This window comes from Lissotriton vulgaris, chromosome 3_1 (assembly GCF_964263255.1).
Source record: "Lissotriton vulgaris chromosome 3_1, aLisVul1.2, whole genome shotgun sequence".
Taxonomy (NCBI): Eukaryota; Metazoa; Chordata; class Amphibia; order Caudata; family Salamandridae; genus Lissotriton; species Lissotriton vulgaris.
Genome location: NC_141689.1, coordinates 400900750 through 401189107, shown reverse-complemented (window position 1 = coordinate 401189107; position 288358 = coordinate 400900750). Strand labels below are relative to the sequence as shown.

General features: G+C 44.2%; 1 pseudogene; it reads right to left on the bottom strand.

Annotated features, from left to right (window-relative positions):
• Nucleotides 1-149877: 149877 nt before the first annotated feature.
• Nucleotides 149878-151074, bottom strand: LOC147726505 (uncharacterized; annotated as a pseudogene).
• Between the last annotated feature and the right edge of the window lie 137284 nt (nt 151075-288358).

The following is a 288358-nucleotide window of genomic DNA, read 5'->3' as shown; positions in this document are numbered from 1 at the left end:
CTGACCCCAGAGTACTGGGCTCACAGTTCGATTGAGGGTGGCAGCTCAGCTCAGCACCATGTGACTCTGGGCAATAGCTCACTTAAATTCCCTGACAGCCCCAAGCACCTTGAAACATTAAGGGGTGACATGTTCCTGCTCTACAAATATGGATTATTAAACTATCTACGGCTGAGTGTCGAAGTATCCAAGCCTCGGTCTTAATTTACTCGCTGCAAATTTCAATTGACCAACACTAAAGATTTTAGTGAATGAAACTTTAATTGCCCTCCCATTTATTTTTTTCTTCCCCAAATATCTGTTATAAATAGACCTTGGTGAAATTTTTACTATGCTATCATAATTGGCATCATTTTGGAAATGTTGTGCAAATTGTGCAAAATGTATGCAAAATTGCAAAACGTACGACACTATGCCACATAACATATTTCGAGGAGAAATGTTAAAGTGAGCTGTAGCTTTTGGGTGTAATTTTGTAATGGAAGAAGCATTTCAGGTTGATTTTTTAACTTTCGGGTACTTTTTGTGAAACCACAAATCTGAATGGGAGCTGCAGTTTTTTTAATGTGAGCAGCAGGTTCTTTTTACATGCAAGGGTGGTTAACCAATATTTTAGGTAGGCTTTTTTACCTGAGCGCACTCTTGGGTAATATTTAGTGCAAAACTACAAGTCCGAATGCAAGCAGCAGCGTTTTATACATGAGCAACTAGAAATCAACTTGATATTACATTTTAGAGCTGGATTTTTACCCAAACAGGTAATGTTTGAGTGCATGATGCATTTTGCATAATTTATCTTATTTTTGCAGTGTTTTAACACAGCCTCTACTCAAAACTTTATATATCCAACAGTAAGTGAAACCCAATAACTGCTTGGGGAATTTTGTGTGGATTCTTCAAACTGCTTAATGTATTAACAAATTAGCACTTTCAATGCAAAACAAGTCAGAAAGACAGGGTTGGAAGTGGACCCTGGTGGTAGGTGAGATGGTTGAAAAGCAGAGGAAAGCAATAGAAAGGAAAGATCCTTCTTTGGAAGGAGAGGAGTGTAGACAGGCACTAGAGTCAGATAATGAGGGAGCAGAGCAGAAATATGGTGATAGGAAAACATGAATAAGATCAAGAAAAGATGATGTGTCTGTAGCTAGGAGCAGCGATACGGATCAGTTCCTGGTGTACAAAGGGGACTTTTGTTGTCAACATACCCCTTTCAAGCCATTAATGCTGCTGGAAATATTGGGAGGATTCATAAAGGTTTTTTGCATATTATTATGCCCCATTGTCTTGTCTTAAAGGTGATGGATTTATGCTGAGCTGCCATTGGTTTCTTCAGCCTCTTCTTAATTATGCTTTGCTTCAACGTCTTCAGGAGAGGATGTAGGATAAAATCTGGAGCTGTCGACCACCAGGCTTGGGAACTGGGTTCAAGTTTTGGCAGCTGACGCTCAACCTCTTGTGATTATGGACAAATCACTTAATCTCCCCATGCCTAGCAAAATTAATGTGTTTGTCTGTAACACAACTGGTGCGCATCTAAAGAGCTCTGATACCTCCGTTTCAAGTTTGCGCTATTAAAACAAAATATGGGGTAGATCTACAAGGAAGTGCTGCAGCGTGGCACAGCAAGCCCTTTGACTGCACCACGCTGCAGCACTTCCGAAGCACAGGGATGCAACATATTTACAAGAATATGTTGCATCTCTGTGCATCCCCCTGCGCTGGTGCACAAACTGCAGCCATGCACTGGTGCAGGCACCCTTGCACCATGCGGATGCCTGCATCGTGGAGTGATTGTTTTTGTGCAGGAAGGGGCATTTCCTATTTTAAAGCGTGATGTAGAATGTAGAACGCATTGAAAGAGAAAAAATTAGGAGAAATGAAAACATTCCTCCTCGTTGCGCCTCGCTAAGCCACCTCTAGGATGGTGTATCAATCAGACGCATCTCCAGATTTACAACTTCTTGTAAACCTGGAAATGTGTCTTGTTCCATGGGTGTTGCGTGAGAACACCCACAGCAACACCCATGGAACGCCCCTTCAATGCAAAGTGCTGTGTGTGAAGAGGCCATATTTACAAGGAGAGAAAAAGTCACGCAGGGTGACTTTTCCTGTCCTTGTAAATATGGAAGAGCCCCCTGTGCCACCAGTACGTCATGAAAAGTGACATACTGGTGGCGCTGGGGGCTGGTAAATCTGCCCCTTTATGTTTGAGAAACAATCCCTGAGCCAAATGATATATTGCTAAGTTAGGTGAGAACTGAGACCTTGGTGGACGTTCGTTGCCTTATTAAGGTTGAGAATACACCTTTAGTAGTGGCATGCTCTGAAAATTTTGAGTAACTGAATGGTTTTCATTATTAATAAAATATTACGTTCTGCAAAAAATGTATGAATACAGAACTGAGGTGACAGTAGAGATTTTTGCTGATAAAAGTATGAGGTGTGGCGTCAAGATGGCGGTCGCACTTTAGAAGTGCTCCGGACCACTCCGTCATCCGCTCTTGAATTCATTGCCATCGAGGAGTACCTACCTCTATGCAGCTTGCTTGTCTGTCCTGAGCCCTGTGCCTCCTTTAATCAGCTTCAATTGTAGGTCCTTAAAGAAGCATAGGAACAATATCTTTGACCTTATCACTTCCACTCAACCAGCTGCTATGTTTCTCACGGAGACTTGGCTGAACGACAGCTCTGGCCCCGACATAGCTTCTGCCCTTCCTGATGACTACACTTATGTAGGTAAAAACAGAGTGGGAAAAGAGGGAGACGGTATAGCAATCATTTTTAAAAGAACTTACTCTTGTAAATGGGAAGACCTAGCTATTCCTAACTGTGAAGCAGGCCTGTTTAAACTTCTGCTCTCCCCCTATTATACTCTTTCAGGCATCCTTGTCTACCGTTCACCTGGCACGGCCAGTACTTGGGCCTCTTCATTTCCTGACCATATTGCTCCATTACTCTTGCACTCAACCAATTTTCTGGTCTTTGGAGACCTTAACCTACATCTTAGCGATGCATCCTGTTCCACCAGTACTCACTTTATACATGATTTAGCAGCTCTGAACATCTCTCTGCATAACTTTGGCCCCACTCATAAGGCAGGAAATTTGTTAGATCCCATTTTTTCCAATTTAGACACAATAACTTGTAAACCCCCCAGGCCCATTGCCTGGTCAGATCATTACATAATTAGTTTTTCCATAAAAATTGACTGTATGCTGAATTCTTCAGATAACTCCACGCTTCCTAGAGCTGGCAGAAACTGGAAGAATCTAGATTTTAAAAAACTGAATGCCTGTCTTAAGGATACCTTAAGACAGACCTTAAGGAGACCTTCTATTAACATGGCAACCATTGAGGAGGAGACTGTTTTACAAAATTGTCTCACCTCCGCGGTCAATGCTTGTGTCCCCTTACGCAAATATAAACACAACCTGCGTCATTCCCCCGCCCCATGGTTCACTGAGCATTTAAAAAAGGAGAAATCTATATGTAAAAAGTTGGAACGGAAATGGCGCGTGGATTACGACCCGGGGGCAAAACGTGCGTACAAAGATGCTCTTACTAAATACCATTCTTTTTGCAATACGGCCAGGGCGGAACATGTAAACCAAACCATTCTTAATGCTCAAAAACGGCCTAAAGCCTTATTCAAAGCAGTGCGGGAACTCTCGGGCGCTTCCTGCCTGCCCAAGGCTCCATGTCTGAATGAAATGCAATGTAACTCCCTGGCAGAATTTTTCACTGCAAAAATTGAGACCATCTATACTATACTATATTTTGGAGCTCATACTCACACTACTGAGCAGGTCAAGCCCTTACCCGTGCATGAATTAGAAACAAACACGCTAAGGGATTTGCTCTCTCCGTCTCAGGTGACTGCTTGGGACCCCCTCACTATCACTTCTTTGCAGAATATTTTGGGTTGTATTAAATCTGGTTCCCCCTTGGACCCCATGCCTCCTCAAATCCTCTTATCTCTTGATTTGCATGCACTCATCTTGATTTTGGAACTCCTCAATGCCTCACTCAAAGAAGCCAAGGTCCCCAGTACGTGGAAGCACGCAATGATTGTGCCCCTACCGAAGAAGGTCAACGCTGAACCCTATAATCCAGCCAACTTCCGCCCCATCTCACTCCTTCTGGTCTGTTCCAAAATCCTGGAAAAGCATGTTAACAAACAGCTTACCACTTATATTGAATCTGGCAACTTTCTCCATCAGTCTCAATCTGGTTTTAGGGCTGGCTTCTCAACCGAGTCCACTCTTCTTGGGGTATTTGAGGCCATTCGATGCCAGGTAGACAGAGGAGAAACTGTGGCACTCATCCTACTGGATTTGAGTGCCGCTTTCAACACTGTTTCCCACTCCATCCTTCTTACTGCCATTAAGTCCATCGGCATCAGTGGCTCAGCTCTCGATTGGCTGGCCAGCTATCTTTCTGATCGCACGTACCAAGTTTTTTCCCCATCCTCAGTTTCAAAAATTCATCATTCCACTCATGGTGTTCCGCAGGGCTCTATTTTGAGTCCATTATTTTTCAACTTATATGTTAGACCCATTGCTACCAATGCGGAACAAGCCGGACTTATTATTTATTTTTACGCTGATGATACTCAGATCATCTACTCTCTTTCCACAGGTCAACACTCCACCACATCATCTCTCCTCTCTGGTCTCAATAATATAGCTAGTTGGATGCATAACAACAAATTAAAACTAAATCAGGATAAGACAGAGCTTCTCCTGTTTGGCCACAACACCACACTCTGGGGCCCCCATCATTGGCCACAGCAAATTGGTCCCCTACCTGTTCCCTCCAAAACAGCTCGCAACCTAGGCATCATATTTGATGATCAGCTGTCGATGAGGCAACATGTGATCAAGGTCTCGGCCACCTGTATTACCATCCTCAAGTGGCTGAGAAAGATCATATGGATGCTTCCCCATGACACCCAGAGAACCGTAGTCCAAACGTTAATCACCTCTCGGTTGGACTATGGGAATGTTCTTCTCCTGGGTGCATGTAAGGAGTTGACTCGTAAACTCCAGATGGTCCAAAACATGGCTGCTCGATTACTCTGCAATCTCCCGAGAACGTCTCCCACATTAGCCTCCTTGCGCAGTCTACACTGGCTTTGAATTGAAAGCCGTTCCATTTTTAAAGCCCTCTGCATTATGCACCAGATCAAGTCAGGTACTGCCCCTCTCTATTTAAGCACTCTGGTTCACCACTATTGTCCCCCCTGCACTCTTCGTTCCTCTACCCAACACAGATATCAGGTGCCTCGTATCAGGAGAGCCAGAATGGGCGGCCGCTTATTCGCTTATTTGGCTCCTTCCTTGTGGAATACTCTTTTCTTACATACCAAATCTTGCTATCTAAGGTTCCGCAGAGACCTCAAAACCTGGTTCTTTAATTTATAGACCCTTTTGTTGGTTAAAGTTTGCCCTTTGTACTACCCCGTTCTCTCTCTTTGGTTTAGCGCCGGGAAACCTCCGGGTAGCTGCGCGCTGTATAAAATTAAATATGATAATAATAATAATAATAATAATAAAGATGGTGTGTGTGGCACCCGTGTACCTTGAGTGGCCCCTGCAGATCTTGACCTTGTGTCATCCCCAAGATGGCGGCTCTACTTCCCGGCTCCTGGGCTTCTCCTCTGACCCCGGACTCCTCATAAAGTGCCTGTAGTGCGGTGATTCCAGAGGACCTGCGGTGCTGTCGCGGCTGACATTGGTGGCGCTGGATTTCTCCTTCCACTGGTGGTGTGTGCCTGGCTGGGCTAGGGACCCTCAGGATCCTGCCCGCGAAGGTCTCCTGAGGTGGACTTCGTGCTGCGATGCTATTGCCGCGACTGAGGCCTGGTGGGTGATCGCCTGTGGTCGGTAGCAAGGAAAGGAGGGTGTTGTCTCTCCCGGCGCATCCACACTGCCCAACCCCGCTGGAGGCCTCTGTGAGTTGCTAGAGCAATGACCTGGACCGCGCCTGGAGGCCTGGTAAGCCAGCTTCCTTGGTTGTTGGGGTGACAGCAGCGGTGAGGGCTAGTGCTTCGCTTCTGCGGGCCCCTTTCCCACGCCGCTCTGTCGGACCCGAATTGCCACCACCAGGGGTTCTGTTGGAGCTTGCGGCTGCTCTCCCAAGTGACGGCTGCACACTGGGGAATAGTGCATAGCTTGGAGGTGACCACATCCTACGTCACAGAGGTGAGGAGCTTGAGGGCCCCTTTTTTGCCCCTATGTGGTGGGGCGTCCGACCGCCAGTCGGGTGGCGGTGAGTGCTTTCCCCCCCTCCTTCTGCGTCCCTAGGCCTCTGTGGCTCCACTTCTTTGTCTGGTGGTACTGTTGGTTGAAGCGGCCCTTGGGCAGTTGCGCTCCTGCTGTACCAGTAGTTTCTGGGGGAGCCTCGGCTGGTGGTCGGGCAGCGGTGTGGTGTGAGGGGCTGGCCTCCTTTTGGCGAATCGCTGCCGTTCTGCGGGATGGAGCCCATGAGAAGGGTATCAGCCCCCATGTCGGGCGGCGGCGGCGAGGGGTCCCCTTGCTCCTCCCCCCATTTCCTGGCTGCCCCTCTCCCTACACATCCTGCGAGCTGTGCCTTATCCCCCTTATTCACTGGCCCGGTCTACGAACTGTGGTGCAGACCTCGGCACATCTGTGTACACTGACGCACTTGCATTCCTCCTGGGAGCATGAGAGGGGCCTGTAGGTGGAGGGTTTGGCCATCAGCCAGATGGCGGGATGCTGTGGGATAGGGCCCCCCTCTTCCCTTCTTCTCTTTCTTCCCACCCACCTGTAAGCCTGACTCCCACTTGGACCTCTTGCCTTGCCGGACAACAGTCATGGGGAGAGATAGGGTGCCAAGGACCCTCGCCACCCAAACAAAGATGGACAGCTTCACAACCACGGACTCCGGGGTGGTTGGGGGAACCGTGGACAGAGAAGCCCTCCTGCAGATTTATCCACTATCCTCCAAGCCATCCAGACCTCTCAGACTTCCATGGATGGTAAGATAGCTGAAGTCTGGGTCGATGTGACCCTCATCCGGCAGGACTTCCGTAATGCCACAGCACAGATCAAAGAAACTGAATGCTGTATCTCCACCGTGGAATATGAGGTCCAGCAACTCAAGGAACAGGTCGTCTGCCTTCCATCCCACAACCAGGAGCTTCACCGGCGGGCCGAGGGTGCTGAGAAAAGGTCCCATCATAATAACCTCCGCCTGATGGGATTTCCGGAGGGGGTGGAGCAGAGACAGGCGGGGGACTTCGTGGAGTGCTGGCTGCGCTCATGGATGCCAGAGGGTTTCCTCTCCTCATGGTTTGCGATCGAACGAGCACATCGCTCACTGGCATCCTGGCTGCCAAGAGCGCCCCATCTGGCCGATCATAATGTGGATCCTCAACTTTAAAGACAGAGACTCTGTGCTGAGCAAAGCCCATAAGCAACAGCACCTCAAGTATGAAAACCAGACGATTATGATTTTCCCAGTCTACACCTGTGAGGTACAGTGTCAACACCACTTATTTGGGGATGTCAAGCAGAAATTGTGTGCTTTCAATATTCAATACAGGCTCCTCTTCCCGGCTCGCCTGAGAGTCGTGTTTCAGAAAAAAACTCTGTCTCCTGAAGCTGGTAATGATGGTGTCGGTCAACCTGCTCGGGCCCCTCAGCCACAACAGAATAGATCACGTAGGTGACCGGGCCAGAGACGAGCTCGACAGACTCACCGTTGGGCCCCACTCACTCGTTAGCATCTGGGGTGCACTCTGGGGACCGCCTTGTGTTGCAGCGCTCTGGCTCCTTGGGCTGCTCAAACCCTGGGGGTGCCTCGACCGCTGCTGTTGGATCTCCCAGATATAGATCTTTCTTGCAGCCCAACGCTTCTCACAGGCCCTGCTTGATCCTGCCTCTGGACTCCAGACGCAGCTGCCTTGGCGAATGGGGACCGCACCTTCGCCACTTCATAACTTTCTCTCCTGATGAACACTGTCATGCACATCCTATTATTAGGAGGGGTCCTCCATGCTACTCCATTCCCAGACATTTTAGTTTGGTCCCTTAGTTTCCACTGTTAGGGTGACAGATGCCTCCATTCCCGAAGTATAGGGAGGGGGGAGGAGGTTGGGTGAGGGAGAGGGGACTGTTGTCCCAATTTGTTTTTGATGTTTCATTTATTTATTGTACCAGCGCACATTCCCAATTGTACGACTCCAGCATAGGGCACATTCCTGTAGATTGGCATTCATATCTCTTGAACCTGCATCACTCTGTCTACGCTGGCCCCCTAAGCCAGGTGTAGTACCATGCGCCCGTTTCCGCTATGCCTGACACTCATATTGACAGATCATTGCTCCATGTAATGTCCCGGAATGTTAATGGACTGCTGGACAAGGTCAAGCGCACAGCCGTCCTACGTTATGCCCAGTGCCACATGATTGACATATTGATGCTCCAAGAGAGTAATCTGATGGGCAATCATTGCCCCTTCCTGGCACACTATAGCTATGGTGGGGTCGGGCACTCTGGGTTCAGCCGGGGCTCATTAGAGGTGGCTCTCCAGGTGCGCATTGGCCTTCCACTTGCAGTGAGTAGGGCAACCCATGATCCGACAGGCTGCTCTGTGCTTTTGGAAGGGAATCTTGGGGACTGGCCTTTGAATTTGCCTGCTGTATACGCTTTCCCACACTACTGAACTCCACGCTTCAGTGTCTTGCCAATCTAATTACCTCCCTGCCTCTGGGATTGATTATCGTTTGGGGAGACTTTAACACAGTAATGGACACTGACCTTGACACTGCCACAGCACCTTCCGTCTCCAGAGTTGCTCAATGTACCCTCTTGTTGAATTGGGCTGCCACCCTGGGTTTGGGAGACACTTGGTGGCTCTGGTACCCGACCACTTGACTCTACACCCACACATCAGCTTCCCACGACATGCACGTATAGCTTGACTACGTTCTCTTGCCGGCCTCAGACTGTAGAATGATTCAGGGCATTGACATCCTCCCCAGGGGTTTATTGGATCACTCCCCAGTAGTAATACAGTTGGGCAGTCTTCCCTATGCCTCACGCCTGATCTGGTGGCAGAACGCCTGGTTCCTTTAGGGCAAGGACTTCAGGGACCAATTGGGGGATGAGCTCCGCCATTATTTCACTGCCAACCTTGGCTCTGTTCCCTCCACTGGAACCCTATGGGAAGCTGGTAAGGCCACCATCAGGGGCTTCGCCATGGGTCAACTCAGACACAAACATGCGAAGCAGGATTCCCATCTCACACTCTTGGAGGCCCAGGTTGCTCTACTTGAGGCTCGGCCTCCAGAGGGATGCTCCGAGACCCAGGACAGGAGACTTGCTCTCCTCAGGGATGAGATCAGGATGACCTCCCTGGAGGCGGCCAAAATGCTGTGGAGGTCTTTTGTGGCCTGGGTAAATGAGTGGGGAGACAAAAGTGGGAAACTCCTGCACCGACTGGCCACCTACCCCATGGCCAATCTCATCATCCCTGAAGTGTTCAACTCAGATGGAGTGAGCCTCCAAGCTGCCGTTGCTGTGGCCAGTGCTTTGCCACACTGCTCTGTATTCTGAGCAGCTTCCCACTCTTTTGCTCCTGGATCTTCTTCAATGCAAACACCTTTCCCTCCTGCGTCTTAGCGAGTCTGAGGCAGAGGACCTCGATCTCCCGCTCCCCCCGGAGGAGATTGGTGATGCCATTTCGTGCCTGGCTGCGGGTAGGACACCGTGGTCAGATGGGTTCCCGTAGGGGTTTTAGGCATCCTACCGGGAGGTATTGATTCCCCACCTCCTAGAGGTATACTGGGAGGCATCTGACCGGGGCTCCTTCTGTCCTGAGACAGATACTGTCACTATTGTGGGGAGGAACTAACCAGAAAAACTCCGGGGTCTACTGAATATCTACCAGTCTTCAAGAAGTGTGCATACAGTGATCATGAATTCATATCTACACAGAAAGAGTTAAAGAGTAGAGAAAGACCCTTATGAGTGATTGGATTCCCATCAAACACGTAACCTTGATCAAACTTATCATCTGGGTTTCCATCCTTCCATCCACTTACCCTCTTGATCATAGAGGGATGAACTGTGGATTATCTCATGAAGAGGGTCTTCAGAAGAGACCAAGAAAACGATCAGATATAGACAGACCCTATAAAAGTGGTCCTGCAAACAGGTGTATAATATCTGGCCTAGGTTGATCTTTAGAACTATTGTCTACTTTTGTAGACTATTTTTTTAGGCCAATAGTAAAGAAAATGCCTACGTATCTTCAAGATACTAAAGATGTACTACCCCTCTTGTTTCAAGTCGAATTTGACACAGAGAGAGACATTCTAGTCTCCTTCGACATCGAGTCTCTATATACATCGATCCCACAAGATGAGACTTGAGAGACTATCAGCACAATTTTGAGAGATACAGAGCTGAATTCAAGAACACCAGTCCACTTCATCATGGCCTGTGCGCAACTGGCCATGAAGGAGATTTTTTTCAGGTACGTGGAAACTATATACCTGCAAGTCTCGGGCATGAGCATGGGCAGCATTTTGCGCCGAGTTTGGCAAATTTATATGTACATTCCTTTGAACAACAGCATGTTTTGAATTCCATTAACCCCTTTCACGAGTTGATCCGCTTGTGGAAGCGGTATACCGATGATGTTCTGGTGGTATGGCGAGGCAATCCCGCTTCTATTCTAGCCTTTCAACAGTGGCTAAACACCAGAAACACTTTTTTTTTAATTCACAGTAGAACTAGACAAGAACAAGCTAGCATTTTTAGACCTTTCTATCTTCTCCACACCCACAGGACTTTAAAGTGAGTTGTATCGCAAACATATAGCGCAGAACTTGTTATTATGCTTTGACAGCCCGCACCCAAAATCCTTGTGAGACAACATGCCATATGGACAATTCCTCCGTGTCTGGAGGAACTGTTCCATTCCTAGCAAATACAAGGAACATGCTAATAATCTGGATGATCATTTGAGAACAAGGAAATATCCAGGTAAGCTTGTTAAACGCTCTCTTAAACGTGCTATCAATAACAAACTAGAGGCACTCCTTGAACCACCTATGGAAAACCTCCACTTGAATACCTGAGGATTGTGAGCACAATCAGTACTTTGACAAATGGGATACAGAAATGTGTCCATAAACATTGGAAAATTCTGAATAGCTGCATGAAAATATTCCTCTTACGCTTTTTTCATTAGAAAGAAGTACTATCCTACGAGACAGATTGGGCCATAGCAGACCTCGGGGAGCACAAACTAGACCTGTGGGAACATTATGGAACATACCCGAAGTTCAGGGTCATTTTCCCTGTGGGGCTTGTACCATCTGCCCACAGACCTGTCAATCCAAAACAATCTACATAGGCACTAACAGACCATGGGTTCAGACTAATTTTACCAACTGTATTAGTTATAAATTAATCTATTTAATCACTTGTTCTTTTTGTAATCAATATGTAGGAATGACAACTCGAAAAGCCAGGCTGCGCATGTTAGAACACAAGAGCACCTTCAGGTGCAGAAAGACTAACACAAAATGGACAAAACACTTTGTGGAGTTTGACCACAAGTCAGAAGTCTTTAGCTGGACAGTATTAGAAAAACTGTATATACCGTCACACATCAGCGATGTGGCAAACTTTCTTTTCAACAAAGAACAAAGATAGGTTTTTAAACTGCATAGTGATACCTCTGGGTTGAATGACGCTATAACATGGACTGCTTTACACAAATAAACATGTATGTACAGGTGGATTCACTGATTCAGATCAATAAGTAGAGAAGAGCTTGACAGGATTATTATGGAAACTTTCTGTATTTAGCTGTGATTGTCGACTTGTGACATTGCACATGGGTCATAAGTTACATGTCTATTTTGTAAAGTCCTGCCCTACAATCAGTTTCTTCGTAGCTTCCCCATACTTTCACTGTTAACTATAAAGACACCATGGAGAGAGAACACTAAGTGATGTATCTCAGCAAAGTATGTAAAAAGTGTTCACTTTTCCAAAACACCAACACAACTCACTGGATGTACTCTGCGAAGTCCCTGTCGAATAGTAATATTGAAAATCTGACCGGTTAATATATCCTGAAAGCAATTTTACCTTATCAGACTAATGCTGTGATTGCTGTGCAGAACGGTGCAGTCGGTGTGAATGACTTCCATAAGCAATAACGGTCTTGGCGGTATCCACTGATTTGTGTTACAGATTTGTGTAGACACCTCAAGGTGCTGGATAGTTTATTGAGCTGTCTGCTTTCCTAGGTGCACTCTGCTCTGGGTCGGTGTGAATGATACATATTTGAACTACGACTTCCTAGTGTAATGACATCATGTTATAGTTCAATGTGCCGAAGGCTGGAAACCGCATATATAGAGTTCCATTCTTGTCCAAAACTTATAATAGATAGATTATCAATGAATCGATTAGAATAACTGCAATACTTATGATGAATTTGTAAACAAGCTGTAAACGAGCTATTTGGCAGTTAAATCAAAGAACTACATCTTCCGCCATAAGTGACATCATTTGGGAGTCTTCAGTGATGCACAATGTTGATGCCTACCGCTCAAAGATCTGCTCCAGCTGGCTGTGTCCTTATTTTATCAAAATCATTTGCTCCCCAAGACCATCACCTCTACCCACAGCTCAGACACAGCGTGGGGCAACGACGGAGAGGTAAGGAGCAAGGGCAGGGATTTTTCATTGTTTATTCTAAGGGTAGAGTGTCGCCCGTCCTTTTGCCCGCTTGTTTCCCGTGACTATCCCTGTGCATGCAAATTCAGCACCTCACAATGCAACAATGTATTTATACTTGAAAGTTTAGAATGCCACATTTCCTTGCCCCCTTCCTTCCCGCTTTCGGTCCGCATGACCTTAGATGTCACATCTTATGATATAGCACTCCCTAGAAACAGCGCCCATACTAGAAGTATTTTGTACATTTAAACAACAGTAGAGGTGTGCTGAAAGGGGTTTAATGGGCTATGAAACAAAAATAATAAAAATAACATCATTATCATACCTTTTGACATGCTGTAAGGCTACCATTGAATAACCTGAGACGAAGTCCGAAGGGATCTAACTTCAGTAGACCTTCGAGCCTCTTATTACTGAGGGTCTTCCATTTCTCTTCCTTTTTTCTTCTTTTCTACTTTTTTCCATTTGTTTCTACTTGTGACTTCCATTTTACCCAATTAAGATTACACAATATAAATTCTAGTACGTTGCTCCACTTCATTGTACACATGACAACGTAGATGTATAACTGTGGTATCCTAATTTAAAAAAGGGGGGTTTTCTTTAAAGATGCAAAGAGATTTCTCTTCATTGTTGCTCTCTCCCCTCTTTGCTTCCACACATAATAGAGTGGGGACTCCTATACCGGAGTTGTGTTCCAGGTGAGGTGAGGCCCATTCCTTTTATCTTACGGGTGAGCAAGATATATTCATTGTATTTGTGTTATACAAGGTTGCTGTTTTGATCTACCAGTCTTTTGTGTGAAAATGTTGTTGTTGTTGTGTGACTTTGTGTTTCATTACTATGCACGATCGTCTTGTTCCAGGTGCATTGATACCCTGTGGATACAGAGGATACACACGTGATATGTGAGGTTGGATTGATTCCAATCACATTTTTGTGAAAACTTTTTAATAATTTTTTCATTTCTTGCACCTATCTCATATTGGATACATATGCAGGTGCAAAATAGAAAGTAGGTCCTGATGAAAGCCAGGGACTAACAGTCCCGAGGTCTGAAATAGGTTGACCATATAAACAGGCAGTGATGTATGAAACTGCCTTAATGCACTGCTTTTAACTAGGATTATAACTGATACCTTAATAAAATATTTCTCTGGTATAAATCCTTTTTATTTTTCACTTACACTTTTGCACTGCACTTAATATTCCCACTTAAACACCTGCTTGCAGGACCACTTTTATAGAGCCTGTCTATACCTGATCGTGTTCTTGGTCTATTCTGAAGACCCCCTTCACGACATAATCCATGGTTCATTCCTCTATGATCAAGAGGGTAAGTGGATGGAAGGATGGAAACCCAGATGATAAGTTTGATCAAGGTTACGTGTTTGATGGGAATCCAACCACTCATACGGGTCTTTCTCTACTCTTTAAATCTTTCTGCGTATATATATATGAGTTTATGATCACTGTATCCACACTTCATGTAGACTGGTAGATATTCAGTAGACCCCCGGGTTTTTCTGGTTAGTTCATATGTTGAGGTTGGAGACTGAACCCGAGGCAGGTCTTTTATTACCTAAGACCCATTCTCCGTTTGTTATTATTGTGGTGATCCCACAGTCCCAAACCCCCTCGAGACACTGCCCCGACTACAGTCCTATTTCCCTCATTAACTAGGAGCTCAAAATCTTTGCCTCGGTCCTAGCTACTCGCATCTGACCATACTTGGTCACACTGGTCCATCCCGACCAGTGCTGGTTTATGCCCTCCCGGGGAACCCAGCAGTGTCCTCGACACCTCCACCTTGCGTTAGCGAATCAGCAACAGTTACCCCTGTACCTATCCCTCCTTCTCATAGATTTTGAGAAAGCATTTGACTCGGTGGACTGCCGTTATATGGAAGAGGTCTTGATGGCTTGGATTTCGGGGCCCTCTTCCGTGGCCTGGTTAAGACCCTTTATTGTAAACCAAGGGCCCAAGTGATTGTCAATGGAGCCCTGTCAGATCCCTTCCCCATTGGCAGAGGTATGAGGCAGGGATGCCCCCCTCACCCATTTTATTTGTGTTGGCACTGGAGCCCTCTGCCTGTCTAATATGGTCTGACCGGCTCCTCATCGGTTGGAGATGACCCGGCCTAGAACAAGACAAGATCAACCTCTATGCAGATGACATCCTACTATTCCTAGCAGACCCAGTGCGGTTGGGTCCTGATGCCTCCGGGCCCTGGATGTTTTCGATTGAACATCCGGCCTCCACTTGAACTTGGCTAAATCTGTTCTGGTCTCCCTTCTCCTATCGAGGGAAAGCTTTGACTGGCAGTCGATGATACCTCTACGGCGACAGTCCTTCAAGTATCTGGGGATTTGGATTGCCCTCCTCCCTGATCTTGCGTGTGGGGCTTAACTTCACCCCTTTAGTGAAGAAGGCCCGGGCCGACCTCCTTAGGTGGCAATCCCGGCCACTGAACCCTATGGGTATAATAGCCTTATTTAAAATGGTGGTCCTGCCTTGGTTCCTTTACGTGCTGCAGAATACACATCTTTCCTTTCTGTGGTCGTGGTTTCGAGAGCTTGACAGCATGGTTGTCAAGTTCCTGTGGGGGTGTTGGTGGCCACGATTGGCTCTTGCCCAGTGCCGGATCCCACCATTGGATGGAGGTCTGGGAATGACAAACCTTTATTATCTAGCAACTCGACTCCTCACTGTACACAACTAGTTTAACGGTGGCTTGTCTGACCCGGCATACCGCTTGAAATTGCACACCTTGGTTGGGCCTATCTAATCTTCAAGGGATGCTTCACGGGAGAACTATCACCCAAGCCCTGCCCGAGGTCACTCATGGGGTGCTTTTGGCCTGGTGAGCGGCTCTGAGTAAAACCCAATGGTCGGATAAACTGACCCAACATACCACACTGTGCTGCAGCACATGGCTTCGCAAAGTTGACAACCTCTCGGGCTTTAGAGCGTGGGACCTCATTGGTATCTCCCTGCTGGGTGACATCCGGGGTGGCAGTCACATCCGCACCTTCCAAGAACTACAAGCACGCTATCCACTTCAAGATTCCCAGTTCTACAGATACCTTCAGCTACGTCATGCCTTCCATTTCAGATGGCATCTCCCTGCCCAAATATAGTCTGCCAGACGCTCAGGCCATAACCGGTGACTTGGGAAAGGAGGGAATCTCTCGCATTTATTGTTCTCTTATCAGTAATACCCTAGACACACTCTCACACCTCAGAGACAGATGGGTGGGTTGGCTTGGGTCTTTTGATGACGCTGACTGGAGAGATGCGCTGATGGCTCCCAAGACAGTCATGGTCTCAGCAAGGCTTCGCTTGGTCCAAGTATATTATCTTCATACAGATTATCTGACGCTGCAGAATCTCCTCCGTGCTGGACTCCGATCTGATGCTTCCTGTCTCCTCTGTGCCCATCCACAGGCTGATTTTTATCATATGGTCTGGAATTGCCCCATAATTACATGTTACTGGGAGTCCGTAGCAGGGGAACTTATTGAGGTTCTGGGCTGGGAGGTTCCTCTAAACCTTCGGAATGTTTTCCTAGGCGTCACAAGGGGCTAGATGGCTCCAGACTCCTTAACACTGCTCTGATGGTGGCCAAAAGAGACATTGCAGCCAACTGGCTGGGTTGACTGCCCCTACTATGATGCGCTGGCACAGAGGCGGGCACTGGTGCGCTGCTCAGGGGGGTCCCTTGTGTGCGGCACGAGGTTGTCTGAAGAAATTTCGTAGAATGTGCGTGGAATTGGTCATTGCAGTGGAGGACTAATACCCTCTGAGTCCACCTGGGGTTGGGATCGGGTGCAGCACTGTTTTTATTTTTGTCCTGCTTTTTATTGTTTCTTTATTATTGTGATGTTTCTTTGTATTTGCCTTAAATGGTCTAATGTACAAAAAGCTGATGCTGTTGGTTTTTTGTTGGTTTTCTACAAAAATCAATAAACTTGGTTATCCAAAAAATATATATATGAGGCATTTCTAAGCTGTAGGAGCGATGTAGGGAAAGGCATGACCGCCTGATCTGGTTCAGTGTAAGATGGAGAAGTCTGTTTGCAGCTATACACTACAGCACATCATTAATCTAATCTTCAATAGAGAGAAAACACAAACAAATTCTTTGAACAGTACATTAATAAAAATTGGAACTACACTCACCAGTAGTCGATACTTCAGCCCTTAATACCTTTCATAGAGCATAAGTAATAACAATACTACTCCCAGGCTCTAAATTTGAAATTTTCATTTCCCATTGTATATTTTCTGTTGCCATGTTTTTGAGTGTTCTAGCCACTCTAAACCATTTATACTTCTATTACTCAGTTTCTGAGAAAAGTAAAATGTTTTTTTCATTCCCTTCCGCAGTTTTTGCTCCATCCCAATTCACTGCTTTCTGTTTGTTTATTTACATTCCCTACAATGACACCCTGTGAATATATCAGACTTTACCCATTCATTTTTAACAAAAATGCGTTAATATACAGCAAAGTATTAGGGTGATGCATGCAATAATTAACAGTTTATTTGCCTGTAGTTTCCTTAATTCACTTCGACACATCGATTGGGGCATGCTGCTCATATGCACAAATTTTGTTTTATACTATTAGAAGGGACGTGTTATGTTATGAGCTGTACAGTAGAGGGATACAGATTTATAAATTATTTGAATCCAGAAGTTACCACAGATTCGCTGTTCTGATTTCTTTATCTACCCTTCATTCATACCGTCTATTGGATTTTATTGTGGTTTACCTTTTCTCAGAGGAGAAACACTTGTTTTAGTGTGAATGTTTGTGGGCCATAAAATGTGTCTACATTTAAGACAGGATGGGGCTCTCTTTGTTGGTTGGTAGATTGAGTCCAGCATATGATATCAACCTTAATTTTGTCCACCCTTTTTATTACATGCCATAATTTTCAAATTACTGCAACTCATCCTCCAGTTAATTTTGTCCCTTGTTGACTTTTGACTCTGCTTGTCAGTCTATTGACTATTATGCCTATGTCCTTTCTTGCATACCATGAGCCTCTTGGAAAAGAGGTGTTCATACCTTTTAGATATTTAAGTCTATAGATGTTGATACTATATGTTACTTTATTACATTTGTTACTATAATACATTTGATTGTTATTGGCTAATCATAGGTAAGCCCTACTACAATATTTTCGCTTAGCTCACAATCACCACTCACATTGTAGATTTAAATGAATATTCCATGCCTCCTTTTTTTAAATGGATGCTCTTACTTGTTTCACTGCCCTGTTGATGACACCATACCCTACATTGGTGTGGAAACATCAACATATTTCCCAGTTTATACATGTTTTTCTAGTTTAAGCCTGCTTTACTACTTATATTATCATAACTAGCAAGAAAGGAGAGTGGAAATCCATGTGCAACCCATTAAGAGTTTAAAGTGCAGCCATTAAAGGACTTTTTATAAAGGCTTTCAATCGATCAATCAACCAGAATCTTATAAAGTTTGACTACTCACCCGTGTGACTACTCAGCGTCAAATCAAATCAAATCAAGTCATAAAACATTTATTGAGCGCACATATCATTCGAGAGTCTCATGGCGCTGGTGGATGTCTCTGAAAGGATAAGACTTTAAATGCAGCTAGATGTCAAACAACCATGTCTTTAGATTCCTATGGAAACAATTGTGATCACTTAAGGTGCGTAGGTGTAAGGGTAGTTTATTCCAGAAAGACGGCGCAAGGTAAGAGAAAGATCTCCCTCCACCTATGGTAGTGCGTATTCTGGGAGACACAAGAAGCGCTTGGTTGCTGGATCTCAGGATTTGACCTGGTAAATACCAGGTTAGTTTTTTGGCCCAAAAAGCAAGGCTCTTTACCTACATGTTCTTGTGCATCAGGCAGAGTAACTTAAAGCGTATACGTTTTTGTACAGGCAACCAGTGCAAGAGCTTCAAACTGGGAGCCAATGGCGATCTAGGTGGAAGATCGAGTACCAGTCATGCTACAGTATTCTGCAGAACCTGCATCCTAGATAAAAGATTTTCATTGGTGGAAGCCAGTAGGGCATTCCCATAGTTCAAACGATTGATGATAAGTTCTTGGACTAGGGGTTTTCTTGCCTCCAGTGGAATCCACTTAAAAATGTTACGCAGGCTACACATAACTCCGATGCAGGCACCAATGGTCTTATTGACATGGTCTTTCATTGACAGTTTGTTGTCTATTTGGAAGCCCAGATTTCTCAAAACGCTGGGGTGAAGAGGCTGGCTATGAGGTTCAGTCAAAGAGCCAGGTCTTGAGGCCCTTCCTGAATTGCGGCAGTGATGGTGATTGCCTGAGATGCAGAGGCAGGGATTACCAGGTCTTTGCAGCAGATAGGAGAAGGAACTTCTGTAGTAATCCACTCCAGTATTTATGAAGAAAGTAGATTTATTGTAGCAGAGGAACACAGTAGAGCAGATGCATATTATTGTGCGTCACAATAATATAATATATTATTGTGTGTCACAATAATATGTACATATGAAATACAACAACTTCCTCCAGCCGTGGTCCTGGGGATCTGTGGAATGGTGGCTAGTGCCAGATGGCGGAGCCTTTCTTTTCTGTTTTACTAAAACTATGCACCTAATACTCTTTTTGAGCGACTTTGTTGTTTTTAACATTTTTTCTTGAAATCCATGAAATAAGGAAAAAAAGCATTTTGTCAATACATACATCTATATAATTCTTTAAATGTGTGGAGTAATATAAGATCGTCAAATACCACCGATAGACCTAAAAATAGTAAATCGTAAAATCAGTAAGAAAGAGACAATATATGCATTTAAGCCAACATTCAACTACTGCATAAGAAAGTGCAAGATAAATCTGATAAACCTTATGAATCTGACTTTTAAAAATGCAACGCATAATATTTTAGTACAGCATCAACTGCCGAAATTAACGCAAACTAAACACTTGATTGAACCTTAAATATCTTAAAAGTATGCAGAAAAATTGACAAATATGACCCAAAATGATATTTCATCCTATAACACCCAATACAGCTACACAACAATACACTCTAAAGTGTTGTTCAGTGCATTAAGGTGTTAATATTACTATAGATAGTATTCGAACATGCTGAGAATACCTCCTGAAATATAGGCTTATTTTTAAATTTTTAATTGAAATAGGCTGCCGAAACCTTCTAAAACTTCTTAAGCCCCCAATTCGCAGTGCAAAGACGCATTAACTTTTTTTTACCTGCTTCATTTTCCGAACCCATTCACCTTTGGTTGGTATAAGATCCGATCGCCATCTCTGAAGCAAGAGAGATCTAGTCACTGCCATTGTGATATATGATAATTTGGTCACCTTGTCAGAAAATGTAAAGCAGGGTCATAGCCAAACACTTTTAGCTGAGTATTCCAATCTATTGTAATTAAGCATTTGGCTTCCAAATTGCAAAAAATGTCATTCCAGAACCCTGGATAAAGGGGCATTGTGATATGAAGTGTCCAATTGGCTGAAGAATGGCTCAGACAATGATGGCACTGCCCAGATTGGTTGGGATAAGCCTTAGGTAGAACAAGAGGGGTTCTATAAAGCAGCCATTTGCTAAAGAATAGCATCCTATGCTAATTAGCCCCCCTTAGCGTACTAAAATTAAATTTATTTAATACTGACCACAGACACGCTATGATTTCCAACTCCTCATGTTTTCCCCATTTAGTTATTGCTTTCTCCTCAAGATCTATGCCCTTTATAGAGACTAGGGCCCCCATTAGTATGGTGGGCGGACTTTGCCCGCCCGCCATCCTCATGGTACTTATGGCGGGGGTCCCGTGCATGGGATTAGGATGCGCCCGCCACAGTGGCGGGCGCATCCTGTATCTTTACCGCCCGCCACAATGGTAAAGATACATGTTGTGCATTTCAAAGCACAACGTGACAGGCACCGCGCGGTGCCTGCCACATTGTACTTTGAAATGCTGGTGGGTAGCACAGGTACCCCCCATATGCACCGCCCACCCCCTGGAGTCCCTGAAGACCCGCAACTGGCCCCCACAGGGAGTCTCCGCATGTCTTTCCGTGGCGGCGTTGTCAAATGCCCATACTAATATAGCTGGCGGTGTCTGATAGAAACCGCCACAAGAGCGGTGGACGGTCTTTCCGTCCGCCGCGGACCCCCGAGCCATCTAAATATGGCGGGGGGTCATTGCAGCAAGGATGGCGGGCGGATCTCCTCCACCAGACCGGCGGTGGCTACCGCCAGCCTGGCGGGGGCGATCCGCCCACCATCCTAATGGGCCCCTAAATGTTTTTACATCCCACGGGTTTCTTAACTGTAGTTTTGTTTAGTAATTCCTATACTAAACATTTACGGTCAATAATCTGAACCAAATCGAGTTTACTCCAAAATTTGCAAAAAATGTTATATGACCCAAGGAGAAGGAAATTATTCGGAATTAAATCAAACATTTCAGCTGGATTCATCCATTTATCATTCTTTAAGAAATCAGAGATTTTCCCGAAGCCAGCCTTGGCCCATTTTTGTGTAATTAAAAACAAATCTTGATTTGTTTGTAATTACACTTTTTGAGCAACCTTGCCATCAACCTTTCACTTCTTGTGCACCTTTGTCATATATTGACATTTTTATGATACAACTGCATGTTGATACAACATAAAACGTTTGTTTATATTTCTAATTCAAAATTTTGTGTTGCATTCTGTGATATATATTTGAATGCCAATGTTTTGGATAATATTTAGAGATCCTGACATAAGGTAGTTTGGTCTAAATGAAGCCCAAAGAAGCATACTTTGTGATTTATGTATTGCAGGCTAACTGTATGTTATCCCCAGAGAGCCTCAGCTTTGCAAACAAACTGTGTTTTAATAGTTCCTGAAAAATTATTTCTTCTGGATTTTGATCCTGTGGAAACATATGATGTGTTTAGTTTGTATTTTTTCATTGTAACTCTTGAGAAGTGGGCTTTTCCCTTTAACTTTGTTGATTTTATAAGTATTATCTGTAAAAACGAAGGTGCCTTTGTTTCTTCTAATGGAATATAATATGATGTATTTCCTTTTGAGTTGTCCACACATCAGGCTGCTCTCTGTTTCCTATCGAGTTTTACCTGTACTGCCTCTCTGAGAGATGATGTATAACTCTAAGGATATTGTATGAGCAGTCTTGAGGCCATGCCCGACTGCTCATTCAAATGTATAACTAATCAAGGGGGAAGGATCACTTGTCCTGCATGAACCAGGGTATGCAAGAACTAGACAAAGTGTCTCCAATAAAAAACCCTCATGCACGTGTTGGGTAGTGGGGGGTAGCGGTATATCTTGGTTCTCCACTCTTCATACACGTGTGTGCATAATCATAGGGTTGATTTTTGGTATGCAGCCTCCACCAGGAGGATCTTACCCATAGTTAAAAACAGTAGTGACCCAGTGACGTGAGTGGTGTTTAGTTAAAAAATACCGGTACAGCCAGATACTTGACTTTAATGGGTCTGGATTCGGGTAGCCCCTTATGGGGAATGCTGGAAAAGTGCGTCCTGTGAAAATTTAAGAATTCAGAATGCGCTAGCAATTAGTGAGAATAAAAAATGGCCGACATGTTTCAGCCCCATATGCTGTGATTCAGACTTATGGGTTTTCTTCAGGACCAATCGTGATGAGTGAGAGTGGTGAAAGTCTACAAAATTATCGTAAACAGATATAAGAAAAGGGAAATTATCAACCTGTTTCTTCTCTTTGAGAGCTCAGTGACCCTGCAACAATTAATTCAGACATACAGAGTGAAACATACATGGGTTAGGGTAAGGGAAGACATATAAAGTAGTTCTAGACTACTAATCAGAAATCGATATTGTGGCAACTTAAAATGGCAATACTTTATAGGACCCCAGTAAATGGCAGTGTAAACTCTCTTTTTTTCCACGAACGTGTTGCATGCAAAATAGTGGTGCCAAACCCTGATAATTAAGGTATTGGCAAGCTGATTTATATTCATGCAAGGTCATCTTGTTGTAAATACTGTATTCACTCCCACATATTCATAAAATATGTATTGTTGTACTAACAACCTCAATAAATACCAACACTTGCATGCGTGCTCAAAGATCATATCATGCTGCTGAAAGTTTGGGTAGCACACCACACACTCTGGTATAAAGCTCTAAACATACCTGGAGTGTATGTAAATTATACTTCCTTCGGGTATTGCAAAGGTCTTGAGGGGGCTAGACTCAAAAGAGAGTCAGAAAGTATTAGTTATCGGTTCTGTTATACTTGCGGTTGAGTCGAGATGTTTGGAACTCTGCCGTCTACCTGATGCTCCTTTCCTCGTGCTTTGCGTTACGCTGAAGCTGCCTATTGTGACCCGGAAGTAGCAGCACAGCGCCGCCGGGTTCGTTTTAACACTTCCATTGCAATAGAGCTCGAAAACAGACTCGCGCTCTAAGCGACGGTCCGAGGATTAGATTGATGAATATTTTTTACTCGATGAAACATTTAAATAATTTGAAAGTCAAACTAATTTTTTTATTATTTGCTCTTGAATAATTGGGCAAATTTCGGGAAATGGATAAAAAGCGTTCCCGAGTCTCTCATCGTAGTTCATATGAAATGGAAAACAGACTAACGTTCGAAAAGGTAGTCTATAGGGGTTGTATAAATAGAGGGGGGGTGAAGATTTTATTCATGGATTGTACATATTTATCCGTGCTTAAATAAGGAACAGGGGAAGTGTGATGATTACCATATGAGGTACAAAATTTGTTCCTTCCCAGAACTCTGAAAGTTCTCATATATGCAAGCCATTCGGTGTGCAACATGATGGATGGGGTGAGATAGTAAGCAGTGAGTGAGTTGTTTAAGCTTGGTATACAGCGCATGACGTTTTATAAGACTGCTTTGCAATCAGGAGTCCCATTTCATATAAACCATCCCCTAAATGTACTGGGAATGTTAAGCAATTTAGCATTTTATACTTTTCGCATCTCTTGGTCCGATGGGACCAGGGTAGTTATGCTGACAGGGCTTCAATGTCAACTGCAAGGTAAATAAGGTCACCAGATGGTGCTGAAGTACAAATATCTTTATGGTTGGTGTAGAACTCTGTTGTGGCTATTTTTACATCCACTCCAAAGAATTTCATTTAAACAGGCTCGCCCAAGGAATGTTATCGTTCAGGCCTCTAGTGTCAGTGCCCAAACGATGGATCCAAATTAGTTTGACTTTCAAATTATTTAAATGTTTCATCGAGTAAAAAATATTCATCAATCTAATCCTCGGACCGTCGCTTAGAGCACGAGTCTGTTTTTGAGCTCTATTGCAATGGAAGTGTTAAAACGAACCCGGCGGCGCTGTGCTGCTACTTCCGGGTCGCAATAGGCAGCTTCAGCGTAACGCGAAGCACGAGGAAAGGAGCATCAGGTAGACGGCAGAGTTCCAAACATCTCGACTCAACCGCAAGTATAACAGAACCGATAACTAATACTTTCTGACTCTCTTTCGAGTCTAGCCCCCTCGAGACCTTTGCAATACCCGAAGGAAGTGTAATTTACATACACTCCAGGTATGTTTAGAGCTTTATACCAGAGAGTGTGGTGTGCTACCCAAACTTTCTGCAGCATGATATGATCTTTGAGCACGCATGCGAGTGTTGGTATTTATTGAGGTTGTTAGTACAACAATACATATTTTATGAATATGTAGGAGTGAATACAGTATTTACAACAAGATGACCTTGCATGAATATAAATCAGCTTGCCAATACCTTAATTATCAGGGTTTGGCACCCCTATTTTGCATGCAACATGTTTGTGGAGAAAGAGAGAGTTGACACTGCCATTTACTGGGGGTCCTTTAAAGTATTGCCATTTTAAGTTGCCACAATATCGATTTCTGATTAGTAGTCTAGAACTACTTTATATGTCTCCCCTTACCCTAACCCATGTATGTTTCACTGTAAATGTCTGAATTATTTGTTGCAGGTTCACTGAGACCTCAAAGAGAAGAAACAGGTTGATAATTTCCCTTTTCTTATATCTGTTTACGATAATTTTGTAGACTTTTACCACTCTCACTCATCACGATTGGTCCTGAAGAAAGCCCATAAGGCCGAATCACGGCATATGGGGCTGAAACACGACGGACATTTTTTATTCTCACTAATTGCTAGCGCGTTCTGAATTCTTAAATTTTCACAGGACGCACTTTTCCAGCATTCCCCATAAGGGGCTACCCGAATCCAGACCCATTAAAGTCAAGTATCTGGCTGTACGGGTATTTTTTAACTAAACACCACTCACGTCACTTGGTCACTACTGTTTTTAACTATGGGTAAGATCCTCCTGGTGGAGGCTGCATACCAAAAATTAACCCTATGATTATGCACACACGTGTATGAAGAGCAGAGAACCAAGATATATCGCCACCCCCCACTACCCAACACGTGCATGAGGGTTTTTTATTGGAGACACTTTGTCTATTTCTTGCATACCCTGGTTCATGCAGGACAAGTGATCCTTCCCCCTTGATTAGTTGTAATCAATATAGGAAACTGAAGGATCAGTATTTCCTCCTCCCTCGTTTGATTAGTATACATTCAAATGTATGACCGACATTCTTAATATAAACATTGTGACTAAAACAAATAACTACCCAAGGGCTTGGTCATATTTGAAAGATGGTGCATTTAATGGTCTAAGGACTCAATTATTAATACAGTGCAGGAATTGCTTACTAGTCAACAACTTAACCTTAAATATGTGTTGTCAAGATTTAAGGAAGACATAGACAGTACGTCAGGAATTAGAGGCCTTTGTTTTATTTGTTAGAGCATTCTACCCTCTAGTGGCAGAATGTTCTGATAGCTCTATAGCCCTTCGTAGCAGGTCTATTCTGGCTATTAAGGTCCCGGTCCCTTGTTAAAGTCCCTCGCCTTCGGCTCGGTCCTTTAATGCGGGAGCGGGCCTTTAATAGCCAGTATAGCCCGCTATGACGGGTTATAAGGCTACATTAAAACATTTAATATTAAACCTCTCTTCTTCCCTTGTGGCCCAGCAACAAAAGCATCCAGACAAATATGTTTTATATTTTTCAGTTTAGGTGAATGCTCCTTACATCTGTCAGGGTTTAGCTTCAGTTCTTAAGAAAGATGAAAAACCATTAACTGAATTACAATGGGAAAATTATCTACAACAGACTTTCCCTGTTCCAAACCTGGACTAAGATTTAGTCTAACATACATTCTACTTGTCACTTAGCTAGCACCAAACAACGACTATTCTTTTTGCAACATGTTATTCATAAACTCACATTCACTGCTTGAATGTAAATTTGTATTAGACAATAATTGCTAGTCCTGTACTGCTGAAATTTGTAATATTATGCATATGTTTTTTGAATGTCCAAAAGTCAGTTTAATTTGAATACAAATTTGGAACAAGGTCAATTATATTTGTTTAAGTCATTTTATTATTTTTGGGTGGTTTACCTCATGTTTGACAAAAAAGGGTTATCCTTGAAAAATGTGTTGTCTTACTTCTTTCCATCGCTTTACAATTTATTACCATTATCTGGAAGGATACTACATATATACCCTTTGCCAGAGGGCTGAATATGTTTTATCATACCCATAGATTGGGCAGAGCTAATATAAATTGAACAAAGTTTCTTAATAAGAGTGACTTGCTGTGGTTTTCTTTTACATCTTTTTTGTCTAGACAATCTACTACTCCTTCTGATCCCAACACCACGTGTAAACCACCACTCCCTATTTATCTCTACCTTGCACGTTGTTCTTTATAGGTTTCAAGTAGTCAATTGTAATTTGTTTTATACCTCTATTAAGGTTCTTCTTTCACTTTTATGTCTTTTTCTCTTTTCTCTTTACCTTTTTCTCTCTTTATCTTTCTCCTTAAAACAAAAAATCTTATAAAATGGCATTTCTTTAATCAACCAATTTATATTCTTTGCCTTCATCTTTTGCTCTTTGTGATATCTATATTTCATCTTGGGTAGATATAATGGTGCTATTTTGGTTGTTATAATGTATTTATACTTGTAAATATTCTAGTAAATCCTTTTCAAATTAAAATGAATCTTGTTTGATGGTGGTTTCTGTGAGCTCTGAAATAAACAATTTGATCTTGATTTCATTGTGAGACAGAAAGAGACAGTTATTGCCTGTCAAATTCTGGATGTTGATTATACTCTAGCTTAACATTTTCGGGGGTTGGTTCTACACACATCATCTATTCTAAACTATTATAAACCAGGATTCATCTAAAAATTGCCTGTATAACCCATAAAGCGTTGCATCATAATCCTTCCTCCTACCTGTCCAATACATTTACCCTATCTGGTGGAAACCGAACTTCCAGCACAAGCTCCTTACCACTTAAGCCACAAAAATTCATGATTTGCAATGGATCCTTTTCTGGAATGGCCCCAAAAATATGGAACTCTCTTACTCCGGAGACCAAGTGCAGCCACTCCTCCTTCATCTCCAGGAAAGAATTAAAACTTCTACTAGGCAACAGACTACTCTTACATTGAGACAATACCTACCTCTCCTCAAGTGCTGCTCTTACCTGCCTGCGTGTTGCTCCGTAAATCTCCCAGATCTGTGCTGGTTGTCCATTTCACAGCTATTTACACGCCGCCCTACACCTATCGGACTACTCCGCCCATGCCATCTCTTTGAATGACTATGTGTATCTGTTCTGTTCTTTCCATTAATCTGCTTGACCTATTTCACTTTTATGTATATAGCACCTCATAACATCCTTTTGTTATTATTCTAAGCGCTCTGTCACCCAAAAGGGTCTTGTTCGCGCGATTTAAAACTCTTTTAAATTAAAAATAAATATTACTGTCACTACTTTCAGGAGTAAACACTGGAGTGTAAAAACCAAATCTGACGAAACTTGTGTACACCACACGCACATCACCGATTTGGACATATTATTACTCGATCACGTTGGAAAATGTTAAAATTATATGTGTATATGGCTTCACAAAGTGACACGAAACTCGCTGTCATAGGAAGTGCATTTTTATTGCAGGCGAAATTCCTTCTAAATTTCTGGAAAGCCATGTATTCTCTATCATCTTCGTTTATATGCAAGGTATATAAACTATGATAAATCGTGTTATTCCATAGCAAATTAACTGCAAGAAATACATGCAAACTGACCTAAATGATAGAAATAAACAACTGTAGTATTTACAAAATGCCTTTCCTTTTGGAGCACCGTTTGAGCATACAATGACATATCGGAAAGGTGTTAGGTCATTCTCGAGTAGCAGAAAGGAATACTCAGCACTGACTCATTACCAGCTTAAAACATACTCTCCTAAGCCACCTTTGTGATTCCACCTACTTCTGCTCCCAATTAGGGCTGTGAATTGTAACACTAACTTCAGCTGTACAAAGTGTAGGAAGCCTAATGTAAATCAAGTAAAACAGAAACATTAAATAAAAAATGAGTTTGTGCATTTCATTTTCACAGCATTTTTAGAAACATAACAAACGTGCGTGCCTGCGCGTGCCTTTTCTGACAATAAATAAGGTTTCTGACCCTCACTGTAAAAAGCAAAGAGGAACAAAATCTGCATTCCATTCTATTTAGGGTACAACTATAATTATCAGAGTCACATTTTAATTTCATACTTGATGCTTCGGCTAAAGCCATGTTTTCGGTTAGCCATGGCCTATTAAGCCGCTAATTTATCTACTGTTGTGAAGGTCTCTGTAAATGCTGCTCTATAAATAATAGAGCAGTGATCCATGGCCACCTCCTCTGCCACAGCATCGAGTCCACTGCAGCTAAAATGAAAGAGCTGCTGGTTGCTAGGAGCCATAATGCTGCTCGCCTATTTAGGAACTGATATAGTTCTGTCTCCCTGCTAAGATGACAAAACTGTAATTAGAGATTAATCAAGAGCTACATTAGTGGCACAGTTTCCTGCCGCCTGACTTTTGTTGCACACCAGCAGTTAAGTGCATCTGCCAGTATTTACCAGTTCTCTGGAGATTCTGAAATTTATTGCCATATTTACTGGTACAGCTAACATAAGAGTTGCGAAACCACAGTGTAAGTGTAGTGAATGCATGCAGCGAGCCGTTCCAAAGCCAGGCTTGCCTCTTTTTTTAAAAAAAATACAATTTTATATTTTATAGAGGTTAGTCGAATGACTGAAGAAATACTCTGTCATCACTGATTTACGATGTGCATAATATTGTAATTTTCCAGTAAAAAAATATAATTTCCATTCTGCATGTTTTCCTTATTTCAATGGATCATTGATAGAGCATTAACAACTATTCTGTCTCTCCTTATTTCTCTTGTGTTGTGTGGTACCTATTCCTTCGATTGTATTCCTCTTCATATTAATACAAGAAATGTTATTGCAAATATTGCAACCCATATAGCCCACATTAGTTATCTGTTTCAATGTGTGCTCCTTTCATTCAAACAGGACGAAGTACACCTTCAGGCATCCAACACAAAGGACTTACTGCTAGATTCATCAAAGACCCGTTTTGCGAGCCTGTAATAGCGATTCATAAGGAATCGCTATTACAGACTCGCAAAACGGGATTCATGTAGGAATCGCAAAATAAATAGCGATTCCTACACATTCCTTATTTGCGATTAGCAATTAGCTAATCGCAAATAAGATAGCGATTTCAAGGGTGCCAGGGGTGTCCAAAGGACACCCTGTAGCACCCCTGAAATGCAAATTTACACAGGTGTTGCACACACAGATGTCCAAAGGACATGTGTGTGTGTAACATGCAACAGAGAAAAATGCACTAAAGTGCTTTTTACTATTTTTTCGCTATTTACCACAAAGTCAGACTTCGTGGTAAATAGCGACCAATTATTGCGAATTCGCAATTTCAAATTGGTTAATGAATTGCATTTAATGAATCTCTAATAGAGATTCATTAAATCCAATTTCTCGCAAATATGCGATTTCACAAATAGCGATTTTTGCATTTGGGATGATGAATCCCAAATGCAAAAATTGCACTCGCAAAGGGCCAGATTTTCAGAATCTGGCCCTTTGCGAGCGCAATTTTCCTTGATGAATCTAGGTATTAATTACGACTACGGAGGTCCATTGGACCACCGTGCTCGCGATGGCAGTCCACAAGCCTTATTACTAGTTTGGCGGTTGGATTGCGACTGAACCACTGCTACCAATGGAGATCTGTAATCCTGTGGTGCATTGGTCAGAGGAAGTAATATGCTGGCGTTGCCACTGTGGCACAGCAGAGCATATTATGAGTTTCCTCACCGTCCTCCTTTTCATTGCTGTGAGCCCACCAGGAAAAGGGTGGCTGTGAGGAAACTGAGGGGGCACTAGCAGGCCCCGCATTCACCTCTGTGCATGGGGGGGGGCGTGCATAGTGTACCACCTGTGATTCTGCATCTCTGTTCCTGCACAGGAAGAAATGCCCAAAATAGAAATAGTGCATTTCTTCCTGTGCAGGAACGTGCAACCGCCGTGGGACCAGCAAGAAGACTGCCAAACTCGCAATCAGGACCAAAGTCTTAATACCTCTTCATCACTCGACCTCTTTACTGTCTTTCCAGTGTGAGGATGAATTATGTGCTGAATATTGGCTAGTGAGCTGGCCCATTGTTTAGAAGTTTGAGAACAAATGTATATAGGTACTGCTTCAATTATCCCCTTATAACTACCTCTTGAAAACATCGGTTGTTTATTGTTTCTTTGTGTGGTTGTACCTTGCAATGCATGTTTATATTCTGAAGGCCTGACATTACTATTGAGTGTGTACTAAAAATTTAGGACTGCTCTGTGTTGGGTGTGGATTGATATCAGTACCGGGTCAGCATATAGTCCCATATTTATCAATATTTCATGTAATGCAGCACCGGAAGCCACTTTGCTGCACTGCGCAGTGTGTAAGGGAGATGAAAAAGAATGTGCTGTATTTAACATTATACGTTACATTCCTGCTATTTGCCTGTGCTGGCACATAAAGTGACGACTATCACCTGCGCCAACACTAAGACAGGCACTCTGGCACCATAGTGCAAAAGTGCCTACATTGTAGGTAGGATTGTTTTTGTGCTGGAAGGGCACTTTTCTGCAAAAAAACATTCCTGGGAGTAATTTTCCTCTTTCTAAGTTTGCTTGCATACAAACAGTAATACATAGAAAACATGACACAACAGAAATCCCACACCAATTTAGTCAGTGTTATTAAATTATTTGACACTGAAATAACTAAAAACTAATCAGTAGAACCAGAGTTATGAATTTTAAAAGTTTATGGTAAAAACGGGTGCCTATAATATCAAAGAGTCAATGGCAGACATTTAGTCACACAAGACCGGGTCAAAGTCGTAAAATATTGCCTACCACGATGGAGCACACGTTAGATACAAGAAGTGGATTTGGCCCAATTCTGAACTTGCCTTCAGGTTTAGAAGAAATTTCGAAGATAATGTTCTGAGATGATAAAGTTCAGCGGGGCAAGACTGCAAGCACTATCTGAACATGAGGTGTCATTGCAGGGAGCTGCTGGCAGCTTTTGCATTGAAGATTTCTGCGTTTGTACCTAGCGCTTTATTATAGTTAGGTGGTCCCCTGGACCACCATATAAGCGATCTGAGCACGGTGAGCTTAGAGGCCAAACCGCCGTATTACGGGTTTGGCGGATCAGCTTTGTGAAGACCATCACTGTACCATCAAGACCGCCAGCAGACTGCTGACAGCCGAGTTTGCAATCGGGGAAAGTCAGCTGCCATAGGGTGGTACGGGGAGCTGCACTGCTCAGCGTATTATGAGTTGCCTGTTCCGCAAGAGGACCATGGTGGTCCAACCGCCTGCCGCAAGGTGACGGTGATGCAGAATTTGGGGTGCCTGCTCACCACTTTCTTGTTCTTCAGGCGGATTCCAGAATTGATTCTTTCTTCAGGTCCTCCCTTCACAGCAGGATCTTCACCCCAAGGATTATAACCCTGAGTGTGGCAATCAACAGGTGAGTCCTTGTTGTACCCTATACCCATTGCCAAAACTGCCCTCATATGAGCTGAACCCCAGAACTGGGTAGATGGTACTATCCTACACACAGGAATCAAAATATTTGGTAATAGTACTCACCACCACTGCAAGATCCCTGCTTCCACACCGTCGGTCCTGGGGTCAACTCAGTCGACTTGTAATACAGTGGTCCTTGGACTGCCAGCGCCGTATGCTGCTTGCAGATGTGGTCCTATTGCTGTCATAGTGCCAAACTCTTAATACGACCCTTAGTATCTTTTTGAAAGTTAAAAGTCTCCAGCGGGACGATGCAGGAGGCTGTAGCCGATGAAAGTTTCACAAGGCCGGATACCCCTTAGACAAAGGATAGCTGAACAGGATTTGTTGCTGTGGAAAGAATGCAGTGGGAGCTACTGCGAAGTCAGGCCGATCGGCGATGCACCTTGGATGGATAGATGAGCAGGTGGGTCCTGTTCTTCTCTCGGTTCTCAGAGCAGTTTTTATCCAAAAATTGTTTGAGTCCCAAGTTTTCTATTTTGGTAATCTGGGCACCGTTAGCACCACCACCTAGGGTCCAGGATAGGAGGATTTCCATTGTAGGAGGCTGGCTCTCTGTATAGTGTCTGTATAGTGGTCCACAGACCGGGTTAGCTATTTGGGCATTCAGATACACACAGACTCAGAGCTGATGATTAAAACGAACTATGGTAAGGTTTTTGCCAAACTAGAAGACAATGTTAATAGATGGATGCGACTTTTGATCTCTTTGATAGGTTGTATCTACCTAATGAAAATTATTGTACTCCCCAGATTTGAAATCCTATTTCAAAACATTCCGATAATCCTCCCAAGTCATATGTTCAAAGTCCTCCGATCTTTGCTGATTAAATTAGCCTGTGTGGGAAAACAACCCAGAGTCCAATGGGATATAATAACATTACCCTAACCATGGACAGCCTCAATGCCACAGACATAGAATTATAATACAGAGCTGTGCAGATTTCCCATGCCCATAGCTGAATCCATGATCCATTAGAAGTCCCCCACTTGCGCATCAAAAGAATGGTCCTCTCGGCTTTCAATCAGCAGAGAAAGGGAAGCTATACAGGCATTAGCTACAATCAACATTACAAAAAAGAGATTTGTTTTTGGACTGCAAGGTTTTAGGTGTGCAGACGGAAGGGCACAACCATACTACATTCACACTATTTAATTCTTATAGGGTCAGACATGCTCTGCTGGAACTACTAGGTAAGGATTTGCAGGAACCGCAAGAGGTACTGCCTCTGTCGTTTTTTTCTTCGCTCTACTTCTCCAGCTAAGTTGGTTACTACCTTATACAAATTGGCACAGGAACCTAAGAGCGCATGCCCTACAAGAGCCAGATTAGAATGGCACCGAGAGTTGGAGATGATAATTGACGACAGGAGCTGGCATTCTTGTTGTGAAATGACTAAAAACATATCATTAAATGGCAGACACCGCCTTATCCACTTGAAGTTTCTAAACAGAGTCTATTACACACCTGAAAGACTGTTCCAGTATGGTTTACAGACTCGTCAGACTTTTTACGGTGTTGAGAAGGAAATGCCGGGTTTATTCACATTGCTTGGTATTGCCCTAGGATTGCGGAGTTTTGGGATAAGGTAATTGTCAAGTTCCTGCTCACCTGAACATCCAGATAGTTCTGCTGGAAATCTGAGGACAGTTCATACCCACCCTTAAGCCTCTGATCTTTCTGCACTGATTATACACATTGTGTAAAAAAACAGAAGCTCAAGGGAAGGGGGAAGTGGATAAAATAATAAAAGATAGATGAACACTGCTCCTCTTGTAGCGTTTTTTGGAGATGAGCTTAACTGGCTGTTGTACCTATCCAAAGACATAAACAACATGAAGTATTATTACACCTTATTTCTTGTACAAGTATGTATCATTGCTATTCTAAACCTAACACAAGCGCACTATGATCATGCATGTACCTCTCTGTTCCTGGTTTTTCTGTTCAGGTAGGATTTTCTTGAGAAGGAAGCGATGTCCTACTTAAAGAAAGAACCACCATTAACTCTGATATCTCGTGCATAAACCAATTACACAATATATATAGGATAGGAACCATTTGACTTGACTCACTTCTCAAAAATCCAGTATAGCACAATAATGTTCCAAAATGCTTTAGTAATAATGTGCTGTGTCCATAAACTCTCTAATTCCTTTAGGAATAGTTGAAACAATCACCACCTTTAACATAAACATAAAGCGTGAGCATTTAAGTCTTCTTCAGATAATGAAGGCAAAAAACACGTCTAGATTGTCCTTAGAAACTGGAGAATATAATGAAGTCTCAAATTGGGGTATGACCATTTACTGTCCAAAGAAGGAAGTCTCTCACAAACAAAGTCTCAGAAAAGAAAGGAATATAATGCCCTGAATATTCTTTGATGCGCCAAAAAGATTTTCTGTGCTTTTTAACCTTGAAATGTCTTCCAAAATATTCCTTTCCAAAATAATTTTAATGTACTTACTTGACCATCTGTTGAACCAATTGTGCGCTAACCTTTGTCCTTTTTTTTTGTGTTGCAGGTCGTTCCGGTTTACTGGGGACCGGAAGCCAGGAAGCAGCCCTGAAGAGGAGAGGAGCCCGGGAAGAGGGATGGAGCAACCGGAGAACAGCACAAGCGCAGGAACCAGGGTGCGGGATCTCCAGGTGAGCGGGAATGGTACGGCGAGCACAAGCCACTGCTAGCACTCCGAGATGTCTTTTATAGGCAACGGTGGATGGGGTTCACACGAGCTGCACGTTTGAAGGGTTTCCATTGTAAAACGTGCATCGCTTCATTAAATATGCGAACAAGGAATTCCATGAGCACTTATACTTTGGCAAACAACCCTTGGCAAAACCAATCACCATATCTGCTTTTGCAACTTGCCATACAAAACCTTTAAACAGTACCCCAATATCAGAGTGTGCAATACCAAGGTCTTCATCTGTGATTCGTTATTTATCACACACATACAATGTTAAATGGCACCACGCATAAAACTATATTAACAATCATTATTGCAAGGAAAGAGGATAAGCTCTTTGTTTCGAAGAGATCCTAACAGTAATTTTCACATTAAATGAAAACACAGGCCCCTCTCTGGTGCTTGATCCACTGTTGGCTTTGCTGGTTTACACAAAAAATTTAAAAGGGGTTCAGACGATTGATAGCGATAGGTCTTGAGGTGTTTTGCCATGAACGTGGTTTAGAGATAAATGCTCTCAAAACCAAGTTCATGATTTTTAATCCCCCAGTGACCACACGCTCAACTCCAAGGATAGGTGCAGCAAGGCTGGAAAGGGTGCAGACCTTTGAGTATTTGGGGGTAACCCTAAATGAAACTATGACTTGGGTCCCCCAAAAAATTAAGTCCCAACTTAAACTGGCGCAGCGAGCGGGGGCAATTTTCAATCTTTCGAATAAATCCTCTTTCAAACCGATAGGCCCTCCTCTAGAGATATATAAACTACAGGCAAGAGGGGCAGTAATTCATGGCAGTGAACTTTGGGGCCACCAGTGTAGACCCGAGATTGTGGCCCCTGAAAATAAATTCTTAAGGCGTCTCTTGGCATTGCCGCCTAGTACTCCCCTGGCACCAGTCAGGCTCGATCTAGGGCTCATACCAATAGATGAGGAATTGGGTCTGAAACCACTAATGTTTTGGCGGAGGATCTGTGTTACTCCAGAGTTGATGAATTATGGGGTGGAGCTATTGGAAATCCTAAGACTGCCTACCATGGGGAAAGTCCCATGGTTCAAGTATTTGAGAGAGGAGTTTGGGAGGCTAGGTCTGCCTCTATTGTGGTCTGATCCAGGCACAGTTTGTATCCGAGTCCCACGTAAACAATTGGCGAAGCTGTATCATGAAAATAAACCATCCACCCTGACACAGAAATCACGAAGATCAGCTCAATTTTTACTTATTAAAGATGTTTATTGTTTTGAAGGGGTTTTAAACAATATTCATCCTGTTTTAACTAGAAAATTGTATCTACAGTGGAGATACAGCACCCTGCCAATTAGAGCTTTTACGAGCAAGTGGTGTTCGTCTTCTCCAAAAAATTGTCCCAGCTGTAATTCCGACCAAGAAAATGACCTGCACATTTTGTTTTTTTGTCCAGCCTATAAGAAGCATAGAAGGTATTGGATCATTCCCTTATGTAAAAACCAGGGTCTTATATATTGTATGCAAGCATATATAATTTTTAAAACAGATCTTTCCACTGTGATTGTATTTGGTGTAGAAAAATATCTGGCAGCCATGTGGAATAAGAGAAGGCTGCTAACAAATACTATTTGAATGCAGATCTATTTATTTCATAACTTGTTGCAATGATGTATACATGAATGAATTTATACCTCAGATAGGCATTGGATGAAATGATTGGTTCATTTTTTAAATTGCTTATGGATTGTGTGTGATTATTACGCCCTTTGCTGCTTATATTTTATTGTTTTTCTTACCTGGACAATTTGCGTAACATGTTTTAAACTTTTAGAATGTTAATACTTGTGAACTCTTTTATGACAAACTGTCGAAATAAAGATACAATGATGATGATGATAGGTCTATTAATTGCTAAACGCAGAATAGCAATGTGTTGGGCTACAGGCCCAGTTGCGAAAATTGAGGAATGGCCAAAGACATGTTATATTGCAACTCACAGTCAGAAATTTACAATGAGTTGTTACCGCCCCAGAAATGACCCAAGGGATTCTGGGGTTATTCCAGCAGTACCTGGTTGGCAAGGAAACGGGAGATCCGTAAGGTAACACAGATTCGCACTGAGTCTGAATTGTATGCAGTATTGTGTCCTGCATATCTCTGCTGAGGCAGGGAAAGAGGCTTTGGGTATCTTCTTTTAGGAATCTCATTACAAATGTCCTGTAAGTGTTGTTTCCCATACCACGTCTTTGTGTAGCTTATATGTATTGATCCTCTAATTGTGAAATCCACCACTTTCTAATTGCTCAAAATGGGTTCGAAACAGCATCCAGTCATTTTTGCTTTCTTATTGTATTTTGCTGCATGTACATGTATCACTGTAAACCGTTTAAATAAAATAATGGAAAAATATGACCATGTTTACGGGAGAGAGAGCACAAGAACTTTAGCAAGGACAAAAGGTTTGGGGTACAAATCACTCTAAGGCTGTTTAAAGAGAGAGGAAAGATCATACCAGAGTTTTCTGAAACTTGGTGTGGAAAAGATCAATGGCTGTCACTTCCTAGAAAAAAATACCTGGCTTAAACATTTTCAACATACTTCAAATATGTGCACTTATTTAGGTTTTCAGGAGTACTAACAAATATATAGTCAAGCATTAATAACCTTGTGGATTAGTTTTACCCCCGTGGAGGCAGATGTGGGTGATTACCCTCAATCTGCCCGCCTCAGTGGGCATAAAGCCCCCAAGTCACCAGGGATTTAGTGTTGGCTGCCCAAAATGGGCATGGTCATGCCCCCAACCCAAATAATTGTGCTGCCAGTCTTTCTGCCATCTCTTGGGGGATAGAGAGGGTTAGTAACCCAATCTGCCCTCCAGGAAGTTCAGAAAGCCCACTAGACGCCAGGGATTTTTTTATGGATAGGTCTGGGAGCTGCCACCATGGCCATGGACAGATGGAGGTGATCACCTCTATCTGCACCCGGGGGCAGAAAATCCACTAAACATTAGGAACAGTATTCAGGAAATATTTGTGGGGGGAGCAGACCAACTTGGATATGGACCTGTGCTTCCCCCACAACCCAGGACGCAAAAAACGTTCTGTTCCTCCTGGGGGTGGAAAGGTTGTTCACCAGGGATTTCAAAATGTAAGCAAAATTAAAGGATGGGACAGCCTACCCTGGCATTGAGCCATAATATTGCCCCTAGGGGGTTCAATAGTGTATTTCTGCCATTGTGGAGCGCTGAGGAGACTTGTCCCAATTGGGAAGGTTGCCCCAAACTTGCCATTGGGGAGGTGGAAATTCCCCCTGAACCTGGGATTTTGGCTTTTGGACAAAACAAAATGCTGCAGATGTTGGACTCTGGCATTGGCCACACCTCCTCTTCGAAAAGGACAAACAGACGGGGATGTGCCCCCAATTTTCTCCTTTATGAATATATATATATATATATATTATTAAAATAATGGGGTTGTTCTAGCCCATCCTAACTTCAGGCCCTACTCTCACCCCTAAAGCCTCACCAATCTTTATGCTGCCCTGAGACTAAAGAATCTCATGCTAATGGCAAGGAAGAGGACATGTAATTCTTTTGGGTGTTGTTTTTACGTATGTACCTCATGAGTGTGGCTAACACGCAAAATGATGAATGGCTGCACTTTTTGAGCTTTCGTAGGCTACCACATGGAAAAGCTTACCCAACACAGACAATTATTCATAATAGACATCCCTGGGACTCAAGGGTGGTGTGCTTTCCATGGTTTCCACACCATTTTTGTGTCTGCAATTCCATGCAAACCTCAAACTTTCACTAAAAACACACATTTTCTGCACGTTTGTGTGAGTAACTGTTAGAATTGGGGGTCTCTAGTTGGCAGAGGTAGGTACCACTGCCCAAATAGGGACCCTTGCTTCTAGTCAGGGTAAGGAGGAAACTCTCTGAGATAACCCCTGCTCACCCTCTAGGTAGCTTGGCACGAGCAGTCAAGGCTAATCAGAAGGCAATGTGTAAAGTATTTGTACCAACACTCACAGTAACACAGTGAAAACACCACAAACTGACTCCACAACAGTTTAGAAAAGTAAAGGTATGTAATCTAAACTACACAAGACCAAAACAACAAAAATCCAACATTCACAGTTCAAGAATATGGTTGCAAAAGGGTTCTTAAGGTTGCGATACAAATAATCCACAGTTGCGTGAAAAGTTCACAGTTGTGTCACGTTTAGCCAACAGTACCTTTAGATGCGACAAAGTTCCAAAAGCAGCAGGTGGTGCTGCTCCTGAGACCTTAGGGAGGCGTTTGCGACAGCCATGCTGCAGTAGCGGGCTCGTTGTGACAAATCCGGTCTGTATGGGGAGGAAGGCCACTTGTACGGATTCCGGTGCGTAGGTTCCGTAGGAAGTTTTCTCTCGCAAAGGCACGATGCGATGATCTTTGGAGTTGCAACGATCTCCGGGGCGACGATGCGTGAACCAACAGTGATCTCTCTTGCAGCTCCTCGATGCAATGGTAATCTTCCCGCACCGGTCTGGTGCGTCCCGCAAACGTAGGATGCGACGGCTCTGGCAGCGGCAACAGGCGCTGTGACGATCTCGACCTCTGTAGCGGCGGAGATTCCTTCAAGCAAGGGCACACAGCACAAAGCAAAGTCTTTCCCCTCTCCTTGGCAGCAATGCAACAGCAGGGCAATCCACCCTTTTCTTCCTGAATCAGCCATCAAGACACTGGTTACCTCTCTTGTTTTGTCCTCCCTGGACTACTGTAATGGTCTCTTTCTAAATGCTCAATCTAGAGTCATTACCAAACTGCAGACCATTCAAAACGCGGCAGCACGCCTGCTCGCTGGCAAAACCAAATTCAAATCCATTTCCAACAGCATAAAGGACTTTCACTGGCTCACTGTGCAGAAAAGAATCCAATTCAAATCTCTATGTATTGTATTCAAGGCACTTTACAACCAAGGCCCCCAGTTTTTAAGAGACCAATTACAAATGCACAAACCCTCCAGAGCCCTAAGGTCAGCCACTCTTAACCAATTAGTCACCCCCCCGTACCAAAACTGTTACCTGGGGCGATCGCCGCTTTCTGGTAGCCGCCCCCAAGCTATGGAATACCCTGCCACTCAACATCAAGCAAAGCCCCACCCTCCTTCAATTCCGTAAGCTCTTGAAAACCTGGTTGTTCACCCAATAATCATTCATGCTCAGAGTCATTCACAAATAACTGGCTTACAGCGCCAAGACGCCTACGGGTATAAGCAGCGCTTTAGAAATATTAAAAATAAATAAATAAATAAATCATAGCAACAGCTGGACAATATACCTTCTTCAGTTTCAGCTTTCTCCTTGGCAGAGGTTCCTTCTTGATTCCAGGATGATCTAATTTTCTGTTGTCGGGGTTCCTGTACTTATACCCCTACAAGTCTTTGTTCTCTTTGTGCAAGTGGGCCTTGAGCCCGGTCTGAACCAGTTCTGGGTGTTTCTTGAGCACTGTGTTTTCCTGGCTTCTCCTTTCCTTTCAGAGTGAGGGGCAGGGTCGTCAGCCGCCCAGCAGGAGGTAGAGCCAGCATTGTGGAAGGCAGGCACAGCCCTATTCAGGCCCAGGTGCTATCACCTCCCACCACTCAAGTTGTATTGCAGTCATTCAGCCTACGGCTGACTCAGCCAACCCCTTGTCACTCTCAAACCAGACAGTCAATACACAAACAGGCCAAGGCACACAGAAAGGGCACACAAAAGAACAGCAACTTTCTAAAAGTGCTGTTCTCAAACACAGGATTCAAAAACAACCTTTCCTAAAAGGTGTGTTATTAAATTCTGAGTTCAGGGATATTAGACTTTTATGTCCTATCTTGTTCCTATGGGAAGATATGCTGGTAGCCACTGTAGCCAGCACCCCCCATGATAGCCCATGGAGCAAGATAGCCTTGCAGCAGTAAAAAACAAAAATGGCTGTAATTCACTACCAGAGCATGTCACCTGCACAAGTACATGCTCTACCTTCCACATACACTGCACCCTGCCCAAGGGGGTACCTTGGTCCTTCCATAGGGGTGACCAATGTGCACAGAAAGGTAAGGGTTAGGCCTGGTCAGTGGGGACACTGACCAGGAGGACATGGCAGTTCACAGACTGCACACAGGCACTGTGGTGGTAGGCCTGAGACACCATTTTAGGGCTACTCATGTGGGTGGCAAAATCAGTGCTGCAGGCCCACTAGTAGCATTTGAATTACCAGCCCTGGCACACTTAGTGCACTTTACTAGGGACTTCTTGGTAACATAAATATGCCAATCATGTATATCCAATCACAATAGCAATTTACACCGAGAGCATATGCACTTTAGCAGTGGTCAGCAGTTGTAAAGTGCCCAGAGTCCTATTGCACACAACCACGGGTCAGGAAAAATAAGCGAGGAAGAAGCAAAATGTTTGGGGATAAACCTTCAAGGAGGGCCATTTCCAACACAACCCCCTTCCAGCCTAAAGCCAGGGTAGACCACACGATACCTCGATGGGATTCCCTGTTTAAGGCGATAGAACACGGAAACTGGCCCAAACCGCAGGGTACTATTCCTGTTCTACACCTTCCTGAACCTAGTTGGATCACTTCATCCATACTCTTAGGGTCCACCATGCCAATCCATGTGGAACCCTTCTCCTCACTTGTGGACACCACATGTGCAGCACCTAACCTTAACTTACTCACAGGTGTGTCCCAACAGACCGACAGCAAGCCACAGTGACCACCGGCAGTGATCAGGGATGAGACCCAGGCCTATTGCCTGTCAGGTCTCTCAAACCCCTGTGGCGTCAGAGGGTGGGGGGCAGTAGCCCCAGGTGCTTGGCACCCTCTGTCCACTCCCTCTTTTGTCAGGTTAGGTCTGACATCCTAGGACTGACCAACCAGTCCCGGACCTGTATCCAGCGGCTAGACAGGAGGCTGAGGTGGGCTTCTCCACACCCGGTCCTCCTCTTCCTTGGGGATCTGTACCCTCCCACCTGGAGCAGTACTCCCTTCTAGAATAGCCAGGGAACCTGTGGCAGGTGTCCTGCACCATTCGCCCACCAGTTCAGAGATTCTATCCTGCAACTGGTATTCCAGGTCATTGGGGACACCCCGGACCTGGCCCTCAAACCTAGGCTCCAAAGCCTCCAGGTCAGACAACACCTTAACGTGGCTTCCCCACCCAGGGACAAATCCCTGCTGTGGAACTCTTGCCTGGCACACCAGGACTTCACTCATGGATGTGCGCACACTGGTACACAGTACCCACCTGGCCAACACAATGGTGTGACCCAGTCGACTCCCAGGGTGAGACTCCTGCCCCCCTTCTAGAGGCAACTCTGTCCACCAGGACAACCAAGAACACAATTCTCCTACCAGTTCAGGACCTCCCTCCAGAAACTGGTCTCCCAACCTTGGGTTTAAGTCCTCAGGTTGCACCGGGGTCAGAGGTGAGGACTCCCTCCCTATGCACCCCCTTCCAGGGCACTGCACCCTCCCTACTGGAGGGGTACCCCTGGAAGCCAAACTGGTCAGGACACTGGTTACAGATTTCCTTCCTTCCAGGTCAGGCAGGTCCTGAACCTGGTCTCCCAACCCAGGGACCAATATCTGCGGTTGTGTATTTGCCTGGCACGCCAGGACTTCTGGGGACGCACATAGTATCCCCTTGAGGGTGACACATGATTCATGTGTCTTGTGACAGTCTGCCTGGCGCAGATCTCCCGACCCCTGTCCATCTGACAGCGTGGAAAGATCCCCCAGGACAGAAGTGAGGTCACCATGGTCACTCACTGGGGACTCAGCCCTTCTGGCTGGCCCCTGACCCACTGGTTCTCCCACTGGGGACTCCTTCCCCCTCGCACCCCTCAGTCTGGACTTCTGCATCCTCCCAACTGGAGTGGCACTGCCAGACACCAGAACTGACGGAGGCCTGGTTACAGGCACTCCCCGTTCACCAGACACTAGGAGGACCTCCTCAAATGGCCTACAAGTACAGTCTAGGTCCCCAACCTGATGTTCCCTTAAGGAACCCTCCAGGCCCTGAGACTGGGTTTCGGGCACTGTGAGACACACCGTCCCACACTCATTCCTTCTCCACTGAGACCGGACGTGAGCCCCTACAACCCTCCCACTACACTGGGACCTAACTGGGCTACACTGAACCTCTTCCACCTCACAGGTCTGGAAGATATCTGAGCCACTCCTTTTGGGACCACTCTCCAGCGCCTCATCAGACTCTCTGGAATCCACCAAGAGGTCTGCCTCCAACGCAAGCTCTCTGGAATCAGAGAACTCACACTCCACCGGGTTTTGGCATAGCTCTGGAAAACAGGGACTTAAAATATGCTCTCCAACAAATGAATCACACAGCCCTCACAGTTGGTAACCAAGCTACCCTTTACCTCACCCTCCAGTGCCTCACACAAGTACCTCACACCACTCTCCTGAGACTGGCAAGACAGTATCTGACTGTCCCTGTCACACAACCCACTCTCTTCTGGCTGATCTTCACACACACACACCAAGGTTTCTACTACGGAGGAACCCCTCTCCTTGTACCTCTCATCTAGGGTCAGTAGAGTGTCCCTCCCACCACTAGAATATGGTCCCCTGTTCCAATCCCCCAATCTACTTTGGGGACCCTGCACTCCACTGGAACTACATCATAAACCTGAACCCCCTGGTATATGTCGACCCCCTCCCTCAAGTCAGGCACCACATCTATGGGTGTTTGTACCTTTTTCCCAGCACTAGATCTCATAACCATGCTGCCACCATCTGAGCTGGACTCCACCTCCAACTCAGCAAAGCTCACCTCTTGAGCTACCCATGTTTCTTCTTCAGCTGAGACTCTCATGGCCTCACGCCTCTTGATCTCCAACTCAAGCTTCCTCATTCTTAATTCATGGGCCAAGTTCAATTTCAATTCCTCCAGGGCACGGGCATTTTTGCTCTCCTCCGCCGCCCTTTCTTTTTCCATTTGCTTCAGCTCCATTTAAAGCCTCAACATTTCTAACTTATGGTCTCTAGCCCTTTGGTTTTCCTCCAACTCCTCTGGGGAAAAACTTTCAGCTGAATGGTTGCTGCCATCCCTTGAGGCTGCTCTGGACACAGGCCGATCCTGTGGCCTGAAACATCCCTTTGTGCATCCTCATCCATTTCTGCACCACCTGTCTGCCCAGCCTCTTTGGTCTCCCCCAGGCCCTTAAGGCCTCCTGTAGCTCCTCCTTCTTGGAGCGGCGCTTTATGGGGCATCCAAAGTTCCTGCTTAACTGTCTGAGTTGACCTTCTTTGTAATCACTTAACATTTCAATATCAAACTCCAGTTCAGCAACATCACTTGCTGGTTTACCATTCAGAGACATGATGCTTGGATTCTTTCAGGGTTAGGATCTAAAATAGAACAATAAATATAAAACTCAACTGTAGTATGCGGTGGTGTAGTGGTCTGCACTCACTAGTGATGTACAGCAATCACTGTGGGTCTAGTACAAATCCAAGTTCAAATTCCCACCGCTGACCAACAATGTTAGAACTGGGGGTCTCTAGTTGGCAGAGGTAGGTACCACTGTCCAAATAGGGACCCTTGCTTCTAGTCAGGGTAAGGAGTAAACCCTCTGAGATAACCCCTGCTCATCCTCTAGTCACCCTTGGCATGAGCAGTCAAGGCTAATCAGAAAGCAATGTGTAAAGTATTTGTACCAACACTCACAGTAACACAGTGAAAACACCACAAACTGACTCCACAACAGTTTAGAAAAATAAAGGTATTTAATCTGAACTACACAAGACTAAAACGACAAAAATCCAACATATACAGTTCAAGAATATGGTTGCAAAAGAGTTCTTAAGGTTGCGATAAAAATAATCCACAGTTGCGTGAAAAGTTTACAGTTGCGTCACGTTTAGCCAACAGTATCTTTAGATGCAATAAAGTTCCAAAAGCAGAAGCGGGTGCTGTGGAAAACAAGCGATGCGTTGCGCCTGAGCCCTTGGGGAGGTGTTTGCGACAGCCCCGCTGCAGCAGCGGGCGTGTTGCGACAAATCCAGTCTGTATGGGGAGAAAGCCCACTTGTATGGATTCCGGTGCGTAGGTTCCATAGGAAGTTTTCTCTCGCAAACGCACGATGCGATGATCTTTGGAGTTGCGACGATCTCCGGGTGACGATGCGCGGACCAGCAGTGATCTCTCTCGCAGCTCCTCAATGTGATGGCTTCTGCGACGACACTTGCAGCGATGTGATGCGGTCCGCAAGCAAGCGGTGCGGTGTTCTCACCCAGCGACGACAGGCTCTACGACGACACTCGCAGCGATGGTAATCTTCCCCCACCGGTCTGGTGCGTCCCGCAAATGAAGGATGCGATGGCTCTGGCAGCGGCAACAGGCGCTGTGACGATCTCGACCTCTGTAGCGGCGGGAATTTTCTTGCACTGTCGGGTATGCGCTCCGCAGCGAGAGATGCGATAACTTTTCTGTAGCAAAGTCTTTAAAGCTTGGTTTCCAGCTTCCCAGCACAGGTACAACTTCCAGAGGCACCACACATTGGCCTCGCACTTCAGGAAGGACAGAACCCTCTCAGTAGAGATCAGGGGAAGCTGGGGGTGAAGTCCTTTTGTTCCTGGGACTTCAAAACAGGGAGCCAGCTCTTCTCATGCCCTTGGAGATTCCTTCAAGCAAGGGGACACAGCACAAAGCAAAGTCCTTCCCCTCTCCTTGGCAGCAAAGCAACAGCAGGGCAATCCAGCATAGCAAAAGCTGGACAATCTTTCTTCTTCAGTTTCAGCTTTCTCCTTGGCAGAGGTTCCTTCGTGTTTCCAGGATGATCTAATTTTCTGTTGTCAGGGGTCCTGTACTTATACCCCTAAAAGTCTTTGTTTTCTTTGTGCAAGTGGGCCCAGTTCTGGGTGTTCCTTCAGCACTTTGTTTACCTGGCTTCTCCTTTCCTTTCAGAGTGAGGGGCAGGGTCGTCAGTCGCCCAGCAGGAGGTGGAGCCAGCATTGTGGAAGGCAGGCACAACCCTATTCAGATCCAGGTGCTATCTCCTCCCTCCACTCAAGTTGCAATGCAGTCATTCAGCCTAGGGAATCCCCAGCCCCGGTCACTCTCAAACCAGACAATCAATACACAAACAGGCCAAAGCACACAGAAAGGGCAGGCAAGAGAACAGAAACTTTCTAAAAGTGCTGTTCTCAAACACAGGATTCAAAAACAACCTTTCCTAAAAGGTGTGTTATTAAATTTTGAGTTCAGGGATACTAGACTTTTATGTCCTATCGTGTTCCTATGGGAGGATATGCTGGTAGCCACTGTAGCCAGTATCCCCCATGATAGCCTATGGAGCAAGATAGCCTTGCAGCAGTGAAAAACTAAAATGGCTGTAATTCACTACCAGAGCATGTCACCTGCACAAGTACATGCTCTACCTTCCACATACACTGCACCCTGCCCAAGGGGGTACCTTGGGCCTTCCATAGGGATGACCAATGTGCACAGAAAGGGAAGGGTTAGGCCTGGTCAGTGGGGATACTGACCTGAAGGACATGGCAGTTCCTAGACTGCACACAGGCACTGCGTTGGCAGGCCTGAGACACCATTTTAGGGCTACTCATGTGGGTGGCACAATCAGTGCTGCAGGCCCACCAGTAGCATTTGAACTACCAGCCCCGGCACACTTAGTGCACTTTACTAGGGACTTCTTAGTAACACAAATATGCCAATCATGTATATCCAATCACAATAACAATTTACACAGAGAGTATATGCACTTTAGCACTGGTCAGCAGTGGTAAAGTGCCCAGAGTAAGCATGGGCGGAAAATCCGTTTCGCTCGCGGATTTTGCGGATTTTTGGTAAATTCGCAATCCGCGAGATTCGCGAATCTCCCGCAAAATCCGCAAATCCGCGAGCAGCGGATTTTATGGCTTGCTCGCACTGTTCGCGTGAGTTCGCGGCTTCCCAGTACAACTTTGCGCCCCGCGAATAAGCGCTAAATTGCAGAAATACGATCTTAGCAAAACTGAAACTACTTACCAGGTTCAAAAGTTCAGGCTCATCATTAGTAGCCATTTCCTGTAGTGCTTCCTGAGGGGCCCCTCCAGAGTTCAGTTGCCTACTTGCAACTATTATGTGACCCTGCTCTGAACCTCAGAATAGTTACACATATGCCACAAAGGTCCTGAATTACAGCTAAGGGAGACAAGCAGGAGCCAGGCTGGAAGTTCAAATCCATTAATCAGCCCCTAATTCATTATTGTCAGTTGGGGCAGGGCAGGTGTTGTAACTAATTTTGCAACAATGGAAGCACTTAGCAATTGCAAAAGATCACTAATCAGGAAGCACTAAGGAAGCAGGTGCCAGCTAAAAAAATATTCTGTGACACATTAATCAGCCCCAAATTAATTCAGGTCACTTGAGGCAGGGAAGGTGTGCTTTGCTTTGCCACAATAATGTACACTGACTGGACAACCAGAGGGTGCTGTGATGAAACAGAGGGTGGCATGGGTGGGCCAGAGGGTGGCATGAGTAGTTAGAGAGTGGCAGTGGTGACAGAGAGTGGCAGTGATGAAGAAGAGTGTCCCAAACAGGCTGGGCACGTAGAAACAACAAGTTCGCAAAACTTGCGACCCGACAGGTAAGTTCGCGTTTGCGACATTGTACAAAACCCTCGCGAACTGGCAGAAACCCGCGCGAACACAAAAAAAAACAAATATCCGCAAATTCGCGAGAATTCGCGGATTTTGCGAATTGCGAGTTCGCAAATCCGCAAAATTCACGAACGCGAGATTCGCAAAATTCGCCCATGCTTAGCCCAGAGTCCTATTGCCAACAACCACGGGTCAGGAAAAATAAGGGAGGAAGAAGCAAAAAGTTTGGGGATAACCCATCAAGGAGGGCCATTTCCAACAGTAACATTTTGGAATCTGAGTCACACATTTCCAACCATCCAGTACTCTCCCTATGAAAATGGTTCCTCACTTATATGGGCCAAAAGACCTTGACACAAAAGACATTATTGCACTATGTGGAGAGAACAGCATTAGGGGTCATGATCGGTCACCACCCTTGGAAACCTATGAACCGCAAACAAGGGCTCCCATTGACCTTGATTTAATCCATTCCTGTTGTGGGCACTAGGCCTTGCTGCACAAGTGGCACACCATTTTTATTGGCACTAGTGGGGTAATGCTGGGTGGCAGTAGTTTTATGGATTCCTGCAGATTCCTGAAGTTTCCATCACCAAAATTTTATCAAAATGAATGATTTCAGGAAAGGTTTGAGGTTTGCACGGCATTGTGGGCAAGAGAACCCCATGGAATCCATGCAAAGCGCATCACTCTGGAATCCCCTGGTTGTCTAGTTTTCAGAAATGTTTTTGATTTGTAGGTTTGCATAGGTGGCACCACAGCATGGTCCCAAATACTACAGGCATGCGATCTCTTTCCCTGCGTTGTTCTTTCATACAACCTAGATCCGCCATAGTTACAAAGATTTACAGATGAAAATCTTTTCACCAATGGCCATTTTTTCCTTACTCCTTTTCAATATTTCTTTATGTCAACAGTTTGTTATTTTGGCTGATCTATAACTTATGACCGCCACCTGAATTTGGAAATGTGTCTACTTTTCAGAAATCCCCAACATTTCTGGATCAACTGCGGGTTTCACACTGGTTTCCGTCATAAACTGTAAATTGGGTGAGAGCACAAAAAATTGGAAAAATGAGCTACCTCTTTAAAAATGGCCCAAAATATTTCGTTTTTTATATTCAGTGCTGCATGTTCCAGAAATCTGGAAAGGTGGTGACTTTAGCATAGCAAACACTTATCTGGAGCACCTTTTTCCTATTTTTTTCCCAAAAAACTCAAAATGTAGCTATATTTTGCCTACTTTCTTAGTCCCCTCCAGGGTAATGCACAATTCCTGCGTACTTTTAGTATCCCCAGGATGATGAGAAAAAGGACGTAAGTTTGGCTATTTTATGTGGAAAAAAAAATATGGAGCCCGAAGCACAAACTACCCGAAATAAATAAACAGGCTCAGCACTGTGGGAGAAGAGGCCCAGCGATTAAGGAGTGCCACTTTGGTACATTTTCGACAGTTTTATGTTGAAAGTTGTGTGTGGCATAATGGGAATTCTCTCGGGGTGATTAGAAGGGCATGCGAAAAAGCAAGCAGTGAAAAAGTTGTTAAATGTACCAAGTCTCAAACCTTACTAGTGGTTTCTAACACAGAATTTACACGTTTCCACTTAGGGTGCCTATTTGTGAGCCGGTGTATGTCGTTATTGTACCACATGACATGGTGCAAGTGTCACACAGACCATATGTGTGATTTATGAAGTCACCTAGGCCACTTTGCAAGGCCCTGAATGGCATCTCAACTGTGGTGTAAGGCCAAGCAGCACAAATCCATTGGCGTTATGTGGGTGTTCCTTCGCAACTACCATGGTTTCTGACGCATTACCAGATTTACTAGAATTGGTATACATGGGATGCATCAAAAAGATATGCCTTCTCGGGTTAGGTGCAATAAGGAGAAATATTTATTTTCACCTTATTACTTTCGCTTTCTATGTGTTTGGCATTCTGCTTCGCAGGATTGTTTTTGTGAAGGAAGGTGTTCCTTCACAAAAACGATTCTGATATTGAGATATGGTTTTATTAATGAAACACGTTGCAATACTATTTGCACACACAAAGGCTGCGTCTGTCCTTGGCGAGCGGTGCTAGCTTCGATAGAGAAAATAGAGGCCTCTCATTACGCCAGCGAATTTATGGGGCACGCTCTTAAAGATCGGGAAGAACTTTTGACTCTAATGTTTGGGTTCATTAAACAGGTCACCAGGTCTCTAAATGGTAAATGTCCGCAAGGCTGTTCCGCAGGAGTGGTCTCTTTAGTCAAGCACCTTGCTTTGCCGATCATTACAGGATTCGCTGGCCTCATCCTGTACCGCTGCCATGTCACAGGACATCGCCCTGGCGTAATTAAATAAATCTAGCAAAGCAGATCCATACTGCAATATGCTTCTTTGTCAATCTTGCTAAATTACGCCATTTCGAAACCTGGCGTTGCCTATTCATGTCGGCCCCGAGAGTGAATCATGGCCAATTAGTATTTTTTTTAATTACAGGCCATTGAGTTGAATTAGAAGGCGACGCTCAAGCAATGAAGCTGGTTGGTCGGGCGAAATCATGAGCCACATTACACCTGAAAAACTGTTCACGCCTTGTGAAATCAAGGACCACCAATTTGACGTCATATGTATTCTAGAGTTTCCACTCAGTGGCGCAGAAATGGCAAGCAATTCCCTGGTTAAATAATACATATTAGTCACTACTTTGGGGTGAAATGGACTGGGTCACCCCCCCCCCCCCCCACCCCCTCTGTGGCCTAATACAAAACGATGCGGACGCCGTCAGATTGTGATGCAAGGGCCCATCCTCTCGCATACAACAGCTATTCATGGACTTTAGGTTGAATGCGGGGCCCCCTGCGCCGCAGGAGCTACAAGACCCGTGATACACTGAGCAATGATACCACAACAGCTGCTGCACTATTTCGAATGATCTCAACGGACCTGTAAAGATTGTTTATGTGCAGGAAGGTGTTCCTTCCTGCATATAAACAATTGCCCCTGCAGCACACGTACCCTAGCAAATTAGCGGTAGGCGGCCTGCGCTGGCGCTAGACAGCTTTTTTTGTGCCAGTGCGAAGGGTAAGGCAGGGGTGCGCAGCATTCTTGTAAATACGGCACATCCCTGCGTTTTGAAACTGTCAGAGCACAGCATTACCAATTTTGGCTTAACATGCCCTAGGGTGTCTGATTTGACATTTCATTGAAGGGACCATGAACACATTTCTAGTACCCCAGCAGTGGTCCATAAATGACAATAAGATTATGCTGTCTATTGAGAGGGTATTTTTGTTTGATCTAAAAGTGACTTTATGCGGGTAATTATTTTAATGACTGGTTGGCAAAATTCTGACCAGGGTTTTTGCAGGGGTCAGAATTACTAGTTGCACCAGGCTTAACACACCCGGTAACAACCAGATGCAATAGAGTTCGCAAACACTGTGAAATGTCATCCAAGGGTTCAAAGAAATGTATCATGCATGATTAATAGAAAACAATGCGTACGTTTTATGAATTTATTTACATTACACAAAAAAGTAATTAATAAACAAAGATTAAAAACCGACACAAAAAGCGTACTGCTTGAGGCTAGCCTTTGTACTTTCAAGCAGTTGGATCTGAACGGTGGCAGCCGTTCTAATCAGGAAACCTAAACGAGGTCGTCTTGTAATATTTGGTGCTGCCATAAAGTGCACTGGAAACACATTTAGGCCCAGTTCTCGGGTAGAGGTTAACAGCCTAATTCATGAAGCTGAATTCGGCTCGCAAAGGGCCAGATTCTGAGAATCTGGCCCTTTGCGAGTGAGATTTTTGCATTTGGGATTCATCATCCCAAAAGCAAAAATCGGTAATTGCGTTTTCGCAAATTTGCGATGGATTACATTTGAGGAATCTCTATTTGAGATTCCTTAAATGCAATTCATCATCCATTAAAAAAAAAAAACGGGAGTATGATGAATTAGGCTGTAAGAGTCTTACAGCCTAATTCATCATACTCCCGTTTTGCGAGCCCCTAATAACGATTCATAGCGAATCGCCATTAAGGACTCGCAAAACGGGATTCATGTAGGAATATGCAAAAAAATTGCGATTCCTACTAATTCCTTATTAGCGATTAGCAAATTGCTAATTGCAAATAAGGAATAACTCCCCATTCATTCCTATGGGCCAAAAGGCCCATAGGAATGAATGCGGAGTATTCCTTATTTGCGATTAGCAATTAGCTAATCGCAAATAAGATAGCGATTGAAAGGGTGCCAGGGGTGTCCAAAGGACACCCTGTAGCACCCCTTAAATGCTAATATGAACAGGGTTTGCGCACACACATGTCCAAAGGACATGTGTGTGTGCAACATGCAACTCGGAAAAATGCTTTTAAAAGCATTTTTCGGAGTTATCGCTATTTACCACGAGGTTTGACCTCGCGGTAAATAGCGGCCCGAAATTGCGATTTCGCAATTTTTAAATGGATGATGAATTGCATTTAAGGAATCTCAAATAGAGATTCCTCAAATGTAATCCATCGCAAATTTGCGAAAACGCAATTACCGATTTTTGCTTTTGGGATGATGAATCCCAAATGCAAAAATCTCACTCGCAAAGGGCCAGATTCTCAGAATCTGGCCCTTTGCGAGCCGAATTCAGCTTCATGAATTAGGCTGATAGTTTGCTGGTGTTGCCCTTAGCCATCCCGGTCTTGAGCGGTCGTTGAAAAGGCTGCAGCTCTCAGCTGGCTAAGTATCAGGCGTGGCCTTAAGTAGTACAAAGAATTAGTTGTGCAAATTTGTTTTGCAAAATAGTCCTTCGGATAGAAATGTATATTGCAATGTAGTTAATGTGTGCTTGTGCGGTTTTCCAATTTTTTCAGCCTTGTGTGAATTATCGGTTGACAGTGTAATGAGCGTATTGCATAGAGTAGCACCATTCTCGAGGAGTTTAAAATAATTATAGCAGCCTGCCGTGGTTCATTTAAGGAGGGAGGATGATTGGAGTTAAGTTTTACGTGACCCAGTAGTTGTTTTACTCTCCTGCTGTTTCGTTGCAAGGTGGCAGTTGGGCCAATCTCCTTTCTGCTACGTTGAGGAATCTTGTAAAGCGGCAATTGAATTCGGATGCAGTTGGATCAAAGCAGGACCTCACTGCCTGCCTGCAAGCCTGGATGACTTTTTGGATTTAAAGGGGACGGAGCATTGACCAATGGACATCCAGTAGGCTAGGGCAGATGCAGATTATTTGCACAAGATCCTCGCTTTCTTTACCGCAAAGAGGGCAAGTGTGGCCTCCAGGTTCCTTTTTCCAGGGAGGAAATTGAAGGAGAATCGGAAGTATGCCCAGGCGATATCTGAAATATTTCTCCTTCGTCGTTAAGTTGAATCCTGCACTCAGATATGGTTGTGGTTTGATGACTGTGTAGTCGTTGAGGACAGACCACCCATGTGCCCTTTTCATCAGAGTTGCTTTCTCTTTGATTAAATATATTATTTTTGTGACTTCCGTTACTGCTTTTGTGAAGCTGGAGTGGGTTTCAGAGGTCTCGCATCGGTTAGTCAGGCCTAGATTTAATAGGGAGTCATGAAGGTACTCTCTGACTAGTGAGTGTTCCCAGGATGACAGTTCAACCCAGAGGTGAGAATTCAGTGTGCGTTCCTCTGCTTCCCTGGTCTTATGCCAGCTTTTTATGAACGCCCCCCTTCTGGCCATTGTCTGTTTTTGTAGGCCAAATTCTAGCCATATTTGTGCTGGGAAGATGTAGTTGGGGAGGTGGAAGATCATTCTGTAGGTGCTGGGGATGATTTTATCCAGAACGATATTGCCCCTCCCTCACATTCGCTCTCTTCCATAGGTTTGCATTGGAATTAGCTTTGCCTGAAGGATCTGGAGTAGAGGTTCTAAGGTCAGGCCTATGAGTGGTTTTTTAGGAGTTTCATGGCTAATGTTGTTACGGTACCTTTCCACCACAGGTCCTCCATCTGGTGTTTACATGAGCCTTTACTATCTAGTAAGATTCCAAGGCATTTGTTTTCTGTTACTGGTTGGTGCGTGTCCAGTTTGCCAAGGCAGTTTTTTCTTTTTGGTGTAATTTATTTTCATAGTTTTTTTTGATTCAAGTAATTTGTAGACCATATGGATGCAAGAATTCTTGAGTAGTGTCCAGTAGGTGCTTATTCCAATTGTTGTTTGGCTTATTAAGACCAGGTCATCCGCAGGGAGGACATTGGTAAGACTCATCTTTCCTAATTTCGGAGCTTGTGATATGCTTTTATCCACTGTCACCAAAAGTTCCACCATAACGAGATTAAACAGGGTGGGAGCTAGGGGACCCCCCTGTTTTAGTGGTTTTGATGCACCTGAATATGTGTGTCCCAGCTCCAAGCTTGATTTTGATCCAAGTGTCTGTGTGTAATACGATCAGCTGGTTTAAGTGGGCTGGTGGAATGTCCCATCTTTTTAGCTTCTGCCATTGCCTTGCATGGCTGATGTGATCAAATGTTGAACTATAGTCAATAAAGTAAAGAAATAGAGGTTGCTTTGCTTCCTTGGCTGCATCAATCAGTAGTGGTAGGGCCATGATGTTGATTGTGGTTCCCATTTGTCTGCAGAAGCAGGTCTGATTTGTTGGTACAATGGATTTGGATGAAGCCCAGGTTTGAAGTGTTTCCAGGATAGCTCCTGCATAGTATTTAACATTTTTATCGATCACAGCGACAAGACTGAAGTTATTTGCATTCCCCTTGTTGCCATGTTTTTAGATTGGGAATATTGTAGATCCCTACCAGGATGATTCCTTTTTTCAGTATCTCTTTGAAGAGCGGCACCAGGGTTTTGCTCCAGTATTGTGGATCTTGATTGTACAGAGTGGGTAGGATCCCATTAGGCACTGGTACACCTTCATGCATCCCTTTAGCGATTTGCCTTCTGATTTGCTCTGGTGTAATACTGAGGGGTTCCACCCCACTAGTTTGAAGTGCTTTGGTGACTGCTATTTCATTTCCTGCATTGGTTTTTCCATTGCTTCATCTGAGAACTGGATGTGTATTATCTCCTGATTTGACACAAATCTCTGCCTTGATCTTTTTTCCCTCTCAGTCCAGACTGTTAAAATGATGGTTCAGAAATTTTGCCCAGTCTTACTCTGAAATGTGGGTATTTATTCCTTGATAGAATGGCCTCTGGGGAGTGTTAATTGTCCTTCAAAACTGAGTGGAGTTCTTGTTCTTTGAGTCATGGAGCAGCCTTGTCCACATTGATTGGTTTTCTTGTGTGATTTTGTCCCATTTTGTCCTTTTCAGCCTAGTCTTGAGTTTTCTCAGTTCGCCCTGCAGGTTTGTGTTTTGTGGGTTCCTGCAAAGTTTCCTTAAGGTTTGGTTAAAAGAGCATTTGAGTCTTCTAACCTGGGGAGTGTTTATGTTTGCTTGCTATTGGCCCATTTTTTGTTCCTGCTTGGGTGGTGAATGTGTCTCTGAGGGTCTTGGTAATTCTCCCATATAGTTAAGAGGTTTGTCATCATAATGTATGCTTGGCTAAGGAGATTTTTGGCAGATTCTAAGAGCTTCTCTAGTGAAGTAGAGCTGCACTAAAATGTCATCAGGTCAATAAGCCAGAATTTTACAGGAGAAAAGAAACCCAGTAATTTTCAGCACATGTGGATTTTAGTGTCATAAACTCCAAAATTCACATAATTCCCAAAGAGTAAGAATTAGTGCTATTTATTACATCTAAAAAAGACGAAAGAAAAGCCGTCATTTTTTAAAATATGAAGCGCTAAATACCAGCTACCCCTCCATAGCACTTGTAATCAGGCCCATTAGTCTCTATTCTTTCTGCGTTATTCTTAAATTGTGCTTGCGCTGTTTTAAGTCTATGGAATGGACAACAATAATAAAAATATTGGTGTATTTTTTTATGCAATTGATTTTTATGTATAGTGCTTTGTATTTAAAGCTGTAGTACATAATAAAGCAAGCGATACAAACCACTTACACACTGTTAGACCTGTAAGCCTTAGGGTGGGCTGGCCCCAAACTTTTTTCCGTCCTCCTCCATTTTTTCTGATCTAGATTTTGCTGGCCTTAGGTCTCTGCACACTTTGCCACTGTTCACCAGTGCTAAAATGCATGTGCTCGCTCCTTAAAACATGATAATATTGGTGTGGGATTCTATGTATTTGCATGGAATTCTATCCAGCTGGACAACATTCTCCAGATGGGACTTGAGGGTTCTGAGAATGTTGGTGTTTGAAAAGGAGACTGTTGGAGGAGGCCGAAAGAGCTGGATGGGGTGACATCTACAACCTAAGAATAATCGTTGGGCAGGAATTAACTCTGACAGAGCGTAAATTTGTACCACACGTGGGGCCTCATTTAAGAGGACATGGTGCTGGACAGCGCTGCAAGGACCCTTGCTGTGCTGTCCTGCGACCAAACTAAGGGTATGAATTCACCCTATCCATAAGATAGGGGGCATTCCTGTCTTTTCTCCCACATTGGCGTACAACTGCAGGCACACGGCACCAAAGAGACCACCACCACCACCCTTGTCATGCGTCACTCCACTGAACTGCTCCGTTCCCTGCTCATGTCAATCTGAATCCAGGTCTATATTCATCAGATCATCAAGATGTTGCTGGAGCATAATCCTATTACTTAGCAACTCTCTCGGGACACGTCTCCTTACACATGTATTAGCACAAAGGCCACACATGGCAGGACAAAATAGGGAATACCTCTATCTGTAATAGGTGGCATAAGATCACACACCCAACAATTAGTGATGTTCACTACTAACTGGTGTTGATGCAGAAGCTGTACAAAAGAATTGTTTACGAATTCTGATGTTCTAATCTGCTCATGTTCAGGAAAAGGGTGAAAAGAGTGCAAAGAAGCAGTAGTAGGAAAAGACATAGGTTGGGAAGTGGGTGCAGAAGTCAATTGAGCAGAGAAAAACAATCCCACCCATAAATGACAACGTCATGTTTAAAAAAAAACACTAGAAAACACGTTATTAAGAACATATAGACAACAGGAGAAAGCAGTGACCACTATTACAAATGAAATAATAATTTTTCACAACCCTAAGCAAAAAGCAAATCCTAAAATTAGCTAGTAACATTTTTAGGGTTTCTATGCATTTCAGTAATTTTTGTATGTTCAGGTGAAACAGTGGTGGCCCTCATCAATGCTCTGAGGTGAAAAGGGGGTACTCTTGCAAAGAAAAATTGACTTTATTCTGCTTTTACTAAACAGAATAGTACTTTAAAACAATGCCAGCAAAACAATCAGTCCTAACACCTAGTCTATACAATCACACGGAAACCTCTTGTGAAACCACCTATGCCCAGAGTTCGTTCAAAAAGCCTCTCTGGCAGACTTCTATTGTCCATCAAATCTTCTTTTGTTGTTTTCTTCCACATGGGCTTCTTCATTCAAGCCTTTCATGATCCGTTGGAGTGCCCTCCTGGCAAACACTCATAGCTCATTCAAAAGTCTCAATGTCTCAAGGCAGTGCACCAGTATCTCTCCTTTGCGGCAGGCACTACAGGTAGTGTGCGCTCCATTGATCAAGGGCACAGATCATCTCGTGCAGACCCGGGACCATTCTCAGGCTCCAACACTCATCATTTAGTGTCAGAGGATGCTCAGGCTGCTTTTTCATGGGCACCAGAATGTAGTGCCTTTTGTCAATCTTGGATCCGCCGGTGCACTGCACTTCCATTGGAGCAAAGGAAAAGGGGGTGTGTGGCCAAAAACTCAGGCCAAGGGGCTCAAGGGACTGCACACTGTCGGAGGTTAACCAGCACATAACAGACGCTCTTTTGCACTGAAATTCTGGTTCTGTGGCAAAACCAGCTCCTTCTTCTTTTCTGATGTTGAACACCTTCTGATGAAGCAAGTGCGATGCTTTAAATAGTTCATTGTATAACAAGGGGACTGCAAACGGGTGACCTGCGATCTTCAAAGGAGTGGCCACACGCCATGGGACAATTATGGTCAAGAAAACACTGTCATTCTCAAAAGCAATACAAATATAAAGGCAGTAGGCAAAACAGTGCCTCTAGGCTTTTCAATTGGGTTTCCGTGTGAGAGCCTCCATCATCTAAGGGTAGATAACTACACAAGAATTGTATCTATATGGATGTCTTCGCATATGGTGGCATTGTCTAATGGGGCAAACACATTTTTTTTCTCAATGATTACATATAGGTGTTCCTAAATTCCTTATCTAGAACACCTCAAAAGAGAGAAAACATGATACATATTATCAGAGACATGTAGATACCTCCCTTTAATAATTGTGCATCAGGTGGACTATGCAATACAAAAGCTAATGATCAAGATGTGGAAAAAAAGACAAGAACTAGAGAGTCCTTGTATTTCCAATATTTAAAATACATCTGGTCCATCAATAATTAAAGCAGCAGAAAAAGGAACTAAAAACCAAATTAGAATAAGCATTGAATTTGTCATATTCCAACAAAAAACGTAAGGTGTCTCCCATTGAGGTGGAAAACTTATCTTACTATAATATTGAGTCAGTTAACCAGTCCGTCACTACCCTGACAGTTAGACTGGGAAACATCAAAGTAGGCCTAAAGAAAATTCTTTAAAAAAGTTTGGTCATACAAAAGGGAATTATACATAATATGGGGGTCTCTGGTAAATTACAGCAATTTGGAAGTGTGAACCTGAACAATACATCAACAATAATAAAAAAGCTGACTAGTGAAAGAAATATGGAAAAGAGAAATGGGACTAGGTCACAGCTAAAATCCCCAATAACTAGGCATGATGCGACATTGATGAGGGGAGTAGTGGCAAAAGAAAAACGTATATGAAGAACAAGAAATTACTTGGGTGATAGTCAAGCATGTGACACAATACCAAGAGTGTGAGTGATACACAAAAACATCACAATAGTTTAAAAATGTAACTCTACCGCTGGCCGCTACACCATATACGGTAACCTTAGCTAATGTTCCTGTTCCTTCTTCAGGGAATAAAATGAAACCTGGTTTCCTTTATGGTACAAAGCCATACACTACTTAGGAAGCAGAACAAAACTGAGTAATGTAATATAGAAATTAGGTCACCATTTACAAGAGTCACAGATCTATAATTTTATCCTTACGTCCAATCAGGATACATAATTTTAGGGCTGCCTGTTCCTTTAAGGGAAGAGGGAGCAAGTGACACATTTTGATCCTGTATATCTCTTTTATTTTTTTGAATACTATTTATAGCCAAATTTGACAAACACTCGTGAAGTGTTGTCTGTGTCGTGTTCACAAAAATGAAAATATCATATTTGTGAAATTTAGCAAATCAACCCAACTGTAGTGTAGCGATACACATCGTCATGTATATTCCTTCACAACACAGGTAAAACTTGTAATTATATCAAAAGCAGCAACAAAAAACAAAAACATGCATAACGCACATGTCAAGCTATCAGATATACTTGCTGTATATCAAGCATCAAGCACAAAAAGCATAGACAAAACAATAACATATGTAAATGAGCGGTGACGCACAATACCATGTCCAAAAACCCAATATTCGGGCCATTCAGGCCTTCTTATGTTTTGTCAGGTTTAAAATCCTAACCCTCCTTTTTGACAGCAGATCAACAGGTAGTGGAGATTTGGCTGTCAAATGCAACTTACTGTGTGTCACTTCTGACACACAGGACCAGCAGGAACTATTCATAAAAGGATAAAATGCAAGAATATGTAAAATGCACAAACATTTCTTTTCAAAGAAATTACTCAAAAACACATCTGTTTTCAACCAACCAAACTCACGTGTCTTGTCAGCCTTAAAATCACCCAGAACGGTCCATGAATGATCTGTAGGCAAAAGCAAAAAAAATACACAACACACAAAAGAGGAACATTTTGCATAATCAAACGAATATCAATTATAACTTTTAATCAGAAGACAAAACATGATACATATTAACAAACACAAAAATAAATTTCCATTACTTAACTGTTACCATCTTGTGAGTCGCCTTGCAACATGAAGCAAATAAAGCAACTAGCAGACATTATTTCTTAGAGCAGAAATACAAATGTCATGATGTTGAGACTTTCAAAGAAACCGTTTTTTAATATTGTCCCTTTGGAATTAAGTTCTTTAATTTTATTGATGTTCTTGTGGAGAAACCAGAAATCCCACCTTTCAGAGGCCTGTTTAGCAACGTCATTCTGCATTCCACAGAGACAAGGCTCGAATTTAAAAGGTCACAAATGTCAACATGACAGCCTCTTCCATTGTTTACAGGAAAACTAAAGGTAGCATCTCCTAGCCCACATTGTCTGCTCATTCTGAGGCTGACTAAGACAGAAGGCCTACTACATTTACTGTGAATGATTCACAGAACCTAATAACACACATACCAGTTTTTAGAACAAATGCTTGTTGCAATGGTACTCATTTCAGCAACCCTAATTGGATCTCACTGGGCCATTTAAAAGTAACCCAAATGGGGACAACCTGCGAATTTGAATTATACCTAAATGTATGCATTTACTGAGGCCTAATGCACTTTAAAGTTATTTTAAATGGCAAAAATACTGTTTTAAATGGTCTATTTTACCCAAATTCGACTTTAATGTTTTGGGCACTTAAAAATAAATATCCTATACTTGTTATACATATTAATCATCCTCAGAATGTTCTTTACAAATTATAGAGATTTTTAATCAGACATATCCCATGTACATCTTTAGAAAAATGAGTTTTTTACGCCTGCGCTAAGTAAAAATTCCATATTGCTAATGTCCTCATTATGCAGTGTAACACAACTTAAATTAAAATATAATGCTAGGAGGTCGCAGTATGAGCATTACGCTTCATGAATAGTAAAAAACGAATTTTGTAGCACTTATTTTTTTTCTCAAATAATTTTTCCATAATTAATAATTTCCTTCAATGAAACCAATTAAAAAAAAAAAAGTATTCCAGGCACTACACAGCCTGGTGGTAAACAATGCTCTGTCAGATGTATGGGGGAAAAAGATATTGGATAACAAAGGGTACACATATTACTCGCCACCGCACCAAACATGTGCAAGATTAGATTATTTTTTTATTTCAAGTACTAGTATCTCTGACTCGAAGATTGAAAGGCTGCCACGGGTCCTAAGCGACCATAACCCTCTAGTACTTACTATAACAACAAAAACAAGTACTAGACAGCACACGAACTGGACTTTTGAAAGAGAGCTACTAAAAGATGAGAAGTATATAGAATATATGAATAAATGGATTACTGATTTTTTTTTGTTTAATAAAGATACAGCAGAAATGGGAGTTGTTTGGGACACTTTTAAAGCTGGAATACGAGGTGAAACAATGAGTTATAATTCTTATAAAAGGAAACAAGCTCAGCTGAGGAATCTAGAATTAGCTTAGAATGTTTTGATGGCAGAAGAAAATCTAGAAAATAGTGTGGTGTCGGGGGCGAGATATCGAAAAAGCTTGGGTAGAGTTAGTAAAAGCCAAAGGTGAGGCAGAGGGTGAAATTGCCAGCAAAGCGGCGAAAATTTATAACACTAAAAGGGAGAAGTGCTATGAGCTGAGTGAGTCAGTAGGTAGGATACTGGCTACTAGAACAAGACAACAAGAATCTGTAGGTATAGTGAGGGAAATTAGGGACACTGCAGGCATGGTACATACAGACTCGATTAAAATAAGAGAAGTCTTTAGGATATTTTATGAGAAGTTATATGACGACGAGCTACAGGGTCGTGACCCTCTAAAAGATAAGGAAGAAATGAGGGAGTATCTCCAAGAGATCCCTGTAGACCCAATAGAGGAAGAGGAAGCAGATGGGTTAGAGGAAGAGCTGCAGTTAGAAGAAATAAAGCAGGCAATATGGAACCTACCTTCTGGTAAAGCAGGAGGTCCCGATCAGATACCCATAGAATTTTATAAAGTATTTTGGGATTGTTTGAGAGAAGAAATGGTGAAGGTGATGCAAGGGGCGCAACTGGGCATAACATCGCCTAAATCATGGGGGGGTGCAGAGGTGGTCGTAATATTAAAAAAAGGTAAAAAACCGGAAGAACCAGGCTCGTATAGGCCTATAACCCTACTTAATGCAGACGCAAAAGTCTTCTCTAAAGCATTGGCATCAAGGCTGGCAAAAATCATAGATAAAATCGTCAGCAGCTGCCAACACGGTTTTATACCAGGGAGAGGAACCACCCACCATATACGGAAGGCAATAACTTTATTTGATGTCTCGTCAGTTACAGGGGACCCGATTGCAGTAATGTTACTCGATGCAGAAAAAGCATTCGATCGGGTCTCCTGGAGCTACCTTTGGTATGCTCTAGCTAGAACAGGAATTAAACAAAGTTTCATTAAAGCTTTACAAACTCTCTACTTAGAACCAGTAGCGACACTACGAGTGAACAGTGGAAACACAGGACAATTCCATATAAAAAGAGGCACCAGACAAGGGTGCCCTTGCTCACCTTTATTGTTCGCTATATATATGGACCCGCTTATACGCAGAATAGAGGCATCAGCGATGATAACACCGGTTACAACGCTTATTGGGCAATGTAAAATCTTAGCCTACGCAGATGACATCGCTGTTATCTCTCCAAACCCATCTGAGGCTATAGAACACCTTGAGCTCGAGGCGCTGAAATTTGGAAGAATCTCGGGATACAAATTAAATACATCAAAAACACAGATAATAAAAAACTCGTATACCCCATGCTTAGACAACCGAGTAACACAAGAAGGTACATATCTAGGGGTTATCATAATGTCAGACTTGGATAACTTGGTGGAAAGGAATATTTCCCCTTTAATCAAGAAAGTGGAGAAAGATCTGGATAGATGGGATAATTTACACCTGTCATTAGTGGGAAGGTCTAATATAGTAAAAATGATTATCCTTCCAAAATTTCTATATTTATTTAGGGCAATACCGCTATTCTTTGATAATAAAATATTAAAAAAATTGGAGAGTATGCTAAATAGATTTCTCTGGGCAAAAGGAAAAACGAGAAGGGCTCTTAGATACATGACATTGCCAAGAGAAAGGGGAGGCTGGGGAGTCCCAGATTTAAAATCTTATTACTGGGCGGTGGCTCTACAGAACATGGCTGGCTTAATGGGAGGTGAACAGGGTAGCGAAGCAGAGGAGTGGAGTAAATTCGGATCATTAGCAATCTATGGCCTAACTCTGGGAATGGAAGTGAAGGACGTTCTCCTGAAATTTACAGAGGCTAGTTATTACAAGAGGACAACGTTCAAGATAATAATAGCAGCATTCGAAATTTGGAAAAGTTTTGCTAAATAAATTGGCTTAGGAAAATTTAATTCTTATACAAGATTATTACATAATCCAACCCTCCCACAAGATATCTTCTCGGGACCTATAATGGCAGAGTGGGAAAATAGGGGAATCAGAACCATTGGAGATATTAGGGGGGAACAGTGTTTTCTCCAATTTAAAGATCTGCAAGACAGATATAACCTAGAAGCTAGGCAATTTTTCAAATTCCTCCAGATTAGGAGTTTCCTCCTGGGAAAAAAAGGTGGTGTTCTGGGATTTAGGCGTAATGCTATTATGGAAATTATTCAAAGGGGGCAGGATTGCACAATTAAAAGATTGTATGCTGAATTGATTAAAATAAAACAAGATGATCACCAAAAGTGGAGTGAAAAATGGAAGGATAATCTTACAATCAGCTCTGAAAGCTTTGGTATCTCCCTAGAAATGGGGAACTCATTACTATGTGCAGCACCATTACAGGCTCAACACTACAAAACACTTTATCACCTGTATTATACACCGGCTAAAATAGCACAATGGGGAGGTTTAGTGGGTATTACATGCTATAGGTGTGGAAGCTCGGATGCTGATCTGGAACATGTATTTGCTTTATGCCCCCGCTTAGATTTATTTTAAAAAGAAATCGAATGTTTTATAAGTAAAATTTTAGAAAGCGAAATTGTCCTAACCCCAGGAACCATTCTATTAGGAGTTAATGTTGAGGATGTACGTTCTTTTCGTGGGAGGGAATATTTGTTTGTAGCTATGTCTATCATGAGATTATGTATAGCCTCTGCATGGATAGATCCTGTACCACCTACCTTCCATAAATGGCTGGCTAAGTTACTAATAACGCATAAAATGGAGAAAGAGATATATGCAAGGAAAGGAAAAAGGGGAAGGAAGCTAGGTAACATAATATGGGATCCTATAACACGATGGAAGGAGGAATAATAGTGTGAAATGTTGGATTCCCTAAAGATAAGAAATACTAACTCGGTGCAATTACAATATCGATGTTGTACAATATGAAAGTATATTCTGCTTCTATTTATGCTATTTTTGTGCTTTAACTTGTGCTTTAATTTGTTTCTGGTAATATCACCCTCGCCTGCTGATGATTTAGTGATTATCTTTTATTTTGATCTATGAACTATTGGTATATACTTTTTCTCCTTCAATCTTTGGTTTGTATTAATGATGCCGTGCCTTGTATATAAATGCAAAATATTTCAATAAAAAAAGAAAAAAAAAAAAAAAGAAACCAATTATCTGTTTTTATGATAATTCCACATATAAATGTAAGCTGTATCCCTCGCCTATCATTTTTAGATGCATTCATTTATGAGCCTAAGCACAGAAGCCTAACTTAAAACAAGACCAATTTTTGCGCCACTTTTTATAAAAGGATTTTCTTATTTAGCAGGAGAACCAAGAATGCTTAAAAAAATGCTTAAAGAGAGGAAAACCACAATTGAAATGTCTTCCTGTGATACAAAATAATGAACCTTATTTTTGTAACCTTGTAAAACCCTATTCTGAAATGCAAAATTCAAACCGTCATTAACTAACGGCTAAACTCTGGCTAAATAAACATTCCGATGTTATCCATGGCCTTTGAAAAACAACATCTGCTTCCTTAACGGCAGTCAGAGCCCTGCACATCTGAGCACGCTTTCAGTCTTACTGAAAACAGACATTTCAAGTTTTAAAATGCGTGTGCAATAAGATGCATTTAAATGTATCAAAAATTCACTTTTAGCTAAGGTGTTTGCCTTTTCCATGTAGTACAATGCATGTAGGTACAAAAATGCTATAAATTCGTTTTTCTAAAAAAAAAACACAATTTATTTTTGAGGCCTTTCATATTCCTAGTGAATGCGAATTTTAACTTTATCTATTTTAAGCATTTAACATTTTGCACATATGCGTTTTTTTGCTTAGTCTATAAATGAAATAGCAACATATAGCGATTTTAGCATGTCGCATGGCAAATTGCTGCATTCTCATTTAATTTCCACCTAATATTAATTAATCTAACATTTTCCTTAACAGACTGAAAACATCAAGAAACCCACAACCACACATTGAGCTCATTTCATACAGAAACAGAAAGTGTTCAAACATTCAGGACACACAATACAGCGCTTTTAGGCATTTGTTTCATAAATTGCGCGAACGCTATTCACATACCGAAGTTACACTAATGAGAAAAGCCACATAGACATTTAAACACACATTGAACCCACAAATCAACACTCAGGACGAAAACACAGGACAGCACACATACTGTACTTAAACCAAACCATTTGTAAATACTAGCTGTAAGTCATATTTACAAGAAACACTTTTCAATAGTGTTCCAAAAGACTGCTAAAACAGCCCAACAGACCGCTGTATGTGCAGGAAGCCAAAAATACACTTAATTCACTAGCTTTGGCTGGCAGAACACAAAAAATAGTTCTGCATATCTCCATTCATAAAATTGCACAGAACAAAGTATCCTTGTTTTTTGCATTATGTCATATTTTAATTCCCTGGGGATACAAAATCACCAAGGAAGAAATATGTTTTTAAATCTAACCTATTTAGATATTCCCTTGAGGAGAAGCCGGCTAACCCAAACGTATTCAAAGTTGGCCAACACAAATCTCCAAATTTGCTAAGATCAGGCATCTTATAGCTCACTAATTTAGCTTCAAACTTCAAGGGGCTATCTCTATCGATACACTCGTAAATATACAAGACCCTCGGTTTTTGAAAATTGCAATCTTCAAATAAAACTAAGGACCAAGCAAACTAAGCAAAGAACCACAGAACCAAATAACAAAGGACTGGGAGAGACCCACTTATACTTAACTCTTACTTTTACTAATCAAAACATTATGCAAATTCTAACTGTCAAGTTCTACATGACCTAACGGTATTTTTTAAGGAAATACTCACACCAAAAAGGTTCTCAGTCAGGAGTGACATCATGTGGAGGATCAAAATCAGGAAGATCAGAAATATACTGGGCTGCAGAATCAAAGAATCTCCAGAATCCCTGTGCACAGAGTACCTTCTTAGTAGAATCCTGTTCTGTCCTCCTCAGTAGATTTCAGTCTCCTGACAAGATCACTCCCACAGAAAGTCACTTCTCTGATGAAGCCTGCGTTTGCTGCGCCATTTGTGGTAATGGAAAATCTTCATTCTCAGGGGTCTTACTAATATCAATAAAGAACTTGGCACAGAAGCTGAAATATGAAAAGACATCTTTTTTAAACGTAATTAAGTGAGGCTAAGTCACCTAACTTAGCAATTGAATGAGGCAGTCAGAGGAATACAGATAACAGAGGTCTTATATATGTTTTAGTGTTACATGACTCAGCACAAAAGTAAGGGGCAGTCCTAGCGTATGCAAGCATGCAGAAAACCCAACATACCTTCCCACACAATCTGGACAAACCCAGATCGTAAACAGGTCATAAAAAGGAACAGAAACAGATGAGGAACAAGATAGAAGGGTGTGTGTGTGTGCTATAAACATTGCAATGTCCTACTCTTTGATCTCTATCTGACCAGCTGCCTAACAGGGAACAGGTTTAGCAAGTTTAGCCTCAGGCAACAGAGTCAGTTCGGCCAGGTCACACAGAAGTCAGCTAAGGTGTATGTGTCCCTAGAGATTTATTTGGCCACAGTCATCCTGTAGTCATCAGCTTATATGAGGGCAACCACAAAATGGCTGCCGTGCACAAACTGGAACCCAAGGTTCAAGACGAAATCTTGAACAAAAGAAGGGGGTTCCCCGTTGGGTTTCTTAAAGATATCTATGTGTTGCATACGCCAGGACTAGAAGAATGAATGGAAGAATGAAAGTTGAATGTTAGAATAGTAGGTAGAGTAAACTGTCAAATGAGTGAGTGTGATAGTATGTCTGAAGTGAGGCTGTTACTGGGTAGGTCTTAATTCAGTCTACATCTTCCTTCTCCCACTTAATTTAATCTCTCCCATTTGTATATGTCCCTTTTATGCTCCAAAAGTATCACGTGAAACCAAAAGCACTATTTACCTTTTATATGTTTGTCACCTTAAATTCAAAAAAATATATCTAAAAGAAATAAATGAAAAATATATATTTTTCCAATATATTCTGCTGAGTCTACTTGGATTGACTTTGTGTTTGTTGTGTGCAGTGTCAGCTTCTAGGCTAGTCACCCCTTTTGCATATTGTTTGGATCCTCTAGCTAGGGCCACTATACCCTTAGGCAGGGTGCCTTCTTTCATTCTACTCAAGACAAAATCTTCAAATACACAGTGAATCCATTGGTGTAACATGATGAAAAATACTCATACTTGCTGAACTCACTGTTTACGGTTTGCTGTTACCAAATTTGTAACAGAACCACGACCTTTATGACCCAGATTCAGAATTCACGGAACCTCAGAGGGACCGTCCGCAGGGTCTATGGCGTCCCCTCCATACAACTTAGGATGTGACCACCACCCTGGCGGTCACATCCCGTATCTTTAACCTTGCGGCAGGTGCTGCGTGAAGCAGCGCCCGCCGCGAGGTTAAAAATGCATGCTTTGCATTTGCATGCACAAAGCGGCAGGCACCGCGCGGTGCCTGCCGCTTTGTGCATGCAAATGCAGGGGTGTACGATAGGTACCCCCCATTTGCACCCCCACCCTCCTTCACCCTGGGGGCCCGCAACAGGCCCCCCAAGAAAAGACCGTATGCCTTTCTGTGGCGGCATTGCTGCCACGGAAATGCATTCCCCAAAGCCCATCCTAATATGGCTGGTGGTGTCTGATAGACACCGCCACCATATTAGAGCTTTTCTGCAGCAGTCGGAAGGCGACTGCGGCGGATTGTCTTCTCATCCGCCGATGACCCCCCAGCCATTCTAATGTGGCGGGGGGTCTTTCCAGGCAACCCAGCGGTAAATCCGCATCCTCCGGGCTGGCGGTGGCTTCCGCCGGGCCGGAGGATGCAGATTCACCGCAATCCTAATCGGCCCCTAAGGGCTGACCTCGGTAGAACAGAACATCAGCAACAGGAAGCTGGAGACCAGGAACCACAAAAAGCCAGAGACTCTCCGGAGCCTTATGGAACCATTGAGGAAGAAGAGACGTACAATCAGTCAACCATAAATTAGGTCATCTGCCCATCTCCACACTGGATGTTGTTATGTTATGTTATGTTATGTTATTTATTATTTGTTAAGCGCGCATACGCCCTGGGGCTTCTTGGCGCTGGTGAGAGAATCAAACATAACAGTGCATAAAAGAAATACAATTATTTTTACAGTAGGCCTGGGAAAAAAGAAAAGTTTTGTTGCTGGGGAGCATTCAGGAGAAGTGTTGGGATCCAGTCTCTGGGTGCAATCACGCATCGTCGCAGTCACATGCAGTGCCTTCGCCTCTCTTGTATAACCTGCTCAAAATTGGGGGTGGCTTGTAAATGTGGTGGGTGCGACTGCTCCTCCGATGCCTACCACTACAACTGGCTTTGTGATTGACAGCTTGTTGCACAGACCTTTCAAGCCAGGTCCAGACCTGTTCAGTGGCATCACAGAATCACGAGTTACCATCTGAGATCACTCGCAGCCTTGCTGGGAAGAGGAGGGAATATTTGATGCCTAACACTGGAAGACATTGCTTAACCACTAGAAATGAGCCTCTCTGCATTTGCACCCCCATAGTGTAGCCAGGGCCGAAAATTACTGTGGCATTATTCACTTTCACCTCCCCCAGCTTGCACACCTCCCTCTAGACAGTGTCACGATCCCTGTAGGAGGTGGAAGAGAAAGGGTCTTGGATCTGTCCCCGGCAGTGAACATCTCACCAGCAGTTCATGGGCCCGTTCCAATACAAATAATGGGGAGAGTGCACCTGCTGGCAGTAGATCACGCAATCATGTCTCAGTATATGCCACTGCATCAGCTCCTTCTGCTCCCTCAGGCAGACCCACCACCTGCCTGTTGTTCTGCTGGTAGCAGGACCTCTGCATCCTCCGTGCTTCGTTAGAGTAACTTCACAAGTTCCATTAGCTGCTGTACCTCCAATGCTGTGTTGCAGGTAATATGGTGGATTTTGGCCAGTTATTGCTCAATGTTGTGCACCTTGGAAGTCAGCTTATGATGATCAGTACGCTCTAGGTTGAAGTCGACTGTAATTTTGTTGAGTGCATGTGTGACTGTCTTTCTGGATTCTGCCGGGATCCATCTGAATGTCTTTCAAAGCAGGTGGAGCGTATGGGAGCAGGCTGTAAAAACTGAATTGATTTGGCCATTCATAGTGAGTGATAAGTCCAATATGTTGCCGAGGTTGTGTGCGTGGTCTGTTGTAGTGGGGGGAGATCCCAGAGTGGCTGGCCACTAGGAGTCATACCAGGACTGAAGGGGCGGGTCCCAGGATAAGTAATTTGGTCTTGTCTGAGTTGAGCTTGAGGCAGCTGCTTTTCATTCAATCAGCAATGGTCTTCATTCCACTGTAGAAGTTGGTTCTGGCAGTTGTGGGTTCATTGGTGAGGGAGAAGATCTGCTGGGTGTTGTCAGCATAGGAGATGATGTTCAGTCCGTAGCTTCTGGCGATGGCTGTGAGGGGGCCTTGTAGATGTTGAAGAGGGTGGGGCTCAGGGAGGAACCCTGGGGTACTCTTCAGCTGATCTCCATGGGTTCTGAGAGAAACAGCAGTAGTCTGACTGGCTGGGTCTGGAGAGTGAGGAAGGAGTCTATCCAGTCCAAAGCCTTGTTGCGGATGGCAGTGTCATGGAGTCTTATGATTAGGGTGCATTGTGGATAGTGTCGAAGGTCCAGTAGGAGGAGGGCTATGTTCTCGCCTCGGTCAAGGAGGGAGTGTATGTTGTCTGTGGTGGTGAGGAGTGCAGTCTCGGTGCTGTGGTTGCTTCAGAAGCCAGAGTTGGTGGTGTACAGGATATGGTTCACTCTAATGAACTTGAAGAGTTGGTTGTTGATGGCCTTCTCTGTGACCTTGGCTGGGAAGGTGAAGAGTAAGATCGGTCTTGAGTTCTTGAGGCCGTTCAGGTCTGAGGATGGCTTCTTCAGCAGAGGGTTGATCTCGGCATGTTTCCAATCATCGGGGAAGGTGGTGGTTTCCATGGAGCAGTTGCTGGTGTGGCAAAGCTGGGAGCGATGTCGGTGGCTGCCCTGTCGATGCTCTTCTTGGTCTTGAGCATGTCCTTAATTGTGAGCTGGGTCCAGTAGAGCATGGTCTGGTGGGGTGCAGCTTGGTTGTGTACAATGGTGGTGGGCATGGTGCCCAGATCTGGGTAGTGAAAGCCTAGTCCTAGATCTTCCTAATCATGTGGTGGAAGAAGGTGCTAAGTTTGTTGAAAAGATCTTAAGAGAGAGGCACATCTGTGGTCTTGCTGTTGGGTCTGGCAAACTCCTTGACAATGGCAAGAGTTCCTTGCTGTTGTGTGCATTGGTGTTGATTCTGTCTTGGAGGGTCATTTTCTTAGTGGTTTTCAGTAGGGGGTGGTGTGTGTTGATGGCAGATTTGAAGGTTGTGTGAGTTTCTGTTCTTTTGTGTGCTTCCATCTCTTCGTGACATGTCTGCGGGTGTGTCTGAACTTGTGGAGGGTGTGAGTGAACAACCTGGCATTCTTGGAGTGTTGTTTGACTAGTCATTTCTTGATGGGTGCCAGGGTATTGGCGCAGTTGGAGATCCATTGGTGGAGGTTGCGTGCTGTGGTGTTGGCATATGGGGGCGATGCAAGAAGGGAGTTGATGCAAAGTTCTTCGGTGGCCTTGTTCCAGCAGCAATGGGGGTGATAATGGTGGTGGTGTACGGTGGGCATGGTGAAGGCGAGATGTACGCAATGATGGTCAGTTTAGGAGAGTTTGATGGTGTGGCTGTAGTGGAAGTTCCGACTGGCAGATAAGGCGGGGTTGAGGGTGTGTCTGTCTATGTGAGTTGGTGCAGTGACTAGCTGCTTGAGTCTGATGCTGGCGAGGTTCTCCAGGAGTGAGGTGGGGTTCTTATCACTGGGGTTGACCAGGTGGAAGTTGAGATCTCTGAGTGGGATGTAGTCGGTGGATGCAAGAGCCTGGGGGGCAATGAGGTCAATGATGAAATCAATGAAGGGGTGTCAGGGGCTGTGGGGGACTGTAAATGATGGTGCCATGGAGGGTTGTGTTGGGGTTGGTCCGGATCAGATAGTGGAGGTGTTCCATGGTCGCCGTTGGTCATTAGAGTGCATGGCCAGTCAGAGTGTGTTTTTTGTGTGATGGTAATGCCTCCTCCTGGGCAGTCAGGGGGCCACGCAGGTGATTTTGTAGCCTTTGGGGTTGGCGATGTCTGATCCAGAGAAGAGGTTTCCTTGAAGAAGGCGATGTCTGGTGAGGTGGCATCAAGGCGGTAATAGATTTCTGTGCCGTCTTTGTGGAGGGACTGCACGTTGAGGAGGATGCAGTTGAACTGGTTGGGTGCACTGTTGGTCAGCTGGACAGTGAGAGAAGCTGGTGTGTTGGCATGGCAAAAGATGCAGTTGCAGTTTTGGCAGGGTAAGGGTACACTGGTATTTTTCAATGTTGCTAGATGGCAGACAGCGTGGTTTCCAGGGCATGCACGCCTTGCTGCTGATCAGAGTTCCTTAGCAACAATGGTAAAACCTCCTGGATTCATGAGCTACAATGCATATTTCCTCAATTGTGTCATCCCAAGCCCTGTGGCCAGCAGCTGATCAGAGTTGCTCACACAAGTCATCAAACCATCTGATGCTGCCTGCCTCACAGCAGATATATTGTTTGGTTTCATCCTAAACTTTGTGGCTACTGGTTGCGAGTGGGAAGGATTGCTGGGTGATCATATATACTGATAATTCAGCTTCACTGATAATCCTTTATTTCTTGTTTACCTGCCTATATCCCCCACATGTGCAACTTGAGGAAATTGGCTGTAGGATTCTGGGCTACTGTAAGACAGTGTCTGGAACTTTCTTGCACCTGCTATATCTTGTTTCCACTGCACTGTTGTGTTTAAAGTGCCAAGACCATTCATTTTGCTTTAATTACTTTTCTTTACAGATTGGAGCTTAGGTATTCATCATATGCTGCCATATAGCTCATTACATTTTGGTGGATTGTGGGGTTGTTTTTTCTTAGTTCTTAGTGTGTATAAATTGCTCAGTAAGTAGAAGATTGATTACATGCAGAATGTTAATCCACCGCCATTCTTTATTTCTTCCCCTGGGGAACCCAGTCTCTGCAGGTCAAAATGGAAGAAGATATTTCTGTTACACCTGAGTTTGTAGCACTCCTTTGAGTGCTGAAAGAAAGATGTCCCTGTTACTACATTACTTAGACCCTGAGGGGCAGGAGTATATGAGCAGCTTCCGGACTTTTCTGATGGTGATGTCTCTCATCTAAACGAATTGGAAATATGCATGAAAAATCTTGATTTGTATTATCTTCCAAAGATAGGTAGAGTATTGGAACATTATCCCTTTGGAAAGTGCATGCAGAAACCAGGAGAATATATTGCGTAGTATACAACATTATTATGAAAGTTACCATCTACTTGTCTACTTGTAATTTTAGAACTTCATGTGAGGAACATCTAAGAGAACAGTTCATTCTGGGTTGTGCCATTTATAAAGCAAGGGTATCTTTATGGCAAAGGGACTACCTTTCTCTAAGAGAAAATTTGACATTCACTAAGACCCGAGTGAACTCTATTGCATTCACTGACACTCTGAAAAAGGATTCTGTTTCGCAGGAGACTGGTGATAGAGATAAAGTTAGAAGCGTGAGGGCCAACCTACTAAAAAAAGATGGTTCAAAGGAGTTTAACAAAAATAATAATCCTTAGGAATTTAAGAAGGCACTTTGTTGCTTTTGTTGCAACAATACTTCACACTTAGCAAATAATAAGGACTGTCTGGGAGGGAAAGCTTTATGTAAAAAAAAGGGGTAGGAAGGGTCATTTTATGCCAAATTGGAGATCAAATGGAGATAAAGGGAAAGTAAGGGAAGTGTAGTACAAGCAGGAGGATGATTGTTACATTATCATCCTACAAGTAAGTAAGAGCCAAATGTGACGATGGACCCATGGTGAGGGGGCAAGTAGAAGATGCGAAGGTGAAAACTGCAATTCGATTCAGAGGCCAAGATAATTCTTAAATGTAAACTGTTTTTTGACAGGGAATTAAGAGGAAAGTTAAAACTTTTGAAATCTGACATACGATCTAGAGGATGTAGTGGAGAATTGTCATGACACTGTACACACAGTGATATTCTGCTCATTCCAGCTGACCCTGAGGACAATGTTACACATCCCCGTCTGTTATCATACACAGTGTTTTTAAAAAAGGAGCACTCACCTCTGCCAGGGACACGTATGCGGTGAAACAGATTGCACCTAAAAACCGCCATCTCCCCAAACTACAGGAACCAGAAGAACCTGTGGGAGAAACATGATGCTAATCAGGAGAGACAGATTACCTTGCTGACCATCTTTCTTTCCAGGGTATATAAATCACAGCCCTTTATTGCTTCATCACTTGCTAATCATCCTGGTTTCTGATGGTAGAAATGCTTCTGCCACTTCATGGGCATTTTCATTGCCTTGTGTTTTCTAGACCCTGACATTCCTGTCTACTCCTTGCTTTTGAAGCGAGGGGTGTACCGCTACTTCCTGCTGACCTGCCTAGATTATTTTGGTAGTAGCAATGCATGAACTCAGCGTGCTTGTTCCCTGGGCCCCAACTAGCATGGAGCAGACTGTAAGTTCTCCATGATGGTGATAGCTTTCCTAGAGCAGAGGAAAGCCTTCAGACTATGCATTAGGACAAAAGCTAAGTGTACCGGCAGTGCTTAGCTATTTACCGTTCTGTATTCTTTATGTGACTTTTTCAGTTCAAAGAGAATGCCTATCTCTGTGTTCAATTGTTTATTTGATTCTGCAATTTCAACATGGATTTCCTATGCTTTTAAGACAAAGTTCATTACTAAAGAAATCAATGATATGTATCATCGCTTGCTTAAGATAGGAACCTTGAGTGACGATTATTAACTCATTTCTGGCTCTGTAATTCCGCTAACAGTCTATACAGCCCATATGAGTGATTCCTTATAAATGATTGACTGTATGTATAATGTAACATGATTGGATGAAGGAGAATTTGTTAATCTGTCTTCGAATTTGTCTTTTATTAACTGCAGGTTGCACACTGTGGTATTGGCTCCTTCATTGCGCTGTTCTTTGAACAGAATCTCAAAGAGACAGCGAGTGAGGCTCCTCCTGATTGCAGAGTGTTCCTAGACTGTTGTTTATTGTTGTATCCACTCCCCTATTCCCTTGCGTGCACTTCTTGGGGGAGAAGTGCTATCTGTTCTCCTAACCGCACACCAAGGGGAGTGCTTGGACTCTCTTCCCACCATCATCCCTGCCTGCTGGACATGTCGGGTTATTGTTTTAGTTAATCAATACTAAACAAACTGACAAGAGCCTATCACACCTTTGGGTTTTTTGGGGGGTGAGATTGAGTTTGGATGAAGGATTACCTCTGGCAAGATATATGTATCCATCAGAGGTGACTCTCTCATCAGCTGGATCCATCGGAGAGAGTTGCGGGTGTACCTTGACCATAATCTTCCACAGTCAGGTTGAGAGAGATGATAGAAAAAGTTAACATTGGTGACTAACCGATGAAAGAGAAATCTATGAGTGATTCCACAGGATTGGAAAAGAGACTTAATTAATTCAAGTTTTATGTGTCCAGTAACAAATATGAGGAGTTACTCCCCAATGTTTTTTAGAAAAGAGTGTGTGCAGCATTACAGTCATTAAAAAAAAACGAGGTCAGTCTGCAAGGCATGCAAGGGGATGGTTGTCCCTTTAGAGGTGAGGGGTGAGATGGTGTGTGATTTGGAAGGATTGGAATCTGAAGACAAGATTGAGAAATTTGATGGATCAGAGTGGTTGTCACTTGTAGTTATGGAAAAGAAGGCAAGTGGAGATGTGGGACTGTGTCGTTGTAGATAGGTACTCATTACCCAACATAATGGAGATGTTGACCATGTTAGGGCATGTTAAGTAGTTTTCGTCACTGGAGTTGGAAATTGGGTTACTAATAGTAGTAAATATGCATCTAAAACTGGGAATAAGGCCCCTAACACAGTCTAGGGCTTAGAATAGGTCTCAGAAAATTATTCCTACGCTCAACCCTTGGTAGCTTAGCTGCGAGTAGGGAGGCTTAACATCAGAGACAGGTATGTAAAGAATTTAAAACACCAACTCAGTACACAATTAAGACACCACACACAATAAAATCCCAACACCAATTAATAAAAATAGGAAATATGTTTATGTTTAAAATTACATCAAAGCAAAAAGAATACAATGTAGGAACCCATAGATATTAATTTTTAAAGATTTAGCACAATTTAGCATTTAGAAGCAACACCTTGGGACATCTGGTTGCACTTGACCAGACCAAAATCAAAGTTTCAGGCTGATCGCGCTGGAGCCCTGCATGGCTACCCCTCTCAGTAGGCCTTGGTGAAAGTTTTACCTTCTGACTTAGAAATGTTTCTGTAGCTTTTTCACCTGGGGTCACTTGGTGCTCTTCACCAGTCCGGGTTCAGTGTGGGTTTGCAGGCCTGACTTTTGACAAGTTTTGAAGTTGGACCTCTGGAGTTTTTTAGAGGGACAAACCAGGGATCAAGGCTGGCTTGCGGTTGCAGGTGGCAGCTTGGCTCTCGCGGTGGAGCAGGTCAAGATTTTACCTTCAGACTTAGAAACTTTCCTGGAGCTTTTTCTGCTGTGGTCCCCCAATGCTCTTCACTAGCCTGGGTTCAGAGATGGTTTACCAGCCTACTTTCCAGGGAGCTCCTGGTCAAACTCTGGAGGTTGGACCTGGGAATCTTTTCAGCAGGATAAACCAATAGGGCAGGCAGGTTGGCAGTTGAGGGTCGCCGGCTTGTCTCTCCAGGTTGAGTCAGTCCCATTATGGAGCTTTTTTTCAAAGTTCCTCCATAGTTTCCAAATATTTAGGCTGGGTATTCTTGGTAGTGATGGTCCAGGTGAGCTCTGTTAATTAAGGCGGAGTGCAGGGCCTGGTTGGAGCAAAACAAACTTCCAGTATGGACCCTTCTTCTTCTCCTAGTTTCAAGCAGCAGATTTGAGACGCTCTGCCCCTCTCAGATACTTATTCAGTGTTCTTGGGATCAAGCAGGAGGGTACTCTGTCCAATGAGGTGCAGGAAAAAAAAAACAGATCATGATCACTTCCTCAAAGTATGGCATAATGGTTTCCCAGAAAGTACTATCCTTCCAAAATGCAATATGACTGAACTCTCAGCAGAGAGCAAGAACGAGTTAAACCAACCTCCGGTATGGCTCATTTCCCTAGATCTCCTCCCCTGACATCTGCAAATTTCTTCCTTAAGCCTGCCATCTGGTTGGGTTCAGAAGGGATGGGGAGATGTACCTGGCTGTCTCTGCCTGTCCCCTTCTACCTTTGAAGCTGATGCTTTACAACCCCTTCCCCTGCTCTGGAATTCCTGTGTAGGTGAGCCCACTCCTACCAGATAGCCTTTCTCCTCGGGCGCCACTTATCACTTCATCAAAGCAGCGTGACTAAGCCTGTTAATTATGACCAATCAGGGAAGAGGGGAGGAAGGCTGAATTTTGACTTAGAGACAAGAAAGTCTTGTTGGATTTATCAACACAATTCTCCTAAGTCCTTGAATTATGTTTTTTGGTTATTTCGGTTTATGAGTACATAAACTATGTCAATGTTAAGCTGGAGATCTATAATAGGGAACATGAAGTATCCAATTTCTCCAACACCAGGGCCTGTAAAACATTTCTTTAAGGACACAGCATGTAGCTACATGACCCCCCACCCCGTAGGACATCTAGGGGTGACTTTAGGGGTCTTGATTATGCAGAAATAACATAGATCCTCAATCTACAGTGCTCCTAGCACATATTTCAATTTTGGGAAGCACTTTACCACAATGAGGGAAGTGAAATGTGCAATTTCACTATCATCAGAGCATATAAAACATCTTTTACAAAGACCCTTCTTATAAGTACCTGAGTCCCCAACACTGGGGCACTTAGGGGAGACCGGGGGCTACCCAATAGGCCAAATATTGTGGTTTATCAATTTGTAAGTGCTCCTACCACCAAAGTTCAGTTTGGGCACAGTTTGCATTTAAAAGCAGTCCTGCAACACAGGGCTGCTTTTAAAATGACCTTGGGCTGTCAGCAGTTCATCCATGCAAGTGCAGAAAGGGCTCCTGGCCTCTAAATTGCCATGTGCTATTATACACTAGGGTATCTCGTTACAATTCCAGAGAGGCAAACAACTCTAGAGATTCTTTCAATGAGTTATCAAAAAGGATTTTTTATAATTACTAAATCGATGAATAAAACAACAGCAACACACTAGAAGAAGAGACAAAAAACACTGAATTCTGAAAACAAAATCACAAAAGGTAGATCCCAGCAGCAGTCAGTCAGTTACACTTAGTACTAGTCAGCAAAAAATGGTGGTGTGCAGGGTTTAGGATGACTTTGGAACAGTTGGACTTCATGGTCCAGGACTCCATGGACTTCATGGAGAAGTGTGGCTCACTGGTTAGAGCAGGCAGACCCTGAAGCAGAGGTCAGACCCGGGACCAGGGTTCAATTCCCAACGCGGCAGGGTCTTGAGCTCAAATGTCCATGGACTCGATAATTCTTGCTTCTGTGCCTGACCTAATCATGGGTTCACACTCTGCAACTCTGGGCATTAAGCTTGCTTAATCTCCACAACAGCCCCCCGCGGCCGGATGCCTGGCTTTCACCTTGGGGATGCCCTGTAGGGGCTATCTCACAGGGAAAAACCAGGACGGGTTCCCAAGGCAAGAGCAGAGATACCCCTTCGGGGGTCGATTCTGGCGCTATATAAGAAATATAATAATAATAATAATAATGGTTGAGTACAATCAGATTAGGTTACATCCATTATCGCAAGAACTAAAATCATTCATCACTCATCGGTGCATTTAAATATTTTAGGATGTCTTTTCATCTGATATCAGTATCTATTTCAGAGGATGATGGATGGCGTTCTAAGAGGCATCCCTTGGGCCATGTTATACCAGAATGGTGTGTTTGTGTTTGGGAACATGAACAAGGAGCATGATGAATGGTTGTGTACTGTTCTAACATATCTAGAATCGAGTGGTCTATCGTTAAAGTTGAGGAAGTGTAAGTTCAAGGTAGACTGCATAGAGTACTTAGGACATCAGTTTTCAATGGAAGGTATTCATCCTAAGAAGGAGTTGGTGACTACAATTTGTGAGATGCCATCTCCTATCAACATGGATGAGTTGGTTTAGTTCCTGGATATGGCTGAGAACCATGGAAAATTTGTAGCAAACTTTGATGAGAAGAGTAAAAGCATGCAAGTTCTGCTGAAAAAAGGGGCTGAGTTTTAATGGAAGAGTGAGTGCAAAAAGGAATTTAAGGAGGATAAGACAGAGTTGAGGGAAGCCCCTAGTCTGTCAGGTTTTGAGTCGGGTTAGGCAACAGTATTAATGACAGATGCCAGTTTGAAGGGCTTAGGAGTGGGCTTTATGCAGGTGATCAATGGGCAGGAAAGAACTATTCTATTCTATTAATTTCCAGAAGTCCAATAGGTGTTGAAATGAAATATTTGTATTGAAAAGGTAGCTTTCTGTGCTTTTTTGGGCGGTGAGAAGTTTGAGGAAGATTTTGTGGGAATCCAATTTTTTAAATTAAGATGGACACAAGCCCCTGAGGGGATTGATGCTATTTCTAACAGAATATCAAAGTGGGTAATTGCGTTGCAAGAGTTTGAGTACAAGGTGATTCATGTTCCTGCATCTAAGAATATTTTATTCAGTTGTATCGCTCATTTGTGTAATAAAATTGACTTTTATGAAGAATAATGTGATACATTTGGTGGGGAATTCTACGAAGAGGAGCTTAAGGTGTGCGGCATTAGCGTAGGTCTTTATTAAAAGGTGAATGCATTGGAGAGGGACAAAGAGTTGCAGCATGTGATTGAATTGGTGTCCTCTGGCTGGTCAAGGATGTGTGGTCATGATAAGCTATGAGGAGCTACTGAGAGGTGAGAGATGAGTTATTGGTCACAGGCGGTCTTCTCCTGATTTCTTTAGCATATGAGAGTCACCTTGGAATTTCTTAAACAAAGATTCGAATTTTGGGCTGATTTCTGGTGACCAGAGGTGGATATGATGTTGGAGAGTAAGGTATGGGAGTGCGCTGAGTGCCTGGAAAGTGGCAAGATTTTGAAGTGTAGAACGCAGCCCATGGTTATCAAAAAGTTGCCTACTGATTCTTGGGAGGAAGTTACCTGGTATATAGTGTGGGTTCCACTTGCCTCTCGAGTGTTGATCCATATTTAAGCAAAGATATTTACTCGAGGTGGCCTGAAGTGGCAATAGTGAGGTCAATTGATTCACGTGTGGTTATTACATTTCTTAAGACTTTATTTGATTGGAAAAGGCATCCTTCAGTTCTTTTTCAGGATAATGGAGTCCAGTAAACTTTGAGAAAGATTAAAAAGTTCCTTAAGGAACGTGATATGATGCATACAAAATCTGTATTATATCATTGTGAGTGCAACAGCATAATTGAGAGATTTTATAAAGTGCTGAAGAAAGCTATACAGCTCTTAAGTGCAAGTGGTAAATCGTGGAAGGAGCAAGTGTATATATATATATATAAATATATATATATATATATATATATATATATATATATATATATATATATATATATATATATATATGAGGTACGTGGCGCTCCCGTGAATTAACCAATGCAGCAAGTTCAGCCGATCAGCAGTGCAGGAACCAGCAAGACCCAAAGTTGGTGCAAATTTATCTTTATTTAAATATTAGCCCAGCACCAGTCCGCCATGACGCGTTTCGGCTAGAGATAGCCTTGATCACATGACATCGTCACGAGGGCTGATCACCCATTTAAAGTGCAGAAGTGCCAACACGTGTCATAGAAACAAAAAATACTTTCAATGTTTCCAAGGTTTTGCAGATACTGCATTACGGCATGAATGCCGGTATTGCACATAATGTCATCTATTGGTCATAAATTCCAGTTAATACATTGCATTTAAAACCGACCAAAATGTAACACTCAGGAAAATGTCATTCTTTTACATGAGATTATACATGGCAACGGCTACAACAAACTTTTAAAATTGTTATAAACGTTTAAAAGCCGAATAAATAGTTATATACATGTTAAAATATAACCATTAAAATTATAAGTTTTTATGCAAAGTTAATCTAATTGTGTTGTTCCGTTGGCATGGAATCAAAACAATATGCAATGATGCCCAAGTGGGCAAGTGCCATAACCTGAGATATATACAAATCACTGTGCAAATATGCTGTTATTGCAAAATATTGTGATGGCAGTAAAGTGCTACCATGTAAGTGAAAATTAATATGAATGAGAGAAAGTAACGGTCATGGAGGGTATAAGGGTCAGGTTTAAACAAATAAACTTAAGTTGCCACAGTTCAAAAGAAGGGGGTACAGACTTATTAACAACATTACTGGTCACAGAGTTAAGGAGAGCTGGCAAACTAAAGTATTGTAATATTCACAGATAGGTGTGGCAGTCCTCCCCGATGTTGAGACCCTGCGGTGCCTTGGTATCTAACAGTATTATATAGCGAGTCTCAAGTTTTCGTAACAGGGACTCTCTATCACCGCCTCTCCTTTGGGGAGGAACACAATCTATCGCAAAATACTTTAACAGAGACGCATCCTTTCCATGTTTGCTCTCGAAGTGCCTGGCTACTGGATATGCTGCATCTGCGGTATACACCCGTTACAACGCATCTTTTACTCCGCACTACCATTACAACGCGACTTTTACGACGCATACCATTACAACGCATTGCGCTGGGGGGCGCTCTAGGATAGGGAATAAGTATAATTTACTATCCAACACCTTCCCTAGGGTCCACGGGGACTGGAGTTAGAATAGTAAATTATACTTACCACTATCCAGCACCTCAAAGCGCTATGCGTTGTAATGGTATGCATTGTAATGGTCACGTTGTAACGGTAGGTAGTTGTAATAGTATGCGTTGTAACATGGTACATCCTGCATCTGCATGGGTGATAGCTCGCAGATGCCGTAATATACGCTTGTGCACTTGAGGACGAGTGCTGCCTACATATCTCAGGCCACACGGGCACTCCAGAACGTAAACTACAAACTCTGATTTGCAGTTTAATTTTTGTTTATTTTAATTGGAAAGGGCGATAAAGGGGTGGTAACCTCCGTTTTACTAATGCCATGTCTACAGGCTTTACAAGTAGAGCACCGTAAAATGCCTGTGCTCTCACTAAGCCATGAACCAGAGACCACCTCAGGGCTGCTAGAGACAAGACTGTCCTTCATAGAACGGGCTTTGCGATAGGTAATGCTGGGATATTTACTCAAGAGAGGTCCAATAACCGGATCACTGGAGACTAGGAACCAGTTATCTTTGACTATTTTATGGATACTTTTATGCTGGTTATTGTATGCCATAATCAGTTTGGTCTCTTCACATGAATTTGCAGCTATGGTTTTAGATTGAGCACTACCTGAGCCCAGGAGTGTAAGTCTATCAACCTTATTAGCTCTCTTGGTGGCATTATCTATGGTTTCTATTTTGTAGCCACGTTCAATAAATCGGGCCCTACAGAGGGATTGTGCCAGCCGGCATTCATGGTCACTGCTACATATTCTCCGAATACGAAGCATCTCCCCATAGGGGATGCTATGTATCAGATGTGTTGGATGGTGACTCTCAGCGTGTAGCAATGTATTCCCTCCTGTGGGCTTGCGATATAATCTTGTTTGAAGGCTATTTTCATGGACAAAGATCTCCACATCCAAAAACACAATGGACTGTTTGCTAAGGGTGCTTGTAAATTGTATATTCAGATTGTTGTTATTCAATTCTTCTATGAATTGCATAGCCCCTGCCTCAGTCCCATCCCATACAAAAACCAGGTCGTCTATGTATCTTAACCAGAGTTTTACTTTGGTGTTCATAACGGCAGCAAATTGTTTCATCAGGACCTGCTCCTCCCAGTACCCCATGTGTAGACAGGCGTAACTGGGAGAGAAGCAGGCCCCCATTGCCACGCCCCTGGTCTGTAGAAAAAGCTGGTTAGCAAACAGAAAAACATTGTTCTCAAGACAGATATTAATCATATCCAACAACATTTTAGAATGGTCCTGGAAACAGGTGTCTCTTTTCCCCAGAAAATGTTGTATTGCCCTCAAGCCATCAATGTGGAATATGCTGGTATAAAGCGATGTTACGTCCATAGATACCAGAACATAATTGGGGCTCCATATGAAATCTTGAATCTTTCTCAATTAGTCACTGGTGTCCAGAATGAAAGATGGCAGGCCTCTTACATAGTCCTGTAAGAAAAAATCAATATATCTACTCATATTCTCCAGCAGGCTATTGCAAGCAGATATTGTAGGCCTGCCAGGGGGTTGGTGTAAATTCTTGTGTACTTTAGGGATGAAATAGATCACCGGCATGACCGGGTAATCTTTTTTGAGAAACTTGTACTCATCCATTGAGATTAAGCCTTTGCTTCTCCAGGCAGAAAGTTTGAGGTAGGTATCATTCCTTGCCTTCAAAGCCTCTTGCATAGAAATGCGGCGATAGCATTCTCTATTGTTAAGTTGTTTGTGGGCTTCCTCTAAGTACATTCTACGTGGCCATAAGACCACGTTGCCCCCTTTATCAGATTGTCTGATCACCAAATTCTTATATGCTCTTAGCTTCTTGATCAAAGTGTGGTATTCTTAGTCTCTATGATCATAGTGTTTAGTTCGGTTAGCAGTCTTGATCTGTAGCTCCTTTAGCTGTGAGGTGACCCGATCATGAAATATGTCTATATTGTCTTTTAACATCAGGGGACAAAATTTGGATTTTATTTTGAAGTTAGTTGAACAGGCCGTTGGTAATGGTTCACCGCCCAACGCTATCTGACTCTCAGTGTTTGGACCAAATTCCTCCTGCTGGAGTTCCAGAAATTCTTGTGTCAAGGCTGCTCCTAACACGGTAGTATCACACTCACTACTCGATGCATTCATTGTAGGAGCAGTTGCTTCACTTGTGTCCACAGAATTGAGATTTGGTCCAGTATGTGATGCAAAATGTTTGCGTAGTTTGAGTTTACGAACAAACTTGAATACATCGATCTTGGTGGTTGCATAGTCAAAATCTCCTTTGGGACTGTATGATAAACCCAACGATAGTATTGAATTTTCCTTAGGGGTCAGAATCGTGTCCGATAGGTTGATGACAGCTTGGGAGTCAGGATGAGAAACCTCTATAGTAGCTATTGTTGAGGCTGAGCTACTTGCGGTTTCTTCCACTGTTTTCTGGTGCGCTGCTTCTTTGGCCTGCCACCTGTGTTTGCGGCGTTTGTTGCTGGCCCGCCTTTCTGCGCATTTCCTGTTGTTGCGCTGGTGGCGGCTGCCTGTGCTCCAGAACGTAGAGTGAGTTTTCGGTCCTGTTGGACCATTTACATCTCTTGTGCTGGAGTAAACTTGTGAAACCCCAACATTTGTTGACTCCTAATCTCTGAGTCAGACTCACTCTCATATTGTGAACTGTCCCCTGAAACTGAGGATATTTCAATCTGTCTTGATGTTAAAGATGCACCCGTATTGGAACTTGTAGTGGTAGCATTATTCAAAGCTTCCTTTCCATGTCGCTGTTTGATTTTGTAATATCGTTTAGCGAACGTGAAGATCTGGCCGTTCTCGTAATCCAGTCTGTCACGCTGAAACTTGTATGTCTTTCCCTTCTTGTTGATATCTTCCTCACGTTTGAGCCTAACAGTCATTTCGTCTCTGTATTTTGTTATTTCAGCAGAGGGAGGAAATTTATCAATTTCAGCGTTGATTGTGTCTATTTCCTCTAACAGTTTGACCCTATCGCTTTCGGCATACTGGATTAGAATGCCCATCAGGTGTTTGGAATGGGAAACACCCGTTACAGCGGAAGCACTGCATCGCGTTGCTATCGCATCGCGACTGTTACATCGCAGATGCCTGCACACCGCATGCTACTGCGACGCATGCCAAGACGCCGCAATGACTTTCAAAGCGCGAGGCATTACATCGCAGTACAGGGCAAAGCCATGACATCGCATTCGCCACAAAGCCTAAACAACCAGAAAAGCATTAACGATCCCAGATGGGTGATGTAAATGCTTACAACCAAATAATGGAAAAGATTGGAAAAACGGAAAACCCATATGGGTGGATTTACCAACACATATTATATGATACAACTGTGGCTTCCAGCACAAATGAGCACAAATAATGGCAAATAATGATTACGACCCAAATTATGGCAAAGAAAAACATAAACGAAAGAAAATAATACAAAGGATTTACGACCACTTATTATATGATAAATTGTGACTTCCAGGAAAACGTACACCAAAGTTATTACGGGAAATGAGCACAAATAATGGAAAAGAATGATTTACGACAAAATATACCCAGCTCAGTTATTACTGAAAATGTACACCAAAGTTATTACAAAAAATGAGAAATATACCCAGAAAAGCATAAACGGAAGCAAATAATACAAAGGATTTACGACCACTTATTATGTGATACAATTGTGACTTCGAGCACAAATGATTACGACCCTAAAAATTGACAAAAAGTTACGAGCACAACGATGGTCTGAGGGCAAGGGAAACGTTAATTCTGTTCATTTCATATCTGGCCGAGGCGCCCAAATACCAGAAATTATTTAAGCCACATAACGGATAACGATGTGGTCTGAGGGCAACGCGCTCACCTTTGGTCCCGGGGACTAATGTTCGAACCTCCTGTCACGTCGACAATAAAAAATACACTAACAACGTACATTTTGTTTTGGTGGCCAACATTCAAAAAATAAATTACTTTTTATACACTGCGTGGAAGATTCAACAATATACCCGTAATACATTGTAAGTGTTTTTGTTACTTGCAAACATATATATTAGCTTTTTATGGCTGCGTGCATGGGGTGGATGGGTGGGTGGATGGATGCGTGTGTTGGATGCGTGGGTGGGTGGGTGGATGGATGCATGGGTGGGTGGATGCATGGATGAGTGGGTGGGTGGGTGGGTGGGTGGGTTGGTGGATGCGTGGATGGGTGTGTGGATGGATGCGTGGGTGGGTGGATGGATGCATCAATTAGTGGGTGGGTGGGTGGGTGGATGCGTGGATGGGTGGGTGGATGGATGCGTGGGTGGGTGGATGGATGCATCGATGGGTGGGTGGGTGGATGCGTGGATGGATGCGTGGATTGATGCGTGGGTGGGTGGATGGGTTGGATGCGTGGATGAGTGGGTGGATGCGTGGATGGGTGGGTGGGTGGATGGATGCGTGCGTTGGATGCATGGGTGGGTGGGTGGGTGGATGCATGGGTGGGTGGATGCATGGATGCGTGGGTGGGTGGGTGGATGCATGGGTGGGTGGATGCATGGATGAGTGGGTGGGTTGATGCGTGGATGGGTGTGTGGATGGATGCGTGGGTGGGTGGATGGGTGGGTGGATGGGTGGGTGGATGCGTGGATGGGTGTGTGGATGGATGCGAAGAAATATACCCAGCAAAGCATAAACGGAAGCAAATAATAGAAAGGATTTACGACCACTTATTATGTGATACAATTGTGACTTCGAGCACAAATGATGACGACCCTAAAAATGGACAAAATTTAAGAGCACAACGATGGTCTGAGGGCAAGGGCAACGCGGCCAACTTTGGTGCACGGGACTAATGTTATTACACCAAAGTTCTTTGAAGAACAGCAGTTAAGATCTGCTTATATACAAATTGCTCTGCTACTTGAATTAACGTTAATTCAGTTTATTTCATATCTTGCCGAGGGGCCAAAATACCAGGAATGTTTTAAGGCCACATAACGGATAACGATGTGGTCTGAGGGCAACGCGCACACCTTTGGTCCTGGGGACTAATGCTCGAACCTCCTGTCACGTCGACAATAATAAATACACAAACAATGTACATTTTGTTTTGATGGCCGACATTCAAAAAATAAATTACTTTTTATACACTGCAAACATCCGATAGAAAGCGAAGATTTGGCGTTGAGGTGAGGGGGGGGGGGTAGGGGGGGAGATGGGGGATAGGGGGGGAGATGGGGTCCAGGGCTTAGAGGCGGGTTCTCGCAGGCGATTCCAAAGACCGCGTTGTTTTGCCATGCGACATGCTGTACTGCGGGGTAAAGTACGGCCCCATAGAAACCAATGGAATCGCGCTGCAATAGATTGCGCGGTGAAAACAGACGATGTAATGGACTCGGCGATCAAATAGATGCGGGGAAAAAGCGCGCGATGTAATTGTGCGCGATGGAACGTCATACATTCGTTTGGAATTCTCCAGGTTACATTGCGCCCAATCTGCTAAAATCTTGGGGTCAGGTTTTTCGTACGAGGGGGCTAATAGAATGCGCAAACCCCTTGGTACGCGCCCCACCTCCAGATAACCTGACAGCGATGTGTGCTCCCACCACTTAGATTGTTCACTTTTGCTGCACTTCTCTAGACGTTTAAACAGTTCTTTAATTCCAGAGATCTGTTCAGGTGCAGCATTTAAACTGGGATGTGCAGCGGACTCCCCGGCCGGGGGGTCCGTAAACAAGCCCTTGGACGCCTCCATGCGCCCCCTTAATGTGTCTGCGGACATAGTGCTACCGTGGGCAAAGTTGGTAAGCAAGCACACTCAGAAACGTTCCTACCGGCAGTGCAGCAGGAAGACGATTCCGGAACTCAACACAGGGGATGTTACAGTCCGATGAAGCAGCCGCTCCTGGTACTCGCTCGGTGAGCTCAGGATTTCCGGACCAACCGACGCTGGTCTGAAGCCTCCGAACCACTTCCGGTTTTCCCTCAAGACACGGCCAGCAAACAGATCCGTTGTACCCTGGGGCGTGGCGGCGTCTCCAAACACGGAGTTTTGAAAATTTCCTGAGAGGAAAGTGGCTTCTTGCCGCAGCTTGCCCAAAGCATGGAGGGGTCTCGCAAAAGCCGGTGAAGCTTTCCCAGCTGGAATACGAGGTACGTGGCGCTCCTGTGAATTAACCAATGCAGCAAGTTCAGCCGATCAGCAGTGCAGGAACCAACAAGACCCAAAGTTGGTGCAAATTTATCTTTATTTAAATATTAGCCCAGCACCAGTCCGCCATGACGCGTTTCGGCTAGAGATAGCCTTGATCACATGACATTGTCACGAGGGCTGATCACCCATTTAAAGTGCAGAAGTGCCATCACGAGTCATAGAAACAAACAAAATACTTTCAATGTTTCCAAGGATATATATATATATATATATATATATATATATATATATATATATATATATATATATATATATATATATATATATATAAATTCACTGAAAAAACCAAAGGTTTGACACCAGTTATAGTTAGCTGGAAATGTTACTGACATAAAACCATTGAGATTCCCACGTTATAGTTAGTTGGACTCACTATAACTTGCGCGCCTGTAATGCACTGCTGATGACGTCACATATTACATCACTCATTACATGGTCAGTGACATTACTCATGACATCACTGATGACACCATCCAGTGAATGTGTGTCTTTCTGAAAAATAAATATGTTTTATATATGTATATGTAAAGGTCGATGGAAGAATAAATGTTTAAATAAGTGTCTTAATGGATGTTTTTTTAAAAAAAAAATTGATAGGTTAACTGGTTTATTAAGTGTATCTTAGTGAATACATATATTAGCGAGTATTGTTTAAATATTTAAATGTTTGTATCAGTGTTTCACTTTGTGTATAAGTGGCTGCATGGTTTGGTGAGTAGCTACATTTGTGTGTATATGGGTTATTAGATGTTTTTTTAGTATCAGTATGAGTGTCTGTATGGTTTGGTGGGGGTGTTACTTAGCACATAGATGTATCAATGACTGACTCACTGTTTGTATGTGTTTTGAAGACAGCATATGTGCAGGACTGTATCGGTGGATGAGTGTATATATGTGTGTATTAGTGAGTGAATGACTGTCTCACTAGTGTCTTTATCAGTAACTACATATGTTTTAATCTAGTATATGTGAGTATTGATGTATATAAGTGAGTATATGTGAGAGTGAGAGATTGAAAGAGTTCTTGTTTAAATAAGTATGTGTTTCTATAAGTGATTGTTTAAGAGAGTAAGTATGTGTAAGTTTCCTTAGAAATAAGGGGGTAGTGTGTGTATAGCTGTATATGCATATAAATGGATTTTCAATAGTTTATTTGCATGTGTGATTATGTGTGTGAGTAACTTTTGGATGACTGTTGGTGTGTAACAGGATGTATAGGTGTTTCACTACATATGATGAGTGAATATATGTATGAGTGACTATATAGAACTGTTGGTCAATGAGTGGATGTGTATATAGATGGTGGTATTACTGAATTGGTTGTAACTGGTATGGGTATCTCTATTTTTTTGGAAAATTTTAGTTTCTACTTTTGAATATGTGTTTCAAGGGTTACATTACACTGAAAGGAGGTCTGTCACTCTGTCACAAGGATGGTGTCATCAGTGATGTCATGAGTGATGTCACTGACCATGTCATGAGTGATGTAATATGTGACGTCATCAGCAGTGCATTGCAGGCGCGCAAGTTATAGTGAGTCCAACTAACTATAACGTGGGAATTTCAATGGTTTTATGTCTGTAAAATTTCCAGCTAACTATAACTGGTGTCAAACCTATGGTTTTTTCAGTGAATTTAAGAGTTTTTTTAAATGCTAATTCCTAACTATAACTGGTGTAAAACCTATGGTCTTTTCTGTGAATTTCATGGGTTTTGTAAATGCTAATTCCTAACTATATATAGTGCCTCAAACCTATGTTTTTTTCAGTGAATTTCAAAGGTTTTTTAATAGCAAATTTCTATTGCTATCAAATATAATATTTTTTATAATGAATCCTATATTGTATATTTATGTAATACTATTTTTTAATGTATTTTATGTATATTCCTAATTTAAAAAAATATATATATATATTTTTTTGCCCTGGACCGCTCCCGGTGCGCGTACCAGTGTGCGCACCGGAAAGCGCAGTCATGCGGCGCGCCCCGGTGCGCGAACCGGTGAGCGTCCCGTTTGCGCTATTGCCCCAAACGAAAACATCATCGTGACGTATCGCGGTGCCGCGTCCGCATGATACGCACGGCGTGAACGCACCCGGAAGCACCCGAGCACATATGACATAAGCGCAAAATACAGTTAGTACAACTAACTATATAGGAGCAATTCCAATGGTTTTGTATGAGTGATATGTCCATCTAACCATAACACCCCTAAAACGTATAATTTTTTGAGTGAATTTTAAAGGTTTTTAAAATGCTAATTCCTAGCTATATAAGGCCTGAAACCTATGTTTTTTTTGTGAATTTCAAAGTTTTTTTAAATGCTAATTCCTAACTATATACGGCCTGAAACCTATGGTTTTTTCAGTGAATTTGCAAGGTTTTTTTAAATGCTAATTCCTAACTATATAAGGCCTAAAACCTATGTATTTTTCAGTGAATTTCAAAGGTTTTTTAATGCTAATTCCTAACTATATAAGACCTGAAAGCCCACCAGAAATCTCCAGTATGCACCAGGGGACTGCATTGTAGAGAGGTGTAATGAAGCCACGCCCCTTTTTACACCTCTCTGCAATGCAGCCCCCGTGCATGTTTGAAGAGGGGGAACTAATTCCCCTTGCATACTGGGGGCCCCTGGAGGCCAACTAGCCCACCTGGAACCTCCAGTATGTGCCAGGAGGCTGCATTGCAGAGGTGTAATGAGGCTATGCCCCTTGTTACACCTCTCTGCAACGCAGCCCCCTACCGCGTTTGCAGAGGGGGAACTAATTCCCCTTGCATACTGGGGGTCCCTGGGGGCCAACTAGCCCACCAGGAGCCTCCAGTATGCACCAGGGGGCTGCATTGCAGAGAGCTGTAATGAGGCCACACCCTTTTTTACACCTCTCTGCAACGCAGCCCCCGTGCATGTTTGAAGAGGGGGAACTAATTCCTCTTGCAAACTAGGGGTCCCTGGGGGCCAACTAGCCCACCTGAAACCTCCAGTATGCACCTGGGGGCTGCATTGCACAGAGGTGTAATGAGGCTATGCCCCTTTTTACACCTCTCTGCAACGCAGGCCACTGGCGCATTTGCAGAGGGGGGACTAATTCCCCTTGCATACTGGGGGTCCCTGGGTCATATCTGCCCAAACACCGATATTCTGAACAATTGAAAAAGACTTTTCTTGAGAAACATTTGGATTTGGATTATCATGTCCTATACTTTGAAATTTTTGAAAGACTGACTTTGAGGATGCTATAAATTACTCAAGTCTGCCCGAATTGTGTGGGTAAAATTGATATCTAGTCACTTTGAATAAGAATGTACTTATGTCTCGTCTAACATTTGGAAGAAATATCTAGTTATATGACAACAGGATACCGACATAACTTGAAGGAAATAAGAACGCCCTGAAGAAGTTCAGTTGTACAGAACGAAACGTTTTGGCTGGCTGTGGTGCATAAACTTAAGGAAAATAAAAGCATTTGAATATACACCAAGATTCAGCGCTTCAATAAGGACTCTAAGTGATATGATTTGATTGGACTTATTGTGCAAGTGGTGCTGTGTCAAACTTTGGAATATTATCCACTACTCTCTACTACTTACTCTCTCCTACTCCACTACTCTCAAATACTCACTCTCTACTACTCATTCTCTACTACTCTACTACTCTCCACTACTCTCTCTCTACTACTCATTCCCTAATACTCACTATCTACTACTCTCTACTACTCACTCTCTACTACTCTCTCTCTACTACTCACTCTTTACTACTCACTCTCTACTACTCTCTACTACTCACTCTTTACTACTCTCTCTACTAGTCTCTACTACTCACTCTGTACTACTCTCTACTATTCTCTCTCTGCTACTCACTCTTTACTACTCTCTACTACTCACTCTCTACTACTCACTCTCTACTACTCTCTACTACTCACTCTCTACTACTCTCTCTACTAGTCTCTACTACTCACTCTCTACTACTCTCTACTATTCTCTCTCTCTGCTACTCACTCTCTACTACTCTCTACTAATCACTCTCTACTACTCACTCTCTACTACTCTCTACTACTCACTCTTTACTACTCTCTACTACTCACTCTCTACTGCTCTCTACTACTCACTCTACTACTTACTCTCTACTACTCTCTACTACTCACTCTCTACTTCTCACTCTCTACTACTCTCTACTACTCACTCTACTATTCACTCTACTACTCTCTACTACTCACTCTCTGCTACTCTCTCTACTGCTCTCTACTACTCTTTACTACTCACTCTCTACTCTGTATTACTCACTCTCTACTCTCTACCTCTCTACCTCTCTCTACTTCTCTCTCTACTAGTCTCTACCTCTCTACCACTACCTCTCTACCTCTACCTCTCTACCTCTACACCTCTACCTCTCTACCTCTCTCTACACACACACACATATACACATATATATATGCATATATATGCATATGCATTTATATATATGTATGTGTATGTATATATATATATATATACATACATATATAAACATATATAATCTGTATATCTATATAAATACAAATATAAATGCATGCATACATATACATATATGCATACAGATGCATGTTATTTACATGAAAGTTTAAAAAACACTAATAAAAGCAAAGCTAAAAAGCCACCTCATTACCAACAGAATGGCTTTAACTTAAACGAGGGCAAGATCTATTGCATTTTCAATGCTTGTTTACTTTAGTTCCATCAAGAAGGCATTCAGATATGTCACACATTTGCCATAAATTCTGAATGTTAGCACTCTAGTTGCTCATTAGATCACTGTAGTAAAGCTGCTGCTCACCAGGGAAGTCTGCTGCTGGTATTCAAAGTGCATGTTTCAGTCTGCATGTCAGAATTTTTTTAGTGAAATAGAAGAGGATTTGAGAAGTCACTCAAAATGATCCCTAATTTTTCTTTCTTAAGCACTAATCATACTTTCTATGGCAAAATGAACCCTCTCATTTTGTTCCTTTTTAAATTAAATGTTTTCAGACTTACCACTTCATTCCAATCAAGATGGCTTCTGGTGTGCCATACTTTCGTCATAAGTAAGACTGTTAGCGCTCTAGTTGTTCTTTAGAACACTCTGGGACATTCTGTCATTGGGCTATACTTGGGCTACATCTGGGTGATATTTGGGCTACATTTGGGCTCTTTTGTCTCTGGTGGCCATCTTGGGAGACTGCATGTCAGAATTTTTTAATGAAATTGAAGAGGATTTGAGAAGTCACTCAAAATGAGCCCTAATTTTTCTTTCTGCAGCACTAATCATACTTTCTATGACAAAATATACCCCCTCATTTTGTTCCTTTTTAAATTAAATGTTTTAAGAGTTACCACTTGATTCCAATCAAGATGGCTTCAGGTGTGCCATACCTTTGTAATAAGTAGGACTGTTAGCGCTCTAGTTGTTCTTTAGAACAGTCTGGGACATTCTGTCATTGGGCTATACTTTGGCTACATCTGGGTGATATTTGGGCTACATTTGGGCTCTTTTGTCTCAGGTAGCCATCTTGGGAGACTGCATGTCAATATTTTTTAATGAAATAGAAGAGGATTTGAGAAGTCACTCAAAATGTGCCCTAATTTTTCTTTCTGCAGCACTAATAATACTTTCTATGGCATACATTTTTAAATTAAATGTTTTAAGAGTTACCACTTTATTCCCATCACGATGGCTTCAGGTGTGCTATACCTTTGTAATAAGTAGGACTGTTAGCGCTCTAGTTTTCCTTTAGAACACTCTAGGAGGCTGCAGTAGAACACAAAGGAATCAACTGACAGTCTCTGTCCTTGTTGGATGTACATGTTTTACTGAGAATGTCAGACTTCATTCTCACATGACTGAGAAAGATAATGTGAATTTACAGAAAATATGCTTTCAGTTTAGCTTATAGATCCCCTTCCAAACCACTGTGGGAAAATCACGAGATATTAGTTTTCTTTCGAACATGATTCATGATATCACAGCAGAAGGCTTTTTCACATGGTAAAATCACCTTAGAACACACCACAATTCCTAAAATGAGTATGGTACCATCAACAAATGATTTATAATGTAACTAAAGTCCTAAAACTCCCTATTAACTACAATGCTTTTTAATGAGGTGCTATCATGTATATTGGTCCCAAGATGGCTGCCAACACGTCTTGGATGAAGTGCTGACAGCCAATCAGATCAGATGTGTGGTTAGGCTCCGCCTAGATATATATATTTTTTTGAACCTAAATTACTCAAAATCCACTGAAGCACATATCTTGAGACATAGCAAAGGCACATCGGGCTACCAGTCCCTACAATTTTGCCAAGTTTGGTGGAAATCCATTCAGCCGGTCGGGCTAAAAGTGAGGTCGACCGCCCTATGGAAATTACCATGGGGAAAACGCATTTTGGGACCCCCCTTTTATCTCAGCCACCGCTTGACGCATCCCCCCCAAACTTTCAGGGAAAGACCGGCGCTTGACGAGGCCATTTTGAGGACATTTTCAGGCAGATTCGTCAACCGGTGCCAAAGTTATTCCAAATAGAATTTTGAGATTTAACATTGAAAAAAATCCTAACTATAACTACCTACTGGCGACCGCCAATAGGTAATATATATATATATATATATAATATATATATATATATATATATATATATATATATATATATATATATATATATATATATATATATATATATATATATATATATATATATATATATCCTTCTCACTTCGCTCGATACCGCTCTCACAGTATCAACAGTCACATTCAGACTGTCAGGTAAAACGAAAAAGGCAGACCCAAGGAAATTTCCGGTGCAGTGATTTAATCCAGTTTAAAGTTTGAAGTTACATCCCAGCAAGCCCGCATGACGCGTTTCGCCTCCAGCCGGAGGCTTGATCACGGCGCCAAAGTTATTCCAAATAGAATTTTGAGATTTAACATTGAAAAAAATCCTAACTATAACTACCTACTGGCGACCGCCAGTAGGTAATATATATATATATATATATATATATATATATATATATATATATATATATATATATATATATATAAATTGCCTTGCTTTGCTAGAGACAGTGCCTTTGACAAAGTGCGAGCAGCACGAAACGCGTCGGCCTTCAGAAACAGGATGTGGGATGCCATAATTAACTGCGCTGCAACTTCCATTAAAAAACTACAAAGATACCTACCTGTGTGGGCTCTTCCTAGGGGGCAACTTTTTTGTGACTTGATACATATATATATATGTGTATATATATATATATATATATATATATATATATATATATATATATATATATATATATATATATATATATATTCACTGAAAAAAACGTAGGTTTCAGGGACGTTATAGTTAGTTGGACATTTCACTTGTACAAAACCAGAGAAATATAGTTAACTATAACTCGCGGCCCCGCAATGCACTGCTGATATGTGACGTCACATATTACATCACTCATGCCATGGTCAGTGACATCACTGATGACCTTACTGATGACATCTCAAATGACATCACTGATGACATCACTGATGACAGCATCCATGTGATAATTGTATGCACCTCCTCACATCGTAATATAAGCTTTGATACACCCATTCTAAAATATAGACTACCATTTTTGAAACCATAGACAAACCAATAGCAGTTACTACATACCCACTGACTGATTCCTAGATATACACACATCCATTCTTTCACCCATATAGTCACTCATACATGCAATCACTCATCAATACAGCACTATCATATGCACTCATACACCTATACAGACACTCACATACTGCCACTCATTCATAGAGTTATTCACACACCTAGCCAGTCATGTAAAGCATCAATAACACTGCAATTTACTCACCTATACAGTTACACATTCAATACCCCACCTATTCATACAAGTACTAGAATATACTTACTCTCTTATACAATCACTGACATAAGCACACACTCATTTATACAGCCACTCTATTAATAAGGAAATAACACGCAAACTGCAGCGAGTCCAAAACTCTGCCGCGAGACTACTCTGCCGAGTTCCTAAAACTGTCTCAGCATCCAAGTCATTGATCGACCTCCACTGGCTTTCAGTGGAGAATCGAGGAAAGTTCAAGGCCCTTACTTACATGTTTGGCCTCAAGCACGCCAAGGCTCCCGACTATGTACAACAGCTTGCCACCCTTTATGTCCCTCCCCCACACTCAGATCCGCTACTCAAGTGAAATTCCAAGTCCTGAGAATTACATTGTCTCGTATGGGAGGACATTCTTTCTCTTATCTCGGCCCCACTCTCTGGAATTCGCTTCCATTGCCCCTTCGATTACAATCTGATCTTCTATCCTTCCGCAGATCCATAAAAACTTGGCTTTTCAGCCAATAGCCTTTTCTTTTCTCATCCTGCTTCCTCTGTCAGCGCCAGGAAACCCCTTGAGGTAGCTGTGCGCTGTTATATAAATTTAAATAAATAAAATAAATAAATAAAAAATAAAATAAAATAAACTCTCACAATCACTCACTCTCACATATAGTCATCTATATACTCCAACACTCAAATATTCTGCCTTTCACATATGTAGTTACTCACACATATACTAATGAGACATCCATTCACTCACCAACACACCCATGCACACACTTACCCACCCATACAGCTATTTCCAAATGCACTCTTGAACCCATACACCCAGTGAATCCTCGACTCATACATGTATGCAGAAAGTCACACACCCCACCCACCCACAAAAACATTGAGGCACCCATGCAGATATCATGCAACCAATAAATAACCCATATAGACACTCATGTAGCTACTTACCAATGCATGCAGCAGCTTACACAACAACAGAAAGACTGATACAGACATTCACACAGTTTAGTCACTAACCCACGTATTTATTAATACCCAATTAATCACTCACTTATACAATCCTCCACCCAGACACTTATACACCTACTCTTTCTTCAATACACCTTGGCATATATATAAAACATATGTAAACTTTGTAGAACCACACAGTCAGTGGTTGATGTCATCAGTGATGTCATTTGAGATGTCATCAGGGATTTCATCAGTGATATCACTGAGCATGTCATGAGTGATGTAATATGTGACGTCATCAGCAGTGCATTGCGGGAGCGCGATTTATAGTTAACTTTACTAACTATAACGGCGGAATTTCTCTGGTTTTGTACGAGTGAAATATCCAAATAATTATAACATCCCTGAAACCAATGAATTTTTCAGTGACAAAAAACAATATATATATATATATATATATATTCACTAAAAAAACCATAGGTTTCACATCAGTTATAGTTAGCTGGAAATTTTACTGACATAAAACCAATGAAATTCCACGTTATAGTTAGTTGGACTCACTATAACTTGCGCGCCTGCAATGCACTGCTGATGACGTCACATATTACATCACTCATGACATGGTCAGTGACATCACTCATGACATCACTGATGACACCATTCAGTGAATGTGTGTCTTTATGAAAAATAAATATGTTTTATATTTGTATTTGTAAAGGACGATGGAAGAGTAAATGGTTAAATAAGTGTGTAGATGGATGTTTTTTTAAAAGAATTGATTGGTTAACTGCCTTATTAAGTGTATCTTAATGAATACATATATTAGCGAGTAATTTTTATATTTTAAAATATATGTATCAGTGTTTCACTTTGTGTATAAGTGGCTGCATGGGTTGGTTACTGACTCACTGTTTGTATGTTTTTTGAAGACAGCATATGTGCAGGACTGTATGGGTGGATGAGTGTGTATATGTGTGTGTTAGTGAGTGAATGCCTGTCTCACTAGTGTCTTTATGAGTAACTACATATGTTTTAATCTTGTATATATGAGCATTGATGTCTATAAGTCAGTATATGTGAGAGTGAGAGATTGAAAGAGTTCCTTTTAAATAAGTATGTGTTTCTATAAGTGATTGTTTAAGAGAGTAAGTATGTGTAAGTTTCCTTAGAAGTAATGTGCTAATGTATGTATAGCTGTATAAGCAAATAAATGGATGTTCAATAGTTTATTTGCATGTGTGAGTATGTGTGTGAGTAACTTGTAAGACTGTCGGTGTGTAACAGGATGTATATGTGTTTCACTATATATGATGAGTGAGAATATGTATGAGTGACTATATAAAACTGTTGGTGTATGAGTGGATGTGTATATAGATGGTGAAATTACTGAATTGGTTTTTGTAACTGGTATGGGTATCTCCATTTTTTTTGAAAATGTTAGTTTCTATTGTTTGAATATGTGTTTCAATGGTTACATTACACTGAAAGGAGGTCTGTCACTCTGTCACAAGGATGGTGTCATCAGTGATGTCATGAGTGATGTCACTGACCATGTCATGAGTGATGTAATATGTGACGTCATCAGCAGTGCATTGCAGGCGCGCAAGTTATAGTGAGTCCAACTAACTATAACGTGGAATTTCATTGGTTTTATGTCAGTAAAATTTCCAGCTAACTATAACTGATGTGAAACCTATGGTTTTTTTAGTGAATTTAATAGGTTTTTTAAATGCTAATTCCTAACTATAACTGGTGTGAAACCTATGGTTTTTTCAGAGAATTTCATTGGTTTTTTAAATGCTAATTCCTAACTATAACTGGTGTGAAACCTATGTTTTTTTCAGTGAATTTCAAACGTTTTTTAAATTCGAATTCCTAACTATAAGTCTCACTTTATAAATAAGACTGTTAGCACTCTAGTTGTTCTTTAGAACACTCTGGTACATTCTGTCATTGGGCTACAGTTGGGCTACATTTGCATTTTTTGGTCTCTGGTGGCCATCTTTGGGCTACATTGGGCTACATTGGGCTACATTTGGGCTACATTTTGGCATATATATAGCCCAATGTAGCACAATATATATTTTATCAAAGTTAATTTTCATAAAAACCACTTAAGAATAGGGCTACCAGTCCCTACAATTTTTCCCAATTTTTATTTTTTATTTTTTGCTTTGGAGCGCTCCCGGTGCGCTTCCCGGGGAGCGCCCCGAAAAGCGTACTTTTATAAAGCGCCCTCGGGCGCGCTCCGGGGAGCGTCCCGTAAGCGCCAATATCGCGAACGAAAACATGATCATGACGTATCGCGTAGCCGCGTCCGCGTGATACGCACGGCGTAAGCGCACCCAGAAGTACTCGAGCGAATACGATCGCGCAACGTAAACATCCGACGCGCTTACGCTACGGACCCGGAGCGCCCCCGGGCGCGCCCGGGGGCGCGTAGCGTAAGCGCGTCGGGTCATGTGACCTGAAAATAACACTTTTCATTGGTTCATAACAGTTTTAGTTTCATAATGATGAAGCCCCTGGTCTTGTGACCTGAAAATAACACTTCTCATTTGTTCAGGACAGTTTTTTTTCAAAATGATGAAAGACCCCACCTTTTTTCCTTATTCTGACTTTGTCCTTTGACTGAGGAAGACCTGTTTGTACATCTCTGTACCTTTTTGATCTTAATAATGGCTTCAGTAGCAGCAGCAGCTGGTGCATCTGCCCCACCACCACCACCACCACCACCACCAACAGGTCAAGCTCCAGATTATATTGGTGGTCAAGAACAGGAGGAGGAGGAAGAGGAAGAGGAGGAGGGGAGGAGAAGATGGCTGCCTGAAGAAAATACCCCATACAAACCCAAGCCACACATGGGAGTTTTTTTCAATCCCAGAGGGCTAGAAAAAAGTGAATGCGGCCAAGGTAACTTGCCTAATCTGCAATGAAGAACTTTCATGGGGCAACCCAAACAAAAAATATTCATTTGGTAACCATACCATGATTTGTGCAGAGTTCAGGGAACTGGCCAGTAACCTCCCCCAGTCGTCAAGGACCACCTCCCAAAGAAACCAACCCACTTCATCGGGACCAGAAACATCAGAGATGATGCCTTGTATTCAGCCAAGATTTGCTGATTTTAAAATCACTTGTTCTGCATGTGGCAAGCTTATCGCCTATGGTGAAAAAAGCGTAAAGCTCATCGTCCTTGCAGGTGATAATCACAAGTGCCCCAAAAATAAGTAATTTTTTGGGTTTTTTGTTTTTTTGCTCCAGTTGAGCCAGTTTCAATTCCCTTTTTTTGTTTCTCCCCCTAAAAAGTACAAAATGTTCAAAAAACACAAAAAAAATATAAAACAACAAAAAGAAGAAAAAAAAAGTTCTTTTTAGAACTACCTCCAATTTCTAAATAAAGGCTTCTTTTTTTTTTATAAACTCTGTCATCTTTTTCCCTCATTTTACGCTCCCCGGTGCGCGTACCGGGCGCTTCCCCGCGCAAAACGAAAAAAATAAATATTTTAAATGCCCCGCGGGGCCCTTTTATAGCCCCCACATCAAACCTAGTAGGTCAAGGGGGGGTCTACCCTGCCCCCTTATGGTCATTTCCCTCTTTGTTTTTCCCACCTCTCGTGTCTCGATCCTACCGAGACACAAGATGGCGGCCGCTCCAGACTGTTTCGAATGTTTACAGACACCCGAGAGCCAATCAGCTTTCCGTGCGCACCTCGCGTGGCGTGCCCGGTGCGCGTACCGGTGCACGTACCAGTGCGCGGCTATAGATATATATATTTTTTTGAACCTTAATTACTCAAAATCGACTGGAGCACATATCTTGAGACATAGCAAAGGCACATCGGGCTACCAGTCCCTACAATTTTGCCAAGTTTGGTGGAAATCCATTCGGCCGTTCGGGCTAAAAGTGAAATCGACCGCCCTATGGAAATTAACATGGGGAAAACGCGTTTTGGGACCCCCCTTTTATCTCGGCCCCCGCTTGACGAATCCCCCCCAAACTTTCAGGGAAGGACCGGAACGCCGCGAGGCCATTTTGAGGAAATTTTGCGGCAGATTCGTCAACCGGCGCCAAAGTTATTCCAAATAGAATTTTGAGATTTTACATTGAAAAAAATCCTAACTATAACTACCTACTGGCGACCGCCAGTAGGTAATATATATATACCTGAAAGTTTGGGGGGGTTTCGTCAAGGGGGGGCCAAGAAAAAAGGGGGGTCCCAAAACGCGTTTTTAACATTGAGTTTTCCATAGGGCGGTTGGACTCACTTTTACCTCGAACGGCTGAATGGATTTACACGAAACTTGGCAAAATTGTAGATATGGTTTGCCCGACGTGCCTTTGCTATGTCTCAATATATGTGCTCCAGTGGATTTTGAGAAATTAACGTTTTAAAAAATAGATATCTCTGTGACAGCGCTCCGGTTAGCGCCCCTGTTCGCATACCTGACGCGTAACGGAACTTCGCGAAGCGAAGCTGATTGGCTCTCCGGTGTCTTTCAACATTCTAAACAGTCCGGACCGGCCGCCATCTTGTCTCTCGGTAGGATCGAGAGACAAGAGGAGGAGAAAAACGAAGGGGGAATTTAATGAAAGGGGGCAAGGTAGACCTCTCTTGACCCCCTAGGAATGATGTTGGTGTTATTAAAGGGTCCCGTGGGGCAAAAAAAAATTTGGGATTTTTCGCGGTAGAAGCGCTTCCTGGTACGCGAACCGGGTCGCTCACTGGTAGCGTAGCGGGAGTTCGCCATTTTGTGTTTCGTTTTAATTAAATCACAAGATGGAGGAAAAACAATGTGGGAAATGGGTATAAGGGGGCACGGGAGACGTATCCTGACCCCCTAGGTTTTCTGAGGGTGGCTGAGGAGGCTCATATATGTTGATACATGTCTTCCAGCGGCTGCGCGTGAGCTGAATTTTTTTTGTTGCTGCGTGACATCTGTTAACGTTCGATTCGAAGGAAATCAGGAAGTGTTGACCGCCCTTTTGTCACTGCGAGTAAATATATTATTCATTTCAAAGCGTTGGAACATGGAATAGGGAGAAGGTAGAGATTGTCTTGCTGCGTAGTTTTTCTCAGGGTGTGCAGTAAGGCCCCGGTTGTTGTTTTACTCACGGTGGAGTCTTCGAACACTTTAGCAAATGATGATCCAAGCTGAGGAAAAGGAGGGTTTCAGTTGGGGGGGGGAGCAATGGTGATTCTCACTGTAAGATAGGTAGTGCGGACCCTTGTCCCCCCTTTTGTAATCTGTAATGCCTATCTTCTCCCCACTGATTGGTAATTGGTTCTACCCGGACCATTTATTAGAGGTAGCTCGTCCGGCCCCACCGGAGGGCACCCCTAATAAAGAGGACATATATATAAAATACGGATTAGCCACGGTACCTTCCTAGAAAATTATTGCAAAACGAAAGGAATCGAACAAAATCAGTAGGCCACTGATAGGATCCTTTCTGACCCTGCTAAAACAAGAAACACCAGGAAATAGCCCTCCGCAAAAGTATGAAACCAGGGGGAGGAGCCAAGCTCGCGGTCGGGATGGCCACGAGGTAGTTCGGCTCCGCCGCCCTCGCTGCCTAAGCATGCCTGCCCTACCACCCACCCCCCCAATAACCGACAAACCCTATACAAATGAAAGTCTGCTGATACCCACTATCGGCGTCACCAGATTGGACTAGATCACGGACAATTGGACTATGTCTTTTTCTGGTTATACAGTAACATCTTTGTGCTTGTTGCCACATTACAAATATATAGCACTCCAACAAAGTAGTAGGATTATAACACTTTAATAACTTATAAATATATACAACGCTCCAACAAAGTAAACACGTTAAAAAAAAACATTTTAAACAACTATTTACATGGCAGCCTGTTGCAACATCCATCTCAAAGCATTCACCGTCCGCTTGACACTGTCCCTGCCCCTCCCTCCCCGGAGGAGCAACAATGGGCTGCTTTGGGCTGTCTTTTAGTCGGCTTTTGGCTATAAAAAGCCTACAAAATCCGTCGGCCTGTGAGGTGGCGTCAGTAGCGGACCGTTGTGCGAATAGGCCGAAGGCAGCACAACACGCCGAGATCCGGACGGCACCGAGGTGGTGTCCAGCAAGTTGCCGCACTGGTCTGGCCATCCTACAATGCTGCGCCAAAAGACGGCGTGGGGCGCCCCGGGGGGGAGGCGGCGCGAACATGCCTCCCCCGCCTCCCCAGGTGGAGGCTTCTCAGCTGCAGTGGGGCGCCCCTTGGCATCCAACTGAGTTGCGCCCGCTCTTGCGGCACAGTGCCTTATCCGCCATCCAGCTGAGTTGCGCCCGCTCTTGCGGCACAGTGCCTCACCCGCCATCCAGCAGAGTTGCGCCCGCTCTTGCGGCTACAGCGTCTCGCCCACCATCCAGCTGAACTGCGCCCACTCTTGCGGTGCAGCGATAGGCGGCTGCCACTGGACTCTCAAAATGGCGGCCGGCTCTTCGGATTTGGGCTTGGTCCACTAAAATGTATTTATTTATTTATTTAATGGTTTTGTAAAGCGCGTAGTAACTCAAAAGAGCATCCCAGCGCTGACCTGCTTCTCCAAGGGTTTCAGCCAACTAATGAAATTATATCTGCGGGAAAAGGAGGGTCTTTAAGATTTTTCTGAACTGGAGGTAGTTCGGTTCTGTCCTGAGTTTTCGTGGTAAATAGTTCCAGCGTTTGGCCGTGTGCACCGAAAAGCGACGGCCACCGGTCTTGGCTTTTCTGACTCTAGGGACTACAATAAGATTTTCTACATTAGACCGGAGATCTCTCTCTGCTTTGTATGGGATTAAAAGTTCTTTCAGAAGGGGGGGGCCGTTGTTGTTGAGGGTTTTGTGGGCCAGACAGAGTGCCTTGAAAACGACCCTTTCTCTGACTGGGAGCCAGTGGAGAGATTTGAGGGCCGGCCCGGCGGAGGATCTTCCTGGTGTGCCCGTGAGTAGAAGGGCGGCGGCGTTTTGGACTTTCTGCAGTGAGTTCAGGGTGGCTTCAGGGGCTCCCAAGTATATGGCGTTACAGTAGTCTAATCTTGCCAGGATTAGACCCTGAATGAGGAGCCTCCTTGCGGTATCGGGAAGTAGGGGGAAGATCTTCCTGCAGGCTCTGAGTAGCCCGAAACATGTCCCTGCGGTTCTTTTAGCCTGGGTTTTAAAACTCATGTCCTTCTCAATCCACACACCAAGGCTCTTGACCTCTTCCTTGGGTGCAGGAGGGTCCCCTAGGCAACTAGGCCAAAGGTGAGATGGTAGAGAGGGCCCCTTCAGGAGGATCTCAGTCTTGGACCCGTTCAATTTCAATGAGGAGAGATTCATCCATCGGTGGACTTCGGAGAGGCAGCTGTGGAGATCGGATGGGGCGTGGTGAGGGTGAGAAAGGGTTACGACCAGCTGAGTGTCGTCGGCGTAGTTAATGACTGACACGCCGTACGAGCTGACCCTCTTCTCCAGTGGGGCCATGTACACGTTGAAAAGTGTAGGGCTCAAAGATGAGCCCTGCGGTACTCCACACCGGAGGGGGATGGTGGATGAACAGCTGTCGTTTTCCCGCACCTGGAAGGAGCGTCCTGTTAAAAAGGATTCTAGCCATTTCAAGGCCATACCCTTTAGTCCGATCTCTCCCAGTCGGTGGATTAGGGTGGGATGGTCTACAGTGTCGAAGGCCGCACTGAGATCTAGGAGGATCACTGCCACTGATCCTCCTATGTCCAGAATGCTTCTGGCCTTCTCCACTGCTGTCAGGAGGGCGATGTCCGTGCCCTGACCTGGACGGAATCCTGTCTGGGAGACCGCTAAGAGGTTGTTGCTTTCTAGGTAAAGCGATAATTGCTTATTTACCAGCTTCTCTGCGATCTTGCTGTTTCCAGGGAGAAGGGATATGGGCCTGTAGTTGGCGAAATCCTGCGGGTCTAAGGAAGGTTTTTTCAGTAGACCTTTGACTGCTGCCGCTTTCCAGCTGGGGGGGACAATGCCCTCCGAGAGAGAGGAATTAATCAGGGCTGTGAGGGGAGGGATGATGGTACTCGACACTTTTTTTAGGAAACGGAGGGGGGCAGGGTCGAGGGGGAAACCACTTTTTATTGCGGCCAGCGTTGCTCCTACTTCTTCCGTTGTTATGTGACCGAAAGCGTCCAGGGAAGGTTGGGGGGCTGGCAGCAAAGGAGGATTGGTGGTGATGATGGTAGGATCCTGCTGTAGGGGGTCCTGTTCGGGGGGGGTATGGTAAGAAGAATGTTTTGAATCTTCTGGTCAAAGAAGGTGGCTAATTTGTTACATTTAGTTTCAGCTTCTTTGGGATCGAGGGGTTTGAGTGGGGGATCAGGGGCGTGGAGTAGTTCTTTAAGAACTGAATAGGTTTCATGGGCCGAGCAGGCAGCGTTTTTAATTCTGTTCTCGTAGAAACTAGTTTTGATGTTGCGGAGCTCTTTTTTGTAGGATTTTACAGAGGTGCGGAATGATTCTTTCCGTTCCTCGGTTTTTTCCTTCCTCCAGATACGTTCATTCCTTTTGCAAGCCTTACGTAGCAGGTTGAGTTCCGGGGTATACCAGGGTGAGGGATTAACTCTCTTGATGTGTCTGAGAGAGTGAGTTTTGGGCAGAATGGCGTTGAGCGATTGGGTAATCCAGGTACTGAATTTTTTTGTCCCCTACTAAGGTGTCATGGGGGGGATGGGGAACGTTTTCTCTGAGTTTGGCTGCCCAGACGTCTGGTTCCAGTTTCTGCCATCGTCTGGTATACGTTCTGATTTTTGGGGGTGGAGGGGGCAGAGTGATGATGTCCCATACTAGGGGGACCAAGAAGTGGTCCGTCCAGGGAAGGGGGATATGGTCAAGGGTTCTCAGGTTGGGGATGTTGGAGAGAATGGGGTCAAGCAGTTGCCCTTTTTCGTGAGTGGCCTGTGGGTTTTTAAGGTCAAGGCCCATTGAGGTGAGATCCTGGAGTAGTTCATTGGCCTGCTTGTCATCTGGGTCCAGGAAATGTACATTTAGGTCTCCTAATAATAGGTAGTTAGTAGTGGACGTGCATTTGGTGGAGGTCTGGTCAATAATTTTGGTCGGAAAGTCTCCTAGATTGCCTGGTGGGCGATATAAAATGGCCCTGGGACACCTTGGAACTCAGACGCTTGCCTGCTAGGGCATGGGCCCCATTCCCGAAAGCGTCCCCTCAGCCTTGAAGATTCTACAAAAGTCACCGGGGCCCCCGACTCCCGCAGGCTTCCGGTGGGGAGCGGCTGTCATGATTGCTTGCGGAATGGCCACGACGGAGCCACGAGATGGTGGTGCTCTCATGCTGACGCCAGCTTCAGTCTGAAACATCCAGAAACACTGTAGACTACCAATTCGATCAGTTCCGGTGGAGCCCCAACGTGACCCGGTAGGGAAGAACTTGCCCTCCCCTCTTTTGACTGATGGTTCTTGTTGCCTATCTCTTCTGTTGTCATTTAACGGAACCTTTTTTGACTGCCGAAAGGGGTTCTGGTCCGACCGCTGGTTGGTGGAGACATTTTGACTATATCCTGGACCTGCCCGGCCTCGCCCAAAATGGCGCCGGTATAAATGGGACTCGCAACTCCTTGTTGTGTACTGGTTGCCCAGCCTTGATATCACGAGATACGTATGCAGTTTTGAAGCACATGGCGGGCGGGGACGAGTACTGATTGAACATTTGGACAACCCTATTGATATTAAGTTCTGATGTGTTATTGATTAGTGTACTATTGAAAGTTCGAATTAACGTCACCCATGGTACTTGCCCGCAAATGTATATCTAGATAATTTTATTGTAACTGGCCCTGTCGTACTCTAATTATAAAATTCACGTCCACCGATTCCGCAACTGTTAGACACCTTAGTTCTTGCAACCTAATGGCCCGCCCGTTACGTTCTTCTACAGTGTAAATGTCCCCTCATCATATACGATTCCAGTTTGCTCCGTGGCCGGCCCACGTGGTTATAGGCCCGTATTTGTATACTGACATTTTCACAATAAAGGTTTTTAAAACAAAACATGGTAGTAGTCCCTACATTGGTAAAGTTTTGAATAATAGCCACTGTTTTCGAATCAGTAAAAGGCAAGTGATATAAAGCAGCCCGATTACATGACGGTTAAAAGGTATAATACGCAGGAATGCTGTAAAGATAAATGGTCAAGGGCTGTTGTGTTTTCCACTCCTGCAACATAAAGTGATCGATAAGAATCCGATATTCAGGCCTATCAGCGACTAAGACAGCAGGCCGAGCCTCTTTTGCTCAACGGCTCCCTCATGGGACGAAGAAACGCCCTTTTTCTCGAAATAGGAATATTTTACTTGCAGGACAGTTGTAAATTTCCTGGGAAAATACATTAGCCTGGAACATTGTTAGTGATAAACTGTAAATGCATCTGGGTCCTTTGCTTTACAAGTCAGAGTGAGAAAAAAAAAGGAGGGGCTTTCATCATTTTGGAAAAAAAAATGTTCTAAACCAATGAAAAGTGTTATTTTTTAGGTCATATGACCAAGCCTTCCATCATTAGGAAACCAAAAGTAAAACGAACCAATGAAAAGTTTTATAAACAAGTCACATGACCTGTTATGCTTACGTTACGCGCTCCGTGCCGCGCCCCAGATCGCTTCCGGGTGCGCTAACGCGGTGCGTCATAAGACGCATTACACAGTAACGTGATACGTCGCGCTTACGCGACGCGTCACAAATCTGTCGGCCTGTGAGGCGGCGTAATTAGCAGACCGTTGTGCGAATAGGCCGAAGGCAGCACAACGCGCCGAGATCCGGACGGCACCGAGGTGGTGTCCAGCAAGTTTCTGCACTGGTCTGGCCATCCTACAATGCTGCGCCGAAAGACGGTGTGGGGCGCCCCGGGGGGGGAGGCGGCGCGAACGGGCCTCCCCCACCTCCCCAGGTGGAGGCTCCTCAGCTGCAGTGGGGTGCCCCTTTGCGTTTCACTCGCCATCCAGCTGAGTTGTGCCCGCTCTTGCGGCACAGTGCCTCACCCGCCATCTAGCTGAGTTGCGCCCGCTCTTGCGGCACAGTGCCTCACCCGCCATCCAGCTGAGTTGCGCCCATCCTTGTGGCTACAGCGTCTCGCCCACCATCCAGCTGAATTGCGCCCGCTCTTGCGGCACAGTGCCTCACCTGCCATCCAGCTAAGTTGCACCCGCTCTTGCGGCACAGTGCCTCACCCGCCATCCAGCTGAGTTGCGCCCGCTCTTGCGGCTACAGCGTCTCGCCCACCATCCAGCTGAATTGCGCCCACTCTTGCGGTGCAGCGATAGGCGGCTTCCACAGGACTCTCAAAATGGCGGCCAGCTCTTCGGATTTGGGCCTGGTCCACTAAAATGGCCCTGGGACACCTTGGAACTCGGAAGCTTGCCTGCTAGGGCATGGGCCCCATTCCCGAAAGCGTCCCCTCAGCCTTGAAGATTCTACAAAAGTCACTGGGGCTTCCGACTCCCGCAGGCTTCCGGTGGGGAGCGGCTGCCATGATTGCTTGCGGAATAGCCACAACTGAGCCACGAGATGGTGGTGCTCTCATGCTGACGCCAGCTTCAGTCTGAAACATCCAGAAACACTGTAGACTACCAATTCGATCAGTTCCGGTGGAGCCCCAACGTGACCCGGTAGGGAAGAACTTGCCCTCGCCTCTTTTGACTGATGGTTCTTGTTGCCTATCTCTTCTGTTGTCATTTAACGGAACCTTTTTTGACTGCCGAAAGGGGTTCTGGTCCGACCGCTGGTTGGTGGAGACATTTTGACTATATCCTGTACCTGCCCGGCCTCGCCCAAAATGGCGCCGGTATAAATGGGACTCGCAACTCAATGTTGTGTACTGGTTGCCCAGCCGTGATATCACGAGATACGTATGCAGTTTTGAAGCACATGGCGGGCGGGGACGAGTACTGATTGAACATTTGGACATCCCTATTGATATTAAGTTCTGATGTGTTATTGATTAGTGTACTATTGAAAGTTTGAATTAACGTCACCCATGGTACTTGCCCGCAAATGTATATCTAGATAATTTTATTGTAACTGGCCCTGTCGTACTCTAATTATAAAATTTACGTCCACCGATTCCGCAACTGTTAGACACCTTAGTTCTTGCAACCTAATGGCCCGCCCGTTACGTTCTTCTACAGTGTAAATGTCCCCTCATCATATACGATTCCAGTTTGCTCCGTGGCCGGCCCACGTTGTTATAGGCCCGTAATTGTATACTGACATTTTCACAATAAAGGTTTTTAAAACAAAACATGGTAGTAGTACCTAGATTGGTAAAGTTTTGAATAATAGCCACTGTTTTCAAATCAGTAAAAGGCAAGTGATGTAAAGCAGCCCGATTACATGACGGTTAAAAGGTATAATACGCAGGAATGCTGTAAAGATAAATGGTCAAGGGCTGTTGTGTTTTCCACTCCTGCAACATAAAGTGATCGATAAGAATCCGATATTCAGGCCTATCAGCGACTAAGACAGCAGGCCGAGCCTCTTTTGCTCAACGGCTCCCTCATGGGACGAAGAAACGCCCTTTTTCTCGAAAAGGGAATATTTTACTTGCAGGACAGTTGTAAATTTCCCGTGAAAATACATTAGCCTGGAACATTGTTAGTGATAAACTGTAAATGCATCTGGGTCCTTTGCTTAAAAAATAAAATATAAAATATATTTTTGAATTAGAATAAGAATACATTTTACAGCTTTTGATATTTGCTATTAAAAAACCATTGAAATTCACTGAAAAAACCATAGGTTATAGACCATATATAGTTAGGGATTAGCATTTACAAAACCTTGAAAATTCACTGAAAAAACCATAAGTTATAGACCATATATAGTTAGGGATTAGCATTTACAAAACCTTATTTTACTCGCACAAATCCATTGAAATTCGCATATATAGTTAGTTGCACTAACTATATATCGCGCACCCGCAATCCACTGCTGATCATGTCACATATTACATCATTCATGACATGGTCAGTGACATCACTGATGACATCACTGATGACATCTCAAATGACATCACTGATGACATCACTGATGACATCTCAAATGACATCTCAAATGACATCTCAAATGACATCACTGATGACATCTCATTTGACATTACTGATCACATCATTGATGACATCATTCATGTGATAATACGATGAACCTCTTCAGACTCTAATGTAACCTTAGATACACTTAGTGTAAACAGACACTCACAGACTGTCACTCATCCATGGAGTTACTCACACACCTAGTTAGCCATGCAAAGAATCAATCACACCTCCATTTCCTCAACTATACAGTTATACACAGCTTACTTATTCAAACATATACTAACACATATTTACTCTCTTATACAATCCCTGATACAAGTTCACAATGATCCATACAGCCACTCACACATTCACTGGCTCTTATGCACAGATTTTTATATATGTCAACTCTCATATGTACTGTGTTTTACATATGTACTTACTTTGACATGTAGCACTGAGATACCCATTCACTCCCCAATACACTCATGCACACAGTCAACTGCCCATACAGCTGTTTCCACATGCACTTTTGAACCCATACATCTAGTGAATCAACTACTCACACATCTATGCACAGAGTCATACTCCTCCCAGCCACCCACACACATACTCAGTCTCCCATACAAATACTTGGGCAACCAATCAATAACCCATATAGTTACTCATATAGCTACTGATTAACACATGCAGCAGGTTACAGAACAACAGACATAATGATGCACAAATTAAGACAGTTTAGTCACTAACCCATGCACTCAGTGAGACACATTTAATCACTCTCATACAGTCAGTCATGCACCTACTAAATCCTTCATCCAGACACTTATATATCCACTCATTCTTCAAAATGTAAGACATATTTTAACTTTACAGAAACATACAGTCACTGGATGATGTCATCAGTGATGTCATCAGTGATGTCACTGACCATGTCATGAATGATGTAATATGTGACATGATCAGCAGTGGATTGCGGGTGCGCGATAAATAGTTAGTGCAACTAACTATATATGCGAATTTAAAAAAAACGAAAATATATATATTTTTTTTACCCCGCGGGGCCCTTTTAAAGCCCCCTAATCAAAGCTATGGGGTCAGGGAGGATGTACTCCGCCCCCTTATGCCCATTTCCCCCTTTGTTTTTGCCACATCTTGTGTCTCGATCCTACTGAGACACAAGATGGCGGCCACTCGGGACTGTTTAGAATGTTCACAGTCACCGGGGAGCCGATTCGCTTCTCCTCGCGAAGTTCCGTTACGCGTCAGGTACGTGAACCGGGGCGCTAACCGGGACGCTGTCACAGATAAACCTGTTTTTTGAAATGTTAATTTCTCAAAATCCACTGGAGCACATATATTGAGACATAGCAAAGGCCTGTCGGGCAAACCATATCTACAATTTTGCCAAGTTTCGTGTAAATCCATTCAGCCGTTCGAGCTAAAAGTGATTCCAACCGCCCTATGGAAAAATGAATGGGAAAGACGCGTTTTGGGACCCCCCTTTTTTCTCGGCCCCCCTTTGACGAAACCCCCCCCCAAAATTTTCAGGGGCTGCTCAGAAGCAACATATGCCATTTTCCTGAAAATTTCAGCCAATTCCGTCCACAAATGCCAAAGTTATTCGACATAGAATTTTCAGAAATCCCATAGGAAAAAAATCCTAACTATATATACCTACTGGCGACCGCCAGTAGGTAATATATATATGTACGTATATGCATATATATATTACCCACTGGTGGTCACAAGTAGGTAGTTGTAGTTAGGACTTTTTTTCCATAGAAAATTCACAACATTCTATTTCCAATAACTTTGGCACCGGTTGATGAATCTTCGCGAAATTTTTAAAACTCGTGGGGCACACCAGTCTTCTCCTATCCTAAAAGTTTTGGGGTGCTTTGGCAAGTGGAGGACTGGGAAAAAGGGGGGTCCCAAAATGTGTTTCCCCGTGCAATTTTCCATAGGAAACTTTAGACACGGCTACAGCCCAAACTGCTGAACAAAATTACACCAAATTTGGCAAAGAGGTAGTTCTTGGTTCAGAAAGAACCCTTGTTAGTAAATGGTGTAAATCCGTTCAGTAGTTGCTGAGAAAATAAAAAGTAAAAACATACCAGGATCAGCGCACACTCCCGATCACGAGCTGTATGCTTATTGGTTGTCAACACTCCAAACCAGGAAGTGTTGGCAGCCATCTTGTGCCTCGGTAGAACCGAGACACAAGAAGATAGGATTGAGGAGGAATTACTTCTCCAACTTAAAATGCGCCACAGGGCGTGTTTGCAGACATGTCACCTCAGGCCAAGCCCCCTTCCTTCACCATTGTGCAAACGCTCCAGTTGTGAGTTGTAAGTTGGGGAATTAATTCTCTTTCAATACTGAGGGTCCCTGAGGACCAACTAGACCAACATGTATCTCCAGTATGCGCCAGGGAGCTGCGTTGTAGACAGGCGTTTAGAGGCCATGCCCCATTTTACACCTCTCTGCAATGCAGCTCTTTGGCGCTTACTGGAGGTACCTAGTCGGCTAGTTTGACCCTAGGGCCCCTCAGGATTCAAGTGGACTTAATCTTTCAACTTTGAACGACCACAGGGCGCGTTTACACAGTGGTGAAGGGATGGGACGGGGCCTGAGGTGATGTGTGCAAACATGCCCTGTGGCGCGTTTTAATTTGGGTAAATAATTCCCCTTCAATCCTGAAGGACCCTGGGGGCCAACAAGCCCAGCAGGTGCTTTCAGTAAGCGCCACTGCACTATGTTGCAGAGAGGTGGTGCAGGCCGTGCCCCTTTTTACACCTCTCTGCAATGGTGCTTACTGGAGGTACCTGATAATAATAAATAATAATATTTACATTTATAAAGCACCTGGTTACACTGAGGACAGTGTGTCCCCGTGCTGCGGAGCAAAAAAAAAAAACAGCAGCAGTCAACAGTCAGCTCAACAGAACAAATACAGAATAGGGGGCAGGAAACAGATGTGCTTTAAGACCCTTCCAGAAGGTAGATTCAGAGCACTCCAGCCGGAGTACCTGAGGAAGCGAGTTCCACAGCTGGGCTGCCAGATAACAGAACAAGCGGCAGCCCATTCTTGCTCTCCTGCTTTTAGGAACATTCACCTTGCCTTTCCCGCTTGACCTTAAAAGTCTAGACGGAAGATAGGGGGTTAAGAAATCGTGCAGGTACCTTGGCCCCTTTCTTTATGAAATCTGATGGCTCACACACAATTCCTTGAACTTTACTCTTTCCCTAATGGGAAGCCATTGTAGAGAGGCCTTTAACCAACAAAACAGAGATGCCAGTACTGATATGCATGATTCCAAAAATCCAGTACCCACCAGAAACCTGAACAATAAATCAGGAATGGGGATTACTACTTAATAATACCCCTCTTTTCGTTGTTTCTTTCTTGTCCAGAAGATGCCGCCCTTTGGACATATTAGTCTAAATCAAACTCCTCTATGTTTCAGGCAGCCTCCTATGCTCCAGCGTATAGGCACTACACGGGGACAATCATCTTAAGGGCATGTGTCCTTTAATCGAGTAAAGGTGAGTAAAACTACAGTTTTTTTAAACTGCTTCTATCTTGCAGTTCACCCAACGTCAGTCTAGTATCTGTTAGACGCAGAGTGACCTCTCCTCTTAGGAACATTAGTCCTATCACCAGGAAGGGACCCATTCTAGAAGGGACGTTTTTGATGTATAAAATCATTTCTAGTCCAGTCTCAATGCCGTTGCAACTACTGGCTTGTTAGTATCGCCTGGCAGTACACTTGATGTTGCTCATTATTGTATGATATGGTTATCAAATAATTGGTCTAATATGCGTCACTCATGCTTTTCTTCTTCTTTCTCTTCTTTTCTTTATTCTTATGTTTCACAGGAATTCTTAAGGCCCTGAAGAGAATCCCCTACGACTTCAGTGGGATTCGAAACACGTAGGCCCCACCCCACCAGTCTACTGAAGCTTCTGGGCATCGAATTAGCTGAACCAAGAGCTTATTGTTGTACATTACCGTGCAATATTAATCCTAATGAGTTCGAATTGACCCTGTAGAAATATAGGAATGTACTCATAAAACAGCCAGTCTAAATGGTTTTGAAAATATTTGTAGACCATGGTATTTGTTTCACTGTCCCCTTTATTTTTAAATCTTCTTTCCTCCCCAAGTATGTATACATGATATTGTTGTCTGTGATATGCCTGAATCTTGAATGAATGGTTGAATGTTTGGCTAATACCCCAATGTCCCACGTGTTTATTGTAAATATTCTTTGTACTAAGAATCAAATGTTGAGATAAATGTTGCAAATATTTTGAATAAAATACTATTAAGTAGTAATCCCCATTCCTGATTTATTGTTCAGGTTTCTGGTGGGTATTAGTTTTTTGGAATCATGCATATCAGTACTGGCATCTCTGTTTTGTGGGTTAATTATTTGGCTCAGCCTTACTGATTAGAGCCAGCCCTCTGTTGTTTTTTGATTGTAGAGAGGCCAGCGCACCAGTGGCAGAGGCCCTTTTCGGGAGCATAAGAACTAGCCTTGCTGCTGCATTTTGAATGCACTGCAAGCGTTGCAAGCATCTTACGTTTGCGCCCAGGTACAGCAGATTGCCGTAATCTAGGCGTGAGGTTACCAGAATATGCACAAGGATTTTTCTGGATGACGTGGGAAGGGTGTCCAAGGTTTTCCGTAGTCCCCTCAGAATACCAAAAAAGGTGCCTGCCACCTGCCTTGTGTGGTAATCGAAGGACATCTTATTGTCCACCCAATTCCCAAGATTTCTAGCTTGCTCGCAAGGGGTGGGAGTGGGGCCCAGTGACTGCGGCCACCATGCCGATGACCATACTGATGGAGCCTTCCCTTTTACCAATACCTCGGTCTTGCTGCCATTCAGTTTTAGGCAATTGTTTGCCATCCAAACAGCCAGTTCTTGGAGGCAGGATACAAAGCTAGAGGCAGCATCCAACCGGGCTTGGGTCAGAGAGACCACCAGCTGAGTGTCATCAGCATAGGACAAGGTATTAATCCCGAAAGTATCTGAGATCTTCGCTAAAGGGGCAACGTAAAGATTAAATAGTGTAGGGCTCAAAACAGAGCCCTGCGGCACCCCCTGAGTCAACTTGATGCTCTTGGAGTAATGACTACCCTGCATGACTTGGAAACTGCATCTAGATAGGAAGGATTCCAGCCACTTTAATGCTCTGCCACCTACACTGCCGCTCTCTAGATCATGCAGCAAGGTATGGTGGGCGACAGTGTCGAAAGCAGCACTTAAATCTAAAAGAATTAAGGCCGCTGTCTGCCCCTCGTCCACAAACTTCCGGATGGTCTCGGTGGAGTAGAGTAGAGCCGATTCAGTAGAATGAAAAGCTCGAAAGCCAGATTGGGAGGGGTAAAGAAGGTTATTGTTCACAAATTGTTCGGTGAGTTGGATGTTCACAATTTTTTCTGCCACCTTGGCAAAGTACGGGAGCAGAGAAATGGGAAGCAAATTATCAAGCTGATCAATACTTATATGAGGCTTCTTCTGTAAAGGAAGAACCTCAGCCTCCTTCCACATTTCCGGGACCACTCCTGAGGTAAGAGACACCTCCACAAGATGTCTAATGAAAGGCTCAAGTACATCAATACTACCTCTAATGGCAATTTTTTTAAGAGTATCCTGGGGGGGCACAGTCAGTTCATACAAAACCTGTACTTCGGAGGCACTTAGTGGGCTAATTTGCCCCTAGAGACCCCTAGAGACCCTCGGGATTCAAGGGGACTTAATCTCCCAACTTAAAGCGGCCACAGGGCGTGTTTACACAGTGGGGAAGGGAGGGGACAGGGCCTCAGGTGACATGTGCAAACACGCCATATGGCACATTTTAAGTTGGGGAAATAATTTCCCTTCAATCCTGAGGGCCCATGGGGGCTAAATAGCCCACCAGGTGCTTCCAGTAAATGCCACTGCTCTGCATTGCACAGAGGTGGTGCAGGCCGTTCCAATTTTTACACCTCTCTGCAACGCAGCTCTGTTGTGCTTACTGGAGGTACCTAGTGGGCTAGTTGGACCCTAGGGACCCTCAGAATTCAAATTAACTTAATCTCCCACCTTAAAATAGCCACAGGGCGTGTTTACACAGTGGGGAAGGGAGGGGATGGGCCCTGAAGTGTCGTGTGAAAACTCGCCCTGTGGCGTGTTTTAAGTAAGGGGGAAATGATTCCCCTTCAATCCTGAGGGCCCCTGGGGGCTAACTAGCCTACCAGGTGCTTCCAGTAAATGCCACTGCGCTGCATTGCAGAGAGGTGGTCCAGGCCGTGCCAATTTTTACACCTCTCTGCAACGCAGCTCTGTTGTGCTTACTGGAGGTACCTAGTGAACTAGTTGGACCCATGGACTCTCAGAATTCAAATGAACTTAAACTCCCACCTTAAAACGGCCACAGTGCCTGTTTACACAGTGATGAAGGGAGGGGATGGGGCCTGAAGTGACGTGTGAAAACACGCCCTGTGGTGTGTTTTAAGTTGGGGAAATAATTTCCCTTTAATCCTGAGGGCTCCGGGGGGGACAACTAGCCTACCAGGTGCTTCCAGTAAATGCCACTGCGCTGCATTGCAGAGAGGTGGTCTAGGATGTGCCCCATTTAACACCTCTCTGCAACGCACCTATGTGGCGCTTACTGGAGGTACCTACTGGGCTAGTTGGACCCTAGGGACCCTCAGGATTCAAGGGGACTTAATCTCCCAACTTAAAAGGGCCACAGGACGCATTCACACAGTGGTGAAGAGAGGGGACAGGGCCTGAGGTGACGTGTGCAAACACGCCCTGTGGAGTGTTTAATGTTGGGGAAATAATTCCCCTTGAACTCTGATGGCTCTGAGGGGCCAATTAGCCCACCAGGTGCTTCCAGTAAGCACCACTGCACTGTATTGCAGAGAGGTGTTCTAGGCCGTGCCCCTTTTTACACCTCTCTGCAACACAGCTATGTGGTGCTTACTGGAGGTATCTAGTGGGCTAGTTGGACACCAGGGACCCTCAGGGTTCAAGGGGACTTTATCCCCCAACTTAAAATGCCCACAGGGCGTGTTTTCACACTTGTCACCTCATGCTCTCCATCTCACTTCACCAGTGTGCAAACACACCCCGTGGTGTGTTTAAAGAGGTACTTTTAATCCCCCTGCCCTATTATGTACTAGGGGCTTACAGAGGAGGTCATGCTAATCATAGGGGTACCACAACTCATAGTGTTGCCTAGTGTATATAGGTGTTTTCACTGTATTCTAAGTGACTTTTAGCATACCACTGGCTCTAGGCCTGGTTAGTCAGAGTTAGTTAACACAATTACTCGTCTGAAAAAGTTATGGGCACAGGATGATTTTGTAACAAGGCCTTTTTCTGCTCCACTGTTGCTTCTTTGTGCACATGTCTTGATTTTTCCTGCACTTTTCTTCGTCTTTGAGGACTTCTGTTGCTTCTTTCTGCATTTCTTTTTTTTCTTTCTGTGCATTTTTTCTTCTTTCTTCACATATCCTACATCTGTAGGCATTGTTAGAAACTAGCATTTAAAAAACCTTCGAAATTCACTTTAAAAACCATAGGTTTCCGTTACATTAAAGTTAGAAATTAGCATTTAAAAAACCTTTGAAATTCACTGAAAAAAACATAGGTTTCAGGCACATTATAGTGAGGAATTTGCTTTTAAAAAACCTTAGAAATTCACTGAAAAAACCATAGGTTTCATGCATGTTATAGTTAGGAATTAGCATTTAAAAAACATTAGAAATTCACTGAAAAAAGCATAGGTTTCAGGGGCGTTATAGTTAGCTGGACATTTCACTCGTACAAAGCCATTGAAATTTCCCGTTATAGTTGTCTCTATATAGATTTATAGTTGCTAACTATAACTCGCGCACCGCAATGCACTGCTGATGACATCACATATTACATCACTCATGACATGGTCAGTGACATCGCTCATGACATCACTGATTACATCTCAAATGATATCACTGATTACCAGGTACATCCAGTAGGCGCCACAAAGTTGCGTTGCAGAGAGGTGTAAAAAGGGGCATGACCTTGGACCACCTCACAGCAACGCACCACTGTGGCGCTTACTGGAGGTACATGGTGGGCTAGTTGGCCCCCAGGGACCCTCAGGATTCAAGGGGAATTAATCCACCAAATTAAAACCCACCAGGGGGCACATTTGCACAGTGGTGAAGGGGGGCGGGGCCTGAGGTTACATGTGTGTACTTATGCAATCACTCTGCCAAAACCCAAGCACTTATAAATACACCATGCACTCTCCTTGCAGCACTCTAATCATCCAGTCACTACATATGCACTCATGAAAAGACCCATCCACTGACTCATGCACTGTACAATACCCTGAGCAGTACCCATGCAGTCCAGCCATTGCCCTGTCACTACCCATGTACTCCTCCAATCACCCAGCGAGCACCCTGTACTTATCCAATCACTCCGCCAAAACCCAGCCACTTATATAGTCACCATACACTGTCCTTGCAGTACTCTAATCATCCAATCAGTACCCATGTATTTATACAATGACCCAGGCACTAACACATGCACTGCTACAATCCTCTGAGCACTACCAATGCAGTCCAGCCATCGCCCTGTCAGTACCCTTGCACTCTTCCAATTACCCAGCCAGCACCATGTACTTATCCAATCACTCCACCAAAACCCTAGCACTTATAAATTCACTGTGAGAAGTTGGCCTGGCATATGCTGTCCACCTTGTACCAGTCCAAACAGACCCTTAGAGGTGATAGGTTAAAGATAACCTTTATTGAAAGCTATCCTAGTGGTAGCTATGGAGAGCAGCCTTCAGGCTAAGTCTTGAAGGAATGAAAGTAGTTTGTTTTACCAGTCTATAATCTCTTGAATTACCAGGTATATATATATATGAAACATATGTATTTATTCTAAACACACCCTACTAGTCTCTTTATGAGGCTAGAGGTAAGAGCACGTATGTTTCACTTAATATTGCACAGTAAATTATCACAATATATGTTGAGCCCTAAGGGCGTACCAAACCATGTATTAAGAAAGTGGTATAAGAACCGCAACTTGACTAGACACAAAGCCTAGAGCCACAAGGAACCACCCAAGGTAGTGACACAGGCAACCCACGGGGACACATGCAGTGTGAGAACATCACCGTTAGCTTCTATGGGGAAAGTCGCGGTTGGAAATTTAAAGATTAAGTACACTTAGGAGAGGACTTTAAGCAAACCCCTTTAGATTTAAGGGGTTCCAAGGCCAACACCGACGGGAGCACTGGAGATGTCGAGTTACCTCACTCAGGGAAGCTGGGTGCATAGGTGTCTTTTGGTGTCGGGAATCGTCGTAGATTTCAATGGCGATCTTCTTCAAAGTGCTGCTGCCATTGAAAAGAAAAGTGTCCCGTGTGATCCAAGCCTGGATCGAAGATGAGAAAAACCTGAAAGCAGAGGGGACAGAGTCTGGGTCACTTGCCAGTGACCAGGGGCACGATAATCGAATGCCCACCGATATCGGGTGATTTCAGGTTGAGGAGGTGAAGCTTGACTCTGCAGCCATGAGGACTGGAGGTGTCAATGACAAACAGGAGCTGGATTCAAGCTGTCCCACAAAGAACGCCGAGTGCTGCAGTGTCGGTGACTGGATTAGTCCCAACAAGCCTTGGCAACAGCAACCCACGCAGAAAGTGAAGAAAGGCTTTGGTGCAGACCAGCAAGGTCCGAGGGATTCACCAAGTGGTGGAGAGTCAGGGCAAGTCTGGAGCAACCAGGAAAACCCACAGAAAGTCAAAGTAACTTTCTCAGTGACCCACCAGTCAACAGACCAGGGATCGCAAAGGCACCTCAAGCTGAAATGCAAAGAGGGGGCTTACGGAACACTCATGGAGTGTCAGCCCACAATCTTTGTTACAAAATGTGCTTGGGGTCAGGGCTACAAGTACCCCAATGCACAGCCTCAAGAGTCATCGGGAAGCTGATGCATTTGCAAATGTGCGCTATGTCCAGGGGTTTCGGTTTCACAGTACCCACGAGTAGGCGTGGGCGGAAAATCCGTTCCGCTCGCGGATTTTGCGGATTTTCGGGAAATCCGCAATCCGCGAGATTTGCGAATTTCCCGCAAAATCCGCAAATCCGCGAGCAGCGGATTTTGCTCGCACTGCTCGCACTGTTCGCGTGAGTTCGCGCCCCGCGAATAAGTGCAAAATTGCAGAAATACGATCTTAGCAAAACTGAAAGTAACTACTTACCAGGTTCAAAAGTTCAGGCTCATCATTAGTAGCCATTTCCTGGAGTGCTTCCTGAGGGGCCCCTCCAGAGTTCAGTTGCCAGTTGAAACTAGTATGTGACCCTGCTCTGAACCTCAGAATAGTTACACATATGCCACAAAGGTCCTGAATTACAGCTAAGGGAGACAAGCAGGAGCCAGGCTGGAAGTTAAAATCCATTAATCAGCCCCTAATTCATTATTGTCAGTTGGGGCAGGGCAGGTGTTGTAACTAATTTTGCAACAATGAAAGCACTTAGCAAGTGCAAAAGATCACTAATCAGGGCGCACTAAGGAAGCAGGTGCCAGCTAAAAAAATATTCTGTGACACATGAATCAGCCCCAAATTAATTCAGGTCACTTGAGGCAGGGAAGGTGTGCTTTGCTTTGCCGAAAATAATGTACACTGGACAACCAGAGGGTGTGGTGATGAAACAGAGGGTGGCATGGGTGGGCCAGAGGGTGGCATGAGTAGTCAGAGAGTGGCAGTGGTGACAGAGAGTGGCAGTGATGAAGAAGAGTGTCCCAAACAGGCTGGAAACAACAAGTTCGCGAAACTTGCGACCCGACAGGTAAGTTCGCAATTTGCGAAAGTGTACAAAACCCTTGCGAACTGGCAGAAACACGGGCGAACACACAAAAAAAAAAAATCCGCAAATTCGCGGGAATTCGCGGATTTTGCGGATTGCGAATCCGCAAATCCGCAAAATTCGCGAACGCGAGATCCGCAAAATTCGCTCATGCTTGGGCTACGGATCTTAGCTTTGCTGGAGACTTGGTTTGGCCTCGCAGAAGTCTGGTATTGCAAAGTATTCAGCATCCAGCTGAAGCTTCGGAGATGCAGACCAGTCAGATGCTTCTTTGGTGCCTGCCAAGCAGGGGAATAATTCCTTTATTCCAAGGGAGATTCTTCAGTCATCTAGTTGTGTAGATCATCGAAGTTCCAGGATATCTCTAGCAGAGTTTCATCCAGGTGTAATCTAAAGGCCTGTAGCTAGGGGTTCCTTTCTTATACCAAGGCAGGGGCTTGACTTACTCTGGGGACACACCTATTGGAGGATTTGAAAAAAGGAGTGGCTACACCCATTTCCTTTGTCCATGATTGTGATGAGGCCTGCCATAGGGGTGACTGATAGGTTTCTGTGTGTCTTCTTTTAAGTTAGATATAGGTAACCTATATCTAAGCACGGGGTGCATGCACCACCTTACCCAAGCTGCAGTAACAGTCCTGTGGGATCATTTTGGAAGGCTTCCCTGTGGTAGCATAATACATGCTGCAGCCCCTGGTAGGCCTCTGGCGTACCTATGCCCTTAGTACCTGGTGTACTCACAAGGGTACCACAGTAACCAAACTGGAGTGTACCTAAAGTACTTGCAATCAATTTAGGGAGGAAGCAGCTAGGCTGGGATCCTGGATAGCAGGCCCCCAGCCAAACTAAAGTCGAAAAACAGTGAAACATCAGCAAAAAGTTGGGGTAACCATAAGATCATATCCTACTCTCCTACATTCACCTTGCACTCTCCTTACTGTACTCTAACCTTCCAGTCAGTATCCATGTACTCATGGATTGACCCAGGCACTAACACATGCTCTGCTACAATCCCCCATGCACTACCCATGCAGACCTCTAACCACCTACACAGTACTGATTCACTCCTCCAATTACCCAGGTAGCACCCATGCACTCCAGAAATCCCTCTGTCACTACCCATGCACTCCTCAAATCACCCATTCAGCATTATGTACTTATGCAATCACTCTACCAAAACCCAAGCAGTTATAAAATCACCATGCACTGTCCTTGTAGCAGTCTAATCGTCCCGTTACTACCCATGTACTCATGCAATGACCCAGGAACTAACTCATGGCAAATACAGAGGAGGTCATGCTAATCACAGGGGTACCCCAACGCATAGTGTTCCCTAGTGTTGGTGTTTTCACTGTATTCTAAATGTCTTTTAACATTGCACTGGCTCCGGTCCTGGTTAGTCAGAGTCAGTTACCACCAGTATCCGTCAGTTAAAAGTAAGGGGCACAGGAGGACTTTCTGCTCCTCTGTTGGTTCTTTCTGCACATCTCTTGCTTCTTCCTGCACTATTTCTCGTCTTTCTGGACTTCTGTTGCCTCTTTCTGCATTTGTCTTGCTTCTTTCTGCGCTTTTCTTCCTCTTTCTTCACATGTTCTAACTTTGTAGGCATAGTTAGAAATTAACATTTAAAAAACCATTGAAATTCACTGCAAAAACCATAGGTTTCAGGCAGGTTATAGTTAGAAATTAACATATAAAAAAAACCTTTGAAATTCACTGAAAAAACATAGGTTTCAGGGACGTTATAGTTAGTTGGACATTTCACTTGTACAAAACCATGAAATTTCCCTGTTATAGTTAGTTCAGCTAACTATAACTCACGCCCCTGCAATGCAGTAACATATTACATCATTCATGACATGGTCAGTGACATCACTGATGACATCACTGATGCCATCTCAAATGATATCACTGATGACATCACTGATGACATCATCCACGTCAAAATCTGATGCACCTCCTCACACTATAATATAACCTTTGATACACCCACTGTAAAATACAGACTACCATTTTCGAAACCATCGACACACCAATACCAGTTACTACCTACACTCTCGCTGGTTTCTAGGTCTACACACACATCCACTCATTCACCGATACAATCACTCATACATTCAGTCATTCAATCAATGCAACACTATCATATGCTCTCATACACCTATACAGACAGACCTATACAGACACTCATCCACCACCACTCATCCATTGAGTTACTCACACACCTAGTCAGTCAGACAAAGAATCAATCACACTCCCACTTCCTCACCTATACAGGTATAGACACACCACCTCACTTATTCAAACATATACTAACACATGCTTACACTCTTATACAATCACTGAAACAAGTACACACTCATCCATATAGCCACTCTCACAGTCACTGACTCTCACGTATAGTCATTTATATACTCCAAGTCTCATATACACTGCCTTTTAAATATGTAGTTACTTGACATGTATCACTGAGACATCCAATCTCTCACCAACACACCCACACATACACTCACCCACACATACAGCTGTTTCCACATGTACTCTTGAACCCATACACCCAGTGAATCAACCACTCACACATCTATGCACAGAGTCGCACACATCCCACCCTCCCATACACACACTCAGTCTCCTATGCAAATACTCAGGCAAACAATCAATTACCCCTATAGACATTCATGTAGATACTGACCAACACATGCAGCAGCTTACCCAACAACAGACATACTGATACACATATTCAGAAAGTTTAGTCACTAACGCATGCATTCAGTTAGACACATTTAATCTCTCACTTATACAGTCAGTCACGCACATACTAAATCCTCCATCCAGACACTTATACACCCCCTCATTCTTCAATACACCTTGGCATATATATAAAAACATATTTAAACTTTAGAGAAACACACACTCACTGGCCATGTCATGAATGATGTAATATGGGATGTCATCAGCAGTGCATTGTGGGGGAGCGAATTAGAGTTAGCTGAACTAACTATAACGCGGGAATTTCTATGGTTTTGTACGAGTGAAATGTCCAACTAACTATAACGTCCCTGAAACCTTTCTAAATAAAACCTGCCAGAAACCTATGTTATTTTCAGTGAATATATATCTATATCTATCTATATCTATATCTACCTACTGGCAGTCGCCAGCAGGTAGTTATAGTTAAGACCTAGTTTCCATAGGAAATCCACAACATTCTATTTGGAATAACTTTGGTGCTGAAGGATGAATCTTTGCGAAATTCTCCAAGAAAATGGCCTGCTCTGCTCCGCTCCTTCCCTGAAAGGTTGTGGGTGATCCGTCAAGTGGGGGGCGAGAAAAAAGAGGGGTCCCAAAATGTGTTTTCCCCATGCAATTTTTCATAGGACCTTTAGCCAGAGTTACAGCCTGAACAGCTGAACGGAATTACACCAAATTTAGCAAAAAGTAGAGTTTGACTTTAATGGTGTAAATCCATTCAGTAGTTCCTGAGAAAATCAAAAGTAAAATCATAGTGATATCTAGAGACGAAGTACCGTACTCTGTACTGTACTCTGTACCTTCCCAAGCACAAGCTGCATGATCATTGGCTGTCAACTGTCTGTCAAAACTCCAAACCAGGAAGTGTTGGCAGCCATCTTGAGCCTCAGTAGAACCGAGGCACAAGAAATCAGTGAAACAAACATGCAAAACATGCAAAGGGGGCAGGGTAGAAACACCCTGACCACCTAGGCCTGCTCAGGGGGTCCAACAAGGACCCCCAAGGCCCAGAAAAAATATTTTTTTTTCAAATCACGGGGTACGAAGTCCCGTACTCTGTACTGTACTCTGTACCTTCCCGAGCACGAGCTGCATGGTCATTGGCTGTCAACTGTCTGTCAACACTCCAAACCAGGAAGTGTTGGCAGCCATCTTGTGCCTCTGTAGAACCGAGGCGCTAGAAAGCAGTGAAACAAACGTGCAAAACACACAAAGGGGCAGGGTAGAAACACCATGACCCCCTAGGCCTGCTCAGGGGGTCCCATTAGGGCCCCCAAGGCCAATTTTTTAAAATTACTTTTATTAAAAAAAATTGTGGGGTACGAAGTACGGTACTCTGTACTGTACTGTGTACTGTGTACTGTACTCTGTACCTTCCAAAGTGCATAATGGAGGTTCCTGGTGGGCTAGTTGGCCCCCAGGGACCTCCAGTATGCAAAGGGAATTAGTTCCCCCTCTGCAAATGCGCCAGGGAGCTGCGTTGCAGAGAGGTGGGAAAAGGAGCGTGGCCTCATTACACCTCTCTGCAATGCAGCCCCCTGGCACATACTGAAGGTTCCTGGTGGGCTAGTTGGCCCCCAGGGACCCCCAGTATGCAAGGGGAATTAGTTCCCTCTCTCCAAATGCGCCAGGGGGCTGCTTGCAGAGAGGTGTAAAAAGGGGCGTGGCCTCATTACACCTCTCTGCAATGCAGCCCCCTGGCGCATACTGGAGGGTCCTGGTGGGCTAGTTGGCCCCCAGGGACCCCCAGTATTCAAGGGGAATTAATTTCCCCTCTGCCAACATGCCAGGGGGCTGCATTGCAGAGAGGTGTAAAAAGGGGCGTGGCCTCATTACACCTCTCTGCAAGGCAGCCCCCTGGTACATACTGGACGTTCCTGGTGGGCTAGTTGGCCCCCAGGGACCTCCAGTATGCAAGGGGAATTAGTTCCCCCTCTGCAAACGCACCAGGGGGCTGCGTTGCAGAGAGGTGTAATGAGGCCATGCCCCTTTTACACCTCTCTGCAACACAGCCCCCTGACACATACTGGAGGTTCCTGGTGGGCTAGTTGGCCCCCCGGGACCTCCAGTATGCAAAGGGACTTAATCCCCCAACTTAGAACATGCTACAGGTGCGTTTGCACAGTGGTGAAGGTAGCGGGTGGGGCTTGAGGTGATGTGAGTGCAAACATGTCCTGTGGCAGGTTTTAAGTTGGGGAATTAATTCCTCTTCAATCCAGAGGTCCCCTAGGGGGCAACTAGTCCAACAGGTATCTCCAGTAAGCGCCACAGAGCTGTGTTGCAGAGTGTTGTAAAAAGGGGGCATGCCCTCTGAACACCTCTCTGCAACAAAGCTGCCTGGCGCATACTGGACAGGCGCGGTGCGTCCATTGGGGCATGGGGCCGTAGCCATCCCACCCGCAGCCGCCCACAGCTCCGACGTTTCTGAACTTAAGTAAACTGAATAGTTTACTTAAGTTCAAACACCGACGCCAAGGGAGAACTGACAAGGCATGCCAGTCAGCATGACGTCAGACCGCCCACCCCCTTCAGAGACTGAAGGGGATGGGCGGTCTGGCGTCATGTTGACTGACATGCATTGTCAGACATGGGGGCAGCAGGCAGCAGCATAACACAAGTGCACATGAGTGGGGACGGAGGGCGAATTTTTGCACCGTGCCCACTCATGCGCACTTGTGTTTTTACTTGTTAGCGCATGCCCAGTAGGAGCCCCTCAGTCTCCTAATGGGCATACTGTGGGCGAGGATTAACTGTGCCCTGGCGCTGCAGATTGGCTTAGGGGTTGCCACTCGGTGCTGCTGTTCCTGTTCCGGTTCCTGTTTGAAGATGAGGCGCCAACGCGGACCAGGAGCAGAGGCGGTCAGGTAAGTTTTCTCAATGTTATTCTCCCTTGGTGCATCCCCGACCGCGACCCCCTCCCCCCGCACGCCCCCGCCACCCTCTCTCGCGAATACTGCGAGCCGTGACTGTTTGAATGGTTTTAATTAACTGTGAATAAAATAGCACTGGGCAGTGACCGAATGCTACACTCATGGAGCACTGCACGCACACTACAATCATTGATAATTCCTGTGCACCCCTTGCACTGGGTCTTGGGGGCACACTTTAGTTACTGGGCAGCGCGGGTACTCTACTCATAAAGCAGTAGGCGTCGACTGCTGTCACCGGACTGCATGTATTCGTTTTTTACTGTACTACCGCTGGCAGTGATTGCACATTCAGATTACTGGCCAGCCCTTTAACCGAGGGACGATGCGCTTCACTCGCTGTGCATTATGTGTGCACTGGTAGCTGCAGTGCGTGGACTCTATAATCGCTCGCTCGTACTGGTGTTCTGGTGCTGGTCTCCGGTGAGGCAGACTGTATTTATGGCAGAATTCAATGCTCAAGCCTTAATGTGGCAGAGATGTCTGGGTTGGGAACGTGTTCAGGCAGCGCTAGGAAGGATCCTAACAGAAATGGTGACACAAACCCCAAATACCTCCCAGAAGTGAGCTTCTACCTCTGGGCACAAAGAGCTCACACCACTTCTGTGTTCCACTTGGGTACAAACCTGCCAGACAGCAAATCCCTTATTACTAGAAAGCGGATAATAAATCCCTGGGGCAGCGATTTCAGCCAAGACCCATAAAAGCATCACTGACAATAGAGCATGCGGTGGGTCTGATATGAGAATAAAGCTCACAAACAAACGAAATTAAATTTGGGCAGAGCGCAAGCAGGCGCATTGACCCACTATTCGATTCTGGCTGCTGCATCTAAACCCACTTTCCTTTGCAGTGTAGGCTGTTGCAGTGACAAACAGCCAACAACAACAACACCAGTGTTTGTGGGGGGGCTGCTTGCATTCTTGGGTCTGTGCTGAGCACCCCCAGCTGCTCCGAGGCCCCAGCTGACGTGGTGTTATGTACTGGAGTCTGTCACCAGGCAATGTCGGGCCTAGACAGGCTGAAAGACATGAAACCTATTGAGTGCAGTGCCTTGAAGGGTGAGTGATGTCTGTGTGAGTGCAGGGTGAACAGTGGGCCTGTGTGAGTCCAGGGTGAGTGATGTCTGTGTGAGTATAGGGTGAGCAGTGTGCCTGTGTGAGTCCTGGGTGAGTGATGTCTGTGTATGAGCAGGGACAGCAGTGTGCCAGTGTGAGTGATGTCTGTGACAGTGCAGGGTTGGTGATGTCTGTGTGAATTTGAATTTGAATTTGAATAAAACTTATATTGTGCAAACAATAACCCGAAGGCATCAAGGCGCCTAACAACGTATGTCATAAACAAGGGCATGTCACCAATACAGATAGGCCTACACGAAGAGATGGGTCTTCAGGGCCCTTGTGAAAGCCTGGAGAGTGGGTAGGGATCTTAATTCCAGTGGGAGGGAGTTCCACCATTTGGGTGCCAGGGTGGAGAAAGCCCTGCCACCCCATTTCTGAATCGAGGGGCTGACAGAAGAAGTCTACTCGAGGAGCGCAAGTTCCTAACAGGAGTGTAGCAGGACAAGATGGATCCTACACCAGTGGGACTGTTTTTAGCTAATGCCCTATAGGTCATGCACAGAGTCTTAAAGCGGATACGGTCCTCCACAGGAAGCCAGTGTAACAGCTTACTAGCCGCTGTGGCTGAGGCCCGTTTGGGAAGATCCAGGACAAACCTGGCAGCAGCGTTCTGGACTACCTGCAAGCGCTGTAGTAGACTTTCATTCAGTCCCACATACAGCGCATTGCAGTAGTCCAGCTGGGAGCCAATCAGGGCAACTGTAAGCTGTTTCCTTGCCTGCAATGACAGGTAGTGTCTGATCCTCCTGAGGATGTGGATGATGCCCCAACAGGTAGAGATGGTTCTGTTGACCTGTTTATCCAGATTGAGGGCGGGATCAATCATGACCCCTAGATTTTTAGCAGAGGAGGTGGGGGTGGGGCAGGCTCCTAATGAGTCTGGCCACCAACCAGATGACCAAACATCCTCTTTCCCTCCAAACACCATCACCTCCGTCTTCTCTCCATTCAGTTTTAATGAATTGTAAATCATCCATTGCCTGACTGCCTCCATACAGGATCTAAAATTGGAGGCAGTCGGGGCACCTGACTGGGAGAGAGAGACGAGGATCTGGGTGTCATCCGCTTAGGATACTATCTCCATCCCATATGATCTAATTAGCCTTGCAAGTGGGGTCACATAGATGTTGAATTGGGTCGGACTCAGAGCCGACCCCTGAGGGACCCCACATTGCACGGGCAGGGATGGAGATAGATACTCCCCCAACTTCACTCTTTGCACTTGGTGATTGAGGAAAGAAGTGAGTAGATCTAAGGCTGCCCCTGAACCTCAACCTCCCTCAGCCGAGCTGTTAATACTGAGGGAGAAAGGGTATCGAAGGCTGCCGTCAGATCTAAGAGGATCAGGAGGGTGGTCTGGCCTCCATCAACACGCGTGCGGATGTTATCCAACACAATGGTGAGGGCAGACTCAGTGCTGTGTTCCCTCCTGAATCCATGTTGGGAGGAGTCAAGACAACCCGAGTTCTCTATAAATGCAGCAAGATGCTTATTAAGATGTGCTTCAAGCATCTTTGCAGGGGCCGGGAGGAGTGAAATGGGCCGGAAATATTTTAGAACCGCAGGTTCCAAAGAGGCCTTTTTAAGTAAAGGTTTTACCACCGCGTTTTTCCATTGGGTGGGAAAAAGGCCATCTCTCATGGCTTTATTCATAATATCAACCAGCGGGGGCAATAAAATATCTCTGCACTGTTTGAGAATCCTAAGTGGACATACATCCAGGGGGGAGCCAGATTTAGTTTTATTAAGGAGGTTGTCCAGATCCTCCAAAGAGAGAGGGGGAAAAGAATCTAGGGTTCCTAAAGGAGGTGTTTCTGCAGGGGCATGGTCCATAGCTCCCAGGGCAGGGGGCCCAGTAATAAGAGATCTCTGCAGCTCCAGGGCAGAGTAAATGTCTAAAATTTTTGCCTGGAAAAAAGAGGCAATGTTGTTGCAGAGCTCTTGGGATGCTACTACCGGATCTGGGGTTTGGAGGGTTATAAGGGAGTCCACTACCCTGAAGAGCTCTTTAGGAGAGGTCAGTGAGGTTGTCACGGCCGTAAAATGTTCTTGTTTGGCCTTTATGATTTCTCCTTTATAATTCCAAAGCAGAGTCGTATGGGCTTCCCTATCCTTTAGATCCCAACCAGAATGCCATAGTCGCTCCCGCCTCCTTACTTCTTGTCTAAGAAGTCTAAGATGTTCGGAGAACCAAGGGGCTGAGGGCCTTTTCCTGGACCATGGCGTAATTGGATAGGGGCAAGTTCGTCCAGTGCCTCAGTCACGGTCCTTTCAAACTGTGTAACTGCCATAGAGACACTTTCCCCTTGGGATGAAAACAAATTGGGTGCCCACGGGGTAAGGGAGCTGCTTGTAATATTCTTGAAATTCTTGCAAGATTCCTTATTACTTAAAGTGTTTTTGAACGTGTGAAAGGAAGGACAGGATACCTCAAATGGAACTGCCAGATGGTCGGACCATGATAGAGGGATGGAGTCCTTTATTATCAACCTCTCATCATTGGAAAAAATTCCATAGAGCGTGTGGCCTGCTCTATGAGTAGCCCCTCTAACCAATTGGGCAAATCCACAGGCTGACATGGCCTCAAGCAGAGAAATAGTCTCCTTAGTATCATGCTTCTCCAAATGAAAATTAAAGTCACAGGGTGAGCAGTGTGCCTGTGTGAGTCCAGGGTGAGTGATGTCTGTGACAGTGTAGGGTTGGTGATGTCTGTGTAAGTGCATGGTGAGCATTGTCTTTGAGGGGGGTGATGAGTGTGTTTGATCAAATTGTTGATATCCTTAGGCTGAATCCTTGCTCATGTAAGCAGAATCAAGAGTCCATATAATGTAGAAAAATTACTTTTTATTAATTTAGGTTAAAACATGAACAGCCGACACGTGTTTCGCCCCCTATGGCGATTTGCGCCGGGGCTTTTTCAAGGCTGTAAAAGATCAAAAGTACATCTGTAAGCGCGAATAATTTAGGGAAGTTAGCCTTTGACCCCAGTGCCTGTGTGATGGAAATAAAACGAGTGAAGAAATGTGAGCTAGATAGCCTGTGACCCCAGTGCCTGTGTGATGAAATAAAAAAGGAGTGAAGAAATGTGAGCTAGATAGAGACTAGCGTGATTTTATGGTGTAGGTTTCTAATTTTAGGAGATATTTTGGTAAAGGTAAACCCAGTGTTAATTATTGAGTAAAAGAGGAAAGATGGATACATACGGGTCTTAAGTTTATCTCCTCTGTGATTTGTATAGTATTAGTGGTTTATGACTAGAGCTTTAGTAAGGTTATTTACAAGGAGTGCAATTCAGGATATTCAGATTAGAGTAAAATAACTGAGGTAGTATAATCATAAGTGATCAGAATAGACTGCCAAGAGAGTGTGAAACGAAAGAAAAAGGTTCAAAATATCCTCTGCATACCTATTTACAATATCATGTGTTCATATACAGATCTTCATAATATGGGCTATTTTTCAAAATATCCGGTTTGTTTCAGAATTTCAATCTGTCAAATACAACATGTGCATATTTAGAACGATATATCTAACTTGTATGAAAAAACGTTATTTCATTTCAGTAAGTTTCCTTATCTAAGCATGATTCACATTCTAGAGTATACATATAGTACCACAATTACTACATTTTCTATACTCCACACAGTTCGTTGCGTCAGCCATATGCCATGTTTTCAAGGGTTATTTTTAAATATTTGTGTAGCAGGTATAGCTATGAGTCCCAGTACGTAGCAGTGTGAGCAGTTGGTTAAATGGGAATCGACCTAGTAGGGCGAGTGGTTTGGGTACAGTCATTCAAGGCTCTAGTACTACAGTCAGAGAAATGGCAGCCTTGTTGGTGAAACAGGACAAGTTTTAAAATGTTAACGACTTATTAGGAGCTAACTCGTGAAAGGAAAATGTTCCATAATCTTGTTTATGCTATCACATTAGCAAAAGTTAAAAGCCGACATGGAGTCTTAATGCGGCGAGTGAGAGCGTCCGGTATTTGGTCAAAGTTGCAAAAAGACGGGCGGTTGGCGTGGTTGTGACGGAAATTTAACAAAAAAAAAGGGGGGTGTCCATTACGGTTGGAAAACACTTACTTGTCAGGGTGTAATACCCAGGTCACGTCCTTATCCGTCCACCATAAAATCACGCTAGTCTCTATCTAGCTCACATTTCTTCACTCCTTTTTTATTTCATCACACAGGCACTGGGGTCAAAGGCTATCTAGGTCACATTTCTTCACTCGTTCTTTTATTTCCATCACACAGGCACTGTGGTCAAAGGCTAACTTCCCTAAATTATTCGCGCTTACAGATGTACTTTTGATCTTTTACAGCCTTGAAAAAGCCCCGGCGCAAACCGCCATATGGGGCGAAACATGTGTCGGCTGTTCATGTTTTAACCTAAATTAATAAAAAGTAATTTTTCTACATTATATGGACTCTTGATTCTGCTTACATGAGCAAGGATTCAGCCTAAGGATATCAACAATTTGATCAAACACACTCATCACCCCCCTCAAAGACTTCATTGTTATAAAACTCAAGCGGTCCAGAGTTTTTTGAGTGTGTTTCCTTGAATAACAAAACGTGAAAACTGATATAGACTTGGCATTTCCTGTGGACCACTCCTCTTCCCTAGAAACGCATGGTGAGCATTGTGCCTGTGTGAGTCCAGGGTGAGTGATGTCTGTGTGAGTGCAGGTTGAGCAGTGTGCCTATGTGAGTCCAGATTGAATGATGTGGATGGGTGAATGCTGGCTTAGTGATGTGTCAGGGAAGGGTGAGTAATGGGTCTATGAGTGCACGTTGACTGTGCCTATGCAAATGCAGGGAGAGAGATGTATCTGTGCAAGTGCAAAGAGACTTGTCTGGCTACTCCCAGAGATGTATTGGCCAAGATACCTCTTTCTCAAATGTGCTTGAGAATGCACCATTTGCCCAATCTTTTTTCAAAATGTTCTTGTGGGAGAACCCCCGAATGCCCCATAGGTGGTTGGGCCTCGCACGCTGCGCGCGCTCGCCACAGTGCAGTATTTGCGCTTCACCACTTTCAAATGTCACCAGCCGCCCCTGATACTGGAGGTACCTGGTGGGCTAGTTGTCTCACAAGGGACCTCAGGATTGAAGAGGAATTAATTCCCCAATCTAAAACGCGCCACAGGGTGTGTTTGCACACATGTTACCTCAGGCCCCAAACCCTTCCTTCACTATTAAGCAAAATATTCCTGTAAAATCAGCCGAATTATGTATTCCAATTTATTCTCCTATTATCACAAGAAACGTCAGTGCTGCATCTTTGAGCACACTACTGATCTTGGAAAGTAATTCTAACCATACTTACAGTAACTTGAATTTCCTTCCATAGGCTAACATTGACTGGTTTCACTTGGGAATTTTTCTAAGTGTGGAACTTAAAAAAATTCCTCAAAAATCTGTCGAGCTACGAATTCCAATTTACTCACCTGTTATCAGGAGATACCTCAGTGCTGCATCTTTCAGCTCACTACTATTCCTAAAAAGTAAATTTAACTGTACTTACCAGTAACTTAAATGTCCTTCCATATGATATCATTGCCTGCTATATAAAATATATATAAATTAAAAAAAATATCACATAAAAACAAATATTACAATTTCAATATTTAAAAACATTTTTTTTCAATTTATATTAAAAATATGTAATGTAATGTAAAAAATAAAATATCTAAAAATAAAAACTTTAAAATAATGTAGTTAATTAGTATAAAAAATATAACAATTAATACATTTAAAAATTATCATTTACAAAACCTTTGAAATTCACTGAAAAAACCATAGGTTTCAGCCACGTTATAGTTAGGAATTAGCATTTAAAAAACCTTTGAAATTCCCTGAAAAAACCATAGGTTTCAGCCACGTTATAGTTAGGAATTAGCATTTAAAAAACCTTGCAAATTCACTGAAAAAAAATAGGTTTCAAACATGTCATAGTTAGCTGGACATTTCACTCATACAAAACCATTGAAATTCCCCCGTTATAGTTAGTTCAGCTAACTATAACTTGCGCGCCCGCAATGTACTGCTGATGATGTCACATATTACATCACTCATGACATGGTCAGTGACATCACTCATTACATGTGTGATGTCACTGACCATGTCATGAGTGATGTAATATGTGACATCATCAGCAATGCATCACGGGTGCGTGAGTTATAGTTAGCTGAACTAACTATAACGGGGGAATTTCAATGATATGGTATATCAAAGCTCCATACTGCTGATCTAACAGACGTACTTGGACACCCCACGCTGCTAGTGAAAAAAAGTTGTACTTGCAGGAAACAACGCGTTTCAGCTTTCGCCTTGTTCACGTTTCAATATTGTGACACACAGTACTTTTTTTTATCCCGTTCCTACCATACACATAGGACCCCATACGTGTTTGAATTTTTACAGAAACATGGCAGACATTTTGAACATCCTAGAGATACTCATTATATACATGTTACCAAAACATTTTGCATGATATCAGTAGTTGCACAAGATGTTAGAAACGTTGCACCTATTTAATCTTATAGTGCTGTTCAAGAGGTAAACAATCAAAATATCGAGTAAAAAATATCGAATGGACAAAATATTGAGTTCAAAATATAGAATGGACAAAATATCGAATGGACAGAATATAGTCATCAAAAATATCGTTTTTAAGGTAAGTAATGTAATATCGAATGTTAAAAATATAGAAAGTTAAAATATCGAAGTATATAATATTGGTTATTAAAATTATCGAATTTTTATAAATATCACAATTTTTATAGTGTTTTTTATGTTATTATATGGGTGAAACGTGTGTATTTATGTTATCATTTATTTTAATTAATGAAATTTATGTTTTTTCATTTTTGGGAAATTTAATTCTGTAGCGGGTTGTGGGTTTACAGGGGAATAGGGTGGGAAGTAATTTAATTATAAATAATTAAATATGTAAATGTATTTATTGGTATTTATTTTTAAATAATTGTTAATTATTTTATATTTGGTAATTTATTAAATTTTAATTGGCAATTATTATTAATTATTTGATTAATTGATAATTATGTTAATTTTACTAATTTATTTTCTGTAGCGGGTTGTGGGGTTATAGGGGAATTGGGTGGGAAGTAATTTATTTATAATTAATTAAATATGTAAATTTATTTATTGGTATTTATTTTGAATTAATTGTTAATTAATTTTTTGAGGGTAAGTAATTAAATTTTAATTGCCAATTAATTTTTTTAATTGATTATTGTTAATTATGTTAGTTTTACTAATTTATTTTCTGTAGCAGGTTGTGGGTTTATAGGGTAATAGGGTGGGAAGTAATTTAATAATAATTAACTAAATAATTTAATGTATATAATTGTATTTAATTTGAATTAATTGTTAATGAATTTTTAATTGTTAATTAATTAATTGTTAATTTGTAATTAATTTGTATTAATAGGTAACTAATTGTAATAACTAATTTTCATTTATAATTTTTATTGATTAATAATTATGTTATATCAAATTGGTAATTACTTTTAATTCATTTTTATAGATATTAATATATATATATATATATATATATTTCTAAATATTATATGAAGTATTTACTTTCTCTACTGTTGCACTCTCTGGAGTGGGAATAGTAATTTGTATCCCTACGCTATCCAGCGCTTTCCCTATTGTTGCACTCTGGAGTGGGAATAGTAATTTTTACCCCTACGCTATCCAACGCTTTCTCTACTGTTGCACTCACTGGAGTGGGAATAGTAATTTTTACCCCTACGCTATCCAACGCTTTCCTTACTGTTGCACTCACTGGGGTGGGAATAGTAATTTTTACCCCTAAGCTATCTGATGCATTCCCTACTGATGCACTCACTGGAGTGGGAATAGTAATTTTTACCCCTACGCTATCCAACGCTTTCCTTACTGTTGCACTCACTGGAGTTGGAATAGTAATTTTTACCCCTATGCTATCCAGCGCTTTCCCTACTGTTGCACTCACTGGAGTGGGAATAGTAATTTGTACTCCTCAGCTATCCAACGCTTTCCCTTCTGTTGCACCCTGTGGAGTGGGAATAGTAATTTTTACCCCTACGCTATCCAACGCTTTCCCTACTGTTGCACTCTTTGGAGTGGAAATAGTAATTTTTACCCCTACGCTATCCAACGCTTTCCCTACTGTTGCACTCTTTGGAGTGGGAAAAGTAATTTTTACCCCTACGCTATCCAACGCTTTCCCTACTGTTGCACTCTCTGGAGTGGGAATAGTAATTTTTACCGCTACGCTAACCAACGCTTTCCCTACTGTTGCACTCTTTGGAGTGGGAATAGTAATTTTAACACTCCCGCTATCCTACGGTAATAATATTGTATATTTTTTAATAATATTATGTTAATATATATATATATATGTTTTAACAAATAAAATTGTATTTTTTTTTATAACTTAAATTAATTATTAAGTAATGTTAAGGTTATTTAAGTATTTTTAAGTATATTTTAGTTATTTATTTTTAATATTTTTTAATTTTACATTAAGTTTAATAAATTCGATATTTTTACAAAGTACATATTTTTAAACGATATTTTGGAGTCTATATTTTTGTACTTGCCTGTTTGTAGATAATACTTCGATATTTTGTCTGTTGATATTTTGGCATCGATATTTTGAGTACTCTATATTTTGTCCCTCGATATTATGTCAGTGATCTGTTCAAGAATGTTCTATTTCATGTTATTAACAAACAATATCAGAAATTATGCTTCATTGTGCTAAGGTATCGTAACAGCAAATATATTTGCAGTAATCCCACAATATCCATATTCGCATTCATAAGCATTTCATTAAGCCATCACTTCCAGCTAACATCTGAACTAATACATTTACTCTGTTTTGAAGGTTCATTCAATGTACCTCGAAAACGTTATGCCCTTTAAAAATTACAATCCCGCCCAAGTGGGCTAATACACCACAGACATAAATAATAAAGCTATGCATAATATTCCATCTCGCCCAAGTGGGCAAATAGTCCAAAGTCCATATTTATTTTATTTCTCAGTGGAGATATGTTGTTCAACTGTCCTCGGACTCTCTTTGCCACAGTTAAGAAACTCACAGGAGCCGATACCACTCCCGCGCTGCCGGCTTTAGATGGTATACAATGTAATGCCATTGCAGACTTTTTTATATCCAAGGTTGAGGGCATTTATCAATCTTTGGCCTCCCTTCCACCACCAATTGATCTCTCTCAACCCGGTTCTTTCTGCAATGCTTCCATCTCTCCTACTGATTTCATTCACAACTGGACACCATTTGATGACTCCTCCTTCCTGTCCTGCTTAAAAAGCATCAGGTCAGGGTCCCCGCGGGACCCAGTCCCTATGAAGATACTGAAACAACTTGACCTTGAACCACGGAGATTCCTAATGAGGCTACTTAACATCTCTCTCACTGAATCTCGGGTGGAACAGGACTGGAAACATGCCATGGTCATTCCCCTGCTTAAAAAATCTGGTGCTGACATCACAAATCTTGCCAACTTCAGGCCTATATCCCTACTGCCAGCCTGTTCCAAAATATTAGAGCGCCATGTTAACACCCAGCTCAATGAGTTTGTTGAAAACGTGGGATATCGTCATCCATCCCAATCAGGCTTTCGTGCTAACTATTCCACCGAATCCGCACTCCTTGGGGTGACTGAGCGACTCCGACACGGTATCGATAGCCGTGAGACCTTTGCGCTTATTCTTCTTGATTTAAGCGCTGCTTTCGATACCGTGTCCCATTCCATCCTATTGGAGTCTCTCTGCTCCCTTGGTGTTGTCGGACCAGCGCTTGCCTGGGTGGCCTCATTTCTCAATGAGCGCACTTTTCAGGTTTTCTCAAACAAAGCTGAATCTGCGATTCACTCCTCTGCTTACGGCGTCCCTCAAGGGTCTATATTGAGCCCTTTGTTGTTCAATATTTACATCAGACCACTTACTTCTATCGTAGAGGACGCCGGTTTGTCTATATACTCATACGCAGACGACACGCAGATTGTGTTTTCTCTGTCTAGCAGCAGGGCTCAGGACACTTCTGCCCTTAAAACTGGCCTTTCTCGTGTTGCAGCTTGGATGCAAGCGCATCTGTTAAAGCTCAACGGAGACAAGACCGAGGTGATCATACTAGGCAAACATAAAGATCTGTGGGGCTCAAGACACTGGCCCAGTGATATGGGTCCGCTGCCTACCCCCGTGCCTGTTGCCCGTAACCTCGGTGTCCTGATCGACGATAAACTCTCGATGAGGCAGCAGGCAACCAAGGTCACTGCAATCTGTTTCAATACTCTACGCTGGCTGCAGAAGATCATATGAATGTTGCCTGAGTCCACTCGAAGAACTGTCGTACAGGCCCTAGTGATGTCCCGCATCGACTATGGCAATGTGCTTTATCTAGGAGCAGATAAAGCCACAATCAATAAACTCCAGGTTGTACAGAACTCAGCTGCTCGCCTGCTGCGCAATGTTCCACGGAGAACGTCCGCAATGCAAGCTCTGCGTGACCTTCACTGGTTAAAAATTTCTGATCGTGTGGTTTTCAAAACTTTGTGCTTCCTATTTAAGATTCGTCAGGGTTCTGCTCCCATCTACCTGCACAATCTTGCCCAGCCATATCAGCCTGGCCGCTTTCTTAGGTCATCCAACAATGGCAATCTTGTGATTCCTAGAATCCGACTGGCAAAAATGGGAGGCCGTTCATTCGCATATCTAGGACCCAAGATGTGGAATGCTCTCCCGTTGGTGCTAAAAACAGAAACTAGTCTTCTTGCTTTCCGTAAAAAATTGAAGACTCTTCTGTTCTAAGTTCTTCGGTTCTGTTTTTCCTTCCTCTCTGCAGTTGCTTGTTTTCTTCTCCAGTCTGTCCCTGGCTCCGGGAAACCCACTGCTGGTAGCTGTGTGCAATACAAGTTCAATAAAATAAAATAAAATAAATGTACCACACCTCTGTGGAGAACATAATAGAGCCATCCAATTCATTATAGTACCATGATCAACAAGCTGCCATTTCATATCTAAAAATCAATAAAACATTTAAAAAAAACAGATTGAGTGCCGCTTAATGTTATTATATATACACATTTCATTCTATCAAATGCACTGCTAGTTCCTCACTCGAGTCATGCTGTCAAACTCAATAATATACCTTGACTCTACTTTCCCCAAGGATAGTTCTCTATTTCCACCTCTGATAGCCATGTCCACCATATCAATCACCACCATCCTTAAAAGATTTTCGTCTTGAAAGTGGCAGTCAAAAAATTGACGTGCTAATGGGTATTGCTTGTTATTCTTGATAGCACGAACATGCTCTATCACTCTCTTTTTGGCCCGGTGTATTGTGCTGCCTACATACCACTTGTACATATTCTCTCTCGGTGTTGGTAATTTTCAGTGTGAGATAGTCCCTGCTTTGAAGACAGGCTTTGCAATTTCTGCAACACCTAAATCCAGATCTACTCTCATTCATGTTCTTGTCTTGTCTTGTCACATGATTTCGGCTCAGGTAATCCCTCAAAGATCTACATTTCCCGAAAGTAATTTGTGGATTACTGGATATCTACAGTTTAAGGTGCCTGTCAGTGGGTAGCACATGTCAGTGTTTTTTTATTTATTTATTTTTTTTATTTATTTTTTTTTTTAATTTTTTTTTGTCCTCATACCCACCATATAGACAAAGTACCAAAAGGAATTAACGGAGAATAGCTGTCTCAGTTTGTCGGAAAAACTGGAAGGGACACGAGTCTTATGGGGGCCAACTATCCCTCAGCTTTCAACCGTATTCCAGGGAGGCACAGAGTCCATGATTTACCAATCTGTGGCAAACCTTGGGGTAGTTTTAGCTGCCAAGTGGGGGCCGGGCATAAACTGGATAACGGCTGTTCCATTGGTACAAAGTATAGAAGCACCATAGGAGATCAATCATTGGACCCGGGGAGAAGAAAAACCCCCGGATGAATCAATGAAGCCGCGAAAGTATATGCCAAAAGGCCCTAAATCTGTGATTACCAGATCTGGCCAGATCTGTAACTGAGATCTGCAATACTGAGTTTTGCCAATCTCTAAAAGAAGGAGGTAAAGGGTCTTTCCACTTCCTGCAGATCTCTCTTCTTGCGAGCTGGATGGCATTAAAGACTAGACATCTGGCTGGGTATTGTACGCCTTCTAGGACTCCAAATACTATTAGAGGCAAATCCATGGTGACAGGTCTTCCCAATAATTCTGTGAGGGAATTGCTGATATCCTCCCAAAATGTGGTTAATACTGGGCATTCAAAAAACATAGGTGTATCTGAAGCAGCGATCAAAGCACATTTAGTACAAGACACTGACTGACCTCCTGCGAATTTAGATAGTCTAATAGGGGAATAGTATGCCCTATGCAGGGTAAAAATATGATTTCTGCGAAGCCAGGACGGCTTGACAATGTTCCACAGAAGCTCGAAATAGGTCATCCAAAGATTTTGTAAATTCTGATCCATCAGAACAGAACCCCATAATGACTCTGGCAGAACAAAGTCCCCATCTGACTCCTCCAGAATAAAATTATACCATTTAGATATTTCTTTCTTTGCTGGACTGCTGCTTAGTAAATCAGAGAAAATTGGGCTCTGCCCTACGAGTTTAAACGTATTATTATTGGCAGGAGATGTTTTATTGGCTACAGTCCAGCTGTGAATCTGTATATATTTAAAGCATGAAAAATTAGGGCCAACCTTGGCTTGCAGATGTTCCCACGAAAGTAAATCTCCCTCATAAAAGAGGTCACCCCACACTTCCAAGCCTGCCTCTCTCAAAAGAATTGCTAGAATGTCATCAAGCCAGGCAGGATTTTCAGGCAAGTCCCACAGCGGAGTTTTTTCACAAAAGTAATTTACTTTTATGGATTTCATGACTTCAGCCCATGTTCTGGCAAGACCTTGTAGGGTCTTCAGTTTAATTTTTTTTTTAAAACTTAGGATTACCAAACTTAAAAAGAAAACCAGAATAATTAATTCTTTCCCCATCCAAAATAGCTGCATACATAAGACCCACCCCGAGGCTACGGGACCCTTTAACAGCATTCATGAGTGAGATAATTGAAAGGTCCAATGTTGGGATATCCTGTGAGACTCTTCTGACGTTTCCTCTCGAGCTGCAAACTCCCAACTCCCTCAAGGATCAACCAACTCAATCAGGATTACAACGCTGACTGAGCTAACTTCTCCCCAATGGAAAGGGGAAGTGGACAGAGAGACTAACAACAAATTAACCTTGCAAGAACTTCAGTTGTTGGTCTCTCAAGGAAATGCTCCAGGCCGTTGAACATTAACTTATAGGTTGCACAACACATGACCCATGTTACACAATAGTTAAGTTGGCCCAAGAACACTCTAAAACAAAGCTAGGAACTGACTCAGTCACTTGACAACCGAGACAATAGTTATTCTTCTGTTCAGGAATTCCTGCAGTAGGAAGACAAGAAATTGCAGCCTATAACAAGAACATCATTGCTATAGGTTAATGTACAATCCTAACTGTCTTACAAGAAGAATAAACCTTATTTAACATAGTTCTTTACAAGCTCCTAATTTACACAGGCTTAAAGCATTGAGAGATAAACCCCCAAAGAGACTTTTGCTTTTGTCAAGGCTTGTTTGTACTGACACAGTAATACTTTGAGAGGCAACCCCCAAAAGGCTCTTGCCTTAGCCAAGGCTTGTTTGAACTGTCTCTGTTTTGTCCTAGAGCATAAAGCCTTAACTTCGAAGTGGTTTAAATGCCCCTTGAGAATGTTTTACTGCCAAAAGTCATTTGCCTCTATTAAGGCTTGTTTAAACCTTCACTGTTATCTTGCGCAGCCTCAACAGCGTTAAACAATTAATACCAAATTAAAGTCTTTTTGCCCCAGAAGCGCTACGCTTATCTTTCTGTTGCTGCTGAAATGAAAATCTTACTGTCCTTTTTTTTTGACACCAAGCGTCCAACAGCAGACTTGAACTGCCGTCAGAGAGGAGTTTTCACCGGGCAGACTTGAAGAGGGAAAGAGACCCGATGCTGCGTCTTCAGCGGAACTCGAGACTCAGCCGATGCAGTCTTCCGAGGAGAAGGGGCTCGGCTGGGAGTTAGGAATAAATGTCTTTTGGGAAGGGGGAATTTCTGGATAGGCTAGAACTACGAGAAGCTGGGAATCAAGGAAACCTCCAGCGCAGGATCAGAAGCTCTCGTCAGGCACAACGAGAGACGAAGCGAAGAGCCGTTGACAGAGGCTCCTATTTATAGCCTCAGCCACGAGAGTCAGCGCGAGCCCCTTAAGCGTGATGACACTGGACTCGTGGGCTGGCGCGAGCCTGTCTCTGAATGAGCTCACATTCTGAACAGTTAATCCTTCCAATACAGGAAACAACAAACAAGCATTGCTAAGGGCAATTCAATGGAACTTAACCTAAAGGATAAACCTAGTACTAATTCACATTCAATCAATTCCTAAAATACCAACTGACCCAAATTAGCTTAGAAGATTCACCAGAGGGTAACAGAATCTGTTTTTAACTGAATTTAGACAAGACGACCGGTAGCACCCCTAACAGTTCCTTCCCCCAAAGGTCGTCTTACAGGTCGAGGTTTGTCAGGATGCAAGGCATGAAAAGACCTAACAAGTCTAGGGGCATGAACATTTCTTTCAGGTTCCCAAGATCGCTCAGAAGGATCATAACCCTTCCAATCAACCAAATAAAACAAGGTACCCCGAACTCTTTTTGAATCTAAAATAGATTTAACCTCATATTCAATATGATCCCCAATAACCACTGGCGGGGGAGGGTTATCAGGTCGAGTGGTAGGCTCAAAAGGTTTCAAAAGGGATACATGAAAAACTGGATGAATGTTATACTCATCAGGCAAAACTAATTTTACAGAAACAGGATTCAAAATTTTCTCAATTTGAAAAGGACCCAAATACCTACGTTTCAGCTTCCTAGGACCCTCTAATTGAATGTTTCTAGTAGACAACCAAACTAATTGACCTTCCTTGTACAGGGGGGAAGATTTACGATGAGAATCAGCAGTACGTTTCATAGTTAACTTACTTTTAATCCACTGCTTCCTAGGCCGCTGCTGAATATCCATCAAGGATGACAACCTATCAGACACCGCAGGCATAGACTGCTGGACCTCAGGTAAAAGAACAGGAAGTGATCTAGGATGTTGACCAGTGAGGAAGTAAAAAGGAGAACAACCTAAGGCTGAATGCATGGTGTTATTGTAAGAGAATTCTGCCCAGGGTAAAACTTCATCCCAATGACCCAAGGAAGTAGTTAACAGACATCGTAAACCCTGTTCAACATGTTGATTGACCCTTTCTGTTTGCCCATCAGTCAGAGGATGAAAGGAAGAAGACAAAGCTAATTCAATTCCAAGTTGTTTACTAAGCTGTGACCAGAACTTAGATATAAACTGAGGATCCCTATCAGAAATAATCTTAGAGGGAAGCCTGTGAAGTTTGACAATATTTGATAAAAACACCGTACTAAATTCTGCTGCAGTTGGAATTTTGTGTAACGGAATAAAATGTCCCATCTTAGAAAGTAAATCAACCACCACTAGAACCGTAGTGTAGCCATTAGAATTAGGAAGGTCAGTAATGAAATCTAAACTAATGGTGTGCCAAGGTTGAGGAGGAATTGTCATTGGATGAAGTAAACCCATAGGAACTGCATGTAAGGCCTTTTGTCGTGAACAAACTGGACAAGCTTTCACAAACTGCTGAATAGCAGAAATCATTTTTTCCCACCAAAAATGACGTTGACATAAGTCCAAAGTTTTATTAATGCCAGGATGGGCAGCAATAGCCAAATCATGATTCCACTCAATTACCTTGTCCTGTAAACCTTTAGTGGGAATAAACAACTTATTATTGTGATAAAATAGACCCCCACTGACTGAATTCCCTTTGTTGGACAACCACTCAAGAATATTATATTTCTTTAATTCATCCTTAATAGAATCCAAGAAAATTTCAGAATGAATCTCAGCAGCTATTTTCTCCTTAGGCAAAACACTAGGTGGCTCTTTTACTGAAATTAAATCTTTTTCACAAACTAATCGTGAAAGTGTATCAGATAACAATTGCTTATTTCCAGGCCGATACGTAATTAAGAAATCAAATTCACTAAAAAACTGTAACCATCTCATCTGTCTGGGAGTAAAAGCCTTAACCGTGGAATAAAATTGTAAATTTTTATGATCAGAAAATACTGTGATAGTATGTTTAGCCCCCAAAAGGTGATGTCGTCATTCTTGAAAAACATCCTTAATTGCTAAAAGTTCCCGTTCAGCAATAGTATAATTCTGCTCTGCCAACAAAAGCTTCCTAGAAAAAAAGGCAACTGGATGTAAATGACCAGTATTTGAATCCTTTTGAAGCAACACACCACCAATAGCAGTCTGAGAAGCATCGGCCTCAACAAAAAATGGCCTGTCAGGATCTGGATGAACTAAAATTGGAGCAGAAGTAAAGGCTTTCTTTAATAAAGAAAAAGCCTGATCCGCTTCTTCAGTCCAAGAAAAAACTTTCCCTTTCTTTAGTAATTGAGTAATGGGAGTAACAATTTCAGAAAATTTGGAAATGAAACGTCTATAAAAATTGGCAAATCCTAAAATTCTCTGAGTGTCCTTAACAGAAATAGGAGTTGGCCAAGTTAGAATTGCTTCAACTTTTTTAGGATCCATGTGAATTCCCTCAGGTGATAAGCAATAGCCAAGGAATTCTACCTCAGAGGCATTAAATACACATTTTTCCAATTTAGCAAATAAAGAATGATCCCTTAACCTCTGAAAAACCGCCTGAACATGTTGTATATGCTCCTCAGAATTTTTAGAATAAATCAAGATGTCATCAATATAAACAATACAACAGACATCTAACAGATCATGCAAAACTTCGTTGATAAAATATTGAAATGCTGCCGGAGCATTACAAAGACCAAATGGCATGACAGTATATTCAAATAGACCAAATTTTGTACGAAAAGCGATCTTCCACTCATCACCTTCCTTGACTCGAATCAAATGATATGCTCCTCTAAGGTCCAGTTTGGTATAGATACTGGAGCCCTTAATCTGATTAAGAAGCACAGGAATTAAAGGTAACGGATATCTGTTTTTAATTGTTGCTTTGTTTACAGCTCTAAAATCAATACAAGCTCTCAAATCACCAGACTTCTTCGCAACAAAGAAAAGTGGAGACGAAACTGGGGAAGTGGAGTGACGGATGAATCCAAGTTCCAAAAGTTCATCCAAATACTTCCTCAAATAATCATTTTCAGGTTCAGTTAAGGCATAAATTCTGCTGCAAGGTAGAACAGCACCAGGGACCAAATCAATTCTACAATCATAAATTCTATGAGGTGGTAGTTTAGTTGCTTCAACAGGATCAAATACTTTCGAAAAATTCTGATACTCAACAGGAAGCCTATTTACCTCGGAATTCAAAGTAGCGCAAAAAAGAGGCATAACTGGGTCACTTATCTCTTGATAACAGTGCAATTTACAGAAAGAAGATTCCAAGGTAACTGTTCTTTTAATCCAATCAATTCTAGGATTATGTAACTCCAACCAGGGAATACCCAAGATTACTCCAAAAGTTGGAGCATCAATCAGATAAAAAATCACCTTTTCAGTATGCCCGTTGTCAGCCACTAAGGTCAAGGGCTCCGTGTTAAAACGAATCATACCGGAAGACAAAACTGAACCATCCACAGCTCTCACAGGCTCAGGTTCCTTCTTGGCCACAAACTTCAAATTTAATTTATGAGCAAACTCAATATCGAAAAAATTCCCTGTGGCCCCAGAATCCAAAAGTACAGGAATACTATGTCTTTGTAATGAGGTTAAAATAAAAACCATCCGAATAGTGAAATGTTTGGGAATAAGTGTTGCAACATTAGTGACAAACTGAGAGATCTTAGAAGAAGATTTACTCGAAGAAACGATCTCAACTTTCTTCGAGATTTCTAGTTTTCCGACTGAGTTGATGAAGAAGTCTCGACCACCAAGACTTTCTTTTTAGTAGGCTTAACTGTACAATCCTTAGCAAAATGCCCAGGCTTGCCACAATATAAACACAAGTTACCCTTACGTTTTCGTTCCTTTTCCTCAGGAGTCAAGGGTCCCTTAAAACCTCCTAACTGAGCTGGCTCAACCAAAGAATTCTTAACATCAGACTCCTTTTTCTCAACTTTAAATTGCGAACTTCTAAGGTCACTCCTAGTTTTCTCATTTCTACGTTCACTTAACCTATGTTCAAGTTTGACCACAAGGTCCTGAAATTCCTTAAAATCCTCAGGCAGATTAACAATGTGCGCAAGAGAATATTTTAAGTCATCTTTAAGACCTCTATAAAACAAAGAAATTCTTTTCTCTTCAGGCCAATGTGTCTCGGACAAAAGTCTGTTAAAGATAGTCATGTATGAAATAAGATCTTTAGATCCCTGACGAAGGTTCAATAACTCATTGTCCGAAGCCTGAACTAAAGTATGTTTCGCAAATAACTTAGACATGGCCAATTTAAAATTCTGTAGATTATGAAGCAATGGGTCATTATTATCAACTAAAGGCATTGCCCAGTTAGCAGCCACCCCTCCAAGATAGGAAATTATAAAAGCTACTTTATCAGAATCGGAAGAAAAAATTTGAGGTTTGCACATGAAATGCAACTGGCATTGACTGAGAAAAGTGGCATATCTACCACTTTCTCCGGTAAATCTATCAGGATTTGCCAAAGGGACAGGAGCGGGAGTTACCACTGTGACTTGAACAGGTTGAGCTGCTGACTGTTCCCCAGAGGAAAGAACATCTGAACCAAATCTAGTTGGTGTTAAAACGGGTTTCCTTTCTTTAGTTGGATCCCTCCAAACTGTGAACCCCGCCCTAGTTTCATCTAACTGCTGACGAAGGGATTGATTCTCCTCACGCAAATTCTCCATCTCCAAATTCATTTTCTGTACCAACTGAGTCAGCTGAGAAACATCCATGAGGGCGAGTTTACAAGCTCAAGAGGAAACGATTTTTTTTTAACAGGCATTGTCTACTGTTGGGATATCCTGTGAGACTCTTCTGACGTTTCCTCTCGAGCTGCAAACTCCCAACTCCCTCAAGGATCAACCAACTCAATCAGGATTACAACGCTGACTGAGCTAACTTCTCCCCAAGGGAAAGGGGAAGTGGACAGAGAGACTAACAACAAATTAACCTTGCAAGAACTTCAGTTGTTGGTCTCTCAAGGAAATGCTCCAGGCCGTTGAACATTAACTTATAGGTTGCACAACACATGACCCATGTTACACAATAGTTAAGTTGGCCCAAGAACACTCTAAAACAAAGCTAGGAACTGACTCAGTCACTTGACAACCGAGACAATGGTTATTCTTCTGTTCAGGAATTCCTGCAGTAGGAAGACAAGAAATTGCAGCCTATAACAAGAACATCATTGCTATAGGTTAATGTACAATCCTAACTGTCTTACAAGAAGAATAAACCTTATTTAACATAGTTCTTTACAAGCTCCTAATTTACACAGGCTTAAAGCATTGAGAGATAAACCCCCAAAGAGACTTTTGCTTTTGTCAAGGCTTGTTTGTACTGACACAGTAATACTTCGAGAGGCAACCCCCAAAAGGCTCTTGCCTTAGCCAAGGATTGTTTGAACTGTCTCTGTTTTGTCCTAGAGCATAAAGCCTTAACTTCGAAGTGGTTTAAATGCCCCTTGAGAATGTTTTACTGCCAAAAGTCATTTGCCTCTATCAAGGCTTGTTTAAACCTTCACTGTTATCTTGCGCAGCCTCAACAGCGTTAAACAATTAATACCAAATTAAAGTCTTTTTGCCCCAGAAGCGCTACGCTTATCTTTCTGTTGCTGCTGAAATGAAAATCTTACTGTCCTTTTTTTTGACACCAAGCGTCCAACAGGAGACTCGAACTGCCGTCAGAGAGGAGTTTTCACCGGGCAGACTTGAAGAGGGAAAGAGACCCGATGCTGCGTCTTCAGCGGAACTCGAGACTCAGCCGATGCAGTCTTCCGAGGAGAAGGGGCTCGGCTGGGAGTTAGGAATAAATGTCTTTTGGGAAGGGGGAATTTCTGGATAGGCTAGAACTACGAGAAGCTGGGAATCAAGGAAACCTCCAGCGCAGGATCAGAAGCTCTCGTCAGGCACAACGAGAGACGAAGCGAAGAGCCGTTGACAGAGGCTCCTATTTATAGCCTCAGCCACGAGAGTCAGCGCGAGCCCCTTAAGAGTGATGACACTGGACTCGTGGGCTGGCGCGAGCCTGTCTCTGAATGAGCTCACATTCTGAACAGTTAATCCTTCCAATACAGGAAACAACAAACAAGCATTGCTAAGGGCAATTCAATGGAACTTAACCTAAAGGATAAACCTAGTAGTACTAATTCACATTCAATCAATTCCTAAAATACCAACTGACCCAAATTAGCTTAGAAGATTCACCAGAGGGTAACAGAATCTGTTTTTAACTGAATTTAGATAAGACGACCGGTAGCACCCCTAACATCCAAGCATAGATTTTTAGATCTGGAGCCGCCAAGCCACCCATATCACGTCGCCATCTTAGTTTTTTCCAGGCGATCTGTGGAAGATGATTGTTCCAAATAAAGGATGAGATATTTGATTGAAACTTGGCTAAGGTATTTTGATCAAAGTATAAAGGAATGGTGTTAAATAAAAATAACATTTTTGGAAGAATAGACATTTTGATAAGATTGGCTCTACCTATTAATGAAAGAGGCAGGTGTGACCATGATTGGAGAAGCTTACGGCAATCTTTAAGAACTGCAGACAAATTAACTTGGACTATTTTATTAATATCTTTTACTATTTTCAAGCCTAGATATCCCATTGAAATGCCTGGTTGGGGACGGGGTTCTGTTGGAGAGTTCTCATCATTCCAAACAAGCATTTCGGTTTTGGCTGCGTTAATTTCATATCCCAACACTTGTCCAAAAGCATGAGCCAGTTTCACAATAGCCGGAAGAGCCGTAGTGGCTTCTGATGTTAAGATAAGCACATCGTCGGCATATAATGCCACCTTCCTCATCCAGTCTTGATAATAGAAAGGTTTGATGGAGACCTCCTCCCTTAGATATTGAGAAAAAGGCTCAATGTAGAAATCAAAAAGCAAGGGGGAGAGCGGGCATCCCTGTCGGGTTCCCCTAGTGATGGAGAAAGGACTCGATAAATCACCATTGACGAGAAGGGATGCAGAGGGATCACTGTACAACAGGCTAATCACCCTACGGAACCCTTCCCCGACACCAAACTTGGCCAAGGCCTCCGACAGGTACACCCAGCTAACCCTGTCGAAAGCCTTGGTTGCGTCCAGCAAAAGGGCCGCCAATGGAAGATTATTGAATGTTGCGATATCTATGGAACCAATTAAATCATAGGTTAATTCATATAATTGTCTGCCCTTCAAGAACCCCTTTTGATCAGAATGAAGGACAGAAGGTGCGATAACGGCCAATCTTGAAGATAGAACTGTGGTGAAGATTTTATAATCCACGTTCAAAATGGAAATTTGCCTATACGACCCACAAGCCTCCTTGGGTTTACCCGGTTTTAAAATAAGGGTAATAGAGGCGTTATCCCAAGATGTTGGAGGGGACGATCCTTCTAAAAGTATTTGATTAAACAGCTTAGTGAGGAAAGGAGCGATCTCTGAATCCAAGATTTTATATAATTCAGCTGGCAGCCCATCGGGTCCGGACGCCTTCCCCTTCTTACCTCCTTAATGGCAGATCTGACCTCGCCCTCTGTGATGGGTTTATCCAAGTATTGGGATTGTTCAAGAGAAAAAGAGGGTAGAGTGATATTGTTCAACCAGTTCTTAACAGACTCAGGCGATATTACTTTGTCTTATGGATATATTTCTTGGAAGAATTCCCTAAACGCCTTCCTAATTTCATTGTCTGAAGAAAGATTGATGTTTCCTACTTTTATAGATGCGATGTTGTTCTGGACCTGATCTACTTTGGTCTTCCAAGCCAGTAATTTACCAGCGCCTTCACTGTATTCGAAGTGCGCCAACTTACTGGCTTCCCATCTCTGTTGAACCCTCAAATTTAAAATCAAAGCCAAACTTCCTTTCAGAATCAACAGTTGATTGTGAAGAGGGTCTAAAATAGACCCTGAAGCTGTACTGTTAATGTCCATCTCATGTTGAGCACGAGCCATATCTGATTCAATGGAGGAAATCTTTTCGTTATAATTCTTCCTCCGAAAGGCAACTTTAGCAACAATCAGCCCTCTCAACGTTGCCTTAAACGAGTCCCAAATAATTCTATTTGAGGCAGAGCCATTATTTAACAAAAAGAAGTTCAGAGTCTCCGGCTTTAGATATGAGATATCCTCCTCATTAGTAAGGAGAGAGCGGTCAAAGGACCACGTAGTCGGGGTTTTTTTACTACGAAAACCTAACACCAATTTAACCGCAGAATGGTCTGAGAGATGCGAAGGAAAGTATTCTATTGTTTTGACGGAATCAACCAGTCTCTGAGTGATTAAAATATAATCAATCCTTGACTTATGATGATATTTAAGATTCCGATAGGAAACCCCCTGTTGTTTTCCTGACCTTTGTCGCCAGACATCCACAAACCCGTACTGCCTCATAGCGTCTAGTAGAAAGGATCTAGTTTTAGAAGGAACCAAAGATCGGTTATTAATTAGACTTGTCCAAGACAGGGACCAACACGATATTGAAATCGACGGCTAAAATTATAGGTCCTGAAATGGAAAGTAACTGGAAGAAAATTGTTTCCAAAGAAGAGGGGTCATCCTGATTTAGACCATAATAGCCGACTATTGTAACGGAAAACCCAGCCATAAGAACTGAGGCTATGGCCCATCTGCCAGAAGAATCTACAGCCTGTGAGATTAACTTAGCTTTAACTCCTTTTTTAAAAATAATCACAACCCCTCTTGTATGAGAAGTTTGAGTGGTAGAGCCCATAAAATCAATCCATCTATTCTTCTTGGTAAGTACAGAAAGTTCAGAATGGGTTAAGTGGGTTTCCTGCAACACCATGACCTGCGCATCTGAGTCCTTCAGATATTGTAGAATTCTGTTGACTCGGGGCTTGGTGCGGAGGCCATTGACGTTCCAGGAAAGAAAACCTACACTACTCATCTCTTAACCAGTAGACCACGATGAATAAATACTATACCAAAGAAGATATTTATAGTCACGTTGATAACTTGCTTACAATAATTGTGTGTGATATGTGAATTACCATTCCAAAAACTACTATTTAGGTTATTGAGGACTTTTTTATATTTTTGCTACCCCTTCGCACTCACCCCCTCAGGGTGAGAGCCCCTCCCTGTGAAGAACCCTTGCATTATCTAACCGGAACAATGTCCAGTAGATAGTGTCCCACCGATTGAGCCCCTGCAAGAAAGTTCAACCGCTTACTATTCAAGTGACTAATAAAGAGTGAAAAAAAAATAAAAGGTTTTTGAAACAAAGAAGAGAACAAAGAAGAGAATTAATTGAAACTATGAGCCTCTTAACTAATGCATATAAAGTGCATATATATATATATATAGGTGCATCTACCTCTTAATTTTAATATTGAAAAAATGGAGGATTAAATGGAAGGTCCTGTTTAAGTAGTTGAGGTTTAATAATGGGCGCCTAATGTTCAACCTTGCGGGCCCCTTTGCTCAGATCCATTAGTAACTCATTAGCTGCTTGCACTGACCTGATGTTAAACATCTTGTTGTTGTACATTACTTTAAGGGCTGCCAGAAACATGAGCTGAGCTGTTGCGCCCAATTTTCTGGAGGCATCCAGGCGCCTCCCAAATTACCATTGCTTTTCAAGTGTTATTCTGGAAAGGTCTGATCTTATAAAAAAAGTAAAACCTTTCGCTGACAAAGACTTTTGTTTCAAGGCCATATTTAAGATGCGTTCCTTTAAGACATAAGTGTGAAAATTGACTACGATTTTGCGAGGTTTAGACCTCTGTGGATTCAGTTTGAAGGGATCCCTGTGAACCCTCTGAATATCGGCCGACAGTTCTGCGGGAGTATGTTCTAGAGACAGTGCATCTTTCAGTAAGGAAACAATGTATTGTTTAATATCTGACCCTTCAGATCCTTCCGGAACATTCAAAATACGGATGTTCCCCCTTCTCGCATTGTTTTCAAGAGACTCCATCCTCTCGCTGAGAGCCAGATCTTCCCTTGTGAGTTTCTGAATGTCCTCCTTCGCTTGATCCAAGTAGATTGAATGAATGCCAACCGTCTCTTCTAACACTCCAGTTCTTATAGTGAGGCCTTCAATTTTATTGTTGAATGTTTCACAGTAGTTTTTGAATTCTAGTTGATTAGCAGATGATTCCGCGAATCCTTTTCTTATCTCCAGAGTAAGAGCTGAGAACATCTCCAGAACCGATACTGCCGTCATCGGAGGGGGAGAGGAAGAGGAAGAGGAAGGGGCCAATAATGAGTTGGGGTCAAGTAGAACAGGGATAGCAGAGTCATCTACATCTACACCCTCAGATGCACCTCCCAACTCGGTAAAACCTAATTCTTCAGCCTTTTCAGAGTATACTGTAGTAAGAGCTTGATGTAAGCTCTGCTCTTGCACGGATGAAGACTGGGGCAGAGATTGTTCTAGCAGGGGAGACTGCGTAGGCAGTGCGAGCTGTTGTTCTATCTCTGGATCAAGCGTTCCTTGTGGGCTTGCTGCTAAATCAGTAGTTACAACTGTTTCTATCGCTTGACTAGGGTACCTCTCAACTCGGACTTTCAACCCAGATAATGATGTTTCTGCTGACACGGCGGGTTGGCAATAGGATAAAGAATTGGCCTCTAAGGTTGATGCCATACCTGTATCGTCCATGACTTGAGGAAGATGTAAAATCTGGGGAACGACTTTAAAGTAGGAGCGAAGTGAAGGAGTAATTTTTGAGCCTGCTGGACGCACTGATTTAGAATCCTTGGTCTTCACCTTGGTTTTACTCTTCACAATTGTGTTTTTAGACTTAAATTCAGTGTTTAAGAAAGAAGATGATTTCTTCTTAGCTAATGTATTGACTCCTTTCCCAACCTCTATTCCCCCTTCTGGGACTCCGACTTTGCTTACTCCAGGTTTCTTTTTACGTCTACGACCTCGACCTCGTTTGAGCTTGCCTTTGGGAGTATTAGGAGAGCTGCCAGGAGTCTTTAATGTGGGGATATTGGGAGTATTTTTACTAGAAGAAACCTGTAAATTGTCCTCAACATCAATAGCACAGTCAGGAGGAGTAGGAATGGTTTCTACAAATGACAGGTCTGTGACACTTCCACTGCCCAGTTCATGCACAAAAGACCCCTCCACTGCGACAAAGGGACCGGAGTATTGTATATGTTGGAGCTGACCTTGTGATCCTTCTTTGGAGTTTGAGGCTATAATTGTGTTAGTGGGGTTCTCTAAATCTATTGCACCTCGAGGGGGAAACGGGTTTCTTAATTTTTTACCTTTCCTTAGCTCCAGCGCGGCTACACAGATCCTCGGGCTAGATATAGGAATAACTGGTAGCACTGGCAGCACTGAAAGGCTTTCCAGGAGGGGAGAGAAGGAGACTAAACAGCTGCTCACTAGATGGGCTGGTGAGCTAGTGGGCGCTTTGATATCCGACCTCCCTCCTACACCAAAACTCTGGGTAGGACAATTCCCCAAGCTTAATTCATCAAAACCCCACTTGCCTGCACCGAAGGACTCCACTCGAAACCCCCCACAACACCCGCTACCTCGGCGTCCTCCGTAGCCGTCTTCAACACCGCCCTCACATCGACCGAGGCACCATGGAGACAGAGAGAGGACTCCGTCAGTGTTTTAAAAAAATATTTCTGATCTCATGTGCTTGTCCTGTGAAGGTAGTCACCAATCCTACTGTTTCCTCATTCGTGTCTACTCTATTAGGATGGATCAGTTCATTTCTCGTGGTGGTTTCTACCATACTATAAGCTTGTATGATGGTTGTATTTTTGTATCCTCGTTCCTTGAAGCGAATACACAAGATGTCGGCCGTGGACTTATATCCTGGCAGAATTCCAATCTCCTCAGAAGTGAAGACAGTGTCTCATCAAAAGAGAGAGACCAAACCCATAGGTCTACCCAGAAGGAGGGGTGAGGTGGAGACCGGGATTCAATTCAGCGCAGCTCACTGCAGTGAGGAAAGACACAAACACAATAACACAACTATTAGTAACGGATTTGATAACCAATGTGACTTTAAACTCTATTTTAACAATGTGCTGTCTCAAACTCACCAGACCTGAAGACTCACGATGAATAAAAGGAATCCAATTAGTTCCGAAATAACGAACACAAAAGAAAAGGAAAGTTAGTTTGATCTCTCTGAATGCAGCAAAGTTAATTGGTGGCTTCCCCCTGGAACACTTCTTGTGCTTTGGATCCAGGAAACGGGGGATCAAAATATCCCAGGATTGTAGTAGTAAGACACTATCCGTGTCTAGGTGAACAGCTGTGAGTTCACAACTCCGAAGTCAGAGGAAAGGAAAAGCATGCGTCCTCGCGTCTTTAAAGAACTTGAGCTGCAATAAGTCTTTCGAGCACCAAAAGAAAAAACAAACGCTTCCTCGCGTTAGGCCGATATCGGCAAAACAAACAAGGAGATAAACGCGTCCTCACGAAAGGCTTTGCATACCTGCCAAACAGTCTCGGAGCTTGAAAGGCTAGGAACACCAGCGTGGGAAGCCATACGAAACTCCGTTCGCTGACTTTGTTACAGGTGTGGATTTGGCGGCTGGGATGGTTGTCAATAAAGTTATATTGAGAGAAAACAGGGGTCGGGTAGCTCAGAGAGTATCGTGGTGGGATACAGTGAAATTGGCACGTGATTTCTGAAGTGGCACGAGAGGCGATGAGGATCCCAGGATTGGGAGCAATAATCCGACTATCGGCAGCAAGCTGAAATCCGATGAGGCGATTATGAAGGACGAGGTTCAGCTCAGGGAAACGGGGAAACACAGGAAGAATCGGGCGAGAAAACTAAGCGCCACCATGTTCTTAGGAGGGGTTTATGAACCTCCCCTCATGTACGTGATTGGTTTCATAGGCATCATGTGATGGCACGCCTTTAACTCCCAAACCAAGACATTCTGGGATTCATAGTGCAGGGGGAACAAGTCAGTATGAGACAGCACATGCTACCTCATTAATGATGCATTATGGATTCGTAGTACACGGATAGCTACACACTCCTATTCCTAACACATGATTGCTCTCTCTAGCTGGAATGCTGCCTCTGTACTGCAGTTACATTTAGCCCATAGCAGCTCCCCATAGGGGATTCTGTCAACGAGATTACAAGGGTGTGAGATTCAAGCAATCAATATGCTATTCTCTCATGTCTTTTTACGGAACAGACTTGTTACTAGTGTTTCCTCCTGGATTTGTACCAGAACATCTAAGAATTCTATGGATGTAATGCTTATCTGTTCAGTGAATACAAGATTGCAATTGTTCACATTTATTTTGCTCACAAAGTTTTTAGCTGCTTTCACACTCCCATTCCACACCATAAAAATGTCATTGATGTACCGCAGCCACAGGACCACATTGTTGTCAAAATCCTCCATTTGCATGGACACCTGCTCCTCCCACCAGCCCATGAATAAATTTGCGTAGCTGGGGGCGAGGCAGTTGCCCATCGCCGTGCCCTGTGACTGCCTGTACACCGAATCATGGAAAATACCTCCAGTACGCGCCACGGAGCTGCTTTGCAGAAAGGTGTACAGAGACCATGCCCCTTTTTACACCTCTCTGCAATGCAGCTCTGTGGTGCTTACTGGAGGTACTTAGTGGGCTAGTTTGACCCTAGGGACCCTTAGGATTCAAGGGGACCTAATTTTCCAACTTAGAACGGACACCGGGCGCGTTTACACAGTGGTGATGTGAGGGGACAGGGCCTGAGGTGACGTGTGCAAACAGGCCCTGTGGCAAGTTTTAAGTTGGGGAATTAATTCCCCTTCAATCCTGAGGGCCCCTGGGGGGCAACTAGCCCACCAGGTGCTTCCAGTAAGTGACACTACGCTGCGTTGCAGAGAGGCGGTGCAGGTCGTGCCCCTTTTTATACCTCTCTTCAAGGCGGCTTACTGGAAGTAACTAGTGGGCTAGTTTGACCCTAGGGACCCTCAGGATTCAAGGGGACTTAATCTCCCAACTTAAAACCGCCACGGGGTGCTTTTAAACAGTGGTGAAGGGAGGTGTTTGGGCCTGAGGTGATGTTTGAAAACATGCCCTGTGATGCGTTTTAAGTTGTCAAAATAATTCCCCTTCAATCCTGTAAATGTAAATGTAAATGTATAGGCATTTATATAGCGCACTACATACCCGTAGGGTCCCAAGGCGCTTCGACCGCTGCAAAACCCTTCCTGGCTTCCGTGAGAGATGGTCCCTTAATGGGTATCTCCAGGGTGAGACCAGGCATCCCCGGCGGTCTGGTGGGGCCGTTAGTGAAGATGAGGCAAGCTAATGCCCAGAGTTGCCGAGTGTGATCGCTGATCAGAGTGGGCGCTGAGGCGAGAGAATTATCGAGTCCGCTGACCCTGGTCCAGAAAACTTCCGCGCCGGGAATCGAACCCTGGTCCCGGGCCGTCCTCTGCTCTCGGGTCTGCCGCCTCTAACCGGTGAGCCACACTACTTCATCCTGAGAGTCCCAGGGGGACAACCAGCCCATGCTGTGTTACAGAGAGGCAAGGAACAACAAGGGTTTGGCTAAAGCGCAGCAAGGGCACGCCACTATGATATACAACAAAACAAGATGCCAGTATTGCTCAATGACTTGTGGAAACTTCACAAAATAATGAATTAAACAATTGTCCCGTTTAGACCAATAATACAGTCTTGACTAAATTATCAAATCAAATTGATTTATTTTCATTGATCAAAGCTTCATGATTTTTTAGAATTTAACATTTATTCATTTTCTAATACAAAACATTGGATTCTATTTACAAAACAAGTGGAGCCCCTATTTAGTACATTTTCTGGGGGAGCTATCTCAGAATAAAGATTGTTTGAATTCATTCATACTATAAAACTGCATATAAACAACTCAGTCATTCAGCGATACCGTCAAAATCATACCAAAAACAAAACACTCATACAACAGTTGGAAAAAAGTGAAAATTAAAAATAAAGAGACAAAGGACCACACCTAAGAAAAAATTATCTTTTCTCTTTTAGTAGGGGGTGTGATACTGAAATGAATTCCTTATATCCACAAAAGTCTTAATCTCTAACAGAGGCCATCTCTCTTACTCAACATTTTTCATAAAACATTTTCATAAATGAATTGATAAACAGTTTGGCCATTTAAACAAAGGTCGACGCGTTTCGAATCTCCCAATTGCGGACATTCTCCTCAGGACCATGGAGGGGTTCTCTCTCGGTGCTTGGATTTTCAATTTGTTGATGATTTAGCAAGATGCATTTCCCGTCAAGAAATGGTGCAATTGTTTGTATATTTTGAAATGCGGGCTTACTTAAGTCCAGTGTTGGCACATAGTTTTCTTTTTTATCCGTGTGCCAATCACTCTTTTAATTTTTCATGGGGCTCGTAGAGCGAGGGAAGAGCAACTGTGAAAACACGCCCTGTGACGCTTTTTAAGTTGGGAAAATAATTCCTCTTCAATCCTGAGGGCCGCTAGGGTCTAACTAGTGCACCAAGTGCTTCCAGTAAGCGCCACTGCGCTGTGTTTCATAGAGGTGGCCCATGCCATGCCCCTTTTTACACCTCTCTGCAACGCAGCTCTGTGGCACTTACTGGAGGTACCTAGTGGGCTACTTGGACCCTTTGAACACTTTGGATTCAAGGGGACTTATCTCTCAAATTAAAACGGACAGAGGGCGCATTAACACAGTGGCGAAGGGAGGGGATGGGGCCTGAGGTGACATGTGAAAACATGCCATGTGGTGCGTTTTAAGTTGGGGAAATAATTTCCCTTCAATCCTGAGAGTCCCTGGGGGACAACTAGCCAACCAGGTGCGTCCAGTAAGCGCCACTTCACTGTGTTTCAGAGAGGTGACCTAGGCTATGTTCTTTTTTACACCTCTCTGCAACACAGCTTTGTAGCGCTTACTGGAGGTACCTGGTGGTCTACTTTGACCGTAGGGACATTCAGGATTCAATGGGATGTAATCTCTCAAATTAAAATGGACACAGGGCGCGTTTACACAGTGGTGAAGGGAGGGGATGGGGCCTGAGGTAACGTGTGCAAACACACCCTGTGGTGGGTTTTAAGATGGGGAAATAATTCCCCTTCAATCCTGAGGGACCCTGGGGGCCAACTAGTCCACTAGGTGCTTCCAGTAAGTGCCACTGTGCTGCGTTGCACAGAGGTTGTCCTGGCATGCCCTTTTTTACACCTCTCTGCAATGCAGCTTTGTGGCGCTTTTTGGAGGTACCTAGTGGGCTACTTGGAAACTAGGGACTTTCAGGATTCATGGGGACTTAATCTCCAAAATTAAAACGACCAATGGGGGAGTTTGCACAGTGGTGAAGTAAGGGGATGAGGCCTGAGGTGACATGTGCAAACTTTCCCTGTGGCGCGTTTTAAGATGGTGAAATAATTTTACTTCAATGTTGAGGGCCCCTGGGGGCCAAGTAGTCAACCAGGTAATTCCAGTAAGCGCCACTGCGCTGCGTTGCAGAGAGGTGTTCCAAGCTGTGCCACTTTTTACACCTCACTGCAACGCAGCTCTGTGGAGCTAACTGAAGATACTTGGTGGGCTAGTTGGACCCAAGGGACACTCATTATTCAAGGGGACTTTATCCACAAAATTAAAAGAGCCACATGGCGTGTTTGCACACGTCAGCTCTGTGGCACGTTTTAAGAGGTAGTTCTAATCCCCCTGCCGTAATATGTACTAGGCCATTACACAAAGGGTAGACCCAAAAGTACTGGGACCTGGGTATTCAATGTTGCAGGGAAATGTGGTCCCAGTATACACCCTTAAAAAGAACAAAAACAATTCTTTACACTGTTCAAAAGGAAATTATACATTGAATTTATGAGAGATGTTGTTTATTCCCAACTACTCCCCCCCCCCCAACTTTTTTTATGGGCACAACGTTCATGCTTAATAAAAAGCTTTTTCATATATGTGCTTTGATGAGGATGTGAATAAACAACATCTCTCATAGATTCAATGTATAATTTCCTTTTGTACAGCGTGAACAATTGTTTTTGTTCTTTTTAAGAGTGTATACTGGGACAACTATTATGTACTTACAGAGGAGGTCATTCTAATTACAGTGGCACCCCAACGCAAAGTGCTCCCTAGTGTGTGTATGTGTTTAAACTGTATTCTAAGTGTCTTTTAGCATAGCACTGGCTCTTGGATTGGTTAGTCAGAGTCAGTTACCACCAGTACCCATCTGAAAAAATTGAAAAACTGCACCAAAACCCAAACACTTATAAATTCACCCAGGCAATCTCCTTGCAGTACTCTAACCATTCAGTCACTACCCAAGGACTCATGCACTGAGGCAGGCCTTAGCACATGGACTGCTTCTAATGCCTATCCACTATGCATGCAGTCCTGTAACCACCTACACACTTGTCTTTCACACCTTAAATTCCACAGTCAATATACATACACTCGAGCAAACATCCTGTCACTCCCCTTGCACTCCCCTAGTGACCCATTCAGCACTATGTACTAATCCATTCACCGCGCCAAACCCCAAACACTTACAAATTCACCAAGGTACTCTCCTTGCAGTACTCTAATCATTCAGTCAGTACACAAATACTCATCCAGTGACTCAGGCCTTAGCACATGGACTGCTTCAAACCCCTATCCACTATGCATACAGTCCTATAACCACCTGCAGGCTTGTCTTTCACACCTTCAATTCCCCAGTCAGGATCCATACACTTCCAGGAAACACCCTGTCACTCCTCTTGCACTCCTCCAGTGACCCATTCATCACTATGTACTAATCCATTCACCGCGCCAAACCCCAAACACTTACAAATTCACCAAGGCACTCTCCTTGCAGTACAATAATCATTCAGTCAGTACCCAAATACTCATCCAGTGACCCAGGCCTTCGCACATGAACTGCTTCAAACGTCTATCCACTATGCATGCAGTCCTCTAGCTACCTACAAACTTGTCGTTCACACCTTGGATTCCCCAGTCAGTATCCATACACTTCAGCAAACAACCTGTCACTCCCCTTGCACTCTGCTAGTGACCCATTCAGCACCAAGTACTAATCCATTCACTGCGCCAAAACCCAAACACTTATAAATTCACCAAGGCACTCTCCTTGCAGTACTCTAATCATTCAGTCAGTACCCAAATACTCATCCAGTGACCCAGGCCTTAGCACATGGACTGCTTTAAACCCCTATCCACTATGTATGCAGTCCTCTACCCACCTACACACTTGTCTGTCAGCATCCATACACTTCCACCAAACATCCTGTCACTCCCCTTGCACTCCTCTAGTGACCCATTCAGCACCATGTACTAATCAATTCAATGCGCCAAAACCGGAAAACTTATAAATTCACCCAGACACTCTCCTTGCATTACTCTAATCATTCAGTCAGTACCCAAGTACTCATGCAGTGAGCTAGGCCTTAGCATATGGACTTCTTCAAACCCCTATCCACTATGCATGCAGTTCTCTAACCACCTACACACTTGCATTTCACACCTTCAATTCCCCAGTCAGTATCCTTACACTCCAGCAAACACCCTGCCACTCCCCTTGCACTCCTCCAGTGACCCATTCAGCAACATGTACTGATTCATTCACTGCACCAATACCGAAACACTTATAAATTCACCCAGGAAATCTCCTTGCACTACTCTAATCATTCAGTCATTATCCAAGTACTCATGCAGCAGGCCAGCCCTTAGCACATGGACTGCTTAAAACCACTATCCACTATGCATGCAGCCCTCTAACCATTCACACACCTGTCTTTCACACCTTCAATTCCATAAGCAGTATCCATACACTCCAGCAAACACCCTGTCACTCCCCTTGCACTCCTCCAGTGACCCATTCAGCACCATGTACTAATCCATTCACTGCGCCACAACACAACCACTTACAAATTTACCCAGGCACTCTCCTTGCAGTACTCTAATCATTCAATCATTACCCCCAATGCATAGTGTTCGCTAGTGTATGTAGGTGTTTTTACTGTATTCCAAGAGTCTTTTAGCATAGCACTGGCTCTTGGACTGGTTAGTCAGAGTCAGTTATCACCAGTACCCATCTGAAAATTTGAGAGTACTGGATGATTTTGCAACAAGTCCTCTTTCTGCTCCTCTGTTTGTAATTTCTGCATGTCTTCCTTCTCTCATCACTTTTCTTCGTCTTTGTGGACTTCTGCTGCTTCTTTCTGCATTTCTTTTTCTGCTTTCCACGTGTTTTTTCTTCTTTCTTCTCATGTCCTACCTCTGTAGGCACTTAAAAAACCATTGAAATGCACTGAAAAAAACATAAATTTCAGGTATGTTATAGTTAGGAATTAGCTTTTTAAAAACCTTAGAAATTCACTGAAAGAAAATAGGTTTCAGGGCTTCTATAGTTAGCTGGACATTTCACTCATACAAAACCATTGAAATTCCTCTGTTATAGTTAGTTCTGCTAACTATAACTTGCGCGCCCGCAATCCATTGCTGATGATGTCACATATTTCATCATTCATGACATGGTCAGTGACATCACTGATGACATCTCAAATGACATCACTAATGATATCATCCATGTGACAATCAAATGCACCTCATCAGACACTAGTATAAACTTTCATCACTCACTGTAAAATACAGAGTACCATATTTGAATCCATTGACACACTAATACAAGTTTCTAAAAACCCACTCAGTGATTCCTAAATCTACACACATCTAATCACTTACCTATAGATTCACTCATACATGCTGTCAAGGATCAATCAAACACTATCAAATATACTTATACACCTATATCAACATTACACACCAGGACACATTCTATTCACTTACGCAGTCATCCTACTCAGTTATGCAAACAATGGATCATACTTACATTTAGTCAGCTACACACTTATACAAACACCACTTCATTTATTCATATAGATAGTAACTTATACTTAGTGTGTTATAAAATCACTATTACAAGTATACAGTTATCCATGCAGTCACTCATAAAATCATGAGTCTTATGTATACTTATTTATATACAACTGTCACATACACTGCCTTTTATTTTTCTAGTTTGTTGGACATGTACCATTGACAGATATATTTGCTCATCACCCCGCAGTCGGCCCGGCAGCACCGGTGGTACTGCCGGTCCGACTGCAGGGCAAGTGGTGGCACTGTGACGGGACAGCTGGACACAAGGCGGGCAGCATCTGTATCCGGCGACCGTGAGAGCGGAGGTGTGGGCAGGAGGCAAAGCGGAATCTGGTTGGATGGCTCAGACCCTGCGGGTGCTCGCGTGAGTGCCCCACCGTCGTGAGAGTAGAGGACCCGGCTTAGAGAGAGGTGAGGGGTCCCCCAAGGGAGCGAGGAAGCAGCGCTTGAACAGCAAGCAGGGGGCCCTGGCCTCCCTCCCCCCACGTGGGTGCTTGTTGGGCCCTGTAGTATTACACCAGTCCACGGCATGGGGGACCCACCCCTGCACATCTATCTGCAGGAATAAAGTGGGGCCCAGTAGACAGTGTGGTGGCACTGACTTGTGCTGAGAGCACGGACTGGACTGCAGGCTGGTCCCCGGCGGTGCAGGCGACTTCTGGGCCCTGAGCTCGGTACTGGGGGCCTTCACCATCGTGGGGCGACGCACAGGGGACCCATGTCCTCATGGACTGTCAATGAGGAGTAGTGAATTGGTGGGGAGCCGCCCATGAACAGCTTGGACCGCTGGGACACGTGTCTGGGGACAGCAGCGCATGACAGAAGTGATGCACACAGTCTGCCGGTGCGGCAAGCAGGCCCTTCTCAACCTGGATACCCAGCACGCCGACAGCACGCCAACACAGCGACTCAACACCACCACAACACCACGGAGAACCACCAAGCTGCCAAAAAGCCACAGGAGAAGCCCACCAAGACCGCCGGAGAGGTGCAGGGCCAACCCCAACGCTAGTCAACAAAGACAATAGAGCACATCCGCACTCAAAATCACTCTGGGGGAAAGTAATCCAGGTACCCTACCCTCACTCACACGCAAGAGACACCAAAATGGCTGAAAGGGAAATGCGGACCCAACTAAAGAAGAGCAAGAACGAACCAGGCCCTGCTAACTCGCCGAGCTACGGGGGAGATTGACTTTGGTGCCCCCTCCTTTGACTATCAACTACCCAGCCGGACTTCGGGCTAACGCGCCTGGGTCTCTCCTGACCTTACCTTCCCCCTCCCCATTCCCCCAACCATCCCCCCTCTCCGCTCCTACTCTTTCCAGCTTCTGTCCTCTGCCCTCACATGCCCTTGCCCTTTGTCCCCACCCTGTTTTTCTGTGAACCTCTTCCCTCGCCACTTGAGACTGATCTATTTTGTCTGATGCCCGATAGAGCTACCTGGTTTAGCTATAGGAGAGATCAGCTGTGGATTCCCTTCTTGGTCGTCACCTACCCAGTCGGTCTTTAGGCAGACTTCTTTTCGTCTCTCTTTATTGTCTCTTCCCTAGCTCCTATACTCTCTTCCCTGAATCTCTCCCCTTGACTGCTACTCTGCCTTGCCCCCTGTCCTTTGTGCCCTTTGACTAAGCACTATTTCTCCGCTTGCTGGGGAAAGATCCAATATTTATACTCTGGAGTCTCAGCGAACCCGCTGAGTGAGTCCACTGCGCCAAGGGAGCCACTCACACTTGAGGTATGGTATGGCACCCCTTGCCAAAGCACTCCCTCTCCCCTTTTTGGGGAAGGATCCAGTATGTAAGCCTTGGAGTCTCAGAGACCCCTCTGAGAGAGTCCACTGCGTAAAGGGAGCCTCTCGCAATAGAGATAGGGAAGGGATACCACTTCCCCTGGGATCACAGCTTACTGGACTTTGGATGTTACCTTGACTCGTCTACTGGCTTGTGTCCCCGTCACCCTTCCCCTCCTCTCCTAATGCTGTGTCTCTCACCCTCCCCTCCTCTTTCCCGCCTTCATTATCTGTCTACTTCCCCTACTCCAACCCCCCTCCCCTGAATCTCTCACCTTGCCTTCTTTTCCCCTTATGTATTTGTGTTTATTGTTTATCTCGACCTTACAAGTAAGTATGTTGCCATGCTCTAAGAATTGTGTAACCTTAGCAACGATGTAACCTGTAACTATGATCTGATGCTAATGTAAAGCGCCCTGATACCTCCGGGTCTAGCCAGCGCTATATAAAACTTTTAAAATAAATAAACATAAATAACTATTAATACATCTTTGGGCAGTCACACCGCCCCCACTGTACCACACACACATTCACTCTCCCATAAAAATATATAGGCTTTCACGTAGCTAGTAAACAACAGGGGCAGCAGTTTACACAACAACTGACAAAGTAATACAGATATTCACACAGTTTAGTCACTACCCAATATATTTAGTGAGACACTATAAATTAGTCAAGTAAGCAGTCAATTACACTGCTACTAAATCCTCCAACCAGATATTTATATATCCACTCATTCTTCAATGCAGATTGCTATATATATATATATATATTCACTGAAAAAACCATAGGTTATAGACCATATATAGTTAGGGATTAGCATTTACAAAACCTTATTTTACTCGCACAAAACCATTGAAATTCCATATATAGTTAGTTGCACTAACTATATATCGCGCACCCGCAATCCATTGCTAATGATGTCACATATTATTCATGACATGGTCAGTGACATCACTGATGACATCACTGATGACATCTCAAATGACATCACTGATGACATCACTGACATCTCATTTGACATTACTGATCACATCACTGATGATATCATTATGTGATAATACAATGAACATCTTCAGACTCTAATATAACCTTAGATACAATCAGTATAAACAGACACTCACAGACTGTCACTTATCCATGGAGTTACTCACACACCTACTCAGTCATGCAAAAGATTAATCACACCTCCATTTCCTCAACTATACAGTTATACACACCTTACTTATTCAAACATATACTAACACATATTTACTCTCTTATACAATCCCTGATACAAGTTCACAATGATCGATACAGCCACTCTCACATTCACTAGCTCTTATGTTCAGTTATTTATATATGTCAACTCTCACATGGACTGTGTTTTACATATGTACTTACTTTGACATGTAGCACTGAGATATCCATTCACTCACCAATACACTCATGCAGTCAGTCGACCGCCCATACAGCTGTTTCCACATGCACTTTTGAACCCACACATTTAGTTAATCAACTGCTCACACATCTATGCACAGAGTCATACACCTCCCAGCCACCCACACACATACTCAGTCTCCCATACAAATACTTGGGCAACCATTCAATAACCCATATAGTTACTCATATAGCTACTGATTTAAACATGCAGCAGTTTACAGAACAACATATATAATGATTACCAAATTAAGACAGTTTAGTCACTAACCCATGCACTCAGTGAGACACATTTAATCACTCACTCATACAGTCAGTCATGCACCTACTAAATCCTTCATCCAGACACTTATACATCCACTCATTCTTCAATATGTAAGACATATTTTAACTTTACAGAAACATACAGTCACTGGGTGTTGTCATCAGTGATGTCATCAGTGAAGTCATTTGAGATGTCATCAGTGATGTCATCAGTGATGTCATTTGAGATGTCATCAGTGATGTCATCAGTGATGTCACTGACCATATCATGAATAATATGTGACATCATTAGCAATGGATTGCGGGTGCGCGATATATAGTTAGTGCAACTAACTATATATGGAATTTCAATGGTTTTGTGCGAGTAAAATAAGGTTTTGTAAATGCTAATCCCTAACTATATATGGTCTATAACCTATGGTTTTTTCAGTGAATTTTCAAGGTTTTGTAAATGCAAATTCCTAACTATATATGGTCTATAACCTATGGTTTTTTCAGTGAATTTCATTGGTTTTTTAAAAGCTAATATCTATAGCTGTAAAATATATTCTTTATTACGTGACGTATCACGTAGCCCGTGAGACGCCTCATGATGCATCGCATAACCGTGACGTATCGTCTCTGCAGCGCAAACCAAACCCGTAACGTAAGCGCGCCAGAGCACGCTTAAAGATATATATATATTTTTTTTACCTTAATTAGACAAAATCCACACGTGCACATATCACAAACGTTCCAAAAACACAATATGTCGGACTCCCATTACGCTGCCAGTTAGCTGCCCGGTTAACGTACCGGAAAGCACCTCTACCGCGAAAAATCGCAATATTTTTTTCTTTTGCCCCGCGGGCAACTTTAATAGCCCCCTCATCAATCCTAGGGGTTCACCTTACCCCTTTCCTTCATTTACACCTTTTTTTTTTCCACCTCTTGTCTCTCGATCTCCAGACTGTTTACAATGTTAACAGCCAATCAGCTACTCCTCAGACTCCCGTTACGCTGCCGGTTAGCTGCCCGGTTAGCTGCCCGGTTAGCTGCCCGGTTCGCGTACCGGGACGTGTCTCTACGGCGAAAAAAACGGAATTTTTAAAAAAAAAATTTTTTGCCCCGCGTGGCTCTATAATATCCCCCTCATCAATCCTAGGGGGTCAGAAGGGGTCTACCTTGCCCCCTTTCCTTTATTTCCCCCTTTGTTTTGGCCTCCTCTTGTCTCTCGATCCTACCGAGAGACAAGATGGCGGCCGCTCCGGACTGTTTAGAATGTTGACAGACACCAGAGAGCCAATCAGCTTCGCATCGCAAAGTTCCGATACGCGAACCGGAGCGCTGCCCGGAGCGCTGTTACAGATATATATCTTGTTTAAAACGTTAATTTCTCAAAATTCACTGAAGCACATATATTGAGACCTAGCAAAGACACATCGGGCTAACAGTCCCTACAATTTTGCCAAGTTTCGTGCAAATCCATTCAGCCGTTCGGGCTAAAAGTGAGTCCAACCGCCCTATGGAAAAATGAATGGGAAAAACGTGTTTTGGGACCCCCCTTTTTTCTCGGCCCCCCCTTGAAGAACCCCCCCCAAATTTTCAGGGGCTGCTCAGAAACAAAATGTGCCATTATCCTGAAAATTTCAGCCAATTCCGTCCACAAACGCCAAAGTTATTAGACATAGAATTTTCAGAAATCCCATAGGGAAAAAATCCTAACTATATATACCTACTGGCTATCGCCAGTAGGTAATACATATATATATATATATATATATATATAAAATACATATTTAAATAATGAACCAAACTACATTCACTGGATGATGTCATCAGTGATGTCACTGACCATGTCATGAATGATGTAATATGTGTCATCATCAGCAGTGGATTGCGGGTGTGCGAGTTATAGTTAGCAGAGCTAACTATAACGGAGGAATTTCAATGGTTTTGTATGAGTGAAATGTCCAGCTAACTATAACAGCCCTGAAACCTATGTTTTTTTCAGTGAATTATACATAATATATAAATGAATGTATATATGTATGTATATACATTTGTATATATATGTTTGTGTGTTGTGTATATATATATATATATATATATAAATAGAGAGAGAGAGAGAGAAAGAGAGAGATATATAGATAGATAGATAGATAGATAGATAGATAGATAGATAGATAGATAGATAGATAGATAGATAGATAGATAGATAGATAGATATAGATATCATTGAAGTACATCTCCACCAACTGCTGCCAAACTCTATATATGTATTCAAAACAGATGCATTTCAGCACATTGCCTTTCTCATTGCTGGCACTTTGACATTTTGAAAAATCATACAAAGAGTGTTAACTTCAATTAAATTACCGGCACTGGGAAAGACAATGAGCCAAGACACATGTGCAGTGAATAAATATTCAAAGATACCCTGCGAGTGAGCCATTCTGTTTTCTTTTTGGATATTTTCTCAATGAGTCCACTCTGACTTCATGGTAGCACCAGTCTCCAGAGATCAGCAGCAATTGGTGGAGATGAGCTTGGATGAAGTTTGACAGTCTGCCAGAACAAATGTGGCCAGGTACTGCCCATCGATCAAGTAGGTTGTGAAATCTATGTTTATGGACATTGGATCATTTGACCGACACTAGCGGATTGACACCCAGTGTTGCAGCTTGACAAGGTGCTTCAAAGTGTAGCAACACAAGATTCTAGGAGTACAGTGGTAGCCGTAGTTGGATGAAATAGTGGAGGGACTGTGACAAAATGGTCATATACGTGAACTTTAAGAATTTTATTCTTTGTTTCTATGCCCATTTGGAGTAGTGATGGTTATTGGGCATTCTGCTCTATAGCCACAGAGAAACTAAAGCACAAGTATTGTTAGAACTGTCATGTTAATATGTAGGCCAAGAAATAACAATTAGTGGTGAGGCGGATGCAAGCCCCCATTCATTAGTCAATCTTTCATCCAATGGGAGTGACTCCTGGGCCTTTTGGAATATTGTGTAATCAGCGTTGACTTTAGTGAAATTACTGGATTGGGAATGGAAGTGTGCCGAAACATTTCTGCTGTGTATAAATATGGTAATACACCCCATATGTGGGCATGTGGGTATGTATATATATAACCATAGGTGTTAGGTACATTATAGTTAGAGATAAGCTTAAAAAAACCTTAGAAATTCACTGACAAAAACAAAGGTTTCAGGGAAGTTATAGTTACTTGGACATTTCACTCATACAAAACCATAGAAATTCAGGCATTATAGTTAGTTTAGCTAACTATAACTCATGCCCTCGCAATGCACTGCTGATGATGTCACATATTACATCATTCATTACATGGTCAGTGACATCACTGATGACATCTCACATGACATCACTGATGACATCTCAGATGACATCACTAATGACATCACTGATGACATCATACAGTGACTCTGTTTCTCTAAAGTTTAAATATGTTTTATATATATGCCAAGGTGTATTGAAGAATGAGTAGGTGTATAAGTGTCTGGATGAAGGATTTAGTAGGTGCGTGACTGACTGAATAAGGGAGTGATTATATATGTCTCACTGAATGCATGGGTTAGTGACTAAACTGTCTGAATGTGTGTATCAGTATGTCTGCTGTTGTTTAAGCTGCTGCATGTGTTGGTCAGTAGCGACATGAGTGTCTATATGGGTTATTGATTGGTTGCCTGACTATTTGTATGGGAGAGTGGGAGGTGTGTGACTCTGTGCGTACATGTATGAGTGGTTGATTCACTGAATGTATTGGGTTCAAGAGTGCATGTGGAAACAGCTGTATGGTCGAGTGAGTGTTTTTATGGGTGTGTTGGTGAGACATTGGATGACTCATTGGTACATGTCCAAGTAACTACATATGTAAAAGGCAGTGTATCTCCTAAATGACATCATGTTTGAACTTGATATGGGTTTCGCTAACAATTTATGTTCTCTTATGGCCCCTTTTCGACCGACTTTAAATGGGCGAGGTACTTTTACAATAATAGATTTTGTTCTAATTTCATGTAAATATTCCACTCATATCAAGGATTTTAGGACACACGAGATTGTGCTAAGTGATCATTTTCCTATTATCATGGAACTGAAGGTGCATAACATTTTTAAAAAGAACAGCGGTAACCCTATATATTCTGCGGAAAATATTACCCTGACCAGACAAAATGGTTATGCCCTTAAATGGGCAAAAGTGGATCCAGGGTCTTTCATGGAGGAAGTAGTGAAAGGATGCACTAATAAGGTTTCAATTTGCCTAAACGAGTATTCATCACATCAAGATATTCTAAATAACTTTTTAGATACTTCTAACTTTGTCATAAAAAAACTAAACGTAAAAGGAAGACAGTACAGAAATATTAAACAAGGGTGGTTTGACAATACGTGCACAAAGGCCCATACTAATCTTAAAAATACCCTCCATGATAAAGTTAAAGATCCAGATTATATCAGAAAGGCAAAAAACGAATACAAGCGGGAATTAAAGGCAAGAAAGTCTGCTTTAAAAGAGGATGCTTGGCGGTCTTTCCACGATGCTTCTGTTAACCGGGACTCATCAGCCTTTTGGAAGGCTGAAAATGCTGCCTTCTTTGCTGGAACTGATAATGCTACAATAGAGATAGCAATAACCTAGGACGATTGGATCACTCATTATTCAAGCCTATTTGGAAATTCGACTCAAGTAGACCAGGACAATTTGGCAACTGAGGTAGAAATTGACCTTTCTTTTATTTCTAGCAACATAACTTTACATTTTACCCTCAGTGTGGAGACTTCTGCCATTAAATAAAGTCAGGGGGGGGAAGGCTGCAGGGCCCAATGGGATCCCAGTAGACCTTTTTTAGTTTAATGTAGAATTCTGGGGCCCACTATTAATGCAGGTCTTCAATGCTTGCTGATCAGGAGGCTTCCTACCAACCTGGTGTGACGCCATAATAGTGCCTATATTAAAAAAATGCGGTAGGGTAAACCCAGCATGTTACTGCCCAATTCCTTTGCTGGACTCTACAGTTAAGATCGTGGGGCGAGTCCTGCTAGATAGGTTACAGCTGTGAGCGGAAGAGAAGTCAATTCTAAGTGATCTTCAATATGGCTTCCGAAAAGGCTTGGGCACAATCGAACAGGGCCTAAATCTACACATTTTTATAGATAAGTATAGAAAGGCCAAAAGGGAAAATTGTATCTTACTTTTGTAGAATTAACAGCGGCATTTGATTGCGTTAATCGTGAGAAGCTTCAGTCGGTATTGGAGAAAATGGGAGCAGATGCCTCAATAGTCACTTGTTTAAGACTGCTATATTCAGGGGCAAGGGCCAGGGTTCGGTACAAAAGGGGGGGGCGAGTGCTCCAGGCATTTTAACGTGATGAGGAGCATAAGACAAGGGTGTATCTTGGCCCCGTTCCTCTTCTCACTATATATTAACAACCTAGAAACCGTTCTGGTCAAGGAGTGAAAGGATTTACCAGTAGCTTCAACCCGGCCTAGCCCCGCATTCATGTATGCGGATGATGCGGTTCTCATGGCCCACACTCCGATTGCACTGCCAAATGTTGTCAACACGTTTGTTAATTACATGTCAGGATTGGGGCTTACCGTTAACTGTTTGAAAACCTTTACAATAAATTGTGGGGCTGGTCAAAAAAAGAAGACAAAAACCCTTTTTATGCAATCTAAGCCAATAGCATTTTCCTATTTAGAAATTGTATTTGACCACTCAGGTCTCTGGTCCCAGGCAATTAAAGCCAGAAGACTTTTATTCATGAAATAATTGATGGATCTGCAAAACATTAGCAGAAAACTAGGTAGACGCTTCCCCTCTGAAATGTTATAGATTTACAGAACTAAAAGTGTGGCTATTGCAGCAGGAATATGGGGCTACACAGGGGTAAACACACTGCAATCTGCCAAAAACAAGTGTCTCAGGTCTCTCCTGGGCGTCCCAGACAGTACATCAAACTACATATGCCACCAAGAACTGGATATGCCGTGTTTGGAGGACTTGATTAAGATCCAACCATCCTCCTATGGCATAAAGTTTGGACCTCAGAGGAGACAGCTTTTAATCGCCATATACTAACAGACACCTTGGAAGGAGTAAGGTGCATAAGATTGCTAGAATATGTAAGAATATTCTTGACTGAATTAGGCCGTCCTGAATATTATAAGATCCACAAATATTGAGTACTGTACCCAGGAAAGATCTCAAAGCGAGTTGTATACAATATTTGGGCAAAATTAGAAATACTATAGAAAAAAAGAAGCCTACCGTCCAAACATATCTAATGACCCTAACAACTACTGCTATACAAATGTATATCACCTGGAAAACAAATGATTATGAGAGATTTTTGTTGACCCGGCACAGATTGAACATTTTACACAGAAGCTTAAGTTTTCCTGCACCAAATGATTGGTCAAGATTTTGATGCAAATGTCCATGCCATGATGATGACCCAATCAACAATAATATAATGTTTTTCTGTACATTTATTCAAACCCAAGAAGAATGTGGATTATTCCAGTTTTTAGAAAGATCAGGTTTGAGACAATGTCAATTAGCTTTTCGTTTTCTGCAGTTGCCAGATAATGAATTCATCATTGCTTCTGTAATTATACTCCTAAAACATGTTTTTAAATATCGTAAATCTATTTTGTTATGTCTTTAAAAGATTTTTATGATATTTGGAAATGGTATTTTAATCTGTATCGATTCATGTACATTAACTTTTATGGTCAACTCTATCAGTTACTGAATGAAGTAATTTTGAATTGAATTGAATTGACTATGTATGTATGAGTGTGAGAATGTGCATCAGATTTTGTGATGTCATCAGTGATGTCACTGACCATGTCATAAGTGATGTAATATGTGATGTCATCAGCAGTGCATTGTGGGGGTGCGAGTTATAGTTAGATGAAATAACTATAACGGGGGAATTTCTATGGTTTTGTATGAGTGAAATGTCCAACTAACTATAATGTCCTGGAAGCCAATGTTTTTTTCAGTGAATTTCCATGTTTTTTAAATGCTAATTTCTAGCTATAACGTGCCTAAAACCTTTGTTTTTTTCAGTGAATTTCAATGGTTTTTTAAATGCTAATTTCTAACTATAACGTGCTAGAAACCTATGTTTTTTTTCAATCAATTTCAATGTTTTTTTTTAAATGCTAATTTCTAACAATGCCTACAAAGTTAGGACATGTGAAGAAAGAGGAAGAAAATTGCAGCAAGAAGCAAGACCAATGCAGATAGCGGCAACAAAAGTCCGGAAAGAAGAAGAAGAAAGTGCAGGAAGAAGCAAGAGATATGCAGAAAGAACCAACACAGGAGCAGAAAGTCCTGTGCCCTCAACTTTTTAGTGATGAGAACTAGTGGTAACTGACTATGACTAAGCAGGCCCAGTTCAGGACGCTGGCTTCCAGATTGTGAAATTAGGTATCCTCGTGGGACAAACAATGTTGAAAGTGCCTCCCTGACAGTATAAACGGTCGCTCCAGCTCCGCTGTGCTTGGTAAGTCCATTGCTGCAGACCCACTCGGGTCTTGTGGTGGTGCGAAGCCGTGGCCTGGGCTTGACCACACATATTCTAAACAAGAGGTTGCTGCTCCGGTGGAACACACTCACAGGAGGTCAGGCCAAAGACAGGGCTGCTCACTCAGGACATCTCCCCACATATGTGCCACTTACGCGTTTCAGGATACCTCCCTTCCTCTGGCCAGCATTTCCACAAAATGAAAGGTACTAGCAAGTTGTAAGGAGGTTCCATATTTATTTTAGATGGTAAACCCCGATATGAATCAGGTGAGTTAGAAAGTGGCATAATGGGACTTAGAGTCTTGTTTTACATATCCCAGTGGGCACTGGCTTCCAGATTGTGAAATAAAATATCCTCGTGGGACAAACAATGTTCCAAGTGCTACCCTGACTACACCAATGGCCCCTCCTGCTCCACTGTGCTTGTAAGTCCATGGATGCCGACCCACTTGGGTCTTGTGGTGGTCCGAAGCCATGGCCTGGGCTTGGCCACACATATTCTAAATAAGAGGTTGCCGCTCCGGTGGAACGCACTTGCCGGAGGTCAGGCCAAAGACAGGACTGCTCACTCAGGACATTTCCCCACATATGCACTGCTTACGCGTTTCGGGATACCTCCCTTCCTCTGGGCAGCATTTGCACAAAATGAAAGGCACCAGCAAGTTGTAAGGAAGTCCCATCTTTATTTTGCATGGTAAACGCCAATATGAATCAGATAAGTAAGACAGTGGCATGATGGGACTTGGAGTCCTGTTTTACATATCCAAGTGGGTGCTGGCTTCCAGATTGTGGAATAAATTATCCTCGTGGGACAGACAATGTTCGAAGTGCAACCCAGACAGTACAAAAGGCCCCTCTACTCCGCTGTGCTTGGTAAGTCCATTGCTGCGGACCCACTCGGGTCTCGTGGTGGTGCAAAGCCGTGGCCTGGCCACCCATACTTCAAACAAAAGGTTGCCGCTCCGGGGGAACACTCTCGCCAGAGGTCAGGCCGAAGACAGGGCTGCTCACTCAGGACATCTCTCAACATATACGCCGCCTACGCATTTTGAGATACCTCCCTTCCTCTGGGCAGCATTTGCACAAAATGAAATGAACCAGCACGTTGTAAGGAAGTCCCATTTTTATTTTGCAGGAGAAACCCCTATATGAATTAGATGAGTAAGAGAGTGGCATTTTGGGACTTGGAGTCCTGTTTTAAATATCCAAGTGGGCGCTGGCTTCCAGTTTGTGAAATAAAATATTCTTGTGGGACAATCAATGTTCGAAGTGCCACCCTGACAGTACAAACGGCCCCTCCAGCTCCGCTGTGCTTATAAGTAAACAAGAGCTTGCCGTTACTGTAGATCGCACTTTCGGGAGGTCAGGGCAAAGACAGGGCTTCTCACTCAGGACATTTCCCCACATATGCACTGCTTACGCGTTTCGGGATACCTCCCTTCCTCTGGGCAGCATTTGCACAAAATGAAAGGCACCAGCAAGTTGTAAGGAAGTCCCATCTTTATTGTGCCTGGTAAACCCGGAAATTAATCAGGTGAGTAAAACAGTGGCATGATTGGCTTGGAGTTTTGTTTTCGCTGGCTTCTAGACTGTAAATTAAAATATCCTCATGAGACCAACAATGTTCAAGGTGACACACTGACAGTCCAAACGGCCCCTCCAGCTCCGAACATTGGGTGGAGTACGTGAGTGCTATTGGCAGAGTCCCCGGATATGCAGCCAGGTAGTGGATTGTGGATGACTGTGGTGAGAGACGGTGGTCCCAGAGCGAGGCGGCCTTCGCAGTTGCCAGCATGGGATCCGGTGTTCCTGCCTCAAGAAATGCCTGGCCCGTAATACTGGCGCTTTCCGGTGACTGGGCACCGCTGAAACTAAAGGTGATGCGGTGAGGTGGTTACGGCGCAAACATCTCTTTTGCCATGAGGTCGCCCCCAACCCTGAGGTGATGTCTGATTTTATTCACATCCCTGCTGCCAGGTATTTAACTTTGGCCCAGTGTCATCCTTCTATTTAATAGCCCAATTCAGCTATATTAACACTTGTTGACCCGCACCTGCAAGCAGTAGCAGGCCAATATGTGGCATTATGGTACCGGTAGTTCCAAGGAGATTGCTGCACAAGTTCGACATTTGGCATTGACTCAGAAACACAATTTATGTAGGAACATGTGACCCCGAGGTGGAAACCCTTCAATTCTTGTCACTACAAATCATGGCAGTTTGGCAGGCTATCTTACCAACAAGTGTATTATATGTAGCTGAGGGCCTAAGACGCGATGAACAGTAATAACATTATCGGCTCATCTGAGCCTGTGTGGACACAGATGCCTGACATTTTTTGAACTATCAGTTCCGCTCGGCAGCGCGGATTTTTAACACATTTTAAGTGTACAGACTTTACAGGACTAGTGTTTGGTTGCAGATTTTATTTGCTTTCTATTTTCCCACTGTGACTCAATCCCATGCATAAATGTTTTTCTAATTGTCTGTTCTAACTAGACAAACTCCCAGTCAAGTGCACATATTTCGTGAAATTTGCATTACGTTATGTTTTATTTAACATGTTGCAATTGTTTAGCTGTATTGTACTGTCATACACACTTGTATTTGTTGGGCTATGGGACGATTGGTCACACCAAAAATGTGTTTTCTATGTCCATTGCAAGGTCCAGTGGGAGGTCCAGTGGGAAGGGATATTTAACATACACAATCAATGGCGCCAAACTAGATTGAGAAAGGCCTCTGTGAAGGCTGAAACGTTTCTTGTACCTGGGATTGAGGGCGACATGATGCAATAAATTGATGCCGAATCCTGAAATCATTTTGTGCTGTGCCTTCTTCCACAGAGTTTTTCTTCACGGGAGCTGGATATCCTGTTCATATATATAGCGTGAACAAGGGCATACCTTGCCAGAAACGCGTAGCTGCTTTCTGTTGTACCAAATAGGCAGCGTGAACAAGGGCATACCTTGCCAGAAACGCGTAGCTGCTTTCTGTTGTACCGAATAAAAACATCGATATGCTGATGTGACGTGGTCCGTCGGCGTGAATAACAAGGACCCCCTGTTTGAGCAACTGAATATGTCTGACAGGGAAAATTAGACAATGTAAAAAGAGGCATCAAATATAATGTCATCAGGGAGAAAACGACAATTATAAAGCACAACAATCAATTAAAAAGTACACAATTTTGTTTATTATTAAGTATATATACTCAGGATAAAAACATAAAATTTCTGACACATAATAAAATGAAACATATGACCTATTCTAAGCAATCAATGCAATACAAAAGTAAAAATGACACCATTAATTCTTAATTCATAGAACCGTGGCGGACAATTATAGTCCTCTTCTCAAAGGTCATATGTTTCGTGTTCCGTCTCCTTTCTGTTTGCTGGTGTGCTGGATGTGCTGAGCAGGCGCGGGAAACACCGAGAGATCCAGAGGAGTCACGTGATTTTTATATATATATATATATATATATATATATATATATATATATATATTCCCAGAACGATCACTTCCACCAAGTAATCCAAGGACACAGCGGGGTACTTTGCAGGACGCCTTTATTCACGTGTAACAGCTGGGCATTATGCATTTCAGCTTCCCGCCTTCCTCAGATGCCGCTAGTTTACCAGGGATGCACCTCCTCCCACCTTTGAACTCGTTGTGGCACTCCCTTTGGCGGGAGATCAGCTGACCCGACTACTCGAAGAGACTACAGCCCGTGTTGAAACTACAGTTCCAGGCTGCATCTCGATGGTAAGTACTGTAGCCGGATCAATATTATTCCACGTGGGCGCTGAAACTTGCCTTTCAAAGGTGGTGCCGTGTAGCAGCCGGTGTCCCCTTACTGCAGTGCTAAGGCGTCCCTCTGGTCCCCTACGCCTCCACCTCAATACACGAAACAAGCCAGGTTGTGGAGAGAGTGCGATCATCCCTCTCCCCCGTGCAGTCACGGCCCATCATTGACAGCAACCACTTGCGAGGCTCGTTCATGAGGCGGTCTCGGGAGATTCAATATCTTGAAAGCCACAGTTCGTTTGCCAGCAAACTCCCGGGACAACTTGTGAGGCTGGTCCAAGTAACGCGCTCCTGGCAGACGCGTAAATATTCCCAGAACGATCACTTCCACCAAGTAATCCAAGGACACAGCGGGGTACTTTGCAGGACGCCTTTATTCACGTGTAACAGCTGGGCATTATGCATTTCGGCTTACCGCCTTCCTCAGATGCCGCTAGTTTACCAGGGATGCACCTCCTCCCACCTTTGAACTCGTTGTGGCACTCCCATTGGCGGGAGATCAGCTGACCCGACTACTCGAAGAGACTACAGCCCGTGTTGAAACTACAGTTCCCAGGCTGCATCTCGATATATATATATGTATATATATATATATATATATATATATATATATATATATATATTCACTGAAAAAACCATAGGTTTCATACCAGTTGTAGTTAGGAATTAGCATTTAAAAAACCTATTAAATTCACTGAAAAAACCATAGGTTTTACACCAGTTATAGTTTTCTGGAAATTTTACTGACATAAAACCAATGAAATTCCCATGTTATAAATAGTTGGACTCACTATAACTTGCGCGTGTAATGCACTGCTGATGACATCACATATTACATCACTCAAAACATGGTCAGTGACATCACTCATGACATCACTGATGACACCATCCAGTGAATGTGTGTCTTTCTGAAAAATAAACATGTTTTATATATGTATATGTAAAGGTCGATGGAAGAATAAATGTTTAAATAAGTGTCTTAATGGATGTTTTTAAAAAAAAAAAATGATTGTTAAACTGGCTTATTAAGTGTATCATAGTGAATACATATATTAGCGAGTATTGTTTAAATATTTAAATATTTGTATCAGTGTTTCACTTTGTGTATAAGTGGCTGCATGAGTTGGTGAGTAGCTACATATGTGTGTATATTGGTTATTAGATGTTTTTTTAGTATCTTTATAATTGTCTGTTTGATTTGGTGGGAGTGTTACTTAGCACATAGATGCATCAATGACTGACTCACTGTTTGTATGTGTTTTGAAGACAGCATATGTGTCGGACTGTATGGGTGAATGAGTGTGTATATGTATGTGTTAGTAAGTGAATGACTGTCTCACTAGTGTCTTTATCAGTAACTACATATGTTTTAATCTAGTATATGTGAGTATTGATGTATATAAGTGAGTATATGTGAGAGTGAGCGATTGAAAGAGTTCTTGTTTTAATAAGTATGTGTTTCTATAAGTGATTGTTTAAGAGAGTAAGTATGTGTAAGTTTCCTTAGAAGTAAGGTGGTAGTGTGTGTATAGCTGTATATGCACAAAAATGGATGTTCAATAGTTTATTTGCATGTGTGAGTATGTGTGTGAGCAACTTTTGGAAGACTGTCGGTGTGTTAACGGATGTAAAGGTGTCTCACTACATATGATAAGTGAGTATATGTATGAATGACTATAAATAACTGTTGGTGAATGAGTGGATGTGTATATAAATGGTGGAATTACTGAATTGGTTGTTGTAACTGGTATAGGTATCTCCACTTTTTTGTCAATGTTAGTTTCTATTTTTGAATATGTGTTTCAAGGGTTACTTTACAGTGAAAGGAGGTCAGTCACTCTGTCACAAGGATGGTGTCATCAGTGATGTCATGAGTGATGTCACTGACCATGTCATGAGTGATGTAATATGTGATGTCATCAGCAGTGCATTACACGCGCAAGTTATAGTGAGTCCAACTAACTATAACGTGGGAATTTCATTGGTTTTATGTCAGTAAAATTTCCAGCTAACTATCACTGGTGTGAAACCTATGGTTTTTTCACTGAATTTAATAGGTTTTTTAAATGCTAATTCCTAACTATAACTGGTATGAAACCTATGGTTTTTTCAGTGAATTTCATAGGTTTTTTAAATGCTAATTCCTAACTATAACTGGTGTGAAACTTATGGTTTTTTCAGTGAATTTCATAGGTTTTTTAACTGCTAATTCGTAACTTTTTATAGGGCCTCATACCTATGTGTTTTTTAGTGAATTTCGAAGGTTATTTTTCCGCAAATATCTATAGCTTAAAAAGGTATGTTTTACTAAAAATTAATCCTATATTGTATATTAATATAATATATATTTTTTTAAAGTATATTCTTTTTTTTTTTATATTTCACTCTGGAGCGCTCCCGGTTCGCGTACCGGTAAGCGCCCCGGTGCGCGTACCGGGGCGCGTCCCGTCAGCACACCAGCAAAAAAAAGAAAAAAAAAGTAGTGAGCATGAGGAATGGGGAAAAAAAGAGAGTGGTGTAAAGAGAAAGAGAGCTAGAGGGAGAAACACAGAGGGACTGTGTAAGAGATAGTAAAACTGAAAAAAAGGTATACGAGGAAGTAACTGAGAAAAACACTTACACCAAATATAGAATATGCCCTACTACAAAGCATTCCCTACCATTTACCCAAATTTGGTGGTATTCCATTGAGCCATTTGGGCTGTAGCCCTGTCTAAATATCCTGAGGTAAATTACATGACAAAAACACATATGAAACTGTTTGAATTTTCAACCAATTAAAATATTACTTACATTTTGTACTTTTATGTGCTGACATTTGATTGGTTAAGTACATGAATATATATGAAAAATGAGAGGGAAACACAGCCATTTTGACTAACACTACCGAAGGTACATTTGGAAATTTTTTTGACAGAAAACTTCAACTACTTTGAAGAAGGTAAGTTGTTAATTTGAATGGAGAACTATGTTATGCATTTAAGTTAATTTGGGAAAACGTTTTCAGATAGTGATATACTGTCCCTCTGTAAGAGTTAGACATTGAGAAAGGCTTGTCTATTATAATTATGGATTGAGTTAGGCTTCTCCTGTATAATTATGAATTTACTTAGGCTTCATCACAGGCACTTTTTAATAGTTCTACTTCCTGCCTGAAACCATACACTGCCCAAAGATAACTTCACTGTTAAAAACTCACAAGTACCTGTCTGAACTTAAACCCAACAGTGCCCTATCTCTACTGATATATTTATTTTTTATGCAATTTACAGCAAGACAATGGAAGGACAACAAAATTAAATTAATATTTCATTTGAAATTAATATGGAAAACAATCCTAAGGAAGACAAAGATGAAATAGACTTTTTGGATCACACTCTAGACCAAGACTTAATTAAATGTGTAGAAGACATTGAATCATGGAATGAAAAGGAGGACATACCTGATGAATAATGTTGCAAATTCTTTTAGATTTTGAAAAATCACAACAATAAATTTAAATTTAAAAATTAAAAATTGTTTGAGACATAATTCTGTTTTATATGTAAATTATGAAATAGTACCAACATAGATATAATATAAAGTGAGACTTAAAATATACTGTGCAACTTTTTTGTGTTACATAGTAAGTTTACTCATAGTTACTTCCTTTCTCCCACTATATTATCTCCAATGTGTATTTAACATCTCTTTTTCATCTCCTGCCTCCATATTGTTTCTGCTTTCCTGACAGACTATGGTATGAATTCCATATACCACAATAACTTCTGTAACAACATGCAAGATATCTACAAAGGAGACGGTGTATATTAAATTTTAGACTCTGCATTGGTACCTACATGTTGGTATTTAAATAAAAAAAAGATAAAAAAAACAACAAAAAGAACAATTAATAAACATACAATTTTTGAAAAGTCTATCATTCTTTTTTCCCCATAGTACGCTCCCCGGTCTGCTTCCCGGTGCGCATACCGGGCGCTCCCTCCGCAAAAAATTGAAAAAAAACTACTTTTTTTTTGGGCCCGTGGGGCCCTTTTAAAGCCCCCACATCAAACCTAGGGGGTCAGGGAGGGTCTACTCTGCCCCCTTATGGTCATTTCCCCCTTTGTTTTGGCCACCTCTTGTGTCTCGATCCTACCGAGACACAAGATAGCGGCCGCTCCGGACTGTTTAGAATGTTTACAGACACCCGACAGCCAATCAGGTTTCCGTCCGCAAGTCGCGTGGCGCGCCCGGTACGCGCACCGGTGCGCGTACCGGTGCGCGCCTTTAGATATATATATTTTTTTTAACCTAAATTCTCAAAATCCATTAGAGCACATATCTTGAGACATAGAAAAGGCACATCGGGCTACCAGACCCTACAATTTTGCCAAGTTTGGTGTAAATCCATTCAGCCGTTCGGGCTAAAAGTGAGGTCGACCGCCCTATGGAAATTAACATGGGGAAAACGTGTTTTGGGACCCCCCTTTTATCTCGGCCCCTGCTTGACGCATCCCCCCCAAACTTTCAGGGAAGGACCGGAGCTTGACGAGGCCATTTTGAGGAAATTTTCAGGCAGATTCGTCAACCGGCGCCAAAGTTATTCCAAATAGAATTTTGAGATTTAACATTGAAAAAAATCCTAACTATAACTACCTACTGGCGACCGCCAGTAAGTAATATATATATATATCCTTTACCAAACAGTCTGTAGCCGGCACGCTCAAAACACAGGTGCAATTCCCGGGACCAGACCAAGTCCCGTGAAAATCTTTCAACAGCAAAGTTTTTAAAGAAATTGCACTCCTAGACACAAGATTAATCTCGTGTCTAGGAGTGCAATTTCTTTAAAAACTTAGCTGTTGAAAAAAAAATATATATATATATATCTATACTACTATTATAAAGAGAGAACTGTGTCCTTTGAGCCAGGTAAACTCGAAAAGTACACCACCAATCAAAACACCCAAGACATCTTTGAAAACCTCAGGGCAAGCAGAAGGATATAGGCTAATAAAAATAAAAAATATACGTTGTTTAAAAAATTTAGAAATAAAAATAAAGTAGTCCCTTGCAAGTAGCGCCGGCCGCGACGTCTGCGTGATGACATCATTTGCGCTCCCAACACTTCCTGAACACTTCCTGAAATGGCGGCGAAGATCGCGACCTGCTGGGAGGACTGCTTGCTGCTGGGCGAAGTAGCGGTCTGTGGGGGCGGGGCATCGGGACCGGCGGCTGAGGTAAGGATCAGGCTCTCCGGTACACGGGTGAGAGGGGGCCAGGCCGGGCCGGGCCGGGCGGGAGGGGGATGGGGGGCGCGCCAGGATATTACAGCATCTTCGGGTGATTGTAAACAATGACAATGCATATCCAGTGGCGTATCCAGTGGCGAGGCACTTCAGGAGTGTTCATAACAACAACTTGGAGTGTCTCAGCTACTTCGTATTGACGTCTGTCCCTCAACCGCGTAGGGGAGGGGACAGATACAAGATGCTACGTCAACTAGAGTCCAAAATGATACTTGAACTGGATACCAAGGTGCCGAATGGGCTTAACACCACAGAAGATTTGTATCATTTTCTATAGGGTTGACCTATTAAATATGGTCAGTAATAGCTTGTACCCTAGCCCTCAACTATTTAATGAATAACACCTTTAATTTAAGAGGCCGCTCTCACATTGTAACATTCTTTTCAATTGCCCTAATTTAATTTTCTTTGCTGTTTATTTTAATAGATAATTTTCGTCATTCACCCTTATTTTTTTCCTTTTGACCTGTTGAGAATGTAGAGATGAAATAATAATTCAGTCTACAATATTAGTTTTACACTTGTTATTGTGACCGTCGAAGCTCCCACTGAAGCGGTCGCTCCCCCACGCTCCCTGACTCCTGAATTCCACAGCGCCACACTCCTTCGTGCAGCCTGGTATCGTTGCGCTCAGTGCTAATTAGTAGCTGAGCCTGATTTGCATGATTTGACTCCCGTAGCGCCTAGCATCGTAGCGCTTGCTTTTACTTGCCTACAGTATTGTTGATTTGCTGAATATTGGTGTAGTGCAGTCTCGTACTTTGCTGAACTGCGTGTATCATTTATTTTAAAGTGCCCGCTCTGCCCGCATCTGTGCCTGACTGTGCTCAGATCATAGCGCTATCCCGTGCCCCTCTTTCGCTTTCTATTTTGTTTTGCCATCTTGTTGTTGTGATCCCTGGCCAGTGTCTCCTCCCCGCTCCCGCCTCCCAGCTGACCCCCTCGCCCCTCCCCTTCTACTATCCACATATGACAGTTGCATTTGCGCACAGCGTTCACGCGCAGCGGTCGCGCCCCATTCGTGCCGAAGGTGCGCCAAAGGTAAGCCCGTCTGCGCCCGTCCGCGCCTGGACCGCGTCCAGCGCCAGACCCCCTAACCCCCTCAAAGCGCACTCCTCAGGCATAATGTATGACGCCAACACCCTCCTAGCCCTTAACCCCGGTCGCACACCTCTATGCTGCGTAGCTGTCCCAGGACTCACCCATGGACCCTTCACCTGCCACTCCTGCAAATTTATCAGCATCAAGACCCATACCACATCCACTAACACCAAACACAGCTCCGACTCTAACCACCTGAAGTGCATCCTGCTGAACACCCGCTAGGTCCACAGACACGCCACTGAACTCTGGGATCTACTCGACACTACATCACCGGACGTCGCCTTCCTTACTGAAACATGGATGAACGCATCATCAACACCCGACATCGCCATAGCCATCCCGGACTATTACAAGATTATCCGAAAAGACCGCACCAACCAAACAGGAGGAGGCATCGCCATCGTCCATAAGAACACCACCAAAATCACGACCAGTTCCGACGAGAACCTCACAACCGCCAAACACCTCCACTTCCAGGTCCATACCGACCCTAGAACCACACTCAGAGGCACCCTCATCTACAAGCCTCCAGGAACCAGTAAACAATTCAGCAAAGATATCACTGACTTCATCAGCCCACATGCCCTCGCCTCCGAGAACTACATTCTATTAGGAGACCTCAACTTCCACCTGGACAAGAAAAACAACAGCAACACCACCACCCTTCTGGACAACCTGGCCAATCTCGGCCTCAAACAACTTGTTGACACCCCCACCCATGTAGCCGGACATACGCTCGACCCAATCTTCACCTCCAGCAAACACATCTCCTTCGATCGCACCACAGCTCTCCACTGGACGGACCACAGTTGTGTTCACTTCAGCTACAAAACCACCTCAACCCACAACCCCCCACAACCTGTCCCCCGAAGAAAATGGAACAAAATCACCACCGACCAACTCCTCACATAGCTCAACCAAAACCCACCCGCCCTCTCATCGGACCCAAACCAAGCTGCCATCAAATTCAAACAACGGATCAACCACAGCGCTGACGAATTAGCATCCTTGAAAAACCATCACACCAAACAAAACAGCAAAAAGGCCCCCTGGTTTAACGATGACCTTAAGAAATCCAAAAAGCTATGCCGCACTCTCGAGAAAACATGGAGAAAAAAACCAACCACCATCAACATGACCACCTTCAAGGCAGCCACCCGCAAACACCATCAGCTGATCCGAGCCACCAAGAAATCAGCACTCAAGAATCGACTCGACAGCAACGCACATAACAGCAAGGACCTATTCAACATCGTCAAAGAATTCACCAACCCCACCGCAGCCTCAAACGACATCACTCCCTCCCAAGACCTCTGCGATTCGTTATCCTCCTTCTTCTACAACAAAATTGCCGACATACATAACAGCTTCGAAAACAGGTCCAACAAACAATCCTCTCCATCCCCCTCGGGACCTAAACCGCCCTCTAACAACCTCAGCGCCTGGAACCCGATCACCACTGAAGACACCTTCCGCCTCATGAATTCCATCCACTCTGGCTCGCCAACCGACCCATGTCCCCACCACATCTTCAACAAAGCAGACTCCATCATCGCACCCCATCTCCGTGATGTCATCAACTGCTCCTTCATCTCTGCCACCTTCCCAGAAAGCTGGAAACATGCCGAAGTCAGCGCCCTCCTGAAAAAACCCACAGCAGACCCCTCTGAACTTAAAAACTACCGCCCCATATCCCTCCTCCCATTCCCGGCCAAAGTCATTGAGAAAGCCGTCAATAGCCAACTTGCCGCCTTCCTCGAATCCAACAACTCCCTCGATCCCTCACAGTCCGGCTTTCGAGCCAAACACAGCACTGCAACCGCCCTCATCGCAGCAACAGACGACATCCGAACACTACTGGACAACGGAGAAACAGTGGCCCTCATTCTACTCGACCTCTCCGCCGTTTGTCACAGCACACTCATACAACGCCTCAGCAACATTGGCATAAAAGGAAAAGCCTTGGACTGGATCATCTCGTTCCTAGCTGGGAGAACTCAGAGAGTCCGACTTCCCCCCTTCAAATCTGAGGCCACCGAAGTCATCTGCGGTGTACCACAAGGATCATCACTCAGTCCCACCCTCTTCAACGTTTACATGAGTCCACTTGCTTCCATCGCGCGTCAACACAACCTAAACATCATCTCCTATGCTAACAACACCCAACTGATCCTTTCCCTCACCAAAGACCCCAACACCGCCAAAACCAATCTTCACGAAGGCATGAAAGAAGTAGCCGTTTGGATGAAAGACAGCCACCCTAAACTTAACTCAGACAAAACGGAAGTGCTCATCCTAGGATCAACCCCCTCTGCCTGGGACGACTCATGGTGGCCTTCGGATCTGGGCTCAGCACCCATACCCACGGGCCGCGCACGTAACCTTGGCTTCATCCTAGACTCTTCAGTCTCGATGACCAATCAAGTCAACGCCGTCTCATCCTCCTGCTTCAACGTACTTCGTATGCTCAACAAAATCTTCCACTGGAACCCCGCCGAGACAAGAAAGACTATCACCCACGCACTGGTTACGAGTCGACTAGACTACGGAAACACCCTCTACGCCGGAATTACAGCCAAATTACAGAAAAAACTCCAACGCATCCAAAACGCATCAGCGAGACTCATTTTGGACATCCCCCGCCAAGATCACATCACCGGCCACCTGAAAGACCTCCACTGGCTTCCTGTCAACAAGAGAATAACATTCCGTCTCCTCACCCACGCACACAAGGCCCTCTACAAACTAGGGCCCGAATGCCTCAACACTCGACTATCCTTCTACACACCCACTCGCCAACTAAGATCATCCAATCAAGGCCTCGCCGCAGTTCCGCGCATCCAAAGATCCACCAAGGGAGGTAGATCCTTCACCTACTTGGTGCCCAAGACCTGGAACTCACTCGCCACTCACCTCCGCCTTACACAGAACCACATCTCCTTCAGAAAAGAACTTAAAACCTGGCTATTCGATAAATAATGAACCCCCTCCCCAAGCGCCTTGAGACCCTCTGGGTGAGTAGTGCGCTATATAAATTCTTGAACTTGAACTTGAACTATTATAGATGTTAGGGGCACAAATAGTTTAAAAGAAGATATTTACTAGATGTAGGCGCGATATCTGAGAACAAAGGGGTTGCCATCATTAGTAGATGTCCCCAAAGTATTATTACCAGCAGAAGGGGTTGCCATCAACTTTAGATGTCCCCGCAGGATTGTAAATAGTGTTCATGGTCTTAACAGTACAGTATTTATTAGCATTTTTTGCACAGAGTGTCAAGTTTACATTGCATAGGATTGCACAACGTTAAAAGACAGTTTTTATAATAACAATTCATTTTTGTATTTAAAATGTTTTTAAGTATTTATATCATACTTTTAAACTAAATTGTATTTTTTAACTGAGTGTTATGTTTACATATTGCGATGATTTGCACAAAATATGCATTGATAGCATCATACTGTTTTGACCGTGTTTAAGCATTTATGCAGAAACAATCTTGCCATAACCAATGAATTTATTCAGTTATAAATTTGTACTCATGTGGTTTTAACATGGGATGTGGTTATCAATTACCTCTGTACTCCAGTGTGCCACAAAAACGTAGTAGTATTTCTTCTATGTCAAATTTAATCACATGGTGTGCACTAGCATTTAAAAAATCCAGGTATTGTGGGTAAACATTTGACTGTGAACAAGGGCATCCGCCCGAAACGCGTCAGTTCACTTTGCTGCTTAGTTTGTCTAAATAAAATCTTTCTTGCCTTATATTTGGATTCGTTTGGTCATCTGTTCTGCTCTTGGGAGCTGGAGTTGCTGTTTGACTATTTTGCGCATAGATATATATATATATATATATATATATATATATATATATATATATATATATACATATATATATCTATACTACTATTATAAAGAGAGAACTGTGTCCTTTGAGCCAGGTAAACTCAAAAAGTACACCACCAATCAAAACACCCAAGACATCTTTGAAAACCTCAGGGCAAGCAGAAGGATATAGGCTATTAAAAATAAAAAATATACGTTGTTTAAAAAATTTAGAAATAAAAATAAAGTTGCATGTAGCGCAGGCCGCGACGTCTGCGTGATGACATCGTTTGCGCTACCAACACTTCCTGAACACTTCCTGAAATGGCAGCGAAGATCGCAACCTGCTGGTAGGACTGGCGTGGCCCTGCTTGCTGCTGGGCGAAGTGGCAGCCTGTGTGGGCGGGGCGCCTGGATCGGGACCGGCGGCTGAGGTAAGGATCAGGCTCTCTGGGACACGGGCGGGAGGGGGCCGGGCCGGGGCGGGAGGGGGCGGGAGGGTGAGGGGGGCGGGAGGTTGTCCCTGAACAACGGCAGCTGAGGTAAGGCACAGGCCCTGGCCCTGGGACACAGACATGGCGGGCAGGGGCCGGGGCGGGAGTGCACGCAAGCCTCAAATTCTGCCCCCAGCCCCTTTCTGCCCCAGGCAATGCTGGGGCGGGCTGCCAGCATATATATATGTATATATATATATATATATACATACACATATATATATATTCACTGAAAAAACCATAGGTTATAGACCATATATAGTTAGGAATTAGCATTTACAAAACCTTATTTTACGCACACAAAACCATTGAAATTTGCATATATAGTTAGTTGCACTAACTATATATCTCGCACCCGCAATCCACTGCTGATGATGTCACATATTACATCATTCACGACATGGTCAGTGACATCACTGATGACATCACTGACATCATCGCGTAGGGCAAGGCCATGATATTTCCAGCGACGTTTCCAGCTCTGCTTAATAAAGGATTGCTGCAAGGCTGTATTCGACCTTTCATTGTGTGCCTCCTTGAGTGTGTGGCAATCTTTTGGATGAAAGTTACTGGCCAGCCAATGTCGGGGGGACAGAACCGCCACAAGAATAAAGTATGGCATTTGTTGCAGATTCACAGAAACCAACGTAGCGAGATGAAAGGCGGCATGCATATGAACTGGCCACTGAACTGGGGACACTATTGGAGTGTTTTTAAGGTGTATGCTGTGAAGCAGAACCCACCATGGGCATTATTTAAGCAAACAGGACTACAAGTCCCAGGCAGCCTCTAAATTTACACAGTCCACCAGATGGCGATATAAATAGCTAATTGCCGGACTTTTTCTGTTTGCATCTGTCACACAGCGCGCCAGCCAGTGAACAAGGAGTAGGAGATCCGAAACGCGTAGGGAAAGGCCATGATATTTCCAGCGACGTTGCCAGCTCTGCTTAATAAAGGATTGCTGCAAGGCTGAATTCGACCTTTCATTGTGTGCGTTCTTGATTGTGTGGCAAAAATTTGGATGGAATTTACCTGCCAGCCAAGGTCAGGAGGACAGCAACGCCACGAGAATGAAATGGGCTGCTGGTTTCACATTCAAGGAAACCGCTGTAGCGGGATGAAAGGCGGCATGCATATGAACTGGCCACTCCAGTCTCCCAAGATGGCCACCAGAGACAAAAGAGCCCAAATGTAGCCCAAATATCAGCCAGATGTAGCCCAGCTATAGCCCAATGACAGAATGTCCCAGAGTGTTCTAAAGAACAACTAGAACGCTAACAGTCTTACTTATGACAAAAGTATTGCACACCTGAAGTCATCTTGATTGGAATAAAGTGGTAACACTTAATACATTTAATTTGAAAAGGAACAAAATGAGGGGTTTCATTTTGCCATAGAAATGATTATATATATATATATATATATATATATATATATATATATATATATATATATATATATATATATATATATATATATATATATATATATATATTCACTGAAAAAAACATATAGTTAGGAATTAGCATTTACAAAACCTTTTTTTACCGAATCGCAATTAAATTGCGAAAATAATGATGAATTGCCATTTGCGATTCCTTATTTGCGCTTCCTTATTTTTCGCAAATAAGGAATCGCAAATTCAAACGTTGATGCATCTACCCAATAGTCTTGAGCGTGTTGCTTGTTGCTGGACTTTGTATGCTCTTCTTATCTGTCTGACCATCCTTCCCTTTCTGAGATTTTCTTTGAACCCTGAAAGAATGAGAGGAAAATGTATCACTATCCTTATACCTGTCTGATTTTGTAATATTGTCCCTATTCCTCAGGTTATACCTCCTTTCGGTGGGTTCCTGTGGAGGAAATCCACCTTCAGATTGAGATCGGTTTTCTCTGCTTTTCAGTTTTTTGTTTTTGTCTCACTTCTTCTTCGAAGAAGCAGGGCTTGCTTAAAGGTGTCCTTCTCGGGACGACTTCAGTTGTGGCTTTAATGCTTTCCCTCCTATACTGCCTATCATTGAATACGCAGTTTCAATAATTTTATGTAATTCATGCTCCTGTTGTAAAGGAATGAACTCCCTTTGGCACTGACGGATTGCCACTGATGTTGCTTTCCCTTTAATATTTGCTAATATTATAGCTGATACTTTGGCATAATTACGTAGTAATTTATTCGCTAAGTTCAGAGCAAGTTCTGCCCCACACTCATTTTATATTTGTCTTAATGCATCTGGTATTACAGCTAATGATGGGACACCATGTGTTCTGGTATATATGGCAGCAAAAACAGTATCCCAAGAGGTACAATCCTATATCGGTGTTGTTATCCCCATGGGCAAGCAGATTGTCAGCATTCTGTATTTTTCATAAGGGCTGGTATTCGGGAATACTGCTTCTAGCCGTGTTATTTTTTGAGCTACCCAGAATGGCATTTGTTCGCCGTTTGAGGGCATTTTACCCATTACTGTGTGTAATTTTTGTGCTGTGATTTTAATTGCTGTATTTTTACCTGTATTTGTGTTTGCTGTTGCCGTTGCTGGCTGGGCCGTGTGTAAGTGTCGTCATGATGAACTGTGTCCTGTTTCTGTAAAGTTTTATCAGTTCTTTATGAAGTGTAAGTAAGTCTCCTCCTGGCAATGTTTCAATATCAGGATGTGGTGTGTAGGCCGCTAATATTGGCCATGTCGCTCCTTCTCTTCTGAGCGGACCAAGTCTCACTCTATTTCTTGCATGAGGGAGGGCACCTTTAAAACAGTATAAATGTTCCTAGTAGGTTAGTGGAACTTCAATGTTCTCTTATGGACGATATTCGTCCGAGATTCCACTTTCTGTGTAGAAGTGAAATGTTTTTCTTCTTGCATTTGCAACTGGGAATGTAACCCATGATTAGAATACCTCTGTTCTATATGATTCGTGTGCCTCAATCATGAAAGCTAACAGTCCACCCCTGGATGTTAGAACATGTGCACACCAAGTTTTATGGTAACTGTATCCTAACATTTTCTGCAATGTGAATTGCATCTGCATCTTCTTCCTCTTCTGAGAGGTGCAGATTTTTCACAACTCCATTCACTTGTTCTGTTTCTTCAGTCATTGTTTTTAGGGAAAAGCTTTTAAAGGGAACTAAGATAAGGTATTTTGCACAGTTTAGGACCAATGTGTCCTTCAAGCTTGAGTAACCAACAGCCAATAAATAGGATTTTTGCTTACTCAGCTGTGGCAGAGTTTGTGCCCACCCACTCCAGACGTCTCTGGGGAATTGTGAGTAGGGGTCTCTGACACTTAGCATGACTGAGCTACTCAGATTCTACTGGTAAATAAGTACCCAACCAACGTTGGCATTGCCAGGTCGTGTAGTTCCTATAAACCTATGCAGGATCTGAGCGTTCAGACAGCATACACTGCAGTGTTGCTCTAAGAATGATGCTGTACACCCTCACTGGGTATGTTGGCCTTTTGTAACAGCTAGCTCACAGTGCCACTAGAATCTCCTTTTACCAAGGAGAGAAAAGTTCTTGGCAACCATTGTACATGACAACCCTGATCCCTCAGGACAGTGGAAACAATATACTACATTTTGCTCAGTCACTCTTGCTTACTTAGTCTGTCTTAGAGAGGTACAAATAATAAACAGCTTGGGCATTTTAAATAAGTATTCCTTGAGTACTTGTTATTCTGGTGTAAAATAAATGAGCTGCAACAGCCGTTAGACAGTAGTAGAAATATAGGATAAGAAGCACTATGAAAGTAAACGGATGGTAAAGCTCTACCATCTTGCAGTAATCATGAATACATACAAGTATATAAAATACGCGTACTCCTACGATGCCTCCCTAACTCAACCTAAGTGTACCTAGCATGTGTGTATGTGTTAAGCCAAGAATCCCTTTAGGATAAACTCATTCCCATTACCTGAATTAATAGACTGTGGGACACCATCCTGGTCTCGAGATGGACACCCCGGGAGGGATGTTGGACCACTATAAACTGGAGTATCTGCATGAAGGAACCTTAGCGTCTCTGATCAGTGTGTCAGCCCGGAAGTCCTGGTCTCCTCTGTGTATATTAGCAAGAAGTGATGTATATATACCCATAGGTTCCCCCAAGGGTACTCCCTCACTGTATTACTGTGTCAGACTTAGGAGGACGTTGGGAATGAACTTTGTACATAGATATTATACAGGAGATGTTAGTCCTGCTGCGCTTCCAAGAATCCTCATGCATAATGTATAAGATTTCGAACTAGGGAAAATCTGCGTTCTGAATGCAGTGTAGTATCTAGGTAAAAGGTCAGTCCCTGTAAACCGTTATAAGTGTAATGTAGGAAAGAAGGTAGGTGAAGGGTTACGAAGTTACCTGGGCCTGTATCAGGGTACCTATATTGAATATAACACCACACAGCTGCTGAAGCCTATATTAGTATTTTAAACCAGAATGATCTAAATCTAGTCTATTCAGGCGATATCAGTGATGCCACTGATTATTGATATAATTGATGTCATACCACCTGGTCCCGGATGCTCTGTCCGACTGTATGTTCTTCCAAAAACTTCCAAAAATAAAGGTTTAAAAAAAAACTCTGCCACTCGTGCAAATGCAGCCTGCTGTTCTGACATCTGAAGAAGATGGGCCCAAAGGAAGGTGGCCGTAGCTCCTCTACAAAGAAAGTTGCCACTGCCAGTAAGAAGGAGCAGAAGAAGCAAGTGGTGCTACCAAGGAGACTGGTGTGCTCACAGATCCTTTTTTGGGAAAAAAACAATGCCTGCAGCAGCGGGGTCCGGCGGGGACCAAGCTGGGAGCAGCACCTCCGCTTCATTGGGCTCAGTGCCACCACACCAAGTTAGGTCCAAGTCCATGAGTGCTGCAGAGGCAGCCACTTTGGTTGTTCAATCACCATTGACCAGTGATGTTGGCTCATCACAAGAAAGTAGCATACAATCAACGCAGGGTGTAACTCAGCTGACGAGTGTTCAACAACCACAGCTGCAACGACAACCACAGGTGCAACTAGTACAAGCGCAAGTACATGGGCAAGGAGAGGCGCGAGTACATGCGCAAGGAGAGGCGCGAGTACAGGCGCAAGTAGAGGCGCAAGTACATGCGCAAGGGGAGGCGCAAGGAGAGGTGCAACTAGAGGCGCATGGAGCGGCACAACTGCCCACAATGCTTGTTCCTCCAGAAGTAGGGGCACATCAGATCAAACGAGATTCAAGCGGAGGTATCATCTGAGGAAACCACTCCTCCTGAGGATGATCCATTGTCTTCCAGATCACCAGCAAGAAAAAGGTCAAGGAGGACTATTACAAGATTTTCTTCAAGCACCCTTCCTTCTGCTGATCTTGATTGGAACCCACAAGTGCAGTCTGAGGGGGAGGCACTCCATGAGCCGACAAAGGTAGCTAAGCCTAAAAGGAAGGTTCCTGCAAGGCTTCCACTTATGGGTGATGATGACGAACAAGAAGTGGTGTCTTCTGCTGCTGATGAACAGTCTGACGACAACCCACTCATCATAGTCGTCACTCCAGCCCCAGCGGGCATGCAGCAGACAGACATTTCGACCCTATACCGAATGGCTGCTGAGTGGGTTGTGGGCGGTGTGGCACTGGTACCACCACCAACGCAGTTAACTACAACACCAAAAAGACCTACAGCTTCCATATTTTCTCGTCAGAAGGGCAGGCAGGGACCTCCATCCAGCTCGACCTCCATTACCTCAAGTAGTGGTGCTGTAAGTGAACATCAGAGTCGAATTCAGCCTCGCCCATCCTCCACTTCATCTGGCATTGAAACTGAAAGTAGCACCTCCACCACCAGCAGACATCTCCAGTCCCCAGTTTGGGACTTCTTTACTGTTAGCCAAAAGGCGGAAAACATGGTCATTTGTTCGATTTGTAAAATATCAGTTAGTCGGGGTAATCTAGGTACCAACTACGGTACCGGAGGCCAGAGAGGTCATCTCAAAAAGCACCACACTATCCAGTGGGAGGCGCACCTAAATAGGATCCAGGAAGCCAAAAGAAAAACAAATCCAAATGTATCCATTAATATTGCATCTGATGATGACGAGGGGCTGATCGTGCAGGGGGGAAGTGAAGATGCAAACACAACAGGTGATGGACCGAATGTGGATCAATGTCACACACTCACCCCAGTCCAAAGATCTGGGCCCAAATCCATCGTTTTTTTGCACTCCACACCACCCTGGGTTAGACAATGGCGATATGCAAATCAGCTCTGACCCTGTGCCCCATGGGAACAGTCCAGTCTGAACTACAAAAGCCATGTCCTTCCCAGAACGGAATCAAGCATCCGAGGACCGGACCGGTTTCTAAGTAACACCTCTCATCAGCCCGGCTAGCTTGACTCCAGTGGTGTGGAGTGCCTGGGACCCACGTCTGGGCATCCCCAGTGCACTTAGGGCGGAATATGCAAACACAACAGGTGATGGACCAAATGTGGATCAATGTTACACACTCACCCCAGTCCAAAGATCTGGGCCCAAATCCATCGTTTTTTTGCACTCCACACCACCCTGGGTTAGACAATGGCGATATGCAAATCAGCTCTGACCCTGTGCCCCATGGGAACAGTCCAGTCCGAACTACAAAAGCCATGTCCTTCCCAGAACGGAATCAAGCATCCGAGGACCGGACCGGTTTCGAGGTAACACCTCTCATCAGCCCGGCTAGCTTGACTCCAGTGGTGTGGAGTGCCTGGGACCCACGTCTGGATATCTCCAGTGCACTTAGGGCGGAATATGCAAACACAACAGGTGATGGACTGAATGTGGATCAATGTCACACACTCACCCCAGTCCAAAGATCTGGGCCCAAATCCATCGTTTTTTTGCACTCCACACCACCCTGGGTTAGACAATGGCGATATGCAAATCAGCTCTGACCCTGTGCCCCATGGGAACAGTCCAGTCCGAACTACAAAAGCCATGTCCTTCCCAGAACGGAAGTGAAGAAGCAACAGACATTTTTTCTGGTAAGCCCAGTACCCCTGGCAGCAGCACTGCAGTGGTAGCGCCCAAACCCTCTACCCCTGCAACATGTATGAGGCACACTAAGAGTCTGAGAGAGACACCAATGCAAAAAAGTACATCAATAAGCCTAACTGATTTGAAGAAGTCTGCATCATCATCATCACGTAAAATGGTCCAGACCACCATTAGCAGATTGTTTTGGTCGGAGGCGCCATTTGAACGCAACCACCCAACGGCACGTCTGAATAATGCAAAGCTGGCTAAAATGCTAGCGCTGGACCTTCTCCCTTTTTCTTTTGTGGAAGGGGTGGGTTTTATAGAATTTGTGGCAACAGTCTGCCCCAAATGGAAGGTTCCTTGCGGGTCCTATTTTGCCAGAGTTGCTGTTCCAGCACTACATCTCGATGTGCTGGAAGTGACTGGCACAGCTATTCAGAAGAGTGCTGTTCACACTATCCACCTGACAACAGACATGTGGACCAGTTGCCAAGCCCTTGATTACATGTGCATCCCTGCACACTAGGTCTCTTTTGCAGGGGTTAAAGAAAAGGTAAAAGCAGGTGTTGACACGGACACAGTTTTTCAAGCTACTCAGAAACATGCAACAGTAGCCATGTTTGCCATGGAGAAAACTCATACTGCACCTGCACCTAACCTTTTGGAGGAGTTTGATAGGAAGGTCTATGAATGGCTGGGACCAAGAAATCGCATGATTGGTTATGTTTCCAAGGATAATGGCAGTAATATAGTTAAGGCCATGCATCTAGGTAACTATTTCAGAGTGCCGTATTTGGTGCACAGTATTAACATCGTTGTGCAAGATTTCTTGAAAAAAGTACCCACAGTCAACAAGTTACTGACCACCTGCTGAAGAATCTGCACACATTTCAGCCATTCTTTTAATGCCCGGAAGGAGCTGAGGAGCATTCAACATGAACGTAGACTGCCAGTCAAAGGACTCATCCAGGAGGTGGCAACACATTGGAACTCAACCTTTTACATGCTTGAGCATCTGTCTGAGCAGTGGGGGGTAATCAATGAGTATGTCTATAAACTGGGTTCTACTATGAAAGGCATGAGGCTAGAGTTTGAGGAATAGAAGCTAGTTGCAAGCCTGACAGACATGCTTCGTCTTTTTGTGGTCTTCATGCGTGAAGTCAGCAGGGAGGACTGTTCTTTGGGCAAAGCTATCCCATTGTTGTGCATGCTCGAGCACCAACTGAAGGCGGTGTCTTCAACGTTCCAAGATGATGCTGAAAAGCAAGATGCATATCAGTTGGCGGAGAGGTTATAAAGTGGCATAGTTAACAACAAAAGGTTTAAAAAACACATACAGAACAACATTACATTTGTGCCACTATTCTGGATCCACGGTACAAAAAGGCACTGGTCAGCAAAGCAATCATTCCTTTTGATGAAGCAGATGTTTCAAAGTACAAACATTGGCTAGCTGTGTCAGCCACGCGGTTCGAAAAAGAGCGTCAGAAAATTGAAGGAGCTGGCAGAAGTACAACTGAATTAGCAGGCCATCCGGCGTCAAGTTCCACATCTGTGGCCGAAGGGAGTCACTTTTCTTCACAGCCGTTAACGACCCCAGCAACCGTATCATCATCCTCACCTGCAACAGGCCCAGCAATAATGTTGTCGGAAGCGGATTGGCTAACTCGTCAAGGGTTTGCTCGTTCCAGTGATGCAAAGGCCAGAGATGGTACGCAAAGTGGAGCAACCCTGGAGAACCTTCAGTCGAAGGTGAAGGCCTATCTGGATGACACAACAGACGTCTTCGTTAATGAGAACCCATTGCTGTATTGGTATAGGAAAAGGGCTCTATGGCCACTGGTCACCAACCTGGCTCTAAATATTTGTCTTGCCCACTCGCAAGCTTGTCTTCTGAACGTGTTTTCAATACTGCTGGTGCCATTGTAACTTCAAAAAGGACCCGCCTCTTGCCCAAAAATGTGGAGAGGTTAACATTGATCAAGATGAATCAGCACTTCATACCACCAGATTACAAAATATGTGAATGCACGCAGGAAGAAGAGGACACCGGCTTGGGTGGCGGAAGTTCTTCTCTGTTACCTGACCTTCTCCCATCTTAGTTCATAGAATGTGAGGACGAGCTATACTTCCCTGACACTGAGGCCAGAAAATGACTTCCTTTTTTTTCGTCGTTATTCACTTTTATTCCTGTGTCTCTTTCTTTGTTTTGCAATTTTTACCACAACAAAACTCTAATCACCTAATCACAACAAGTCCATCAGCAGCACTGTCTTCGTCTTCTTTCCTTATTGATTTGAAGGTGCCGCAGCCTGCATTCCTGAGGTTCACAAGTTCACAACTCAATAATGCTCCTCTATCCTCCTCCTCCAGATTCCCCCTATCCATTTCCCTCAAGGCAGATGGCTGGATTAAGCAGAATAAAGACACTTTGTCTTCATAGGCGAGTTCCCTCAAGTGGGACTGGAATAATGACAACATGTTTGCTGATCGCTGACAGTTACTTCAGAAATTGACAGGAGAGGCTGCCCTGTGGGCCCTCACTTTCAGAAGAGGATGCGGACAAAAGTGGATCAGGTAAGGAATAATGAGAAGAAGATGGCATGCAGTGGACAGCAATGGCTGTCTGGGTCTGATGAAAGCAATTGCTGTTTGTTTGTTGTGCATTAAATGAATCATATGTCTTCTGTTATTATTTAATTGTTAACACACTAAATATAACTCAAGTCTACTCCGCTTTTTTTACCTTGTTTAATTCAAATTGTACTGCAACTGCAGGGGCCACGACGTTGCATTTTCCAATATGCAAAATGTCCTTGGACTTACTCTTTGCCAATATACCGTCATGATTGATTAAATAATATACATTTATTCTTTACAGTCACTCACTGGGATGGATGGATCATCAGCGTCGGTTTCCGGAAAAACTATGGCCAATTCGTGAGTGGCAAACCGGTAAACCAGTCTACAACAACTACTACAGCAGAACTACATGTCTGTCTAGTCGTAGGCCTTGCTGAGGATAGCACTCCTGCGTGCTTTTGGGGGCCTCTTTGGGGGTTTTCTTCATTTCTGGGGGTGGCTCAAGGGGTCTGGGAGCACTGCTGGGAAGGTCTAATTTTGATTGCAAGTGGTTTGAAGAAAATCCATGGTGGAAAAGGGGGGTTTGGGCCTAGCTGCAGAGTGCATTTTGGAGCGATTAAACTTAGGACTCTGGAGATTCTAAGTGTTGCATTTCTGTGATGACCTGTTTGGGGGGTTCTACATTTTTGGGGCTGGGTCGAGGGGTCTGGGAGCACTGCTGGAAAGGTCTAATATTGAATGCAAGTGATTTGGAGAAAATCCATGGTGAAAAAGGTCTTTTTTTTGCACTCCTGCATGTTTTTGGGGGGGGGGGCTGTTTGGGGGTGTTCTCCATTTCTGGGGGTGGGTCGAGGGGTCTGGGCGCACTGCTGAGAAGGTCTAATTTTGATTGCAAGTGGTTTGAAGAAAATCCATGGTGGAAAAGGGGGGTTTGGGCCTAGTTGCAGAGCGTGTTTGGAGCGATTAAACTTAGGACTCTGGAGATTTTAAGTGTTGCATTTCTGTGATGACCTGTTTGGGGGGGTTCTACATTTTTGGGGCTGGGTCGAGGGGTCTGGGAGCACTGCTGGGAAGGTGTAATATTGAATGCAAGTGGTTTGGAGAAAATCCATGGTGAAAAAGGTCTCTTTTTTTTGCACTCCTGCATGTTTTTGGGGGGGCTGTTTGGGGGTGTTCTCCATTTCTGGGGATGGGTCGAGGGGTCTGGGCGCACTGCTGGGAAGGTCTAATTTTGATTGCAAGTGGTTTGAAGAAAATCCATGGTGGAAAAGGGGGGTTTGGGCCTAGCTGCAGAGTGCATTTTGGAGCGATTAAACTTAGGACTCTGGAGATTTTAAGTGTTGCATTTCTGTGATGACCTGTTTGGGGGGGTTCTACATTTTTGGGGCTGGGTCAAGGGGTCTGGGAGCACTGCTGGGAAGGTCTAATATTGAATGCAAGTGGTTTGGAGAAAATCCATGGTGAAAAAGGTCTCTTTTTTTTGCACTCCTGCATGTTTTTGGGGGGGCTGTTTGGGGGTGTTCTCCATTTCTGGGGGTGGGTCGAGGGGTCTGGGCGCACTGCTGGGAAGGTCTAATTTTGATTGCAAGTGGTTTGAAGAAAATCCATGGTGGAAAAGGGGGGTTTGGGGCTAGTTGCAGAGCGTGTTTGGCACGATTTAAAGGTAGGCGTTGCTGAGGATGGCACTCCTGCGTGTTTTTGGGGGGCTGTTTGGGGGTGTTTTCCATTTCTGGGGGTGGGTCGAGGGGTCTGGGAGTACTGCTGGGAAGGTCTAATTTTGATTGCAAGTGGTTTGAAGAAAATCCATGGTGGAAAAGGGGGGTTTGGGCCTAGCTGCAGAGTGCATTTTGGAGCGATTAAACTTAGGACTCTGGAGATTCTAAGTGTTGCATTTCTGTGATGACCTGTTTGGGGGGGTGCTACATTTTTGGGGCTGGGTCGAGGGGTCTGGGAGCACTGCTGGGAAGGTCTAATATTGAATGCAAGCGGTTTGGAGAAAATCCATGGTGAAAAAGGTCTTTTTTTTGCACTCCTGCATGTTTTTGGGGGGGCTGTTTGGGGGTGTTCTCCATTTCTGGGGGTGGGTCGAGGGGTCTGGGCGCACTGCTGGGAAGGTCTAATTTTGATTGCAACTGGTTTGAAGAAAATCCATGGTGGAAAAGGGGGGTTTGGGCCTAGTTGCAGAGCGTGTTTGGCACGATTTAAAGGTAGGCCTCGCTGAGGATAGCACTCCTGCGTGCTTTTGGGGGGCTGTTTGGGGTTTTTCTCCATTTCTGGGGGTAGATCGAGGGGTCTGGGAGCACTGCTTGGGAAGGTTTAATTTTGATTGCAAGTGGTTTGAAGAAAATCCATGGTGGAAAAGGGGGGTTTGGGCCTAGCTGCAGAGTGCATTTTGGAGCAATTTAAACTTATGACTCTGGAGATTCTAAGTGTTGCATTTCTGTGATGACCAGTTTGGGGGGGTTCTACATTTTTGGGGCTGGGTCGAGGGGTCTGGGAGCACTGCTGGGAAGGTCTAATATTGAATGCAAGTGGTTTGGAGAAAATCCATGGTGAAAAAGGTCTTTTTTTTTGCACTCCTGCATGTTTTTGGAGGGCTGTTTGGGGGTGTTCTCCATTTCTGGGGTTGGGTCGAGGGGTCTGGGCGCACTGCTAGGAAGGTCTAATTTTGATTGCATGTGGTTTTAAGAAAATCCATGGAGGAAAAGGGGGGTTTGGGCCTAGTTTCATAGCGTGTTTGGCACGATGTAAAGGTAGGCCTCGCTGAGGATAGCACTCCTCCGTGTTTTTGGGGGGCTGTTTGGGGGTGTTTTCCATTTCTGGAGGTGGGTCGAGGGGTCTGGGAGCACTGCTGGGAAGGTCTCATTTTGATTGCAAGTGGTTTGAAGAAAATCCATGGTGGAAAAGGGGGGCTTGGACCTAGCTGCAGAGTGCGTTTTGGAGCGATTTAAACTTAGGCCTCTCGAGATTCTAAGTGTTGCATTTCTGTGATGGCCTGTTTGTGGGGTTCTACATTTTTTAGGGCTGGGTCGAGTGGCCTGGGAGCACTGCTGGGAAGGTCTAATATTGAATGCAAGTGGTTTGGGGAAAATCCATGGTGAAAAAGTTTTTTTTCCACTCCTGCATGTTTTTGGGGGGCTGTTTGGGGGTGTTCTCCATTTCTCCATTTCTGGGGGTGGGTCGAGGGGTCTGGGAGCACTGCTGGGTACGTCTAATTTTGATTTCAAGTGGTTTGAAGAAAATCCATGGTGGAAAATGGTGTTTTGGGCCTACTTTCAGAGTGCGTTTTAGCACGATTTTCAAGTAGGCCTCAGCCAGGTTGCTGTACAGCATGTTTTTGGGGAGTTCTAGATTTTTGGGGGTGGGTTGAGGGGTCTGAGAGCACTGCTTGGAAGGTCTGATTTTGTTCTAAAATCGCAGTTTACACCTAGCTTGAGGGGAAAGATCCGCAAAATTCACCCACACTTATTTATCCTTGAAAAGGAGACTCAGAGTACGTACTTTCGAAATGATGCGTGTATGTATTGTAATACTGTGACTCTGAAACTGAAAGTTTTATTTTTGCACCACACAGCGTACCTTATATTATTTTCTCCGTGGTGTTTTAATATCACTTCCTGTTTTTCCATCAACAATTACAGGCCTGCTTTTACCCTGTGCAATGGGAAAAAGGATGAACTCAGCTTACCATTAGCGAGCTGCAATTCAGCATCCGCCAGGCAGGCAGTGGACAAGGTGTATTCTGGTCCCCAACATTGATCGCCAGAGCGTCAGATGGAATGGAGGAGTATTGCGAAAAAGATGGATGGATGCATGCAACTTCTCAAATTCAATAGGACAACTAAAACAACATACAGTTTGAGTATCCATCTTCATTTCTACTTATCTTTTAAGTAATGTTATTGCTGTGAACTTCTATGAGTGTGACTCTGTGCATTTGTTTGCTCTCTGCTTCAGCTCATCCCTCCAGCCATTGTATACTTCTTTCTTTGCTATTTTTTAATCTAATTTAATGTACTAAGTGGTTCTCTTCTCTCTGAGGGCAGATAGGCAAGTGAAATTGCGTAATTACTGCAGTCCTGTACTGTCACATTGTTTCTTCATAGATACTACATTGTAGAAAGTACTGCTTACTTTTCAGTAACCTATCCATTTAGCAAACAACTTCATGCATGCAGTAGTTCATGCACTTCCTTTATATCCCTTAAAAGATTTATGGATAGCTGTGTTTATCTTCATTTGTTGTTTGTCCATGCTGTGTTTTTTTTCTCTCTCCACAAAACTTTCCCCACAAACCCCATTCCCATCCAAGTTTCAAACCCTAACCCTCTTCCCCCGGGCTGTGTGGTTTTCATTGAGGTGTGAGTAAATTACAACAATAATTCCACACACTTTCTGGGGAGGATAAGGTGCAAGCAACCTCCTCAAATCAAGTTTAAGGCAGCTAGATGAATCTTAGGATATTGTAATTCTGGTTCTAAAAACAACAATGAGTATTTTAAAATAAATTCTGAATTTCATGCCCACCATCGATTGGATCCATCGTCAACATCATCCTCCTACATGTCAAGAAGACTTGTTACGCTGCTGTGTCACTGTTCTAGTTGTAGCCATAATCATCCATGCAATTCTTTTTTCCCCATACTTATCTTCAGCAATGCTAAGGCTACTGTTCCTTCTAATACTCCTCTCAGGCCACTCAATGTGTCATTTTTTTTACTTTGTTTTTCATATGCTGCTACTGCTAGTGTGGCACCACTCCTACTAACACTGTGTGAAGAAACAAGGACCCCCTGGGTAGTGATAGCTAACGACTCCTAGGGCAGGGTAAACAAGGTATGTGTACAAAAACTTCCTAGGCAATCTGAGTGACAGACTACAGATAATTGGACCAAGTAGAACTAGGAGTAGGCAAACAATCAAAAGGAAAACATTAATAAAAATTGATCATGATTTTAATTAACATATTAAAAATCATATAAAGAACTAGATGTTCAAGTTATATGACAAACAATTACATAAAATGACACAATATACACTCTTTATAGATAAAAAGACACCAACATACACTGGACAGTGTCTACAATAAAAAATGCTGAAAAATTACTCGACGCGCGTTTCGGCGAAAACGCCTTCTTCAGGAGCCGCAAGTTACAATCTGTAATTACATATAAAAAAAGTTTATTACAAACACAGCTCTGTAGGGATTCACGTTGGTGATTTAAATATACCTAAAACATATTTATCGCTTTTTACATTAACAGTGCAAATTTATATATACATTAAAATGTCGCCTATAACCTGGAAATAGGAGGTCTAACCTGTATATCTTGTGTCTGGCTTGTCATGTGATGGACATATATCTAGACAGGAAAATTGTGCAGTACTCACTCTACTATGCTAGTATACAGAGAGAACATATGATTGACCTCTCTATACAAGACATATTTATAGCATTTAACATTGATATAGCTTAGATACCGAGAGATACAGAGAACACATATGATAGGCCTCTCTATAACGAACATATTTATAACTTTAACATTGATATAACTTCGATACATGATACTAACATGAGTTGATCATAACTTGCTAGGAAAAGATCCCCAAAGATGTTATTTTCTAATGAATGACACAGTGACAATATATAACATTGACATTAAATTAACATAGATATATGATATTAACATAGCTTGATCATGACTTACTAGACAAAACCAACCAAAGGATGTTATCTTCAGATGAATGACACAGTAACAGTGTACCTAGGACACGAGTAAATGATGTGTAATGAGTATATAAATAATACCAGACCAGTAATATATCAAGGCAAGGCGAATCAATAGATTAATGAACACAGCGATTCCATGCAAATGCAGACTCATGTGAAATGTCGTCTCTTCAGGTGGAAGATACTGAGATATGAGATCAAAGGACACTGACTAGAGCAGCAATGTCTAAAGCCACCCAAAGTTTAAATTAGGATGAACCCAATGAAAACTGTCTGTAATACCTGTGTAGTTAGGAAATGATTCCTGTGCTCGAGGTGGCATGAAAAATGGGGCGTATAGACGGATAGTAATCTTTACTATATCAGCAAAATATCTGAAAAATAAAAGGACGTCTATAAGTTGGTGAATATGGAAGAACTCGAGGTGTTAATCGAGGCACTAGCGTCCATATAGCTAAAAACAATAGTGATTAACTATTTACCTTTTAAAATATGTTCAGGTCGGGGCGTGGCTTCGAGGGCGAAGATGGCGGATGCGGCTCTGTAGAGCTCCTGCCGTTCCGATCCTTATCCGCTAATTTATCCTTGCCCTACCTCCTTCTCCCCCATCTCTGTTAGTGCAGGAGTTTGCTGGAGTCCGGTGGGTCCCGGTGGTGTGCTTCTTGGAGCTCCGGACGCCCGCTGGCGTGACCATCGGAGGGCAGTCCATGCTGGGCCTGCCTGCCGCGTGGTGAGCCGGGGCCTCGATTTTTCTCATGCCCGCCGGGAAGCCCTGAGGCCGGCTGGGCGTCATCCATCTTAGTCCGCGCCGCTGGAGCGGAGTCACTGGAGCCGGGAGACTGGAGCTCGTGACCGTACCTTGTGGAGTGGGGTCCCGAAGCGTTGGTGGTGTGGACCAGAAGTGTATCCTGATCAACCTGCACTGACGCTCTTGTGGGGCTGCGGCGTTTCCAGAGTCGGAAGATCCTGTGGCGCCAATCCGGCGAGTCAGCCTTGGGCCCATGCCTGGTGGTCCCGGCGCCTCAGTGGAGTGTGCCCCCCCCCCCTGGGCCTGGCCCGTCTCCTGACGACCTGGGGCGAGCTGCAACCGAGGAACGACGGTGCCGTGATCGTCCCATCTGCTGCTTGCTTCTGTGGGGTGACCCGTAGCGAGTGTCTCCCGCCGGACAACCCCGCCGGCGGCCATGACGAGAGGCAAGGGAGGTCTCAATACAGCCACTACGGGACCCATCGACAAGTTCACCGGCCCCGGGAATGGTGCTGGGGCGGCCGGTGGGAGTCAGGCGGCAGGCCCGGACAATGCAGCGCTGCTAACGGCCATCACGCAATCCCGTGACATGTTGGATGCGAAGATCGGCGCGGAGGGCGCCGACGTGATGTTGCTGTGCCAAGACCTCCGCAATGCGGTTGCTCGCATCACGGAGGCAGAAACCAGGGTCACGACGGTGGAGGGCGATGTCGGTGCCCTGAAGAAGAGAGTCGCCGACCTGGAGCAGACGCAGCGGGGCCTAGCGCTCCGGGTGGAGGACGCCGAAGGGCGGGCACAGCGGAACAATCTGCGCTTTGTGGGCTTTCCGGAGGGATGCGAGAAGGGGCCTATGGACGTGTTCTTTTCCCAGTGGCTGGAGAGCTGGTTGCCCCCGGACGCCCTGTCGAGCTGTTTTGTGATAGAACGCGCCCACCGCGCCCTGACACAGAAGCCGCCGGCTGGGGAGCGGCCTCGCCCGATCATTGCTCGGATCCTGAATTACCACGACAGGGATGCCATCCTCCGGGAGGCGAGACTCAAGGACACCCTGCTGTTCGATAATTGTAAAATTATGATCTTCCCAGACTATACCAAGTTGGTTCAACAGCAGCGGCACTCTTTTCTGGCGGCCAAGGCCAGACTCCGGGGCCTGAAACTTCAGTACTCGTTGCTATACCCGGCCCGCCTCCGTGTCATCTACAATTCGAGGACCCACTTCTTTGACACTCCGGAGGCTGTCTTTGCCTGGACCGACGAGGCGGTCCGGCTTCGTCCACACGTCCAGCCGGGGCTGCACTCCGGCTCCTCTCGCAGTTCATCTCAGGAGCGGGGCGATCAACCGGCCAAAGGGAAGCGGCACCGAAAGTCCCGCTCGAGGCGGAGGTCCCTGTCTCGAGACCCCCTTTTGGGGGACACGCAGCCGGAGACGGATCACTCTGGCGGGGGGTCGTGACTTCTGTCCACTAACCCTTGACTCTCACGTCTCTATTGTGGCCACCTGCTACGGCGGCGACCTGCTACACGACGGTCCGGACCTTATCTGGTGCAGTATTACTTGACCCTTACGGGCCTCACTGGGACTCCTGTGGACAAATGCACTATATCTTGCGATATTATTGATGGTGCTTATTGATGGGGGGAAGGATGGGGCATGTTTTGTGGGCTGCTTCCTCCTGTTGGGGTTGGGGGAGGTTTTTGGGTGTGTGCTTGGTTGGTGCTAGGGGGTTGTGTGGGATCCATTGGCATGCCTAACTTTTGGCGCTCTGTTTTGTGCATGAATTACCGTATGCCGCGACAGATACTTCATTGTTTCTTGAGGTATTGGGGTGGGGGTGGGGAGTCTGGGGTTGTTTGGTGGCGTGTTGGGGGGGTTGGCACTGTGGGGGATGTGGGTATCGGGGTATTGTTAGTGGGGGTGCATGTGATCTTTCTGACCTATGCTACTGTGGGGATTGGGGCCTGGGCCGGGGGCAGGGAATTGTGGGGTTGGATGAGTCGTGATGATGGTTGATGTCCCTCGTTTGGCGCCTTCTGGCGCCTCTATGCATGTTCTTAGCTGGAATGTCCGAGGTCTCTTGGATAAGATTAAACGGGGGGCGGTACTTCGCTGGGCCAAAAGGGATCTTGCAGATGTGCTCATGCTCCAGGAAACACACATGCTGGGTACGAAGGCCCTCAGTCTCCAGCGCTTTGGCTTCCACCAGGTGTTCCATGCCGGGTTTGCCAGGGGTTTCAGGGGGGTGGCCATTCTTATCCATAGGCGGCTGGCATACACTCACGAGCGTCAGTGGCTCGACCCCCAGGGGCGCTTTGTGTTTATTCAAGGGAAGGTTGGTGCGGAGCCTGTGGTGTTTGGATGTGTATATGCTCCCCCCCCCCTGCAATGGGCCTTGGCTGAGCGGTTATTTGACTTATGGGCCGAACTTCCTGACTCCTTGGCGGTGATTGGTGGCGACTGGAACGATGTTGTAGATGTGGCTGTGGACCGACAGCGGAGGCTTGGGGTGGCACCTGTCCCCCCTCCTACGCGGTTGGGGGCTATGATGGATGTACTGGGATGGGCGGATGTGTGGAGGCATCTACATGCGGAGCGCCGTGAGTACACATACGTCTCGGCGGTTCATGGCTCCCTTTCGCGCCTAGACTATGTCTTCGTCCCGAGGGCTTTCCTTGCCAGGGTGCAGGGGGCAGCGATTCGGCCTCGCGGGCTCTCCGACCATTCCCCGGTGGCGGTCCAGATAGACCTACATAGACCGCGCCAGCCCTTCAGATGGCGGATGTCCACGTGGCATCTGCAGCGACCTGACTATTCCCAACATCTTCGTGGCGCTATCGCCCAATACTGGCGGGACAATCTTGCCGTGGGTGTGGACGCGGTGACTGTCTGGGAGGCCATGAAGCCCACTGTGCGAGGTATTGATCTGGCATGGTGCGCGTCGGCTCGTCGGGCTCGGCTGGAGGACATAGCCGCTGCGGCGGGGCGGGTGGAAGAACTAGAGGCTCGCCACAGAGATGAGGCGGATGAAATCACCCTGCGGCGGCTCCTGCAGGCGCAGCAAACACACTCCTCGGTCTTATTGAACGAGGCTCGTCAGGCGTGGCTGGCCACCCGTAGCCGGGTCTACCAGTGGGGCGACAAGTCATGCACAATGCTCCATCGGCTCTGTCAACAAACTCTGCAGCCCCTTACGCTCCCGGGCCTCGTTGATGCCACGGGTGTGGCAATTACAGACCCGGCCACTCTTGCCATGAGCTTTGCGCACTATTATGGGCGTCAATATGCCTCCCGGGAAACTCTCTCCCCCGCCGCTATTGCAGATTATCTCACGTTGGTCCCCCCCAGCTGCTGTGTCTGATGAGGTGCGTGACACTCTAGATCTCCCCCTGACGGCTGAGGAGCTCGGGGACGCACTGGGTCAGCTGAATGTGGGCAAGGCGCCTGGACCGAGCGGCTTTCCCAGTGAATTTTATAAGAAATTCCATCTACTGCTCGGGCCGCACTACCTGCGTGCATTGGAGCTGGCGCGAGAGCGGGGCCGCCTCCCACCAGACTGGCGTCATGCCGAAATCGTCGTGTTCCAGAAGCCGGGAAGGCCACCGGACCGCCATGACTCTTATCGGCCTATTTCCCTTATTAACTTCGAGGCCAAGCTTCTGGCCAAAGCGCTCGCGAATCGCTTGCTTCCCCACATCTCCGCTCTTGTTCATCCTGATCAGGCTGGCTTTATGCCACGCCGGGCAACACGGCACAATATACGGCGGGCGCAGGCAGCGATTGATGCTATCGGAGCTTCAGAGGACCAGGCGGCGTTGTTGCTGGCTGACATTGATAGCGCCTTTGATTCAGTCAGCTAGACTTTCCTCTTCACTCTTCTACCGCTGCTGAACCTCGGCCCGGTCTTCATCTCATACGTTCGCCTGCTCTACACTGAGGTTACTGCCTCGGTGCGGATCTCGGGGGCGGCCTCGGCTCGATTCCCAGTGACCCGGGGCACACGTCAGGGGTGTCCGCTTTCCCCCTACCTCTTTGCGCTGGCCGTGGAGCCGCTGGCAGCCAGGGTTCGCAGTGATGCGCTGTATCGTGGCTTTGTCTGGAGCGTGGATCATGCGGACCGCATCGCCTTGTATGCAGACGATGTGCTGTTCTTCATGACCGACCTGCAGAATACGGGCCCGCGGGTCCTGGAATTGATGCAGGGCTTTGGACAAGTCGACCCTATGGGTGCTGGGTGGTGGTGCGGTGGACCTCCCATGGGCTGCGTCCCTTCGGATTGCAGTAGAGGGAGTGAAATATCTGGGAGTCTTCCTCTCTGCCTCGCCCGCGGTGGCGTGGAGCCGGAACATTCAACCGGTCTGGGACCGGGTTCAGCTAGACATCAAGACGTGGACACGTATGCCTCTTAACATTTACGGTCGGTCGGCCATCTTTAAGATGGTGGCCTTACCCCGTCTCCTTTACCAGCTGCAGAATCATCCCTACCCGATTGATCCGCAGTGGTTTCGCAGTGTTGATTCGGTATTGGGCAGGTTCTTGTGGGCTGGGGGTGCCTCCAGGGTGGCGCTCCGTACGTGCTTCCTCTCTACCTACTGCGGCGGCTTGGCTACCGCGGATATGCTGTCCTACTACCAGGCCTCCCATCTCCTGGTGCTCAACGAGTGGTGGTATGGGGACCGCTGTGACCCGGCCTATGCCCTGGAGCACTTTCTTATGGGCGACGCCTCCCTTCACACATTGTTGTATTCGGCCAGGAGGAGACGACTGCTCCCACGAGTCACCCAGGTGGTTTTTGCTGTTTGGTGGAGGGCCCTGCACCGCATGGGCTGGTGGGGTAAACTGACGGCGGAGACTCCGTTGTGGCGTAATGGCCTGCTGCCGGCGCTGGCATCGCTGCAGGGCTTCGACGGCCGGGACGCAATAGGGATCTCGTCCCTGGGACATGTCCTCTCCGACACCACTCTTAAATCCTTTCAGGAACTTAGTGCTGAGTTCAACATGCCCAGGTCCCAGTTCTTTCGTTACCTCCAATTTCGCCACGCTCTTACTCCTAGCCTGGTGGGGCTGGAGCAGCTACCGGACTTCAGTCCCATAGAAGCGAAGCTGTTTATGGGAGATTTGGGCGACAAAAAAGTCTCCCAGATTTACCGCTCCTTGGTCACGCACTGCTCCCCCTCGCTCTCGACACTGAAGGCCCTATGGGAGGCCGATGTTGGCCCCTTGGACGAAGATGACTGGCGCGAGGCCCTTGAATCCCCCCGGGGGGCTGCCATTGCAGTCCGCCTCCGCTTTATTCAGTTCAAATATCTGCATCAAGCTTATTTCACAAGGGACCGTTTGTGGCTGGCGGGCCTGATTGCAACCCCGGAATGCCTGAGGTGTGGTTCGGAGAGAGGCACCCTCTTTCACACTGTGTGGTCTTGTGTACGGTTGACTCGGTTCTGGGCCGGGGTCTGGGATTGCCTGTCTGAGGTGCTGGGGTGGGACCTGCCCCGTACCCCTAGGTTGGGCCTTCTTCACATCCTAGAAAATGTTGGGGGCAACATCTACAAGCGCCATCTGTTGCTGCTGGGGCTGGTGGTGGCGAAGAGGGACCTGGCACAGGCCTGGAAGAGCGAGCGAGCCCCCCCCCTCGGTGCCTGGAGGGCGGGCCTGGACTTCATCATGGGCTTGGAACAGCCAGTTTTTGAGGCTCGGGGATGTCCCCGCAAACATTTCAAAATATGGAAACGGTGGGCGGACTATAGGGGCCTACCTCTCGACCCTCCTATGGACATAGACGATGCATTACCACAGGATGTGGACCCTACACCCTAGGCCGTTGGCCGGCTCCACCCTTGTACATCTTCTCTTATGGTTGACTCATGATCACGTGCACGGGGTTAGGGTGGGATAAGGGGTGGGCAGTGGACGGGGTTGGTGGGAGTTTTGGGGAAGGTGGGTGGGAGTGTTTTTTGAAATTTTGCTTCATACATGGGGTTCGATGCTATGACAACGATGTGTCTTTTCATATTTACTGTTGACAGTCTCCTCCTGACTGTGGAGGGCTGTGCTTGCACCTGATTGAACTCCTAATAAAAATGGTTTTGAAAAAAAAAAATGTGTTCAGGTGCCGACACTCAATCAAGAGGACATGAAGATAAAATGTTGTTCAGCAATATTTATAGATGCATACATAGTCGGTAGTTCTGGAAAATAAATGAGTGTAAACAGAAAGGGGAAATGAGCAAAGTTTGATCCGACAAGTGTCCGTGTCACAAATGAAAGTTCAAAGTTCGTATAATTACCTGAACAGACAGATAAATATCTGTAATAATTGCTGGATAGAGGCTATGTGAACCGGCTGATAATTAGTATGAGTAAGGTGGTACCAAGGATACAAAAGAGCGACTGAAAAATAAATAAATACAGATGCGCTCATGTTACATGTATTATTTTTTCATAGAACATAATGATGACTGGGCATCTATGGATGACCCGAACAATTGTACGTAGATCGCTCGTTCTAGCTACAGATTAGGCGTCTGATGGTATCTTAAAAATATACAGAGAGGCTAGCTTTCCTCAATCACCGTAACGGATCACAGTTAACGGGCCGTTTAAATACACAAACACAGCAGCGAGCGGTGGTACCATGCGGAATACACCACATGGCCATGCAGTTAGAAAGAGCCAAAACAGTAGTGGATAAAATGCGCTGCCTCTTTAGTGATAAAGGAATCTAGGCCGGGAGAATGTACCTGATAAAGAGATTGCCCCGAGGTAGAGATGGTTTCTGCGGCGATACCGGGATATGCTACAACAACGGAATTTCGGTCCTGGATGGCGTTATCGCCATTTGCCATGCATCCAGCGCTGTGCCTAGCTCTATTCTCAAACACGAATCACAGGTAAGATAATCATTTTGGGGAGGTAGAATAATGGGCTAGGACTCAGAGGAGAGACTGACAGTAGTAAAGTACTAGTAGGCCAATTGAATTCACTAACTCTGTTAGTGGCACTTTTGAACATTTTTGGACATTTTAGATAATTCATGCTGGTAAGTTTGAGGAAACCAAACGTGCCGTAACCCCCGCCCACCACCAAACAAAATAACATCAACGCGTACACTATGTTGAAGTATGTAAAATAAATTATTTTATATTTACCCTAACACAAATAAACTAGTCCCATCCCTCCCTAACCCAAACAATTGTCCATTTCAAATAGTCCTCTGAAAAGTCCCAAATAAACCCCCCCCCAACAGTCTTTAAAAAAGGGGCAAGGGACACAGTCACTTCTGGCGGAGTGTGGACAGGCTGTCCCGCCGCTCCTTGCGGAGGTCCCGAAGCTGTCGCTCAAGATTGTCCACCTTGAGCTCTAGGTAGTCCACTCTGAGGGGTAGGCGGCGCAGGCGTGCCATCCAGGCTCTGGGGGTGCCAGCTGCTAGTGTTTTTGCAGCTGAGCGGCGGCGGGAGGCTGTCTGAGCACGGCGCCGTGCTGGAGGCTGCTGGCTGGTGGACACGGGGGCACTGGAGGAGGTTGTTGACGCCCCCTCCTCCTGTTCCCGAGCCCACAGCCGGCGATATTCCACACAAATGGCCACCAGCTTCTGGGCCCTGGCCCGGACAGCCATCGCCTGTCTGGTGAGCTTTTTTGGAGCATCTATATGAAGAAAGAAAGAAAAATAATGTAACCAATACTCTTTAACAATAACACAAAATAATTCAACAGAAAGTTGTCTCACAGTAACACTAGCAATTTGCAAGCACAGTATAACATTTTGGCATGTATCTTTCCGCTGTCTTTGTAGGCCTGTAACAGTGGGAGTTTCAAGAATTCTACTAACAGGCAGCACTATGGACTCAAAACATAGTCAGAGAGTCAGAGAGTACACCAGTATTCTTATTTTTTTCTCTAGTTTTTCGAAATAAATTACTTGTACGTGAACTTGTGGTAGCCGGCATAATGCCAGCTCAGTCAGCTTGCACCCAAGAAAAAGAGACACAAGCCATGATGATGCAGACTTGCATGCATTACTTTAAGCAGTACATGCAGGTGGGGATAGGAAAGCTCAAACTTTTGTATAGGGGTGGCACTGGCCATACTCGGTTACATCAAGGGCTACTGCTCAATGTAATTTATATTTCGCATTGCCTCCCCTTGGCCTTCAGTACAACAAAAGGAAAATGAAGATAATTCTTTTCTGATCATGTATCCAGCCGATCACATGATCTCTTTGCTTATATGATGGATGACTTTATGTGCTTTGTTGTGATAGATTGAGTGAACAACAGCGATAGTCCACCCATGATTAACACAGCAGAAAGAAAATTATGAACATAGGGAGTGAGTGTGGTAACCATAATTGCCACGGAGGAAGGGACTTGACTTGATATAATTGTAAACTATACAATACATACACAATATATGCTGTGCTTGCAAAGTAAACTACTGTACTGTTACTTTAGGCAAGGGAGAGTTTCTGAACAATCACAACTTGTAGTATTTGGATTTCCTCTGCTTTGCTACTCTGGCACGGCCATGCTGTTCGAACAAAGTAACACTCTTCATGCACTGAGCGTCTGCTCTACATACACCTCTGCTATGTATGAAGAAGAAGATACCATACAGGCTTCCAAAGTAAACATCTATCATTCTTCTTAATCTCTCAACTGTAACAACTTTACTTTTTCTCAACAACCAAATAACACCCTTTTCATTTTATTTGGTAAACCACCGTCTTGACTTGCATTTGAGTTTCACCAGAATGATATATTGCAATGCACACCACACATGAATTTTCTGATTTACCCACACAGGCAGTCATTTTTTATTTCTCCTCCAACGATCCATGCTTCAAGCAGCCATGCATCTGATTCCTTCCTATCAGCCACCTCTGCCTGCATTCAAAAACACGCATCATTCTTTACAGTCATACATTTTACGACTCGCTGGTCCTTCCATTGACCCTTCGGGCCATAATATCAACAAATAGCGATATTTATCGCTAAGTAGGGTTACCGGCAATGTTTTTTATCGCCGCGCATCACAGGTTTTTATCGCTGAGATATTGTGCTATTAGCAACCTTTATCTCAAAAGCGATAAAATTCCCGGCGATAGCGGTAAAATCCGTGAATATCGCTAAGAATACAGCGATATTCATGCATTATCGCTAACAGGGTCTTAGCCATTATATCCACCTCCAATTGGATATAATGGCTAAGAACTCGTCTGAGCAGGTGTTAGTTTTTGGAGATATTTGCGCTTAGCGAGAATATTTCCATCGCTACGCCTGTGTTGCTAATAGGCGATAGCGATGTTAGCAAATGCTTTCAGTCGCTAACAGGTTGGGTACACCCACTTTGCATGTCATTAGCGATAAATATCGCTGACATGAAAATCGGGCCCCAAACCGCTCGCTATCGCCTACAAGCTGTCGCTAACTGCTGTTAGCGACATCTTGCTAATAGGGCGATAGTATTATCGTAGCTTAGCGGCCAAAACGGCTGTTAAAGCGACAAAAATTGCCTATCGCCCCCTTGATATTATGCCCCTAAGTTCTTTCCCTTTTCGTTCATCACATTCCTCAAGCTCATCTGATATGACTTGGCTTCACCATAAAAGTTTCCCAGTTGATTTGAAGTGAAATAGAGGGGGCCATTGCTTACTCGAGAACTACCGCCAATAATGCTATTGCTAAGTCAAGGGTGACTGTCTTATCCGTGATTGGCTAACATGTAGTTATAAATCAGTAACTGTTCTTAACAGTACAGTGTACTTATAGTAGTGTACTGTCTACTGTACAGTACATCATATACTCCTTTGCGAGCCTACTCTAAAACATCAATAAGTAAGGAGTATAATCATAACTTACCACCTTCCGCTGCTGCTGAGCCCTCCCCCTCAGCTCCTCCTGATGGCACTTGTGGCGCCGCCGCATCCGCCCCTGGAGTGGACCCCTCCGCGCTGCTGGCCCCGGCACTGGTGGTGGGAAGTGCCGCATCCGATGTTGTGACGCCTAGAAAATACAAGTCATATTTTTAGATGCCATACACCACCCCTATTTAGTTTTGTAATGGAATAGAAAATGTTAAACAATTTTTAATTATTGGGACTGAAAAGAAGTCATGGTTTTGGTGAGGGTGTTAACTTATATGCTTAGCCATAACATGCAACACTTTTTGGCACAACTGATGAATGCTTGCTCTTTAACGTGCAACATTTTTATAATTACAGACAGAACCAACTACTCCTCATCACCACCAGGAGAATTTGAAGTTCCAACAAGGTGAGGGGTCACGAGTACCGCACAGTTACTTCTGACTGAGGTATGAGGAAAGTCGAACTGCACCTATCATCAACTATGTGCTATTTCTTTTGTCCATACTTCTGTATGTGCAGAATAGTCCCTGAAACACTAGCGGTATGGCATGTGCTACTATCAAATCAAAAAGCCAACTACTAGCTTATTCTGGTGGACATTGACATTTTGTTGTTGGAAATTGTCAAAGCACTAACATTAAGAAGACTGGAATAGACAGCTAAGGCACCCCAGAGGACTGCACTCAGTGCCTCTAGAGCTATTGCTGGATCAGAGTTTTGTTTAACACTGTTTTCTGACTGGGCAAGCTTAGCTACCTTCACCGACCGACTCATAATAATAGTAAATAGTAGTAGCACAGAGAGTGATGGTAGAGAGGCAGGATAAGAATGTAAAAACAGTCTGCAAGATGATCAAATACTATTTTGTAAAAAATAGAATTAGGAAACAGTTTGGAATGAATAAGAGCTGTAAAAGTGAGGGAAGTATAATTATATTAACAGCAGAACAACTTACTGGGGCCAGCAGAAGAGCCTGCAGAGGACAGTTCCTGCTCACTCTGTTCCGCCGGAGTCTGGGGTGTTGCTGTCTTCTTGCCCCGGGAGGTGCTGATGATCATGAAATAAACACAAACATGGATGATTGTTTTTTTTAAAGATTTGATTTCTTTGACCACAATCTAAAATTATCTCGGCGAAACAAATTAGCAACAATTGCACTACATGTATTGACCTATCTGATCTGGTCAACTAAGAGGATACTAGTACAGTATTGCTGGATTCACAGACCGTCTACTTGTAAAGTTATGTAAATCACTAACTAAACCAACTACATAAAGGTTCTACTACGACTGCCAGCACTCAGCAGCACGCGACATGACAGACAGAGTCCGTCATCATGATTGCAGACCACTAAAAAATGTCCTACTACTAATAACAAGTCATACTATACTCAACCTATCAATCCACGACTATCTCTTCTTCTTAGTGGCAGCAGGAGTACAAAGGAAGGACTAGACTTGAGTCTCTAGTCTCTCTATCATTACGCAGTTCTGTAAAGTACTACACTCATACATATTCAGGCCAAATGAGCACAAAGTTGCAAACAAGTAAGCATAGTAGCAACGCCACTGAGCAGGCGAGCACCCACAGAAGCTATTTAAACATTAATTTACCTGCATTGTAATCGAATCAGCAGCATTCTTGATCTTCGGGAAAAACATATATTAGCAATATAACACAGAGCAGAAGAAAACAAAGTAGTTATTAAATAGCTACTCACCAAGGCCAGGGATCTCCACGCCTAGCAGGTCGAGCAGGTCCTGCTCCCGGTCGAGGATGTCGGCCCACTGGTTCGTCGCTTGGTCATAGGTGTGCCCGACCACCGACTCCCTTCGCATGGCCCGGCACACCTTATCCCACCGCTGGCGACGCTCCCGGAGCCCATACCCTTGACCGGGCATGCCCCCTGCTGCCATTTTTTAGGGAGGTGGCGCAGAACAAAAAATATAAGAGCGGCCACCTCCACCACGGTGAAAATCTCCCTGGCCTCTACATCATCCCCCATCAATCACCCGCATGGGAGCCGGGTCCTGGGTGCGGGACCCTTCCCCTTGCTCTTCCCGGATCCCTTTGCGATGGTCCTGGATAGCTGAAAAAAAAAAGGAAAGAGTAGGGAAAAAGTAAAGAAAAGAAAAATAGTTAAAAAAAGTAGCTTTACAGTAAGCAAAAGTAGAAAAAAACACAAAATATAGAGGTAGAAAAATAGAGAAATAGATAATAAGCAAAAAAAGACCCCAAAAAAGGTTAAAGAAACAAAGGATTACAAATATTAGGGAAGGATTAAAAAACCATGACCAGAACCATAGAAATGAATGAAAAACAAGATGGCCACGCCCATAGAGGACCGCTTGGGTAAGTTTGAGCGATATTTCCCCCGCAAGCATGCAAAAACGCATGCGACTATGCAATCACGCCCCGCGCACAACGCGAGCATACAACTGCACCCGGAAACGGAAATACGCAACGCGGACAAGATGGCCGTGCCCATGTACAACTGCATGGGTAACTTCGCAGTCAGTGCGCTGCAAGAGGCCCGCGAACACGCAAAAAGCCCTGCGAACACGCAAAAAAAATCCACAAATTTGTGGATTATGCGGACAGCAAATTCGCTTTCGCACGAATTCGCAGATCGCGAATTCACAAATTTCACCCATACTTAGCTACTATTACGGGCATGTTCAGGCAAGAGGGGTTCTATGACCACAACTACCCAACAGCATGTTTATACAATGAGAAGCTAGCAAAAACTTTAGCGCTGGACCTCCTACCTTTTTCTATTGGGGAAGAAGTGGGACTATTAGAATTTGTGGCAGCCGTCTGACTGAAATGGAAGGTACCAAATCAGACCTACTTTGCCAGAGTTGCTGTTTCAGCACTGCATCACGATGTGCTGCAATTGGTTGCGCAAGCTTCGCAGGAAAGTGTTGTTCACACTTCTCCTGATGACAGACATGTGGACCAGTTATCAGGCAACTAATTAAATGTGCATCACTGCACAATGGATGGCTTTTGAGGGGGTATGCAAAAGATCTCTACAGGTCTTGGCCCTGAACAAAGTTTTGAGAGAGTTTGGCGGCATGCAACAGTGGCCATGTTTGCCATGAAGAAATCGCATACAGCTGTAAACATCTTGGACACATTTAACAGCAATAAGTATAAATGGATACAACCATGAGGTCTCAGAATTGGATTTGTTGCCACAGGCAAAAGCAGTAAAATAGTCAAGGCCATGTCAGATGGTGGTTATTTCAGGGTCCTTTGTTAAGCCATTGCATCAACCTGATGATGAAAGACTTTCTCAAAAAAGAGTACTTAGCAACATACTGACCACCTGCAGAATAATCTGTACTAACTGCAACCATTCTTTTAAAGCCTGCAAGCTATATCATCAACTAGAGCAAGTAAGAACATATAAGTCCCTGGGAGTACGTTTTGATGATAAAGGATCATTCCAACTTCACAAGGCTGATATACAAAGGAGAACTAACACCCTTTTGACAGCATTTCAAATCTTGCAGAAGTCCCTAAAAGGATCTAGTTATGTCCCATTTCTAAAAGTGATATTTGCTAAATTATTACCAAGTCTAACATATGGTAGCTAAGCACTGTGCGGTAAAGACTCTATAACTGTTAATAATGCTGTGACTAGAACCTTCCAATCGCTTTTTCACCTTCCACACAATGTATTGTCGGACCAAATTAGATGAGAATTTGGGTTAACTAACCAGCTAATTGCAAGGAATATTAAAAAAAAAACATAGGTTTCAAGGACGTTATAGTTAGAAATTAGCATGTAAAAAACCCTAGAAATTCACAGAAAAAAAACATAGGTTTCAGGGACGTTATATTAGTTGGACATTTCACTCATATAAAACCAGAGAAATGTGGCTGTTATAGTTAGTAGAGCTAACTACAACTTGCGGCCCCACAATGCAGTGCTGATGACGTCACATATTACATCACTCATGACATGCTCAGTGACACCACTGATGACATCACTGATGACATCTCAAATGACATCACTGATCCCTTGATGGCCCTGGGGACCCCCACCCCCAGGGCTGGCACCTGCAATGTCCTGGGCTGCCCACCCCAAGGATATTGCACGGCTCTTACCCTGTCATAGCAAACTTCTGCTTTGCGGAAGCGAGAGCAGGAAACCTGCTCTCACTTCCATGAAGCAAAGCAGTATTGCTTTTGGGCAAGGGGAGCGTCATGTTAGCAGCTGCTCCCCTTGCCCAAAAGTAATGCCAGCTCCTGCAGGGGGCAGGGAGCTGGCAGGGACCGTGGGGGCATTGGGGTTCCCCCCATGGTCCCCAACTTGAGGACCAGCTCTGGGGGATGGGGTCCATGGGGCCACTTCAGGGCCAAAAGTGGCCCCGGAAGGAGGCCACTCGGCCCCCCTCCCCTTTAATTTGTTTTTTTTAAACTGGAAGGCCGGCCATGGGGGATTAGGGTCATAATTGGCCTCAGGTGGCGGGCCATGTGCCCCCCCAAAAAATTAAGAAACAAAGCTGGCCAGGCCCTGGGGAAAGTTGTCCCGTGGGGCCATAAGTGGCCTCAGGAAGGGGGCCTTCCTAAAATAAAAATAAAAATAATAGAAGCCCCTCAACTCATGGAAGCCCCGCCCCTTTCACTACTTCTCTGCAAATGCATCTCCTGGAGCATTTCTATGTTGGGGATAAAGTCCCCTACCCTACTGATGGTTCTTAGGGGCCAACTAGCCCATCTCTTACCTCCAGTAAGCCCCACACAGTGGGATTGCTGAGAGGTGGCCTGAGGCCATGCCCCTTTTTGCACCACTCTGCAAATGCACCTGTTGGCGCACTGCAAGTGAGGCGATGAGGAAAGGGTACTTCATCCGCTAGCCAGGAGCGCACCAGGAGGCGTGGTAGCCCGAGTGGCGGGGAAAGGGAGCGTGGCCTGTGCCTACCTGTTAGCATTCCCACTGTGTGGGGCTTACTGGAGGTAAGAGTCAGGCTAGTTGGCCTCAAAGAACCCCCAGCAGTGAAGGAGACTTCAATCCCCATCCAAGAGCGCGCCAGAGAGCAGGTTTGCAGAGTGGTGGGCAAAGGGGGCATGGCCTGCTATGATAACTTAGCAATCCTGCTGTGTGGGGACTTAGTGGAGATAATAGGTGGGGTAGTTGGTCCCCAAGGATGTCCTTGGGGGCCAACTACCTGTCTTGCTACCTCCAGTAAGTCCCACACATTGGGATTGCTAAAATATCTTCAGAGGCCACGACCCCTTTCATCAGCAGTCTCCAAACATGCGCCTGGCAGATTACGGAATGGGGGATGAAGTCCACTTTGCTCCTGAGGGACTTTGGGGGCTAAGAAGCGTTAAAAAAGCCAGGACTGGTGGCCGCCGCTTCTCGGTCCACACGGCCAAACACTGGAACAACCTCCCACGAAGACTGAGGAGAGAATCTAATCTCCTCCAGTTCAGGAAATCATTAAAGACTCTCCTTTTCCCTCAACCATAATTCCTTAGACTGCTGAAACCCCCGGAGATTCAGGTTTAGCGCTGGGATGCTTTAGGGTTACTACACGCTTTACAAAACCTTTAAATAAATAAATAAATAAGAAGCCCTCCTGGTACCTCCTGTATGTCCTAAGCAGCAGAATTCCTGAGCGCTGCTCGGAGTCCCAGCATCCTTTCTCCACCACTCTACAAACGTGCCTACTAGTTCAAGCAGCATTTGCAATGAAATAGATTTTGCATTTGTGAGAGTTAGAGCTATTGGCGTGGTAAATTTAAAAGCTGTTTACTAATGTTTTTTGGTGTACAGTGGATGTACATTGTTTGTAGTGAAATTATGTGGTATGTTGTGCAGTGACATTTTGTGAATAGAAAGTATGTGGTATTTAGTGTATAGGAATTATGTGGAGTGGGATATGTGTTTTGTAGAGTAATTATGTGGTACTATAGTCTGTGTTGGGGAGTGGTAACCTCAGGTTTAGTGTGCCTCATTTCCTTAGAAGCTAACCTATAAACTCAATGAGAAACAATAAAAGAAGGAACCACTGAGGAGCACTTCTGGACCTAGTCGGAGGTATGAGCCGGGCCACTGGAAGTATGTTACTGTTGGCTGCATCAATTTTCACATAATTAAAAAAATTCCGTATTTGCCAAATATTCCATCATCTGCTGCCTAATCTGCAGATTTGAACAAAAATGCCTTGTTTCTAGCTCAAATGGCTCAAATGTTCCCAAAAATGCAGCATCATGTGTTAACACGTGGTGGAAGGCCCTTTGCAAAGCAAGAATGGTCATGTGTTACTTATTTCAAAATGTGGGTGTTAAACTGGTACTAATGGTGCACAAACCTCTCTTCGTTCTGTACCTCTCTTGTCTCTTTCTGCATTTCTCTTGCTTCTTTGTGCAACTTTCTTCCTCTTTCTGCACTTCACTGTCTTGTTTCTGCACTTTACTTGCCTCCTTCTGCACTTTTTCTGCCCCTTTCTGCACCTCACTTGCCTCTTTCAGTATCTCTGTTGCTTTTCTCTGCAGATTTCTTGCATTTTTCTACACCTCCCTTACCTCTTTCTGTACTTCTCTTACTTCTTTCTACACTTACTGAGCCTCTTTATGATTTGATTGATTTCTCTTGCCGGTTTCTGAAATTCCCTCGCCTCTTTCTGTACCTCTCTTACCTCTTTCTGCACCTCACTCACCTCTTTCTGCACCTCACTCTCTTCCTTCTGTACCTCTCTTGCCTCTTTCTGTACTTCTCTTGCTTCTATCTGCACTTACTGAGCCTCTTTATGATTTGATTGATTTATTATGCTTTGCTCTTGCTTCTTTCTGCATCAATCTTGCCTCTTTCTGCACCTCTGTTCCTTCTTTCTGCACTTCTCTTACTTCTTTCCGCACCCAGCCTGACTCTTTCTGTACCTCTCTTGCCTCTTTGTGCTCCTCTTCTACCATTTTCTGTACCTCTCTTGCCTCGTTCTGCACCTCACTTGCCACTTTCCACACTTCTCTTCTTTCTACACTTCTGTTGCTTCTTTCAGCAATTTTCTTGCCTCTTTCTGTACTTCTTTTGATTTTTTTCTGCACCTCTCTTGTGTCTTTATACACCTCTGTTGCTTCCTTCTATACCTCATTTGCTTCTTTCTCACCACTCTTGCCTCTTTCTGCACCCCTCTTTTCTCTTTCTGCACCCCTCTTTTCTCTTTCTGCACCTCTCTTCCCTCTTTCCTGCCTGTTTCTGTACCTCTCTTGCCTCTTGCTGTACCTCTGTTGCTTCTTTCTACTCTTGTCTTGCTCTTTCTGTACCCTCTGCACCTCTTTCAGCACCTCTGTTAATTCTTTCTGTACTTCTCTTCCTTCTTTCTGCACCCCTCCTGCCTCTTTCTGTAACTGTCTTGCCTCTCTGCACTCCTCTTTCCTCTTTTTGCACTGCTCTTGCTTCTTTCTGCACCCCTCTTGCCTCTTTCAGTACTCCTCTTTTCTCTTTTTGCACCTCTCTTGCCTCTTTCTGCACCCCTGTTCACTCTTTCTGTACCTTTCCTGCCTGTTTCTGCACCTCTTTTGCCTCTTTCCGTACCTCTGTTATCCCTTTATGTGCTTCTCTTGCTCTTTCTGTACCCTTTGTGCCTCGTTCAGCATCTCAGTTGCTTCTTTCTGTACTTCTTTTCCATCTTTCTGCACTCCTACCTTTTTCTGCACCCCTCTTGCTTCTTTTGGCACCTCTGTTTGTTCTTTCTGCACTGCTCTTGCTTCTTTCTGCACCTCACTTGCCTCTTTCTACACTTCTCGCTTCTTTCTGCACGTCTGTAGCTTTTTTTCAGCAATTGACTTGCCTCTTTCTGTAATTCTCTTCCTTCTTTCTGCACCCCTCCTGCCTCTTTCTTTATCTTTCTTGCCTCTTGTGCACCTCCCCTACCTCTTTCTGTTCCCCTGAGGCACAGGGTCAAGACTGATTTGCATATGGATGGTTTCAAACTGGAATAGAATCATGCCCATGAGAAAAATGGATTTAGGGCCAGATCTCTGTACTGGGGTGACTGTATGACATTGTTATGCATTCTGTCCATCAACTGTTGTTTTTACATTTGTCACCCCGAGTGGGACGAGTTTGCCCAGACGTGGGTCACGGGCTCACCATTCCACTGGACTCAAGCTATCCTGGCTGAAGAGTGGTAAAACCCTGAAACTGGTCGCAGGATGCTTGTTTCCTGTCCAGGGAGGACCTGGCATGGCAGTTCGGGCTAGACTGTTCCCATGAGGCACAGGGTCAAGACTGATTTGCATATGGCTGAGTTCAAACTGGATATATGGGCGAATTTTGCGAATTCGCAGTAGGAGAATTTGCGCGAAAGCGTACTTGCGGTCTGCAAAATACGCGAACTTTCATGAGATTGCGGATTTTTGTGAGTTCGCTGGATTTTTTTTCACCGCGTCTACTGTGAACTTACCATGCAGTCGTATATGGGTGCGGCCATCTTGTTTTCACTGTTCGCGTTGGTTTTTTCCATTTCCGGTAGCTAGTTGCATGCTCGCGTTGTGCATTTCCTGTTTCGGGTCACAATTGCCTGTTCGCGTCCGTTTTTGTGTGCTCACGAGGAAAATATCCCGCAAACTTAACCACGTGGTTACAATGGGCGTGGCCATCTTGTTTTTCATTCATTGCTATGGTTCTGGGAATGCATTTTCTATCCTGCTTCAATCATTGTAATCCTTTGTTTGTTTGAACTTTTTTTATCTTTTTCACTCATTATCTATCCCTCTATTTTTGTACATCGATATTTTGTGTTTTTTTTTACTTTTTGTTACTTTAATAACTACTTTTAGCTCTCTCTTTTTTTTCTTTACTTTTTTTTCCCCATTCTTTCCTATTTTTCCTTTCTTTAACCCAGGACCATGCCAAAGGGGCCGGCAAGTTCAAGGGGAAAAGTCCCGCACCACGCAGCCAGCTCTCTTGCGGGCGTTAAAGGGGCCAGTCTGTAAGTCCCAGGGAGATCTTCAGCATGGTGGAGGTGGCCGCACTGGTCTTCTTTGTGCAGTGCCACCTCCCCAAGACCATTGCAGCAGGCAGCAGACCCGCTACCGGGTACGGCCTCCGGGAGAGTCGCCAGCTATGGGTAAGGTGTGCCGGGCCATATATCGGGAGTCAGGGGTCCGGCACACTTACAACCAGGTGACGCACCAGTGGTCCGACATACTGGACCGGGAACAAGACCTGCTCGACCTGCTTGGCGTCAAGATCCCTGGTCTTGGTGAGTACTAGTAGCTATTTAATAACTACTTTGTTTTCTTCTGCTCTGTGTTATTTTGCAAATATATGTTTTTTCCAAAGAGCAAGAATGCTGCCGATTACATTGCAGGTAAATTATGTTTCAAAAGCACAAACAAACTTACCTTCAGCAGCGAGGAGGCTGTGAGGGGAACGGCCACGCGAATCCTGCACTCCACCAGCCGTGAGGGAAACAGCAACGCTACACTCTTCCAGGGACTCTCCTGGCACTGGGAACTCCACTACCCAGCAGCCCTGGGGCCTGGCGCTCACGTGACGCTCCCACCGCGCCCAGAGGTGCTTCAAGTACACAGAACACCTACCGCCTCGCGGGACGCACACGGGCGGCGCTGGGCTAAGCTCGGGCAAAGGGTGGGCCATCTGTGGCCAGAGGAGGCCGGGCTGGGCCACCCCCCTGACATCGGATTCCACAAAAATGGGTCAGTGAAAAATCCAGTCCTCCAAGATCAGGGGGGGGGGTGAAAGCTAAAGTCCCAAGAAAGTCCACGTTAATAATCTCATATTTAACCTCTGGAGTGGGTGTTTTGTCAACTGAATTGGCTATAGCAGAAAAAGAACTTGGGTTGGATACAAATGCTGTTAAACCACTCAGCTTATCTCCCCCACTTTTGAGAAATCCTGTCCCCCTGGAGCCTATTATACTTGTAAATAACCCACCCTGTGTCCTGGAAACACAGGATGTTGTGCCAGTAGAGAGGGTGACAGTATCCCCTAACAACACCTTATGTGAATTGCCCAGCACCGACACAGTAAACAAGGGTTAACCCAATACACAAAATAAGGAGTAAAAGAGAGCTACAAAGAGGTTGAACAAATGGGACAAAACATCTAAGTGTGACTCTCTGGATAATGACTCAGTTTTCACCAAGCAAATCCAGGCTACAGTTCGGGACATGGTGGAGGAGATTTTCACTAGCTGACATTGTTGATACATTAAATATGTGTGTTGCAAATTTGCTGGAAAAGTGTGACTGTATCAATTCTTTCCTAACTTTGCCAAACTATATACCAGGTACTACCCAATTATCTGTCCCCACCCGAGGTGCTTCACAGCCAGGGGCAGGGTTAATTGGGAGGTGTGGGGTAAGTTATATGTCCGCAAGCCGAGCTACGGCCGAGATCCCTGTGTCAGGCTCTAGTCCTGACACAACAACTATTCAGGAAGGGGATCGGGCGAGGATCATAAGGAAGCCCAACCCTAATTTTATTACACCCCTATCCAAGCCAAATGAGAAAACAGGGGCCCCACAGCGTGGGAACAACACAGTTAACCAACCCCATATCAACCTCCTGCCGGCGGAAGCTCCGCTAGTGGCAGTCCTTGTGAGAGTCCCACCTCTGGCAAGAGGGGAGGTGGAATCAACTGATGCATTATTATCGTTAACTAGAAATTGGTGTGACCTTCATTGCTCAGGCAACTCCGAAATCTCCCCTTACATCATAATGGCCAGGTGGGTGGGTTGGATTGGCGGGACCCAGAAGGGAGTAAATGGGGATTGTGTAGTTGTGAACTTTAATAATCCCCATGTAGCCCCCTGTATGCTGTGGGATGCCTCAGATCTAAAGGGGGATGCTGGAGGCATAAGGGCATTACCATTAGGTTATTTCTACCCCCAACCCCTATAAGCACAATAGCAGCAAGGAGCTCCTGTCTAGAACAGCCCTTGGGGAGTGTAGCCCGGAACACACGTAGTGCTTCAATTAGGGTTGACCAGACTAGTTGGTGTGCTGTCAGAGCTTCCCCCCAGTCTAATTCTAATCAGTCAAATACAAATAATGCCACTATACCTCTAACAAACAGGTTTATGCCCTTGTCATGGCTAGATGAAAATGACTGACTAGTTCAAACTGTTATTTGTACCCCGGTTAAGGAATCCAGTGTCCCTGAAGAGGTAGGGGTTATTACAAGGTTAATGAGTTGGAACATTGCAGGGTTACGCTCCAAAAGGGCTGATGAAAACTGGTTAAAATTTATCCGTGCTCTTGATATCATATCCATACAAGAAACGGAATGTAATCTGTGGGTTGATGGATACAGATCTTACTCCAAGCCCGCCTGACCAAGTATAGCGGATAGAGCCAAGGGAGGGTTGATGTTCCTCATATCGGTTAACTGTAGGGCCTCTGTAAAAATAGTAGATACAGTTTCTCCTAACTGTTTAATAATTGAGCTTACCCCCGTGAATTATCCGAAGACGTTGATTATTAATTTTTATAACTCCAGGGAAAGCGAGCTTCCAAATGAACATTTGTGTTATTTGACACGGTTTTTAGATCTATACAAAGTATACAGCAAACCACTTTTGTTTATGTTATTCTTATGGGTGTTTTAACACTCATTTATGTAATTTTAACTGTCGAATAAGTGAACCCTATGGTCCCCCTCATTCCGACCTACCCCATTTTTAACACACCTCAAGAGAACTCCTTTTACATGCAGATCTTTACGAGCCAGGCTTTTCTGATAAAGGTGAGCGGCTTGCAATATTTGAAGCCAGATGTTGTGAATCAATCATTGACTACCTTTTTATATCCCCTGCACTTTTAGGGATTACACTTAAGTGCAATGCAACCCGTTCCCCCTTTAGTGATCACAATCCAGTGATCCTAACGTTGAACAAGGGTTTCTGTCCGGAGGTTATTAAATCTACGTTGATTGGCCCCACCTCTGTGGTCCCTAAAGACCAAGGGAGGAAAGTGAAATGGGCAAAAATAGTTCCTGTTCACTTTTACGATAGTCTAAAACCAAAAGTCAAAGAAGAAATTAGGAAATGTTAAGGCTGTCGTACCCCGGGCAGGGATACCATTTCAGCTTTTGAAACCATCTGTAGAAAGGTCGCTACTGACCTTACTACCACCCCGAGACCTAAAGCAAGACAGGTAAAAAGATGGTTTGACTCTAAATGTACTAGGGCCCATCAAAATTTGATTAAATCGCTGAAAAGTGTAACACAGGACAAAATCCTTATTGCTAGCCTAAGAAAATATTATAAACTAATCATCCAGACGCGAGAAAATGAAGTAAAAAAAGCGGCTTGGGATACTCTAACTATGCAAGAGGTCCTTAAGGACAGCTCTGAGTTTTGGACTATCGTTAACAGTCCTCTGCTTTCGGGGGATGATAATGGGGCACTCAACATCAATATCTCGGACGATGAGTGGCTGACTCACTTCGAAGGCATTTATGCTAGTAATGAGAGGTTTGAATCTTTTCGGGCCCCTATTAGTAACCCCCCCCCTACCTGTTTTAGTTTTTAATGTACAGGATGGGAAGAAGGCAATAAAAGAATCTGCTAGCAACAAGGCCCCCGGACTTGATGGGGTCCGTGTAGATTTTTATAAGAGCAATGTGGAACTCTCAATAATGTTTTTAATGCTAGTGCCATGCATGGGTTCCCGGTATCTTGCTCTAAAGAGATTATTATCACTGTTTTCAAAAAAGGGCAGAGAAGTGATCCAAGGTGTTACAGACCCATTTCCTTAATTGATTCTGCCGTAAAAATTCTAGGCAAAGTAATCCTGAACAAGGTCTCAGATTGGGTGTCAGAGAAGGGGATCCTGTCAGATCTACAATATGGGTTCAGATCTGGAAGAAGCACAATGGATCAGTGCCTAAACCTGTACCTATTAATAAGTAAGTACACCATAGCTACTAAAGGTTCCATGTATCTAGGATTTATGGACTTATCCACAGCTTTTGATCTGGTCAACAGATCGAGGCTATAGACCATTCTCCTAGACATGGGGTTAGATCCCTGCTTGGTGTACTTCCTAGCTGACCTGCACCAGGATTTGTACGTGGCAGTGAGGGTGTCCCATGAGGGAAATTGTACACAACCTTTTAAATCGGGCAGAGGGGTGCGACAAAGGATCCTTTTGGGCCCCTTTACTTTTTACATTATATATTAACAGCATTGATAAAACCTTAGGGAAGCTACCCTGGACACTCCTGTAGGAAGCCAACCCATCCCGGTTCTCCTACACGTGGATGATGCCCTTTTACTAGCACGCACCCCACTAGGTCTACAAAGACTCCTGAATTCCTTTAGGGACTTCATGAGTTCCTTGGACTTGGTTGTTAATATAGCCAAATCGCATGTCCTTACTATGGGACCCCAAAAAGACAAGGTTAGAACATTCTATTGTAAAGGGTTGGAAGTTACCAGAGTTAAGGTTTTTACTTACTTGGGGGTCCTTTTTGATGACAGAGGTTCATGGGTCTCCCAGTTTTTAGCTAAAAGAAACAGTGTAAGCAGGTCCTCATCTGCTATATTAAGCTTTGCTCGTCGATTGGGCGGAAAGCCTTGTGAGGCGGTTCTTGCAATCTATAAAGCAAAATGTATTGCAATAGCGGCATATGGCGCAGGAATATGGGGGTACAAGAAAGCTGAGGGTGTACAGCAGGTCGAGAATAAATGTTTTCGCTCCCTTCTTTCCATTCCCCAATCGTCATCGACCTTTGCTGTTCATCAGGAGCTGGGGATGGGATATGTCTCCAATTTGATAAGCATGGCCCCTCTAATCTGCTGGATCAAAACATGGTTGAACCCCAAACTCACTATTAATTGTTTGATTTTAAAAGACTGCATGCTTTTAGATAGAGCAACCAATATACGCTGGCTCTCTTACATTAAGGAAACGTTTCACAAACGAGGGCGGCCTGAAATGTATGTTAACCCGGAAGTAGTCACCAAAGCTAACGCTAGCTGGGTCAAAATAAATTTTTTGATAATAATGGCACAGGAACGTGAGAGCGAGGAGTTAAAAAAAACCCTGGTAAGGTCCCACTTTCTATTAATCACATCCCCATCTATTGAACCTTACCTAAAGTTAGTAACTAAGCCGTTCCATCGCTGTTTATTGATAAGGTTCCGTTTTAACTTGATTCATTTCATATTGGGGAATTATCAAGGCTGGAATAAACCAGCGGATGCAGCACTCTGTGAGTGTGATCACAGTTCAATACAAGATACTGCTCATTTTATATTATTCTGTGACCTGTATTCTGACTTTAGATATAAGTTTATTCTTCCACTTTTACGAGGGAAAGGGTTTTTACAGGTGAAACCTGCCTTAATGTATCTGCAATTACTGGATACCCCATGGGTTATTTTTAACATTGCAAATTTTCTGGTAGCTGCAGCTCGGAAGAAGAAAATAAGATGCCCTGTACTGATAATTACATGAATTGTTTTGTATTTTTATTGTATTTTAAACACAACATATGAAATATGTTTGAAATATGACAGTTTTTTTAATAACATTTTGTCACCCATATGTATCTGTACACGTAATGTGATATTTGATGAACTTTTTTGATTTTAATCATTCGATTAAAGTGGTTTTGACTTGACTTGCCTATGTTTCAAAAGCTTTTGTGATTGCAGGTGCTCGCCTGCTCAGTGACGGTGCTACTAGTATGCTTTCTTGTTTTCAATTTTGTGCTCATTTGGCCTGAATGATTATGTATGTGTGTACTTTACAGAACTGCGTAATGCTAGAGAGACTAGAGACTCAATTCCTGTTCTTACTTTGTACTCCTGCCACTAAGAAGGGCTAGTGGTGGTGGATTGATATGTTGAGTATATTATGACTTGTTATTTAGTATGACATTTTTTTGTGGTCTGCAATCATGATGGACTGTGTCTGTCACTTTGCCTGCTGCTGAGTGCTGCCAGTCCTAGTAGAACCTTTTTGTAGTTGGTTTAGTGAGTTACATAACCTTCCAAATAGACTGTCCGCGAATCCAGCAATACTAATATCCTAGTAGACCACATCAGATAGGTCAATACATTCAGTGAAATTGTTGTTTATTTCCCCGAAATAATGTATTATTGTTTTTTTTTTTAAATGTTTGATTTCGTTGATAACAATCATCCATTTTTGTGTCTTTCTTTCATGTACATCAGCACCTCCAAGGGGCAAGAGGACTGAGGTGGAGGGCCGGCGGAGCAGGAAGGCCAGGATCGATCGGCCGAGGGCTCTTCTGCTGGCCCCAGTAAGTTTTCCTCTTAATATTAATAATTATACTTCCCTAACTTTTACTGCACCTATTTATTCCAAACATTCATCATAATTCTATTTTGTCCTAAATCGTCTTTGATCTTCTTGTAGACTGTTCCTAAATACTTATCCTGCCTCTACTATGACTCTCTGTGCTACTACCATTCATTATTATCAGTCTGTCTGTGTAGCTAGCTAAGCTTGCACATTTGGCAAAAGGTTTTAAACAAAACTCCTATTCAGTAATAGCTCTAGGCACTGAGTGCAGTCCTCTGGGTTGTCCATAATGTCTATTGAAGTCGTCTTAATGTTTATGCTTTGACAATTCCCAACAATTATGGGATGGAACGCTCTTCCCCGCTCCCTCAGACTTGAACCTAACTACCTGGCATTCCGCAAGAAATTAAAGACTCATCTGTTTCCTAAATGAAGTCCCCTATGACTGTCTCCCCTCCCTCTCCTCCCCCTCAACAGGATCACAAATCTTATAGCGTGGGGATGCCCTTGGGTCACCAGGCGCTTTAGAAATCGTTATTAAATTAAATTAAATTAAATTATATGTCAACGGCCACCAAGACACTAGTTTACTTTTTGATTGGATAGGAGGACATACTACTACTGTTGCAGGGGCTATTCAGCACATACAGAACTATGGACAAGAAATAGGGCATTGGTGAAAGTTAGACTTTCCATATATGTCAGTCATAACAGAAGTTGAACCCCCAAACTCCTTACTGACTAGCTAGTGTGTCAGAGTCATTATTTAGCTCCCGAATGCAACGATGATCCCCAATGATTATACAACTCAGAAAATAAGACTACGGAGTCAGAGTTCCGACCTCTCAGAGTCACAGAATCATGCTTGCAAATTGCAAACCCTTTCGCTCACTCACTCATGATTAAAAACCACAGAGTCTATGTAAGTTTTAAACCTTTATTAAAAGTAAAACAACTATCTCTGTGTGTACTCTGTATATTAATTTTCAATTGTGCATTATATAAAAACATTTATTAAAATCAACTTCATAGAAGAGAAAAGGTGAACTCATGAAAACTGAACAGTGGCTGATTTACACATTAATTGTGGGAGACCCCTCACTTGGTTGGAACTTAAAGTACTGGTGGTGATGATGATGAGTAACATGTTGCTCTTCTTCGTAGAAGGGAATCTTCTGTCTGTTATGAGATAAAAAGTGCAAGTTAAAAAGCAAGCATTCATCAGTTGTGCCAAAAAGTGTAGCATGTTATGGCTAAGCATAAATAAAAACACCCTCCCCTTCCGAAAAGGAAATTTTTAGTTTAGACTAGAGAGTCACAAATAATTAAATTTGCTTATGTAGTACTAGTAACATTTTTTTTAATTCCTAGACAAAATAGGGAGTGGTGTATATAGCAACTAAAAATATAAAATGTATTTTCTAGGCGTAACACCATCAGCACAGCCCACCACCAGTGCCGGGGCCAGCGCGGTGGTGGTCAATCCAGGGGCGGATGCGGTGCCACAGCCAGCGGGAACTGCTGTGGGGGATGCCACGGTAGTGGCGGGCAGTGGTAAGCTATTATATTCCTTACTTATTGAGATTGCAGAGTGGGCTCTCTGCAGGGGTGTATAGGTTGCACAGTACAAGTACACTTTAGTGTTAAGAAGACTTACAAATGTAGAACTAAGTTTTTGTCAACCAGGTAGAAGACAGTCACCCTTGACTTCGCATTAGCATTAGTATTAGCAGCGGGAGTTGACGAGTAACCAATGGCCTCCTCTAAATTTGACTTCAACTTAGCTGTGAAAGTTTTATCGAGAAGTCAAGTCAGATCTGAGATGAACTTGATGGATGGGATGAACGAAAAGGGAAAGAAGGGTGTAAGGATGGATGAGCAACTTCAAATTAATGACTGGCAAAGAATGATATGTGTTTTTGGATGCTGCCCGAGGTGACTGGGAATCTGATGCATGGCCGGTTGAAGACTGAAGCAAGGATGGGTGGAATGAGTAAGAAAATAGGACTGCCTGGGTGGGTGAAACAGAAACTGTATGTGTGCGCAATATATCCTTTGGTTCAAATTCAAATGCAAGTCAAGCACGGATGCATGGCTGGCGGTTTACAAAATAAAATAAAAAGGTTGTTTTTGGGTGAGAAAATGTAAGGTTTGTCCAGTTGAGACATTAAGAAGAATGATTGACATTTACTTTGAATGGATGGATGCCTGGATGGTATCTTCCTTATAGATAGCATAGGTGTATGTAGACAGAGTAGATGGTCACTGGATGAAGAGTGTTACTTTGAAGAGCATGTAACACCGCACGTCCATGCCAGAGTAGCAACGCCGATGAAAGAAGTTGTAATTTTTCAGAACACTACCATGACTAGTAACAGTAGTTTGCAAGCACAGCATATATCTGGCGATTACGTGAACCACTAACTACCTTTGTTAATCATTATTTTTCAACTCTGTCATTCATGTGTGGCCTGTTCACGCAATCAATAAAAACAAAGCACCTAACGTAATCCCTTATATAAGCAAATATCATGTGAAGGGATAGATGATCATAATATCTTCTTCATTTTCCTTTTGTAGTAGTCAGGGGCAGGGCAGGGGGAAAGTTAAATTAATTGAGCAGTAGCCCTTGTAACAGAGTATGGCCAGTGCCACCCGTAACAGAAAAGTAAGAGCTTCCCCACCTGCATGTACTGGTAACAGTAACGCGAGTCTGCGTCATCATGGCTTGCATCTGTTTTTCTTGGATGCAAGCTGACTGTGCTGGCATTATGCCAGCTTCCACAAGTTTACGTACTAATTTTGCTAAACAAGAGAGAAGAAGAAGACTGGTCTACTGTCTGAGTCTAATGTAGTGAGTCCATAGTGCTAGTAGAATTCCTGAAACTCCCACTAATGTTAGAGCAGAGGCCGACGAAGTGGGAGGTTAGATAGATACAAGCCACAAATGTTATGTAGGGTGCTTGCAAGTTGCTAGTGCTACTTTGACACAACTTTCTGTTGAAATATTTTGTGTTAATCTTAAAGAGTATTTTTTACAGTATTTTTTTCTTTCTTCATATAGATACTCCTTCTAAACTATCAAGGAAGGAGTTGGCTATCCGGGCCAGGCGATGGAAGCTGGAGGCAATTGTCACCGAATATCGACGGCTGGTGGCTCAGGAGGAGGAGGATGACTCAGTTAACAATAACAGCTGCATCCTCCTCCACTGCCCCTGGGTCATACAGCCAGCACAATCCTGCAGCGGTACGGCGCCGTGGTCCGGCAGCCACCCGCCGCCGCCGAGCAGCGTTCCAGCTGCCCCCCACAGTACCTGCGAGGCTCATATGCACCGCCTAACCCTGCGAGTGGCCTACCTTGAACAGGAGGTGGAGAGGCAGAAAGTCCTGCTTAAGGCCTTCTAGAGAGAGCTGCAGGACCACCTGGCCACAGGACACCGCTGGTCAAAGTAGAGACTGTCCCTTGCCCCTTTTTTAAAGACTTTTGGGGGTGGGAATTGGGCGTTGGGGTTTTGGAACTTTTGGGGACATTTCAGGGACGTTGTTGGGGTTAAGGAGGGGGGGTGAGTCGGGTCTTGTGGGATACTTTATTTTTGTTAGGGTTGAAATAATTATTTATTTTCCACTTAAACATAGCATACATGTTTTTACTGTTTTCAGGGGGAGGCGGGGTGGTTAACTGTACGTTTGTTTTCCTGAAATTTAACTGTCTGGTTGATTCAAATTGTCTAAGTAATCGCCCAAATTTGTACAAAAGTGCCACTGACAGAGTTAGTGAATTCAATTGTCCTACTACTTTACAAGTACTACTCTCAGTCTCTCCTCTCCTCCTACTCCATTATTCTTCCCCCCCCAAAATGCGTATCTTACCTGTGATTCGTGTTTGAGAATAGGGCTAGGCACAGGGCTGGCTGCATGGCAAATGGCGATTTAGGTTGACTATGGAATCCTAGACTGATGAAATGGCATTGCTGTGGTGGTAGTAGTAGTGGTACACACTGGCAGTAGCAGCATATGACAAAAAAGTAAATGAGACATTGAGTGGCCTGCGAGGAGCATTAGAACAGTACGATAGTACAGTATCCAAGAACAGTGCCATAAATTGTAGCCTAAGCAATGCTAAAGTATTCAATCAAAAGTTAACTACTAGTTGCGTGGATTATGGCTACTACAAAAACTAGTACTGAAGGACACAGCAGCGTAATCTTTCATCACTTGTAGGAGGATATTGTTGATGATGAATCCTCAATCGACTCGATGGCAGACATGAAATTCTGAATTGATTTGCAAATACTAATGGGTGTGTGTCAAGCAGAATAAGCATATATCCTTGTATTCCTTGACCTGCCTTGACATTGATTTTCTGTTGCTTTTGACCTTATCCTCCCCAGCAAGCATTGATGTCATTTAGTCACACCTCAATGAAAACCACACAGCCTGGCGGAAGAGGGTTAGGGTTTGAAAAATGGATGGGAATGGGGGTTTTTGGGAAAGTTTTTTGGAGAGAGAAAAAAAACACAGCATGGACAAACAACAAATGATGAAAAACAAATCTTTGGATGCGAAGATATCCATAAATCTTTTAAGGGACATAAAGGAAGTGCATGCATGAAGTTGTTTGCTAAATGGATGGTTATGTTACTGAAAAGTAGTACTTACTACAACTTACTAACTAGTACTAAACAATTAGACAGCACAGGGCTGAAGTAATTACGCAATTTAACTTGCCTATCTGCCCTCAGAGAGAATAAACACTTAGTAGTATATTACATTAGTTTTAAAAATAGCAAAGAAACTCATCAAATAGCTGTAGGGCTGAATTTGAATCAGAGAGCAAACGCACAGTCGCACTCATAGAAGTTCACAACCATAACATTATTTAAAAGATAAGGACAAGTGAAGTGGATACTCTAACTGTATGTTGTAGTCGTCCTGGTCAAATTGGGAAGTTACATGCATTCAGCCATAATCTTATTTGCGGTACTCCTCCATTCCATCGGGCACGCTGTCGATCAATCTTGGTGACCACACTGTCCACTGCCTGCTTGGCGAATGCGGAATTGCGGATTGCTATGGTAAGCCTGAGTTCATGTTTTTCCCATCGCACAGGGTAAGTGCCGGCCTGTAATTGTCAATGGAAAAACAGAAAGGGATATTAAAACACCCCAGAGGAAAAATATAAGGTATGGTGTGTAGTGCAAAAATAACACTTTCACTTTCAGAGGCGACAGTATTACATACATGCATCATTTCTAAAGTGCCTACTCTGAGTCTCTGTTTCCAGGATAATAATTAGCACACAGCAGGTCGGGCCATGCAGACGGTCAAGGCAGGCCCCACTGAGTGAACCAACCTCCATGTAGCATACCTATTTGACACAGACAGACAAAGCAGATCTACTTTTATTCAGCAAGCCACATAGCCGCAATTTTACATGAACAGCTGTCTGGACTCTGGCATAACACTACACTGGCTCGACCACTCCATACCACGACTAGACAGACATGTAGTTCTGCTGTGGTTGTTGTTGACTTGTTTACCTGTTTGCCACTCACGAAATGGCCATAAATCTTCCGTAAATCAACGATGATGATCCATCCATCCCAGTGAGTGACTGTAAAGATATTATGTAACTTTGGTCATCATGACTCATCATCAATCATTATGGTGTTGACAAACTCAATGTTGTTCATGCAGTCACAGTCTACACACAGTGAGTCCAAGGACATTTTCCATATTAAAAAATCATGCAACGTAGTGGCCCCTGCAGTAGAAGTACAATTTGAATTTAACAAGGTAAACACAGTAGATTTGAGTTACATTTAGTGTGTAAAAGATTAAATAATAACAGAACACATAGGATTCATTTCATGCACAACAAACAGACAACAATTGCTTTCATCAGAGCCAGACAGCCAGTGTTGTCCACTTCATGCCATTTCATGATTCATTACATGTTCCACTTTTTGTCAGCATCTTATTCCTAAGTAAAGGACCACTGGGCAGCCTCTCATGTTAATTTCAGAAGTAACAGGCAGCATAGTCAGTCATTCCAGTCCCACAGCGACAGTTTCTTGATTCTGTGTAATCCGGCCATCTGCCTTGAGGGAAATGGATAGGGGGAGTCTGGAGGAGGACGATAGAGGAGCATGACTCAGTTGTGAACTTGTGAACTTCAGGAATGCAGACAGCGGCACCTTCGATATGGAAATTGGACGAAGACAGTGCTGCTGATGGATTTGTTATGATTAGAGATTTGTTGTGCTAAAAGTTGCAAAACAAAGAAAGACACGCAGAAATAAAAGTGAATAAGGACAAAAAAAAAGTAAGTATTTCAAGCCTAGGTGTCAGGGAAGTAGAGCTCGTCCTCAAACTCTGTGAATTGAAACGGGAGTAGGTCAGCTAACAGAGAAGAACTTCTGTCACCTAAGTTGGTGTCCTCTTCTTTCTGCGTGGATTGACGTATTTTGTAATCTGGTGGTATGAAGTGCTGATTCATTATTAACCTCTTCACATTTTTGGGCGAGAGGTGGGTCCTTTTTGAAGTTACAATGGCACCAGCAGCACTGAAAACACGTTCAGAAGACACACTTGCGCGTGGGCAAGCCAAATAATTTATAGCCAGGTTGGTGATCAGTAGCCATTGAGGCCTTTTTCCCATACCAATGCACCACTGGGTTATGATCAAAGAAGACCTCTGTTGGGTCATCCAGAATGGCCTGCACCATCCACTCAAGGTCCCCCAGGGGTGCTCCACTTTGCGTACCATCTGTTGCCTTTGCATCAACACTGGAACGAGAAAACCCTTGATGAGTTATCCAATCCGCTTCCGACAATATTATGGATGAGCCTGGTGCAGGTGATGGTGATATTGTTGCTGGTATCGGTAACAGCTCTGAGGGAAAGTGACTGCCTTCAGCCACAGAAGTACACCTTGACGCCGGATGGCCTGCTGATTCAGTAGTACTTGTGGCGGTTCCTTCAATTTCCTGCCGCTTTTTTTTTTAACAGAGTGGCTGACAGAGCTAGCCAATGTTTGTACTTGGAAACATCTTCTTCAGAAAAAGGAATGAATGGATTACTGGCCAGTGCCTTTTTGTACCGTGGATCCAGAATAGTTGCACAAATGTAATGTTGTTCTGAATGTATTGCTTTAAGCCTTGCATTGTCAAGTAGGCGGCTTAATAAGCTCTCCGCCAACCGATATGCATCTTGTCTCTGAACGTTGAAGACACCGCCTTCAGTTGGTGCTCTAGCATGAGCAACAATGGGATAGCTTTGCCCAAAGTGCAGTCCTCCCTGCTGACTTCACGTGTGAAGACCTCAAAAGAACAAAGCACGTCTGTCAGGCTTTTAACTAGGTCCCATCCCTCCACCTCTAGCCTCATGTCTTTCATAGAAGCACCCCGTGCGTGAAAGACATACTCATTGATCACCAAGTATTGCTCAAACAGACGCTCAAGCATGTAGAAGGTGAGTTCCAACGTGTTGCCACCTCCTGGATGAGTCATCTGACTGGCAGTCTACGGTCGCGTTGAATGATCCTCAGCTGCTTCCGGGCCTTAAAAGAATGGCTAAAAAGTGTGCAGATTTTTGGGCAGGTGGTCAGTAACTTGCTGACTGTGTTTTCTTTTTTCAAGAAATCTTGAACAATAATGTTAATGCTGTGCGCTAAACACGGCACTCTGAAATAGCCACCATCAGCCATGACCTTGACTATATTACTGCCATTATCCGTGGAAACATAACCAATCATGCGCCTTTTTGGCTGCAGCCATTGAAAGACCTTACTGTTAAACTCCTCCAAAATGTTTACTGCAGTATGAGATTTCTCCATGGCAAACATGGCTACTGTTGCATGTTTCCGAATAGCTTGAAAAATTGTGACACTGTCAAAACCTGCAGCTATCTTCTCTCTAACCCCCGCAAAAGAGACCCAGTGTGCAGTGATGCACATGTAATCAGTGGCTTGGCAACTGGTCCACATGTCTGTTGTCAGGTGGATATTGTGATAATGTGGATAGTGTGAATAGCACTCTTCTGCAAAGCTGCCACAATCACGTCCAGCACATCTTGATGTAGTGCTGGAACCGCAACTCTGGCGAAATAGGACTGGCTAGGAACCTTCCATTTAGGGCAGACTGTTGCCAAAAATTCTAGAAAACCCACCCACGAGAGAAAAAGGGAGACGGTCCAGCTCTAACATCTTAGCCAGCATTGCATTATACAGACGTGCCGTTGGATGGTTGCGTTCAAATGGCACCTCTGACCAAAACATGCTTTTAATGGTGGTCAGGACCGTTTTCATATGTGATGATGATCCAGACTTCTTCAACCCAGTTAGGCTCATTGATGTACTTTTTCGCATTGGTGTCTCTACAAGACTCTTACTGTGCCTCCTAGATGTTGCTGGGGTAGAGGGTGTGGGCGCTACCACTGCAGTGCTGCTGCCAGGGGTACTGTGTGTACCAGAAAAAAGTCTCTTGCTTCTTCACCTCCCCCTGCACGATCAGCTCCTCGTCATAATATGCAATATCAATGGCTACATTTGCATTTGTACTTTTGACTTTCCGGATGTTACTTAGGTGTGCCTCCCACTGGATGCTGTGTTGTTTTTGGAGATGATCTCTCAGGCCTCTGGTCCCATAGTTGGTACCAAGCTTACCCCGACTAACTACTTGTTTACAAATCGAACAAATAACTTGGTTTTGCGCCCTTTTTGCTAATACTAAAGAAGTCCCAAACTGGGGAGTTGAGATTTCTAGTGGTGGTGGAGGTGCCACTTTCAATGCCAGATGAAGTGGAGGATGGGCATGGCGGAATTTGACTCTGTTGTGCACTTACAGCACCACTACTTGAGGTAATGGAGGTTGAGCTGGATGGAGGTGCCTGCCGGCCCTTGTGAAGAGAAAATATGGAAGCTGTGGGTCGTGTTGGTGTAGTAGTTACCTGTGTTGGTGGTGGTACCAGTGCCACGCCGCCCACATCCCGTGCAGCATTTCGGGATAGGATAAACATGTCTGTCTGCTGCATGTCCGCTGGGGCTGGAGTGACAGCTGTGATGACTGGGTTGTCATCGTTAGACTCTTCATCAGCAGCAGAATACACCACTTCTACTTCTTTGTCGTCATCACCCATAACTGATAGCCTTGCGGGAATCTTTCTTTTACCTAGCTTTGTCGGCTCATGGCGTGCCTCTCTCTCAGACTGAATTGGTGGGTGCCAATCAAGATCTATCTCATCAGAAGGAAGGAGGCTTGAAGAAGAAGTTGTACTAGCCCTCCTTTTCCTTGCTGGGGATCTGGAAGACAATGGATCATCAGGAGTGGCTTGCTCGGCTGATACCTCTGCATAAATCTCGATTTCCTGATGTGCCTCTACTTCTGGAGAAACAAGTATTGTGGGCAGTTGTGCCTCTCCTTGTGCCTCTCCTTGCGCCTCTCCTTGCGCCTCTCCTTGCGCCTCTACTTGTGCCTCTCCTTGTACCTCTCCTTGCGCCTCTACTTGCGCCTCTCCTTGCGCCTCTCCTTGTTGCACCTGTGGTTGTCATTGCGGCTGTGGTTGAACACTTGTCAGATGAGTTACACCCTGCGTTGATTGGATGCTACTTTGCGAAGAGTCAACGCCAAAATCACTGGTCGATGGTGAAAGAGCAATTAAAGTGGCTGCCTCTGCGGCACTCATGGGCTTGGGCCTAACTTGGCGTGGTGTCACTGGACCAATGAAGCGGAGGTGCTGCTTCCTGCTTGGTCCCCGGTGGACACTGCTGCAGGCGTAGTTTTTTTTTCCCCAAAAAAAGTGTCGGTCGGCACACTAGTCTTCTTGGTAAGTGACCCCACTTGCTTCTTCTGCTCCTTCTTACTGGCAGTGGCACTGGCAACTTTCTTGGTAGAGGAGCTACGGCCACCTTTCTTTGGGCCCATCTTCTTCAGATGTCAGAACAGCAGGACGCAGTTGCACGAGTTACAGAGTTGTCTGTAGCCACAAGTGACGTCACATGACGTTGTGCCCACACCGCAGCAGGACTTCTTCCTGGCACTACAACAAGTGATGATGATGAGGATGATTCCTGGTTATCAGTCTTTGTGCACCTAAAATCAAAGAAGCCAGAGGAATATCAGTTAAATAAATGTTGCATATGTAGTGCTTCAATTAATACTATTGCAACTAGGCATTTATTATTATTAACACAGCACACCCAAAAATGGAAAGACCCAAAATAAAAATTGAAATTCTAATCAAAAATGGATGTTTAAATTAATAGAAGAGAGACCACACAGAGAGAGTTGTTTCATGCACCCATTCATAACCCTAGGCCTACTGGCCCGCAAGCTTGCGGGCCTATGGCAAAAACTGCCTGGCCTCAATATGCCCCACCACCCACATGGCAAGGCCCTGGACCAGGCCCCAACAACACCCAAAAAGCAAATACACACAGAAATCACCTCAATCCAATGCCATCCATGCCCTAAATGATGTTTAAATTCAAAAGACCCCACGGAAAGACTTGGTCCATGCACCACTGAGTACCCCTGGGAATAATGAATGAAAGCAAGGAAGACTGAATGCAGGCCTAAGGCACAAAGCACACTGCCTGGCTTCAAAATGGCCCCCTGACCCCCACCCACATGTCCAGGGCCTGGACCAGGCATCACAATGGCCCCCACCCACATGGCCAGGCCCTGGACCAGGCCCCAACAACACCCAAAAAATCAAAATACACACAAAAATCACCTCAATCCAATGCCATCCATGCCCTAAATGATGTTTAAATTCAAGAGACCCCACAGAAAAACTTGGTCCATGCACCACTGAGTACTCCTTGGCATAATGGATGAAAGCAAGGCAGACTGGGTGCAGGCCTATGGCACAAAGCACACTGCCTGGCTTCAAAATGGCCCCTAGACCCCCACCCACATGGCCCGACCCTGGACCAGGCCCCAACAACACACAAAAAATTGAAATACACACAAAAATCACCTCAATCCAATGCTATCCATGCCCTAAATGATGTTTAAATTCAACAAAACTCACAGAAACAGTTGTATCATGTACCCATGACTAACGCTGGGCCTACTGGATACTGTGGCTACCCACAATATATTTTTTTTAGTTGTGAAAAAGTTTATAAGTTGTAGTTGCAGCAACTGCAATGCCCCAAACAAACAACACCAACTTACTTGTAAAATCTCAAATCCAAAAGGGATCCAAACAAAAAGTCCTCAAATACAAATATCCAGCAGCAGCCACAAAGAGTAATCCTTCCAGCTCCAGATCCAAATAAAAAGTGTCCAGGACATGGACAAAGCACTGGGAGGAGCCTGCTGGACAGGAACAGGAAGTTGGAGACTGTGGGGTACTTCCTTCCTCCCACCCCCCAAAAATGGACTCCTTGCACAAAATATGCAGCCAAATGTCAAGCTGAGGAGTTTTTCTGATCCAAATCATCATTTTAAGAAGGTTTATGCTGCCAGCGATAGATTTCTTGTGCAGAATTGCAATTTTTGCGACTTCGGGAAACCTAGCTGTTCAAATCTCCCGCCGGATGTCAGCTGTGCGTCGCATCTACGTTTTCGCTATTGTTTACTCTCGCGATGTGTGATCGTGGGCCCTTATGACGTATTCGTGTTCTCAAAGTCTCGCAGTGGAAGATGGCGGGACTCCATGACGTACTCGCGGTCAAAAAGTCTTGCTCAATCACGCAGCCAGATCCAAAATGGCGCAGCGCACGCAAACTGGGATGAAAACAACTCGGCACACTCAGAAGCACAGTAATTCAATGCTGCGCGCGGGAGATTGTATTTTTGAAGCACGACCAAGCAAAAAAAATTGCCGAATTGCGAATTGTTTGGCAATTTCGCGTGATTCACGGATTGCGAAATACCCATAAATTGGCAAATTCGGCGAGCTGAGCAAATTTTTAGTCCATGCTTATGGAATAGCATGGTGAGCAAAAAAACTATGGATTTAGGCCCAGATCTCTGTACTGGGGTGAATCTATGACATTGTTGTGCATTCTGTCCATCAACTGTTGTCTTTGCATTTTTCACCCCGAGTGGGACGGGTATGCACAGATGTGGGTCCCTTGCTCACCATGCAACTAGAATCAAGCAATCCTGGCTGAAGATGGGTGAAACCCCGATACCGGTCCTAGGATGCCTGTTTCCAGTACAGGGAGGACCTGGCATGGCAGTTCGTGCTGGACTGTTCCAACGAGGCACAGGCTCAAGACTGATTAGCATATGGCTGGACTCAAGCTGGAATTGCATTGTAAGCAAAAAAACGATGGATTTAGGCCCAGATTTCTGTACTGGGGTGAATGTATGACATTGTTCTTCATTCTGTCCATCAACTATTGCTTCTGAATTTGTCACCCTGAGTGGAACGGGTATGCCCAGACGTCGGTCGTGTGCTCACCATGCCACTGGAATCAAGCTATCCTGGCTGAAGAAGGGTGAAACCCCAAAACCAGTCCTATGATGCTTGGGTCCCTTTCTGCACCCCTCCTGCCTCTTTCTGTACCTCTCTTGTCTCTTTGTATACATCTCTTATTTCTTTCTGCACCCTTCTTTCCTCTTTTTGCACCTCTGTTTGTTATATCTGCACTGCTCTTGCTTCTTTCTGCACCTCACTTGTCTCTTTCTGCACATCTCTTGCCCCTTTCTGCGCTTCACTTGCCTCTTATGGCATTTCTCTTGATTCTTTCTATACCTCTTTAACATCTTTCTGCTCCTCTCTTGTCTCTTTCTGCACTTCTGTTGCTTGTTTCTGCACCTCCCTGAAATGCCTCATTTCAACCTCTCTTGCTCCTTTCTGCACTTCTCAGGCTTCTTTCTGCACCTCTCTTGCTTCTTTATGTACCCTCCTTCCCTTTGTTATGTCCCTCTTGCCTCTTTCTGTTGTTCTCTTGCCATTGTCTGCATCTACCGTGCCTCTTTCTGCACCTCACTTACCTCTTTCCACACCTCACTTGCCGCTTTCCACTCCTCTGTTGCTTCTTTCAGCAATTATTTTGTTTGTTTCTGTATCTCTCTTGCATCTTTATCCATCTCTTTGCCTTTTGCTACACCTCACTTGCTTTTTTCTGTACACCACTTGCCTTTTTCTACATCCCTCTTTTCTCTTTCTGCAACTTTCTTCCCTTTTTCTGCACTCCTTTTCCCTCTTACTGTACATTTCCTGCCTGTTCCTGCACCTCTCTAGCCTCTTTCTGTACCTCTGTTGGTATTTCTGCACTTCTCTTGCTCCTTCTGCACCCTTCGCACCTTCTTCAACACCTCTGTTGCTTCTTTCTTCACTTCTCTTTCTTCTTTCTGCACCCCTCTTTGTGCACCTCTTCTACCATTTTCTGTACCTCTCTTGCCTCTTTCTGCAGCTCCCTTGCCTCTTTGTACACTTCTCTTCCTTCTTCCCACACCTCTGTTGATTCTTTCAGCAATTCTCTTGCCTCTTTCTGCACTTCTTCTGCTTGTTTTTGCACCTCGCTTGCATCATTATACACCTCTGTTGACTCCTTCTATAACTCACTTGCTTCTTTCTGCATCCCTCTAGCCTCTGTCTGCACCCCAAATATCTCTTTCTGTACATCTCCTCCATAGTTATGCACCATGTTCCCTCTTTCTGCACTTTTCCTGCCTGTCTCTGTCTCTCTCTTGCCTCTTTCTGTACCTCTGTTGGTTCTTTCTGTACTTCTCTTGCTACTTTTGCACCCTTCCTGCCTATTTCAGCACCTCTGTTGCTTCTTTCTGCATTTGTCTTCCTTCTTTCTCTACTACTCCTGCCTCTTTCTGTACTTCTCTTGCCTTTTTGTGCACCACTCCTACCTTTCTCTGCACCCCTCTTGCCTCTTTTTGCACCTCTATTGGTTTATTCAGAAGGTTTTTTATAGCGTGAACAAGACTCTTGCGAGTTTCAGAGTGCTTTACAAGTCATGAGTAGAATGCAAGATATAATATACAGAGATCTGTGTGAGTATGTTATACATGGAGCATAATCAAAATAAAAACAGTCCTAACCTAGCGTAAAAAAAGGGTGAATATGTTGCGCAGGAACACATTAACTAATAAAATGTGGAAAATAGTCATAGGGTTCACGTTTATTTACCCATTGGGATCGCTTTCACTTCTCTTTTGAAGGAGGCAGTAGAAGGGATTTTTCTTATTTCACTGGGCAAAGCATTCCATATCCTGGGTGCCATACAGGAAAGGGACCGGTTATACGTTTTTTTCTTGGCAAAACGTGGAGGTTGTAGGAGAAGAGTCTTGGCACTCCCGGAGACGCTGCTGCCCACAGAGAGCACCAGTTTCTGAACTCGGTAGTGTGAGGCATTGTGGTAGAGGGCCTTGTGCGTCATACAAGTGATTTTTAGATTGATTCTGGCTTCAAACGGTAGCCAGTTGAGGGCTCTCAGGTCTGGGGATATGTGGGAGGTTCTCTTAGAACCTGTGATGAGTCTCGCAGCTGAGTTGTCCGTGGCTATTAGAGGGGCTGTCGAAGCCCTTGGGAGGCCGCATAAGGTTACTAACCCATTTTCCATGCAGGGGATTACAAGGGCTTGAACTGCTTGTTTGAAATCGTAAGCGGGCAGGAAGGGTATCAGTTTTCGCAGGGTCCTTAGGTGGAAGTTGGCTCCTTTTGTTGAGGAGCTGATGTGTTTCTGCATCTTTAGGTTACTGTCCAGCGTTACCCCAAGAGATTTCGCAGAGTCGACTATAAGTGGTTGGCCATTAAGAGCTGTTAAGTTTTTCATCCAATCCAGGATCATGTGAGTTTTTTTAGGGGGAGCGATGAAAAGGAATGCCGTTTTGAGGGAGTTAAGTTTCAGATGGTTTTCGGCAAGCCATGTTTGGGTTTTTTATAGTGTGGTGTTGAGCGATATGATGTCATCAAGTGAATGGATCTTGATGTAAATTTGGGTGTTGTCTGCATACATGTGCAATTGTATCTTGGTGAGGCTGAGAAGATCAGTAAGAGGTTCCATAAAAAGGCTGAACAGGGTGGGTGAAAGGGAGGAGCCTTGGGGACCACCTAGTGTGACTGGCATGGGCTTTGACAGCGATTGGTTGACCTTGAATATTTGAGATCTGTTTTGAAGGAAAGAAGCGAGCCAGTTAAATACATTTCCAGACATTCCCATTCTGTGTTCAGGAGATCAAGAAGGTTGTCGTGTTTGAGGGTGTCAAAAGCTGATGACAGGTCGACTAGGATTAGTAGGCAGGCTTCATTTTGGTCTAAGATTTTAGGAGCGTCATCTAATACATGTGTCATGGCTGATTCGGTGCTTTGACCTGCTCTGAAGCCTGATTGAAATTGGTTAAGCAGGTTGAATCGATCAATGTGACTGTTCAGCTGTATGTTAAAACATTTTTCCAGGAGTTTGGCTAACATAGGAATGTTAGAGAATGGGCGATAATTATTAGGGTCAGAGGGGTCCGCTGTAGTTTTCTTTAGGATAGGCGAAACCTGACCAATTTTCAAGATGTCTGGAATGGATCCTTGAAGGAGGGATGAGGTAATGATCTTGGTCCAGAGGTATAGTAAGAGAGGAATGTAGTAGTTTAGGTAGGTCGCCAGGAGTGAGTCTGTGAAGTGATTGGAGGGTTTTCAACGCTTTTAGCGTCTTTAATATGGTGTCTTTACTGTAGGTGTTGAAGTGGGACCAAGCTGCATTGTTGTTTAGTTGAAATAATGGGAGGTCATTATCTTGTGCTTTAGCCAGGGGCACTGAGGAGCTCTTTTTCAAGACTGAGATGGATAGTAGGTCCTTGAGTAGATCTGATTTAATGGATTCTGTCTTAGAGGCGAAGAAGGAAGCACATTCCTCACAGTTGGGTAGAGAGAGTGGGCTGGCTTTGAGGACATTAGGTAGGCTCCTGGTTTGGACTTTGATTTTGATAAGTTTGAATACCTTTTGGCTAGGTCTAGTTGAGATCAGAAGAACTCGGTTTTAGACTTTCTGACCTTTCTCAAAATAAGCGTTTCCGGACGCACTTAGAAGTTTGAGGAGGTCTTCTGAGGGGGCAGCTCTGCAGCGTCATTCAATTACTCTATAAGAGCGTCTGTCATCATTTAGCCTCCCATCATACCACGGTTTTGAGATTTTTGAGAAGGTGCTTCTTAGTTGCAACAGGGCAATTTTGTCTAGCAGGTTATTCATGGAGTGAAAGTAGTGGTTTGCCAGCCCCTGTACATCGGCCAGGTCTACCTGGGGATCAAGAGGGTTTGAGTTAGCTAATGTAATCTCAGAGCCAATGTTTTTCAGGTTTCTCTTCCAGGTCTTAGTTCTCAGCGGCTGTGTAGGGAGTCCTTTAATGGTTTCCAAGATTTGGAATGTAATGACATGATGGTCAGACCAGTCCCAAGGGCGTATTGAGTCGAGCTGCGTGGAGTCCGCTTTGGAGATTATTAGGTCGAGAGTTGCACCCTTGTCATGTGTAGGGTTGTTACAAAGTTGGTTGAGATTAAGATTCGTGAGTAATGCTTTGAGGCTTTTGACCCCTGGGTCGTTCTGGTCATCCCAGTGAAGGTTGAAGTTCCCCAAGAAAATTTGCTTTTTCTGTTGATTGTCATTTGATGCTAGAATGTCCATGAAGGGTTCTATGAAGGTGAGGTTATCTCCCGGAGGATGGTAGAAGGTGTGTAAAGAGCACATTTGTTTGTTGTTGTTGGCAACGTTTAAGCATAGGTATTCTCAAGAAGATATAGCGGGTGCATTGGAGTTGGTCACTGTTAGGCTAATATGGTTCATGCATGCTATCCCACCGCCTTGCCTGTCGGTTCTGTCTAGTCTGGTGATGTCATAGTTAGGTGGGTAGCAAGATGTCCATGATGGGGGTAGAAGTTTCATTCAGCCAGGTTTCTCTCAGGATCATAATGTCTGGTTTGTTTGTGATGAGTCGATCAGCTATATCACCTGCATGTCTTGAAGCGGACCTGCAGTTAAGGAGGATACAGTTTAGCCGCAGCTGGATGGATACTGTGGTGGTTTCGGTTGTGAGGGGGATTCTAGTGAGGTTATTTTCAACAATGCCTCCGAAATTGAGCCTGGAGGCTCTGTGTGAATTAATCTGAATGATTTCTGCACCTCTTTTGCCTTTTTCTGTACCTCTGTTGGTTCATTCTGGACTTCTTTTGCTCTTCTGCACCCTTCGGGCCTCATTCAGCACCTCTGTTTCTTCTTTCTTTCTGTACCCCTTCAGCCTCTTTCTGTACCTCTCTGGCCTCTTTGTGTATCTCACCTACCCTTTTCTGTACCCCTCTTGCCTCTTTGTGCATTTCCCTCCCTTGTTTCAGCACATCCCTTGCCCCCTTCTGTACTTCTCTTGCTTCTTTCTGTACGTCTCTTGCTTCTTTCTTTACCCTTCTTCCCTTTTTTACATCCCTCTTACCTCTTTCTGCAGTTCTCTTGCCATTTTCTGCACCTCTCTTGCCTCTTTCTGCACATCACTTGCCTCTTTCTGCACTTTGCTTGCTTCTTTCAACACCTCTATTGATTCCTTCACCAATTCTCCTACCTCTTTCTGCATGTATTTTGCTTGTTTCTGTATCTCTCTTGAGTCTTTGTGCACCTCTTTTACCTCTTTCTGCACCTCACTTGCTTCTTTATGCACCGCTCTTTTCTCTTTCAGCACCTCTCTTCCCTCTTTCTGTACCCCTGTTCCCTCTTTATGTACCTTTCCTGCCTGTTTCTGCACCTCTCTTGCCTCTTTCAGTTCCTCTGTTGGTTCTTTTGGCACTTTTCTTGTTCTTTTTGCACCCTTTCTGCTTCTTTCAGCGCCTCTGTTGCTTCTTTCCTTACTTCTCTTCCTTCTTTCTACACCTCTCTTCTCTCTTTCTGTACCCCGTTCCCTCTTTTTGTACCTTTCCTGCCTGTTTCTGTACCTCTCTTGCCTCGTTCTGTACCTCTGTTGGTTCTTTCTGCACTTTTCCTGCTCTTTCTGTACCCTTCACGCTTCTTTCAGCACCTCTGTTGCTTCTTTCTGCATTTCTCTTCCTTCTTTCGGCACCCTTCTTAAGTCTTTTTGTACCTGTCTTGCCTCTTTATGCATCTCTCATACCTCTTTCTGTACTCCTCTTGCCTCTTTTTGCACCTCTGTTGGTTCATTCTGCACTGCTCTTGCATCTTTCAGCACCCCTCTTACCTCTTTCTGCACTCTTCCTTTCTCTTTCTGCACCTCTCTGCCTCATTCTGTACCCCTGTTCCCTCTTTCTACACCTTTCCTGCCTGTCTCTGCACCTCTCTTTACTCTTTCTGTAACTCTGTTGGTTCATTCTGTACTTCTCTTGCTCTTTCTGTACCCTTTGTGCCTCTTTCATCACCTCTGTGCTTCTTTCTGCACTAGTCTTCCTTCTTTCTACACCCCTACCCCCTCTTTCTGCACTTCTCTTGCTTCTTTCTATACGTCTGTTTCTTTTTTAGCTATTCTCCTGCCTCTTTGTGCATCTTTCCTACGTTTATCTTCCCTCTTTTTGTACCTCTGTTGGTTCTTTCTGCACATCTCTTGCTTATTTTTATACATCTGTTGCTTTTTTCAGCAATTTTCTTGCCTCTTTCTGCACTTCTCTTGCTTCTTTCTATACGTCTGTTGCTTCTTTCAGCAATTCTTTTGCCTCTTTCTGTACTTCTCGTCCTTCTTTCTGTACCCCTCCTGTCTCTTTCTGTACCTCTCTTGCCTCTTTGTACACCCCTCTTACCTATTTCTGCAGTCCCATTGCCGCTTTTTACACCTCTGTTGGTTAATTTTGCACTACTCTTGCTTCTTTCTGCACCCCTCGTTTCTCTTTTGGCACCTATCTTACCACTTTCTGCACCCCAGTTCCCTCTTTCTACACCTTACCTGCCTCTTTCTGTACCTCTCTTGCCTCTTGTGTAACTCTGATGGTTCGTTCTGCACTTCTCTTGCTCTTTCTGCACCCTTCCTGCCTATTTCAGCACCACTGTTGCTTCTTTCTACTTTTCTCTTCCTTCTTTCAGCACCCTTCCTGCCACTTTTTGTACCTCTCATGCCTCTTTGTGCACCTCGCCTACCTTTTTCTGTGAAAATGTCCACCCACTGTGGATTGCACCACCCAAAATCAAGTAATGTACGTATCAATAAAGAATGTCCAAAAAGTATTGTGTCTTTTTTCTTTTCTTCTTTATTCAATTTTCTTTTAGGCAGCCAACGCGTTTCGTTCAATAGAACTTCATCAGGGCTGTAAAAACATTTAAAATACATATATAATAATGGCCATATAGCATCATTGCATTTTACAGTCATCATATTAACAATCCTATACAAAAAATACATCCTTCTTCCAATTGAATCTCTAATCCTATACACTTATTTAAACATTTGTGACAATAAAATCATAAGCCTACATTTGTGTGTCACCATATAGGCTTATTTTCCTCCACCTATTTGTATTTTGTATATACAATATTTACATTTTCTATACATTTTTTATACATTTTTACAATAGTCCATATTGGAGGAGATCCATGCAGAATTACTCTGGACAACATTTCTAATTCATAGATTCATTGTTAGTGCGTGGTTCTTCTATCCCTGTGTCTCTATCTCTTTTTACGGAAAAAGATGGGCTATATCGTATACCTTTTTTTGTATCACTCTTGCCTCTTTTTGCACCTCTGTTGGTTCTTTCTGCTCTGCTTTTTGCTTCTTTCTGCACCTTGCTTGCCTCTTTCTGCACTTCTCTTGCTTCTTTCTATACCTCTGATGCTTCTTTCAGCAATTCTCTTGCCTCTTTTTGCACTTCTCTACTGTTTTTCTGCACCCCTCTTGCATCTTTCTGTGCCTCTGTTGCCTCTTTGTGCACCTCTATTGCCTCTTTCTGCACTTCACTTGCTTCTTTCTGCACTTTTCTTGCCTCTTTCTGCACATCTGACTGGGTTTTAATGTCCCTGCCCTATTACGTACAAGGACTTTAAAGGGGAGGTCCCGAGAATCCAGCTCCAGTGTTTCCAAGCTCCCCTTGAGGGGTGTTGGGAAATCGAGTCCTGAGATAGAGATACCAGACCTCCTTCATTCTAACTAAGGTATGGAGCTGATTAGAACCTAGAGAAATCTTGGATAGATTCTTGGCAAAGATTACTAAACCTATGCTACACAATACTTACTTCTTCCCGCGGACTAGACTTAGGTTAGGTACATTGGGGTAAGCGTATTTTTTAAAACACCAGTTGAGTTTTTTTAGTCATTGTTATTTATTTATGTATTTTTGTATGGCTTAGAAACCATACAATGCTCTTACAGTATTATTTTATAATATTGTTCTAGCTATACGCATTATACTCTGCAGTCTGCATTATGATTGTAGCAGTTCACTTTTCTTGCATGAGAAAGAAGACTGTTCAATAAACCTTTTATTGAAAATGCCCGTCTCTCTATTCTTTGCAACTCTGTTGAAACGAAGCATGCACAATTGACTGAGTGAAATACTTATCTATTGTTTCCGCGACTCTAGAGATATATTTCTTATTCTTGGGAAACAAATTGGGAAACAAAATTGTCAAATTTATGCTGTTGTCGGAAACGAATTCCTTCTTGTGAATTTGAGAAAGTTTCTAGTGACCTCTGAGCTAGCTGGCACTCACAATTAAGTTTAATATATTCGATAGAGACCTAGTCTAATCTATAGGATATGGTATTCCAATCTGCAGAGCCTATTGGGAATATGGGGCCAGATGTAGGTCGGTCGGTAACGGCCGAAAATCGGTATTTTCGGCCGTTACAGATCGGTAAATAGGTGATCGCTATGTAGGGGGCATTATTTTACTGAATCGGTAAAATTACCGATTCGGTAATTTTACCGATTCGGTGAAATAGAAAATCGGTAAATTTACCGAATGTGAGCCACCCAGATGTAGGTGGGACTCTTCAAAGTCCCAAAGGCCTTACCGAATCGGTATTTTACCATCAAATCCAATTTGATGGTAAAATACCGATTCCGGTGTGCATGCACATGTGTGCATGCACACCTATGCCATGTGACAGGCAGAACTGCCCTTAGGGGGCGTGGCTTGGACGGCAATGTGGACGGTCGTCTAGGTCCGTCAGCTCCGCATCCCTGAGGGGAAAACAACACGCCAAAACAGCCAATTCCACCAACAAAGGAGAGGAACAAGCAGGGGAAAGCTCCTAGCAGCAGGGAAGACGACCAGAAGTAAGGGGAACAACCGCAGTGCCGAGAGAGCAGCTCGAGAACTTTGCCAAGGGTTACAACAGCGTGAGCTCAAGATGGCGCCCGGAGCTCGCAGAGAGAACAGCAAAGCGGTTAATGTGCAGCAGACCGGCTTTTGAAGAGAGCAGAACAAACACCGTGCCCACGGAAAGGAAAAAGGAGAGTAAGACAGCATTTCGTGATTGGAACGCACTCACCGCAGAAGCGCCGCGCAACCTCCACCGCCTCCGTTCTAAGATGGCGTACACGCAGCGAGGTAAGCCCGCCAGACAAGCAAACCCCCTCCAGTGAAAAGGAAGCGGCGCGCTTACCGGGAGATTAGGCGCCGTCACAGACACAGGCACCGGAAGTGAGAGGAAGGAAGGCGCCATCACCGGAAGTCTTCCTCAACATCAACCCCAGGCGGAAGACCCGGACCGGACCGGAAGAGGAAGGGTGTCATCGACCAGCGCCGGAAGACTGTGCACGAGCAGGGGAAACTGAGGGGGGAAGCGCGCCGGCCCTCCAGAGAGGCGAAACAGCTGTGAAAGCAAGGTAGAAGCCGGATCGAGCGGCGCGGAGGCGGCGCAAAGCACGGCAGACGCCAGATCAAGTGCCGCGGGGCGCAGAGGCGACACAGAGCACGGCAGACGCCGGATCAAGTGACGTGGGGGCAGCGCGGAGGAGGCGCGAGCACAGCGCAACTGCACCAAGAGGCGTGGCACTCACAGCGGGGTCCGTAAACTCAACGAGGGGCACGCAGCCACACAGCAAACACTGCAAAGCAGCAGTAAGCAGCAGCAGTCAGCAGGCGAGGACGCAGGCAGCTGCAGCAAGCGAAGCCGGGCACCAAAAGAGTACGCCAAGGAGCACATGAAGTTAAGTAAGGGCGAGAACATAATAATAAGTGTACAAGCAATGCAAGCTTGAGCCAAGAAGAGGTCAGAGGGGTCAGCGAGAGGCCGAAGACAACGCCACAGCAAGGGCAGGGCCAAGACCCGTAAAGGCACACAGAGCACACAGAGCAGAGCAAATGCGTAGCACACATTAAGGGCAACGGGCAGGGCCAGATAAAAACAAACACAACATCCAGCCTACCCTTCTGAGCGCCAGACGTAAGCATGCAACACCAGCGCCCGGTTGGCAAAGCAGCAAGACAGAACGCGAACGAGACAAGGCACACGCTGGCAGGTCTAAAGGCAAAAACCAGAACAAGGCACATCCGGGAGCCGAGCAGATACAGACTGCAAGGCATTTCAGAGACAACGCCAAAGGCGACAGAACTACCCAAGACAACCCTAGCGGAAGGGAGGCTAGGCAGCATCCTATCAAGGAGGGGCATTATAACAATGGCAGGCAACGAAGGGAAAGCAGCTGGTGATCAAAAAAAACCGAAGATAGACAACCAAGGGTCGCCTCTGAAAAACAACAAGAGCGAGACGGCCACCCTAGAAACGATCCTGCGGAGAGTAAATGAAGGGATTGAAGTGGGAAAAGATACAAAACTCAAGGTGGAGAACATGCAGCTCGAGATGGCAGCTATAAGAGCGGACCTCCACAAAGCTACTACAAGAATTGAAGTGACAGAAGCTAGAATAAGTGCAGTGGAGGATGAAACAAGGGACAACACCAAAGCCATAGCCGACCTGCAGAAAACCACGAAAGCCATGCAAAAACAGCTAGCAGAGAAGGACGATAGAGCAAGAAGGGGCAACGTAAGAATCCTAGGAGTGCCGGAGGGGGCAGAAGACAAAGCGGGATCATGCGCAGTAATGCTAGAGGAGATTATCCCCAAACTCACCGGCATCACATTCGACAGAAGGTTCGAGCTGCAAAAGGCATACAGAATACCAGCAGGAAAGCCCACAACAGGAAAGGGGCCGAGAGCAATAATATGCAGCCCGCTTAGACTAAGCCAAACAGACGCCATCTTCGCCTTTGCTAGAAAAAACCAGAACCTGAAGTGGGAAGGCAGCAAGATTGTTTTAACCCAAGACTACTCCAAACCTACGGTACAGTCAAGAAAAGGATTCCTGGCCCTCAGAGAAACACTACGCAGAAGAGGAGCCACCTTCAGCTTCGTCGGTCCTGCCAGATTCAAAGTAACGGACAAGTGGAAGACAATGATTTTTGAATGCCCGGAGGAACTAAGGAGATACCTGCAAGGCCCACCCGTGGAAGAGATGGAGGATAACAGAAGCCCAGGAGCAGCGAAAAGAAGCGCCTCACCGGATGAGAATGGACAATCTGAATAAGGGAACGCTATAAACGCCGAAGGAAAAAGAAAAGGAATAGAACCACGAATGACACAAGGAAACATATCTACCTCATTAAACCCACAACGGGAAACATCTACCTCATTAAACCCACAACGGGAAATAAAAAGTACTATAATTAGAACGAAGAGCGGCAGCTAGTACATCAAACCCAAGGTCAACCATGGCACTATCTAAACGAGACAATCAAGCCGCAGCAGAGCAGGGTGCCGGGCTCTGTCCTTGGTACCATTTCCACCTCAGTCAGGCTACATCAAGGAAGAAAACCGACACTACCTCAGGGAAAAGACGCGGAGCAAAGGAACTTTGTCGTCGCACACCCACTCAGCAAGTAAGGGAGGGGGGGAGGGACAATCGGGGGAGAGGGGGCGAAAGAACTGGGGGGAGCGGGGAGCACTTACATGGGCCTACTCACTATCATCTGTCCTCTTTATACTCTATCTTTCTATCTTTCTCTTTACACTCACACGGGGGAGAAGTACACGCAGGAGAAGGGGGATGGTCCCACACACAACCCGAAGACCGAAAAGACGCAGAGAAAGGCCACTGCAAATGCAGAAACCAGAGCATTGTAAATGACAAACAACAACAAGAGTAGCATTGCGTCTGACATTAAGATAGTGTCCCTAAACGTCAAGGGTCTGAATAGCCCGGTGAAAAGGAGGAAAGTACTCGAACACCTTAGGAAACTTAAGAGCGACATATATATACTCCAAGAAACAAGATTACAAGCAGAAGACATTAGCCGCATAGGGGCCAATTGGATAGGTGAGGTGCAGGGCTCACCAGCACAGAATAAGAAGAACGGGGTAGTAACAATTATAAGCAAACACTCCAAAATAGAAGTGGTAGACTCTCAAGCAGACACGCAAGGGAGAATCCTTACGACGACACTCAGAATGGCGGGGGAGACATTCCATGTAGCTAACATATTTGGACCCAACAGTGACGACAGATCATTTTGGGAGGGGGTGGGCGCACAACTGTACTCACTACCTCTAGGAGACCTGCTGATCGTCGCGGGGGATATGAACCAAGTCCTAGACCCAGCAATTGATAAGCATCCATACAGACCAAGCCAATCAACAAACAATCCCCACATCCTTAAGAATCTCCGCTCCAAACTAAGTCTAAGAGACCCTTGGCGCATAAGCAACCCAGATGCCAGGGAGTACACTTTCTACTCCAACCCACACAACTCATATAGCCGAATCGATTACATTCTGATGTCAGAAACACATACTCACCTCATAGACCACACGGAAATAGGACCCAGAACTATATCAGACCACTCACACATAAGCCTAACACTATCGGGCAAACACAACGACGAGCCGACCCGCAGATGGCGATTCGATGACAGTCTGCTCCAAAACGCCCCAGCGAGAGCCAAGATAGAGGAGGCAATAAAAGAATACCTACTACTGAACGATAAACCAAACACAAACAGGGAAGTCCTATGGGACGCCCTGAAGGCCACCATCCGGGGAACAGTCATGACAGTCAAGGGAAGGATGAACAAAGACAGGAACAAGAAAATTGCAGACCTAGAGAAGGAAATTAAAAAACTTGAGAACAGCCACATAGCCAGAATAGAGGACAGGAACACACTCACAAACCTAACTAAATTAAAGTACGAACTGAACAGAATACTGAGCGAGAGGGCGGGCACTTGGATCAACAAATATAAATCTATTAATCTATGTACCGCAAACAAAGCGGGGAAAAACCTAGCGTCCTACCTGAGAGGAAAGCAGAGACACCACACGATAGGAGCCATCAAAGACAAACACGGCATATCCCAGACCTCAAACAAAGACATCCTAGAAGTCTTCAGGGACTTCTACGAGGGACTGTACACAAAAGATGATACACTGCAGGATGATGGGGGGAAAGAGTTACTAGCGAACATAGCCACACCCACACTGTCGGACCAAGAACGAGACATCCTGGAAATGACCATAACGGGGGATGAGATAGAGAGAGCCACGCAAAGCCTCAAAGATAACAAGGCACCGGGGCCAGACGGTTTCACAGCTGGCTTCTATAAGCAGTACCTGAACATACTCAAACCCACAATGAAGGAGGTATTCACAGCATGCGCCCAGAGCGGGCACATGACACCCTCAATGGCGGAGGCAAATATAATAGTGATACCCAAGGAAGGGAAAGACACAACAGAGGCGAAGAACTTTAGACCGATCTCCCTCATCAATGTAGACTGCAAGATCTACGCAAAAATACTAGCCAATAGACTCAACGCATACCTTCCGAAACTCATACACAACTCGCAAGTAGGCTATCTTAAAAACCGCATGTCACATGACAACACGAGACTTCTATGCCACGTAATTAACCACTCCTCCAGTAGCAACAACGCGGCAGTCATGATAGCCTTAGATGCTGAGAAAGCCTTTGATAGAGTCTCATGGCCCTTCTTGGATCAGTGTATGGGGAAATTCAGGCTAGGTCCAAACTATAGGAAGATGGTGATGGCCTTATATGAGTACCCCAAAGCAAGGGTGGTGATCAACGGAGGCACATCAAACATACTCAACTTGGGAAGGGGAACTAGACAAGGATGCCCCCTGTCACCAGCCCTATTCCTGCTAGCCATAGAACTGCTTCTCACGATGATCAGAACCAATGTGGACATTGTAGGGATACCAATAGGGGGAGAGACTTTCAAGCTAGCGGCGTACGCAGATGACGTACTAATAGTCAAGGAAGACCCAGAGAGATCCATAAAAGCACTGACTGACACCATTGACAACTACGCCAAGGTCTCTGGGTACAAACTTAACAGAGACAAATCTGAATGCAAACCTTTAAACATCCACGCAACAAGAACAGTATTAGGAACATCAGGACTAACATGGCAACCAAAACCTATAAAATATCTGGGTATCCTCTTCGAGAGGGACCTAAGAATGACACTGGAACACAACGAGCACGCAACGATACAGAAAATCAAGGACAAAGTAGAAGGGTGGTCCCCCAAGTTCACAACATGGTGGGGAAGGATAGAAGCAATTAAAATGATGCTCTCACCGGTGGTCAACTATATGCTAACAATGCTCCCACTGACTAACACAGAGAGCTTCCACAAGACACTTGACAAGATACTAAACAGCTTCCTTTGGAGGGGGAAGAAACCAAGAATAAGCCTACACAAGCTAAGGCTATCTAAAGAACAGGGCGGCCTGAACATAACGAATTTCAAGCGATTCCAAACGGCATGCATAGCTAGACAGGGACTACATTGGCTAGACCCAAGACAGGAATACACCCCAGCATGGCTATCTTTTGAGCGCGGTTTACTAAAAGGCATGAACCCTATAACCCTCCTGACAGCCACACGACACCCAGCAGTGAGGGAGAACCCCGTCCTCAAGAACACAAAGACAGCTCTACTGAGCGTGGACAAAACACTGTCAACAAGCATCAGGGGAGGCCAATTTGAATCCCTCTGGCACAACCCCACCTTAAAATACAGAGATAAGGTTCTAGACATGCCTGTGTGGTACGGACAGGGCATATCCACAGCCCATGACCTTCAAAGACAAGGCGAGAACACAACGTTTGACACACTCAAGGAAGCGCACAACCTACAAAACATAGAACTATACAACTTCCTGAAAATAAAAGTAGCAATTAGGAAGGCTAATCTCACAAGCCAGTCACCTTCGCTCTTACAGCTTGCAGCCAATCTCAACAAAATAGGACACCAAATAGCACACCTCTACAGAGCCCTACGCCCCAAATACACCAAACTCAATGACAAGGTCATAAACTTCTGGGGGACTGTAGCAGGGAAGGAACTAAGCGAAACAGAAAAGGCCGAATTGTGGAGATCGACCACTAGGAAAAAGATAACTGCTTCACTAAATCAGACCAAATACTGGTTAGTACACAAGGCATACTGGACACCGGCCCGCCTATCCACCCTGGGGATCCGGGAGAGCGACACATGCTGGAACTGTAACAAGGGTAGGGGGGATTTAGAGCATCTCTTACTCAGCTGTCCTCAGATCAAAAATTTCTGGAAAAGAACGGGGAAGCTTATCAATGACATCACTGGTGTAGCCATACACATAGATTTTCCAAGTCTAGTCCTGGGCTTTGCACCTACTGTTGACGGCTGCAGTCAAAATAATCCTAAGCAACTGGAAAGACACCACAAAAGCTACACCACAGGCGTGGCTCAACTGGGTCACTTTCCTAAGAGGGGCAGATAACATTACAGCGAAATATACACCGAAAACACACAGGCAATCAAACATGTGGAGGCCCTTAGACCTCTACCTTTCATCACATAAACCCCCCTAGGCGCAGACACCAGGCACTAGACAGCCACCGAGGGACACACCATAGGGACCGACACTCCAACAAAAGAAACTTGCTAGGAAGAACACTCTCCTATCTCCTACCTCTATCACTCTCTATCCTCTCTACCGTCCGGGGTGCTATACCCACCAGGCAGCTCAAAGGGGGGAAAGAAGACAACGCCAAGCAAGACTCGGATAACGGACTTCTTCTTCTTTTTTGGACTAGTAGAACTATACGACCCCACGCACCATGGCAAGGAACGAACTATTGCAGGACAATATTACTATACCCCCCCCCCCCCCGGCGCCTTCTTTTTTTCTCTTTTCTTTTTCTCCTCTTTCTTTCCGCCACTCATGTATGCTCCATGTAAATATATATTTTTTTATATACAATAAAAAATTACAGAAATCAAAAAAAAAGAACTGCCCTTAGGGCATGTATGCCTGCCACATGGCACCCGAGCCTGTTTAGGGGGTGCCAGAGGGTGTCAAAGTGACACCCCCTGCACCCTTGTGAAATTCGGTATTTACCGATTCGGTAAATACCGAATCAGTAATGCCCATTCATTCCTATGGGCTTCAAAGCCCGATTCGGTATTTACCGAATCGGTAAATACCGAAATCATCCGATTCGGTATTCCAGCACATCTGGAATACCTACATGTCCACCCCATAGAATTACCGATTTTTTATTACCGAATCGGTAAAATTCGGTAATTGAAAATCGGTAAATCTATTTCACCTACATCAGGCCCTTAGGAACTACACTACAAACCTAGTGAAGCACAATCCATGCAAAACATTGGAGAGGTTGTTCCGATTGTTTTACAGATAGCAAAGTGAGTGTGCAGCTTGCAAGAACTACACATTGTCTTTTACAGTCATCTTGATCTATCTGTCAAAGAATGTGAGAGAATCAGATAAATGTCTTCAAGTGAAACAATGAACCTTGCCTGCATCAAACATTCGACACCTATACCTGTGCAACTTGATAAATTCAGGTCATAAACATTGAACAAGACGAACTTGGCAATGTTAACTCGCCAAAACATTGCTGATGCTTCAGTGAACACTGAATTTCCAATTATTGCTAGTGGAATGATTGTAAATGCAGAGTTGTGGACTGCAGAGATATATTCAAAAGGTACAGGCTATTATGTTGAAGAACTTAACAGCAAATTGGAGGAAACCTACCTTTGTGTTGTGCCACATGTGTAGTGGGCTGTTTGAAATGGTTCCAATCGAGTCATTGTACTGTCAAATGACACAGATGTTATTATTGTGCTAATTTGATTTGTTTCAATGTACATAAGTCAAGGACTGTCAGAGTTATGGATATGTTATGGAACTGGCAAGAAAACTCACTTAATCATGCTTCATATTCTGTACAGGAAACTTGACCGAGGGATGCCCAGTGTTCTTATCAAAGGCACATGTTGTTAGGAGTGATGCACTACGAGCAAAATTGGAACAACACTAGGAGCACTAACTTCTGAACCTGTGAAGTGTCCAAAAAGGATTTGCTGAGACAGAAGAAGTATTTGACTTTATAGAGTAGAAGAATACCTTTTGCGTGTGTGAAAAATGAGTTCTGACTGGCACACATTTCACAATCTTTGGTACAGTGAGTTCAGTCCCGCTAAGTGACCTTCCACCAACATCATATTCTGTGCACGGACACATTAAAACAGCATTCTACTTGATCAGAAGATGTGTAAATGTTTTGGATTGTGCATATGTAGAGAAAGATCCATGTGAATTTGTTTGGAAAGATATTGATGGGGTGCTAAAACATACGAAATGTGTAAATCCTTTAACCGCAGAACTTACATGTACATATACTTGTAAAACCTGTGCTACAAAAAGATGTCCTTATCAATATGCTCTTCTTAAATATTCAACTTTCTGCAGATGTACCACGAGCTATTGCAAAAACAAATAAATAAAGTGAACAATGAAAGCGTGTCTAAAACAGGAGTGATCAACATTATTTTTTCATTTTCATATCATGAACATAGTTTGGTGTTTACATAAAAGACTTAAAACACATTATTATATGTTTCATTTCTATATATGTCACTTCTGCCTCTATTATAGCCGCCATTTTCGAAAATAGCAGAAGGGTTGTTCTGTGGAGTTATTTTCTGTCTTTAATACTACTTGACCCACTAAACCTATGTTTTGCCACCAAAATGAAGTATATAGGTCTCATGATTCCTAAAATATTACATTATCACTGCAACAAATCTGCAGTTTTTAACAATGTTGTCCAGAGAAACTGGACCCAGATCAGCAATGTCTATCCTAGCTTAATTACTTCTCTAATGATCTGAAAAAACAAAACAAAAATGAAAATCTCTGGACAGCAATTGTTTTATGGAGGTATATCAAGTGGAAGGGATTACTAAGAGATCAGGTAAGATGCTACAGTCTGAATGGTCATATTGGTACTGCAAAGAAACACTAATGATAAAAGCTAGAGAAAAGAGAGCTTTGGGGCGTCAGATGGACTACATTTGGCAAGAGAGTTATGTGGTTGAAATGGTGTGAGGTGAAACTTCACTAGACTTTACAATCATTAAACATTGTTATGTTTTTCATAGAACTTTATTGTAGACCTTGAGTTGGGGGCGCAGGTAATGTTTAGGTTTTCTTAGGAAAATTAGCTGTACTAATGCACAATCCAACTGTGGCAATCGCTCATGTTTACGTTTGCCTAACGAGAAAGTTGTAAAATGTTCTTGAAATACATAAACAAATACATACATTATAAATAAATACATTATTTTTCTATAACAATAGAATATGGTGAACCCAATTATTGATTATATAAGGCATTTTATAAGGATGGTACTGAAGGCGTGTGGCATAGTGGCAGATGGCAAGTGAAACTGTTCTCAAACATAGCAATGTAGTAATGTGCACCAGGGGACATGTTATGACAAAATGGAGAGTGAAGCCTCACAGTGATGTCTAACAAGCACTCAAGATGCTTTAAAAAAATCGAACAAAGTGATTCAAAATAAGAATTTCCATTCATTCTATTATTATCGGGTCCTCGATCTATAGATTGCCTCATGGAGCCGCCAGGATGCTGAGCTAATAGGACAGAAAACAAGCCAAGCATTGACTGAATTATGAAATGAAATAAAAAATACATCCCAGGAGTTCATATTCTGTTAAAGTTCCGCTGTCAGTCAATTAAACTTCCTGGCTCGCTGATGAGACAAAATGCCGCAGGGATCTTTGTGCTATCTCAGCAGAGGGGGTTTGTTCCTGTCGCCGGCAGATTGCAGACGCACGAGAACTCAGCTAAAAGACTACAGCAGGTAGAACAGCAGCGAAGGGGTCTGCATCAGATAAACTGACGTCTGTGACAGATAGCTCCCTTTACAGTGGAGTCACTAAACCGGCTCTCCTTTCTCACGGGAATCATCGGCGACTATTACAGTATCCCCTAATGCAGCCGCTAAGAAGCCATTTTAGAGCCATTCAGAGACTGAAACAAGATCACGGTTACAGTCAAAAGACAAAGTCTTAAATAGCCCCGCGTCTGAGGTCAGTTTCCCCTATTACTATTCTTTTACAACTAAAATCCGGTGTTTTATTTATTAGGTACCACCATAGCCTTTGTGAAGGGAAACTAATTTCCCCCATTTTACTCTAGGTAAGTTGCAGAAATGTCACTACACTGTCTGACAAAAGAGCTCTGCTTGGAAATAAGCCTACTATAAAATGCACGGGTGCAATAAAGAAGGAAATATATTCTCATAAGGCTTTTTGGAATGTTGAACGCTCATTGATAACACACTGACGCGTCTCTGTCTTAAATAATGTTCATGATATATTCAATTGAATATAACACCGTCAGCTGAATACACAAGTACATGTAACCTTCAATGCACACTCTAGCTGTTCCATTACACTACTAATGTCGAGCTTAATTTACTAGAATGTAAAATGAAAAGAAATGTTAGGCGACAAATAAGAAATAAAAAAGAAATGTGCAGTCAAAGAGCTCTCTTTCAGCAGTTGCCTCCTCTTGAACTAAATGGGTAATAGGTGACCCGCTGCTAAATGACAGGGGTACAAACAGAACTTCGGCAGTACTTACTCCTGGCAATGTGTTAAGTGCATGAGGCGGACCTTGCCAAAGGCTTCAAAAGCTAACATTTTCTAACATAAAGTAGCAAAACGATTCATAATTGGAGGTGCTCTTTGGGCTGAAATGTTTACTCTTTGTGAATGTGTATAATGGCACAAGAAAGTGTTAACAATTAGAAAACTTTTAAAACATAAATAAATGCTTCTGAGACTTATTTGCTTACGTATGTAGGCTGGACACAGTTGAAAGCACCTTGTCTCCGAATCATAGCAAAAGTGTTTCTGAAGAAGACAGGTAAGAGTACATACCCATGGCAATATTCGAGACATGTGTGTCTCTTGCTCACTTTGCCACTGGATTCAAGCTAACCTGGCTGATGAGGGCTGTTACCCCGAAACCGGTTCCAGGATGCTTGTTTCTGGTCCAGGGAAGACTTGGTTTGGCATTTTGGGCTAGACTGTTCCCATGAGGCACAGGGTCATTACTGATTTGCATATAGCTGGTTCTGAACTGTAGTGGCGAAGGGAGCTAAAGAACGATGAAGGATTCAACCCAGGTTTATGACGGGGGTGAGTGTCTGAAAGGTTTCAGCGCTCCGTCCATCATCTCCTTGTGTTTGCTCCTACATTCCAGTGAGGCCACTGTACATCAGGGCTACTTCTTGAAAGTAAAAAAAGTCATTTTCTAACGAAGAGCTGGAAACGCATATAGAATGGCTGACAGCAATTATTTGGTAATGCATAAAGTTAGTAGCTAAACAGTTAAAAGTTTCTGGTCAAATTCCCAAACCATGAGAAATGCCTGTTGACACTGTATTTCTTAATGTGTCATCTGCATAAATGCTCTAAAGAGAGATCCCATTGTAGGTGTGTGCTCTCTAACAATCTATGTATTACGGAGGTTTACAGGTAATTAACCATATAAGTAAATAAAACAAATTTTGTTGCATGCACTGCATCCCCAAATGCGATGCTGTGCACACAACGAAATTCGTGTTATTTATTTATGTTTTACTTACCTGTAAACCTCCATAATCCATAGTTTACTACCCCCACCCTGCCCCTCCCCCTCCCCACATCACCGCCCATCAGGAACTCCCACTACTGACCGTAGCTGCCCAAAATACGTTTTCCATATGCAGTTTTCCTTAGGAAATATTGGCAAGCACAGCTACAGTCAAAACAGCTGAATGGAATGCTATCAAACTTGGCTAAATCTTGTTCCTGAAAGCATGCTTTTTGTAATTTGATGTGAATCTGTTCAGTAGATTTTGAGAAATTAGGGTTCAAAATTCATGTATATATCATGCCACCGAGGATCCGTGGAGCAGACTAATCTAAAGATAAGATCTAATTGGCTGCCACCACATCGACTAAGATGTGGTGGAAGACATTTTGAGACTCTGGGTCTCAGACCCCTGTCCATTAAAAATAATTTAAAACACATATAGGAGGGCTGGGTAGGGATACACTGACCCTTCGAGAAAGTGGGGGACCCCAGAAGGACATCCACAGGGGCCAAGAAAAAACATTTGTTTTTTCTGGCATGGATACCCTTGCTCCTGCCCTTTTCTTTTTTAAGCCACTTGGGGTGGGTCAGGGTCCAGTAGGTTGGTGTAGCCTATTCTTTTGGGAAGGGGGCGTGCATCACCCCTCCCTGAACTATTATTAGGCTCTAGGGACCCAATCCCCTGGGGCTGCTTTTTGTCTTATAGGGATCGGGATATGTGCCTTCCCTGAGCCTTTTTTACTTCCAGGGGATCTCATTTCTTATGGGGAGATGGTTTGCTGCCCCTCCTTCCCAAACTGTAGAAAGTCCCAGGGGAAATACATATCCTGAAGTCAATTCAGTTTTTTTGGGGAGCAGTTGCATGCCATATACCCCACGCTTTTCTGCTAGCCTAACGAAGCAAGGGTAGGATGAAGGGCCTGGCCTGTGCTGACAGCCTTCTCCCAAACTGCTGGCAGCAGCTTTGTATTTTCAATGCCTCTCAGTCCCTACTACCAATGCCCTGGTGTCAGACACTTGTTATAGTGGCTCCTCTCTCTTGCCTGCAGAATTTCTTTCTGCACTGTGCAAAAGTTATGAATCATACCTCACAAAATGACAGTCAAATCTGCTATTTATGGCTAATAAAGTAATAAATATTAATAACAGAGTGTTTTTCAAATTGCATATTATATGCAAAATTCTTTGTTTTTGAGTTTTTCATGGCCTACTTCACTCATCTTTGGTCGTTCTGTTGAGGGAGGTGTTCCCCTGTATGAGGATTTTTTCCCACAGTGTTAAAATTTCAAATCAGATTTTATTTGCAATGTTAAAGATGGTGGCGAAAATATTTCATGCAGCCAATTACTTTTGACAAAAACGAATCAAAATATGATTGATCGGAGTTGTGAATCATCATTCACAATTTTACACAGCATAACTATGCAAACGTGTTAACCCTTTTAAGTTCACCTTGCACCTTTTGTAAACTATTATATCTCAAGCAATACTGGACATATTGGCCCCAGACTAACAAAAACATGCTTTTTGAGTAATGTTCAATGTTCATGCTAAGTTTAGTTTCCAATTGTTAAACTCCTTTGGCTATAAGAGCAAACATTTTTTTTCATAAGAGATGAAACAGAAAAACAAGTTTTATTTTCAACCCCTTTTAACTTAATTTTCCCTACATGGATCTGTATAAAAATTGCAGCTAAAATGCTAATTTGAATTTAAAAAAAACACGTTTTCTCATCCTAGTTAGACCGTAATCCATACCTTGCAAAAAAGACATGCAAATCATAACACACACAGTAAATGCAAAACAAATGACCTAATAATATGTATACCAAACAATAAGTACAAATAAAAGCAAAAATAGTTAAATAACAAGACACACGCAAACCAATAAATAATAATACATTCACAGGTGTCTCTTTCATCGTGTTAATGGAAATATAATATATAGTTTCATCTGTTAGATTATTTATGTTATTTCTAGATTCATCTGTCAAATCCAAGGTCAGACCTTGAGCATGGCCATGGATTCACGACTCTGCATAGATGCCGATTTACAAAATAATGGGATTTGCAAATGTTTTCAAGAGTACACCTGAAAACCTGAGACAGTCACAGGGATGATGGGGCATTCAAAACATTGACCTATGTTAATGGCGGTATTTCAATATATACATGATTGCACATAATATACAATAGTGAATGAGGAAATGCCTTCCCATGTGCTCAATTGAACTTTTCTGAATATTACTTTGTGTCCAGGGGAACATCTATTTCTCTCAGGAGTACCATATTTCCCTAGACTCACAAATTATGGGGCTGGTTTTGTTCCCATTGCCAACTTGGAAAGGCATTTTCTCCCGCCTGTTACAGGAGTAAATGTCTGATAATGTTGGGATGGGAATAAGTCAGCAAAACATGGTTCTGAAAACCCCAAAGGCAGGGCACCATGGGTATTCCCAAACGTTTGAGAGCATCGCCATCCTGAAATGCCTATTCTCCCACTTTCTCCAGCAGGAGTTAGTCATGTGCAATACTACACCAATGTAGGGCTATTGCTTACCCATTCAAAATGTTTCTTATTTCCTTGATATCATAAATCCACATTTCAGAAATTTTGCAAATTTCTGAAACTTTTCATGGTCACAAAAAAAAGCTACTTATTTGAGCAGAAAATGTATTTCAAGAAACATTTTCTCAATAAACCAGTCCTCTTGCCAGCATAATGTGTGACATGAGGAATGTCATCACATTCACTTTACACCAGAGTAGCAATACTTTTGTTTAACCTTAGATATAAATGTTGCTGAACAAAAATGAGCAATTTTGCACACCTCTAGTTATATTGTGCATAATTAAATAGTTGTACAATTGCAGGTACTGCTTTTGTGAATATCTTGTGCTCATAAATCTAACAATTGTGTATTAAGTTGAACGTACACATTTCTGGACTTTTTTAGTTAATTATTTATGTTATGGTATATTGATTTGTATAGCATGCTAACCACCCAAGAGGGTATGCAGGCCCTTGTGCAGGTTTGTAGACATGAGGTCGCTAAGGTGCTTATATGAAGATCCGAGGGGCATATTACCAAGCAATAGCGATAATTATCGCTATTCCTTGGTTAGAGACAAAAATTTACCGCTGAGCTGCAGCGATTTTTATCGCAGATAAACCTTGGTATTACCAAGGTTTATCGCAAATGCGATAAAAATCGGCCGCAATGCAGCGATATTCATGCATTAGCGAGCTAATGCTCTTAGCCATGTTATCCACCTCCCATTGGATAACATGGCTAAGAACTGCTCAGGGCAGGTGTTAGCTTTTGGAGACGTTCGCGCTTAGCGCGAATATCTCCAAAAGTTGGTAATAGGTAATAGGAGATAGCGATGTTAACAACTGTTTCCAGTCGCTAACATCTTGGCACGCCCACTTTGCATGTCATTAGTGATAAATATCACTGACCTGCAAAGCGGGGCCCAAGATGGTCGTTATCTCCTACTAGCTGTCGCTAACTGGTGTTAGCGACAGCTAGGTAATAGGGAGATAATTTTATCTCCGCTTTCTTGGCTTTTAAAGCCAAAAAAGCGGAGATAAACCCCCTTGATAATATGCCCCCAGGTCTTCAGCTTCTTGTGGAACTCCTGAAGTGAGGAAGATGCTCTAATGTGTTGAGGCAGGTCTTATGATTGTCACAAGAACGAACAGGAAGTGGCTTACCTTCTTGTCCCTGACCAGAGTTTTCTAGTGCATTCTAAACCTTTTCAGTATTCATTAAGTACAAAAGCTAGCCACTCCTGCTACGAAATGATGTTTGTTGTGTACTTTAGCGCTGCACTTCATCTCTACAGATCACACTGGTTTATGACAACCAACGAATTTTACCAACTCATTTTGTATAGGTTTACCCCAAATGCCTCGCTTCTCACTGCTTTATAATCATAAAAAGGGTAGAGCTCAGATGAGGCAATTTTAGCATTATTATCAGTATTTTGGGGCCTCATTTATGAGGCTGTGCGTCACTTTTACGCCGCCGGTGCGTCACTTTTTGTGACGCACCAGTGGCGTAAAAAATGTGCCTTGTTGCTCCATATTTACAAAGTGACGCATCTAGGTAGATGCATCACTTTGTAAACCCCTGTGCCACATTATACCTGCGCCAGGTATAATGTATGCAAGGGGGGCGTATTGACGCAAGAAAGGGTAATGGAAGTGACGCAGTGAAATCTATGATATTTCACTGCGCCACTTCTAGGACTCAAATGAGTCAAAATCTTAAGTCTGCCTCACAACCGGCGTAAGACTGATGCAGGCCCTTTCACATGGGGCTTGCCCCATGTGAAAGGACACATTGCTGGAGTTGCGTCACTTTTGTGACACACTCCAGCAATGCGTCACTTTTGTGCCATACAGATACGTCAGAAATACTGATGTATCTGTAACTCCTTGCGCAATGATGTGTCATACTGTAAATATAACACATCATTGGTGTCGCAAGGAGGGTGCAATGAAAAGTGACGCATCGCTGTTTTCACGCAGCGATGCGTCACTTTTCATAAGTGAGGCCCATGGTGTATACAGCCTTTAACATAACCTACATTTTAGTATTGAGGGCAGGGGCTTTATTTATGAAGGCCTTGCGCCACCGGTGCGTCACTTTTTCCCATTTTAAAAATGACGCACCGGCGGCGCAAGGTCTTCATAAATAAGGCCCCAGGTGTCCATCATTAATGTTCAAACTGTTTTCTGCACTAAACAATGTTTCTATTTTTCTCAGTTTAAAGCCAATATCACTTGGCTTACAAACACCTTTCTTACGTACATGTCCTCTGTATTTCCAGCACCTTGAGATCATGCACGTACTCCCCTTCCAAATGCGTCAATACGTTGAACTTCGCCCGTTTACGCATTTGCTTCAAAAAACGTTCCTCCAGTAAACAACTAACAATCAGCAATCAGCCAGCAACAATGCAGTCATTCGAACCGGAAGAAATGTTTCAGTCAAAACACACCTTTCACTTTTGAAGAACCAAATAACCGCGGATAAACAATGTTTACCTTCGTTTTTTTTTAAACCTGCTGCTTTTTGCGAGGCCTGTCTTTTTTAAAACCTGTGGACACGTGGATAGAATATAGCCTTACAGCCCCTGGAGCCCCGGTGGATGTAGGAAACTCAAGTGGCATAACTTCAGGACCTGGCTCAGAGCGGAATATTGATATTCAGCCCCGTCGTGCTCCCGGTGGGTATTGTGTATCACCAGCCTCGAAGGTTGGCGCCAACCTTCCTCTTTTATGCACCACAAACCAGAATTAATTGCAAATCAATCGAACAAGGTACAACTGATCAGTAAACCAATTAGTAATTTTAGCTGTTCATCCTGTCTTCATTTACTTGGGATGAGGGGTATCTCTTTTGTGTTTTTTGTTAGCATCTGGAAGTTTTTTTTCTTCATCCCGTTAATGTCCTTGCAAAAGCATTTCAAACAGATATGTTACACACATGTCAGCCATTCTCAGCATTTCCCTACTCTTTCATCATGTATACCTTTGCTATTTTATTGCCTGTTAGGGCGAAATGTAGAATGACCTTTATCCTGCTCTTGATGCGCATTTTGAAAGAAGACATGGCTGCATAGTTGTTCTCAAGGTTTGCAGGCTCCATTCACTATTGTTGTCCTTTCATACTGTAGAAAATGTGCTTCTTTTATGGAATAGACAGTTGCCATGTTAAATATTACATTTAAAGTTCAATTATCCTTATATCGGAACCGGTCTTGCTGAGCAGGTTGCTGTAATATAATAATTATCTGTGATTTTTTGTTTAGAGAAAAAAAAGCTGCAGCATCTCTGAAAGGCATGGTTTAGAGTTAGATGGTAAAAAAATCCAATATCTGGATACTACATTCCCTATAGGAAAGGACTTTATATGGCACGATCAATCCCTGAGAAGCATGCCTCTGTAGGCATAATTGTAAACCGCACCCACGTTGGTATTCACGTACCCCTGTAATCAAATGAGAAAAGAATTCTTAAAAAGCACTGTTTCTTTTTCAACATTTTTGTAGTCTGCGCCACAAGTTATAAAGGGTATTATTAATAAAAATATATATATTTAGATTCCATTCTTTTTCATTTAGGATTACAAACTAGGGGAGAAGCAATATGATATAACCTGCAATTATCAGAATGCAACCACATTTCAGTGTCTATACACACGTCATAAATAATGGAAAGCATTGCCGTATTTGTAGTATTTCGAGTGGGTCACTTCAGTTACACAACTCAAAATCATTACAGTTTCCCTGACTCCAGTGGGAAGAGCTATGTTACAAACAAACAAGCTTAACCATGGAGAAGAATAGATTTGAGCACTCAGGGTCTCATTTATAGGGAATTGGCAAAGGGCGGCACTGTAAGTCTTCTTACTGCGCTGCCCTACGCCAATGTGAAAGGGCAGGAATCCACCATATTTATGAAATACGGTGCATTCCTGTCGGTCCCCCCTGCACTGGCGCCCAATGTGCTGCCTAGCGCCATCTCAGGCACCCTTGCACCATGGTGCAAGGGTGTCTGTGTTACATGCAGGATTGTTTTTGTGCAGGAAGGGGCACCTTCCTGCACAAAAACAATCCTTAGAGGTCTTTTTTTCTCTTTCTATGTTTACTGGAAAAAACGAGGAGAAATAAAAAAAATACTCCCCATTATGCCTACTTCGGAGAGGCGTAAAGTGTTGGTGCTGCCCTAGGTGTAGGTGATTATGTCAATCTGGGGCAACATCAAAATCTATGGGTGTTGTGTGGGAAACTCACTGCAACGCCCATGGAATGCCGCCCTGGCACAGAGTAAGGCAAACAGCAACATACGCTACCTTGCCTTACTTGGAACCTATGCATAAATTAACTCAGCTCATGATTGACCCCCACAGAGGCATGTGAAGGCTATTGTTTCTAAATCTATTAGGAGAGACAGAGACTTGAGCCATAAAGAATAAATTCTTTTTTTACCCATTTTGGCATTTTTTAAAACACCTTATTTGCAATACATTTCTGATGTTTGTGGTACTGAAAAAGCAAATGTAACCCTGCAAACCTGTGACTGTTGCAGGTTTCAGGGAGCACTGAAAAGAGTAAGGGGCAAATTTACAAGCCCCTTTTGCCAGATTTGTGCTGCCGTTGTGTCACTTTTGTGATGTAGCAAAGCCAGCACCATGCTGCAGGCTATTTACAACGTGATGCATCTAGGGAGATGTGTCACGTTGTAAAGCCCTGCGCCACATGTGGGCGTTCCTGCACAGGGGGGGGGGGGGCGTTCCGGCGCAGGAACACCTCCAACAAGTGGCTGAGTGAAATCTACAAGATTTCACTCAGTCACTTTAATGGCCATGCTGCGTCAAAACCCTGCGCCTGCTTGAAGCAGGCATAAGAATTGATGCAGCATGTTAGGGAAAGGAGGACACTCCAGCAATGTGCCGCCATTCTGTGGGGGGATGCGACACGCATCTGCCCATCCGTGCGCCACAGTGTGCCGCATTGTAAATGCGGCAAATCAGTGGTGGCGTAGGGGTGGGCAGATGCATCGCAACTCTTCTGGCGCATACCTGCTGATTAGCATAGATGCACCAGAAGTAGTAAATCTGCCCGTAAGCATTTTGCCGGGTTGAATTGCAATCATGTGTTCGATTCCATGACAAGCCGAGCACATTTAACTTTTTTTCTACAAGTGTCAAATATTTCAACCCATGAAAATCTCTTCGGCAATTTAATATGGGGTAAAGAAGAAGGGATATGCTCTTACTCAAGAGGATAACATTTTAGTGTGTTACCACGTTGTGATACTACCTCCAAATTGTCGGTAATACTACCAAAATGTTTTAAGGGATGCCCACAAAGGAACATGAAAGACACACTGCTTCTATTAAATTTGGAAAATGGAAATTGCACACCTTAGCCGAGTTTATTAGACCTTAAAGTATACATTATATATGCCTTAAAGTATACATTAAATATAAAACACATATGCTGAAGTACACTTAGAAAGAGGAAAAAACATGGAGAAATAAAGATATTTCTCCTCGTACTTTTATCAGGAAGGCGTACAATTTTGATGTATTCTCAGGTTTACGAATCTTGATCAATCTGGGAATGCACCTGTTAGAACTGACAGCCTTAGGGTGGTCTTCTACCAAAGTTTTTGCCTTTCTCCTCCATTTTTTGCAGATATCGTTTTTGTTGGCCTTAGGACTCTACCACTTTACCATCCTTACCAGTGTTAAAGTTCTGTGCTCTCTTCTTTAAACTTGGTCAAATTAGCGTACACCCAATTGATACATTATATTTACTTGTAAGTCCCTGGTAAGGTGGTACCACATGTATCAAAGGTCTGCAAATTAAATGCTACTAGTGGCCATGCAGCATTGATTACGCCACTCACTTAAGTAGCCATTTGTTGGGCTTGAATTGCTACCTGTGGGTCCAGTTCTAAACTGCCATTTTGATCTGACAAAATAAAGCATTTGCCATTGCTAATCTTTTTTTTTTAACACAGAGTGCCACCCCTAAGGTAGACCATAAACAGGCCAAAGGGCAGGGTGCAGTGTATTTAAAACATTGAACATATACTTTTAACTTTTACATGGTCTGGTAGTGAAAACGTCTTTAATTAATTTTCCACTACTGCACAGCCTTCCTCTCCCATAGGATAACTTTGGGTTGACTCATTACATTTAATAAGTGATCATTTTCAATTGGGAGCAGGTAGGAATGTCAAGTTTGGTGCTGAAAAGAATTACAATTTAAAGCCCTCTTTAATGGTAAAGTTGGATTTTAAGTCACAATTCTAAAAATGCTACCCCCTTTTGTACCACTTTTAGAAAGCTGGCATTCAGTAAAACTACCACCTAGAGGCCAGAATAAAGTTTATTAGTAACCTACTGGGCAGGGAACTTTTAATTTCATCACATAGTCCACTCCCCACAAATACACATGCACCACACATAGTCCATTTAAGTGCTCCTACGTAACTCCGCAAGTCGTAGCACGCCCCAGCCCGTAGAGGACTGGGATGGCCCCAATGATGAAGCATGTCACCGTGGGGCAACCCCGGTGAGTGAGGGGACACCTAAAAAAGGAACAATTTTTCCTTTGTTATACATTAGACACTACTTCCAACAGCCAACCACATTGAGCAGTGGCTGTCCTTTCCTCTAGCTAGGCTCTCAGGTATCTGGAAACAGAAACCTTTTTTCTGAATTCAGTCAGCCCAACCATTTGGTGTCTGCTGCCTGTTTCCTGGGTCACATGAGAAGGTGTAGCTGGCAGTTGGTCTTTTTGTAATGCTCTGAGACAGAGAAACAAAGGGCCATAGGAGTTGGAAGGATGGGCCATCTCTGACTTGATGAGGGGGAGGATCGGACACCCTCTAAAATTGCACATCACAAAGGCTGTGCCTGAGCACACTCACAAAGGGTTTGATACTAGTATGTTGTGGTCCAGATAGTCTCGGGTCTGGATGGCAAACATGAAATTCCAAACACCTCTGGGGGTGAAAACCCCCAGAACCCTATCCTACTTCAAAGTGGGCACCAGGTTTAAATGTTGGACCCTCAGACCCAACTCTTTGGTACATCTCTTCACCTGAGTTAGACTCAAAAGGACTGCTCTGCTGTTCTGTAAGAAGGGCTGCTATTCTCTTGCCCTGTTGTCCTGCTGCCTGAGTGAAATGGATTGCATCCTGAAGCCAGGACCAGCAGTTACTCCAAGGGATGGGTTGGGTGGAATTTGCGGAATGGACTATCGCGGAGAGGCACGGAGATTGAACAAATCTCCGTGCCTCTCTGCGATATTTCCATTTTGCAGAGCCCACCCACCCGCCTCCAGCCGGCCTACCGTTTCCTGCCCGCCTTCCCGCATGCCTTATTAATTTTTTTTACAGATTGGAATAAAGTTAAATTAAAACTTATCTTATTATTGAACTGCAAACTTCCCGATCAGGCTTCTTCTTTGAAACCGCGCATGCGCGGCAGCCTCCTTCTTTGCGGAAGGCGGAAAGTGCAAATTATCGCACATTCCATAGGCGGAGGGGAAATGTCCGCCCACCCCTATCCAAGGGCCTCCGACTAGAGCCTTAAGCACAGAGAACAAGAACCACCTTGAATCCAGCATCTGGACTCTTTTTGCTGCGAGTCCTACCGCCCAAGTGTTGACAACCTAGTCCTAGATCCTTGTAGGTGGGCCTGCAGGTGATGTTCCAGCACAGAGGTGGCTCCGTGAGCACAACCTATACTGTGTGACGCATATCTTCACAACCACTTCAGAACAGCAATAGCACAATGCATCCCGAAGCTGAACCACGCATCGCAGCCCAAAGTCTCCTCAGAACCACCACAGTCCAATGCATCTTGATGAAGGCCTTTGCATTATAAGCCCCTCACCGACAGCATCCTTGATGACAATGCAGATTACACATCGCAAGCCCTGCAACTTCTTTGAATCCAGCCCGTGTGTGATGCATCTTCAACACCAAACTTTGGCTTTGCAAGCCTCTTGTAGACAGAACCATTGATGGTGATTTAGGACCTTGCAACTCCTCGAAACCACTGCTGCATGACGTATCCTCAATGTAGGATCTAGCAATGCTCCACCACCAGGGTCTAGGCCTCTTGATCAGCAGGCCTACCATGGTCCCCGTATAAGGCCCGTGCTCCATCATGGTAGGTCTGAAGTTATGACTTTGTCTCAGTCTGGAAAGGCCAGATAACCACAGTCAGCACTTTGTGCTTCTAGGGACTATTTTGACTCAAATCTTTAGAATTGGGGCGGTGTGGTCTCGCTGGCGGCAAGATGGCTGCATCTTGAGTGAGCTCTTCCGACTGGACAAGAATTATCCGGCATTATCCTGATTCTAGGCCTGCTAAAGCGGCTTGAAACACCAGCGTGCGGTGCCGGGCACTCTGCAGCCTGACCCGATCTTTTTGCAAAAGCGGAGCTGCCTGGAATTGCGACTAAAAGGCAAACTCTGCAGTGGCTTGCCGGACTTTGTAGACCGTGTGGACGCATTAGCTGGCTGGGCGGCGTGCCTAGGTGATGACTGCGGAACAATTCTTGCCTGCCTGTGCGACCCCCTGTGCACTCGTGGGCGATGACAGCGGCTAAACGAGCCTGTGTGCTGCCTCCCAGTTTGGGACCCTGACTGGGCATGGCTGACCTTACCTGATCTAAGTGAGCGCAGCCGTGAGCCGAAAGATAAACTCTGTCCCCTCGTCGCTGTTGTTGGCCGGTCTCCGCTGACACCTAAGGACCCCTTCCGAACTGTAGGGGTGCTGTCTGGCCACCGTAATAAAGACATTCTCGGCCCACCTGTGCTGTGTTATGGGGAGAGGCTTTGCTGCCTCTCCCCATAACGCTGATGCAGTGCAGCTTGGAGGGGGCTCTCCAGCCCGATTTGGGGTGGCAGTGTAGTGACCCCTTTGGATATTCCCATTGGTGGGGAAAGGCTAAACCGCAACTGGCTGCTGCGGGCAGCTCTGTTGCCTCCCCCTGGGGAGGCACAGTGTTTATTTGTTATGAGCTGCTCGACTTGGCTGTAATGTACAATGAGCAGTGCATTTGGGGGGTGCCTGGATGCGGGTAGAAGGCCATTTGCGACCTTCCTGCTGAGTGGGACTCTGCTGTTTTCCCCCTGAATTGACGCAACGCAGACTGTAGGTGAGCTCTCTGGCCCAAATAAAATTTGCTCCTCATCAGCTGCTGGGGCTTGCTGGACAGTCCCACCGGAGCCCAGGTACACTATCATCAGAGCCTGCCTTGTGGTGGGGGATCGCCACATCCGGGCGGGGCAGAGTAAAAAAAAGCTGCATGCCTTGTGCCTAGGAGCAGCATAGCGGGCCGAAGCTTCTGGCTACATGTGGGTCTGCGCACTGGGTGACTCTTTTATTTTTATTGTAAGACATGCCCTGTGACAGACACCACCCTTCAGTGAAACAATAACTGGTTGTCCCTGTGGCCTCCGGGCCTGGCAGTGGGCTTGGTGTCAGGCGCACCTGGCAGCCGCCTTGAACTTTGCAACTGCTGGCTGTGTGGAGCATTTTGCAATATCTATTCCCCCTGTGCCTTCCGTTGGGGCACCGATATTGTGGTATTGGCAGGGTGCACTGCCTGAACCACCCCAGGATGGGGCCTCTGCCCCTTGGTCAAAATGGGGAAAACTGACCAGAGGCGGCCGAAACGGAACTTTGACGGCAGACGCACAGGCCGTGGCGGCGATGCGCAGCAAGATGCTGGCGATCAGGCTACAAAAACAGAGGCTCCTATTGTACAGGACAATGACATTAAATTGTTACTTCTGGAAGACAAAATCCGCCTGAAGACCATTGACTCTAAAATCAATCATCTGGCACTGCGCCTAGATCAGGTCAAACAAAGCGTTGACTCCCACGATAAACGAATCACACACTTGGAGGCACAAGTTTCAGATGCAGATGGCTCCATTGCTGAGACACAACAGCACCTTCTCAAGATGCACAAGATCCTGGACCTCATACTTGCCAAAAATGAAGACTTCGAAGCACGCTCCCGTAGGATCAGCCTGTTAATCATGGGCATTCCAGAGACCACAGAGAAGGGCAAAGTGGAGGACTACATCCAAGTGCTGCTGCACAAACTCTTTGGATCGGCATTATCTGAATGCTTCATAGTGGTGCATGTCCACCATTCTCTGGGGCAAAGGCCTCCCTCGGGGGCTGCGACAAGACTGATTATCGCTGCATCCTAAAATATTGCGACCGAGACACCATCCTGCAAAAAGCAAGAGAGATGAAAGAAGTATGACATCAGGGCAACACCCTTGCTTTTTATCCGGATTTCACCCTACGTGTCCAAAATGCCAGAAGAGATTTCCTACCGGCGAAGCAGCTGCTTCAGCAGCTCAACATCACATATGCCCTCTTGTACCCAGCCAAGCTGCAAATATATATGGAGGACTAACCCCACTACTTCACGGAACCCAAGGCAGCTAAATCCTTTGTTAACCAACTGAACAAGGACCGCACCCGCACCTTGTTGCTGAAGGGTGTGAAAGGCCACCTTAGTGACAATGATTAGCATCCTTTCTCTTATTGTCCTAGCTGTCCTCGGGAGGGGGCATGAATACTGGTGTTTTTCTGACGTTACTGGTACCCCATCATATTGTATTTCTCTGCATTTCACAGGTGAACAATGATGTGACTTTTTGGTCTATTGTTATTATAATACACTCTCGCCCAGTCACCCCGCCTTTGGACAGGGGATGGCCTGGTTGAGCTCTTGCTTCCAAACAGGATAAATCCCACTTTTTACTTGTTCCTTATATGTCTGTTGCTCGGGGGTTGTGGCGGGAATGAATCTCAACCCGATTGGGGGGTTCAAGTTGGAGGAGGGAGGACTAGCGTAGCGGTAGACAAGGGCCTGGGATTATCTCCTCTGTTTCGGGTTTATGTTCCTTCTAACAGTTTGTTATGCTGAGCATGTGACATCCACTGTCATAATCGACAACAGCACATAATACAATGGAGACCTCCACTAGGACGGCAGTCGACAAAACACCAGCGGTACATCTACACCTATCAGAAACCACTAGCATTGGTACATATATCTCGGGAGAATTTTCACTCAGTCCCCTTTACAATCAGCCTCACTTGCACTAGCATGGCCGAGGTAACGTTTAAAACCTGGAATATTAGAGGCATCAATGACCACCGTAAATCCAGGCTTATTCCCCCCTACTTAGCCAGACATAACACTGACATATGTTCCTACAGGAACACATCTTGCCTCAACAAACACTAGACTTAAGGCCCACCATTGGTGAGATTCGTACTCGGCGGCATACTCCAACTATGCCAGGGGGGTGTCACTATTTTGATCAGACATGGCTTACCATGCTGCACTGACCGAAAACATACATCAATTCTTCAGGCATGTATGTCATACTTACAGGCACACTGTACTCCCAACCTCTTACACTAGTTGCCATCTATGGCCCTAACCTGTATGACCCAGACTTTTTCCAGACCATTTGGAGACTGTTCTCCTCATTTGGTTCATACCCAATCATAAGGGGCAGTGATTTCAACCTAGCACCGCTCAGTACTATGCACAAATCAAGCCTGCGAACACAGCATCCACTAGCCACTGCTACCCTAAAGATCTACCCTACATATACTGATACAAGAGAACTCCCTAGTGGACATCTGGTGACATACTCACCCTATGAAAACTTAAGGCACTTGCATATCCACCACACATGGCTCTTAGTCACGTATTGATTTATGGCTCACAACTAGAGACGTTGCCAGCTGGACATCATCAGTTCAACAAATGCCCGCACCTTATCTGACCATGCCCCGTATGTGTTATGCTAAAGCTGCCAAAAACACACCCGTGCATGTTCTTGTGGCGGTTACCTCCTCATGCCTTGCGGGTTACGGTATTTCAGGAAGAATTGCGCAACGGCATCACTGACTTCTTTGAATTCAACACTGGCTCAGTTGAATCTCCCTCAATACTCTGGGAATCATTTAAGGTGGTAATAAGAGGGATATATACAAATCATGTGCACATGTGCCAAGTAAATATATGAAGTTACATTAAATACTGCAATGATGCATGTCTTTATATTTTCAGATGTCTTTAATTCCGATGATAATTCCAACCCGGAGGCAGATGCTGATTTGCACGGCGAACACACCACGGCCTGGAGATCTGAAGGGCGCTACCTAATACTGCCGGATGGGGTAGCTCTTCTAAAAGTAACTCCCCTATATTCGGAAGCATATTTAGCTCTCCGGACACAAGACTAAATGGTCTACCTCTCCAGGAGCAGTACTTATAGGAACTGCTTCCGGGTTGGAATTATCACCAGAATTAAGAGACTACTTGAAACAGACCTCAGCCCTGAAGAAGTCGCAGGGTAATCCCCTGTAACAGTGACTAAACACGTGTTGGCTAAGAAGGCTTAAAGATATTGAATTAAAGACATCCGAACATATAAAAGCAAGCATCATTCCGATATTCAATGTAACTTCATGTATTTACTTTGAACGTGTGCAGTGGATTTGTATACATAGCATAAGTGGTCTGCTGGCCACAACCATGGTGATCTGGTGGTTTTTCCCTACCTTATGCACCATGCCAGATTACCAGACTTTACTGATTTGTACTTGTGATAGACCTTAAAGCGCCATCTTTGCCTATTGTTGACCACCAACTGTATAACTGATCGTAATAAGAGGGATATACATTTCAAAAAAATTAGGAGTCCTCCGGACTAAATGGGACACTCTGAGGCGCTCGGAGACTGACCTCCAAGCTCTAGACCAGGCTTACTACTCTAACCCCAACCCAGACATACTTGTAAATATTAGTATTAAAATCACTGTATACCACTCAGAAGCTGAACATGAGATCAGCTGCCCAGGCCACAAGGCGACTGCCCACAGATATGGGAACGGCTAGCGCCCGGGCAACCCTGGCTAGTCTGATGCGGAGACCTCATGCATACACGTTTATGACAGTGCTATCCACCGACTCTGGAAATAGAATTACCGCACCAGACGACGTTATAAAAATAATCCCTACCTTTTACTCCCAACATTACACCACAGGATCTGAGCAGGACCTTGACTCCCTACAGCAATACTTCTACTCGATTGAGCTCCTATGGCTCAGCCCAGCCCCCGTGAGTATCTTGATGGTCATTCACAAATGAGGAAATCACTCAGGTCATTGCGGGACTCCCAGTGGACAAGGCACCCAGCACGGATGGCCTTACCCCAGCGTTTTACAAAGAATATGCCCCAATTTTAATACCCCACTTAGTGGAAATGTATAATGAATCCATTGAAGTTGGACACCTTCCCCCATCGTTGCGCGAAGCACTCATCACTCTAATACTGAAACCAGAGAATCCACCAACATCTTGCAACTCCTATTGCCCTCTCCCTCTCTCATCAACACAGACAATAAAATACTGGCCAAAGTATTACAAATGGAATACTCCCGCTCTTGCCACTAATAATACGTCCAGACCAATCTGGCTTTATCCCGGGCCATGCCACCTCACATAACCTCAGAACAATTTTCTCGGTAATGCCTCAAATTAATCCCACCCTCCCCACAGTGGCTGTGCTCCTTGACACCACTAAGCCATTTTACTCCCTTAAGTGGCCTTTCAGTTCCCTCTTCTGGCCCGCATTGGCCTCAGTCTGGGCTTCATTTGCAAAATTAGACTGCTATACACCCTCCATCCTGCGCGCTCAAATTAAATGGGCAGATTACCGAACCCATCATAATCACTAGAGGTACACAGCAGGGATGCCCACTTTCGCCCCTGCTTTTTTCCATTGCTATGAAACCCATCGCTACTCGGCTATGGCAACACCACACCCACCACGGTATGGGGTTCTCCGTCCATGCTGTGGTTACCTCTATGTATGTGGACGACATTGCATTATACATTCATGAGTCAAACAAGAATTTAGATCCCATGACCAGGGAAGTCATATGTTTCGGCGGATACTCGAGGGTCCACATCAATTGGAGTAAATCCATATTATTTCCTCAACCTTGCTTGACAGGGTTTCCGCTTAAATGGGCAATTGAGCCGAGTAGATATTCGGGAATTTGGCTCAGTAGAAACACGGACGAACTCTGGTCTGTGAACTATGGTAGGGCCATTAAATGGCTACAAGGAAAAATCCCAATTTGGAATAAACGTCTACTTTCCTTGTTGGGCCGCATCGCGATTGCCAAAATGATTTTATGACCAATATTTCTCTATCTGTTCTTAAACATATCACTTCCTCTCACAATGCAATTTTATTTTTTTATAAATCTTTTTATTAACAGTTATTGACTTCAATAAAGTATGACACAATACAATAATGTAAATATTTCTGTACAGACAGTTACAAAGCTAAAAGCATAATTACATTTCATACACTGTGGGGTAATTCAGGGCAAAGGTATGTCTTCTGGGTCTGTGTGCTGTGGTGGGGTACAAATATTGCCTGTGTAGCGGTTCCAGGGCCCCCATATCCGAGTCCATTTCTTTGGGCATCCCCATGCCAAATAGATTGAATTTGAATTTTTGAGTTATTTGTAAACCAAAATCTGTTTTCCCCGAAAAACTGGTGGCCTGACGATGCTGAGGCACCCCCTGACACCATTTCATCTGCTCGAAACCTGGGCATTAAATTTGACGACCAACTGCGCTTTAAACAGCAAGCAGTGGCCGTAGCCGGTATGTGTTTTCACACAATCAAATCTTTGAGGAAGTTTTTTGATCTTCTTCCTCTGTCAGCCAGAAAAACAGTCACAGTTGCCTTAATTAATTCGAGGCTGGATTACTGTAACAGCCTTTATGCTGGAGTCAATAAGTCTGTGTACTCCATAGGCTACAGATGGTCCAACATGCTGCGGCTCGGCTGGTGCTACGTTGGCCCCGTAAGTCATCGGCGTCAGCTGCGCTTAAAACACTGCATTGGTTGTCAGTTGGCAAAAGGATCTTATTTAAGATCCTATTGATCACATTTAGAGCCTTTCTACAGCAAGGGCCTAAATATTTGTGTAACGGCTTCAAACGATACCATCCTACCCGCTGCTTGAGGTCTGCTAATCAGAAGCTGCTAATCATCCCCAGATTCAGACTGGCTACCAAAGGAGGAAAATCTCTTTTTGTCTTGGGAGCTAGAGCCTGGAATAAGCTCCCACTTCACCTCAGGTCACTGTCCCACGAAACACAGTTTAGGAAAGCTCTAAAGACCTGGGTGTTCTCTCTTACAGATGCAGCCTGCATAGCACTGGTGTAAAGTGTAAGCGTCTCCATTGGTCAATCTTTTCCTTAAACCATGCCATCTAGTTTTGAGCGCCAAGATACTCCATGGAGTGATAGACGCGCTATAAAAGTGTCCCCTACATCTACATACACTGAGCAGTTTCTTGGCGCTATAGAGTTTCAAACTGAGGGAGGAAGGACTAAGGATTGAAGGCTTGCTCAAACAGGAAGGTCTTTAGAGCTTTACGAAACTCCATATAAGAGGGAGAGGATCTGAGAGGGAGGGGAAGGGAGTTCCAGAAGGTGGGTGCTAATTCCGAGAATTTCTGGCCACCAGATCGTTTTTTCCTAAACCGGGGGATGACTAACAGGGACTTAGAAGAGGATCAAAGGTCTCTGGCGGGAGAGTAATTAGTGATGGTAGAATTGATAAATGCCGGGGCCGAGCCTGCTCGAGCTTGGAAGGTAAGGCAACCGAGTTTGAAGAGGGCTCTCTGTTTGATTGGAAGCCAATGAAGATCCATCAAGAGCGGGGAGGAGTGATGGAATTTAGGAAGGCCATACACCAGTCGGGCTGCCTGGTTCTGCACCAACTGGAGACGTTGGAGTGAGTAGGCGGGAGCGCGTTGTAAATGATGTTCCCGTAATCGATCTTAGATAAGATCATGGCCATTACAACCAGTTTAAGTGCTGAAAGGGAAAAAAAACGGGATACTTTTCTAATAATACTTAAAGAAAGGAAACAAGAAGAAACAACTGAACTTATATGGGTGTGCAGTGTCAGGTGGTGATTGAGTGTAATGCCAAGGGTCTTGATGGCATTGGAAGGGGATGGGGAAGGTCCAAGTGAGTTGGGCCAGAAGGTAGGTGACCAAGGATTGCTGCGGCCTCAAGTCCAGATCAGCTCTGTCTTATCCGGGTTGAGCTTAAGATGGTTTGCATTCATCCAAGCCCGGATAAACAGTAGAACCGAGTGGAGGCTGGAGGCACTAAGTGAGGAGGGGGAAAAATTAAAAATAAGCTGGAGGTCATCAGCATAATTGTAGACTGTGACCTCCATCTGTTAAAGTGCAAAAATGAGGGGAAAAATATAAAGGTTAAATAAAAGGGGGGAGAGAGAGGAGCCCTGAGGAACCCCACATGTCACCCTGCTGGGGAAGGCGGAAAACTCCGCCAGATGGACTGCCTGTGTACGCCCCTCCAGGAAGGATCCTATCCAGGCAAGGGCCTGTCCCCCTATACCTGATGCATTGACACGGGACAGAAGAATGGAATGGTCAACCATGTCAAAGGCGGCGGATAGATCGAGGATCAAGTCAAGTCAAGTCAAGTCAATAAATTTATATAGCGCGCTACATACCCAGAGGGTCTCAAGGCGCTTGAAGAAGGGTGGGGACTTACTTGTCAAATATCCACGTTTTAAGTTGCTTTCTGAATGCTAGGTGGTTCTGAGTAAGGCGAAGGTGAGTGGGAAGTGAGTTCCAGGTTTTAGCTGCCAGGTAGGAGAAGGATCTACCTCCCATGGAGGTTTTGTTGATGCGAGGTACAGTGGCAAGGGCCTGGTTGGAGGATCGTAGCTGGCGGGGGGGGGTGTAGAAGGACAGTCGTGGTTGAGGCATTCGGGTCCGATTTCGTAGAGTGCTTTGTGTGCGTGGGTTAGGAGTCGGAAAGTAATCCTCTTATTGACGGGGAGCCAGTGGAGGCTTTTCAGGTGACCAGAGATGTGTTCTTTACGCGGGATGTCTAATATGAGCCTAGCTGAAGCGTTCTGGATGCGTTGGAGTTTTTTCTGGAGTTTTGCGGTGGTACCGGCGTAAAGGGTGTTTCCGTAGTCCAGTCGGCTCGTGACCAGAGCGTGGGTGACTGTTTTTCTAGTTTCGGTGGGGATCCAGCGAAATGTTTTTTTGAGCATGCGAAGAATGTTGAAGCAAGATGAAGAAACGGCGTTGACTTGTCCGTTCATCGAGAGTGAGGAATCCAGGATGACGCCCAGGTTCCGTGCGTGGTCTGTCGGGATGGGTGCTTTTCCAAGGGCCTCTGGCCACCAAGAGTCGTCCCAGGCAGAGGGGGAGGTGCCTAGGATGAGGACTTCTGTTTTGTCTGAGTTCAGTTTCAGACGGCTGTGTTTCATCCATTCGGCTACTTCTTTCATTCCTTCATGCAGGTTGGTTTTGGCAGTGTTAGGGTCTCTGGTGAGTGATAGGATCAGTTGAGTGTCGTCGGCGTAGGAGATGATGTTGAGGTTGTGTTGGCGTGCGATGACCGCGAGCGGCTCATGTATACGTTGAAGAGGGTGGGGCTGAGTGAAGATCCTTGTGGTACGCCGCAGATGACTTCAGTGGCCTCTGACTTGAATAGTGGAAGGCGGACTCTCTGGGTTCTTCCGGTGAGGAACGAGGTGATCCATTCCAGTGCTTTTCCTTGGATTCCGACGTTTCTGAGGCGTTGTAAAAGGGTGCTATGACAGACCGTGTCAAAGGCCGCGGAGAGGTCGAGGAGGATGAGGGCGACTGTGTCTCCATTGTCCAGTAGAGTTCGAATGTCGTCTGTTGCTGCGATGAGAGCGGTTTCAGTGCTGTGCTTGGCTCGGAAGCCGGATTGTGAGGAGTCGAGGGATTTGTTGGTTTCGAGGAAGGCGGCGAGCTGGTTGTGGACAGCTTTCTCGATGACTTTGGCCGGGAATGGGAGGAGCGAGATGGGGCGGTAGTTTTTGAGTTCGGTGGGGTCAGCTGTGGGTTTCTTCAGAAGGGCGCTGAGTTCGGCATGTTTCCAGCTTTCCGGGAAGGTGCCGGATTTGAGGGAGCAGTTGATGACGTCTCGGAGGTGTGGTGCTATGATGGAGTCTGCTTTGTTGAAGATGTGGTGAGGGCATGGGTCTGTGGGGGATCCTGAGTGGATAGAGTTCATCAGACGGATGGTGTCCTCAGTGGAGATTGGCTTCCAGTTATTGAGGATATTCGGGGGGGGTGGGGGTCCTGCAGGGGGTTGGATGGGTTGGTCTTTGGGTCGGTCTTCGAAGCTGTTGTGGATGTCTGCAATTTTGTTGTGGAAGAATGAGGCTAGGGAGTCGCAGAGGGCTTGAGAGGGGGTGATGTCGTTGGAGTTGGCTGAGGGGTTGGTAAATTCCTTGACGATGTTGAATAATTCCTTGCTGTTGTGGGCGTTGTTATCTAGTCGGTCCTTGAAAGCGGCTTTCTTGGCATTCCGGATCAGTTGGTGGTGTATGCGGGTGGCGTTTTTGAAGGCGTCCTTGGTGCTGGTGGTTGGGTCTTTTTTCCAGGCCTTCTCAAGGGAGCGACAGAGTTTCTTGGATTTCTTAAGATCATCGTTGAACCAGGAGGCCTTCTTGCTGCCTAGTTTTATTTGTCGTTTTTTCAGTGGTGCTAGGCTGACGGCGCTGTTGGATAACCATTGGGTGAGGTTGGTGGCTGCTTGGTCTGGGTTTGAGGAGTGGGCTGGGGGGATTTGCAGAAGCGATGAGGAGATCTGGTCGATGGTGATTTTGTTCCAGTTTCTTTGCAGAGTGGGTTGGGGGTGGATGTTGGATGTGGGCTTGTTGTAGGTAAAGTGAATGCAGCTGTGGTCAGTCCAAAGGAGAGCTGTGGTGTGGCTGAAGGAGACATGTTTGCTGGAGGTGAAGATAGGGTCGAGTGTGTGACCTGCGATGTGGGTGGGGGTAGTGACAAGTTGTTTAAGTCCGAGGTTGGCGAGGTTGTCCAAAAGGGTGGTGGTGTTGCGGTCGATGTTCTTTTCAAGGTGAAAGTTGAGGTCTCCCAAAAGTATGTACTCCTCGGAGGGGAGCGCGTGTGGAGTGATGAAGTCCGTGATGTCTTCACTAAATTGTGCGCGGGGTCCTGGTGGTCTGTAAAGGAGGGTGCCTCTGAGTGTGGTCTTGGGGTCGGTGTGGATCTGGAAGTGAAGGTGTTCAGAGTTGGCGAGATTGACGTCTGAGCTGGTTGAGATGCGGATGGATTTCTTATGGACGATAGCGATGCCTCCTCCTGTGTGGCCGGTACGGTCCTTGCGAATGATCTTATAGCCTTCCGGGATGGCAATGTTGATGTCTGGGGCTGATGTGGCGTTCATCCATGTTTCTGTTAGGAAGGCGACGTCCGGAGAGATGGTGTCTAGTAGATTCCAGAGGTCGATGGCGTGCCTGTGGACCGAGCGGGTGTTGAGCAGGATGCATAGTAGGTGGTTGGGGTCGGATATCTGTTTTGGGTTCGTGGATGAGGAGTTGTTCTTGGTGCCGTCGAACTTGCAGGAGTTGCAGGAAAAGGGTCCATGGGTGTGTCCAGGGGCGGCTTGGACGCAGTTGGGCGAACGGCCGGGGTTAAGGGCTAGGAGGGTGGTGGTATCATAAGTAAAGCGGGAGGGGTGGACATTACGAGGACCAGGGGCTCTGGCACTGGGCGCGGTCCAGGCGCGGACGGGCGTAGACGGGCTTACCTTTGGCGCACCTTCGGCGCGAACTGGGCGCGACCGCTGCGCTTGACCGCTGCGCGTAGGTCCTCCTGTCATAAGTTGGGAAGTGAAGGGGGGCGGAGGTTGGGAGGGTGAACTGGGAGGCGTTAGCGAAGGGGGAGGGACGGGCTGCAGGCACAACAAAATGGAGGGCTCCCAAACAACAACACGACGCTATGCGAGGGGAAAGTAAATGCACAACAACAAAAGCGAGCACTTTAAACAGCAGCGCTATGCACACAGGAAGCTAATAATATTACAAGCCTGAGATGGTCAACTCAAGTGACAGCGCAATACACGTGGGACAATATCTGCAATAAGCTGCCAAAACTACGCAAATGCGGAGCGCTACGCTGGGGGACTGGGCGCTTAATCACGATCGAGTGAAATGCCAATTTAAAGATACTGCCAGTGAGTAATCAGCGCTACGATACCAAGTGGCGCTTGTAGGTCGGGAGGTGGGCAGGAGCAACCGCTTCACGAGGAGTTCAGCTGGTTACAGGGGCTCCTCAGCCGAGTACTTCCAAGTGCTTCGTGGGTGGGAGGGTGAGCTGGGAGGCGTTAGGGAAGGGGGAGGGACGGGCTGCAGGCACAACAAAATGGAGGGCTCCCAAACAACAACACAACGCTATGCGAGGGCAAAGTAAATGCACAACAACAAAAGCGAGCACTTTAAACAGCAGCGCTATGCACACAGGAAGCTAATAATATTACAAGCCTGAGATGGTCAACTCAAGTGACAGCGCAATACACGTGGGACAATATCTGCAATAAGCTGCCAAAACTACGCAAATGCGGAGCGCTACGCTGGGGGACTGGGCGCTTAATCACGATCGAGTGAAATGCCAATTTAAAGATACTGCCAGTGAGTAATCAGCGCTACGATACCAAGTGGCGCTTGTAGGTCGGGAGGTGGGCAGGAGCAACCGCTTCACGAGGAGCCCACTAGTTAGTTATTTTTAAGTCACCCCACTCCACATACACCAATGCACTACACATAGTTCCTCATTATAGTGCTCCTACGTATTTTCACAAGTCGCAGCATGCCTCAACCCGCAGCGGGTTGGGATGGCCCCTATGATGAAGCATGTCACCGTGGGGAAACCCCGGTGAGTGTTTCCTTTCATTTCTAGATTTGGTTCATCACACTGATGAAAATGTACCACTGCTAGGTTCTTTATCTGTGATCTTGGATTTTGTATGTCTACAACTAGAATAGGAGGGGGAACCTGGCTTTTTTCCCGTACTGCCCCCCTTATTTTGAATCCATATTTGAATGACCATGAGAAAGGCAGATATCAAGAAGATCTAGGGACTGGTAAATACAGCCAATGACAGAATCGCAAAAGGAAATAAGAACAGAAAATATAAGACGGTAAGAGGAACAATAATTCCAGTCCCCCTTGGATGATCTAAGATGCAACATAAAAAATCAAGCTTTAGAAGCCTTCCCTCATCAGATAATGACAGTTTTCCAATGGAGGTATTCATTAAGGCCAGTGCTAGCAGCCTGAAGGGTAAAAATCCAGAAGACTTATCTCTTTAGCCTCTGTGCATCCATGTTGCCATCTTTCGGGCTATGACCCGTTCCAAAATAAGCCATTTCAATTCTTGTACAGTATGTTGTTTTTCTAGCCAATGAGCAACCAAGGGTGCTCCTGCCCTTTTATTGCGAATAGATGATGTATGTTCACTGAAGCGTGTTCTAAACTCTCTACTAGTTTCACCATCATATCCTCTATGGAATGGGAAAAGGATAAGATATATCACATTAGCCATGTGAACATTTGTCAACTCCTTTAGAGGGAATTTTTTCTTTCCCCATTCAAGTTCAGAGGTAACAATAGCTGCACCACACGCGTGGCAGTTGCCACATCTGTGCGTCCCACACATAGGGTTAGACCCAGTAATGGATGTCTGAGCCAAATCGCTACTTTGGATCAAAGATGCTCTGACGAAAGTCTTTCTAAGGTTTTTATTCCGGCGGAACGCAAAGGGTGGTTTTTCAAGGACTTCAAGGACAGTTTTGTCTGTGTTCAGAATGTGACATTGAGAATAGATGATTTGTTGGAGTTTGTCATTAAAATTGGAGTGGGTCGTCACCACTACCAATTTGTTATCTTCTTTCTTCTTGTCAGAACAAAAAAGGGCCTCTCTGTTGTAATATTTTGCCCTTTTGTAACATTCAATGACTAATCTGTGTGGGTTCTGTTTAGGAACTTGGTTTTAGGCTTGGATGCATGAAATTCAAAGTCACTGATGATGGCACAATTTCTATGGAGCCTCAAGAATTTTCTAAAAGGTATGCTATTCTTTTGGCTCCAAGAGTATTCAGCGCAGTGGATTTAGTATATAAAGCCACCTCTATAATTTGATTAGTAACCTGAATCCATATATCCAAAAAGTCGATTTTATTTGTACTGATGTTAGGACTAAATCTTAAGTGAGGGTCACACAAGTTAATCCAGGACAAGAACTCCGTAAGTTGCTCTTCAGGACCTTTCCTAACTAAGAAGTTATCATCTATAAATCGGTGCCAATGAAAAATATTTTCATAAAACGGGGCTACCCCATTATAGATGAATCTGTTCTCAAAAAAACCCATGTAGGTATTATCTACATTGGGCGCACAAGCAGCACCCATGCTGATGCCTTGGACCTGCTTGGATATGATTTTGTCAAATTCAAAAAAGATCTCTTTTAGCACAATGGCTAGATATTTCAGAATAAATAAGTTATCATGATGGCAATCTTGTTCTTCAAGGGCACTTCTGACTGCCTCCAATGTCCTGAATTGGGGAATATTGGTATACAAAGCCTCAATATCCATTGAGACCTGCATATCTGTGATAGGATTAAAGTCTAAGCCCTCAATTTTGCTGATAAGATGGCCCGTGTCTTGAATGTAGGCAGGTAATTTCAGGACTAATGGTAACAAAAACCATCGACGTATTTGGATAAAAGCTCCTTAAAGGAGCCCATGGTCGACACAATAGGCCTGAAAGGGGGTTTAAGAATGTTTTTATGTGTTTTTGGAACACCATAGAGAACCGGAATCTTGAAAAAAGATATATTCAGGTATTCAAATACCTGTTTACAGATGGAGTCAAGCTCCAAAGCCTTCTGGGTAATCTCAAATATCTCTGTTTTAATTTTTTCGGAGGGGTACTTGGTGATGCGACAGTAATGTTCAGGAACATTAAGCATTGTTTGCATTTGTCCTTTATATTCAATACTGTCCAGGACCACAATCCCAGCCCCCTTGTCACTAGGTTTAATAATAAGAGTATGGTCCATACACAACTTTTTATGTGCTTGATATTCATCATAATTAAGATTGAACGAAGGTCTTGGGTCAAATTTGGTCATGTTTTGGATTTTAGAGTATATTGTTTTCTCAAAAATACCTACTTCTGGCCCCACTTGATCCAAAGTAGGGGTGAATACAGAGGTGGGGCAGAAACCTGTCTTGTTATTACTTGGCATAATGTCTTGCCCTGAGAATCTAATTTTACGGGAAAAAGATTGGATATCTCTATTTAGTTCAAATTGGTTGAGAAAAGTACTAGGTACAAAGTACAATCCATGAGATAGTAAATTGATGGTGTATTCATCCAAAGATTTCTTGTATAAATTACAGATAGGAATAGGATCGGTATGAGCCAGTTGGGTTACTCTCTCCAGTATTGGTTCCGCCTTGTTTGCAGATACTGAGGGGGATTCTCTGTATTTTGGTAAAGACCCCTCTCCTGGGTTCTGAACCTGACTCGGGTGGTTCCCTGGTGATTGCCTAAAAAACAATTATACCATTGAGGGCCCTCAAATGGTGCGTGCCTGTTAACAAATCCCTCTGAGGAGCTAGGTCATCCTTCATTGTCAGATTCAGATGTGTCTGAAAAGGTCAGTATCCTTCTGTTAGGCCAATGTATGTGGTCTCCTTGCTGTGATGGGTCCCTAGAGGAATAATACTTAGCACCCAAGTAAGGATACACTTTCTCCTCAGAAACAATAACAAATATCTTTTCTCAATTTGTCAGTTTTTTCTTTATGAGGTAGTCAGTAAATGAATTCAGCTCCAGGTTGGCTTCCTCAAGTTTTTTATTTGCATCATCTATGGGATTGTTTTTCTTTAACGTTTCTTCAATCTCAGATATTTCTTTAAGGAGGCTGGCAACAACCTCTCTTGCGGTCTCAATAATAAGCATCAGAAGGTCTCTGAAACACCTATTAGCTATTTGGACCATCTTTCTAAGGATCTTTCAATACAGGATCTCGCCTCTACTATCACCTAAAAGGACATGCTGTCTAACGTATAACCGGGAGGCCTTGCGTCAGGAGCCGCCTCATTAGTTGTCAATGCATTGGACAGCCCCCGTGTGGTGACATCAGTGCTATATACCAAGGCAGTATGAAGGACCTTGATGAGGGTCTGCTTTTTGACCCAGTGGTGTGCACTGGACGTTGCGGAACTCAGTGGAGCGCACTCGATTTTGCTTGCCTGTCTTGCTCAGGGAACTTTGCCAGTGTGGATCCTTGCCTGCTCTGCCTCCGTAGTCCAGGCCACTGACCTGGGGCCTACTCCTCTTTGCTGCTGTACCGGGGGCCAACACACAACTGGAATAGCTTTTGGAATAACTGGATATCATCTCTCTGCAGCCTCTCGAAATTCCCTTTGCACTTTCAGTACCCAAGCACTTACTCTTGGGAGGAGTATTGGTCATGTGTGTGGCTTTCAAACTGCCATCGTATCACGAGGGTGTGTATGTTACGTTTGCAGGGTGCCATTACTGGGAGACCCTGGAGGTGTGCATGCTAAATTCCCCAGCCCCTGCCATTAACTGTGCGTAGCCTTGGCGACTCCTGGCCCAGGTGACGTGTGGTAATGTTGACATACACATGGCATGTCTTTGCCTCATTGCCCTGGAGTGACTCTATTTACTCCCACTGATGACGTTTGACTACTCGCCTCGCACCAGATTCCCTGGTATCATGCCACCATCACGGTGTGTTCACCTTTGCCTACTTCATGCAAGGAAGCCCGCAGTGGCTGGGAGGCCGAGCACTCTGTCCTTAGTTAATTTTTTTTGAGCAGGCTGCCAGGTGCCCGTGCCGCTATTACTGGGTCGTGTTCCGCTTGGCCTGCTCACTTGCTGCCCTCCATGTTGGTGGTTCCTCTAGTTTACCTAAGGACATGTGGTGAGATGCACGTCCAGCCATCTGCATGGTTGGGTCTTTTGCTACGATAGCTGCCCTTCATCCACCCCAAAAGTGATTGAAATGGTGTGCAACAATGGTGAAGCCCAAGAGCACTAAGACGCCACCCACAAGCAACAGCGGAGTCGATATGAGTCCTGCACTACTGGATAAGACACTGGACAGACTTCAACATTTCGAGTTGACCCTTCACAACCACTGTACTCCGTTTTACAGGGTGCTCCAGGCTATCATGGACACTAAAACCTCCCTGGAATTCTGCATTGGCCCCCTTCTCTGTAGAAGTGTATTTGTTGTGGGCTGACCATTGCAAATTGTCTGAGAGGATGGAGGACACCGAGTCAGCTCTGGCAGTGGTAAGACCATCGGTGAAGGATTTACAGTAGCATCTGAAGCATCGCATGGTGGAAGATGCAGAAGGGAGGTTGAGACGCAATAATATTTGCCTAATGGGCTTTCTTCCTGAAAGCTCAGAGGGCCCCACTGATGAGTTATTTCTGGAGGAATGGTTGGTGAAGACTGTCCTGTAGGTCAGCACACCAAAATATTTCTTTATTGAACAGGTACACCACATGCCGGGTCCCCACCCCCTCCCCGGTGCCCCTCCACTTCCCATCTTAGCTAGTCTCCTCAAATACCATGACCATGACCTGCTTCTACAGCGTTCCTGCCCCAAGGGACCCTGGACATATGAATATGCTCAGATCACAGCATACCCTGATTTCACCATGGAGGTATAAAATTGTCAGTGCTCACAATTCAGGGTCAATCAACGTCTCAGGGAACTCAACTTGAAATATGCTTGCCTGTTTCTTACTAAGCATCACGTTATTGACGGCAACAAGACCCACATATTCCACTCACCAGACGATGCGTGGGCCAGGCTCCACACCGAGGACATGGCACGTACGCCACCATGGAACAGA